The sequence below is a fragment of the Bradysia coprophila genome, unplaced genomic scaffold (assembly GCF_014529535.1).
Source record: "Bradysia coprophila strain Holo2 unplaced genomic scaffold, BU_Bcop_v1 contig_476, whole genome shotgun sequence".
NCBI lineage: Eukaryota > Metazoa > Arthropoda > Insecta > Diptera > Sciaridae > Bradysia > Bradysia coprophila.
Genome location: NW_023503727.1, coordinates 2,401,884 through 2,689,129, shown reverse-complemented (window position 1 = coordinate 2,689,129; position 287,246 = coordinate 2,401,884). Strand labels below are relative to the sequence as shown.

Genomic DNA, 287,246 nt, shown 5'->3' with positions numbered 1-287,246 from the left:
AAGTGTTTGCCTATGTTCATAGATGACGAATCCGCAATAAAAATTTTGTCTGTCCGTCTGTCCGTCACGTCGATATCTTGAGTAAATCAAATCCGATTTCAAATTTTTTTTTCGAAGTGACTATTTGCACTTAAGTGCAAATAGTGTATAAAAAGACTATTCGCACTTAAGGGCACTTAGTGTTCTAATAGACTATTTGCACTTAAGTGCCCTATACACTATTTGCACTGAAGTGCAAATAGTGTCTTAATGGACTATTTGCACTTATATGTTTTTGAGAAAATGAAAATATAAGTGGAAAGTAGTACTGTTTTTTCCTCGAAATGACTAAAGTAAAGGCAGTCAACTTTCGTTATAATATAAGTGCAGTTTCAAACAGTTAGACGCACAAACTATTTTTTTTAATGAAATTTGAAGAAAAAGACCTACAAAAACAAGTTCAGATTAGGTTTAATACGCCATCTAACGGTTAACGGTCGGCAACGTAAGCTTATCAAACAGCTCGTAAACGGTTTGTTTCGAAATAACTATTTTGGAAATAGTCTTCTAATAATTTGATCGTCTGCTGAGAGTAGAAAGTAGGCATGGGCGATAATGATTATGATTATCGATAATTATCAATTATCGATAATCGATAATTATCGACTTTTTTTATCGAAAATTATCAAAAAAAATATCGATAATCGATAATTTTTGATATTTTGATAATTATCAAGATATCGATAATTCGATATATCGATATTTTGGTCCGAAAATCCGATATTAATCGATATATTCCGATATATCGGTATATTATCATGAATTTTCAGATAAATATCAAAATATCGATATTTTGATAATTATCGAATTTCGATATTTTGATAATTATCGATATTTATTAAATTATCGATAACGATATGATTAATCGATTATCGATAATTTCTTTTGATTGATATTATCGATAATTTTGAACTCCTCCCATCCCTAGTAGAAAGATTAGAGAAAATTAGTACAAACTTTAACATTTCAAATGTCTCACTGTCATTTTTTTCAGAGAATGTCATTGAGAATTCGCAACGACACAATGAAATTCTCTGAAAATTTTGATAGTGAGACATTTGAAATGTTAAAGACTGTAGATTAACGCCGATATTAACCTTAATTTTCCTTATGCAAATAGCCACGAGTAAGAGTGTTCCATCGACAAAACTTGATTTTTGCTTCTACAAATGGTCAGAAAGAAGAGTTTTACATCGGCAACACTTGATTCTTACTTCTACCAACGCACTCCAAAACAGGCACGACAACACATTTAATATAAGAGGCCTACTCGACGCAGTAGTCAGAATTTTTCATATAAATTTAGTTTTTTATGTTGGTATAATATAACTGCGGGACCAAAATAAGAGGCTTTTTGACCGTTAAAAAAATCTGCTCTTGTGCTTGTTCTTGGAGTGCGTTGCTTCTACGAATGGCCAAAAGGAAGAGTGTTGCATCAACAAAACTTGATTACACGAGATAAGCGGAGATAAAAAATCAAAATCATATCATATACAAAAATGGCCAGTTGCATAATGGGAACCATCTCCGCAGAAAAACCTTTGGAAGAAATTTTTTATTTGTAATCTGTACTTTGAAAAGATACAAGTTTTAACAGGTCGGAATGACAGCTATGCCTAAGCACCTTTCCTTGTCATTTAAATTTAAAAAAAAACTTGATTTTTCCTTCTACATATGGCCATAAAAAGTAATGTTACGTTTGCACTTAAGAGTCATATCGCCAAAACTTTAGGTGATTTTCTTAACTTTGAGAACAAGCGGTCTCCGATTTTAATGAGTGATAGCTCGTTGGATTCGACTTTCAATTCTAGGAAACACGTATCTTTCACTTTTTCGAGAAAAAAAATTATATTCTGTGAAAAGCATTCAAAAGTAGAGACATGTCAGAGGGTACCGAAAACAGTTTTTTGGCAATAACTCAAGAAAAAATTATTTTAGATTGTTGTAATGTTGTTGTACTAATGTCGGCCTTGAAAAGACCTTCAGGTAGAGTATACGCACTGGCTGGTGCGAGTACATCCACGATAGTTATTTTTAATAATATAGTGAATCTTCGGAGAGTCCGCCTTCCCTGCAGCTTCGACGTTCCACGGAACTGAGTATGGGGTGTTGTAGCTGGTCTCACCCACTATCGTTCCACATATAAATGAACCCAGTACTTTTGTGCTGCAAGCCTACAGAAGTCTTGGAAAAAACGTTGGTGCTAAAATCCTTCTTTCTGGAGGCTCCACAGCTGGAACAGCATCTGGAACGGTACTAAAGCAGTCATTTTTTGTCGTCTACTATTCTTTTACCTTATCAATAAAAAGGCGCTTCGCAATGTCGCGAATATATGTGGTTAAAACAGATCCAAAGTTAGCAATATCAAGAGAAAAAATATTACATTTTTCTCGGAGGATTTTAGTCAAATAAAGTGTTAGCGTATAGCAAATGACCTCAGGACTCCGGAACAGTAATTAGTTTCTCAATTGGACCAACATTTGCTACGCGACAGGAGTTTGGAAAAACGATATGATCAAGTGGGACGACACTCTTAGTCATCAAATTGACTATTTCATTGGAAAAATACCATTTTGTTGCGGACTAACAGCAACAAATATTGCGATTGTAAAAAAACTGTCTTCAATATGGCATACTATACCCCCTCCCACCACTCATATTGATACATTGAAATACACACACCACATCAAAAAAATCTAAGCAATGAGGGAGGTACAAAAGAAATTTTTTTCCAATTTTTTACCGTTTTCTTGAAGAATTCGGAAAATAAAAGGACCCGTGTTTTTGTCTTTTTTGATTCTAGCAATAGTGCTCTCTAAAGGACACTTTATACTTCCCATGTAGATGACGATTACAACAACAATTTGTATGGCGGGTTGAAATTGAAAATTAAGAAGTTTATTTCTTCCCATACTTTAATTGAAGTTAATTATAATGTTCACTATTTGCACACAAAGACTATTTGCCCTTACACAGGTTAGCAGTCGCTATGTAACACGATTTTGCGCTGCGCAAAATCGTGTTACATAGCGACTGCTAACCTGTGTAAGGGCAAATAGTCTTTGTGCTAATTTAACTTAAGTGCAAATAGTGTATTAGAAGACTAATTACACTTAAGTGCAAATAGCGTATTAGAATACTATTTGCACTTAAGGGCAAATAGCACGCGCCATTTTTTTTCCCTGAAAGATAGTCGAAATAGTGCGGCTCAGTTCGAAGATGGGCATATTCGGGTCGGCCCTTCGTGAGTTAGGGCCACCTAAGTGATTTAAGGTCTTTCGGTGATATTTATGGCAAAATAAACGATGGAAATAAATGTTAACAAAATGAACAAAATGAAACAAAATAGGAGTCAAGCGTTATATTTTGCAAGCGTGGTTAGTTTAATATATTTATATTGATTCTTAGGCCTTGTAAAGATATACAGAATAAAGGCACAAGTAACTTCTACTGTACACACATGTGTGGTTGATTAAAGCAAAAATGTCATTGAGATTTTATCTGCGCCACGGGTGAGAATGTTGTGCACCATCCATGATCGCTAAAGGAATTCTCCTGAGAATGTCCACAAAAACAGTTCCAGCCCTCATCCAGAAATTCGACTTTTCCGTAATTATGCTTTGAACATGGATTGGGGTTGTAGCACCTTTAATGGCATCAATACCAGCGCTCAGCAGTATTTTGTTTGAAGCGGTCACACAGTTGAAATCCTCCCGATGTTTACGCTGGAAAATCCCTTTACTTAAATCTGCCACACCGCCTTCGAAGTTATCCGGTATCAAATCGTATACGGGTGGATTGGCACAAAATGTCGAACTCGCTTCAATCAATTGCTGATATTGCTCACTGCTGATGACGATTTCAACACTCTCGCTGGGCGTCAGAACGAAAAGGACATAATTTCAACTAATAACTAACCAATAAATCACATAAAACAGAAACTTTGATTCGCACATTTAAAACTTCGCGCCGCAATTTTTCAATCATTTTGCAGAGTGTCGATTTTTCAACCATTTTTCACGAACTGTGTACCACGAGGGGTAACCGACTCGGGAAATTGACTACACACCCTCAAAGGAATTGCCGGAGTATCCGGTAAATAATTGGAATTGATGGAATTGACCGGAATTGATGGAATTGACCGGAATTGATCGGAATTGACCGGAATTGATCGGAATTGATAGGAATTGACTGGAAATATGTGGAATTCACGCCGTAAGTGTGCCTAAAATTTGAATTTTAAGTGAACGATTCGATGAAAAAGTGAACCGAAAAATACATTTCAACGCTTCATTGTATGAAAATGACGCTACGTTAGAAAGACCTCCGCACTTTCCATTTTGAATTTCGACCGCACTTACGGCGTGAATTGTAAGGAATTGAAAGTAAATGAGAGTAAATGCTGATAAGTGTGATTATCGGAAAGAAGGACCAGCGAATGCAAAACCACACTATTTCCTTTTTGTTTTAATTTTAAAAGCTCCCGCGCAATAAATAACAGTGTACAGTGTTGATCAGTTCCATTTTAGAACAGGTCCAACGTTCTTTTATGTTCAAAATATGCACACTGAAGGATTCTTTTTCAGAGGATTCTTGTGAGTCAGATGCGGAAGAGTTTGAGCCGCAACAAACAAGTGAATATTCGTCGGGGGAATGTTAGGCTGGGGCATTGCCGATGCGAAATGCTCCAGTTTCAAACCAAATTTACAGAAAAATGCATCACCGACAATATCATCTATTCCATCAACTTTTCAAAAGCCTAAAATCTTACGATGTCGATCACTTGAGCGAAACAAAAATTGAGTGCTTTGGCTTTTGCTGACGTGTGCTGAACAAATCCATTTCCTGTCGAGGTACGAACAACGTTTTGTGCATCGGACAACTGAAATAGACAAAACACAGCAATTTACTTGAAAACATACACACTTCACATTCACCATATTAAATTTAATAAATGTATAGTCATGGAAAAGATCATGTAATTCCTTTCCCGCACCATAAATCGTAAAGAAATAAAGTTTTTTTCTTGCCTAGGACATAAATTACGGAATTTTTCTCGTAACTTAGGCCCTCAGCATGAAAAGTTGTATACGCATCTGTTGTGGACGGTTTATTTTAGGCACTCACTTCGTTCGCGCTACAATCCGCGAAATTGCCTAAAATATACCGTCCACAACATATACGTAAATAACTATTCCTGCACGATATATAGTTCGGGAAAAACTGACATTTCTTAATGAAAAATCATGGCAAAATATGTCGTATTTCAGTTGTCGGATGCACAAAAGTTTTTCGTCCTTTCCTGTTATGGTACGAAAAATACCATTTATCTAAAATAAACAATGATGTGCGATGTGAAATCATTTTAAACAAAACTGCAGTCAATTGGACGGTTTAATCTAAATTGAAATTGAAAAATCTCTTCTAAAAGTATGAGTAAAAATTAAAGATTCTAACAAAATGAGTCACAAATGTAGGACAACATAGTTGTTCCAAATTTTATCTTGATATAATCTGACGATTCTTTTTCCAAAATGCTTAAGGGTTTAACTTTGACTTTAAATTTATATCTATTTGAAAGTATCGAGCAATTATTTCGAAAATTCGTGGAATTGAAGGAATTGATTGAAATTATAGGAATTGAAGGGCGAATCCGGCAAGTAGTGGTGTTAATCCGTTAATTAAAGAAATAAAAGGAATTAAGAGCAATTAAAAGGAATTGACAGGAAGTACCTTTAGAAATTGAAAGGGTATTGAAAGGAAATTGAAAGTGAATTGAAAGGGAATTGAACGGGAATTGAAAGAAATTGAAAGGAATTGAACGGAATTGAACGGAATTGAACGGAATTGAAAGGAAATAGAGCGAATCCGGCAATTAGACGAGTTGGTCCGGTAATTGAGGTAATTAAGCGGAATTGAAAGGAATTAGAAATTGATTTGCCACCATTTTGGCCAGTCGGTTACCCCTCGGTGTACCAGGGGATATTTAGTTGAATTATTAGCGAATTTGGCGAATTTGACGAATTTTGGCGAATTTTGACGAATTTTGGCGAACTTTGACGAATTTTTGCGAATTTTTGTGAATTTATACATGATTTTAAGAAATTTCAAAGAATCGTAGAACTTAGTTACATATTTTTGGCCAAGACATTCCAGAAATCTATTTTTAACCGGGAAGCCATGATGGCTTTTTTTTGGAAAAACGATGAAAAATGTCCTAATTTTGTGAATTTTACATATATTTGTGAATTTGGTAGATTCTTGCATATTTTTGTTATGCTATATCACAAAACTAGCAAAATATTCCAAAAAACATAAATTTGGAAGAAAATTTTCAAAATTTGAATTTTTTAATTTGGGAGAATTTTGGCGAATTTCGACGAATTTCGGCGAATTTTGGCGAATTTCGGCAAATTAATTCGACTAAATAGCCCCTGCTGTGTACTCATCTTTATTAAATGAAACTACAAAGATCGCAACACTTGTTTTTTCGGGAAATTCAAAGAATATATTTCTGATAACCTTACGTTTCACATTGCTATCTCTAGAAGTGTGATTTACTTTCCAGAGCACAACCTAAATTGTTGTATCATTCAAGTTTGGATGTTCCAAAAACTTTTTCGTGTTGGTTTGGTTCAGTCGATTCAGCGAAACGTTGATTGCCACTGAAGATAAGATTTGGGTCAGAAATCCGGTTCATCTAAATAACCACGGTTGATCGTTTTTTTTTACGTGAACTACATCGAAATCCGCGTTTATGAAAATCTTTATGATGACTTCAACATACCAAAAAAAAAAAAATTATTTAAGCTGGTGTCACCCGCCTTCGTGGGTGTCCTAATCTGTTCTTTCAGAACCTTGGTAAATTCAGCTTAAGAGACATATCGCCTAAACTGCAGGTGATGGTTAAAGGGGAATGAGCGGTCTCCGATTTTAATGATTGATAGCTCGTTAGATTCGTCTTTCAGTCCTAAATACGTATCTTTCATTTTTTTTTCGAATATTTATTTTTATTTTCGGTTAAAGCGTTTAAAGGAGGAAGCATGTCAGAGGGTCTCGAAAACCGTTTTTCGTCGATAACTCAAGAAATAATTATTTTAAGAGTGATATCGCCAAAACTTGAACCAATTTGAAAACAATGGTTCGGCGATCCAGGCAAGCTATAGCTCGTTTGAATCATCTTTCAATTCTAAGAAATAGGGATCTTTTAGTTTTTCTGTTAGTTTCCCATTTTCGGAGTGAACACGTGAAAAGTCATAGCATGTGAAGGGGTGGTGAAAACAGTTTTTTTGTGATAGCTCAAGATAGACTTGTTTCTATAAGTAGAAAATTTGTAGGAATATAGGCCTTTGGCAGACCTTCATAAAGAGTATAATCATCGGTATGGGCCGCCACCCGTTCTAGACTTATGACTCAAAATATGGTCAATGTTTGGTCAGTGCTACTGGCTTGCAACAGAATTTATCCGCGGAACTGACTATAGGGTGTTGTAGCTGGACTTACCCTCTTTCATTCCACGTATAAAAAACCCCAGATAAATTCTGTTGCAAGCCATAAAGTTAGTTGAAGTAAAATGTCGCTCCAGGAGACCCATATTTTTCAGTGTTTTCAACTTGTTTTTGGTCTTCAAACAGGCTGGAGCGATGGGAATGAAATAAACTAAATCAAAATTACATGTTCAGCTCGAAATTGTCCTGAACCGCGCGATCATTGGTCTTGAAAATGTTGCTTTCCTCCTTCTTCGTAGAAGGTGGAAAACCTCATTTCTTTTACTTCACAAAATGAACAGAAACTCAATTGCTTGCTACGAATATAGGTTTATTGTAAAGCAGAGATGCGCAGCGACGGTATTTTTTTTGGCATATCTTTTATCATATCTTTTCAAAATTTGTTTTTGTTTCCAAAAAATATTTTTGTTTTCAAAAAAAGTTTTGTAAGTATATAAAGAATTTTGGTTTTCAAAAATAAAGTTTTGTTTTAGTATATAAGGAGTTTGGTTGAAGAAAAAGTAACAAAACTAAAGTTTTGCTTTTTCTACATATGAGAAAATATGGTAATAATTGATTGCAAAGAGAAATAATTTTGAAATGAGAACGAAAAGAAGATTGAGATAAAAGTGAATAAATGAATGGTAATTTTTTTTAGAGCAACGGATTGAGTTACCTTTTAAAAATTGCTCTCTCTTTATCTGTTGTGTTATACATCATTTTCTATGACTTCGCAAAAACTATAAGTTTGTGGATGATTATTGTTATTGAAACAAATCAATGGATCGGTGGTTAGATGTAATATTTTTGAACTTTTTTTTTCTGTAAATTCAGTTTTATGTAAAACAAATTAGACGAAGCGAGAGAAAAAAAAAATTAACTCCTAAGTTACCGACACCGTTCCGGCGCCCGGCTCGCATTGCGGCCCTCCGCTTCGCTCCGGGGCAATGGGCCGGATCGCTCGGCGTGTTAAAACGCTTTTTAAGTGCAATGAAAATTGGTATTCGTTTCGTAAAAAAAATGAATTCTGTGGGGACGAACTAAACTCCTTTATAATAGCGAATTTTCGACTTTAGCTGGATTAGCTACGTGGCCAGGTTGTAGAGGGAAGCCATTTTAACACGAATTAGCTTAGAATTAGTCCCTCTATCCGTTGCGATAACAATCTGTATTCAAATTGACTCGTGTTCTGGGCGGTCATGTATGCCGAGCGGATCCGGAAAGTTGGTTCGTCCCTATGAGCGTGACTTCCTTTTTGAATGACGGTATACTATGACTCCGTTTTCAATAAAATTATCTCGCTTTGTTAATTATTTATCTCCATTTATAAGAAATCTCGAGAAAATTCATTTTTCTGAGTTATCAATTTCTATTTATTGGAAATAAAATTTCCTTTTCTATGAAATAACTTTCTTTTTTTGGTATATCAAAATTTGCTTTTGGTGATATCAGAATTATTTTTTCGGGTCATCAATTCTTTTTTTTTGGATATCAGAATTCCTTTTTTGGGTATCAATTTCAAATTTCGGTGAATCATAATCATTTTTGGGGATATCAATTTCGAGAGATCAAATTTTTAAAGATTTGACATCTTTATTATTTATTTAAGATATCAAAATTTATTATTTTTTAGTGTATCATGCTGACAGGATATCAAAAATCTTTTTTCAAAACATCGAAAACCTTTTTTTAGGATATCAAAATCATTTTTCAGTGTATCACTTTAATTCGATGCCTTTCTAAATTATTTCTCTTTGCAATCAATTATTACCATATTTTCTCATATGTAGAAAAAGCAAAACTTTCGTTTTGTTACTTTTTCTTCAACCAAACTCCTTATATACTTTTTTTTGAAAACCAAAATTCTTTATATACTTACAAAACTTTTTTTGAAAACAAAAATATTTTTTGGAAACAAAATTTTTTTTTGAAAAGATATGCTAAAAGATATGCCAAAAAAATACCGTTGCGCAGCGTTCGTTTACATATAAAAAACGTTATTTTACACACATTTCCATATTGTGTGACCTCTTGTGAAGCACAAATTACATCTTGAGTGACCATTTATTGACTGTAAACTCTACCCTTGTCAAAATAACAGTTTTCAAACCTTGGCGCTTAAACACACACTTGTGAGTTCCGCTCGTATCACAAATTGATCCGAATGTAATGAACTACCAAGCAGCACCCAATGTATATAGTTTAATGCATGCCCCTCCGGAAACTTAACATTACAATTATGTATACGCCCGAGGAACAACTACGAAAAAAAATTAAGCAAATACGTACTTTTACTTCTCACAAAAAAAGTGAAAAAACAAACTATAACCAAATTCTTCCTATTCTAAAAATCGGATTTCCTTCGGAAAAATATCTACTGTTCTTTTTCCGAAGGACATCCGATTTTTTGAATAGGAAGAATTTGGTTAATAGAGTTGGCTTATGGAGGCCATGGTATTTTTATCGAATAACGCATATTTAGTAGTGACCCAGTTCAATATTAGAAAGTTGTAAAAGTTAAATTTCGAATTTTAATTAAATTAAAACTGTAGCGAAAAAAATTCAAATTTTTGCCGCTTTTAAATTCTTTCAGTTTTTTTCCCAGTCGTTGGAACTCGTTCAGGAACGATTTTTTCTTCACAGAGTTTCGTTCAGTTAACGATGACAGGTTTAACTGTGAGGTTAGATTTCTCACGATGTATTTGGGTCGTGAAGCCTTCACCAAACGTCATGTAATGTTATTTAAATTTGAATGTACGGTCGAAATGTACCTGTTTTTGTTTATACTTTCGTGTGTGTTCCTTTAAATGTACGATAAAGTGGTTGTTTTTATCGTGATTGTGATTACGGAATTAAATAATTTTCCTTTTTTTTGTAATGGGTTGTTCGATTCTCATTTTATTTAGTTTTTATTTCGATGTGCATATCTTTGAGCCAAATTTGCTAACGCATCAAGAAAGAAAACCGGACAATGGAGTGCAATTATCTCGTGGTAGATCGAAATGAATCCCCCATTTACAACAATAAGGGTCAAGTTTTGGTCTACAATTGTGTGTGGAAGTATTATGTTGATTTTGCCAGATATTATTCTCCAAAAACAATTCTCAGCTATTTTTTCTCGGAGATATCTAACCTCAATTTTTTATTAGCTGAGATCAGTTTCTACGTTGAGGCAGAACTCGAAATAATTCCTCGGCTTAGTTTGGATGCTCAAGACTGTTTTATGATGAATAATGAGAGCGAAACAGTAGCACAGGATGCAAGAGTCAACGGTGTAGATGGGACCGTTGATGCGGATGCAATTGATGACATAGACGTGGCTAGGCTACACAAGTATTGGATCAAGAAATGGATGCTATCGACATCACAAAATCGAGCAACTCCAAAGCTTACTGGACATATGACATAACCATTACCCTGATCAACAAATACAAGGACAACTATGGGTTGTTTGCGGATTCCATGCACAAGAACACCGAGGTAACGTTTAATTTCATATATTGTTTTCGTTGCAGGAACATCATTATGACATTTCATTCTTTTTGTCTAGATTTGGGATAGGATTGCACAGGAGTTCCGCGAGGCAGGTTTTATGTTCGATGGCACACAGTGTGAGAACCGGTGGAAGTACATCTGAGGAAAATACATCAAAAAACGCGACAATGATTCAACGTCAACACTGGTGGGGCATTCTATTGTTTTGAATACTTTGACGAGATTGATGAAATACAGGCAAAAACCTAATGTGGCGCCAAAGCACTTAGTATCTTCAAGTACACGCCTGACACAATCACCGAACTGGTCCTCTTCAACGGTTAACTCGAAAACGATTTCACCATCGAATGAGTCAGAAAACTCATCGAAAATCCGATCGAGTCCAGCATCTAAATCGAAAACAATGTCACCGTCGAATCGACGTTCTTTGCCAGTGCGTTCGCTGGATCCGTCTTCCGAATTCGGAAATGTTCAGATGTTTTTTTCTGGCCAAGGCATTGATTAGGATCATGAACAAGGTAACGACACCTCTGCTGCCAACGATAGTTCTTCATCTAAATCGAAATCAAAGAAAGAAGCTCGAGAGGAGAGCGAAAAGCGTCAGAAGCGATATAACAAAGAAATTATAGATATACAGAGAGAGTCTTTGTCTGTGTTCAAAGAAGTTATGTTTAAAATCGCCGATGCGATGACAAAAAAATAAAAGTGCAAAAACAGCTGTGAGCACACACCGTTCGTAATAAATAAAATAAAAATGATATTTAAAAAAAAATAATGTTTTCAATAGTAACTCGCTTCCATGCAACAGAAATGGAGTAAATACTCGAATAGGAAGGTATGTATCAGAACTTCATCAGAATTTTAAACAGAAAAATTGGAACGGGTGTGCAAAATGTCATTGAAGGACTAGGGTACATACTCCTGCTGTAACGAAAATTCTTCGTATTCTCTTATTTTTCAACCTGTTTCTATCCACTGCAATTTCCTTAGAGGTTCAAGTTTACCTTTCCCTCCCCCAATTTTTGTACTCAATTTTGCATGGAAAAATATCAGATTTTAGACGGCCCTAATCGCGTACGTACTCTATCTACTCTATGGATGGCCCCTAAACTAACATTTGTCCGACTGTAAATGACAGAATACATTTCTTCTGTACAACGAAAATGCTAATCCATGACCAAAATTAAACAAACATTTTAGCAACGATTTCTTTTTAATTTTCTAAAAATTCCTTCCAGTCCCGACAAATAGATGTTTGGAAAACATTGAATTCTTTGAACAAACAAAAATAAACCATCGCTGAATCTTCAGCGCGTTCAATTAAAACTTATTTCAGATTAGGTCTGCTGTAAATACGAGCAACAATGTCAGCTCGTCTTTTTTCGCCGTCCGGCGATGATAAACATGATGATGAACCATCGTCTGAGGACCGTTGCTCTTCAAGATGTTGCACATGTGCCTTTCGCCTGTCGCGTTTCTTCTATTGCATTAATTTGTCTCTGGCGAATGTGCATTAAATAAAGTCTTTGGGTGGCTGCTAGGAATTTCGCGCCGCGTCATTCACAATAATTGACAAAATGACACATTTTGTATAAGGAAAGTGTCACTTTGTGGGTTATTGTGAATGACGCGGCGCGAGATTCCTCAACACCCTTTGGGTGTTGATGATGCACATGTAAAAGTGCAATTCTACTGCCGCCAGTAATGCAATCTGCGTTTCTGAAGAGAAGTATGTAAAACCACGGCAGAGTAAAAGTAAACCATCCAGTTTAAGTGCCCATTCCACTTAAAAAAAGTACGCCGTGAGAGAGCCGTTAGAGCGCCCTGAGAGAGCAAACTGTCAAATAAACAAAGAAAAATTGAAAAAATTCAATTTTGTCTCTCACACGGAGTACTTTTTTGGTAAGAGGAAACTAAGCATTATTAGGTCCCTCATTTGACGTTTCAATAATGAACCGCTCCCGCCTGGTTTATTTTACTCCGCCGTGGTAAAACTCGATGTTCGATCTATTTTCTGCTCAATTATTAAACTTCGTTCATGGCACAATAAAAACTTAAATCGAAAAACGAAATGAAATGGTAAACAACGTTGTCCAACAAACAGTAAATCTTTCACTTTAAACAAAACCGGGCATTTTCACTCATTAACTTTCAAAACCGTATCTGAACGGTTAATGTCACATTGCTGTAGTGAACATTGGTCGAAGCATTGAACGAATCGTCAAATGTTCACTGAGTGAAGAATTTTTCGTTCCTGAACGAGCTCTTGTGTTGTATGTGTGAAAAAAAAATCCTAACCTAAGCTGTCAAAAGTTTTGTGTATATAAAATAAAAACATAAAGAAACGACATGAGTTCCGGAAAAAAATAAAAAATAACGTGTGAAACCGGATAAAAATAATGATTCAGTGAAAAAATCTGATAGAGGACCAGTTCCTGTTGTTTCGAACATACCAAGCGCTGTATTAGGAAGAGGACGTGGAAGAGGGACACAAATTAAAGTGCCTGACGTCTCCAATGAGACAAACTTTGCAGTAGGAACTGGTCGCGGAAAAGCTGTAGCGCTTTCTAGAGGAAGAGGACGTGGAAGAGGGACACCAAATGACACGGAAAATGATAGGTATTGTCAATACCAATCCAGAAAAAAAAAGTTTTTTAAAATCGGGTGAGTGGACCGTGAGTTAGGGCCTTAGAAGTGAAAAGCTACTAGGGCCCTATGCGTATTTTACATACAACTCGAGTAAATTTCATCCGTTTTTCGTAATTTTTGTTTCATTTGGAAGATAATCGAACACCGAATAGAATGTTGTTGAAAAAAAAAATAAATTTGGGTCCTTGGACTAAGGCCGTTACTAGGGCCCTATGCGTATTTTACATACAACTCGAGTAAATTTCATCCGTTTTTCGTAATTTTTGTTTCATTTGAAAGATAATCGAACACCGAATAGAATGTTGTTGGAAAAAAAATTAAATTTGGGTCCTCGGACTAAGGCCGCTACTAGGGCCCTATGTGTATTTTACATATAACTCGAGCAAATTTCATCCGTTTTTCGTAATTTTTGTTCCATTTGGAAGGTAATCAAAGGCCGAATAGAATGTAGTTGAAAAAAAATTTGGATCCTCGGAACTAGGCCATATGTGTATTTATACTCAATAAATTAAAATTTTAGGGCTTTTTGCAATTTTTGTTTTATTTGAAAGGAACGTCGTACGGGGCTTCGTAATTGCGCTATGCGCAATTTCTAAGATGTACACATTCCATAATAATTTTACTTTAATTACATTAACCGACGCAATAGGCTTACGGTCAAAGTAGGGTGACAGACGCACTAGGGTCACGTACGCAATAGATATACGGGTTTGTACGGGGCTCAGTCGCAGCAAACGCTCCGTCTGTTCTGATGGCTCGTTTGAAGGTACTTTTCGCTTCTAGGGACTGATACCTTTCCTTTCAGGGCACACATAAAAAAGTACGTTGTAAAAGGGGACCGGTCGGTAAGTTTTGTTAAGAATCCCTACTAGTTAAGTATCCACTCCACTCAACAAAAAGTACTACGTGAGAGAGCCGTGAGAGAGCAAACTGTCAAATAAACAAAGAAAAAATTGAAAAAATTCAATTTTGTCTCTCACACGGAGTACTTTTTGTTACACGGGGCTAAACATCATTTCAAAATCAAGCAAAATAAAATGCTAGCCAAGAACATACAAGTAAATAATATTATAAAGGCAACACCTTCGCTGATTCATCATGCCGCTTTTATTCAAACTGTTTTGTCATTTCCTGACCGGTGACTAAAACACACACTTCGAATGCTTGCTGGGATCAAACACACTGTTAACAAAGTGACATGACCTTTTGTTTATTTATTGTTTTGTAAATTGCTCACATTACTCAGCCTCTAATCATCCTGTTAAAAATGTGTTATCATTGACGACACAGTCTAAAACTCATTCAAAATTTGACTCCAGTCGCGTTTTTCGCATCGTGTGTACAGCATCTATTGACAAAGTTACAAGAACAGGACACTTTCATTCAAGTGTTTTGGTAGATTTTGATTGAAAAGAAAAGAAGTCGCTCGATACGCGTCGACCTTGATTGTTTGAAATCCAATTTATAATCGATATTATAACGAACGTTGAGTTTTTAGCATGAATTGGAACAAAATCGTATTTTGTGTTGTTGTGTTCATTCTGCTAAATAGATGTGATTGCAATTGGTTATTTGAAAAAAGTGCAAAACCCTTATCGCCCGTCATCTTCGGTGAGTAAAATAACAATTTCGTCAGAAGCTACTTACTATACAGATTGTAATATGTTAAATTGGAGCAAGTGCCCTTGTTTACAAAAAGTGACCTATTAGACGAAGGTTTGTATTTTCGTGCGCAATAATCGCTTGTAATACTGAACGTAAAGCTACGTCATTCAATCTAAACCAAACGTAGTCGTTGTTTGAAACAACGATTTGCCTATGAATTATTCAGCCTATTGGCCTGCTCGGCCTCCCAAAATAATATTTATCTCGGAAAAATTCACATAAACAAAATACTTGAAACATCGGCCGATGGAGATGAAAGTTCACTGAGTTTATCTCGAATTTGTTATGAGTTGAGTGTGCTCTAACGAAGTAATGACGTTGGAAGGTAATATTGTTAGCCTTTCACAGGCGACAAACATATATCGTCACTCTGAGCTATATTAAATCGAGTCGGTTTTCGATCAGAGTATTTTCGACCACTTTCCTCGCAGGTTTCACTAGGCAAGAATTAGACACTTTTGGAATGTGCACAAATGGTGGCATAATGTGTTGGATAGGTTTCGATCCCTGAGTACGAACTACACCTTCGTTGGTCCCGAAGATGCCTGTGGTTTCACTGCAGCCGCTTCACACACAAATTTAAATAGTAATGTGAACGAAACATTTGTTGGTGCAGCAGGTGTCTAGGGTGCCGTGAGCTCAAATAACCATTCCATAGGTCTCTTTTACCTATATCGTCAGTACAATATCGAAGGAAGACAAAAATTCGACCTCCGATCTTGTACTGACAATGGGTTAGGAGACCATTTGGCAACGAAACCTGTGTTACCCAGCCAGTGCTAAAAGCAAAAATTATCAAATCATCGCCGACTGTAAACGATTGATAGACCGAGAGCCCTAAATTCTTTCAGTTGCTAATTCCTTCGGTACACGGAAAATTTGCTCGGTATATCGTATGGTAGTTTTTCTTGTTGTCCTGATGACCACACAGCCTGAATCATGTCCGGAGCGATAGCGGAGGACTTGACGCAGTCTAACTTCCAAAAAAAGAACGAAGAAATTTTTTTGAGACGCGGCATTTATATATAGCCGAACATTTCACTTTCTTTCCTTTAGCCTGTATCACCACAAATCCTATTTTATCTTATTCGCGCTTCAAATACGAGCAAAACGAGCTATCACTCGACTATGTAACTTTAAAATTGCCGGAGATACATCGTTTTGAAATTGGTCACTTTTCATAGAAAATGCACCAAATTAACGTTTTCCAAACAATCAAAATCTTTCAACTTACTCTGTATGTTTCTATCTGTCTATCTATCGACGGTCGATCTCGGAAACTAGTCAGCCAATCTCCATGAAATTTTGCAGGAACCTCAGGGTGGGCATAAAAATGAAAATGTGATACGCCATTACCCCAGGAAAAACAAGAATTTTGTTTTATTGGCCTCGAAGTGGTTTCTGAGTGTGGTTTTCGAGGGTCGGGAACGCGTTTTCGGCTGTAGCTTAGCTGTATTGAAACCTACAGAGGCGTGCGACCCATCAAATGAAAGGTATTCGTAACACGTTTCGAACAAATAATTAAAATAATTAAAAAAATCGGGGCAGATTCGTGTGAGCTAGAGTGATTAGAGTGACCAAATTTTGAGCTACTCGAGCGTAGGATGAAAGGACTAATATTTTTTTGGGTTATGAGAGATAGAGAATCACTTTCTTCGGCAAAGTCTCAGAGTTTTACGAGTAGAACAGAGGGGCATATGTGAAAAATGTCGAAAGTTGGAAATGGGTGGGTCAATTGGGGTTTTGGAGATATTTCTTGAATGGTGGCAGATAGTGAATTACTTTCGTCAAATTTTCGATTTTCGTCAAATTTTCTGAATTTCGTCAGATTTTGGAATTTCGTCAAATTTTCGATTTTCGTCAAATTTTCGAATTTCGTCAAATTTCGTCAAATTTTCAAATTTCGACAAATTTTTGAATTTCGTCAAATTTTCAAATTTCGTTAAATTTTCGAATTTCGTTAAATTTTCGAATTTCGTCAAATTTCGTCAAATTTTTGAATTTCGTCAAATTTCGTCAAATTTTTGAATTTCGTCAAATTTCGTCAAATTTTCGAGTTTCGTCAAATTTTCGATTTTCGTAAAATTTTTGAATTAAAACTGTAAACTGTTATAAAAAGCAGTGTTGAATACACTTCTAAAACGACCGATATCCCAACAAAAATCTCTTCGAGAAAAGTGTGACACAGTCTTTGAGGTACAATTTCTAAAATGAATGATATCGCTAAAGTTGACGCTTTCAGCTTCGTTACGCAAAAATTAAATTTTACACCCAATTTGAGTTCAAACAAGCTGGCTTTTCTCATCATCTGCCAAATAATTTTTACCAAAAAAAATTTGACTGGAAACAACCAAAATTTTACCAAAAAAATCTGCGTCGCAAAGTGGCAAATGTTCAGGAACAGACCAGCAAGAAAATTTATCTGCCACATGCGACGCAGATTTTTTTGGTAAAATTTTGGTTGTTTCCAGTTTAAATTTTTTTTTGTAAAAATTATTTGGCAGATGATGAGAAAACCTAAGCCAGCTTGTTTGAACTAAAATTGGGTGTAAAACTTAATTTTTGCCTAACGAAGCTGAAAGCGTCAACTCTAGCGATATCATTCATTTTAGAAATTGTATTTCAAAGACTGCGTCACACTTTTCTCGAAGAGATTTTTGTTGGGTACTGTTTCATTCGAGTTCACAGTTTCCAATGACCGTACATTCCAGTACCAACCGTCACTAAGATTTCTGAGTGATTATCGAAGAAGATTTTGAATATCTAGCAGAGCGTGTAATTGTGTGAAAACGTTTTCACGATTACAGGCTCTGTTATCTAGACAAGTCACTTGTGCTAATGATACCAGCAGTCAATATCACTCTCTTACTAATTTTCGAAATATCTTCCAGTTCCTGGCGATGGAGGCAGTCAAATGGATGCCAGACTGAACAAACCATCAGTGGTACATTACATCTGCCAGAAGACATCCGATTGGTTCAACATTTGGCTGAATCTCGAACTGCTCGTTCCGCTCGTAATCGACTGTTGGATCGACAACATTCTCTTGATCTACGACAACGAAACACGGACGACACACAATTCGCCGGGAGTGGAAACACGCATTCCCGGATGGGGCAACCCGGAATCAGTCGAATGGATCGATCCGACACACGCCGGATCGGGATCGTATTTCAAAGACATTGGAAATGCGTTGGTGGCGAATGGTTATGTGCGGAACGTATCGATTCGTGGCGCACCGTACGATTTCAGGTGATTTGATTTGTGTGTGTGTTCAGTGGATGGGAATCAGAATATTCAGAATCTGTTTGTTTTACATTGCAGGAAAGGACCGAGTAAGTGTGTGATTTGATTGCGTTTAATTGTCGTCCGTACTTTGTTGACGCGGCACCCTGAACTGTTCTTTTCGATCCGTGATATTGGAATGCTCACACTGATTCTTGCCTCTTTTAGATGAAAACAAGCAGTGGTTCTTGGACTTGAAAGCGCTCGTGGAAGAAACGTTCGAAGCTAACGATAAAGTTCCTATAACATTCATCGTTCACAGCATGGGAGCGCCAATGACGTTAGTGTTCCTCCAGCAACAAGATAAGTCGTGGAAGAGTAAATACATTTCCCAAGTGATATCGTTAGCAGGTGCATGGGCAGGCAGTGTGAAAGCAGTTAAAGTGTTCGCCATAGGTTCGATATGACTAAGCTTACAAACGCCGTGATATCGAAATGTTTTTATAATTTTTCATTCCATCCAATTTAGGTGACGATTTAGGGTCGTATGCACTACGCGGATCTGTCTTGCGCGCTGAACAGATTACTAGTCCGTCGTTGTCGTGGCTACTACCTTCATCATTGTTCTGGAAACCGGATGAAGTGTTGGTCCAGACACAGACTAGAGCTTACACATTAGCTCAACTGGAAGACTTCTTTATGTGAGTTCAGACCGGATTGCTTTCCGAAACAACACGCCACAGTGAATTTTGTTTCAACTTTACAGAGATCTGAAGTACCCGAATGGTTGGGAAATGAGAAAGGACACCGTAAAGTACACCGATTTTACGCCGCCTGGTGTAGAAATCCACTGTCTGTATGGTTCCGATGTTCCCACGGTTGAAAAGTAAACCACTCAAAAACGCCACCGGCCGGAGTATCTTTCAATTTTTTCGTTTGTTCATTTGTTTAGGCTTCACTACACTAAATCGGGTGATCTCGATGGATCGCCAACGTTGATCAATGGCGATGGTGACGGAACTGTAAATGCACGATCTTTGCAGGCTTGTACCCAGTGGATTGGAATGAAAGCACAACTGGGCAAAAATATATCGACACTACAGCTGCCGGGTGTTGATCACATGGGCATATTGAGTGATAATCGTGTTGTACAGTACGTTCTAGGTGTTCTGATCGGTTGAACGTATGACTTAGGAAGAGTAGCAGGATGTTATGAAAAGACTAAATAGTTTGCTCTCTAGTGAAAATGATATTTTTGTAGTAAATGTGTAGAGCGTGGAGATGCTAGATTTAAGTTGAAAAGTTTTGATCTTTTGTTGGTATGCTTCCGAACAGGTGCAACCTTAGTTATTCTATGAACAATTGCATAGAAATGTCTATGTATCGGAGAAAATATAAGCCTGATTTTGAACGTTCATTAAGCATATTCGTTTCATTCAACAGACGCGCAGCCACAGATCTTATTGGGCGTAATGTGCTGATTGTTTCCCTTTAAAAAATATTCTTTGTTCCCACTTATGTGTTGTACAGGCCTAGCAGGAGCGATTATGGAGTTCGTGGAGCGGAGCAACATTACCAATGGAAGTGGGTTCCTAGCTCATGATGCCGTGAAGTCAAATGAGGAAGAATGGCGAATAATGGTTTCCTCTGACACCGCTACCAACTGAAGAATTCTCGGATTTTTGGGGTTATTGAGGTGGTAGTGGATTGGTTCCTACAATTCCATCGCTCCGCATGATCTACCATCTTCCCAGTTCTAAAACTTCAGGATTTTGAAGGATTATTCAGATTTTTTTTTGCGTTTCTCTCTGTAGTTTTTGGATTATTTATTGAGGTGGCAGTGGGCTTGGTTCCTACAATTCCATCACTTCACATCTTCCCAGTTATAGTATTTCAGGATGTTGAGGTATTTTTCAAAACAACAAAAATTTGTCCCAAAAAATGTTTGAGTCACAACAGGTCGGATGGGTCGGATGTTGAGGAAAGTCTTCCTGAATTTTTTTTTAAATACAGAAAATTAGAAAGAACGAAGACCACTTTCGCATTTTTTAGCCCCGTACGAAGTACAAAGGGGCTTATAGGATTACGATGCCGTGTGTAATTGATGGAATTCGAAGCAGACGGTAAGGGCAAAGTGTTTGCCTATGTTCATAGATGACGAATCTGCAATAAAAATTTTGTCTGTCCGTCTGTCCGTCTGTCACGTCGATATCTTGAGTAAATCAAATCCGATTTCAAAAAAAAAATTTTTTTCCCTGAAAGATAGTCGAAATAGTGAGGCTAAGTTCGAAGATGAGCATATTCGGGTCGGCCCTTCGTGAGTTAGGGCCACCTAAGTGATTTAAGGTCTTTTGGTGATATTTATGGCAAAATAAACGATGGAAATGTAAATGACACGGCAAATGATAGGTATTGTCAATATCAATCCAGGAAAAAAAAGTTTTTTAAAATCAGGTGAGTGGACCGTGAGTTAGGGCCTTAGAAGTGAAATGCTACTAGGGCCCTATGTATATTTTACATAGAACTCGAGTAAATTTCATTCGTTTTTCGCAATTTTTGTTTCATTTGGAAGGTAATCAAAGGCCGAATAGAATGTTGTTGAAAAAAAACTAAATTTGGGTCCTTGGACTAAGGCCACTACTAGGGCCCTATGTGTATTTTACATATAACTCGAGCAAATTTCATCCGTTTTTCGTAATTTTTGTTTCATTTGGAAGGTAATCAAAGGCCGAATAGAATGTAGTTGAAAAAAATTTTAAATTTGGGTCCTCGGACTGAGGCCGATACTAGGCCCTTCAAAAAAATAAAATTTTAGGGCGATTTGAAATTTTTGTTTCATTTGAAAGGAACGTCGTACGGGGCTTCGTAATTGCGCTATGCGCAATTTGTAAGATGTACACATTCCATAATAATTTTACTTTAACTACATTAACCGGCGCAATAGGCTTACGGTCAAAGTAGGGTGACAGACGCACTAGGGTCACGTACGCAATAGATATACGGGTTTGTACGGGGCTCAGTCGCAGCAAACGCTCCGACTGTTCTGATGGCTCGTTTTTTGTAAAATTCACTTTTAATATTAAAATATTATTGCGCAGAATGCGTCACGTTTCTAAATAATTTGTCTATCGATTTAAAAGTGCCTGGGTATTCAAAAATGTATTAGGCATGTTTTTCGCCGATTTGTATGAGCGATTTATAAAATTACAATTGGAATTGAGAAAATGTATTTTCCAACTTTTTCCGAATTCGTCGTCGGCTCGTTCTCTAATTCGCTAAAAATAGCCCTTTAGCATTCGTAAGGCAAATAACTATCTCAGTTCCAAAGTTGATTATACTTCAAAAAAAGAAATCTATTTGCTTGTATACCATCCAACATGCTATAACTATATAGGTACATGTTATCCATATTTGTCAGTGTCAGTATATAATATAAAAACATCTAATCATCGAGAAACAAAATGCAAACATTTTTTCGGTGCAAAATGTTTTTTGCATTTTCGTTAAAACTCGCTAGACTTTGTCGGGCTCATTTTTATGAACCCTCTACGGCGGTGACGGTCCGGTATCGCTTCTCGGCCTCACGGCTAAGATCAAAGTGTAGTATCTGTTCTTATTAGCTTAATATCTAATAGTTCTCCTATTAGGGGACATATGAATATTAAACTCATTTTTGCATACAGACGAAGTGCTTGGAGCTTGCTCCACCTCTGTCACGGGTTGGCCAGGTATTGCAGTACCGCCTGGATCGGCCCAAATTAAATTGTTCACAAATCAAAAGTAATTAATTTTTGAATCAACTACTATCACATAGAGAAATTGTCTCAATAAAATGAGTTTAGAGGTTCAGCTCTCCGTTGATTTTCTTTGAATGAGGAACTTTTATGATTTTCGAAATTTAAAAAAAAAACTGCAGATACGGGGCATCAATCCCCGTACCTCTCACATGCTAAGCGAGCGCTCTACCTTCTGAGCCTCTCAACACCATACATTTCGATCACTACTTCCAATGCAGCACGAAATTATGGGACTGAGATTTTCAGCGTTAATGAAAATGACGTGAAATTACGGATATACTCTTCATCTGTTATCGCATAACGACGACAAAAATAATGTCAAGCTCTGGTTAAAAAGGTGTTGAGGAATTTCACGCCGCGTCATTCACAATAACACACAAAGTGACATTTTCCTTATACAAAATGTGTCATTTTGTCAATTATTGTGAATGAAGCGGCGCGAAGTTCCTAGCAGCCCCAAGGCCTTTCATTTGTGCTAGGTGAAATCCTTTTTCACCAAGCGATCAGCGTAACCTCCCAAATAAAATATCTTGAAATGGTCAATAACGTGTGGCAATTTATAAAAAACAAAAAACAAAACCCACCAGAAACCTGTGGCGATTACTTGTCAACGGACAATACATAAACAAATTCCTTAATCTATTAGGGGAAATTCAATAAAGCCCCGATTACAAAGTACAGCATCAGTTCAATACCCTCTCTAGCAACAAAAATACTTTTATTAATATAAGGTGATGAAAGAATCAAGTAGCCTTTGGAACTTACATTACAGCGTACTCAGTCAAAATGTAGAATCAACGCACTATCAAGCACCAAAGCTGACTTTGACATCACTCAATAAGAAGGCCAAACACACACCTGTTGACAATTTTTTTTAAATGTTTGATAGCCATTGTTTGAAAAAGAATAGCCAACTTTGATCGGTTCAGTCCTCTATTTGAGTGACGTCAGTGCGTTGGTAGAATAGTTTTTGTAGAATACAAAGAAATTTTGGTGTGAATTTTACGCAGAGAGCTGAGAGTTTGTTTACTAGAGAGAGTATTGATCAGTTTCATTTGAAAATCTAAACTCCACCGAGTGATTTTTTTTTCGAATTGAGTAACGTACAGTGGCGCAATTAGTGTAGCTTATGTCAAATTGTGTTTTTTTTCTCCTTTGTTTGTTCATTTGGTGATTTAGTATGGAAATGGAAACTAAAATTGAGATATCTTTGCTGTTTTAAGTGATTTTTCATATTTTTTTGGACCAAAATGTTTTAAAATGTGCTTGGAATCGATTGGCATTAACAGATTGTGTGAAAATATTTGTTTCTATGTAATTATTCCCTTGACTGAAAGTCAGGGCCTTACACCAGAAAATACCGAAAAATGTGGGTAACAAAAAGGTTCACTGTGAGTGATTGAAAATGTATGAAATGCTATGAAAAACGTTAAATGTGGGTAACAGTTTTTCGTTGAGGGCACGATAACTTGAGTAATTCTCAACCAATTTGGATGATTCATTTTTTTTGAATACGTGGAATTAAAATCCCGAGGCTAAGTTCGAAGATGGGCTATGTAGGACTAAGGATCTGGAAGCTATCCGAGAAAAACGAGATTTAATACTGTTGATCATAGCCTCAATTAGAAAAGATTACTTTGATGAAATTTGATTTTGTTTGGTAGTGTGGGTAAATCATATAAGTTTGTTTTACTCGACGTGCATGAAACTAGTAGGAAGAATAATTTCATCATTCGATGCCCAACTATCAGTGATAGTTTGATAGTTGACTAACAACTTGATAGTTGACTATCAAGTTGTTTTGTCATTTATCAAGTAGGTAGTTATCAAATTAGCACACTCTGATAAAAGTGTAAGAAATTTTAATAAAAAAGTTAAATTTTTGCAGGCAATATAAGATGAATTATCTCAACTAATTTTTGAAGATTTTTTTAAAATACATGGAATTAAATGAATCAAAGAGAATATTGTAAAAATTTTACGAGTGTGAAGTTTCCGGCCAGAGCGAAGCGAGGGCCGTAATTCACACGAGTCGTGACATTTTATTCACGTTTGAAGGTTTTGTGAATGGGAAATCGAGGGATTGTTTTTGCTCGGTCTACCAATAAATTTCTCCTTTTACAAATATTTCTAATCCCTTTACCATTATAGAGTGGTACCAATTTACCGAAAATATTGGTAAACTGAATTATTTTTAACGATGAACCAAAAACTAATTAAGTTCATTGATTACCATGTCACCATGTGAAGGTATATTAAGTACCGGGGAACTTCCTTTTTTTACGCAAAAGTGTAAGAGAAGAACATCTATCGCACTATCGTAACAAAAAAGCAATCAAACAGAATCATAGACAGCTCATACGGTGGGAAGTATTCTGCACGAGTCATATTTTATTTATGATTTGAGGTTGATTGAAAATTTTTAAAATTGAAAATTTATAAGAAAATTGAGAGCTCAAAAAGTGGTCAAAAATCATTCCACCTTACGCCCAATGGTTTCCAAGAAAAAACATTTTGTCAAATTTTACTGTCATTTGCGTGGAGTCATTAATATAGTAAATATATTATGTATTAAATGTGACAAGTTTTTATGAAGGGAAGAAATAAAAGCGATAAATCTAAAATAAGAATTGATGACTTGAAAATAAAAATGATTGCAGGAAAATAAGAATGTGATCACAACCAGTTTTTCAAATATAACACTACGAAATAAGATTCTATCAACCTAAAATAAGAAGTGATCACAAGTAGTACCTACCACCCGCTAAATCAAATGTGATCACTAAAAGTAAAGAATTTGATCACTAAAAGTCCGAACGAATACACATAAAAAGCGTTTTAACACGCCGAGCGATCCGGCCCATTGCCCCGGAGCGAAGCGGAGGGCCGCAATGCGAGCCGGGCGCCGGAACGGTGTTGGTAACTTAGGTGTTAATTTTTTTTTCTCTTGCATCGTCTAATAATCAAACAGAAAATAGATAGCATATCCTTATTTCTTGCAATCAAATTTTTTATTTTGCACGATCATTTCTTTATTTTTTGTCGAGGGGTAACTCACTTCTAGATTAAATGGATTAAATGGATTAAATGGTATTAAATGGATTAAATGGATTAAATGGATTTAATGGATTTAATGGATTAAATGGAATAAAAATTGGATTAAATGGATTAAATAGGAAAAAAGTTCATTTTACCAAATACTGTAAAAGTCTTAAAAATTGTTGATTTTGATCGAACCACGTACTACAACTCATACTACAATGTTAAAAAGCGAAAAAATCCACTTTTAGGAGTTTTTGGTGTAAAGCGGATTAAATGGATTAAATGGATTAAATAAATTTAATACCATTTTTAACAAAAAAAAAAATTCCTTTACCTCACGAGTACTTAAACGAGCTGGTGATCGTGCAAATCTATTTTTCGCAATTACTTTACAAATTTTTCAGGTCGGTAGCCTAATTATTTCGATAAAAGTAAAAAAATTTTTTTGGATTAAATGGATTAAATGGATTAAATGGAAGTGCGTCACCCCTCGTTTTTTGTAATCAAATTCGTATAATTGTAGATCATTTCTTATTTCGAGACGATCATATGTTAGTGGTAAAATTGCATATATTTAGTGATAAAATTCTTATTTTTTGGTGATCAAATTCTATTTTTATTGCTATCATAAAAAAATTGTGATCATTTCTCTTTTTCTAGTGATCATTTCCTATTTTCTTGTGATCATTTCTTATTAAATAGCTATCACTTTAATTACATGCCTTTTATGAATACGCCAAAAATACATGTAGAAAAGTGTCAGTCAAGAGACCTGACCCGCCCAAAAGGTGGTACCTAGTTTTGTTAATGCCAATCGATTCCAAACACATTTTGAAATATTTTGGTCCAAAAAAGAATGAAAAACCACTTAAAACAGCAAAGATATCTCAATTTTAGTTTTCATTTCCATACTAAATCGCAAAATAAAAACATAGCTAACGCCGACCCGTACGAAACACCTATTCGTATCAAAAGCCTTTAATGTGAAACTCTTCATTTCTCTTACTTCATTTTCTTCTCTGCTGAAAAACTATTCTTCCTTTTAAATCACTTACATTATCCACTCTTTGCCTTGTTATCATATACAACTAAATTGCCGGAGGCAATATAGATAGCCCCGTGCGAAGTCAACTTTCACAAATTCCTATTTAAACAGCTATATACCGCTATATTTACCTATATTTCACTGTAAATAAACATTTCACAGAGGAATATGCTATTATATAGCTCTATATGCCTGTATATAGCTCAATATAGGTGAATATAGATATATATAGATGTCCATATATGGAATGCCTGAAACACCCCACACACATAACAAATTATTTCCATGTTAACAGAAACTCTCTACGTATCATTTTTCCCAAGATATTTCTATTTTACTAAAATCCAATATGGCCGCCGGAAGCCATTTTGTTAGGAGACCGGAAATAGTACCGACGCTTTACATTCGTTAATACCTTTCAAACAAAAAAAAAATTCATGAAATTCGGTCAAAATTTACTCGAGATATTGACAAAATACACCACGTTCACTGTACTTCCGAGTAGCCAGATAAGAGCTCACTCCAAGAGACCTAGCTCACGCTCCGGAGAACATAATTTCATAAATTTTTTTTTCCCTGATTGGTACGGTCAATACCTATCTAATAAAGCTAAAACAGACGAAATATGTTCAAATGTGGCCGACCTACAAGCAAAAACTGCTTGCCGCCCTGTGCCTGTTCCACACCAAGGGGTCTAACTCACGAGTCGGTCATCCGATTTCCATAAACTTTTTTTTTGTCGATCGGTATTGTAAATATCTTTCATTCGATGTATCATTTACGAGTATAGCGTTTAAATGTCCGGAGATATCTTCGAAAAACCGTAAAGCACTTATTGGGCCACAGCTCGGGAGGGGTCGATCCAAAATCACTCATCTTCGAACTTAGCCTGTCTTTTGACATTACCAAACGGGAAAAAAAAGAATTTTCAAAATCGGATGCGTTTTACTCAAGTTATCGTGCAGACAGACGGACAGACGGACATTTTCTTTTCGCGGATTTGGCATCTCTAGACAACCACAATAGGTTTCCCCTTACTCAGGGAGTCCAATTCGACGTGTTACAAACGTATGCGTAAACCCATAAGACCCCAGTACTTCGTACGGGTCTAAAAAACTGACAGATCATAACCAAGGAGAAAAAGCTCTCTCTGACGTATAAATTTATACGACTAATGGCGTGGATTATTAAAACACCGCAAAATATGTCTTAACCCATTTTTGATTACGCAGAATGTGTCACCTACGCAATGACGACGACAGCGTAGGTAATGTCGATAACGATAACAATGAATGAATGAATGATTGAATCATTGAAACATTAAATGCTGAAGACTTACACGAATTCTCATCAAATTCAAATGTTTGCCGCTATAATGCAGGCAGTCTGTTCAAATTCTCCCATACTCTCCACAAAATTTTGACAGCTCTCCGCCAAACTGTCAAACACGGTCCCTTTCGACAATCCATTTGTAAATATTTTGTGAAAATGTGATTTTTGATCAACAAAAACAAATTTTTTATCTTCACACCATGGACTCTAAGTACAACGCAATTTCGCAGCAGCAACAAAACAGTCCGTTCAACTTTAAACGGAAACTGACAAATGGCAATTTAAACCCGAACAATGATCAATTCAAGCGATTTCGGCCGAACAACGGCAATGTTGAATATCCGAAAGGCAATAACTTATCGGCTGCAGGACAAAATGGTAACGGCAAAGCACTTACAATTGAGGAACAACGACACCAGCTACCCGTCTACAAAGTGAGAAAACAGTAAGTTGTTCTTATCATGGCCAAGGAAGACCTCGTACATAACCTCACTACCACTTGGAGGGTTTATGCTCGATACAGTCGAACTGACAAGTGTCTGTAATTCCGCTAATCTTCCTACCAGGCTGCTCAACAAAATCATGTCATCAAAAACTCTGATAGTCATCGGCGAAACGGGATGCGGCAAAACCACCCAAATTCCGCAGATTATTTACGAATCGACGAAACCCGACTTTGGTACAATTGCAATTACGCAACCGAGACGTGTTGCAGCCATAACAATATCCAAACGGGTTGCACTGGAACAGAAATGCACCATTGGCGAAACCGTTGGGTATGGCACCTTGACTTCTATGTTCACAATCACTAAATGTTTCCAATCCTCCCCAAACAGTTACACCGTTCGCTTTGAAGATGTCACTTCAATTAAGACGAAAATCAAGTACATGACCGACGGTTCGTTACTGCGTGAAGCGCTGGCCGATAAATTTTTACGAAAGTATCGCGTCATCATACTGGACGAAGCCCACGAGAGAACGATTAACACTGACATTCTGTTCGGAATCGTAAAAGATGCGCAACGGTTGCGGGCTGAAAGGGCACTGCCGTCGTTAAAGGTAAATTTAAAGGTAAAACCAGCACACGGAGCAACAATCAATGAATCTCGACACCCATCCACAGATTATCGTCATGTCCGCCACCATGGATGTGGACCACTTTTCCAAATATTTCAACAATTGCGAACCAATTTACTTGGCTGGTAGAACATATCCGGTAAAAGTGCTGCACAGTGCCGAACCGCAAAGTGACTATTTGAATGCTTGTCTCGTGACGCTGTTCCAAATCCATAAAACCGTTCCGGTCAAGTGAGCATTTGATTGTAAAACCCTGTCGGCTGTTCGCTTTTCTTATTTACCATTTGTTTCGTTGTTGCACTTAGCCACGACGTGTTGATCTTCCTTACCGGTCAAGAAGAAATCGAGAATATGGCAGCGCAGATCAGGTCCATTGTAAAGGTGAAATTGAACTCCGTTGGGGGTGTGGAAGACGAAGAGTTAATCTTTGTTCAATTTACAGAGCAACGAAATCGGCGGGCCTATGATCAGAGTCTTCCCGCTGTATGCTCAACTGAATCAGAATAAACAACTGGAGGTCTTTCAGCCGTCGACCAATAATTATCGAAAGGTTATTCTAAGCACAAACATTGCCGAAACATCGTTGACAATAAAGGGTACGTAGGCTGTGAATACTGACGGCCGTTCAGTGAAATATTTCTCATCGAAAGAGCCCTAGTTCCACCGACTGCTTGTTAAGGCCAGGTTATGCGTCCTGACTTATGTGCGATATATCGGACCATAACCTGGCCTTTTTTAAGGCCAGGTTATGCGTCCTGACATATGTGCGATATATCGGACCATAACCTGGACTTTTTTAAGGCCAGGTTATGCGTCCTGACATATGTGCGATATATCGGACCATAACCTGGCCTTTTAATGACTTTCAATCATCGGCCAGGTATCAAATATGTCATCGACAGTGGCATGGTAAAGCGGAAAGTGTACGATTCGGTTACCGGAATGGACACGCTGAAAGTGACTAGAATATCACAGGATCAAGCCTGGCAGCGAACCGGTAGAGCTGGACGTGAATCTGAAGGTTTTTGCTATCGGGCTTATACCATGAATGAATATCGAACGATGTCAGCGGCATCCATGCCCGAAATTTTACGCAGCAACATTTCAGCTACGGTACGTTCAGTTCATCACTCAAGCAATGCCATTCGTAATACTGATTCATGTCTCCGCGTTGCATAGGTTTTGCAGTTACTTGCGCTGGGAATAAATTGTCGAAAATTCGACTTTTTGGATAAGCCATCCGATCAGGACATAGAAAGTGCTCTGAAACAGTTATATCAACTGGGTGCCATTACATCACACAATGGCGACGAATTAACGACACTCGGCTGGAATATGTCCAAATTCCCATTAGATCCTCGATTCAGCAAAATCTTGCTGTCTGCATCGGATTTCGGATGTCTGGATGAGGTAGGCGATTCTTTAACCAACGACAACATTCCAAACTTAAATCTTGTTCCGCTCACACACACACAGATGCTGAGCATTGTTTCCATTTTGTCTGGCGAGACAATTTTTTACCTGAGCGACGATCCCGACAAAAAAGTGGAAGCCCTGAAAGCCCACGCCAAATTCGAATCGATTCACGGCGATCATTTGACGCTGCTGAATGTGTACAATGAATTCAAAAAGACGGACCGACACCGCACATTCTGCCATGACAATTATTTGCATTATCGGAATTTGGAATATGCTCACGAGGTGCGACGACAACTGAGCGATATTTGCGAACGATTACAATTGGAACCATCGACATGTGGCAGTAATTTGGATCAGGTAAGTTCCATTGCCCTCCGTTTCGGTCATTTTTTTTCTTCTAAATTCTGTCGCATTATGAATCCGATAGGTCCGGAAGTGTCTCATATCGGGATTGTACAACAACATTGCCGAAATGCAGCGTGATCACAGTTTCATGACTATATCTAGTCGACAGAAGACCAAGATACATCCATCGAGTGTTTTGAATGGCAAGACAAATTTGAAATGTATTTTGTTCACGGAACTGGTACAAACGTCACTGAATTTCATGCGAATTGTTACGATCATCGATCCGGAGTGGATCGAAGAAGTTGTACCTAATTGCGGTGTTTTAGGTCGATTAAGTCATTGTAATTAATTTAAGCGCATACGTACACAGCAAAAGGAGAATTTTTATTAAAAGAACTCAGAAAGTTTATTGGTGTCGCCTTTCACTTTTCCATCTCGATCAATGCAATGTCCAGGCACTAATTTTGAGAAAATGTTTTCCTAATTTTTTCAAATTTTCTTAATTTTCTCAAATTTTTTCAAATTTTCTTAAATTTTTCAAATTTTTTTAAATTATATTTTTTAAGTTCAATTTAGCATTAAAAGCAGAAAAAACATTTTAATAAGTCGGAAAAACAAGATTAGCAAACATTCTTTGAAAAAAAAAATCTTTATTCAGCAAATTGAGTGGTCATAAAGTAAGGTGAATTACTTTTTACATTTTTTGTTCGTTACCCGGGTCGAACGAATTTATGTTCCTGAAGTTAGCTCAAGATTTCTATCTCAACTTTTTTTTAAATTTTGATATTTCAAGGTACGGAAGACCATAGCAAAGAAATCTTGATATGCCAAGATATGGGAAATGGGAGACCCCAGAAAAAATTTCTTGGTGTGTAATTTGTCTAAACGTCATGTGATGTCAGGGGACGGTCAAAACCGAGGTCAAGACACTTTTTTAGCAATAACTTGAGCAACCATCAAACAAAGTGTGGTCAACTTTCAAATAGAGCTGTACCTCTACAAGATTATTGTTTTGATGGACCGACCATTGGTAACGGTAGCTGACCTTAGCCACAATAACATACAAAAATATTTCCTCAGAACTTTTATGTTTACGGAAGTGAGCACCCTTTAAAAAAAGTTGACCTTTTCCGCTGGAATATAAAAGTAAATTGGAACCAAATCCTATTTTAAAATAGTTCCTTTCACATTATGGCACCGTAAAGTGTCTGAATCATATTTCTAGTCCATAACCGACAGATGCAGATTCAACGAATCGGTTCGGAAAGACACTTTTAAAAAAATCGATTTTCATGCATTTCATCTGTTGCAATTCAACAAAAGTGCTTTGACCACCCCCTGATATCACCCCTCTGATACCCCCTGATGACATCATTATACACATTACACCAACGCACTGTCTAGCACCGAAGCTGACTTTGACATCACAGAATTAGAAGGCCAAAAACACACCTGTTGACTATTTTTGAATTTTTTTTTTGATTTGATTTGCGTTGATTACACCCAAAGCTATCGAACGAGCTATAACTTAAAGGCCGAAAATGTTGATATATCAAGAGCATCCTAAAATGTTAGAAAACTTATCAAAATAAGTTCATATAAATAAGAAACGAACCATCAGAACAGTCGTAGTATTTGCTGCCGTATATATTGCGTACGTGACCCTACTTTGACCGTAAGCCTATTAGGTCCGTAAACGAAGTTAAAGTAAAATTATTATGAAATGTGTACATCTTAGAAATTGCGCATAGCGCAATTACGAAGCCCCGTACGACGTTCCTTTCAAATGTAACACAATTTCAAATATTACGTAACGTAAATGTAAAAATTTTAAACTGACCTAAAATTCGGTATTCGATTACCTTCCAAATGAAACAAAAATTAGGAAAATCAGTTGAAATTTACTCGAGTTATATGCAAAATACACTTAGGGCCAAGTAGCCTTTCACTTCTAGTGCCCTAACTCTCATTCCACTCACCCAATTTTAATAAACTTTCCTGGATCCGTATCGACAATACCTATCTTTTGCCGTTTCATCTACATTTCCATCGTTTATTTTGCCGTTAATATCCACAAAAGAACTTAAAACACTTATGCGGCCCTAACTCACGAAGGGCCTACCCGAATATGCCCATCTTCGAACTTAGCCTCACTATTTTGACTACAGACAACATTTTTATTGCACATTTGTTATCTATGAACATAGGTAAACACTTTGTCCTTACCGTCTGCTTCGAATTCCATCAATTATGAATCATATGAATTTTACGTTTTAATGAATTATGTTCCGAAGTTTTAGCGTTTCCATCATTTTCCGGAAGCAAAACATTACAATAGACCTAATTCGCGAAAAATTCAATTTTAATCAATGTTTTGGTTTTTGTAATTCAAAATAAAGTTATAAATTTTGCGTTTGTTCAATTTTGCAACTTTTCATATTTTTTTCAAATTTTTTAAATTTTTTAAAATTTTCTCAAATTTTTTCAATTTTCCCAAATTTTCTCAATTTTTTCAATTTTCTCAAAAAAATTTCTCAAAATTAGTGCCTGAATGTCCCACAAAGCTGTTTCCTCAAAACCCTCTTCGAAATCCCATCCAACATCTTAAGGTAAGGTCCTAGTACTGTACGACGATAATATTCGGAATTTCAGTCCGAAGCACCTAAATTTCGCATTGAAATTTTGCGTCACTCTCATGTATGTAACGAGTGGTCAAAAAACCCCACAAAAACTCTTCTGATCATCACTTTTTTTTAAAGATTTTTTTTTGATTAAAGGAACGTCTCTAGAGGTCTAGAGGTCCATTGAACAGAATAATAGAATTCAGGGAACTAACCTGTAAACATGTGAGAGCCAAGGTCAGAATTCGGAACAATCTATCTGATACCTTTGAAGCCTTGGAAGGACTTAGACAAGGCGATGGACTCGCAGCTTTATTCTTCAACATTGTTCTTGAGAACGTGTCAAGAGAGAGCGATGTGGAAACCAGCGGTACAATCTTCAGAAAGTTGAGTTAGTTGTTAAGATATGCTGATGACCTAGACTTAATTGGACGGAACATTGACATCGTTAAAAAGACTTTCACGAAAATTGAAGATAGGGGTGCTGAGTTCGGTGTCAAGGTCAGTGAGAGAAAAACCAAGTACATGACAACTTCATTGTCTGATGGCAGATCAACGGACCATACGCTGGAGGTGAATGGAAAACACTTCCAGACTGTCGACAGCTTTTTTTACCTTGGGTCGCTGGTCAATAGTGATAATAGCATCGGAGAGGAAATACGTAGAAGGGTAACGCTGGGTAACATGAGTTACTACAGTCTTCAAAAACTCATCCGGTCAAAAACACTCAACCGCGACCTTAAGTGCGAATTGTACAGATCGCTGATTCGACCAGTTATAGCATATGGATCGGAAGCTTGGTGCATGACACAAAGTGACGAACTTTTGGTTTTTGAAAGGAGAATTCTTCGATCAATTTTTGGAGGTGTCAATGTGAACGGCAACTGGAGAAGAAGATACAACCATGAGCTGTATCAGCTTTACAAGGAGCCTGATATAGTCAAATTCATCAAAATCAATCGATTAAGATGGCTCGGTCATGTACACTGAAACTGCTAAATACAAATCCCGATGGAAAACGCATACCAGGAAGACCAAGAGCGAGATGGAAAGATGCAATTGAGTCTGACCGGAGAACGTTGGCGCGGAATAGGTCCGATTAGAGAAGATTGCTGGAAGAGGCTATAACCAATAGTAGGTTGTAGTACCCGCCTAAGTAAGTAAGTGACCTGTAAACACCTCAAACGTTCCTTTAATCAAGAAAAAAGCTTGAAAAAAACTGATGGAAGTACTCACCATCGTAGAGTTCTAGCATTGGGAAGTAAATTGACCTTTCGTAGTGATGGATCTCTAGGAACTGACCTCCAGCGAAAAAATTGCTAGAAATGCAACTTTTCCTTAAGTTCCAGCTTTGGGAAGAAGGTGGACCTTTCACAGTGTTGGAATTCTGGGAACTGACTTCCAGATTGAAGAATTATTCTGCAGCGAAATACGAGTAATTGAAAAACACGTCAGTTTTACTAGAAAACCTTTAATGTAAGTGAGTTGCTGAGATGGTTATACAAAACAAATTCTTTTATAAAGCCGACTTAGATGAACAATCAAATTGTAACTCCAACACCACTCCTCAATTTGATAATCCGATAAGATCCCTCAACTTGATGAATGGTTTTGGTGATAACGGTTTTGTCATTATATCAGCAAGTTGATCCTCTGAACGCAAGTATTCGATCTTCGTGACGAATGAAATGATATTTTGTGTCCACATGCTTCATCCTCTTATTATCTTTTGGCGTTTCGGCTATACGTACACAAGATTGATTGTCTTCAAACAATGTGACGGGCTCATTACAAGTTATCCGAAGTTCTTTCAACAGATTTCGAATCCAAATTGCCTCACACGCACATTCACTCAACGCAATATATTCTGCTTCTGTCGAAGACAAACTGACCGTGGATTGTTTACGAGAAGACCAAGAGACCGTATTCCCATAAACTTTGAACACGTAACCGGAGACTGATTTTCTGTCGAATGTATCATTGGCCCAATCTGCATCAGCATAGCCAGCTAGCGGATCGGTACCTTCATTACGTTTGTAGATCAACTTTAAGTCGAGCGTTCCCTTAATGTATCGCAAGATTTGTTTGGCATACATAAAATGCTCCTGGCCATAATTGCTCTGATATCGACTGAAGTAATTGGTTGCTGCAGCCAAATCTGGTCGAGTGGTCAAGGAAACATACATCAGGCAACCGATGAGCTCGCGATATGGTATGTTAGCAGGGTTGCTTCCGAATCGTTCTAATTTCAGACCAACTTCCATCGGGGTTGTGGCTGATTTACTGTCAGCCATTTCAAATTTCTTCAGAGTATTGATCAGGTATTGTTTTTGACTAAATTCCATTGTACCAGCATTCATATTTCGTTTCATATAAATCCCCAAATACGTTTCCATCTCGTTCAAATCAGTCATTTTAAATTCTTGTGATAACATCATCTTGATCCATTGAATTTCTTCCAATAAATTGCTGATTAATATCAAGTCATCGACATATATTAGCAGGTAGAACTTGCTTTTCTCAGTGAACCTGACGTACAAACAGTTATCGGCCTCACAACGTTGGAAATTCAAATTCAGTAAATAGTGATGCAAGCGTAGATTCCACATCCTCGGAGATTGCTTGAGACCATAGATCGATCTATTCAATCTACAAACCTTGTCGCCAATTTCAAATCCTTCTGGCTGTATCATATAGATCTCTTCATCCAATAAACCGTTCAGAAAAGCACAGCTTACGTCCATTTGATGAACATGTAGATTTTCGTGACACGCAACTGCCATGAGAACTCGAAATGTTGTCAATTTTGCTACTGGTGCATAAGTTTCATTGTAGTCGAATCCTTTCTTCTGTGAAAATCCTTTGGCGCATAGACGAGCTTTGTATTTGTCGATCGATCCATCGAATTTGCGCTTTATTTTGAACACCCATTTACATGCAATCGCCTTTCTGTCCGATGGTAAATCACACAGAGTCCACGTCTCATTCTTTAACAGCGAATTATACTCATCATCGACAGCATTTTTCCACAATTTCCAATCACTTCTAAGTTTCGCTTCTCTTAGAGTAAGAGGATCATTTTGCACATATCCTTCCGCACTGAACGCAAAATTGGCTGTATATCTTTCAGGTGGACGTCGGTCACGCTCACTTCTTCTTAACGTTTGTATTTGAGATTCTTCCAGTTCGCTTGATTCGACCTCGTTTGCATTGATGCTGGGTTGATTTGTTAGGTCGCTGTCAGTGTGGTCTACCAAATTTCGACCACAATCTTCATAGATGTCCACGAATTTACGATTAATCAGCAAAACATTTTCGTCGAAAGTAACATTTCTTCCAACAACAATTTTCCGTTTTTGCGGATCGTAGAGCCTGTATCCATTCGACGTGTAGCCAACCATAAATGTTTTCACAGCTTTGGGATCCAATTTTGACCGGCATTCTTTCGGTACATGATTGTATGCTGGGGATCCAAAAATTTTTAAATTTTGCAAATTTGGTTTCTTACCGAACCATAATTCCGCTGGTGTCTTACATGTTCTCTCATCCTTGAAAGCACTCGTGGGACTTCGATTGGTCAAAAATGTCGCTGTTAATACTGCTTCGTTCCAAAAACGTTTCTCCATTTTTGCAGCGATTATCAATGTTCGTGCCTTTTCCATAAGCGTTCGATTCATTCTTTCGGCAACTCCATTAAGTTCTGAATTATATGGTATGGTGTGATCAAGCTGAATTCCTCGTTCTTGGCAAAATTCAATGAAAGCATTCGATGTATACTCTCCACCATTGTCACTCTTTACCCGTACGATATTCGACTTGATGATGTGTTCTCTCATATTCAATCCACACGAATACTCAGAAATTTTTGACTGGAACTGAGTTTCGGCCATCGCAGAATATCCTTTAAACTTTTCCAGAACTTCGCTTTTCTTTTCGATAGGGTAAACCACAGTAAAGTGAGTGTAGTCATCAATAAAAGTTACGAAATATTTGGAGCCTTGCCAAGCGACTGGTTCGATTGGACCACACACGTCCGTGTGTATCAATTCCAATGGGCGATTTGATCGATTCTCTTCACGAGTAGGAAATGGCTGTCGTGCTTGTTTCCCAAAGACGCAAGGTTCACACACTTTCGCAACATCATTTTTGATTTTCAAATCGAATCCTGTGACCATTTCTTTGCCAACCAATTTTCGCATGTCTTGCATGTTCAAATGTCCCATCCTGTTATGCCACAGATCGTTGTTATCTTCAGCACACATGCCAGCAAATTGTGTCTCTTCCACCACAAGGTCCACCTTATACGTATTGCCACATCGTTTTGCAACATACAGAACCTTATTTTTCCACAAAATCTGAGCAGTTCCGTTTTTGAAACGAATTTCCATGCCGGCTTTTTCCATTTTTCCAATCGACATCAGATTACAGCTTAAATCTTGCACGTATAAAACATTCTCCAAGACACATTTTCTTTCTTCGTTTCCATTTACAAGAAAGCCATGAACATCTCCACTTTCGGTTGATGATAAAATTGCTCCTTGCTTAGCACTTCGAATCTTTTCTTCCATTATTTTCTTTAGACATACAAGTATAGTGTGATCATTTACCATATGGCTTGTTGCACCAGAATCCAAAAACATTGTAACAATCCGACGACGAGTAACTCTGGCAGCAGCAACTACTAAAGCTTGATCATTGATGTCACATTCACCGGATTCGCCTTGAATAATAACAGATTCTCCAAAAACAGAAAACGCAACAGGAACTTCATTATCGCTGTCCTCATCTGGTAGTTTTCTCGTCGCAACGTTGGCTTTCTTTTCGTATCTGGAATCATCTTGTTTTGTAGTTCCTTTTTCGATCTTGGCTTTACATTGAGACCACTTGTGCCCCGTTTTCTGGCAACGATAACATTTGAATTTGAAATTTGATTCATTTGCACTCATCGCAACTGGATTATTTAATTTACTGCGACCATTCGCGCCTTCAGATTGTTTCCTTTTCGTATATTCATCCAGCAATCGATTCTTAACGAAAGTGATACTCAATTTCTCCGGGTCCAACGTTTCTAATGCAATAACCAAATTTTCATACGACGACGGCATAGACAACAACAGATGACATACGATATCCAAGTCTTCTAGATTAGCACCGATCGATTTGAGCTCTCGGACAGTTTTATCGAATACCAAAAAATGATCAGCCATATCATCATTCTCTTCGTACTTCATGGTAATGAGTTTCTTTCTCAAATATATCTGACTAGCCACACTTTTTCTTTCGAACACTGCCTTCAGTGAATCAAACATGTCCTTTGCTCTTCGCTTGTCTTGAATATATTCCAAATGACTATCCGCTACACATTGCACTAAAATCGACTTACATTTCTTTTCTTCCATGATACACTTGATTTCATCTTCATCGTCAATCGTTGATGCGATGATATCATCCCAAGTTTCTTGAATGTATCGTTCCAAATTCTTTTCTTCTAGCAAAACGCCGATACGAAATTTCCAACTGTTCCAGTTGGTTCCATCAAACTGAACAAACTTCCGATATATGTTGTTAGTTTCCTCTGCCATTTTCCCTTACTCTTGCCGTTAACTGGGCCCACAACCTGAAGAATTATTCTGCAGCGAAATACGAGTAATTGAAAAACACGTCAGTTTTACTAGAAAACCTTTAATGTAAGTGAGTTGCTGAGATGGTTATACAAAACAAATTCTTTTATAAAGCCGACTTAGATGAACAATCAAATTGTAACTCCAACACAGATATCTCAGACTCTCATCAAGCTCTCACCGTCATAGAGTTCTAGCACTGAGAAGAAGGGTGACCGACTGACATCCGAAAACATCAATCTTTCCTCAAATTCTGAGGAGACAACAAACAAAATTTCTGGAAATGCTAGAAATGCTACTTTTACTTATCGAAACTATTCTTTTGTTGGATAAAATACCTACCTAAAAAATGAGCCATCACAGGAAAAGGTTGAAAAACATTTAACCAGAAGAGGTGGCTTTTTCCAATACCCTCTCTAGCAACCAAACTATAAAAAATAAGGTGGTAAACATTGACAGTGTGCGCTGTCACAGAAAATTTTACACTTTTAAAAATAAATTAAATGAAGTATGAGCAGCAATGACCTCTTTTGTGTTGAAAATGTTACGTCTACTGTCACCGTTTTGGTGTTCGAAAGTCAATAATTTGTGATTGTGATGTTTTTTTTTGTGTGTTGCTCCGTCAGTTTGGTGTGCAAAAATGAAAGAAAGTTTAAAATTTGTCTTTTTCGTGTGACGTCGATATTGCTTTAAAAAAAAGCGCGGCACGGCAACTCCATTACAAAAAAAGTCAGTGTCAAATTTGTCAAAATAAGGTGGTATTTTGACTGCGTCAAAACGAAGTTTGGTTGCTAGAGATTGTATTGCTTTTTCACTTATAAAATTCTTGAAAATCGTACCTCGGTGAAACTTTGGTGCCACACCAAAACATTACAACATTTTTTAACAGTTTTTAATTTTCGTATGACGTAATGGACCCTCTAGCGTCGGTGCAGAGGTTGCAAAACCATCTGTAGATTTTTTGTTCAGAAAACTCGAAAATTTTTAGAAAAGCATGGATCACGTGGACACAATACGTCAATTATAATTAAAGCTATATCCACCTTTTTTAATACTGTTCACGGTCGCCTCAGTGAGTTCGAAAGTTAACCAAAAATTCTAAGAAGAGTAAGATGTAAGAACAATTCGAAAAATGGTGGATTTCTAGTCGATCAGTTAGTAATGTTGAAGAGAATGAAGGCAGTATTCATACAACCTATATTCTTGAAGGTCTCTTGAAAATGAGCGGCTCCGAAGTCCCCATTAGGTTAATATGACGCTGTTCAGTAATTTAAAGTAAGAAAACATCTCAAATCATGCATATATTACTCTTCTGTACTGTCCGATATAATAAGAGTTTTGATGAGAGTTTCGACGCAAATCTTGTACTTCATTAGTTTTACCATACATTTTCGTGTACATAACACCTCATTCGCCGGCTTTCATCGATTATTTTTGGTCGTTGCTGTCGATAACAGATGATGGTACGAAAATTGTAACCATCATTTCAACGAGTTTTTTGTTTACACGACTACAGTCATTGTACCTTCTTCTAACCATAGATTGACTGGTGTTTCGTACCTTAGACTAATCATACATAGACAGGAAATTACGAAAAGAATTACGTAAAATTTGTGGTCCCGACATGAAATACATAATAATTGGTAGTGTGAGTGTTTTACTACTAGATTGGTAGGCAAATTAGCGCAAAACATTCAAATGTGCCTACTATAATGATCAACATTTCCAACGACTGCATGTTTAAGAGTGATATCGCCAAATCTTCAGGTGATTTTTTAACTTTGGGAACAGGCGGTCTCCGATTTAAATGAGTGATAGCTCGTTGGATTCGTCTTTAAATTCTAGGAGACACGTATCTTTCAATTTTTCTAAAAAAATTTGGTTTTCTGTGAAAAGCGTTCAAATGTGAAGACATTTGTGAAGACAGTTTTTCGACAATAACTCAAGAAAAAAATATTTTAAATTGTTGCAATGTTGTACGAATGTCGGCCTTGGAAAGACCTACAGGTAGAGTATACGCACCGCTTGGTGCTAGAAGATACACGAGAGTTATGACTAAAAATATAGTGACTGTTCGGAGAGTCCGGATTCTCTGCAGCATAGATGTTCCGCGGAGCTGAGTATAAGGTGTTGTAGCTGGCATCACCCACTATCGCTCCACATATAAATGAACCCAGTACTTTTGTGCTTCAAGCATACAGAAGTCTTGGAAAAAAATTTGGTGCCAAAATGTAGATTTTTTGCTTCTTTCTGAGGGCCCAACTGCTGGAACAGCATCTGAAACGGTACTATGGCAGTCATTTTTAATCCTTTACTATTCTTTTACCTTACGCTTCGTTATGTCGCGAATATATGTCGTTAAAACAGATCCAAAGTTAGTAATATCAAGAGAAAAATTATTAAATTTTTCTCGGAGGATTTTAGTCAAATAAAATGTTAGCGTACAGCAAATCACCTCAGGACTCCGGAACAGTAATTAGTTTTTCATTAGGACCAATATTTGCTACGTGACAGGAGTTTGGAAAACCGTTTGCTCCCACTTGCTTAAAAGTGAAAAACTCTGCGTAAAGTTGTACGAAATGTGAATTTTATCCGAACTGGAGTCGGGACCACATTTTATCGTACGAAGTACCACTCTAGGTATGATTAGTCTAAGTTTCGTACAATAAAATGTGGTCCCGACCAAGGTAAATATAGTGAGGAGGTAATGCCATTCAGACGCGCGGCCTAGCACATAAGTTCGATGCCAATGACATCTTTTTTTAAAATGGTTGACTACGATTTACTTGTATTTCACAAAAATATTTTCGCTATCTCACAACAGATGGCCCGACTTTCTATTCCATTATTTTCTTTCAACGAAGGAATGAGATGGCGTTTGTATCGAACTTTCGTGCCACCGCACATATGATTCGGTTATATATGGCATTACCTCCTCACTATATTTACCTTGGTCCCGACACTAGTTCGGATAAAATTCACATTTCGTACAACTTTACGCAGAGTTTTTCACTAACACATGTAGTCGTTGAACATTTTAATCATTCTAGTAGACAAATTTAAATATTTTGCGCTAATTTGCCTACCAATCTAGTAGGAAAATACTCACACTACCAAATATTACGTATTTCATGTCGGGACCACAATTTTTTTTAAATTTCATTCGTAACTTCTTGTCTAGGTATGATTAGTCTAAGCACTGTTTGATCAGTCATGTTCTCGGCTAAAACAAAAATGTTTAGTCGCAGTATCATTAGGGCTAGATGGACGTTGCACCACCATCATATTCAGATGAGGTGTGTACACTACAGTTCAAAAGTATTTGATCGTTGTGTGTTTTCAGTGTAAATTGACAAACTTAGAGAGGGCGCCAAAAATCGAAATGGTACCGGATTGTTACGAAAGATGGCGCATTCAATAGCTTAATCCTTAATCTTTAAAGGAAAAATAGAAAAAAAAATTTCACGAAATATGAAAATTTTGAGAAATCCTAATTTTTGCAAAGGTCTGCATCAGGGCCTACTTTTTGGAAACTAATTTCTTGAATTTCTCGAAATTTCTCGAATTTCTTAAAATTTCTCGAATTCGAGAAATTCGAGAAACTTCAAGAAACTCGAGAAATTAGTTTCTTGAAATTTCTTGAATTTCTCGAAGTTTCTCGAATTCGAGAAATTTCTGGAATTTCTTGAAATTTCTCTAATTCGAGAAAATCTAGAAACTTTGAGAAATTCAAGAAATATTTCTCGAAGTTTCTTGAATTTCTCGAAGTTTCTTGAATTTCTCAAAGTTTCTAGATTTTCTCGATTTTCTCTAAAAGTTTCTAAAAAGTAGGCACTGGTCTGCATAGTTGAGGAACCAAGTTGAAAATTCTCAAAATTTTCATATGTGGTGAAAATATGCTTTCTATTTTTCCTTTAAAGATTAAGGATCAAGCTATCGAATGGGCCATCTTTCGTGAAAATCCGGTACCATTTCGATCTTTGGCGCCCTCTCAAAGTTTGTCAATTTACACTGAAAACACACAATGATCGAATACACTGAGCGAAATTTCTTACATGCCATGCGTATATCATTCGTGCCCCTGTTAAAAAGTGTGGTAAGGTAGTTATACAGCGGGCTCGAATATAATACGTGGGAGACGTATTTCGCTTTGACAGAGATTTAAAAATATGAATTTACCTACGATTTACACCATATTAACCAGTTTATAGTAGTTATTATACATTTTAGCAGTCATTGGTAAGAAATACTTTAAATTAAAAATTGACTTCTTTGGGAGTTGAACCGGGGACCTCTCGATCATGAGCCAACGATCTTTCTTATGTTGCAGTGCAGTAGTGTTGGCTGACATTTCTTATTGTTGAAGCGTACTTTGAAAGCCATAAACGTGTGTGGCGTATAAGTTACGCGAGTACGTTATAACGTAGCGCACAATAATGGTGATATGTCGTTTTTTAACATAATTGAATTTAAGAATTTTATAAAAAATGAAAGTATGTTGACGAGAATTTTTCTAATTTACTAAAATATTTTTTTTTGTCGTTTATCTTCTTCGTGTTAAGAAATTTAAATGTGATCCAAATTCAATATCTGAGACCAGCATCCACTATATACGTTTAACATACTTGATGTGCGTTTAGCTTCCGTCCCACTGGTAAGTTATTCATATTCCACGTGTATCACCACAATACGTAACACATGAATATTCAAATCTGACATTCGAAATACGTAACTACGTTTTCAACGTGTTCCACGTATGGAAGACATTGTACATGTACATTATTGAAGTATATTCCACCTTTCCGAAGAATTTTGCACATACCCGGAGTATTGTATGAATTTTCTTTTTCTGTGTGTGAACGCAGAGTTTTTCACTAACAAATGTAGACGTTGAACATTTTGATCATTCTAGTAGACATAAATATTTTGCGCTAATTTGCCTACCAATCTAGTAGGAAAATACTCACACTACCAAATATTACGTATTTTATGTCGGGACCACAAATTTTACCTAATTTTATTCGTAATTTCCTGTCTACGTATGATTAGTCTAAGCCGAACTGTACCGAGTTTTCGACTGTTTGATCAGTCATCTTCTAGGCTAAAACAAAAATGTTTAGTCGCAGTATCATTAGGGCTAGATGGACGTTGCACCACAATCATATTCAGATGAGGTGTGTGTGTGTGTATAAATATACTCTCTATTTTTTTTTACTTTAATATAAATGTTCATTTATTCATATATATAATAAATGTATACAATATATATATTTATAATTATTTACATTAGAAAAGGCGATGTAATAATAAGAATTTATAAATGTGATTATGTTGAGATTGATATTTGGTTTGTTGTCAATTAAATCCGAAATAGAAAATCAAATATAGTCAGGGGAAGTGTTTCAACAAAAAACGAAAATATTTTCAAACAAATTTGATGTTCCGCATTCGAAAACACTGACATTTCTTTAAAATGAGCGAATAATGTCGAATTGGACAACAATTATACAATCTAGGGACTCTTTTTTCATGCAAATATCTTAAGGTTTACAGTGGTTTTGTATATATAAAGGGACTTTTAGAATTTTCGTATATTTATATGGCAGAATTTATTATTTGGACTATTTGAAAAAAAAAACTAAACTTAAGGACAAGCGCATCGCCCTATATAAAAGGAATATAAATCTATTCCTTCATTCGTGTAATCTGATCCTTTATGTCATTACAGTTTTAGGATACGCTTTGCTATTTAAATGAACGGTGACCGGAACTAAACGCTTATTTTTGTCGTCTTGTCGATAACAGATGACACGTCGATTGCGTTTTCCTATATGATAGTTTTATTTTAAGGTAAGATGTGCCTCATTTCTGACGATTATAAAAGCTCAAAGATTTTCCTTAGTAGGCAATGACAAAATGACAAAATAACAATTTGTGTGCGACTGTAGACTGTACTAACTACAGGGCCTAATTTCTGGAAAATGTTTTCTAAAATTTTCTAAAAATTCCATAAATTTCTTTTAAAAAATTTCTAAAGTTTTTACAAATTTTAGAATTTACAGAAATTTGTAGAAATTGCAGATTTTTCTAGAAAAATTTCTTCAATTTTCTATCTTTTTCACAATTTTAGAATTTTGCAGAAATTTATAATTTTTCCGTGATTTTTCATGAAAATTCTAAAAAGTTCAAAACAATTCCAAATACAATCGCTAAGCCGAACTGGTGTGCATACGTTATTTTGCACCAGCTGGTCACATACAATTCCAAATGGGACCAGCTGGTGAAAAATAACGTATGCACACCAGTTCCGTTTAGCGACTGTATTTCTAAAAATTTTTAGAATTTCTAAAATAAAGTCTACAAGGCCCTGCTGTACTTGCTTGTTTCTTTTTCGTGTAAATTATTACACTTAAAGTCAGTCGAATTTACATTGCTTCAGCTGGTCCATTCATACAAACAAACTGTTCGTGCGTGTTTACACATACGGCCGTGATAGTCGTAAGACAGTGAGGTTGAGTAGAGTAGATCAGCTGAAACCAATTTCTGATATTTGGTTGACTTTAACTGTAACTGGGGTTGTGTTACGAACATTAACTAAAATCGTCACATTTTCAATATCAAACGCTTCGTTCCATCTCGAGTAGAATCATGTTGCATTTTTCGTCGGTTTTTATTTTGGAAGAGACTATTGGCACTGGGTGCCAATAATCTCTTTTCGCAATTCCGGTCCATAATCATCACCTTTCCATGCATCCATTTAATGTCGTTTTGAAGGTATTTATTTCACTGTATTTCTGGACACAGTGCGATATTAACTTTTTTTTCGCACGCAGTGCGATATCAACTTTTTTTCGCACGCTAAAGAACCTATTACCTTCAACGAAGGCTAAATTTTTATAAATAAAAATCTTGCATTGACCCGAAATCGAACCCCCGACACCAAAAGGTGTCTGAACACAAAGCAGCGACTATAGCCATTCGGCTATAAAGTCACACAATTATACCGAACGTATTGTTGAAGCGTATATACGAAGCATTGACTACTCGATTTCATTCAACGCGTCTCTTTACATCACATTGCAATGTGTATTATAACGCAGCCTTCTTGATCGTTCAAATGAATTTGAAAATGTAGGCGATGTTTTGCATTGGAAAGGTGATTATGGCCCGAAATTGCGAAAAACGTTGTATCTACCACGGTAGGTATGCCGGTATTTTTTCGCACACGACGTCTTGTCGACCTCGGCTTCGCCTCGGGTCGACAATAGACATCTAGTGCGAAAAAATACCTTCATACCTACCTTGGTAGATAAATAACTATTATAATACTGTGGCTAATGGCACCGGGTGTCAATAGTCTCTTCACAGTATTATATAGACTATTGGCACCAGGAAAAATTAAAATTTGTATAAAAATTGCGGATATTTTGAAAATTAAACTTGTTTTGTACACAATCCTAGTCTAGGATTCCTAGAGAGATCATCTTTTTACGAAATGTAACGTAAAGACGGGTTGTTCCGTCTTAGGGAATTCGTCCTTTTGCGAAATATAACATAAAGACGGGTGTTCCATACCTTAGAATTAATACCTTTACGAAATATAACGTAAATGCGTTTTGTAGAATACTAGGGAATTCATCCTTCTACGAAATGAAACGTAAAGGTATCGAACAATCCGCCTTTACATCACATTTCTCAATAGGATGAATTCCCTAAGATCGAACAAACTACCTTTCCGTTACATTTCGTAAAACAATGAATTCCTCAGGATCGAACAATCCGCCTTTACGTTAAATTTCGTAAAAGCACGAATGCCCTAGTATTATACAAAACGTATTTGCGTTATATTTCGTAAAAGGATTAATTCCCTAGTATCGAACAACCGCCTTTACGTCACATTTCGTCAAAAGACGAATTCTCTAAGATCGAACCAACTATATTTACGTTACATTTCGTAAAAGGATGATTTCCTCAGAATCGAACAATCCGCCTTTACGTTGCATTTCGTAACAAGATGGATTCCCTAGGATTGGGTACAAAACAAGTTTAATTTTCAAAATATCCGCATTTTTTATTCAAATTTTTTCCGGGTGCCAATAGTGTCTTTATAATTCTGTGGCTAATGGCACCATGTGCCAATAGTCTCTTTACAATACTGTGGCTAATGGCACCGGGTGCGATTAGCATTAGTATAATAAAGAGACTATTGGCACCCAGTGCCATTAGCCACAGTATAATAAAGAGAATATTTGAACCCGGTGCCAATAGCATATTCGTTTTATTTATTGATTAATGAGGATCCATTATTTGCAGAGGCATTTTGAACCTTTTTTTTTACTTCAAAAGCTTATGTTGGTTGTCTGTTTATTAAAGTGCTAGTTATGAGTGTTAGATAAGTGGTAGAATTCGAGGGGAATATTATACTGACTTATGATTATAGATTTACCTTTGCCATATAGATATAGGTATAGATTATAAATATAAAGCATTTTGTGTAAATTCTCCATCTATAAATTGTATGGACCCTTAAGGTAAATGTAAACAACTTTTGTCTTGTCTTAAGCACAATTTGAAGTCATACACAAAGGACATTTGTTTTTATACGACCAACACGTTCTATATTATCGTTATTGGTTTTAATTAAACGTTTTCGTTTACAAATCATTAGTAATACTTTTGTTTGTACATTTATTGGGAGTGACCGCTTCTTGATAAAATTGTTTAGCGTTGCAATTTGTTATCTGATAGGAAATTTGAGTCAGTAATAATCGTGACACCTTAATTTTGTATGTATGAAGCTTTCAGTAGTTTTCAATACTGAGTTATCGTCGTTCAATTTCTTACTTTCTACATCCTACGAAAGTGAGTCATTCTCAATATGCTTAGAATTACTCATGGTGACTAATGCTGGATGTTACTCGAGGCGTCGACAACAGATGGCGTTGATTTCGGCGGGAGGAAGCAACGCCATCTGTTATCAATTCTCTTGTCATCAAAGATTAATTCACTTGTTGAATCATAAAACCAACGTGATTCAGTTGATATATTTGAATATAATTGGGCAAAAATAACCGTATGCAAACATCTAATGTCATGACGTTAATGACTCACATCCACACGGATGGCAGCGAGTAAAGAAATTGTAAAACTTGTAAATATTGTAAGATTACCACCCTTGTATTGGGTTTGAATATATCCATCCTCGACAAAATAACACATTTATACCAACTATATGCAACTACCTACACTCGGAGACAAGTGAAAACCATCATAATTTCGTATTTGGAACATGCTACGTACCATTTCTCTAGAGGGATCTAACGGCAAATGGTGGCGCTAGATGATATTTACATATTGTTTGCATTTTTTTAGCGAGAACAGCTACGATTGGTTTTAGTTTTATTAAGTCAGATCCCAAGCAGTGTGCGATAAAGAAATCATGATGGTGTTCCTCACTGTTTTGCGAATGCATTTTTTTGTAAAAGAGAAGAGTTCAGCTTAGTTGTAGAGTATTATGTAATGTTTACTTAAGCACATCCAATATTTTAATTTACACTAAATTTCATTCACCTACTCAGTCTTATGGTAGATTTTGGTTTCTTTATATTATCTAATTGTAAAAATTTTGCTCCATTTTCCGAAACATAAAGAGTTAGAGCATCCTCAACGTGCAGTTTCATTTTTGTGTTACACACCGTGGAAACGAAATTTTCCAGTCATCTGTCAAATTTGAATTTAAAATACGAAAGTTGACCAAAATTTAAATGTTTTCGTTCAATAGTTCGCGTAAATGGAACTGAAGTTGCAACACCTGTGTGTTAGTCGTCACTTCAAATTGAATTATTGAACAGCCAGTTGTGGGTTCGAAACTCAACCGCAACACAAATAATTCGTTTCATCAGGTTGTTGTCCACAATAATGACATCTGATTGAATCGGTTATTAGGTTGCGTCTTGGATTTAGTACCGATAATGTTGTGTTACATGTAATTGTTCGTTGGTAATGTCATTGAGTCATTTAGGCGACATGTATTGTCTTTTAAATTCGTGTTTTAACCTTGACAGATGCGTGGAAAAATCCTTTTGTTCTTAGTTTTTCCCAGTTTGCAACAGAGTTAAAAATAACCAATGAAAGTGTAAAACAGGTATGGTCGATCGTTCTCCCGGAGGACATAAAAATTTGATTTACGCACTCAAACGCACTCATTTTCATATTATTTTGACATAATTTATGAATGCGTTTAAGGTGAATTTGCTGATCGGCCATACCTGTTCTGTACTTTCATTGAAAATAACAACGTTGCCGATGCTCCTAGAGTGCGTTTAATGTTTAAATAGTTAGTTTTCATGGCTTAATTTTTCTTACTGTTGAAACTAGCTATCTGCGGAGCGTTTTCCACGTATATATGGAACATAACGCGGAAGAAAACTACTATTTAATGATTTCAGCTTCAGTCAACGAATGTCACAAGAAAATCGGCTCAATTCATCCTTCCTGGCTACGTAATTCATTTCCGGTTTAAGTCAGTTAAAAAAGGGTTTATAAAAGTCTTGTGCTTCTACTTAATTAATGTAAACATCGGGTTAGGCTTGTGTATGATTTATTACGTGTTGTCTGTTCGAGCTCTACTAATGGACTGAATCTTACAATGCAGTCTGCATGATAACAATCATAGCAGACGATTTGGTTATTACTATATGTGTGTGTGATGAGAGATTTATAGCAAATACACGAGTAGTGAACAGGTCACTACATTACTTCCCCTCTTGAAAAAATTAAATTTGAAATTAACAAAAATTTAACAAAAAAAAATTATGAAACAAAAATTCAACTTTTTGACTCTACCTTTTCATTCAAAAACTATAAAACGATTGGCTCGAAACGATCGAAAAAATTACTCGAAGAATTTTCTGTGCTAATTGCACTCTTCTATTCAACAAACAACCATTTATTTCACGATTATTCGGCCGCGCTCTGTTCCCGTTTGTTTCTCCATTGTTCCAAACCTCCTTACGCATATGATCGTGTGCATTTCCCATGGAATGTTTGGTATGGCGGTCGAAGAACGGTCGGTGCGATGACTTTGTGTTTTCGTTAACCGACCCGACTAAACTCTCGAATTTCGTATTGTGGGCGTTCTCGCTGATTCTCGAATCGGTGATGCTACTTGCGTCATTTTGACGATTGAACCCTTCGGGCTTACGTTGCTTATTCTTCCCGTTTGTTACGGACTCGGGTCGTTGTTGCCACAATTTCGCTAGATTCTCCTTCGAACTTCGTTGTAGAAATTGTATCGTGAAGGTAGAGAACGAAAGTATGTGCACCAACAACTCCGTTGATAGTTGTGAATCCATTAGTAAACTCTATTCTAGACGACCTTGTAAGGCTACTCGATTGGGTTTTTAATTGGCCACGTTGACTGCGATTAATTTATATAACCTTTACGCGCCAAAATCTTGGATGAAACTTTCCACAACTTCCAAGAAACTATAATGCTTCTACACCGGTATGTGAGCTGATGTTTTAATACAAAGCGTTCGAATTTCACCAAACTACGTGCTTGTGTAATGACGAAAACCAAATTTGTGCTCTTTGTCTTCTCGGACAATCGAATCCCGTTGTATGCAACTCCCGACATTTACTATTCGCGTGTATTTCACTTTCGATTATTGACAAAAATATCGAATGATCACTTTGCTCCGTTCAAATACTTTAGGCTGGTTTCAAGAACGTCAGGGTCACCAATATAAAAGTCTTGTGCTTCTACTTAATTAATGTAAACATCGGGTTAGGCTTGTGTATGATTTATTACGTGTTGTCTGTTCGAGCTCTACTAATGGACTGAATCTTACAATGCAGTCTGCATGATAACAATCATAGCAGACGATTTGGTTATTACTATATGTGTGTGTGATGAGAGATTTATAGCAAATACACGAGTAGTGAACAGGTCACTACAGGTTTATTTCAAATGCTTTATGTTGCGTCTATATTTCGCGTGGTATGTGAGGTAAAGGACGATTCAATGACAGAGGATAAATGTAATGAGATGAAAAGTTGCTATTAGGAATGGTAAAAATCGGTTTATAAAAAATGGTGGCAAGTGCTCTGTTCGAATTCACTCGAGAACGGCACAAGATCAGTCCCCGATCGTACGGGCATGAATTAAATGAAAAATATTGCACGAGGTGAGGAATTCTGGGTGTCATTGTTCAAAATTGTGTAGAAATTTCTATTTGAGCTGCGGTTCTATCCGAACGTAATGTTTCCACAAAAAGTCGTCAGAGGAACTGAGTTTACCTAGAAGAAGTCAGTCTTGTTTCTAAGGAATAGATTTCCAAACTTTGGTATAAGACTTCAATGAACAAGGGAAATGACTGCAATGAAATGCCTAAAAATTGATCGTTTATTAATGAGAGCTGAAATCGGTTCTCGAATTGAAAAACAATTTGTTTTTAGTTGGGTGGAATTGAATCTGAGCTTGGTAAAATATTACAAAAGGTTGCGCAGTTAAATGCTTATGTATATGAAAAGGGCAAGTTGTTGTAATTTAATTCTTAAAATTCGTACCGTGGATCTACAGTTAAATGATCCGTATGTTTTATGTATAGAAAAATACATTTTTTATCTCTTCGTCTTTCAAATATTTTTTTTTGTTAAATTCTAAATTTTCAGCAAAATAAATTTTGTATATTTCGGTTGCATTTTCTTATGTCAGGATTATAGCAAAGACTTTATAAAACTATAGGTTATTCCAGGGATCCATTTATATTATTTTTTCGTTCGTTCCCACATCTTTTTCCAGTTTTTTTATGTTAACATGTTTAATTACATCATCTGTCTTAGCAAAATACAATGTTGCTATCAACATAAATTACATTGAGCTTTTTCTTATTCATTTTCAAACACATCTAGATTTGAACCGATTGGTTTTCCAACAATGTTAACAAATTATTTCGAAAAGAATAACTCAAAGAAACATTAAAACAAATTATAACAATTTCAACCGATTCCAATGACTCCCCATGTACACAAAGTAAGAATTGAGCAACAAAATGATGTGTCGTTAAGTTAAGGAAAAAGTATTTTGATAATAGCCAAATATTTCGAACACCTATAGCCTCATCGATTTCGGCGGTCAAACACGTCTATAGAACGCCTTCGATTTTGTTACGTAATAAACCCCAAATTAAGTACAGAACAAGGTATCTCACAAGATGATTGTTGTCCTAAAATTCCTCTCGAATTGTATAGAGGGATTATTTTGAAAAACAGCCAGCCGAAATCGGACGCATTGTCCAGTGGACATTTTTATATGTGCCTAGAAAGGTATTCGACCCTAGAATCCAAAACCGCTTTCAAAAAAATTCTTCGAAGTTTGTGTGGCTGGTGAAAGGTGATCAAAAACCGAAAACTTGCACTTTTCTTACAAAAATTTCTCCAGTTACGCGAGCCGTACAGGGTCGTGTGGGGTGTCATTAGAAAGGTAATCCCACGTACTATTGAGCCGAATAGGGATTTATTGGGATTAAAATTCATCGACACTGAAATATGTGCAGGTTAAGTCTTCAACCGAAGACTTACACTGTTCTTACTGAAATTTCTCGAGGAACACAAAACGTACATGGTCGTGTAGGGTGTCATTTGATAGGTAATTTAATGTGCTTTTCGGCCAAATAGGATCTCATGGTGTTTGGATGCATCTACGATGAAATAGACGTTGAAATGTTTAGGTGTCCATATTTCATCATAGATACATCCAAACTTCATAAGACCCTATTCGACTCAAAATCACATTAAATTACCTTTCAAATGACACCCCACACGACCATGTACGTTTTGTGTACCTCGAGAAATTTCAGTAAAAACAGTGTACGTAAAAACTTCAACTGCACATATTTCAGTGTCGATGAATTGTAAACCCAATAAGACCCTATTTGCCCTGGAAGTACATGCAATTACGTTTCTAATGACACCCCACACGACCCTGTACGGCTCGTGTAACTGGAGAAATTTTTGTAAGAAAAGTGCAAGTTTTCGGTTTTTGATCACCTTTCACCAGCCACACAAGCTTCGGAGAATTTTTTTGAAAGTGGTTTTGGCTTCTAGGGTCGAATACCTTTCTAGGCACGTATAAAAAAGTCCACTGGACAATGCGTCCGATTTCGGTAGGCTGTTTTTCAAAAGAATCCCTCATACGATTTTATGGTCTACCCCATGTGAAACTTAGCCATTACATGGCAATTTCCTACCTATGAAAATGATCCATTACATGAAGAATATTTTCGGTCAATTTTACGTGAATTACTTTGTGATAATCAACAAGGGCAGGCAGAAAGCCAGGAATTTCGCACACAATGGAAAAAAAATCATTTTTAGACTAAACTCGCCTCGCACACAATTTCTACTTTCGGAAGTTTCATAAAAGTACAAATCGAGTGTAGAAAAGTGCTAGCAGCGATTTGTTTATGGAAAATGATTCTGCAACTCTTTTCGAAAATATGATTTAGAAATATAGACATTTCTGTTTCAGGTGCCAGATTCTTCGACACCGCTAGAATACATTGAATGCCACTACGTAATTCATTAATTCGGAAACTTTGTGATGCTTGCACCTACTCGTATGTTTTCGAGCACTTTGCTTCGTTAACTGTTTTTTCGACATTTGTAGTTGTATCTTTCAACTTCGACTCGGATATACAAACTCTAAACTTACCGAAAAGGTATAGTTATCGAAACTGGTTACTCAAAAACACATTTGTGAGTTTGCTGTTAAAATTGTTACCTAATTTAATGGGCTACTTTCGCAGCATCCAATGTAATCATGTAATCCAATCTATCATCTTCATTTATAGATCATTCCGCTCCGAAAAATTATGCCGTCTTCTAGTGTGTCGTCAATGCTTTCTATATTTTCTCATATGTTTTCCAATTAATAAAGTTCATGCACCCAAATTAGAGATTCCCAACTGCCTATGTTAACGCAAGAAGACGTTGTTAAAATGATAATTACGAGAGAAAATCGTTACAGGTAAACACAGCATGTAAATTGTGTACTCGTCTGGTCGTTGAATGAATAAATTATTTCTACGAACTGTCGTAACGCATACACATAAAAATACGTTGTGTGCGACCGTAAAACCGAAATTGATTATGTTCTATCGCCACATAAAATCGATTCTTTCCACATGCACATTATCAAATTAGGTCAATGATTCCAAAAACAATTACTATACATCGTATGGTATATGTGCGCCCCTGTATGTCCCGGGACATAACATTTAAATGACTATTTATTCGATCGATAACAGACTAAACAAATTTATTGTCTTGTTCATTATGTGTAATGATAAAATCTTTATCGACGGATGGTGAGGGTTGAGCGATACATTGAAAGCAATTGCACCAGGTCAAGTAATTTTCACTTAGAAAATTTATGTGAGTAACGGAATCGTTTCTATTCATTTTAATCCGTCTGCTTCAACTAAGAACCAAAATGGTAAACAGAGGTTCAGAAACGACTATTCATCTGTTATCGAAAACGATGACAATAATGACCGATAACCTCTTGCTAGCGTTGTCTCATATAATCGAAATGTACATCAAATCAAATGAACTCAGCGAACCGCTACTATAAACAAATGAAGTAACAGATTCGATGAGCGTATCGTGATAGGCTTGCCGTTTCTCAATAGTTTATAAAACATTTCTTTTACGATTTGAAATCGAAATTAAATAAAATTAAACCCACCCGAATCCCTTGATCTTGAAGCTGCTTTCTTGACTTGCGGAAACAAATAATCTAAGAAAAACCCGTCGTCCATTCTAATACAAAAATCTCCGACTTTCGATTTATCATGTCCGGAGCGATAGCGGAGGACTTGACGCAATCTAACTTCCAAAAAAAGAACGAAGAATTTTTTTTGAGACGCGGCAACTATATATAGGCGAGAATTTAAGTTTCTTTCCTTTGGCCTGTATCACCACAAATCCTATTCTATCTTATTCGCGCTTCAAATACGAGCAAAACGAGCTATCACTCGACTATGTAACTTTAAAATTGCCGGAGATACATCGTTTTGAAGTTGGTCATTTTGATAGAAAATACACCAAATTAACGGTTTCCAAACAATCAAAATCTTTCAACTTACTCTGTATGTTTCTATCTATCTATCGACGGACGATCTCGGAAACTAGTCAGCCAATCTCCATGAAATTTTGCAGGAACCTCAGGGTGGGCATAAAAATGAAAATGTGACACGCCATTACCCCAGGAAAAACCAGAATTTTGTTTTATTGGCCTATTGGTTTCTGAGTGTGGTTTTCGAGGGTCGGAAACGCGTTTTCGGCTGTAGCTTAGCTGTATTGAAACCTACAGAGGCGTGCGACCCATCAAATGAAAGGTATTCGTAACACGATTCGAACAAAAAAATAATTTAAAAAATGGGGGCAGATTCGTTTGAGCTAGAGTGATTAGAGTGACCAAATTTTGAGCTACTCGAGCGTAGAATGAAAGGACTAATATATTTTTGGGTTATGAAAGATAGAGAGTTACTTTCTTCGGCAAAGTCTCAGAGTTTTACGAGTAGAACAGAGGGGCATATGTGAAAAATGTCGAAAGTCGGAAATGGGTGGGTCAATTGGAGTTTTAGAGATATTTCTTGAATGGTGGCAGATTTTCGTCAAATTTTCGATTTTCGTCAAATTTTCGAATTTCGTCAAATTTTCGAATTTCGTCAAATTTTTTATTTTCGTCAAATTTTCGAATTTCGTCAAATTTTTAATTTTCGTCAAATTTTCGAATTTCGTCAAATTTTCGAATTTCGTCAAATTTTCGAATTTCGTCAAATTTTTGATTTTCGTCAAATTTTCGAATTTCGTCAAATTTTCGAATTTCGTCGAATTTCGTCAAATTTTCGAATTTCGTCGAATTTCGTCAAATTTTCGATTTTCGCCAAATTTTCGATTTTCGTCAAATTTTCGATTTTCGTCAAATTCTCGATTTTCGTCAAATTTTCAAATTTCGCTAAATTTCCGAATTTCTGTTATAAACTGTTATAAAAAGCAGTGTTCTAAAACGACTGATATCCCAACAAAAATCTCTTCGAGAAAAGTGTGACGCAGTCTTTGAAGTACAATTTCTAAAATGAATGATATCGCTAGAGTTGACGCTTGCAGCTTCGTTACGCAAAAATTAAATTTTACACCCAATTTTAGTTCAAACAAGCTGGCTTAGTTTTTCTCATCATCTGCCAAATAATTTTTACCAAAAAAAATTTGACTGGGAACAACCAAAATTTTACCAAAAAAATCTGCGTCGCAAAGTGGCAAATGTTCAGGAACAGATCAGCAAGAAAATTTATCTGCCACATGCGACACAGATTTTTTTGGTAAAATTTTGGTTGTTTCCTGTCAAATTTTTTTTTGTAAAAATTATTTGGCAGATGATGAGAAAAACTAAGCCAGCTTGTTTGAACTAAAATTGGGTGTAAAATTTAATTTTTGCGTAACGAAGCTGAAAGCGACAACTCTAGCGATATCATTCATTTTAGAAATTGTACTTCAAAGACTGCGTCACACTTTTCTCGAAGAGATTTTTGTTGGGATTCAATTTTAAAGTGGATTTTGAGTTGTTGTCGTTTGAGATCCAATCATATTGCTCGACCGTCATTGTCACACTGTCCCATTAAATAGACAGGTTTTTAAATGCATTTTTGAATTTGTAAAATACAAATCCACCTTCAAAGAAATCGTTATTGTATAAGACAAGCCGTTTGCGAAGAAAACGAACCGCAACGATTGATAAGCACGATAATGCCACAAGAGAACTTATTTTTTTTTCCTGTCGAGTGATTAAAATCAAACAATAATTGGCAATCAATGTTTGCGGTCTAAACGGCGGAAATGATTGAATATTTTCCAATTGAATAAACGAACCAAATGAACGAAACAATCGGTTTCTTGTGCTTTATCATAAATTCGTTTTGTTGATATTTCTTTCTTCTGATAGAAATTGTTGGCACTTTATCGAACAAAACAACAACTTTTCAATGATGACACTCCTGATGTTTAGTCATTTCTTTGAAATATGAAAGCTCAATGAGCCAATTTGTCTGTGTGTGTATTAATAACTGAGATTATGGAAATGATAGGCAAACACTGTCTGAAGTAAATATGCTTAAAAGATCAGAGGAACTATAAAAAAACGGTTGAATTACTATCTATCTAACTTGAGAGCATGATCAAGGTCTCGTCGAAATTTATTTTATTGATTTCAATCAAACCAGCTAGCTGTGCTTCTCAATAAAAATCCGGTTTTGTCTTTAGTCTGAGATAGCTTGGGTGCAGGTCTATCGATCTATGAGTTTTAATTGAATAACGGCTATATCATCTGTTGTGGAACGCGAAGACAGCAATAAACGATGAGCTCAAGCAAATGTCATTTTAAATAGCGAAATGCATGTCAAAACTAATGAAGTAAAAGATTTGTTTTAAATTAAATTTTCTTAACAAAATAAGTAAAGCAGCTGCGGTAACAACGAATAATATGCTTGCCATCTGTTAAAGGTTGAAATTGAAATAAAGATAAGAAAAAACCAAGAATAAGTAACTGACTTTGTGGTCTGTATCCATTATAAAATGCAGGATTTGAATTTCGTTAAAATATCGTTTGCTTGTTGCTTCGACTATGTTATCTGTTAATTTTTAACTTTTTTTTTTCCAAAACTTTCCGTAATCTATACGATTAGCCATTTTTTACGTTACTGAAATCCAAAAAATTATTTCCCATTCACATAATGCTAAACGACACATAATGTCTTATCAGAGAGACCTTGAATGTTGAGCACGAGGTAATATCACTCTGACGTAATCATTCCATAACCATGGTGTGTACACAACGACGTGCATACGAAATTCGAGCATAATAGATAAAGTTGTGGTTATTGCTTGCGATAGCATTGACATACTTAGGATAAGTCGACAATCGAAACGTATAGAAAGGGTTCGGGTTTTAACACTTCGGTGACCAGGGCCTATTATTTTTGAATTTTAACGAAAATTTGAGAAATTTTTCGATAATTTGACAAATTTGTGATATTTAACGAAATTTAGAAAAACTTAACAAAATTTTGTAAAATTTAACGAAATTTTGTAAAATTTTACGAAATTGTGTAAAATTTAACGAAATTTTGTAAAATTTAACGAAATTGTGTAAAATTTAACGAAATTTTGTAAAATTTAACGAAATTTTGTAAAATTTAACGAAATTTTGTAAAATTTAACGAAGTTTTGTAAAATTTAACGAAATTTTGTAAAATTTAACGAAATTTTGTAAAATTTAACGAAATTGTGTAAAATTTAACGAAATTGTGTAAAATTTAACGAAATTTTGTAAAATTTAACGAAATTTTGTAAAATTTAACGAAATTTTGTAAAATTTAACGAAATTTTGTAAAATTTAATGAATTTTTGTAAAATTTAACGAAATTTTGTAAAATTTAACGAAATTTTGTAAAATTTAATGAAATTTTGTAAAATTTAACGAAATTTTGTAAAATTTAACGAAATTTTGTAAAATTTAACGAAATTTTGTAAAATTTAACGAAATTTTGTAAAATTTAACGAAATTTTGTAAAATTTAACGAAATTTTGTAAAATTTAACGAAATTTTGTAAAATTTAACGAAATTTTGTAAAATTTAACGAAATTTTGTAAAATTTAACGAAATTTTACTAGGGGTCGTTAAGTTTTACAAAATTTATAAAGTTTAGCGAAATTTTGCCAAATTTCAAAGTATGGAACATTACTCTTCAAATGGCTTCATCTTTGTCATAATCTTGCATTTTGACCGTTGCAGAAAGATGGGCTTTGAGAATTATCTATTTGAGAAGCACGAATTTGGGCCGGACTGGCCGGACCGGCGGTTTTTTTAAAAATTTGCGTGAGAGGTCAAAAGATCAATAAAATAGCGTGGGATCACTGTAAGTCAGGCTAAAATTTATAGGTATGAACGACGAATGCGTAAATGCATCCGACGGAGCTTTGCTATGTTAAATTAGGCTTTTTACCGAAATGATAAATAAACAGAAAAATATAAAACAGAAACTGAAAAATAACAAGAAAGCAAAATACAAAAAAACGTTGAAAATTGTGCTCTTTTTCGGATAAAAATTTATTAAAATAATATTTTAAATACAATATATTAAACACATTTTTAATTAAAAAGGACAAAAAAAAATACCTAACCACACTCGCACACATCACTCACTCCATTTTATCCGCATTCAATGTTTCATTTCATTTAAACGAAAAACAAACAAAAAATAAAAAGCCAATCACTAACGAGAGAAAAATAACTTTTCTTTTATAATAGAAATTGATTACGAAATTAGATAAAAGAATTTGTTTAAATTAAATTAAAATTTAAAAAAAAATATTTTTAACATTTTTCTTCTTTTCCTCGTTTAAAAGTTTTTTTTTTTACAATTTTATTTTGTTTCCATTTTTAAATTATTAATTATTTTATTTATACGAACGAACACAACGTGAATTTTTATATTATCATCCATTTTGACCATGTAGAAGGGAAATACTTTTCATGACATAATTTTCTTTCGGTTTTGGTTTTTTGCTAAAAAAAAGTTTTTTCTTTTCAGTTTTATATTTGCATCATTTTGATTATTGGATTTAGTTTTATACATCGCGTCTTGAATCATTTTCCTTTTCCTTTTTGTATATTTAGTTTTTTTCATATATAAATATTAATAATAGTTTTTTGTTGTTGCTTTTTTTTAGTAAAAAAAATATGTTTTTTACAATTTTATATTTCCACACTTTTGTTTTCTTATTTTCATCCTATCCACAACAATTTCTCTTAGCCCCGAGAACCTGTGCACAAATACCATTCCCTCATAATTTCGCGGTCATATTAGAGAACGTCAGATTTTCTGAACAGAAAATCCGAACGAAAACACAAATGGAAACGTAAACGAAAAGTGCAAGTTTGACAGATTCACGCCCTCACTTGGAAGGGCTGACATTTAGGGTTTAGCAAAATGTCAGGATTCGGCACATTTCAAGTGAATGCGTTCACTGAAAAATAAACTAAATTCTAACTGCAAGGATTTTAATTAAACAAAATGCCATTGTGTAGCGCATGATCTCAGGAGTCCGGCAAACTAATTGCTTTCTAAATCAAGACAATATTTTCTGGGCGATAACACTTTGATATCATCAATACAAACATCACACTTTCAAATGCTTATCGCTCGGCATATCTATTGTAAGGTACTGAAACAACAGGTGACACACCAATTGCGTCAGTGGCTGCGAAGTTTATATGAAAAAGGCAACTTAACAAGAAAACAAAATTCTGAATTTTCCAAAAAAATATTTTCTTCAAGTTTAGTTCACGCACAATCTGATGTAATGAGTGCGTTTATCAATTTCGGTGTCACCCGCCTTTATGGCTGTCTTGCCCTCTTCTTTCAGAACCTTGATCTATTGGTCCGATTGAGAAAACAATTAGTTTGCCGGACTCCTGAGATCATGCGCTACACAATAACATTTTGTTTAATTAAAATCCTTGCAGTCAGAATTTATTTTTCAGTGAATCTGTCAAAGCAGCCCTTTCCGTTTGCGTTTCCGTTTGTGTTTTCATTTGGATTTTCTGTTCAGAAAATCTGACGTTCCCTATTGTTACATTACCCGTTACGAACAACATTCGTTGTGGTTCTTCATCTTTTAGTTTTTGTGGTCACATGTCCTTAACGAGAGTATCATCCCAAGTATTATCTGCCGTCATATTTCGAAGCTCAAATCGATGTAAAAATGAAAGTATTGGAAAATATAAGAGTGGCGAGTTTGAAGTATCTAACCGTCAAATTTTCGACTTGTCAGAGACGCCAGACACTTCCAACGAAAATTTTATTTTTCAATTGAATTTTTAATTTATCATTTTTACACTGTTTGAAGCTTTCTTCGATATGTGACGATATGTTCGTTTAGCACAAGTGTCGTTTGTTTTCATATCGGGTATTGATAGGTTTCACACCGCGAGATTATGAGAGACTGATATGTACACAGGACCTTAGTCTATCCGTACTCCTGTGGATTAAATCAGTAAAATATTATTCTTTTGCTTAAAAAATGTACACAAACTATTCATTATTACATTTGATTATTAAAATAATATGCTTTTTGTATCATGCGTTCATAATTTTACTTTTTTTTTGTTTATTTTGAATTTTCTCCAAAAAACATTTTTAACTTCTTTAATTTTATACAATTTTCTTCACCGTTCTTGCTCTTCCATTTGATAATTCAAATTCAATTATTTATATGTATGTTTCAAAATCTTAATTAATGTAAATTATGTAGGATTCCCACTGTTACGTGTTATCGATATCGTTTAGATTGGGCGGACTTCCGGTTTGTTGAATTGGTTGATTTGAATTACATAAAACGCTATATACTGAGTCTACTTTGCTTAACTTTTCGAATAATGGAATCAAATCCAGCAGTTCGGAGTCAGTGGTATCGTCAAACCAGGATTTTACGGGTACCTGCAAATTTATTAGCAAAACAAAATTTTGCGTTTTTAAGTAGATCGGTTATGGCATTGGTTTTATACATAAAGGAAATTTTATGGGACTAACGAATGGCAGAAATTCAATCCTGTCCTCCTTTGTCCCTCATTCCCTCTTTCTAAAAATTTTCAACACACTCTCCGACGAAGCCTATTTTCGGGCAATAAATTTTTTGAATTTTGACGAATTTCTTGAAATATTATTTTTTGAGACACTCGAGTAATTCAAGAAAATTTGCAAGAACATGGGCTTCGCTCTCCGTAGATGTTCATTTTTTTCAATATTTTTCTCTTCTTTGCTAGTCAAATTGCTCCTGTCTAGTCGATGGGTTTTAAGGATATGTATCAACACAGATGTGTAGGTAACTGTAATTCAAAGTCTCACAGCTCCCAGACTTTTCGGTGCGTTGATTGTAATATACTAACTGTTAGCAATACAGCATTGAATCACATGTTTTCCCTGCTGTAACGAGACTAGAAAAGCTCACTTCTGTTGTCACTACACATCAGGGTATATTTTTGGGACAATGTTTTCCTGTCTTTTCCCACAGTTTTCGATGTTTTTCAAAATTTTGAGATTTGACAAAAATTGTTCGGGCTCCACAAACAAGCTTTAATGAAGGACATCTAGCACCGATAATATTTATGTTCTATAGTCGGTTCATTGCAGTTTGAGAACACTTCATTAGATCAAAAGGCACCGAAAAAATGGAGCAAAAAATGTGGGACATTCAAAGGTGTTCAGAAATGAAAAGGCAAAAATTGAGGGAAAATTCGTCCTGGCAACCTGCAATAGAAACTGTGCGTTAATTTTCAAGTTGCCAAAATCGACCCACTCCGTTGCTTCCAAAGCCTTTTTTTAATTGAAAAAGACGACCCGATTCCCTAATCAATTTTACCCAATTATAACGGCGAGTCAAACTTATATATGAGCACAACAACCTTCTTATACATCGAACACAGATATTCTTAATCTGGGTGTTCGATCGAAAAGAAAAGCCCCTTCAATTAATATTGATTAAAATTAACTGATACAAATTGAGAAAAAAAAATTGTTTTCGTCAAACCAGCTCCAAGCAGTCGTATGACCTTGATGGTAATAACCAAAACAATTATTACATCCAATTAACATCGACATGTCTGTCACAACATTAAAATAAGGGAATTGTTTTTCGATTGAAATCGTTACGAATTTATGATGATTGTTTATCGCAGCGGTTGCGTCGCGTCGATGGTTCGGAAATAGTTCTAACATTTTTGGTTTGATAATAAAAGGTTGAATTCATTGCCATTCAAGAATTAAAGCTTGAAAAAAAAATCTAAAAAGGCCGTTCGGGTATGGAAAGTTTGTTTTTCTTTGGTTTTTCTGCCGATATATCCAAGTAAAAATATCAACAATTTCATTGGACGGCAAGGACGGGAGGTTTACATCTGTTATCAACAACATCAACAAAAGTGGACAGGTAAGTTTGGAGCTAACGTGGTCTTATAAAGCAAAATGTTTGCTAAAGCTGTTGAAGTGAAAGATTTTGCGTCAATCTGTTGAAAATACTTCTATCAAATGAAGTAGTAGATTGGATAATTACATGGACCGGCGATATGCTTGTTGTTTGCAAGCAAAGTTTTTTTTAAGTCGTAAATCCGTTGAAATGAAAGATTTTGCAAAGTAATTCAATCAAATGAAGTAGTAGATTGGATAATCACATGGGCCGGCAATATGCTTGTTGTTTGCAAGCAAAGTTTTTTTAAGTCGTAAATCCGTTGAAATGAAAGATTTTGCAAAGTAATTCAATCAAATGAAGTAGTAGATTGGATAATTACATGGACCAGCGGTATGCTTGTTGTTTGCAAGCAAAGTTTTTTTTTAAGTCGTAAATCCGTTGAAATGAAAGATTTTGCAAAGTAATTCAATCAAATGAAGTAGTAGATTGGATAATTACATGGACCGGCGATATGCTTGTTGTTTGCAAGCAAAGTTTTTTTTTAAGTCGTAAATCCGTTGAAATGAAAGATTTTGCAAAGTAATTCAATCAAATGAAGTAGTAGATTGGATAAGCACATGGGACGGCGATATGCTTGTTGTTTGCAAGCAAAGTTTTTTTTAAGTCGTAAATCCGTTGAAATGAAAGATTTTGCAAAGTAATTCAATCAAATGAAGTAGTAGATTGGATAATTACATGGACCGGCGATATGCTTGTTGTTTGTAAGCAAAGTTTTTTTTTAAGTCGTAAATCCGTTGAAATGAAAGATTTTGCAAAGTAATTCAATCAAATGAAGTAGTAGATTGGATAATTACATGGACCGGCGATATGCTTGTTGTTTGTAAGCAAAGTTTTTTTTTAAGTCGTAAATCCGTTGAAATGAAAGATTTTGCAAAGTAATTCAATCAAATGAAGTAGTAGATTGGATAATTACATGGACCGGCGATATGCTTGTTGTTTGTAAGCAAAGTTTTTTTTTAAGTCGTAAATCCGTTGAAATGAAAGATTTTGCAAAGTAATTCAATCAAATGAAGTAGTAGATTGGATAATTACATGGACCGGCGATATGCTTGTTGTTTGCAAGCAAAGTTTTTTTTTAAGTCGTAAATCCGTTGAAATGAAAGATTTTGCAAAGTAATTCAATCAAATGAAGTAGTAGATTGGATAATTACATGGACCGGCGATATGCTTGTTGTTTGCAAGCAAAGTTTTTTTTTAAGTCGTAAATCCGTTGAAATGAAAGATTTTGCAAAGTAATTCAATCAAATGAAGTAGTAGATTGGATAATTACATGGACCGGCGATATGCTTGTTGTTTGCAAGCAAAGTTTTTTTTTAAGTCGTAAATCCGTTGAAATGAAAGATTTTGCAAAGTAATTCAATCAAATGAAGTAGTAGATTGGATAATTACATGGACCAGCGATATGCTTGTTGTTTGCAAGCAAAGTTTTTTTTAAGTCGTAAATTCGTTGAAATGAAAGATTTTGCAAAGTAATTCAATCAAATGAAGTAGTAGATTGGATAATTACATGGACCAGCGGTATGCTTGTTGTTTGCAAGTAAAGTTTTTTTTAAGTCGTAAATCCGTTGAAATGAAAGATTTTGCAAAGTAATTCAATCAAATGAAGTAGTAGATTTGATAATTACACAGACAGGCGATTTTCTTGTCGTCTGTGATTTTAACAATAGCTCGACCAATGTTTCATTCACCAAAATTGTCTGCAAATGAAAAACGCTGCGTTCAACAAACAAATAACTTGAAACGCTTTAAAAAAGCGATAAATTCATTTGCGAAATGTAATGCAATTGTTATCCGCGACAGTTCTTCAATACGTAAGGCGTGGCTCGCCCAAACAAATGTAAGTGAACTGAAGAATGTATTCGTCATTCACGTTGTATTATAACGTTTGCGATGTGTATATTATCCGTACGCAAATGTTGTGTGTGAATCATTTTCATTTGGTGTTATTCAACAAAAATCATCGACAACAGTTTACAATTTCAATTACATAAGCCCGAAATGAATGGAAAGTATCAACAACGAACAGAGAGAAGAAAAAAAAACCTAAATAAACAAATCAAGGCCAGTGATAAACTAATCTCCTGTTATTTGTGTCGCTTTGTACATTGTTACAGAGAATGCCAAACAAATAACAAACATGAAAAAGACTGAGAACAACATTTTTATATCGACAGAATCATATGGAATGGATGGTATGGATAGAGACGTAATGTAAATTGTCAATTTATTAAAATGATACTTACAGCATTATCTGGATGGAATATGTAGCTCGCTGGCGAATTATCAACGATAACTATTTTCTGTAAATCTCTACCGAGTTTATTTAAATCTTTAACGTAATTCCCTCTATGATAAACACATGATTCTCTAAAAAGTCTGGCTCTAAATACATTCCACCTGAAATGATATATCACAAAAAGAAAGAAAGAAATATTTGATTAGTGAGTTCGTTGTGCAAGTTTTCATTGTTTTTTTTTTCATTTTCAATTTCAAATCCACTCACTTATCTAACAAATCGGCTACAGGATCTGCATATTTGGCTAACGAAGCGGTGAACAGTACACATTCGTACAGTTCACCCATTTTTTTCAAAAATTCGTCGACATGGGGTCGCTTCAGTACGTACACCTGATGAACTGTACCATCAATTTCTACGGGTACTATAAAATCAGCGTTTGCAATTGGCTGGAAATAGAATGTTTTTCGTTAAAAAATTTTGTTGAAGAAATAATTGGAAATTAAAATTAGTTGAATGCAGACTAGAATGGTATAATCAACCTCGAATGGTATAATCGGATAAAATAAATAAATAAAAACTTATGGAATGGTATGATGGTATAATAAGCCCTGGTTTCCACTAACGAAAAGAGCTATCTGTTTTGTCTACGTTTAATCTTTAAACAATAGAAAAGGGGCGTGGTATAGGTAAACGGAAGCAAAACCGAGGGTTATTTAAGACTTGAGGCTAGATTGAATGGTATGATGGTACAATAAGACTTGAATGGTATGACGACTTTAAATGGTATGATGGTATAATAAGACTTGAATGGTATAATCAGACTCAAATGTTATAATAATGGTATGACCAGATTGAATGGTATGATGATATAATAAGACTTGAATGGTATAAGAATGGGATGACCAGATTGAATGGTATGATGGTATAATAAGACTTGAATGGTATAATAAGACTTGAATGGTATAAGAATGGGGACTAGATTGAATGGTATGATGGTATAATAAGACTTGCATTGTATAATCAGACTTGAATGGTATAAGAATGGTATGACCAGAATGAATGGTATGATGGTATAATAAGACTTGAATGGTATAATAAGACTTGAATGGTATAATAAGACTTGAATGGTATAAGAATGGGATGACCAGATTGAATGGTATGATGGTATAATAAGACTTGAATGGTATAATAAGACTCGAATGGTATAACAATGGTATGACCAGATTGAATGGTATGATGATATAATAAGACTTGAATGGTATAATAAGACTTGAATGATATAAGAATGGGATGACCAGATTGAATGGTATGATGGTATAATAAGACTTGTATTGTATAATCAGACTCGAATGGTATAAGAATGGTATGACCAGATTGAATAGTATGATGGTATAATAAGTTTATTGTTTAAATAATTGGAATACGTGGTTTATTTATTTATTTTATTATTTTTTCCGAACTTTCGCACACAAACTGTGAGCTTCATCAGGGATGACAATAATAATGGTATAATAAGACTTGAATGGTATAATAAGACGTGAATTGTATAAGAATGGGATGACCAGATTGAATGGTATGATAGGATAATAAGACTTGAATGGTATAATAAATAATAAGACTTGAATGGTATAATGAGACTCGAATGGTAAATTAATGGTATGATGATATAATTAGTTTTAAATGGTATAATCATAGAGGAATGACATAATCAGATAGCAATGGTATAATCAGAGAGTAATGGTATAATCAGACTTGAATGGTATAATTGTGTAAATAATGATCTGTTGCAATTTTTTTAAAGAAGTGTCGAGGAAAATTCGAAATTTTCGTTCTGTTCAAAGTAATTCCATTGCCAATGATATCATTACTTTATAAATACTCGTTGTGAGGGTCAAATGAAATTAAAAATTTGAACTTAATTGAATTGAATGCTAGGCTGTGTTGTAGAGGTTCTTTTTTGTATAGTGTTATGATGCCCGCGTTATCAATAAAGACGAAAATACAAAACAAATATTAAAAAGTTTAACCGAACGCCAAACGTTACATTCATAAATGTTTTTTTTTTTTTAAATATTTGTAGCTGATAACAAAATAATCTTATCAGACAAAATGTACTTCTTTTCACAAAACAAAAATTTCATACCCAACACTCACATATACATGAAACTTTGCCGTATTCATTCGATATGTTTTCAGTGGTAAATTTTTAATTTTAACTCACTGGCAAACTTTATATTATGACGGGTACACCACTTTATCATTATAACTTTGCACACAAACATCAAGGTTCGGCGGTAAAGTTAGTAATTTGGTATAAACGACATAAAGTAGCCAGACACCGAAAAACTATTTACTATAATGTTAGTGCTGTGAAAGCTGTCTAGTCTAGGCACATGGTGCACAATAATGTTTAGACTACACTGTCGTCAAGCTTGCTTGCAAAACTTTAATTGGCAATGACAAATTGCATTTTCGAAAATGATTTACGTACGAAATTTCTATTCTGCTCATTATTCATTCATTCAAGTTTCTTTGCAAGGATTTCTGTTCCGAGTTGACAGACATCACTTTATACGGTTTCCATTAATTTCTAAGTTGAATACTTCTACTGCTTTTGGATAACAATTTGTGTTCGATCCCTAAAGTGCATCCAAATAATGTGGTTGCTGCATTTCTATGGATTTTGATAAATTGATGTTTCACTCAAGTCTGATTTTTGTGGGAAAGATGTAGAAAGACTTAACATTTTGCCGGTTATTATGACTTGTCAACTTAGGCACACCGGAAAGTGCTAAGGGAGTCGGGAATACCTCCAAATAAATTTCTAAAAATCAAAAATTTGAATTCTGATTTTTTTAAATTTATTTGGAGGTATTCCTCGACCCCCTTAGCACTTTCTGGCGTAACTGAATTACTTGCTCGAGCATTATCCCCTACTCCTCCTTCTTCTTCTTCTTCTTTTTCAATAGTTTCACATATTGATATCGCATCTACTCAGCAAAGCAAGACACGTTAAGCCAGCAATGAGTTCTGTAGAATTAGGGAAATCTTTTGCACAAAATTTAGACTTTTGGAGTCATCTGCTAGTCGACAACGTAGGCAATAATAAGGGATGGATAAGCGTTATCTAAATTAGAGACTCCAATCAAAAATATTCCATAAATCTCAGAAGTGCATCATCACCGTCATCATGCATTTTGTTCTAGGTGGCACTGTTGAAGTGCAGTTATTCATAAAAATATTATTGTCCACGAAATCGAATTGATTGGGCTTACGCTTATTTTATGCTTAAGAGTGATATCGCCAAATCTTCAGGTGATTGGGAAACACGCGGTCCCCCATTTTAATGAGTGATAGCTCGTTGGATTCGTCTTTCAATTCTAGGAAACACGTGTCTTTCACTTTTTCTTAAAAAAATTTGTTTTCTGTGAAAAGCGCTCAAAAGTGAAGACATGCCAGAGGGTACCGAAAACAGTTTTTCGGCAATAACTCAAGAAAAATTATTTTAAATGGTTATAATGTTGTACGATTGTCGGCCTTGAAAAAACCTACAGGTAGAGTATACGCACCGCTTGGTGCTAGTTGATCCACTAGAGTTATGACTAGAAATATAGTGAATGTTTGGAGAGTCCGCCTTCTCTGCAGCTTCGATGTACCACGGAACTGAGTATGGGGTGTTGTAGCTGGCCTCACTTACTATCGTTGCACATATAAATGAACCCAGTACTTTTGGGCTGCAAGCCTACAGAAGTCTTGAAAAAAAAAGTTGGTGCCAAAATGCAGATTTTTTCCTTCTGTCTGAGGGCCCAACTGCCAGAACAGCGTCTGGAACGGTACTACGGCAATCATTTTTTATTGTCTACTATTCTTTCACCTTATCAATAGAAAAACGCTTCGCTATGTCGCGAATATATCAGATCCACTATTAGTAATATCAAGAGAAAAATCATTAAAGTTTTCTCCGAGGATTTTAGTCAAATTAAGTGTTAGCGTATAGCAAATGACCTCAGGACTCCGGAACAGTAATTAGTTTTTCAATTGGACCAATATTTGCTACGTGACAGGAGTTTGGAAAACCGTTTGCTCCCACTTGATCGTATCGTTTTTCCAAACTCCTGTCGCGTAGCAAATATTGGTCCAATTGAAAAACTAATTACTGTTCCGGACTCCTGAGGTCATTTGCTATACGCTAACACTTTATTTGACTAAAATCTTCCGAGAAAAATTTAATGATTTTTCACAAGAATTACTAACACTGGATATGTTGTAACGACCTATATTCGAGTCAAAGTGAAGCGTATACGGTAAGGGAATAGTAGACGATACAAAATTACTCACGTAGAACCGTTCCAGACGCTGTTCTGGCAGTTGGGCCCTCAGACAGAAGGAAAAAATCTACATTTTGGCACCAACTTTTTTTTCAAGACTTCTGTAGGCTTGCAGCCCAAAAGTACTGGGCTCATTTATATGTGCAGCGATAGTGGATGAGGCCAGCTACAACACCCCATACTCAGCTCCGTGAAACAACGAAGCTGCAGAAAAGGCGGACTCTCCGAACATTCACTATATTTGTGGTCATAACTCTAGTGGATCAACTAGCACCAAGCGGTGCGTATACTCCACCTGTAGGTCTTTTCAAGGCCGACAATCGTACAACATTACAACAATTTAAAATAATTTTTTCTTGAATTATTGCCGCAAAACTGTTTTCGGTACCCTCTGACATGTCTTCACTTTTGAGCGCTTTTCAAAGAAAACAATTTTTTTAAAGAAAAAGTGAAAGACACGTGTTTCCTAGAATTGAAAGACGAATCCAACGAGCCATCACTCATTAAAATCGGAGACCGCTTGTTTCCAAAGTTAAAAAAAATCACCTGAAGATTTGGCGATATCACTCTTAAAAGAGCAATAATTAAGCTTTGAATAACCATTTACCACTACAAGACCTGATACTGCGGACGTCAGTGAAATTTAAACAGAAATTTGTTTTGGCTGTTTTTCAGCTGATCCACTCACAACAACAAAAGTGATTACTCCTTTTACTGAGAAATAATTACACGCACACGTCTGGAACATTATACAGACGTACTTTGCAGTTTTATTTATGTGAGTGGACCAGCTGCAACAGATGCATGCCTGCCTAAGTATCACCGACGTCCTCTGTAATACATCTTTTAAATCTGAAAATTAAATAGGTCGGACTATGAACTAAGGTACGTCACAATAAAATGAGAGTACAATTTGAATATAGAAAGGATATGTCACGGAGCACGCATCAATTTCGATAAATTTACCAGCTCTATCCGGAGCAGTAACAATTTCAGTGTATAACTTAAAAATATCTTTCAAGCCGAAGATGAACGGAAAGGGATAAATAAATTACATGCTTCGCTAGTCATGAGTGCGTCATATCGTTTTCCGCCTGGCACATTCTTCTAGCTACATTCTTCATTGGCCTATAGGTGGTTTGACTCTGCCAAGCAAAATAATTTCTTTGAAACGTTTCATTCGTTTTTGATAATGCTCCAGGTAGAAAGTGTGTTACTTCAATCGAGTGGAAGCCGTTCGTGTAGTTAAATTTTATATGTGCGAGGATATAAAGGGGGCAATTCAAGTATTTAATGATGAAACCATTCTACAAACAGAGAGAGAGAGACGAGAGAGAGAGGGAGGAGAATGTCATTAAAATATTTGACTTGGTTGGCGGATGGGAAAATAAGTGTGAAAATGAAGAAAAACGCTATTTTGAATAAAACAAGAAATTTCAATTTGACGAAGCAAGAAACAATATTCTGCCAATTGAAAATTCCTTTTTCTTTTTCTTATATCAACAAAAATTTGCGAAACTCATCAAATTTCCGTCGCTCACCTCGTTCAAACGTTAACGGAGAGGAAAGATGAAGGTGGATCAGAAAAAAAAAATGGAAATCAATGAAACACCCGTCCAAATGGACGAAATAGTCGCGGAAATATGCTCACCTTAAAACTACTATGCACTAATGTTTCGTCCAAATCTATTACCATACACTTCTTATGCATATCTTGATGTCGTATCTGCGGTAACAGGTGTCGGTGTCGACCCTGCAATGTTGACACCGATTGGCCACTGTTAAATACTGGCAAACCATTTTGTGTTGTTTTTGTTCGATTCCGTCGCCAACAACAGAATATCGATTGAATTATTCCCCGTTGTGGTGATTTCAGACTTTCAACGTCATCTGAAAAATAAAGGAACATTTGTTGGGTTAGTACAATTCAGGAAGGAAGTAATATCGATCGGCTCCACTATACTACATTAAGTGATGGATATGAAAATGTACTTTCATTTCGGAAATGAAATGTCTCCAGTTTTGTTGTTTTACTGTTAATGGACATGGTCGGGTCTATACGATACGGATTCATAAAGCGACACTACACGTAAATACAATGTGAGACTACATTGCAATACGGAACTTGTGTTTGGCAAATCGATAAGATGTTTTAAAGGAAACGTATTGTGATGGGCCGGAGATTTCGTGGAATAGATGAACGTAATGATGTAAATTTCGTTTTCGCCTTAGGTAAACTAATTTCAAAGATTTGAAGATAATTTTCGCTCCGGAAAACTACGTTGCTTGTATGTCAGAAATGGCTTCATTTCCCATCACAATCGATCCAAAGTTTTCAGTCCAAGTTGGGGACTCGAAAGAGTCGGTCTCCAGGACAGACACGTAAAAAGTATTTCTTGGAAAATGTAAAATTGTTTGCTTGGTATTTTGATGTGAATAAAATGGTCTTTGAAGAAAAGTGGTTTCATTTTACCTTTGTCTGATTCAGGTGACGCCACGATTCCATGGGGTTCCGGGATCTCATAGTCATCTGTTATCGACAACAAGAAATATGTAATCAATGAGCTCTGACTAGAGTTTTGCTATACAGCAAAACAATGTCTCAACTAATGAAGTACAAGACTTTGTTCTAAGCAACAGTCATAAGCAACTTTAAACAAATGAAGTATCACATTTAATGATTGCAATGGTGACACGGTAACAAAACATTTAATTTGTTGAATCAGAAAGCAGTCACAGGATATGACAGCATATGCCGCATGTAAAATCTGGACAAACACATACATATTCTTCAGATAAAATCGATTAAGTCAAAGCGTACCCAATTCGTAGAGACGAGGTTTCAAGTTTCGGTTCAAAGAGGTCGACCAACCGCTAACTGCTACATATCGCCTTGTTTTTGGTGCAAAATAATTTAAGCCTGAAATTTCAGCAATATTTTGATTAAGTCGCTGTTAACAGTAGAGCGGGTGTTGCTTGACAAAGATAATCTTAAGAATTGGAAGGTTGCCGCGTTCCTTTACCGAACAATAATCCATAACAAAATGAACTATGTCACAGCGGTCGATAGATTCTCGAAGGTTACATCTCAGCTTAAATTATTTTCTAACGAAGTCCATACAAGTAAAAAAAACAAACATAGCTAACGCCGACCCTTACGAAACACCTATTCGTATCAAAGGCCTTTTCTGTGAAACTCTTCATTTCTTTTGCTTCATTCTCTGCTGAAAAACTATTCTCCCTTTAAAATCACTTGCATTATCTACTCTTTTCCTTGTTATCAGTTATCATATCATACACAAATAAATTGCCGGAGGCAATATAGACAGCCTCGTACGAAGTCATCCTTCATAAATTCCTATTTAAACAGCTATATATCGCTATATTTACCTATAAATAAACATTTCATAGATGAATAGGCTATTATATAACTCTGCCTGCCTGTATATAGCTCAATATAGGTGAATATAGATATATATAGATGTCCATATATGGAATGCCTGAAACACCCCACACACATAACAAATTATTTCCATGTTAACAGAAACTCTCTAAGCATCATTTTTCCCAGTTTATATCACTTTTATTGAAATCCAATATGGCCACCGGCAGCCATTTTGTTAGGAGACCGGAAATTTTACCGACGCTTTACATTCGTTAATACCTTTCAAACAAAAAAAAATTCATGAAATTCGGTCAAAATTTACTCGAGATATTGACAAAATACTCCACGTTCACTGTACGGCCGAGTAGCCAGATAAGAAGAGCTCACTCCAAGAGACCTATCTCACGCTCCGGTGTTTATAATTTCATAAATAATTTCCCTGATTGGTACGGTCAATACCTATCTAATAAAGCTAAAACAGACGAAATATGTTCAAATGTGGCCGACCTACAAGCAAAAACTGCTTGCCGCCCTGTGTCTGGTTCACACCAAGGGGTCTAACTCACGAGTCGGTCATCCGATTTCTATAAACGTTTTTTTTTTGTCGATCGGTATTGTAAAAACCTTTCATTTGATGTATCATTTACGAGTATAGCGTTTAAATGTCCGGAGTTATCTTCGAAAAATCTTCGTAAATCACTTATCGGGCCCCAGCTCGGGAGAGGTCGACCCAAAATCACTCATCTTCGAACTTAGCCTCTCTTTTGATACTAAGAAACGGGGAAAAAAAAATTTAAAAATCGCATGTGTTTTACTCAAGTTATCGTGCAGACAGACGGACATTTTTAGCCCCGTACGAAGTACAAAGGGGCTTATAGGATTACGATGCCGTGTGTAATTGATGGAATTCGAAGCAGACGGTAAGGGCAAAGTGTTTGCCTATGTTCATAGATGACGAATCCGCAATAAAAATTTTGTCTGTCCGTCTGTCCGTCACGTCGATATCTTGAGTAAATCAAATCCGATTTCAAAAAAAAAAAAAAAATCACTGAAAGATAGTCAAAATAGTGAGGCTAAGTTCGAAGATGGGCATATTTAGGTCGGCCCTTCGTGAGTTAGGGCCGCCTAAGTGCTTTAAGGTCTTTTGGGGATATTTACGGCAAAAAAACGATGGAAATGTAAATGAAACGGCAAAAGATAGGTAATGTCGATACCGATCCAGGAAAAAAAAGTTTATTAAAATCGGGTGAATGGACCGTGAGTTAGGGCCCTAGAAGTGAAAGGCTACTCGGCCCTAAGTGTATTTTGCATATAACTCGAGTAAATTTCATCCGTTTTTCCTAATTTTTGTTTCATTTAAAAGGTAATTGAACATCGAATAGAATGTTGTTGAAAAAAAAATTAAATTTGGGTCCTTGGACTAAGCCCGCTACACGGCCCTAAGTGTATTTTGCATATATCTCGAGTAAATTTCATCCGATTTTCCTAATTTTTGTTTCATTTGGAAGGTAATCGAAGGCCGAATATAATGATGTTGAAAAAAAATTAAATTTGGGTCGTTGGACTAAGGCCGTAACTAGGCCTTAGGCCTCTCAATAAATTAAAATTTTAGGTCAACTTGAAATTTGTGTTACATTTGAAAGGAACGTCGTACGGGGCTTCGTAATTGCGCTATGCGCAATTTGTAAGATGTACACATTTCATAATAATTTGACTTCAACTAGGGTGACAGACGCACTAGGGTCACGTGCGCAATAGATGTACGGGTTCCTACGGGGCTCAGTCGCAGCAAACGCTCCGACTGTTCTGACGGCTCGTTTTTTCATCTGATTTGGCATCCATGGACAACTACAATAGGTTCCCACTTACTCAGGGAGTCCAATTCGACGTGTTACAAACGTATGCGTAAACCTATAAGACCCCAGTACTTCGTACGGGTCTAAAAATTTGGTAACTTCAACAATGGGCTGACATTATCAAAGTCAAACCATGAAGAGATGAAAATATCTGCTCTTCCCCAAAAAGATGTTTCGTTTTCACATAAAAATAAATATCGAAATTTGAGGGAAAAGGAAAATTGCAAAAGTTTTTGCGTTAAATTAATGGATTTTCGAGATAAGTATGTGTAAGGTAAGGTAAATTATTAAATAGGAAACGTTGTAATGAACACAAAATCGATTCGTAGATGAAATTGTGGCAATAAAAGTGCTCCAACGAACTTTCGTGTAGTGAAGCAAATCTTCTAAATTTATTGTCACTCTGTAGCGCTTCAAAAATGGAATTGAATTAATTACTAAAAATCAATGCGCATACGGTCGAAGCAATTAAATAATATTTTCGCATTCAGTCCGATCAGATGACAATAACTTTTATTAACCACCCAATTCTCGCATTGATTCAAATTGAAAAACATCAAACGTTTTTGTGCATAGAGAATGGAAATTAAACTACAATTCTGACTCCGTGCAGTATCCATAGTTTCAACCCGAGTTCAATTAAACTAATTGAAACGTAAAAAGTTCATTGTTCCACATATAATTAAATATGGTTCCATCGTGTTTGAGTTTACATAAAACTTTTCACGGTACACAGACACAGCATCGACGAGCTAATTCAATTGTTTTGGTTTTTCTGTGACGTACGTTCGTATATATACAATACGTAACGGAAAAGTTAACAGGACGTATTTAATTAGCAAGATCAACCTTTCCATACACCGGAACGGTGCACACTATCCATCGTCCCTTGTAAAATTCATGAAAATTAAATAACATCTCGGCAAAAGGTGCCCATAAATAACACCTCAATCTCAGATACGACATGCAAAGTGTTAATAAATTTACCGTGAACACTTTCAAAATCAAAGCAATTTTACTTTACGACCGAAAGTTGCAACAAGACCGCTATAACCGTAATCAAATTGTTGCAAGCATTGATGTACTTCCCTTTTTACCACTATGAAATGCTGGCAGTTGGAAAACTCAATGAAATTTGAATCGATTTTCATTCGACTTTTGTTTCTAAAACAGAGAACAGTTTAGGGAGCGTCCATAAATTACGTAACGCTTTTTCAGTGCTGTCATCAAAATGAGATCTTAAATAAATCGACAAATTCGCGCTCTGCAAAGTTAAAGCTATGTTATAGCCCCTCAAAATACCCCCTTAATCATGTCCGGAGCGATAGCGGAGGACTTGACGCAGTCTAACTTCCAAAAAAAGAACGAAGAAAATTTTTTGAGACGCGGCAACTATATATAGGCGAGAATTTAAGTTTCTTTCCTTTGGCCTGTATCACCACAAATCCTATTTTATCTTATTCGCGCTTCAAATACGAGCAAAACGAGCTATCACTCGACTATGTAACTTTAAAATTGCCGGAGATACATCGTTTTGAAGTTGGTCATTTTGATAGAAAATGCTCCAAAATAACGTTTTCCAAACAATCAAAATCTTTCAACATACTCTGTATGTTTCTATCTATCTGTCTATCTATCTGTCTATCTATCGACGGTCGATCTCGGAAACTAGTCAGCCAACCTCCATGAAATTTTGCAGGAGTCTCAGGGTGGGCATAGAAATGAAAATGTGATACGCCATTACCCCAGGAAAAACAAGAATTTTGTTTTATTGGCCTCGAAGTGGTTTCTGAGTGTGGTTTTCGAGGGTCGGGAACGCAATTTCGGCTGTAGCTTAGCTGTATTGAAACCTACAGAGGCGTGCGACCCATCAAATGAAAGGTATTCGTAACACGATTCGAACAAAAAAATCGGGGCAGATTCGTTTGAGCTAGAGTGATTAGAGTGACCAAATTTTGAGCTACTCGAGCGTAGGATGAAAGGACTAATATTTTTTTGGGTTATGAGAGATAGAGAATTACTTTCTTCGGCAAAGTCTCCGAGTTTTACGAGTAGAAAAGAAGGGCATTTGTGAAAAATGTCGAAAGTTGGAAATGGGTGGGTCAATTGGGGTTTTAGAGATATTTCTTGAATGGTGGCAGATAGAGAATTACTTTCTTCGTCAAATTTTCGATTTTCGTCAAATTTTCGATTTTCGTCAAATTTTCGAATTTCGTCAAATTTTCGAATTTCGTCAAATTTTCGAATTTCGTCAAATTTTCGATTTTCGTCAAATTTTCGAATTTCGTCAAATTTTCGAATTTCGTCAAATTTCGTCCAATTTTCGAATTTCGTCAAATTTCGTACAATTTTCGAATTTCGTCAAATTTTCGATTTTCGTCAAATTTTCGAATTTCGTCAAATTTCGTCCAATTTTCGAATTTCGTCAAATTTTCAAATTTCGTCCAATTTTCGAATTTCGTCAAATTTTCAAATTTCGTCAAATTTCGTCCAATTTTCGAATTTCGTCAAATTTTCAAATTTCGTCAAATTTTCGATTTTCGTCAGATTTTTGATTTTCGTCAAATTTTTGATTTTCGTCAAATTTTTGATTTTCGTCAAATTTCCGAATTTCTGTTATAAACTGTTATAAAAAGCAGTGTTCTGCAAACTTCTAAAACGACTGATATCCCAACAAAAATCTCTTCGAGAAAAGTGTGACGCAGTCTTTGAAGTACAATTTCTAAAATGAATGATATCGCTAGATATCGCTTTCAGCTTCGTTACGCAAAAATTAAATTTTACACCCAATTTTAGTTCAAACAAGCTGGCTTAGTTTTTCTCATCATCTGCCAAATAATTTTTACCAAAAAAAATTTGACTGGAAACAACCAAAATTTAACCAAAAAAATCTGCGTCGCAAAGTGGCAAATGTTCGGGAACAGACCAGCAAGAAAATTTATCTGCCACATGCGAAGAAGAGATTTTTGTTGGGATGGGGAAATAGAACAAAGTTTTAACTTCTCATTGCGCGTATGTCTCGAGTTGCTTACAATTCAATTTTGATGACAGCACTGAAAGGGCGTTGAGTAATTTATGAATGATTCCTTAGATAAAACCCACAACACTGTAAGATTCCATGGGTCAGAGATGTTATATGTAAGTGTCGCAGACTTCTTGTATATTTACAGTATACGACTGCGACATCAATTATTATGATTTGCGAAATAAAAAACGTCTCTCCTCGTAACATTATTTTATTCACACTGTGTCCTCGGTCTCCTAGGAAATGAGGACGAAAAAATAAATTGGATTTTGTAAAAAAATAAAATAAACTTTTAACCGCCTGTGGTTGTACAGCTTACCAGCATCTTTGTTCTTTATGATTTCGTTTTTTTTTCTTCTGTCCGTTCGTCGATAAACTTTGGATGTTAATAATAAAACAAAAACTAGCGAAAGAACATTAAACAATCTATTAAATCGCACCCCACGGCCTGGTGTGTTTATTTGACCTATTTCGTTGGAAGCAGAAACTTTAGACGGGACATAATTAGCCACCGAAAAGGATGATGTCTGGCCACAATCAAATGGCTAATAACCTTCACCCTTCCATCAATCGTAGTGGATGACTTTAAGAAGAGAGTGCGAAAAAAAGGGAACATCATTGATTCATTAGCCACACTTCAGTTCGTTCATGTTCAGTCAAATGCACATCACGTTCGCTCGTATAACACAATATTAAGTGCTTTATATGGTTCATTTACACGTTAAATAATCGGTTCACTCACACAAAAGTGCGACACAAAGAAAATTGGCTCACAACTTTGATTCATAAAATTGGAACGCTGACTGTTCGAAACGTTTATCGGTTCTATGTTAAAGAACTGTCCAATTAGTCGTTGAGTAAAAGCCAATTAAAATCTACCTAAAACAACAACAAACATCGAATGCTCCCCTTCATGCACCGCAATCATTTTACTGCACAATTAATCAAATTGGTTGTCAGGAATTTAATTGAAAATGGACACACCTAACGTGAGTGTCTCCGTAATGCTGGCAATTTAACACATTGTTCATTATGTGCACAAAATTAATCCCTTTGGGTTGCTGGAGTAAACAAACACGCATGGACACTGCCAATAACAATTATGCTTTCCCAGTCAATAAATCAATTTTTGGGTGGAATATTCGTTGGACGATTCAGTCAATGAATAGTTAATTGCGGTTCAAGGTCATTAGACAAAATAATAGATTTGCACTCATTGTGAATATTAATGATGTTGATCTTCAGTCTTCATCTTATTTATAATCTCTCTCTCCCTTTCTCTGCACATCTTCTGTTTAGAGAATCCGAAACGTTTACTACTGTTGATCTGACGATTGGATGTGATCCAGTCACGCAATAGCTAAGGATCCTGTGTCAATTTGTTATGTCAGAAACTTTATACAAGTCTGGACTGACGACCACGATATGTCTGCAGTGAGAGCTGTAACACGTAGTGCTTAGACGGATTTAAGAAGCTTTTCCTATTGGAAAGCGAAGGGAATATGTAATGACAAGTCTGAACTGACGACTACGATATGTCTGCAGTGAGAGCTGTAACACGTAGTGCTTAGACGGATTTAAGAAGCTTTACCTATTGGAAAGCGAAGGGAATATGTACTGATATGCTATGAATATGAATGTCGCCAGTCACGACCTCCAAACTAGTTAAAGAGTGTAAGGATAACTTGAACCTCATGGGCCAAACCAATTGTATATGCTTAGCCTAGGTTTTCGGACACTCTGCTGTGGAAAGAAGTGAAAGAAGGCTCTTCAGCCGTTGTTGACGGTCTAGAACCGTATATACCTGTACCCGCTCTGCCCGAAAGCTTTAATCGAATTGGTTTTGGAAAAGCATTCGGAAAGCTGGGAAGCATACGAAGCAGGTCAAACAAAGCACTTTTTCACGAGGCTAAATGCGAAATAGGTCAAGGATTTGCTCAACATGAATCGGAATCACATCACAAGAGTAGAAGGTGCGATAACCGGATATTGTGGGTTGAATCGACACTTTCGCAACAGCATATGTGAATGTCTCAAATTGCTTTAGGCGTGACTATGTACAACCTTCTGAAGTCTCACTTCGGGATCTGTCATCCTCGACGAGTTCTTTCGGGCGACCGGAAGGCTCACCAGATATGTATTTGGATTTCGTTACCTTATAGTCCCATCCATATAATCTAAGGACAAACCTTCTCTCACACGTCTGCTATGAGCGTACTGTTGTAAGACTTCCGTATTTTTCCTTGGATGTTTAGCGTATCAGTGTGAGTTACGTTCTGCCCTCACAACCCATTCTAACTAAGACCTAACACAAATACGTTGTCTTCATTCGCAGTGTAATTTGGCGAAATTTACTGCTCTAATAGCATCCAATATTCGTGTGCAATTGAAATATATTTTAAAGGAATGTCTATAAAAAGACACCCCACGACATTACCACCAGAACGGATAATGTCATTAAAGTGAATAGGGTATGACACATTGTTCCGCACTTTTTTCTTTAAATAATAATTTCAAGGTGATGGAAATAGCACACTTTCAGCAAACATTGCATGCTCATAATGCTTTGTTGTACACCGTATTTATACACGTTTGTCCGCAAATATTTGCCCTTGAATTAAATAATTCAATTTAATTACATAAACTGAGTAGGGTTACAACATTACAATCAGTGGGACATGCTGGAAAAAAAAGCGAAACTCTCTCATCAAAATAATGTTGTAACAGCTAAACGTAAAGAACCAGCCGAAAACAAAAAAACCAAATCAACAGTCCAGGCATTTCACTCTATAAATAATACATCCGAAGTACATCCACCTCCATATTCGACATCGTTAAAGTACGAAATCCAATTTATATTACCGCAAATTGTTAAATATCACAAGAAAAAGGTCAATTAAAAGCCCTACCAAACGGAACAGTCATCAAATTTATGTTGCTCGAACATGCAACAACGTACACACATTGTATATGGAAATGCTTTTTCGCCGGAACATTACAGTACCCAACAATATGGACTTTACCATTATGGCTCTGGTTTAAAAAGAACATTTTTTATTCATTTTATTTCGGATTTAGATTCACAGCACATAGAATTACGTATAGACTGTGTGCACTACTGGCAACTAGAATTTAATGCCCAGTTTAAAGTGATTTATTTCCTAATAAAATTTGTTTTAAACGAACGAGAATAAGTTATACTGCGAGTATGAGAGAGGATTTCTTTTATTTCCTTATTTATTTATGAAAACCTAAAATGTTAAAGGGCTGGCGATAAAAAAATAATAGCGAAGCGAGTGTAATAGTGTTGGCATTTAGTACGTGATAGTAAACAGACCTTTATCACGGCTCAAAAACGTACATAGTATTATTTATAAAGGTCTTGCATTCACATTTACGTTAGAAACGTTCTACTGTTACGATTCTTTAGATGTGTAGTAAATGGTTGGACACTGAAAGAATGATTAGCAGAACACGGCCGGATACAGCCATAAACTTCAAACCTATTAAGTAGTTTTGGGTCTCAAACTCTCCGATTGTAAAACTAATTTTACCGACCACGTTTGGATTGCAAACGGAAAAAATGCGGAAAACCGGTTTTGAGCGAGACAGGACTCGACTTCTGGCAGCAAGACAACAAAATTAATTAAAATTAATTAATGGAAACGAAATGCAGTCGTTCAAGCCTTCTGCTACTTTTGAGAATAATGTCGTACTAAAGTGTCTAGTAAAATTAAAATTAAGTCCAACTTAACGTTTAAACAAAAAACCTTTGGCGGGAACATTCCAAAATAAAAATTACCAAAAGAGTAACAAGGAAACTAGGTCCCACGACATGGGTGGGTCTGGTCAAAAGACGTTGAAACAATCTCTGATTTTAACATCAAAACTCCACTCTCGAAATTAAGGCCATCAAATGCATAAGCGCAGACACACTGGTTAAAAACGAGTGTGAAAAACGACAATGGAAGGTATAGATTGGGAGATAGTACCACGGGAATATGGCAAAAATTTTCAAATAATTGACATTTCTACCTATATCGTAAAACAGAAGATGCATTGTGACTGCTGATGACTTAAAATTCATAAGCCGAAATTGATGACGCGAGAACGTGACATTCTTCGCAGATTACAAGAAAGTTTTTGAAAATCGGTACAGAATTACTGTAGCTGTGGGTCATCAATTATTCAGACAGAAATTCTTTTAACAATAAATAGCTTCCAAATTGTTTTTATAGCTTCCACGATGAACAATAAAAAATTGTCACATAGCCATCTGTTATCGATAACGACGACAAGAAGAATGACAAGCTCTGTGTAATATGGTTCTTTTATAGTAAAATGCATGTTAAAAAAATTGAAGTACCAGATTTGGAATCAACCGATTTCTTTGATCGATGGAAGTAATAGACCCTTTAATAATACTGGTCATACGCTTACAGTCTGTAACAGGTTAAATCAATCTCTAGCAACCAAACTTTGTTTTGATGCAGTCAAAATACAGCCTTATTTTGACAAAATTTTACACTGACGTTTTTGGTAGTGGAGTTGCCGTGCCGCGTTTTTTTTTTAAAGCAATATCAACATCACATGGAACACAGAAATGTTAAACTTTATTTCATTTTTGAACACCAAATTGATGGAGCAAGAAAAGACATCACAATCACAAATTATTCAGTTTCGAACACCGAAATGGTGACAGAAGAAGTAATATTTTCAACACGAGAAAGGGCATCGCTGCTCATACGTCCTTTAATTTATTTTTAAAAGTGTTAAATCTTTTATGGCAGCATACACTGTATACAGTTTTACCACGCTAATTTCCCTAGTTTGTTTGCTAGAGAGGGTTTTGATAAAATAGGATCTCCTCTTTGGCCAACAATTAAAATATCTGGCAGGCATGAAAGAACCAATTCAATTCGTTTTTTCGTTTTTTCGTTTTAGAATGAACGTAACGCCTATTCAATGTAGTCTTGTGTGGTGGAATGGAGTTGGTGCCAATTCTTTGGTACATTCATTCAATCCTATTATCTTTGAGTTCCATTATTTTCGCTAACTCCTTCATTAAAATCAACTCATTGCCTTTTGTAAAGAAGTCTATGATTCCGAAATTTAGAAAAAGTTTTTAGCCCCGTACGAAGTACGAAGGGGCTTATAGGATTACGATGCCGTGTTTAATTGATGGAATTCGAAGCAGACGGTAAGGGCAAAGTGTTTGCCTATGTTCATAGATGACGAATCTGCAATAAAAATTTGGGCCGTCTGTCCGTCTGTCTGTCACGTCGATATCTTGAGTAAATCAAATCCGATTTCAAAAAATTTTTCCCTGAAAGATAGTCAAAATAGTGAGGCTAAGTTCGAAGATGGGCATATTCGGGTCGGCCCTTCGTGAGTTAGGGCCACCTACGTGATTTAAGGTCTTTTGGTGATATTTATGGCAAAATAAACGATGGAAATGTAAATGACCCGGCAAATGATAGGTATTGTCAATACCAATCCAGGAAAAAAAAGTTTTTTAAAATCGGGTGAGTGGACCGTGAGTTAGGGCCTTAGAAGTGAAATGCTACTAGGGCCCTATGGGTATTTTACATATAACTCGAGCAAATTTCATCCGTTTTTCGTAATTTTTGTTTCATTTGGAAGGTAATCGAACGCCGAATAGAAAGTTGTTGAAAAAAATTAAATTTGGGTCCTTGGACTAAGGCCACTACTAGGGCCCTATGTGTATTTTACATTGAACTCGAGTAAATTTCATTCGTTTTTCGTAATTTTTGTGTCATTTGGAAGGTAATCAAAGGCCGAATAGAATGTAGTTGAAAAAAAAAATTAAATTTGGATCCTCGGACTGAGGCCGATACTAGGCCCTATGTGTATTTATACTCAATAAATTAAAATTTTAGGGCTATTTGAAATTTTTGTTTTATTTGAAAGGAACGTCGTACGGGGCTTCGTAATTGCGCTATGCGCAATTTCTAAGATGTACACATTCCATAATAATTTTACTTTAACTACATTAACCGGCGCATAGGCTTACGGTCAAAGTAGGGTGACAGACGCACTAGGGTCACGTACGCAATAGATATACGGGTTTGTACGGGGCTCAGTCGCAGCAAACGCTCCGACTGTTCTGGTGGCTCGTTTTTTTGTGAATTGATAACTGACTTATGAAACCTTTTGTTGGACTGGAAACACAAAACTTTTCTCTCTTTTTTGATAATTTTTTTCTTCTTCGTTAAATCGAATATAAAACTTCTGTTCAAACGAGAAGAAAAACATAAAAAAAGACCAGAAAACCATTTCGATCAATGACATTATTAGATGCTGCTATCATATCCTCTCTATAATCTCAAAAGAAATGTACTGTCGACGCGCATCCATACTATGAAATTAATAATTTAAAAATACATTTTATTACTGCTATCATCATCAGCATGTAACATCTGACGAGATAATAATCTTTCATTTTCTTGCTTTTCGCTGCGATACATTTATTATTTTGGGTGTGAAATCGTTTGCGCTATCTAAACCAAATACTGTAAAATGTGTTATCAAACAGAACGGTCACGTATACATCAGCACAATTACACTTTTCTGTACGAAAACTTAATTTTTATTCGTTACATTTAGGTATACAATACAAGCGCTTTGGAATCAGACTGGCTATGAGTCAACGATAATAACAAATTTGTCACATTTGTTGGTGTAGATCATTTAAAGCAATGTAAGTGTAAAACAGGTATGGTCTATTGTCCGCCCGGAGGACATAAAAATTATATTTTCGTACTTAAACGCACTCATTTTCATATTATTTTGACATAAAATGTGAGTGCGTTTAAGACTAATTCGCCGATCGACCATACCTGTTCTAGACTTTCATTGATTTAAAGAAGACTCATTTAAGTTCATGTGCAAAAATCAGCGATAATATTTTCCCCGTTAAAAGAACCGATTCGTCTAACATTGATCGCACTAGATCAGTGCTTAAACACTTGAGTTTCGGAAAACTTTATTCAATTTCAAATAAATTTTCAACAAGGGTTTAAAGGGCAAAAGTTCTACGAATCCAAAAGAATGCAAATGCCATAAAAGCGAGAAGAAAAGTTTATGACGCCAAATACCGCAAGGGACGCTTTGCGATTGAAAATTATATGTAAAAGCACTGTGCCATGATTCTATTTGAACCGAAAAAAAAAGTCGAAAAGTTTTGTTGATGCACTCCAGAGACAATAGTTTTATCCCCAGCCATATCCAGCCATTCACTGTATCCCATACATTAACCGTTTTTTATTGAGGACAAAGTTGAATAATTTTTCAATGTTGTTCGGTGGCGATAAGCGGATAGACAATGATGTTATGATCTGAATTCGTCTAATATCACAGCGAAAAATTTATCATCCTCCAGCCATTTAAAAGCTGTACGAGACATTTGATTACAACAATTTTTATTGGCTGGAGTAGTACGTTTCATGGTTCTATACACGTCTATGTACATTATATATATAGTTAGTATGAATACAAACCGAGTCGGTCGTGTATACATAAATTCACGTCCATTTATCAGCATATTTCCAGTCATGGGTTATTTTCGCGATGAATCATCATTTGTGTGCCATGAATTTTTGATGAGCTTCTTTCTATTGAACACTACATTGCAAGAGGAAAAACGCAATTGTGCTAACTGCTTAATTAAAACGTAAGAAATTAATGAAAGTGCTCGGTATGTCGGTATCTTCGGTCATCGAATGATTACCGATAAATTCGGATCCATCTAACGCAAAAAAATTTAGAAAATTTCATTTTTGTTTCTCCGGTTAAATAGTAACGCCCGCGATATTATATACCATGCATTTAAGACCCTATATCCCCAGGGGAACGAATAACACCACCCAGATTGTATCAACAACACCCGCCAGTAACAAATCTATGAACCGTAATAGCATCCCAAATATGTTAAAAACTCATAGAATGGGTGCCAGAGGGTTTGTTCGTTACACGAAGAAAAAAATGCGAATTTCGCACTTCGAAACCCGCAAATGTTCCCTTTACAGATTGTTTACAATCGAAATGGGTGGTATTTGGATCATCATCATAGTAAACATTAGAGCACCAAAGTAATGGCACTGGCCACATCGTTATTTCGTGATTTGTGTTCACAGTTGTTGTGAGGGATTATTGCGGAAAACAGACTACCGAAATCGGACGCATTTTCCTGTTGAGCTTTTTATGTTCCTAAAAGTCGCAATTGTTTTCAAAATAATTCTTCGACGCTTGTATGGGTAGTGGGAGTGGGAGGTGATCAAAAACCGAAACGATGCACTTTTCTTATGGAAATATTTTCAGGTACGTGAAACATAGAAGGTCGTGTGGCTTGTCATTAGAAAGGTAATTGCACGTACTTTCGGGGCGAATTTGGTCTTATTGGGTTTAAAATTCATTAACAGTGAGATATGAGTAGTTGAAAGAATGAGTAAAAATTTGACTATTTCGGACTAACGGTTCTTTTGCATCCGAAACTCATCGAAAACATCAAAAGTCTCATCACTACTGGTCTGAGCTTTGGAATGTCATCAAATTTGTATGGGTAGTGTCCTGATGAATGTACCTTTCCTCAACCTGTTACAGACGGCTGTCATCTGTTATCGGCAACAACAGCAATAATAAGCGACAAGCTCTGACTAATGAGGCTTTATATAGCAAAAAGCATGTCTACAACAAACGAAGTACCAGATTTCTGAAATCAAACTCTGAAAATCTTCGATCAAATTAAGTAATAGATCAGATAGACTATTAATATGCTTGCCGTCTGTGACAGGTTAAGGTGTAGAGTTGAGACTTCAGTCCACTCCTCGAATAATCCCCTGCACAGGAAAGATTTAACCGTTTCGTGTAGGGGTCGTTCATAAATTGAAAAAGCTTGTCATACTTTATGAACGAATTTTCATAAGAAAAATACATGATTTCGGTTTTTGATCACATCCCACAAGCCACACAAGCGTCAAGGAATTTTTGTGAAAGTGATTTTGGCTTCTAGGGACGAATACCTTTCCTGGCGCATTAAAAAAAATTCAACTGGAAAATGTGTGTCCGATTTCGGAAAGCTGTTTTTCAAAAGAATCCCTTTGGACTTTTTCCTGCACAGCAGCTCAAAGAGAGAACCTTCAGGGTTATATTACATTCATACGAAACTTTTTTAATTAATTTTTGCCCCATCAAAACAAACAAAGAAAATTGAATTGATGATGAGACGCTTAATTATGTTTCCAAATATAAAATTAATCCGAAAATGTGTTTCCCGATCTAATCGAATAAAATAATTGAAGTAATCGACACTTTTCGTTCGTCGACAACAATGTAATTAGAATTTCCATGTCAGACATATAATTAATACAATTCGTCGACGGACATGGAATGGTCCGTAGCCTTTTTCCATTTTTATTTCGTCTTGGACAAGACATTATACGCTGCGAAGAGACTTCAAACAAACATTTTTGTTTTGTCCAATTAAATCCAAAAATAAGTGAAATCCAAATCAACCCAACTCATTTCAGTGTAATATGCCTTAATTTAACATCCCAAATACTATTTTCGATATCACATTCGTACGTGTCTGTATATTGTATGAGTTGAGTGTAAGATCTGTTTGGTTTATATGAGACGAAGTTTATTTGAGAACTCAACCAGTGTCCCCGCTGAAAATTAAAACATTCAACCATGGTTACATGGTTCTATAAATTTTCCGTTTCGAATCAAAACGAATGAAACATTTTGATTTATTTTCGGATTCATGTTTCTAATTTTGAATGGTTTGCTGATCTATTTTTGAAAATTGTTATGTAGCTGAAGCGCCAGTATTAGTTTCTTATAAAATTGGATTTAATTAAAAGAAAAAAAGAAAATATTTATTGGGAAAAGCGACGATATTGAAGTCTGTGGGAAGCGGCGACCGTGGGAAGTAAGTTATTGGATCGAAAGAGAATCACAGCGGTATGGGTACACGACGATGTAAACGTAAATAAAACGCAAAGAAAACGGTTTTTGCATTTAATGATAACCGACTAGCCTTAGCTACAACACTGTTCGATAGTTTGAGGCCAAGTTAAAAATAAAACCGAAAGGTCAAACCACCATGGCAATAAAATCATTACAAAACAAATGGTTACCAACAAGCAAAAGGATCTCAAGTTTCTTCGTTGTCTCCAACTTTTATTATGAGTTCCTGGTGAACGATAGCATTGTAACCGAGCGAATAACGAAAACGGTCATCAAATAAACTTACACCACAAATCCAATCACAAAGTTTTGATTGACACAATATAAATACACGAAAGTTTCGCAAAAACTAATCGGAACACAACGTTTCACCTGTCAGATGCGTATTTGATATTTTTAACACAGAACCATAGCTCAAAGGAAAATTGTTTGAATCGACAAACATGAAACGTGATTGAATGAACAGGGAACGATTTTATTAAAAAAAAAAAAAAATATGTTTTCCACTCGCTGTGACCATCAAGGGTGCTTAGAGCGTTCGAACGTTCTGTTTATCCGCTTCATAAATTAAATTTCTTTTTCAGCGTATTTTCCTTGGTTATTGGTTGACCGGATTACATTGAGCTGGTTTGCTTTTGTCTATTTAACCTTTGCAAACGTTTTATTGCGAATATAAAAGTGTTTGACGCAAAATCTTCGACCACACAGTAGTTGAAGCATACAAGGACATTCTACGAAAATCATCGCCGTCGACTGTGTCGATAGAAGACGGGTGTTTCTAAAGGGTTGAGTAAATTTTAAGCAGCTTACGATAGGATAGAGTTTTATTGAGGAAGTTATGATTCACACGCACGGTAATGCAGTGACGTCAGAGGCACATTTCAATGTACGAACACGCTTTGCTTGGAACATTGACACCCTTGAATGAATTGCTCTGGATCCCAAAACATTTTTAGCCCCGTACGAAGTACAAAGGGGCTTATAGGATTACGATGCCGTGTGTAATTGATGGAATTCGAAGCAGACGGTAAGGGCAAAGTGTTTGCCTATGTTCATAGATGACGAATCCGCAATAAAAATTTTGTCTGTCCTTCTGTCCGTCTGTCCGTCTGTCCGTCACGTCAATATCTTGAGTAAATCAAATCCGATTTCAAACATTTTTTTCCCTGAAAGATAGTCAAAATAGTGAGGCTAAGTTCGAAGATGGGCATATTTAGGTCGGCCCTTCGTGAGTTAGGGCCGCCTAAGTGCTTTAAGGTCTTTTGGGGATATTTACGGCAAAAAAAACGTTGGAAATGTAAATGAAACGGCAAAAGATAGGTAATGTTGATACCGATCCAGGAAAAGTTTATTAACATCGGGTGAATGGCCCGTGAGTTAGGGCCCTAGAAGTGAAAGGCTACTCGGCCCTAAGTGTATTTTGCATATAAATCGAGTAAATCTCATCCAATTTTGCTAGTTTTTGTCTAATATGAAAGGTAATTGAATACCGAATAGAATGTGGTGAGAAAAATGTTTGAAATTTGGATCCTTGGACTGAGGCCGCTCCTCGGCCCTAAGTGTATTTTGCATATAACTCGAGTAAATTTGATCCGATTTTCCTAATTTTTGTTTCATTTGAAAAGTAATCGAACGAGGAATAGAATGTTGTTGAAAAAAAATTAAATTTGGGTCCTTGGACTAAGGCCGCTACTCGGCCCTAAGTGTATTTTGCATATAACTCGAGTAAATTTCATCCGTTTTTCCTAATTTTTGTTTCATTTAAAAGGTAATTGAACATCGAATAGAATGTTGTTGAAAAAAAATTTAAAATTTGGGTCCTTGGACTAAGGCCTCTCCACGGCCCTAACTGTGTTTTGCATATAACTCGAGTAAATTTGATCCGATTTTCCTAAATTTTGTTTCATTTGAAAGGTAATCGAACACCAAATAGAATGTTGTTGAAAAAAAATTAAATTTGGGTCCTTGGACTAAGCCCGCTACACGGCCCTAAGTGTATTTTGCATATATCTCGAGTAAATTTCATCCGATTTTCCTAATTTTTGTTTTATTTGGAAGGTAATCGAAGGCCGAATATAATGATGTTGAAAAAAAATTAAATTTGGGTCCTCGGACTAAGGCCGCTACTAGGCCTTAGGCCTCTCAATAAATTAAAATTTTAGGTCAACTTGAAATTTGTGTTACATTTGAAAGGAACGTCGTACGGGGCTTCGTAATTGCGCTATGCGCAATTTGTAAGATGTACACATTTCATAATAATTTGACTTCAACTAGGGTGACAGACGCACTAGGGTCACGTGCGCAATAGATGTACGGGTTCGTACGGGGCTCAGTCGCAGCAAACGCTCCGACTGTTCTGACGGCTCGTTTAGTATTCGTCGGACCTACGAGATCGGAAATAAGGCGAGCAGTTGTTGCGATTACACTGAGAAAAAAGATTACGTCTGACACGTATAAAGTGTGGTAATGAAGTTATACGCCAGATACGTATGCGTGCTAACGTACGACACGTATTGTTATGCATACGTCTTGTATAAAATACGAGTGGCATGTTTCTTACCTTAGTCATCGTATATTATACAGTGACTATGTATGGAAATACGTGTCGTGTGTAAGCACGCATACGTGACTGGTATATAACTTCCTTAACTCACTTTATACGTGTCAGACGTAATCTTTTTTCTCAGTGTACGAACCAATGCTAGTCTATCGATCAACTCCACTGAATATATCAGTTTATCGACCCTATCTGTTCTTGTGGTCTGATACCTGAGATTAATGTACATATCCTTAGGGATTTACTACTTTTCACCACATCTCAGGTTTCGTTCATACGGGTATTATGAGTTCCAAGATGGCTAATGCCTTAACGACTAGTTATGGAGAACAGGGAAATTAGAAGTAGAGTAGGGAACAAAGGATCTTTGATCTGGGTTTCTGCCAGGGCCTACTTTTTGGAAATTAATTTCTTGAATTTCTCGAAATTTCTCGAATTTCTTGAATTTTCTAGAATTCGAGAAATTCGAGAAACTTCAAGAAACTTGAGAAATTAGTTTCTTGAAATTTCTTAAATTTCTCTAAGTTTCTCGAATTTCTTGAATTTTCTGGAATTTCTTGAAATTTCTTGAATTCGAGAAATTCAAGAAACTTTGAGAAATTCAAGAAATATTTCTCGAAATTTCTTGAATTTATCGAAGTTTCTTGAATTTATCGAAGTTTCTTGAATTTCTCAAAGTTTCTTGAATTTCTCGATTTTCTCTAAAAGTTTCTAAAAAGTAGGCCCTGGTTTCTGCTGATCTAATCTAGTATTCGCAAGAAAATGTAGGTTCTCTATCTTTGCCTTCCTGACAATTGACACACGATCATAGATGAATTTGTCATTTTCCCTTAAAGAATGCACCCTTATGGCATTCTTAATTGGGAAAGAATCACAAAACATTGATAGATCAGACGAGTGGAGTATGTTTTACGAAGACTAATTTCAACTGGCATCCATTAATTTCCATAAAATCAGCATAGTATCGCATGGCATATTGTATGGATGCTTGTCTGAATTTAATTACATTTTTTCCTTCGAATATTTCGTATGCAAGACGACGAATCTGTTGAATATTATCTCTGCGTTGGAATAATATCAAATGTAATTGCATCGGATCTGGGTTTGCAGATAAGAAAGCTTTATTTACGACCAATTTTCACATGAATAATATTGAAAACAATCGTCGTTAGACCTCGAGTTAGACATTTAATTTTATTTATTTATTTAAACTCTGAGTCTGGTAAACGAGGCAGACGTGCGAAAATTTTACTCACAACATTCGGATGATATGCAATGGTGTACCAGAGCCAGAAATATAATCGTTGATATATGTGTGTGGTAGACTCCTTTCATCATTTATTTTCTAAATAAATTAATTTCATATTGAAGATTGGGGCTCCGTCTGTATGTCTATGCAATGTACACTACACAGTTCTGTGTATATATAAGAACACGCAACGATAATAAACATGGCAAAATGGATGTAAAAATACGGAGCATTTCTACGAAAACTTAATGTTTATTAAACATAAATTATGTTTGTTTAGGATAAAGGTTAGAGTTTTGAGGACTCACTTAATGACCATTTTATATCCTAATTAGAAACAGAATTATCTTAGGAAAAGAAGGAGCTTAATGACGATGGAATGTTTTGGCTTGCCAATTAAATGTGAAGCTATCACGGACCAGTTCACATGAAAACGCTTTTCAGATGTTATAGCCAATGTTCCAATAAAACTTTGAGTTCAAATTGAACTCTTCAATACCTTTACGTTTATATCAGTCGAAAAAATCGTTCATTGAAATCGGTTGACTTGGAGGACCTGGAGAGGTTACTCTCTTTGTCTGTCTTGTCACTAGTGAGACTGTCGAAAGTTCACGAATGGTTATTGACCTTGGACTATCGAAAAACATTTCAACTTTCGTTTTGGAATTTTATTTAAATAAAATTCAATTGCAGGCAGTTCGGCCAAACGTTCTCAGAAGACTTGACTGCACACATTTGTATGTATCATCAATAATGAATCTCTCAAATTATCAACTTTCAAGGAAACTTCACCCTTAAAATAGTACCACAAAAAATGGTTTACGTCTTCGTTAACCTTCGTCTGAGCGAGAGAAGAGAAAAACAAGCAGTTAAGGTAAGTTCGCCGAAAACAATGTAGGAAACTTCACAGTCGTCCCCCCATTTGTTGAATAACAGGTAAATAAACCCTTCTTTGTGCGTCATCGAAATGGAATGTTACAATTTTCCGTTGGAGTCTACACAGTTCAAAGTTTAATATAATGGGTAATATATTCGCGTCCCGGTTTAGGTTGATGACCCGGGGTACATTTCTCTCTCTCTATATTCGATGGGAATGTTTTTTTTTTGCGAATTATGCTTTACATCATCTTTCGTTGTGGGGTATTTATACATACCCGCATGCTGTGTATAAGTTTCATTTTCTCGAGGGTATTAAATTCATGGTAACAAATCCGACGCATGAAAAAGCTTTCTGTATTTTGACGATATATATACACATAATGTGTGACGGCAAAGCATTGTATACACGATGGTGATAATTCCAATAACCGAAAAAGACAAATCTTAAGATGATAAACCGTGTGTAAGAAATGAATTTCCAAGACAAAAACAGCTTACAGCAATTTTCTACCAAAACGTTTCACATACAAAACATTTGTCAAAATATCAAATCGATACGGTAAAGCACACGAAAATTTCGAGGAAGATCCGTATACAGTAACAGTACATCCACCCCCTTCACGAAATCTTTTCTTCATTTTCTTTTCCATTTATGAACTTTCGAGGGTTATATAGATGTTGTTGGTGCTCCGTATGCTGTCGGTTGCGATTTATCGTATGCTTATTGCGTTTTATTTTATGTGAGTCAGGATGGTTGCAGACGAAAATATTTTGTTTCATTTCAAAGCAGAAAAGAAACAAAACGAGAAAAGAAATCCGATTTCATATGAGCGATACAAATTCTCCGTCGTCTCCGGGCATAATTTGTTTTTCTCTTCATTTCATTTTATTTGTCAGAATAACAAATTTAAATTCCAGGAAAAGAAGATTATTTTGCAAATATTTTGCTGTTAAATTCACATGTTAAAAAAAATTGTTGTGCAGAAGAAATGACTCAATTGAACAGAACACAGCCAAGGTCAGAATATTCCATTCCGCAAACAAAATGATCCTCAAACCCATTTTTATATCAAAAGCACACGTGTTCCCTTGACAATTTGCGGAAACACATTCTTAAACACTTCTCTGAATTATTTGAATTATTTTACAAGACTCGTGAACAGCTTCAGTTTATTGATGTCGTTCAAAGTTCTGTGTAATTTCGCAACAACATATTCTACATCCAACGCGCTGGTATATTGAACGAATACCGCAGAAACTGTAAGCCAGCCATGTTCGGTAGCTAGCTGCCGGCAGAAATACTAAGAACATGAATAATAACAACGGAATGTGTTATGTTGGTAAATAACTTTGATTGATGGGATTACTTTTACGTGCATAAACTATGTAACCCCTAGTACCTCCCGAACATTCTATCAACACAGGGGAAAGATGCACAGTACCTTAACCAACATGTGTTCAGATTTTTGCATTGTTGTCAGAGACTGTCTTAATATGAATTTGATTGGCTGATACCTACTATAAGTTAAACAAAAGTAAGGCAAAAGTATCGCAACATAAAGTTAGAATCTAGTACTTCTTTTGTTGTAACTTCGGCATAATGTTCAGTTGTCAAATCTAGTACATCGTATGAGACGCAAAGCCAAAACTTCTGTCAATCACAGACCGCCACGAGTCTGTCGATTATGATTTCCTAGACTCGATGGCCTGATGAAAAACGTCGAAAGACGTATTTAATCTTCTCTCATGTTGAAACAGTTCAGACAGTTCGATAGTGGTCAAAAGTCCTACATTGGATCACACTCCTAGCAGCGTTCCTTTACCCGTGTTTCCATCAGTAGATGAAAAATTCTCTGAGCAAACTTTCAAACGCTTGTTCAATCGAAAGTTTTACTGTCGCTGTCTTGGGAAGGGATCAGTGGAAACAACTGATGATGGGTAGATCACGCTCCCCTCAGACCGCCGCTGGATCCTGAGGTCGAAACAGCTCTGTCGTCTTTGATAAAATCACTTAACGTGAACCGTGAGTGGGTAGGGAAGAGCAAAAGCTCTGTTTGTTTTCCTTTCTTTTATTATCTGTCATTTCTTCTGTAGGCATTTCATCTGGGGGTATTTTTAGGGGTCCCAAACGTCGTGTATAAGGATGCAACGTTTGATCTAGACAGGATGTTCAATGAACAATTGAATGAAGTGTCTGTTTTCCCCCTTTTTAGTACAAAGAATGATGTAAGTGTGTTACGTGTGACGAGTACTACCAAATCTAGTACTTCTTTCGTTTTACTACATACGTTTTAGTTTATATATGAGAGCGTTTGGCTGTAGGTCATCCATTAAAGTTGACATCGTCGTCAATAACAGATAAACAAACAGTTAATCGTTGTTGTGACAGGTTGTGATCGGTTAATAATTCCCTTGTAGCTACAATTAATTGAAAAACCACTCTACCGAAACACCTGTTACTCCGAATTCTTTAAAATTATATTTCCAACCAAACAAACATCTTCAGATTTTCGGGTGGAAAAATGAGTCTCCCATGGTACAGAATGAAAAAGATGTACGTCTGACGTCGCAGACGTTGTATATACTCGAAACAAAAATGGACATAGGGGCGGTAAAACTTTTAATAGAAAATACTGGAAAATTCTTCAGTTTCACGGACATTTATTACGCATTCGCAATTCATATTTTAAAAATCAATTCGGTCGACTCTTTTCCCTGTATTTATAGGATGAGAAAAAGATACCTTTCCGTGGAAAAACAGATACGAACGAAAAACCTTTAAGTAATATTGTTGTGTGTTTGTGCTATACATAAATTACACGAAGAATGTTTAATGCAACTCTTTCACCAGAGAGAACCATAAGAACCATACAGAATTGAACAAGAGCATCAGTTTTATGGTAATTGAACATACAAACAGAATAAAAGTCGTTCCTTTATTTGGAAAATCTATTCTGAAAACATACGACCGTACCGTACGGCATAAAGCGTCAACAGAAGGCACAATATCATCGTTATATTTATTATATGACTGCTTACATATGTACTTATGCACTCTACTTTTAGTCAACATTTCATACATAAATATACTACACGCAAAATTCTGTGTAATATATCGAAATAGCTACTGTGCCAGAGCATTTTAGCTATGTGGTATAATGGAAGAGTGGAGCGGAAAAGTTGTATATGCCCACAATATGTTTATAAATAAACTGAAAACATAGAAAATCTTTTTATATTACCGTGAAAGAGTGAAGTATTATTTAAGAGCCATATCACAAAAGTATACGATGTAACTGAACTTCAATTTTACATTAACGTAAATGACGGAACCGAGGTATGGAACAGAGTCTATATTTGACGAATGAAATCAAGACTTTTATCCAATTGTTGAAGTGTGTTTGAATAAAATATTCCGAATGTGCGTAGAATGTACGCCTAATTACGAATGAGATAGATCAGAAACAAAATGATTCTGGCAGGAGTTTTGTTCAAAGACAAGAGTGTAATTGGAAAAAATTCGTTGTAATTATTGGCGAAATCTCTTTGTGCCTAATCATTCCTTTGACAAAACGATCGAATGTAATTAATATTTATTGTGTTGGTTTGCTCCAATTTAAATTCTCAACGTCGACAAAAAAAGTGATGAACTCTCAATGATGTTCTCTTATATAGCAAACTGTAGGGCAAAAACCAACGAAGTACAAGATTTTGTATCAAATGTAAAAATGTTTAGATAAACGAAGTAATAGATTTGATCTACATAATCTGTTCATAAATTATGCAATGCATTACCAGGACAGAGTAATAGTCCAGTTAAAACATTACAGAATTTATGAGCCACGAACCCTGGTGATCATAAAAAGAAATTCGGCTAAATTTCTAAAAATCTAGAATTCAGTTTTGGATTTTTAGAAATTTATTTGGAAGCATTCCCAGCGGCATTCCCAGGGGCATTCCTCGACAATTTAAGTAAAGTCCAGGGTGCCGAAAGTTGGCAAGCCGCAATTAATTTCAATGTATTAAGACACTGGACAGTTACTGGGTGTCCTCTCGGAAGGGTACTATATTTTACTTACGTGATTTGTCAGATCTTTAATGTGTCTTTGAAAAATGACATACCTGAAAAAGAAAAGAAAACTTGTTAATTGACCTTGTTGATATACTGGGTAATGACTAGGTGATTGTGACAATGTCATAGTGTTAGAAAAAAATGAAAATTCTCGCGATCTTAAAATTTACTTTGCTGAACATTAATCAATCCTAACAATGAGCAATTGGACTTCCGCCCTAAAACTTCTCGAATAGTCATCAGCTATTGACAATGACAACGACACCCGAGAGAAAAAAAGTTACTCAAAACGTATACGTATTTTTTCAGCACATATGTAAGGATATGTTGATATACTGTTAGCATTCAGCATATGTGACAGTTTGGATCAAAAGTCTGTCTATTCCATCTGTCAAAGTGACGTTTTAAACGTCAAACCAAAATTTGTATTCAAAATAGTTACGAACTCGCTTATTTTTCCTCAATTCCATCAGTGGAATAGACTCAGAAAAATAATTTTGTGATTATTTGGCTAAAATTTGTTGGTTTGACGTTTAAAACGTCACCTTGACAGATTGAATAGACCAACTTTTGATCCCAACTGTCACAATATGATAAATACTTTTTTCATTTTGAATAGCGTCGACAGCGTCAATTCTAACAGGAAAGGTCATACTCATGTGTGAACACAATTATGTAGACAGTGCATGGTGTTCTGATGTGGTAGTCACCTTTTACTTATTGTTTTAGACAAATATTTTTTTCATTAACAATGTTAGTGTATTAGACTTGCGCCAGTCCCACCGACGTTAAGTAACCGACAGTGAAAAACTTTTGTATTCTAGAATCACTGTTTACTTCCCTTGAACATGAGTCAATTTATCAAAAATCAAAAATCGGTCTAAATTTACTCTTCATTTTATAGTAACAAAGTTGAAAAAATCTAAAGAAAACCGAATTCCATGAACTTCGTTTACTCCGGAAAACTTGGTTTTGATCGAATTTTTGTATTTTTTTAACCCTACGTTGAATATTAAAAGTAAAAAAGAATAAATTTACTCAATCTTTTGATTAGGAGTAACAACAAAGTACCGACATTTTCTGATACTCAAAAATTTTCTAAAAAAATTGTCTTGGGCAAAGCATAGAACATTTAACATTCTTTTTTTTTGGTCTCAAAATCTTCTGGGGTGAGATCAGCTGGGTCCAGAAGAACGATTTGAAATTTTTCAAAAATCGACCGACCTGATCGTATGGTGATATACTGAACTTTCATATACGTATTTTGTATGGGCTTAAGTCGAAAAAAGTGTATGTATACCAAGGCCTACTTTTTGGAAACTAATTTCTTGAATTTCTTGAAATTTCTCGAATTTCTTAAAATTTCTCGAATTCGAGAAACTTCAAAAAACTCGAGAAATTAGTTTCTTGAAATTTATTGAATTTCTCGAAGTTTCCCAAATTTCTTGAATTTTCTGGAATTTCTTGAAATTTCTTGAATTCGAGAAATTCAAGAAACTTGAGAAATTCAAGAAATATTTCTCGAAATTTCTTGAAATTTCTCGAAGTTTCTTGAATTTCTCAAAGTTTCTTGAATTTCTCGATTTTCTCTAAAAGTTTCTAAAAAGTAGGCCCTGATGTATACCCTGTAGTATTTGTAAGGAAATTCTCATGTACGATTAAAAAATATTTTTTCTGTCATTTTTTTTTCGCTCGGGCAACGACAAATAAGCAGCTCTGGCTTATGTTTTCTATTATCAAAGCAGATTGACTGACATTCAATTAAGGCCCGTTCATTGGGAAATGACAGGACAGTCTCCCGAAAATGTATGTAAAATTTTATCACAAAAATTCACCGAAAAAATTCAAAGAAACTCACCTCTTATGCTTTCCATTGTATTCGGGCATAGTCTCTTTAGGTCGCCAAGGCATATTTGAACACTAAAACACTTTTTACTCGATGCAAAAACAAAAAGTTTTTTTTTGTTTTGTCGCGACAAAAACACAGAAAATATTTCGACACAACTGTGACACTCCGCTACTATAAGTACTAGAATGAATGTTTGCTGTGTTCACTTCGGCGATAAAATATTTTCATTCAAAGAAGTGTCGGACATATTATAAAAATCATGAAACAGTTGACAAAGGGTAGCGTATACATTTAATAATGCTCATCGACCATTTTTTAAAGCTTTACTAGAGCTCAGCGGACATTCTCTCAACGATGGGAGAGTATTTATTAAAAATTTAGCCTCTCGTAAGACTGCGCTGAGCGTGAATAAATGTTCGTTCCTCTTTAGTAAGCTAAGAAGACTTCGCGAAGTCTAATTATGCCACCTCTTTGAATAAAAATATCGGCTGAGGTCGAATAATTCTCCGCTGAGCTTTAACAAACCTCCGCTGAGCTCTAATAATTCTCCGCTAGGCTTCAGGAAGTGTCCGTTAGCCCTAAGCAAGTTGCAGGAAGGCTTAATGGAGTGAATCGGACACTCAGCGGAGATCTGCCAAAGCTAAGTGGAGTCTTATTAAATCAAAGCAACAATTATTAGGTATCCGCTGATGCTTATTGAGTGTTCGCTTAGCTTCATTGCCTTACTACAACGTGCTAAGGTCTGACGGACTCTTACTGAAGCCTAGCGGAAAATTGTTAGAGCTCATTAGAGGTTTGTTAAAGCTCAGCGGAGAATTATTCGACCTCAGCCGATATTTTTGTTCGAAGAGGTGGCATAATTAGACTCAGCGAAAACTTGTTAGCTTACTAAAGAAGGGGGAGAGGTTACAATTTTAATAAATGTCTACCATCGTCGAAGTGTCGGACACTTTTTTGAATGAAAATATTTTACCGTCGAAGTGAACACAGCAAACATTCATTCTAGTACTTATAATAGCGGAGTGTCACAGTTGTGTCGAAATATTTTCTGTGTTTTATCGCGACAAAACAAAAAACAAAATTTTGTTTTTGCATCGAGTAAAAAGTGTTTTAGTGTTTAAATATGCCTTGGGCACATAAAGAGACGGTGCACGAATACAATGGAAAGCATCATGGGTGAGTTTCTTTGAATTTTTTCGGTGAATTTTTGTGATAAAATTTTCCATACATTTTCGGGAAACTTTCCTGTCATTTCCCAATGACGGGCCTTAATGTTGAAACAAATGAAGTATCAAATACCAGACAATATTTCAAGTAAATTAACAGGAGTCATACCGATTGATGCGCTTGTCGTTGGTTGTAAAAATATGTTGATACTTCTATCAGGCGATAGCGAACTATATAATCAAGATCGAGATATAATCAAATTATGAGGTTGAGTTTATTATCGAAAAGATTTGCTAGGAGAAATATCAATGACTTCTCCGGCAAGAACAACCTTTTCACCTTTTGCCACCGTAATTTTTTTTCTTCTCTATTGTGTGCGACCTGCTAAAAAAAAAACTGCCGGCGCCGAATTGTTACATTATTAAATTGAAACAAATTGTGATTCGGTGTACGAGAAAATGTTGCTGTTGTTGTTGTAAAATTGTATACAATGTTACCACAATGAATTATAATCAGATGCCATTCATGTGAACGTATCGTACGAAGTAATGGCTGTTGAAGCAGTTTTTCATGATCAAGAGATATTGTTAATTTAAGCATTTAACCAACCAATTAAATAAGCTCATAAACATTTCTATTTATAATTGAATAAATGTTTATTTTCAATTACATAATAAATAATGTCCCACACACATATTGTGTATACCCAGGGCATACCATTATAGTTCCTAACACACAATAACAGAAATAATATTCAAAGTAATAAGCGCACTCTAAATGTATGTAAACATGCAAACTGCTGAAAAACATAAAAAAAACAACTCAGATAAAAACAGAACTTTACAAAAAGTAAACGACTAAACTAAACAGCGACAAGCCCACATTTTAGTGCTTTGGAATATTTATTTTTTGGTTTTGTTTGCTCTACATCACTGATAAACTGAATCGTTACTCATTTCATCGAATCAAAATTAATTTTCTTCGATTGATAGCAGAGCCAAAAAACGAATTTTCGCCTGGTCGTAATATCCAATTGATAATTTCAATTTAATTTGTTGGTTAAATGAAATAAATGTTCAGTCATCGTCATGCCACAATGTGCTACTCGAATGCTAAAATTCAAAAAGTCGGCAGAATAATGAGAATACAAACGAAATGTCGGTGCTGAGCTAAACGTTTTCTTTTTCGACCGTACACGCTTTGTGTTTACATTTAAAGAAATTGATTGATTATGTGAAATATTTAAGCGGTCACCTGTAGCAGAGCTCTGGTACATAATTTCTGCATTTTTGAAAAAAGAATTTTATTTTTAGCGATAAGGTGGAGCCGTGACGAAGTGAGAGAGATGACTCCGATTGTACTAAAATATCAGAAATTTTTTATTGATTTTTTTTCCCCCATTTCATAGGGTTTATTTTACCATTTAAATTTTATAAGTTACAATCGTTTGTCACATAATTAAATATAAAAAATTTCATTTAAACTGTCTGATTTTGGAAGGGTGCCTAAAATACATTCGTAATTTCCTCTTTGAATATCAAGAGATAATCTTTGTATGATCAATTTGCGACCAATTTTTAGCCCCGTACGAAGTACTGGGGGCTTATAAGATTAATATGCCGTTTGTAACACGTCGAATTGGAAGCAGACAGTAAGGGCAAAGCATTTGGTTATGTTCATAGATGACGAATCCGCAATAAAAAAAAATGTCCGTCCGTCCGTCCGTCTGTGACCCCTCTAACTTGAGCAAATCACAACCTTTTTTCAAAATTCTTTTTTTCCCCGATTGGTATCGACAAAAGTAAGGTCAAGTTCGAAAATGGGCATGGTAGGATCGGCCCTTCCAGAGCTAGGGCCCTATAGGTGTTTTTCAGTCTTTCGACGATCTCTACCGAAATACGCACGCAATAGCTGCTTGTGATATATCAAATGAAAGGTATTGACGAGTAGAACAAAGTTGCTGAACATTGTTTTTGTGTATGATGCAACGCGAGCTTGTTGGGAGGGCTCAAAGGTCGTTACTCGGCCCTAAGTGTTTTTTCCACATAAATCGAGTAAATCTCATCCGATTTTGCCAGATTTAGTTTTTTATGGAAGGTAATTGAATACCGAAAATAACGTGGCGAAAAAAGTTTCAAATTTGGGCCCTTGGACTAAGGCCGCTACTCGGCCCTAAGTGTTTTTTGCACATAAATCGAGTAAATCTCATCCGATTGTGCTAGATTTTGTTTTATTTGAGAGATAATTGAATGCCGAATAGAATGATGGCAAAAAAAGTTTCAAATTTGGGCCCTTGGACTAAGGCCGCTACTCGGCCCTAAGTGTTTTTTGCACATAAATCGAGTAAATCTCAACCGATTTTGCTAGTTTTTGTTACATTTGAGAGGTAATTGAATACCCAATGGAAAGTTGGCAAAAAATTTTGGGTTTCTAAAATAATATCGTAAATTGTTGGTTTTATTTGAGAGGTACTTCGTACGGGCTTTCGTAATTGCGCTATGCGCAATTTTAAAAATGAACACTTTCAGTAAATTTGACAATGCCCAACTTGACTTGCATTTTGGTAACAGACGCATTAGAGGGTTGTAGACGTATTAGGGTTCCGGGCTTATTAGGGCTACGGACGTATTATGATTGCGGACGAAATAGGATTACGGGTTGTACGGGGCTAAGTCGCAGCAAACGCTCCGACTGTTCTGATGCCTTGTTTGGATGAGTTTTATTGTTTCCGATGCCCATGGACCGATTGTTTCTACAGCGAAAGCAACGAAATGGTAGTTGTGTTTAATTTCTTCGTATAGTTTATGTTTTTTCCTTGCTGCATTTTCTGATGCTTGTCCGGGTTTATTGTTTACACGAAGATAACTTTTTGCCAATGTGTCGACGCATGTGACGTCCCAGACAAGAGCACGACCTTTGTACCATGGAATATTCGTAACGCCATCTACACGTTTTCCATCTTTCCGAAACATACCAGGCGGTTCCAACCGTGAACTCGTGTTGATGGATGAGAGGCCTTGATGTAAGGTTCTGTTCATCACCAAATGACGCGAATATTTTCCCTTGTTTTTCTTGCAACTTAAACCATGACGCCCCTTTGAATCGACTGGCTCGCCACATAAATAGCAATCATGTGGACGGCAAATGTCTGCACCGAGTCTGAGACCAACGCACGTTCTTAAAGTATCATTTATTTATTTTATTTTTATTTTATTCAGTTTAACGACCAAACTAACAGGCCGGAGCCTAATAACAAGCTAGTCATTGTTGAGAAGTGTTCCTAGATTTGGATTCGGTGTTGCAGTCAACCATGCACCAGAGAATTTATTTTGCAGTGATTCGAAACGAAATGTCTCAATTTTTGAATCAAACACTAACTCTTTAGAAACTCTCCGAATGTTGATTTCATCCCAGTTTTTCTGTTTATTTGGATCAGTCGGCAGTGAGTCATTCAGGCCATTCCACAGAAGCAGACCTTCGTCCAAATACGGCATCTCTGAATTGAAGGCCTGAATATCGGTTAAAGTAGACAACAATTCTTTGACACTGCTTGCAGACGACAGGAAAGCTGGAAGCGAAATATCCTTTAAACTTCTTATACCGAGTCCACCGAATCGAACGGGTAGAGTAGCTTGTGTCCATTGTTTTTCGTCCAACTGAATGTTCATAATTGAGATTAGGGCGTTCTTTAACTCGATGTCAACGGAGTCAATTATGTTTTCAATACGCCATGCTGGTGTAGTTCTCAAGAAATAAATCAATTTTGGAACGGTAAAACAAGTCTTCAACAGAAATAGTGCGTAGTGTGATTGTAGATCATTTAAACGGCTAACTAGCAATGTGATTTTTTCCAGTTTCTTGACAATGAATCTTTCAAATCCCTCTTCTAATATCGGAGATCCCAACAGTTCTAGATCGTTGGCATCAATAATTCGTATACCGGGAGCTATTTCTTGAAAATTTGATACTACTTCTTCGTCAACATCTCCGCTGCAGAAGAATATCTCACATTTCGAAGGGTTTACTTCTAAACCAATTTTTCGAGCTTTTTCTATCAATTGTTTGAAGTCGTGCAACACGATGTTCGGTTGATCACAGAGAGTTCCGTCGTCAAGATACCAAACGTTTAACTTCGAATTCAAGGATGTAATAATTGGATGTATTGTCAGGCAAAATGACAGTGGCCCAGTCGGATCACCTTGCTGGACTCCCACAGACGAATCGATTAATCTCTCCCCATAGAAGAGATGACTCGGCGAAGAATAACTCTGCCAGAGGAAGTTATACAATTCTGGTGCTTGCTCTTTGATATTCTTCAACATCTCATCACGATTGATACTGTTGAATGCGTTTTTAAAGTCTATTTTTAAAACGATTCTTGTTGAATTTCTAGACTTCTTAACTACGGTTCTTAGAGCGTGTACAGCTGCCTCACAGCCAAATTTGATTCAACGAAATTTTCCCGTTCGCGAAACAATCAATCGAGATACCAATACGATCCAATTTATGGACGATTTTCACGATCAACAGATGGTAACACTATGTTACATATTCTGTGACTCTTGTGACCATCGTCACTGCTTTCTGTGAACATGTATTTTGCCACTTGCTAGTCCAATTTATTCTCAAATATCGACAATGTTGCACACATGACGACCAATTTATCAGTTTCCAATTTCCATTTTCCAACATAAACAGAAAAATCAACAACCAATCTGTATACAAATCAGTCAGACTTTTATTGTTCTACGCTCCTCCATCATTATAATTTGATAGCGAAATGTGTTTCATTATTCGTCGATTGAGAATGGTACTTTGCATACTGATATAACAACTGGTTGACCTTGTCGTTGTTTGCATAATATTCGTTTCAAAGTGAGCCTCTTGAAATGATTACAGATGAAAATATGAAATCACTTTTAGTGCTTCAGAAATGACTAGTCTCACTGGCTGGGACACTCCTTCGATGACGCAGGGTTAAGTAGGTTTTGTTGAACGTTTGTGCATATTTTTTGCATGCTTTGTCGAGGGGGAAACTACGCGGGCAAATACTGGGACAGGTGCTATTTGCTGTTGGCGGCAATAGAAGGAAATGATGGACAAGGAAATAGTGGGAAAGTAGAGGAAAAGTAGAAGGAAATAGTGCGCGAATAGCAAATAGATAATAATAATAATAAGCGTTGCTCTGTTCTGTAGTTTCTGCATACGATCGAATGATGACTCGTTGCTCAGATAAAGAATCGATGCACAATAGTCGAAGTGAGGTGCAATTACAGATTTGTAAATGCATATTCTTGCACCTATGGTCAGATTCCTAGCCAATCTTGCCAGCACTCCAACTTTCTTTGCCACTTTCTTGCACACGTAATCTACGTGGGATTTGAAACTTAATTTTTCGTCAAGTACCTAGGCTTGAATTCACGTTCAATTCCCAACACTTCTCCGTCCATCCATATAGAGTTTAACGGTGTAGTCATAGATGAGTTTCCGAGCACCATAACTTTCGTCTTACTCACGTTTAGCTTTAACTTATTTAGCTTCAACCACTGGTTAACCCTCTCGAGCTCGCTGTTCATATCATTTCGCATTGCATCAATGTCATTCCCGTGCAGAGAAATTAAGGTGTCGTCAGCAAATAAGTTTATGAAAGCACTGCGCAGTTGGCTTGGCATATCATTCACATATAGCACGAACAAAATGGCGCCCAGTACGGATCCTTGAGGAACTCCCAGGTTATTTGCCATTCGGTCTGATGTGTATCCATTCACTTTAGTCTGTTGACTTCTTCCCTCCAGATAACCGGCGAACCAATTAATCACACTTTCAGAGCAACCCAGTATTCTCAACTTCTCCGGTAACCTTTTCCGGTCGATTGTCTCGAACGCTCTTCTCAAATCAAGGAATACCGCCAGAATTATTTCGCCTCTTTCACCATTTTCTTTCCACTTCGCCAATACGAGGTTAAGCGCAGTCTCGCAAGAGTGATGCATTCTATAGCCTGACTGGTACCAAGATAACAGGTCATTTTCTATGATGTATTCGACCAGCTGATTCTTAACTACAGTTTCGACCAATTTTTCTAGTGTAGGCAACATGTTCACTGGACGGAATTCTTCAGCTCGTTTTGGTCTGACGGTTTTCGGGACAGGCACTACAGTTGTGATTTTCCAATCATCCAGCATTGATTCATGCAAAGACTGATTAGCTATCTCCTTCACGGTCTTTCTAATTATCGGCAACGCATCCAGCAGTACTCCGGACTGACCATTTTCGTATCACTCTTGTTCTTCATCTCCTCAAGCACTGTTTCAGGTAGTCTGCATCCACATGCATAAAATCGAACGTGGATTGACGTTGTATCATAGGCTCATCCAACAATTCACTTGGGCCTATTGATCGGTTAATTTCCAGTACACTATTCACGTAGAATTTATTCAACCCGTTGGCTAATTCCACTTTGGACAAGATTTGCTCGCAAAGTTTCCCCCTCGTTTTTATACTACGTGTAGCTTCCACATAAAAAGCTTTCAAGCTTCAGTCCATCACTACCACCTATTTTCTATGAACGGATGCAGTAATGTCACAGAAATTCAACAAATTATCTTTCTCTTATGCAAACTAAATCACAGACAATCTTGCAAAGGAGAAACTAATAATCATAAATCATCAAATTCAATTTTATAAAGAAAATATTGTCGGGTGTGTGTATGCGAAACACATACTGTACTGTGCACTCTAGAACTATGTCGTACAGATCCGTTTTTGTGTTGAACACACGCGTAAATTGAAAATATTAAATTTTATAAGTCGAGCAACATTGAGGTGCTAGCTTTGCAATAATAATGCCGCTCATGTTTGATAGTTTATTTATACGGTTTCTGTGTGACCAGAAAACGTATATACTACAGCACACAGCTGGCACTCAAATTGCAGTAAATGTACTATATACAACTGGATCTCAGTTGTCTTTACCTATCACACTTAATGAAAATTGCCAAATGAAAATGGCAAACACATGTAGCCAATTATTCGCTTGTCGACGTATATATATACCACTCTATGAATATCAAGGTGGATTTTGTGTGCGGTGTATATGAAGGTAAATATTTTATTCAATTTGTATTTTGACGAGTCCGTTGTGTGTGTGTGTGTCTGTGTGACGAATGTATGCACAAAGGTGGAAAAGTTTTGTTTAGAAATAGAATTGAGTTTATCTAATTTACCTTTCGGATTGGTATTGATCGGATTAAAAGTTTATGTAAGTTGACAGGGAGTTGTTCGGCATGTGCTGGAGAATAAAGTATTTCGAACCATTGTTTCGCGGACAGTTTGGGAAACCAGCGGTCTCCGATTTTAATGAGTGATAGCTCGTTGGATTCGTCTTTCAATTCTAGGAAACACGTGTCTTTCACTTTTTCTTTAAAAAAAATTGTTTTCTTTGAAAAGCGCTCAAAAGTGAAGACATGTCAGAGGGTACCGAAAACAGTTTTTCGGCAATAACTCAAGAAGAAATTATTTTAAATTGTTGTAATGTTGTACGATTGTCGGCCTTGAAAAGACCTACAGGTGGAGTATACGCACCGCTTGGTGCTAGTTGATCCACTAGAGTTATGACTAGAAATATAGTGAATGTTCGGAGAGTCCGCCTTTTCTGCAGCTTCGATGTACCACGAAGCTGAGTATGGGGTGTTGTAGCTGGCCTCACCCACTATCGTTGCACATATAAATGAATCCAGTACTTTTGGGCTGCAAGCCTACAGAAGTCTTGAAAAAAAAGTTGGTGTCAAAATGTAGATTTTTTCCTTCTGTCTGAGGGCCCAACTGCCAGAACAGCGTCTGGAACGGTTCTACGTGAGTAATTTTGTATCGTCTACTATTCCCTTACCGTATACGCTTCACTTTGACTCGAATATAGGTCGTTACAACATATCCAGTGTTAGTAATTCTTGTGAAAAATTATTAAATTTTTCTCGGAGGATTTTAGTCAAATAAAGTGTTAGCGTATAGCAAATGACCTCAGGAGTCCGGAACAGTAATTAGTTTTTCAATTGGACCAATATTTGCTACGCGACAGGAGTTTGGAAAAACGATACGATCAAGTGGGAGCAAACGGTTTTCCAAACTCCTGTCACGTAGCAAATATTGGTCCAATTGAAAAACTAATTACTGTTCCGTAGTCCTGAGGTCATTTGCTATACGCTAACACTTTATTTGACTAAAATCCTCGGAGAAAACTTTAATGATTTTTCTCTTGATATTACTAATAGTGGATCTGATATATTCGCGACATAGCGAAGCGTTTTTCTATTGATAAGGTGAAAGAATAGTAGACAATAAAAAATGATTGCCGTAGTACCGTTCCAGATGCTCTGCTGGCAGTTGGGCCCTCAGAAAGAGGTACCTGTAGGTCTTTTCAAGGCCGACAATCGTACAACATTACAACCATTTAAAATAATTTTTTCTTGAGTTATTGCCGAAAAACTGTTTTCGGTACCCTCTGGCATGTCTTCACTTTTGAGCGCTTTTCACAGAAAACAAATTTTTTTAAGAAAAAGTGAAAGATACGTGTTTCCTAGAATTGAAAGACGAATCCAACGAGCTATCACTCATTAAAATCGGAGACTGCTTGTTTTCCAATCACCTGAAGATTTGGCGATATCACTCTTAAGGACTTAAAGACATATTTAGAGGCAAGTTGACATTGGCTTAGTTGTTTGAATCGAAACACCCGCTTGGTATCAAATAACAACCAGACATCCGAGATGGTTTTCATTATATTTTGCGGTCTATTAGCACAGTCACATGAAAACTAAACACCGCTCACAATAGCAGGACAAATTTTTTGAAAAAAAATGAAACCTTGGATCGGTTCTTGTCGGTACGACTTCAAATAATAGTATCAATATTGACACAGCAAATATTTCCATATTAATTTTGTTGGAATTTATAATTCTGTTGTGATCTTTGTACAAAGTAATGCTTGCCATGCAGCCCGACGCTATTATGCGGCGCTTAGACTTCTGTATTTTTATTCTCTATTGCGTCAGTGCATGACAAATTGTAAGCAATCATTACAATAATTGCATACAGATTAAATGTTGTTTAATTAAACAATATAATTATAGTCCGCAGTCGCCACAGCAATGGCAAGTTCCGTAATATTGTAATTTTCCGAAAACGATTTTAATCTTTCCGGGGATTATAATTTGTTTTACATGCTACATGCGCCGAAAACGGAACTTTTCATGTTTAAAGCACTATTTTCGACACCCTCAGCATGTAAAATCCATTATATAAATCGGGGTAAAAATTATAAGTCTCGTTTTCGTGTGTTTAGTGACCTCGGCTACGTCTCGGCTTAACAACAACATTCACACGAAAACTCATATTTTTATCACTAATCATGTAAAATGTTATTAGATTACAGTCCAGTGCTATTTGAATTGTCATTTTGTTCGACAAGTTGTTTATGAAAATCATTACGAAGAGGAACACTAACAAGTTCGACTTCTACCAACCTGTTGAACAAGCTGCTTTCAGATCTGGTTTCAGCACAAATGGGCCATTTGCAGGTGATGAGAACGCTTATTGAGAAGTGTCGTGAATACAACATCGACATAGTCTTGCTATTCATAGACTTCAACAGAGACGCCGACTGTTTGGGAGTAGTGGTGCTCATACAACAAGCGAATCTGGGAGTAGTGGTGCTCTTTCAAGTAAAACTGGAAAGATGTAGTGGTGCTCATCATTCGAGTAGTGGTGCCCGAGCCTCGCTTGTCCTTAGAAGTCGGCGCCCTGGACTTCAAAAAAGCTTTCGATTCAGTGGAAACACGGTCGATATTGGACGCAGTAGACGAATGTAGAGTAGACTCAAGGTACTCCAACACAATACGATATGTGTACAAAAATGCTACTTCATGTATAAAACTTCATAAGAGCACTGAGAAATTCAGAATCGGCCGAGGTGTAAGGCAGGGTGACACCATTTCACCGAAATTATTCACGGCGATTCTGCAGAGTGTTTTTAGGAAGTTAAACTGGAGTAAAATGGCAATAAAGATAAATGGAGAGTACCTGAGCAATCTCCGCTTCGCTGATGACATTGTACCGATAGCAGCGAATCTAGGTCAGGCTCAGCTTATGCTACAACAGTTAAGTGAAGAGGCAAGCAAAGTTGGCCTCAAGATGAACTTATCGAAAACGAAAGTTATGACCAACATCGGGGACGATAGAGAAATCAAAATTGGTGACACTGTCATTGAACGAGTCGACAGCTATGTATATCTGGGACATAAACTGAAGTTAGGTCTGGACAACCAAACTGCAGAAATAAGACGTAGGATTGGTCCTGCATGGGCAGCGTTCGGAAAACTCAGACTAATTTTCAAAAGCAAAATGAATAATAGTCTGAAACGCAAAGTTTTCGACACTTGTGTCCTTCCAGTGCTCACTTATGGAGCGGAAACGTTAACTTTAACGAAAGCATCCGAAGATAAATTGAGAGTGACACAAAGAGCCATGGAACGGAGTATGCTAGGAATAACACTCAGAATGACAGAATGACGAATCAATGGATTCGACAACAAACCAGGGTCGTTGATGTCATGGAAAGAATAGCATCTCTGAAATGGAGCTGGGCGGGACATATTGCACGAAGGACAGACGAGCGTTGGACCAAAAAGATCATGAACTGGCGACCATATAAAAGACGAGCCATAGGTAGACCACCAGAGAGATGGACAAACGGAATTAAGAATATTGCAGGTACAAACTGGCAGCAAATGGCAATGGATCGTCCGAAATGGAAAGAAGTTGGAGAGGCCTACATCCAGCAGTGGATAGAAACAGGCTGAAAAAGAAGAAGAAGAAGAAGAAGAAGAACCCGAGGAATATGAACACACGAAAAACTGTCGCTTGATTTATATCCAGAATAATCATGGAAAATCTTGGAAATTTCTTGAAAAGTTTGAAACGATGAACATGTCATGACGTTGTACGACATAAGTAACGTTATTTGTACTCATTTGCAGTGCTGGTGATTGCCGTCATAACAGAATTTTATGTTAGTACAATCGTTACTCGTAAAACTCGCCAGCAATAACCAGCACTGCAAATGAGGTATCAGTGGAAAGCTTAGACAGTGTATGTTACGACTAGCATGTTCGGTTCACATTAAGGGTCATCAGTACCAGCCCAGACCTGTCTATAGTTCACACAGATTTTGAAAATTTTTCTTGCAAATTTTTGCAAACTTATATCAATGAATCTAATCAAACTAGGCATGACACGAAAGTGCTTGAACTCAGCTTTCCAACGAGCCCATTCTCACCCGGAACGATCATTTATAGCGGCCAAAAAATTAGGTTAGAAAACACCCTTTTTCGACCTTCGGACACCTACCACCTTGCAATCAGGTGTGACTCGAGACTGTGTGAGGCCTGTTTCGAGAAGAATCACACAATTGTCATCCCGTTTGTTGCATACAAACAATGGAAAACGCAGAACAAGTGACGACTGTTGTTTTCCGTTTACCTAGGGTCGAAAGTGGCTGATTACAACCCTTTCGTGTGAATTTTGTTGATCGAGGCTAAGCCGATATCCATGCACAAACGAAAACAAGACTCGGCTATTTTATGCTTGCGATCAGAAAATACATTGTTGGGGTCAACAACACAGTTTCTATGCATTTTCGTAGTTTAGCTTGGAAACTTGTTGCTTTCATGTTTCTTTCCAAGAAGAAATATCAAAGACTGATATGTTCTATCACATGCCTAAGGTCTGGACGGTCAAGTGTCTACTAAGGCCGTAAACACACTGTCAATTTTGAATTGCTGAAACTGACAATTATGCTGCGTTTTCCATTGTAAACCGATATTCACCACAAGCTTATCAATGGAAAACGCTACAAAAGTGTCAGTTTCAGCAATTGAAAATTGACAGTGTACTTTCGGCCTAAGCGTTCTGTTGCAGGAAATCCGTAATTCGAAAAGATCGAATGCAATTATTCGCATCGCAACCAATCGAACCAGTCAAAACAATTTATAATTTTGTGAATTCAACGAGAAAATTACTCGGAACATATCGAAGGTGAAGTTTGTGAATGGCGTTTGCTATTAACATATCTGGATTTAAGTTGGATACTGCAGCCCGCTGCAATGCATTTATAACACATTTTAATAGTCAAAACAAGTCATGCTGAAAGTATAAATTATTGTGCACTGCTCTGACGTCATAATTCTATTTAGATTTTAATTACGACGTTACACAGCCCGAGATGTTGTGTTACAATAAAGAATTAATTTCAGTGAAAATGCAATCGTCCATTATTCAGCTAATTCCAATTTAACGACATTTTGACAACTTTTCCGCAATAAAACGAGAGGTGGATTACACATAAAACATGTTGAACGTAGAAAAGCTATGCGAACGAAAATTGGACAAACAGAAACGATGAGCTTTTGAGTCGCTTATTTACCGCTTGCCATTTTCGGTGACACAAAATAAATATGCAAAAGAGTAGTGGATGGCATATCGGATTTTGAATGAAATCCTCTTTCGCATTTAGACGCTTTGTGGTGAAAATTGTAGATTTTCCGCATCGAAAACTTTTCTTCTAATTTAATGCTTCTGATTATATCAATTCTTTGAATTTCGTCTGTTGTCAATTTTCGTTGTCGTGAACTATCAATACACGAAACAAAGGAAGTCATTCCACCGAAATCGACAATTCAAATCTAAAAAAAAGAAGAATTTCCTCGGTGCAGACGACAATGACAAAATCGAAAAAGGAAAATAACTTTCACTCCTCGCCAATGCACATTTTACGTCGTGTACGGTGTGTGCAAGTGTGTGGGTGCGCAATGTATCAATATCTACAATATATCGAACCAGCGTTGCATTTTAAATAATTCAGATGGTGCGGCGTTTTTTCACATAAATTCTTGATAGAGACATGCAGGTCTGGTGTTTGCATTTAATTTAGTTGACAAAAACCAAATATTGTACAAAGGAATGTTACAGTTTGGATTGAATGAACAGTAGGAAATTTCACAAACGGCAAGCATATCTTAACACTTCTATTGATCTCAGAATTCACAACAGAATGATGCAAAATCTTTTACTTCTTTCGTTTTAGCCAGCATTTTGCAAATTTTTCGTCGATTGAGATAACCTTCAGAAAAAGGGTTTTGATTCTTTGCGATCATTAAAATATTTCTTCTCCATAGAAAATTACAAGAATTGAAAGCCAGTTGGATTGAATGATGTCAAAACAAACGAGGAAAAATATCAGTAATCAGCTGATCATCTGCTATCGATAGGAATGACAAAAATAATCAATGACACACGATTAATACGGTCTTTTAATGGTAAAATAAGCGGTTAAACAAACGAAGTAAAAGATTTTGAATCAAACACAAAGCGATACCTTTAGCAACGGAAGTAGCGGATTCAATGATTTAATAATTGTCAGCATTTTCGGTGTTTTCTAATAATACGATGGAGTACAGGGTTTATGAGTTCCGGTCGCGTCTCAATGCAAAACGAATCCAATATCAGTTGAACTTCGATGACAAGGTTAAAATTTATACTTGCCCTTCCTTAGTTCAGGCAATTAATGGCTTAACTGGCAATTAACTTAGAAAAAACCTACAGTGACCAGTCAGATTAGTATCGATCTTCTTGCCACAGTCGTACCCTTTCAGATCAAACCGAAAGTGGTAATTTAAATGGACCTACAGTGACCATTAATGGTCAGATTAGTATCGGATTCGATTTCATTTTTTAGCCCCGTACGAAGTACAAAGGGGCTTATAGGATTACGATGCCGTGTGTAATTGATGGAATTCGAAGCAGACGGTAAGGGCAAAGTGTTTGCCTATGTTCATAGATGACGAATCTGCAATAAAAATTTTGTCTGTCCGTCACGTCGATATCTTGAGTAAATCAAATCCGATTTCAAATTTTTTTTTTCCCTGAAAGATAGTCAAAATAGTGAGGCTAAGTTCGAAGATGGGCATATTCGGGTCGGCCCTTCGTGAGTTAGGGCCACCTAAGTGATTTAAGGTCTTTTGGTGATATTTATGGCAAAATAAACGATGGAAATGTAAATGACACGGCAAATGATAGGTATTGTCAATACCAATCCAGGAAAAAAAAGTTTTTTAAAATCGGGTGAGTGGACCGTGAGTTAGGGCCTTAGAAGTGAAATGCTACTAGGGCCCTATGTGTATTTTACATCGAACTCGAGTAAATTTCATTCGTTTTTCGTAATTTTTGTGTCATTTGGAAGGTAATCAAAGGCCGAATAGAATGTTGTTGAAAAAAAATTAAATTTGGGTCCTTGGACTAAGGCCACTACTAGGGCCCTATGTGTATTTTACATATAACTCGAGCAAATTTCATCCGTTTTTCGTAATTTTTGTTTCATTTGGGAGGTAATCAAAGGCCGAATAGAATTTAGTTGAAAAAAATTTTAAATTTGGGTCCTCGGACTGAGGCCGATACTAGGCCCTTCAAAAAAATAAAATTTTAGGGTTATTTGAAATTTTTGTTTCATTTGAAAGGAACGTCGTACGGGGCTTCGTAATTGCGCTATGCGCAATTTGTAAGATGTACACATTACATAATAATTTTACTTTAACTACTTTAACCGGCGCATATGCTTACGGTCAAAGTAGGGTGACAGACGCACTAGGGTCACGTACGCAATAGACATACGGGTTTGTACGGGGCTCAGTCGCAGCAAACGCTCCGACTGTTCTGATGGCTCGTTCAGTTTCAGTTACCCTTTCTTGACACAACATATAGCGGTGACGTCACGTTCTCAACTAGATGGACTGGGAATGAGAACCTTAAAACAATGAAACGATTGTCCTAATGCAACTTAAACAACAATAAAGGGAAAAATGAACTTACACCAACCGTTGAAGTTGGACACATTACTGACCACTCACCTCAAAATACTTAGCAAGAAATTCATGTCTTTGGTTGTTTTTCGTAAATTCCAACAGTTCCAAACTGTACAAATTACGTCAGTTGTCTCAGTCTACGATACTAACTTACGGAAGGCGCGAGCCTAAGAGAAGCTGAGGGTTGCATGAATAGTGCTAAGTATTTTGAGGTGGGTGTATCATCAATTAAACTGCAGTTTCTTCACTAGTGACGCGACAGAGACCTAAGGCAAAATACAAAGTTCCAAACAATTCCGGGCGCGCAGTGAGTAAAATTTTCTTCTGTTTTTTCGCGGTATAACGAAGCTTCAGGAAGTATGTAAGCTAAGTCGGCTCCTTTATACTCTATTTTCGTCACAGAAAGCATAAATTCATCTTCAAGACGAAGTTTCTTTACGATGTTTGACTTTGCCTCATTCCCTACCAATGATTTTTGACGGTTTTTCGCCATCTTATTTTCATTGCTCCACACAAGTTATCCCTTCATTTAATTAGTGAAACGAAGGTGCTAAGCAATTATATCACTTGAACTCTGTCATAGATCATACACAAAGTAAATGTGTGTACATAACACCATCATGTAATTTATACAGTCGACAGCTGACATTAGAAAAAAAAAAGACACGAAGACGAGAAACAAATAAATAAATTAATTAAAATTTGTCGTAATGATGAAAGAAAGTTTAGAGACCTCTTTTGCCATCGTATAATGTTTAACGAGTTTCATTTCAGTATACACAGTCGTAATCATACAAACAAAATAGCATCGAAAGGAACAAGTACCACACCAACTTGGCCAAATAGCAAACAATTTTAAAATGCGCCGAACAAGTTTTCTTGGGTTGTACAATCTCCCAATTCAGACGAGAACAGAGACAACATTTTATTTTCGAAACATTTAACCAGCAACAAAACGTCTAATGACAAGACAATGATTGAAAATTAATTACAATCAGAGATATTTAACAAACGTTTCATTAATCGTCTTGACATTGAACGGGTCATTTTTGAATAAATTGGTTTGGTTTGCCCAATTCTGTGTTTTTTTGTCGATTGTTTTCGTCTTTTGGTTCATTGTAACAATTATACACGGACGATCGAACGATACAACACCGAAATTTGTTTTTGTTATGAATATTCAACTAGAAAATGTATATAATTTTGTCCGACAGAATGACAAAAAAAAGTGTGTCAGCAAACACAATGGGATGGGTGACACGAAAGCTGTTATGAATGTTTGGTTATTAAGGTAAAAAAGAATAAATAAATTGAATGAATGGGTGACAAAAACATTCGTTTTGAGGTTGAAAATGTTCTCTCTCTCTCTCTCTCTCTCTCTCTCTCTCTGTTTTGTGTATTTTTTTCAAATGGTAATTGTACAATCAATCATCTATCGAATGTGTGCCCTATTTCCGTAAAGAATTATTATTCTGGACGGTTATTGGGACATTGGATTGGTAGTTTGATTCCACACTTTTCATTGTTTTTGATAGAAAACTCTTGATGCCAAAAGTCTCGTAACTCTTCCATTAAGTAAATGTGTGAGAGGGATTCCAGTGGACTTTTTTTTATGTGCCTAGAAAGGTATTCGACCCTAGAAGCCAAAACCACTTTCAAAAAAATTCTTCGAAGTTTGTGTGGCTGGTGAAAGATGATCAAAAACTGAAAATTTGCAATTTTCTTACAAAAATTTCTCCAGTTACACGAGTCGCACAGGGTCGAGTGGGGTGTCATTAGAAAGGTAATCACATGCACTATTGAGCCGAATAGGGAGTTATTGGGTTTAAAATTCATCGACACTGAAATATGTGCAGAAACTGAAGGCTCCCACTGTTCTTACTGAAATTTCTCGAGGTACACGAAACGTACATGATCGTGTGGGGTATCATTTGAAAAGTAATTTAATGTGCTTTTGGGCCAAATAGGGTCTTATGAAGTTTGGATGCATCTACGATGAAGTATGTACCCCTAAACATTTCAACTTCTATTTCATCGTAGATGCATCCAAACCAAATAAAACCCTACTCGGAAATTAAAACATCTAGCACTTTGCACTCGATGTCATAAACAACAACTATCAGAGACTACATTGCGCGAAACTTTTTTTTTCGAAATTTTATTGAAAGTCAGATCAATACCCTCTTTAGCAAGCAAACTTGGGCGATTAGAGTGGTAAAACCTACTCTATACGGCTGACATAAATAATGTTTCACTTTTAAAAATGAATTAAATGCAGAATGAGCGGCGATGTCCTTTTTAATGTCGAAAATATTATGTCCTGCAGCTTCAAAATTGGCCGAGATATTGAACTTCGAAATATTGATGTTTGTATGAAAATAAGCAAAATTTCGTTTTTCAGATAACTGAAATCGCCTACGTTAGTTAGTTCCTATGGAAAGATCCAGCAACTCCTAAACGTTTCTACAGATTTTCCTGAAATTTTGGTTATAGGCTAATATTGGCCCAAAAATAAGAATGGAATTTTTAAAAGTTGGAAAAACCCATATCTTAAGAGCTGGAGCTCCCCAAAGTCTCCATACAAATGTGTGTGTGTGTTGTATATTTTGTTTCATGATATGGATGGTAATGTGGTGAATGGTGTGTTGTTTTGGGATGTATTTCTTGTTGGGAATTGTTGGGATCATTAAGTATTAACTTCTACTAGGTCGGTTCCTAAATTTTGGGATGACAGATGATTCCTATGGCACTACCTAACTTCCAGCGGATTTTTTGATGGATTTGGGTTATATTCGACATTAGCGAGTTGTTCCAAGGTTGGTTCCTAAATTTTGGGATGACAGGTGATTCCTCTGGCACTAACTAACTTCCATCAGATTTTTCGATGGATTTGGGTTATTTTCGATATAAGTGAGGTGTACCAAGATTGGTTCCTAAATTTTGGGATGACAGATGATTCCTCTGGCACTACCTAACTTCCATCGGATTTTTTGATGGATTTGGGTTATATTCGACATTAGCAAGTTGTTCCAAGGTTGGTTCCTAAATTTTAGGATGACTGATGATTCCTCTGGCACTTCCTAACTTCCATCGGATTTTTGATGGATTTGGGTTATTTTCGACATGAGTGAGGTTTTCCAAGGTTAGTTCCTAAATTTTGGGATGACAGATAATTCCTCTGGCACTTCCTAACTTCCATCGGATTTTTCGATGGATTTGGGTTATATTCGACATTAGCGAGTTGTTCCAAGGTTGGTTCCTAAATTTTGGGATGACTGATGATTCCTCTGGCATTACCTAATTTCCATCGGATTTTTTGATGGATTTGGGTTATATTCGACATTAGCAAGTTGTTCCAAGGTTGGTTCCTAAATTTTAGGATGACTGATGATTCCTCTGGCACTACCTAACTTCCATCGGATTTTTTGATGGATTTGGGTTATATTCGACATTAGCAAGTTGTTCCAAGATTGGTTCCTAAATTTTAGGATGACTGATGATTCCTCTGGCACTTCCTAACTTCCATCGGATTTTTGATGGATTTGGGTTATTTTCGACATGAGTGAGGTTTTCCAAGGTTAGTTCCTAAATTTTGGGATGACAGATAATTCCTCTGGCACTTCCTAACTTCCATCGGATTTTTCGATGGATTTGGGTTATATTCGACATTAGCGAGTTGTTCCAAGGTTGGTTCCTAAATTTTGGGATGACTGATGATTCCTCTGGCATTACCTAATTTCCATCGGATTTTTTGATGGATTTGGGTTATATTCGACATTAGCAAGTTGTTCCAAGGTTGGTTCCTAAATTTTAGGATGACTGATGATTCCTCTGGCACTACCTAACTTCCATCGGATTTTTTGATGGATTTGGGTTATATTCGACATTAGCAAGTTGTTCCAAGGTTGGTTCCTAAATTTTAGGATGACTGATGATTCCTCTGGCACTTCCTAACTTCCATCGGATTTTTGATGGATTTGGGTTATATTCGACATTAGCAAGTTGTTCCAAGGTTGGTTCCTAAATTTTAGGATGACTGATGATTCCTCTGGCACTTCCTAACTTCCATCGGATTTTTGATGGATTTGGGTTATTTTCGACATGAGTGAGGTTTTCCAAGGTTGGTTCCTAAATTTTGGGATAACAGATGATTCCTCTGGCATTACCTAATTTCCATCGGATTTTTCGATGAATATGGGTTATTTTCGATATAAGTGAGATGTACCAAGATTGGTTTCTAGATTTTGGGATTCAGACTAATTTCTCTAGAATTTTTTAATTTCCATAAGGTTTTTCGATGTTGTCGAAATGACATACTTACAAAAGTGTTGACATCAGTCAAAAAACCCTTAAAGGGTATATGTGACGCAAGTACTTTATCTTACTTACAAAATAACTGATATCGCTGAGGGTGACGCTTTGTGCGTCGTACGCAAAAGTTTAATCAACAAAAAATTGACTAAAAAAATTTGTGAAAGAAAATTTTACAACAAGAAATTTGCGTCACAAGTGGCAGATGTTGAGGAACGTATTGTTAGGAAAATGGTTAAAAAATGTACTGAAAGCAAAACAACCAACAATCAATTTGGATTACAAGCGACAAACAATACAACAATTTATCAAGTACTGAAAGAATTTAAACGAAAGAAAACCGAATCATCTGTCACTTGTGACGCAAATTTCTTGTTGTAAAATTTTCTATCACAAATTTTTTGAGTCAATTTTTTGTTGATTAAACTTTTGCGTACGACGTACAAAGCGTCACCCTCAGCGATATCAATTATTTTGTAAGTAAGATAAAGGACCTGCGTCTCATTTACCCTTTGAGGGTTTTTTGCCTGATCTAAAATTGTGAAGATTCAGAAAAAGGTCAAGAGAACAAAAAAGTTGCAGATTTTTTTACCGAAAGAAAAACTCCGAGGGGGAGTCCAAATTTCCGATAGTAAAGGATTCTGAGTTGAAAATAGAAAGATTTATTTTGGATGAAAATGTCTCGTAAAATAAAGAAGCAAGGCTGAAGTTAGCCAATGAACCTCGACAAAAGCAACCGAGGAAAATATTCGAAAAAATCGGAATGAAGCGATTCCGTTAAAAAACTAATTCCACAAACCAAATGAACTAACAAAAAATTAGAAACAATGATGAAATGTCGCATCTATGCCTCGACATAATTCTCTACATTTTCAGCTTGGCCAGTCCAATTTTCAGACTTTTGATTACCAATAAACTTCCATGAAACCGTAAAAATTAACTGTCAGATTAAGTCCCATGCTTCGTGATGATTCTCTTTTGGAATGTTGCGTATTGAAAGTAGCTCGGGGAATGGGGAATAAATATTAAAAACTAAATTGTCATTTAGCTGTTGGCGCAGAGTGAAACTCTCTTATTGCTCTTTCCCCGATTTTTAAAGTTTATTCCGTTCAAAATGGATTATGTAGTGTAGCACTACAGCCATCCCAAACGAGAGAAAAAAGAAACAACAATTCGCATTCTTTCGTATTGTTGAAATTCTTTTTTATTTAGACTACATTCTCCATTCTCACCAGCAGCGACTAATATTACAATACACAAATAACCTGAATACACAAAAGGCATTTCATTAAAAAATCACACACAAAAACGAAGCAAAACAAAAACTTTAATTTTGTTTCACATTTTATTGGTGGTGCTGTATAGCGGTTTTTGATTATGCTGTATATATACCACGATGTCGTCGGTTATGTACATAATGTACCTTGTTATGTAAACAGTGAGATGTTTCAGATATTGTTCAGATTATTATTGACGGTACCATAAAATCAACAGCACAATAAACGTTTGCCCAATAAAATTGTGGGACAAGAGAGAGAGAGAGAGAGAGAGAGAGAGAGAGAGAGAGAGAGAGAGAGAGAGAGAGAGAGATGAGATCCAAAATGTGTGATCTCAAGGCTCTTATGTTTGAATGCCTCACTCACAATCCAACAAACGTATTGACTAATTGACAAACAATTTTGAATTGAAAGAATAGGTTGAACACACAAAACACCTTTACGGCTATTATATGCACCCGTACGAACAGTAGTTTGAATTTCGAGTCTGAGACTCCATATGTCTAATGTTTGGGTCCTACGGTGTTACCAAATTCAGATGGCTTGTTAGGATGACTGGCGGGACGAAAATGAGTGGAATGGGACCGAACTACCGTAATTCAATTAAAAATCTAGAAAAAATCCTAGACAGCGAAAAATGTCCAAGAATGTGCAAACCGAACGAATTTTTCGTTTCAATTTACCAATTTTCTTGAATGGGCTACAAACGCAGACACAAATACATTAGCGCCAGTGTAAACACGCAAAACCGGGTCTGAGAAAACAACCGTAGTCGAATGGTTTCGCGGGTCACATTTCTATGCATAAAAGTGCTCGATGTGTTTATATGAATGATTTTCACATTAAGATGAGGAGAGGCTGAATTTATCATCATCGGTGTGTTTGATGTTGTGTTAAGCGAACAATATTTATAGTGTGTGTGTGTGTGTGTGTGTGTGCTTGTCTGAGTGTGTGTATAAATATGTGAAACTTTAAACGTTGGAAATGGAAAACAGGTTCTCGTACAAAATATTTACGAGAAACGAGGAAAAAAAACACACACAACACTTGGTATGCATGCAATACACACGCCTTTCCGAAACACACTTGGTATGCTATCCAGAACGAAATTCAAACTATCCAGAAACACATCAAGAGTAATAAATAAAATCAAGAATTTGAGCGTAGATTCCTAGGGAACAATATGCCCAATACTCATGTCATGTCATCATCTCATATAATACATAAATGTTAAGGTCATTCATAATCTCAGCGCGATTACATATTAAATACATTAACAGTCAAACATTGAACATTAAACAATGAAATATCAAGAAAAGTTCTTTTTACTTTAAATGTAACATTAGACCCCTCATTCTCTCACTGAAAATCAGTGACTCTCTCGGCTAATGCTGAAACAACGCAAACATTAGAGACTCGGAGGTTGGTTTTTTTTTGTGTGTTCTGTTGTGTGGGCGGATAGTATTATTTTTGATATTTCTATTTTTAGCCTGCACACCATCGAGTGTCTTTCCTATTTTTCCTATTCGTACGGATCTAAAATACATGAGAAACCCGACAAAATAACGTTAGGGGAGCAGACACAACATAATTTTCCTTGCTTTCAGATAAATATAAAACACACCGAACAGGTGCAGCCGTGAATACCAGAAGCGTATTCAACAAAATTGACATACACAAGGAATGAAAACACACAAAATTTACGATATTAAAATCGAGCTGAACGCTTTTCTCGCGAAACGATTCAGTCCCATCAAACCGAATGTTTTGCTTCATTCGATAAATCGTTATTATTTTTGTCAGCGCAATAAGGAAACTTTATTTTTATTTTTTTTTTCGGATTATTTACCTTTATCGGGGCAAACATTCAATTGTTCGTCATCGGGCGAAACACTTGTAATGATTGATGTTGCGTCCATAACATTTGTTGACGCTGAGATGATGTAAAATAATTATTATCCACAAGGCTCGTACACCACATAAACCTTTTGCTTTAATCCACCACAAAAACAATCCAATTAGTCGACACACCGTATTCCTTTCGGTGAATATTTGTTGTTGGTTTTAAAAATTTCAATTTTGTGATCACATCACAATATCAAACAAAATTTTTTTTTTTAGTTGGAACATTGCACATGAACAATTTCATGATAAACACACAGTTCACAAAAAACGTAAATAATTTTCTTGGTGCTGCCGGACTGATTTTAATTCTCAAACTCGCGAGCTAAGCGCCCCAGCAAACTTTCTGTCGTGGAATTGAATGTTATTTTCACACAATAAGTAAAACATCAAAAAAATAGAGCATCAATGACGATTGAATTACGAATGAAATTAAAAGTTTAGTTGTCACTCACTCGTCCATATTTCGTAGAATAAAAATGAACGAAGAGACGAATGTGCACTCGTGTGTGTCGTGCCTAAAACTCGAACTCGAAAAATGAATGAAAACAACAAGTTCGTTTGCGTTCAATTTTGAAAATGAGCGGGTCGGCTTCTTGTGAACGAAACCTTGAAACCTTCTGAAAGAACAGGTTAGGACGGTTAGAACACAAAATTGGAACGGTGCAGTGGACGTTTTCCATGTACAATTTGTAGTACAAGCGGTCTCTTCTAAATCGATGTTGGAGATACTAAGTTACTGTGTCTTCTATTAGTTACACGACAGAGAGTAAAGTAAACCAGGCAGTAGCGGTTCATTTTTGAAACGTCAAATAAGGGACCTAATACACTGTATGAGAATAAACTCAAATGAACATTGACATAAATTGAAAAATTTTATTCACAAAAAAATTGGGCTACTGCTAGATTGTTCAGGTCAAATCAAGCGCTCCTGCTTGGTTTACTTTACTCTGCCGTGATTTGTTATCGACTCAAAGCTCTTTCAAACTTAAACTTCGATACGCGCTCGTCAAATTGACACGCATAGACTGCAATTAAAAACTACAACCATAGCACTGTAGCTCCAAGCATGGACACTCAAATGTGAGATGTCACATTTTGAGTCTATTTTACGCATACATTCAAAATTGCTTCTGTTGTGTATGTGTTGTAACTCACGCAAAGAAAACATACTTACTGTCTGCACGAAAGTCACGCAGACTCTGATTTCAGGTGAACCCAAATTTCATCTATTTTGAGGCTAGAGTGCTATACTTCAACCTAAAAGAGAAAAAAAGGTGGAAACGTAAGTTGGATCGAAGCGAGAATGAGCCTGTTATTGAGCATATTTCATCTTGATTTTTTATTAGATACCAACGCACCACGCATAAACGCATCGTGATTAGATACCATTGTCGGATAGTTCTACTCGACTCACACCTGAGCAAAGTTCAGTGTTAGCATATTTTCAAGTTAAAAACTTGTCATTTCATTGTCCAGTGGAGTGCAAATGCTGGTACACAAAGAAATTGAAAATAGATTAAGATTGGCTCGTTCGGTATGTGATTTTTATGTAGATGGAAGCATGGGGTTTCGGTGGGTTAATTAATTTCTCTACGTTGCCCACATTGCAATGTCAAATGTCAAACATATGTCCAAGGTCTTTGATTTGTTGAATACACAAATTCGGATCACAAGTGACCATCCGGACTTTTTTTTCGTCAGAGTTATTAGCGTCAGCCCAAAAGGGCGATGGAAATGCAGATCATATTGGACTTGGTCAGCAATACAAATTTTACAGTGTACTTCTTAGAAAGGGTGTTTTTGGCACCTAGCATGACAGTATAATTACGTATGTCAAACAGAGTAACTTCTACTCTAATTGTATGACCTTGAAACAGTGTAAAAATGTGAAATTACACCGTATCCACTGTCGAATGTTTGGTTTTGTCGCCGATGACTAATAGAATTTGAAGATTTTGTGGACTATCTAGAATCACTACCACATTTCCTTTGCTACTGCTAAGATTAATGCTTTGGTTGAGCTGAGTTGACCGTGAAAATGCCTTTCAAAACAGAAGATTTATATCTTCCTACGAGAGGTTTAAAACAATATGGACCAGGTCCTCGATTCTCATGCGTTCGTTACTCCTAATATTCGTAACTTGACAGTTGCGTGTATAAAATCCCATAAGAACTGTCAAGTTACGAATTCTTAAAGTTACAAACATATATGAGAATTGATGTCCCAGGGCGCCAATTCTCGTGAATTTAAGAATTAGTAACTTGACAGTAGGGCGTATCGAATTTTGAGAATTTTAAGGGTCGCGATAGCCTGTGTGCGGAAAACGTAGATCATTGAAAACTAAGTCCAGGCATATGGTTGATGGATCCGAAGGAGCCCGGGAAGAAGTCCCACCGGACGACTTTAACTTTCAAATGGTCATAACTCGGAAAGTTGAGAGTATTTCTGAAAACAATGTTCTAGCAGGATGTAGAGCGTTAAAAACTCTACAAAACTGCCAAAGAAACCGATGGTCCAAAAGGTGTGTCTGTCAAGGTTTTCTAACATCGAAAGTTCGACATTTTCGTTTTTGACTTTTATTTCCTGAGAGACAAATTATTAAGTTTAGCTTTTGGCATGAGGTTGTAGAGGAGGTCGAGTACTACCAGTACACTAGGCATTGCCCCGGTCGGCGATCCATCCGAAACCACATTTTCAACATTTTTGAATGAACTTTTTAAGTGTACCCACGTCGCCCACGAAGCCAGTGCAGACATTGTAACCGGTGTTGCTGAGTCGAGGTAACCTTACTGGCCGTAAGTGCACATAATATTCCATAACAGTAGCTGAACTCTTTTACAAAATATTTGGGATCTCGATGTAGCACATTATATTGACACGGTATACCACGAAGTTCAACCTTTTGTAAAAATATCGAAAAATGTGTATTTGCAACGAAATCGACTTCTTACTACTGTTCGTGGGTCAAATAACTAATTAAAACGATTATTTGTTGTTTTTCTCACAAATTTCAATTTATCAGATTTTGTAGTACAAAATGTGCTACACCGAATTCTTAAATATTTTGTAAAAGAGTTCAGCTACTGTTATGGAATATTATGTGCACTTACTGGCCAAGGTTACCTCGACTCAGCAACACCGGTTACAGTGTCTGCACTGGCTTCGTGGGCGACGTGGGTACACATAAAAAGTTCATTCAATAAATGTTGAAAAAGTGGTTTCGGATGGATCGCCGACCGGGACAATGCCTAGTGTACTGGTAGTACTCGACCTCCTCTACAACCTCATGCCAAAAGCTAAACTTAATAATTTGTCTCTCAGGAAATAAAAGTCAAAAACGAAAATGTCGAACTTTCGATGTTAGAAAACCTCGACAGACACACCTTTTGGACCATCGGTTTCTTTGGCAGTTTTGTAGAGTTTTTAACGCTCTACATCCTGCTAGAACATTGTTTGCAGAAATACTCTCAACTTTCCGAGTTATGACCATTTGAAAGTTAAAGTCGTCCGGGGGGACTTCTTCCCGGGCACCTTCGGATCCATCAAGCATATGCCTGGACTTAGTTTTCAATGATCTACGTTTTCCGCACACAGGCTATCGCGACCCTTAAAATTCTCAAAATTCGATGGTGTTAAGGAATCTCGCGCCGCGTCATTCACAATAATTCACAAAGTGACATCTTCCTTATACAAAATGTTCCAAAAAGTGAATTATTGTGAATAACACGGCGCGAGATTCCTAGCAACCAATTCGATACGCCCTACTTGACAGTTGTCACCTTAATGGTGGGTGTAGAGGAATTTCGCGCCGACGTCATTCACAAGTGACCTGCGTGAGTCACAAAGTGATATCTTCCTTGTAACAAATGCTATATTGTGAATCCATCATATTGTGGTCCATAAGATTCGTAATTTGTAAGGTCACAGCACTGTCAAGTTACGAATTTTTAAATTCATTAGAGTCGTCGCCAAGTGTTCCTAATCAGCAAAATGCAAATAATTCTGAGCGCTAAAATTCAAAATTAATGCTGGTTGGCACTTCATCCAAAATCGAATTCCTTGCCGGATTTTCAGCGACATTTTAGTCTCTGTCAAAAATTACGGGACTTATTCGGATATGGGAATAATCAATTGAGAGACAACGTTCCCTTCAAATCAACTTTTTTATTCAGAAACTCTAACAACGCTAAAAGGCAACAACGAATTAAAAACAGTAAATGGTCAGGAGGTAACTTTAGCGGCCTTGCCCTTCTTCCGTTTCTTAGTTAAAAAGATTCGAATTTCATAGCCAGCATCCTCTACGGTATATTCCTTACTTTTCGATAGTGTATGACGTTCCGCGGAACTGTTTAGCGTAGATTCACTTGCGCAATCGCCCTTGCGAACTGCAACTTCCATTGAAAGGAAGGACTCATCAATGGTTTCGTTGCAAATTGTTTCCTTACTTGCAGCCGGACTCATCGTTTTCGTTGGTTTTTCCACCGACATTTTGCGGTCAGTCTCTTTGCACGGCAAAATCGTTTGATTATCAACGGGCGTATGCTCCATCAGTTCGTAATCGATGTCGATGTCCATGTCGAAAAAACGATTCCAGCAGTTTACTTAATATAACAGCCTGTGTGGATCTGAGGCAACGTTGGACCGTTAGGTTTTCACTTTCTTCCATAAACGAGAGGCCATTCAATAAATCCCAAACGACCTGAGTGAATCGAAGTGAAAACAATTTTGAAAGGAAGGTGTCTCTGTTCCACTCACTCTTATGTTCCCATTGGATGCGAGTGACTTGTAGGTGATCGTTGCCATTAGACTTTGAATGCTACCCAGCACCCGTGGACTTGTTGTCCCCATGTGGAAAAGAACTTTGTTGCGGCCTACGGTAGAATTCCAATGACGATCATAAACCGCTTCGTGCGCATACAATTTGTCCATGAATGTGAACACATTTTGCGTCAGATTCAAATCATGAATGCATTGCGGCAGAATAGCGATCAACGAGTACAGACCAGCATTTCTCTTCGATTCGAGCACTGTTGTCTGCAACCTGGAAGAGGTTTCCGATTTTTTGTGTTGAATACCAAAGCTTCGACTTCTGTGACTTCCATCTGTGTACTCACCAATTGATCCAGCGACAAGGTCAATCCCCGCGACGTTACTCATTGAACAATGTTTGTGACCAAATTCACGTCGGCTTGGTGCAGAGAGATTTGATTGGCCAGGTGATGCCAATGGTACGATTTCGTGCAATTGTTGTGAACGGATTCGTCAAGCCGATTACAGATATTTGACAACAATTTGACGATGGACGATCGAACGCCTGGGTCTTGGTGATTGGCCATAATCAAAATGATGTCGACGGTCACGTAATGGGACAGAACCTGAAACGAAATTTCGGATTCACTTTAAGTGTCTTCCTGTTTCAAATATGTACAGCACTTCAAGTACTCATACCTCCTGTATCGATGCGTCCGGCAGAATCAGTATGAAATCCTTTAATAAATTGAAAAGTCCATTCTGCAGTTGAGTTATGCCGTACTGCGTATTCTCGAAGGGCAGATCTTGTCGCTGAAATTTGAAATTCGTTTTCTCCTCCAAATTACGAACATCCTCGATGGCAATGACTTCGTAGTCTTTCACCAGTTGCATGTCGTCTTCAACGCCGCTTTCCGCAACAGTTCCTGAAAACAATTTGAATGCGGTTGATGGAACGACATCCACTGCAACAAAATCCAAACCTTTTCCTCTCGCATCTTTCTCAGTCTCGCTGTCTGTTGTTGTCCGGGAGCTTAGACTCGACGGTGACCTCTTGCCCATTTTATTCTTTTTAATGAACGACCGTTTCTTGAACTGTGAATTGAGCAGCAGCGCCGGTGGTTGACCTGGCTTCAATAACTTTTTCATTCGACGATCAGCCGCTGAATAACTGACAATAGCATCGAGACCATCTGCGGTAGGATATCCAGAATTATTGAGGTGAGTTCCATTTTCGACGGGCGCCTCATTCTCTTTCGCTGTCCCATTTTCGACGGTCGCTTCATTTTCTCTCCTCGTACATTCCCGGTCGTCCGAATTCGTGGACGGTAATCTATCAACTGATTGATTGATTGAGCTGCCAGAACGATCCAACGAATGATCCATCGACACAGATCTCATGGTTGGTGCCTTGGTTGGACTCTTACGCATCGGAACTGTGTTCTTTCTCTCGCGGCGAATGTTGATGCTTAATTTTCGCGTTGACATGGGCAGACTGATCCGTTTTTGCTTCACCATGACCATCGACGAGATTAAGAAGTAAAATTTCGACCGATCGTGCGTTATGAAGCTTTCGCTGGGACGATGCAACAGCAGTAGCACTTTGATTATATCGTCCAGCAACGATGGATTGGGTGGCGAACCCGCAAAAATACTCATCAAATTGACAATCGAGTCAGCTGCCTGGCGAGACAAATACGCTGGTTCCGTCACACAGATCAAATGAACTTTGCAAAAATTGAGCAACGCTGGTATCAGTCCGGCTTTGCTGAGACAATGGATATTTTGCGCTTGTCTTGGATGTTTTTCCCGGACGAGTGCCTGGAACGTTTCCAGAAGCGTAGCCAATATGGTCGAGTCATGACTTTTCGGCACATGCCAATCGGAGTAGCGATGAATTATCGACATCAGTAAGTTGGGATGGACAATGTTCGCATTTGCCGTTGCCACCACATGGAAACCATCCGATCGTTTCGTCAAAACCGGTTTATCACAGGCCGTTTCTAGGATACTATTGAGCAAATTGATTCCCTTGATGCAGCCAGTCGAATGGATGACAGGTCCAATCAGGCTGGTGTAGTCTTTTCGAATGAATTCCGTGTACAAATGGGGATTTGAATGAGCAATTTTGAGCAGAAATGTTAGGGCCGACGATTGAATGAATTCGGAATCGGACAGCTCCACTACCTGGAAAATGGAAAAATTGTCAGTTCGCTCACACACTTTGCGAGATGTTAGTCAACGCACCTTCGCAAACAAAAACAACAAAGTGGCCATGCCACCACATAACAAGGTCGCAGTTTGGAACGAAGGGATCTGCAAGCAATTGGCGCCAGAGCCGAACGTGATCATTCCCATGGTCTCTCCTAAAAAACAGGTTAGTTGTTAAAGAACCGGTGAGCGAGCTAAGTTTGAGTTGTGCCTATACCACCACTTAAGTTATTACTTGCACGGTTCGTAAAGCCAGACACGATGTTCGCATCCATAGAGTCAAAAACGACAGTCAAATTGTCCTTGAGAATTGTCATCGCTCTTGTAAAATCAACATTTCCGGACAAACTGGCCATCGAACTTAGAAATCCGAAGTTCGGTAGAACATTGCCAATCTATAGATGAGAACAAACGTAACGTCAATCAACGACACAGCAACTTCGACTTACCTGACACTGTGTAAGACTCATATAATCTGCTCCAAGAGCAACCAAACTTCCTAAAACGTCAGCTTCAAGGATGCACGTTCGAAACAGATGTACATTTGACAATGAGTACACCAGCTCCGGCGGTTTCGATTTCGTCGTGTCATTGTTGATGTACTCCACCAGCTTGGGTGATGTTAATTTGGAACCGACGCACAGCACTTGAAATTTATCGTTTTTCACTTGGTGTGAACACGGAATGCTGAGGTCTCGTTGAAACGATCCGTCGACCATTATTCGCACCTGATGGATTGGTTACATTAAATGCGGGTTTGCCGACAAAAAACAAAAATCTCACCTTCATCTCGGACCCAGTAAACAGTACGGAGAAGCTTAAATGTTTCCATTGATTGTGCGCCAGTTTCAATCCCTTCACTTCCAGCGGCAGTTGTGATGTAAAATATTCCTCGGGAGACGTAGACGAAAACAGATTGAACTGGCTGAGGCTGTTGCGAATGGCTATGTGTGTGCTTTTTACGGCATGATATGTGCTCGACAGGACATTCAGTCCAAGAGTGTCGTCTCCCTGTTTACCGTTACCATTTTTTACATATTCCCGCTGCGCTGACTGCGATGGCTTCGATTCCAATTCGTCCTGTATGGGTGAAATGGCTCTGGACGATTTGCGACGACGTTGTTGCGATGTGCATGGACATGGGCTTTTCTTTCGAGGCGATACTGGATCGGGCATTACTTCTGTACTGCTGCGGGTGAGCTTGGGAATTTTCCTTTCAGCATATTGAGCGCTTGGTTTGCTGAGTTGAAGAAACACGGTGCTACTGTCGCTTGGGCTCACGTATACGGTGAAAAGCAATTTGTTGGAACCGACCGATAGCAGATGCAGCTGAAACGAAAACATTTCGGGGAGTGTTGATGGGAGTTTCAAACAACAGAAGTGATTTGCGGTTACCTTTTCTAGTTTTGATTTTTCTTCAACAATTTCACGGAACGGATCTTCTTCGTCCGAACTACTATTCGACCTGACCTTATGCTTGCCATACCGTGGCGCCATATTAATCCACGTAGTTACAGTAAATCCATCGGAATTCCACGGCGAAAAATTGAGACAATTCAGTGGTATGACATACGATGCCTTGGTAAAGGCCGTTGTCTGCTTATGCACTTCATGGTAGTCGTGGATTTGTTTAATGTCCTTCAGTATTAATGGCTCACATGATGATTTGATGGATTCATCTGCAAACATTTGAGATTGCAACGAAATTCGAATATTGGCATTGATTGACCATCCTACCGTTGATACTAGGAAATTGAAAGGCGTATGTTGGTTGAACTTGGTAGGCAGCTTTTCCCAAATAGACGAGCCGCGGCAGTAGCAAATCAACTGGCGCATTATCTCCGGAGAGGATATTCAAGTAAGCGGACAGAGTTTCGGCAGTGTTGATTTCGGTGATGAGTTCCAAAATCGACTTCTGTAACTCTCGTAAACGAGAATCGTTAGACGCCAAAATCTTCGAAAATCCTCGTATGAGATAGAGAGATCCCCCAATCGATTTGTACGATTTCGTGCAATTGTTGTGAACGGATTCGTCAAGCCGATTGCAGATGTTTGACAACAATGTGACGATGGACGATCGAACGCCTGGGCCTGGGTGATTGGCCATAATCAAAATGATGTCGACGGTCACGTAATGGGTCAGAACCTGAAACGAAATTTCGCATTCACTTCAAGTGTCTTCCTGTTTCAAAACTGTACTTCAGCGCTTCAAGTACTCGCGGTCATACCTCGTGAAGTAGTATGTCGAAAGTAGAGTGTGAATGAAGGCACGTGTGCCATGAAGTGCAAAACCACTCCAGAATTGGAACACAACTGGAGTGGTCGTTTTATACACTTTTCAACTACGTGAGTGTAATTTTATGTGTCTTCGCTTAGCAATGCCTGGTAAAACTTTAATAAAGTCGGTCGCAAGGCATTGTTAAGAAGCTCTCTATCGTTGTACGGATTGTTGGGCAGGAGTTCTTGAATTTGTACATCTGGAACGGCTTCAAACGATTTAATTGCATCGATGTACGAGTCGGTGATCTCAGTGCGATAAAAGAACGGCGATAGTCCAATTTGTAACACACCATACAATGTCTGGCTGCCAAAGCGTTTGTTTTCGAACATCCGAAGTTTCTTGTCATTCTCTATGGCCATAGAAATTATGTAGGCCGCCAGTTGTGTTCGACATTTTTCCCGATACTCTTCATCGTAAACTGAACGGGCGCCCTTTACCCCTACGGCACAAAACATTAGTAGCCACGATTCGACTCGTTTCGTAAATACGAGGTCAGCGACACCATACATCAGTTTCACTTGAGATTGAACGAACTGGTCTTTACCGATGAATAATTTCATAATATTTTTAGTGACATCCAGTGACACCGCCTCTGTGCCGAAGGTTTGAAAATGATTCAACTGATTTACGAGATCTCGTTCGACACTACCAAAATCAGCCGGAACGTCGTCGTGAATATTAAATGTACCAAACTTTTCGAGAAATTTTGGTAGTGCTTTTTCCTCTTTGTTAAAAAATTGTTTCAATTGTTCGGAATGTGATGATTTGATCGTTTTCGACGAAAAACAGATTTTAAATTTTGATTTATGTTCCTCGCGCCAATGGGATGCGGATGGTACCGACGAAACGGGTGTTTCAGATGATCCTCTCGACGAGGCACCTTTGTGCCGCTTCGACAGGTGACCCCCTTCAATATCCGACATTTCACTCAAACAATATTCGAAACCGTTGTTTTCGTTTCTTATTAAATAAATGGTCTTTTCACCGTCACTTATGGATTTCACAATGTTATTTTTGTCGAAATCACAACATTCAATGTCCATGATGTTCAATATCGTATTCGGATAGAAACAAAATTATCTAACGTATACGTACACACACAACACAATCTTTAACAAAAAATTTTTTCACATTTTATTGTTTATCGAGCTCGTCGACCGACGGCTGAAACGAGACTGTTCTCGGTTTTTATTATTCGAAAGTGATTTTTTTTTAGCCCCGTACGAAGTACGAAGGGGCTTATAGGATTACGATGCCGTGTGTAATTGATGGAATTCGAAGCAGACGTGTTCGAAGCCTATGTTCATAGATGACGAATCCGCAATAAAAATTTGGGCCGTCTGTCCGTCTGTCTGTCACGTCGATATCTTGAGTAAATCAAATCCGATTTCAAAAAAAAAAAAATTCCCTGAAAGATAGTCAAAATGGTGAGGCTAAGTTCGAAGATGAGCATATTCGGGTCGGCTTTTCGTGAGTTAGGGCCATCTAAGTGATTTAAGATGTAAATGTAAATGACACGGCAAATGATAGGTATTGTCAATACCAATCCAGGAAAAAAAAGTTTTTTTAAATCGGGTGAGTGGACCGTGAGTTAGGGCCTTAGAAGTGAAAAGCTACTAGGGCCCTATGTGTATTTTACATAGAACTCAAGTAAATTTAATCCGTTTTTCGTAATTTTTGTTTCATTTGAAAGATAATCGAACACCGAATAGAATGTGGTTGAAAAAAAAAATTAAATTTGGGTCCTTGGACTAAGGCCGCTACTAGGGCCCTATGTGTATTTTACATTGAACTCGAGTAAATTTCATTCGTTTTTCGTAATTTTTGTGTCATTTTGAAGGTAATCAAAGGCCGAATAGAATGTTGTTGAAAAAAAAATTAAATTTGGGTCCTCGGACTAAGGCTGCTACTAGGGCCCTATGTGTATTTTACATATAACTCGAGCAAATTTCATCCGTTTTTCGTAATTTTTGTGTCATTTGGAAGGTAATCAAAGGCCGAATAGAATGTTGTTGAAAAAAAATTAAATTTGGGTCCTCGGACTAAGGCCGCTACTAGGGCCCTATGTGTATTTATACTCAATAAATTAAAATTTTAGGGCGATTTGAAATTTTTGTTTCATTTGAAAGGAACGTCGTACGGGGCTTCGTAATTGCGCTATGCGCAATTTGTAAGATGTACACATTCCATAATAATTTTACTTTAACTACATTAACCGGCGCATAGGCTTACGGTCAAAGTAGGGTGACAGACGCACTAGGGTCACGTACGCAATAGATATACGGGTTTGTACGGGGCTCAGTCGCAGCAAACGCTCCGACTGTTCTGATGCCTCCTTTTTTAGTTGTATTGTTCAATTTCGTAGAATAAAAATGAACGAAGAGACGAATGTGCACTCGTGTGTATTGTGCCTAAAACTAACTACTCGAACTCGAAAAATGAATGAAAACAATAAGTTCGTTTGCGTTTACTTTTGAAAATGGGCGGGTCGGTTTCTTGTGAATGAAACCTTGATTCTCCCCTAGGTTCTGAATGAACAGATTAGGACACAAAATTGCAAAGGTTCAGTCGACGTTTTCCATGTACAATTTGTGGTACACTCTTCTAAACCGATGAGGAGTTACTAAAAAAGGTTGTTGTCCTCGTTATCGACTCAGAGTTCTTTTAAACTTTAAATTTGATACTAAACACAAAATTAATTATGGATTGAGCGCTAGTTCAGTTGACAAGCATTAACTTCAATTAAAAATGCTAGAGTGCTACACTTGAATCCGCCAAAAAACCCAGAAGGGTAAATGTGACGCAAGTCCTTTATCTTACTTACAAAATAACTGATATCGCTGAGGGTGACGCATTCTGCAGAAAGAAAATTTGACAAAAAAAAAAATTGCGTCACAAAGTGGCAGATGATTCGGCCTTCTTCCGTTTAAATTCCATTATTTCACGACGGATTTTGTCCTATTTTCATAGCCATGGTTACCTCAACATCTGCCACTTTGTGACGCAATTTTTTTTTGTCAAATTTTCTTTCTGAAACTTTTTTGGTCACTTTTCGGTTGATAAAAAGTTTACGTACAGGCGCAGAATGCGTCACCCTCAGCGATATCAGTTCTTTTGGAAGTTTAGGGGTAAGGGTCACTAGTTTTGTAAGCATCTCACGTCGACTGCAGCTCAAATCCATCGAAAATACGATGGAAGTTAGGAAGTGCCGGAGAAATCATATGTCATCCCAAAATTTAGGAACCAACCTTGGAACACCTCTCTTATATCGAAAATAACCCTAATCCATCGAGAAATCCCATGGAAGTTAGAAAGTGCCAGAGGAATCATCTGTCATCCCAAAATATAGGAACCAACCTTGGAACACCTCACTTATGTCGAAAATAACCCAAATCCATCAAAAAATCCGATGGAAGGTAGGAAGTGCCAGATGAATCATCTGTCATCCCAAAATATAGGAACCAACCTTGGAACACCTCACTTATGTCGAAAATAACCCGAATCCATCAAAAAATCCGATGGAAGGTAGGAAGTGCAGGAGAAATCATATGTCATCCCAAAATTTAGGATCCAACCTTGGAACACCTCACTTATGTCGAAAATAACCCGAATCCATCAAAAAAACCGATGGAAGTTAGGAAGTGCCAGAGGAATCATCTGTCATCCCAAAATTTAGGAACCAACCTTGGAACACCTCACTTATGTCGAAAATAACCCGAATCCATCAAAAAATCCGATGGAAGTTAGGAAGTGTCAGAGGAATCATCATCTGTCATCCCAAAATTTAGGATCCAACCTTGGAACACCTCACTTATGTCGAAAATAACCCGAATCCATCAAAAAAACCGATGGAGGTTAGGAAGTGCTAGAGGAATCATCTGTCATCCCAAAATTTAGGAACCAACCTTGGAACACCTCACTTATGTCGAAAATAACCCAAAATCATCAAAAAATCCTATGGAAGTTAGGAAGTGCCAGAGGAATCATCTGTCATCCCAAAATTTAGGAACCAACCTTGGAACACCTCACTTATGTCGAAAATAACCTGAATCCATCAAAAAATCCGATGGAAGTTAGGAAGTGCTAGAGGAATCATCTGTCATCCCAAAATTTAGGAACCAACCTTGGAACACCTCACTTATGTCGAAAATAACCCGAATCCATCAAAAAAACCGATGGAAGTTAGGAAGGGCCAGAGGAATCATCTGTCATCCCAAAATATAGGAACCAACCTTGGAACACCTCACTTATGTCGAAAATAACCCAAATCCATCAAAAAATCCGATGGAAGGTAGGAAGTGCCAGATGAATCATCTGTCATCCCAAAATTTAGGAGCCAACCTTGGAAACCCTCACTTATGTCGAAAATAACCCGAATCCATCAAAAAAACCGATGGAGGTTAGGAAGTGCTAGAGGAATCATCTGTCATCCCAAAATTTAGGAACCAACCTTGGAACACCTCACTTATGTCGAAAATAACCCAAAATCATCAAAAAATCCTATGGAAGTTAGGAAGTGCCAGAGGAATCATCTGTCATCCCAAAATTTAGGAACCAACCTTGGAACACCTCACTTATGTCGAAAATAACCTGAATCCATCAAAAAATCCGATGGAAGTTAGGAAGTGCTAGAGGAATCATCTGTCATCCCAAAATTTAGGAACCAACCTTGGAACACCTCACTTATGTCGAAAATAACCCGAATCCATCAAAAAATCCGACGGAAGTTAGGAAGTGCCAGAGGAATCATCTGTCATCCCAAAATTTGGGAACCGACCTGGTGTAAGTTAATATTTAATAATCCACACAATTTCCAACAAGAAACACATCCAAAAACAACACACACCTTTCACCACATTACCATCCATATCATGCACTAAAATATACAAAACACACACACACACATACAAATTGGTTTTTATATGACATTTGTATATGGAGACTTTGAGGAGCTCCAGCTCCCAAGATATGGATTTTTTCCAACTTTTGAAAATTCCATTGTTATTTTTGGGCCATTATTAGCCTATAACCAAAATTTCAGGAAAATCTATAGAAACGTTTAGGAGTTCCTGGATCCTGGAATCTTGGAACTAACTAACTAACTAAGTAACTAACTAACTAACGTAGGCGATTTCAGTTATCTGAAAAAACGAAATTTTGCTTATTTTCATACAAACATCAATATTTCGAAGTACAGTATCTCGGCCAATTTTGAAGCTGCAGTAACGTGTGATAGCTCGTTGAACTCGTATGGATTCCGAGATTCCAGATATCCTGGTTTGGGAGTCGTTTGAGTAAAGGGGGAGAAGTCAAAAAGTTGGTAAAACATTTTTGGTAGTGGACTTGCGTCACGCCCGCTTACTAACGTGCGGGCATGATTTAAAAGAGAAAAAACTGTAGAAAAATAAATTTGATCGAAACGAGAATAAGGCTGTGCAAATTTCAGCTTTATTTTAATTTTAAGATAAGCGAAAAAAAGACTGCTCAAATTGCACAGCCAGTAAAAAATCGATCTTTTCAAAAAACAGAAATTACAATAAATAAAAATCGTCCACTCTATTCCTTCCCAACGTTCCAAGAATACATGCTGCGTTTCAGCTTGATTTCTTATTAGATAAATACCAACGCACCACGTATAAGCGCGCATCCTGATTTCAGACACTGTCGGATAGTGACTCGACTCACATCTGAGGAAAGTTCAGTGTCAGCATATTTCACTATTAGTTAGATACTTGTCATTTCATTGTCTAGTGGAGTGCAAATGCTGGTGCGTTGATGATAATACAAAGAAATTGAAAATAGATTAAGACTGGCTCGTTCGGTTTGTGTTTTTTATGTACGGGGTTTCGGTGGGTTAATTAATTTCTTTACGTTGCCCACATTGCAATGTCAAACATTATTATCAAAGTCATTAATTTGTTCTAGGTGAAGTCTTTTTTCACCAATTGAAATGTCTGGAAAACGTGTGGCAACGTGTAAAAAACAAAAATCAAAACCCACCAGAAACCGGTGGTGATCCACTTGTCAACGGACAAATCATAAACAAATTCCTTAAAAAAATTTGTTCTCGCATTATTGGTTAGTGAAGCCAATGAACGTCAACACAAGGTATGGTCGAATGTCAAACTTTGTATGGAGCGGAGGACATAGCGATTTCATATAAAGAAATTCACCTCTCATGAGAGGTGAGTTTGTTTATATGAAATCGTTATGTCCTCCGGTTTGTATGAATAGACCATACCTGGTTTATACTTTCATTGAGTCAAGCGAGTCGCCACCGATCATCGGTGTTTTTTTTTACAAGTTGGCACACATGCATTGGTACATTACATTATACTTCCTGAGAACCTGTGCTGCCACCTACATAATAAACGCATACTAAGCGATCTAATCTATTGCAAATACAAAAGACGAAAGTTTGTTTGAATTTTTTGTCTGTCGTTTAATACGATCCCTTACGATCTCGGATTGCAAGTGACCATCCGGACTTTTTTTAGTCAGAGGTATTAGCGTCAGCCCAAAAGGGCGAGGTATGGTCTTATATTAAAATTTGTATGTAGCGGAGGAAATAGCGACTTCATATAAACAAACTCACCTCTCGATGACAGTATAATTACGTATGTTAAACAGAGTAATTTCTACTCTAATTGTATGACCTTGAAACAGTGTAAAAATGTGAAATTACACCGTATACAGTTTACACTGTCGAATGTTGGGTTTTCTTTCTTCGCCATTGACTAATTGAATTTAAAGATTTTGTGGACTATCGAAAATCACTACCACATTTCCTTTGCTACTGCTAAGATTAATGCTTTGGTTGAGCTGAGTTGACCGTGAATATGCCTTTCAAAACAGAAGATTTATATCTTCCTACGAGAGGTTTAAAACAATATGGACCAGGTCCTCGATTCTTATGCGTTCGTAACTCCTAATATTCGTAACTTGACAGTTGCGTGTATAAAATCCCATAAGAACTGTCAAGTTACGAATTCTTAAAGTTACGAACATATATGAGTATTGATGCCCCAGGGCGCCAAATTAAGAATTCGTAACCTGACAGCTGTCACCTTAATGCTAAGAGTGGTCCATAAGGTTCGTAACATGTAGGGACACAACTGTCAAGTTACGAATTTTTAAATTCATTAGAGTCGTCGCCAAGTGTTCCTAATCAGCAAAATGCAAATAATTCTGAGCGCTAAAATTCAAAATTAATGCTGGCTGGCACTTCATCCAAAATCAAATTCCTTGCCGGACTTTCAGCGACATTTTAGTCTCTGTCAACAATTTCGGGACTTATTCGGGTATTGGCATGATCAATTGAAAGACAACGTTCCCTTCAAATCCACTTTTTTATTCGGAAACACTAACATGCGCCGACAAAAGGCAACAACGAATTAAAAACAGTAAATGGTCAGGAGGTAACTTTAGCGGTCTTGCCCTTCTTCCGTTTCTTAGTTAAAAAGATTCGAATTTCGTAGCCAGCATCCTCTACGGTATATTCTTTGCTTTTCGATAGTGTATGACGTTCCGCGGAACTGTTTAGCGTAGATTCACTTGCGCAATTGCCCTTTCGAACAGCAACTTCCATCGAGAGAAACGATTCATCAATGGTTTCGTTGCAAGTTACATCTTTACTGGCAGTCGGACTCATCGTTTTCGTTGGTTTTTCCTCCGACATTCTGCGGTCAGTCTCTTTGCACGGCAAAATCGTTTGATTTTCAACGGGCCTATGCTCCATCAGCTCGTAATCAATGTCCATGTTTGAATTGTCATCGTTTAGAAGTTGTGCCGATTCTGACACCTCTTTTGGTGCATCCTCTCTGTGGACTTTTTCTTTTACCAATTTCGATGGCGTTGATGTTATCACTGCCATTGGTACATCATCTTCGCTGCCTTTTTTGCTGATCGGTTTCGATGCCGTTGATTTGGACTTCTTTTTTGACATGTCCTCTCCGTCGACATTTTCTTTTATCACTTCCAAAGATGTTGATCTTGACATCTCCATCTGTAGATCCTCCGCGACATCTTTTTCTTTCATCACTTCCGCAGGTGCTGATTTTGTTTCGTTATCTCCTTCGGAATTTCCTTCCGTCACTTCCGAAGATGCTGACGCGGCCTGTGGTGCATCATCTCCGTCGGAATTTTCGTGTATCGATTCCAGTGTCGACGACTTCGTCGCGTTCTTTGGCACACCGTCTTCGGCCACATTTTGATCTATCGATTCCGATGGTGCTTTCACTACTCTGAAAGGGGAATCTAGGTTCAGGTTGTTAGTAGACGCTGCATCCTCCATTACTCGTAGTTCTTGGCTCAAATTCTCCGACATCACTGGCAACTCTTCAACCGTTTCACGACTAACATCGACCACATCTGAATTTTGCTGATCGATTGCGATGTTTGTTGGTAACACTTCAACAGTGTTTTCGGATTCAGCAATTACTTCAACGCTCGCATCGGTGGATCTCTTTAATTCAGTATTTCCATCGCTGGAACTGTTTGAATCTTGAAAACAGAAGATAACGTTAGAGAGACAAACGACTAAATCTTTATGCTAAACCAACCTTTACCACCATCCTCGTGTGGCGTCTTCACTCTACGATCACCAGTATGTGAACCGTTTCGTTTACGACGTTCCTGGGTTGATTGTCCATTTTGCACATGCTCTTGTCCAACATCCGTGCTGTCGATCTTGTCGAGGATTTTCTTTTGAGCTTCCAGCATAGCTTCCAAATCTTTCTCCTTCAGACTGCTAACAGAGTCCTTTCCCGATTTACGTTCATCAATTCTATGGCCGCCACTCCCGTGTTGCGAGTGGCCTTTTCTTGGACTCTTTGTCTTTTTCACTTTTTCTTCGACGCGCTCTGGTCGCGATTTAGGTCGGTGTCGGTGCGTTGTCGACTCGGAATGTCGTTTCGGGTGTCTGAAATAAAATCGGTCTGTTAAGTCGAGTTACGTTTTTCTTTCTACTTTGATGTTACACACCTGTCCAGTTCATCACTTGAGCTTCCACGTGATCGTTTTCGATTATTTCTACTGCTGTCGCGTTTACGGTCTCTTGAATGCGATTTCTTGTCATCTCGATGGTCTCTTGAGGTATGCGAGCCAGGGCTATGCCTTCGTTTGTGTCTTCGATCCTTACTTCTCTCCTTATCGTCATGGCCTTGTCCCTTGTGCTCGTCTCTTTGACCGTTAAACTTGTCCTTATCTTCATTGGTCGGTTTCTTCTGTGTCTCGTAGTCAACATCATGACGTCGTGCGTGTGGATTCTTTTTTGGCAAGTGATGTCTCACCTCATCATGTTCACTTCCCGTTCCATTGCATGCGGAGATGTGATCGTCTCGTCGATCCTTAAATCGGTCCTTCTCTTGGTTGGTTTGCTTATTCTGTGTTCCGTTCTCGACATCCTGACGTCGTGTCTGTATATTGGTTTTCGGCAAGTGACGACCCGGCTCATTATGTTCGTGCTCAGTTTCCATTGCATTGCATGTGGTGACGGAATCAGGATCATGACAACGCGCTTGTGGGTCGGGATTCTTTTTTGGTATGTGACGTTTCGGCTCCTCATGCCCATTTTCCACGCCATTGCGTGCGGTAATGTGATTTTGACGGTCTATATCGACTTTATGTCTCGCGAATGGATTCTTCTTGGGAATGCGAAATTGGCTCAAGTCGCCAACCGGCTGATGCTGCAATTGATTCGAAATCGTGGTGGCATTGTGGTTAGAAAACATCGGATCAACTGGTTCTTGCGGATCCGATTGAGCGCGATTGGTTAAGGCACCTCGCCGTCGAAAGATTCGATTATCGATTCTGTAAGTAAAAATCCGTAGTGAGAAAACGTCACACCCTAGACAACCCCAGACAACCTCACGACAAATTATAATTTTTCGTGATGTTGTCTCGGGACGTGGAACGGCCAACTTACTGTTGCTTCAACTGACTGATGTTTAGATCTTTTCGCTTTAATTCTACTTGGGCTGTTAGCCAGAGACTCGAAGCATTTTGCTGCAATACTTGATGGTCCTTCTTTAAAGTGTTCATTTGAGTTTGAAGATCAGTTATGGTGTGCAAGGACTGGTTTAGCTGATCCGTCAAATGTTCAATCTTCTGACATTGCTGCAAATCAGAGAAAAGAGTTTTAAGCTGAAAGTTCTGTGATGACCTGTTGCTCAATGGCGAAAATGGGCGGTGGAGTAAAGTAAGCGATATTTTGAGCAACAGAAAATATGTCGAATTTGCGATGAATAATGTTTTGCGCATCGACGTTTTATCGTCGAAATTTTAGTTGCCAATGTTACCTCTTTCAGTTGCTCATTAAATTCGAAGTCACCGAGATCACCGTAGAGGGCATCTGATATATCCTCTTCCATATCTGAATGTTAATAAATTTCAGCAGGTTTTTAACGCGTTTTTATAAAAAGTAAACACAGAAAATGTTTTGAACGCCAAAAATAATGTCAAAACTTGACATATCAAATTTGCGAGGAGAGGGGAGAAAACTGAACTGCCTCTAGGTGTGAAATTTTGGTACTATTTTGAAACAAATCCAACAAATCGAACAGATCCAGAGAAATGTCGTTATTATCGTGGTCGTTAAATACAATGAAAGTGTAAAACAGGTATGGTCTATTGTTCGCCCGGAGGACATACAAATTTGATTTTCGTACTTAAACGCACTCATTTTCATATTATTTTGACATAAAATGTGAGTGTGTTTAAGACGAATTCGCCGATCGACCATACCTGTTCTAGACTTTCATTTGTTAAATATAAAATCCAAGATAAATATATGGGCGGAGGTAATGCCTAGGTAACGCGCGGCCTAGTTCGATGCTAATGACATCTTTTTTTTTTAAATGGTTGACTAGCCCATATACTTACCTTGATAAAAACCTCCAAGTTCTCCGTGTCAAATTAGTAATTAGTCCAAGCCCTGTGTCAGAAAAAATAATTCACCAGAAATGTACTGCCAATTTTTGAAAATGGGTTCCACAACCAATCATAGATAAGCGATTTTTCCCGAAAAACTTCAAGCGAGCTGAGAGACACACTAATTTTGTGAGCGTTAAAAGTTTTGTATAAAAATTCAATGATTTTTTCGTTGTTATGTTGGATTTTCATACAAATCTGCCTGTCATAATTCTTTTTATGAAAAAATTCACCTGTAACGAATTACTTTCACGCTAATGTAGTCTCCCACTGCCTTTAGACATTTGCGTGCCACGGCAAAAAAGTTTCAGAATTACAAAAATATTAAATTATGACGCAAAAGCTTAGTTACAATGAAAATTTTACCGCTTCGAATTTGATTGAATTACGGATAGAGCTTTAAAGTTTGGATGCAGAATTCTAATGCTTAATTTCCTCTTACCGAAAAAGTACTCCGTGTAAGAGACAAAATTGAATTGTTGCTTTGTTTACTTGACAGCTTGCTCTCTCACGTAGTACTTTTTGTTGACTGAAAACCATACATAAGATACAAAAACCAATGCGATCTTCACAGAGAAATGATAAGCGCGGCCCCTCACAGCTGAGATAGAACACGCCTGACTGCTTTTTTCATAGAACGGGTGAACTGTCAAACATTTTTTACATTTGTATGCAAAATTTTGACAGTTTGATTTTAATCACGTTTTCGTTAATGACATTTATACCTTGACTATACAGTGTTCAAAGAGCGTAAAAACAGGGGAAAAAACCAGTTAAATTAACTAATATCGATGGGTGATACGTCAAAGTTTGTATGTAAAAAGGGGAAAAAACCAGTTAATTCAACTGATCTCGATGGGTGATATGTCAAAATGAGAACTCTCTTTGAACACTGTATATGATTGACGTTCTGGTCGCATCGTCTTCAAATTTTTCAGAAAAAATCCGTCAGGCGTGTTCTATCCCAGCCGTGAGGCGCCGTGCTTATCATTTCTCTGGATCTTCACTAATCAAACTTTTTAGACCAAAATGTACAAAAAATTTTGTCATATCAATTTTGGACCAAAATGCACCGAAAATTTTCTCTTCGACTCACTTACTTGAAATTCAAATTTAGGCACACTGAATTTTCTTTACGTGTGAGTCGAGTCTGATTGTGGTATCTAAAATCCCTGCGTATATCAATGTGAAGTATCTAAAGTCAAATCGCTAAGATTTTTTTTTGGTGAATCGTCACATTTTGACGTTTTCTTCACCATTTGGCGATTTTTCTTGGCAATTCATCATTTTTGGTTGAGTTGTTAAACTGGTTCGGGTCATTGACTGACTTAATTTATCACTAAAGGAATTTGATAGATCACAAATATTATTTCCATTTGTTGTAAGAATAATACCACCGAACCATCTAGGAATTTCCACCAATTTTTCAAACAGAATTGACTATCGAGAGGAAGAGACTAGTTTCGACGTGAGGTAGGGAGGTTATTACAGAACTGATACCTTCATCGGTTGATTCCGATAACTCAATTCACAAAACAATTTTTGTTCAATTTTTTGTTAATTAAGAGAATGTAGAGAAAAAGCACTTTCAACCTCTGGCAGTCAGAAAATATTTTTTTTTTTTTGAAATCAATATATTTTTGATCAATGCATCGTTGAACTTCCGAAACATCACTGATACAAATTCCTATATTTGATCCCAATTTATTTTTGCATATGCTGTATTCCTAAAAAATTGTCAGATTTAGCACATTCATATTACTCTATGGAAATGACAACAAAATTTGACCTTTGGGACCTTTTGAGTTCTCATTTTTCTTTTAAATTTGCAGCAAGATTTTCAATCAACCATAAGTCATAAATAAAATGCGACTCGTGTGAATAACGAGTGACTTTGCTTCATAAAAGATGTTTGTTGGTAGTTATGAATGTCATGATTGGTATCGCTGTAAAAACTTAGACCTCAGACTAAACAGTTACTATATTTTTGTGATCAAATAAGTCACCAGTAGGGTCAAAACAGTCTTCGAAGCTTCCCGCAGGTACCAAAAAAACGAAAAATCGATCCAATTAAAAATTTTCCCATTGAAATACTTTCTTGTTATGCTATTCTTACTCGTGGTGCCGCCCTCTACAAAAACCACTAAAAACATTTCATGTCCACGAGAGGTCGAACAAAAAAAAATTTCAAGCTCACCGTGCCGTGCTATCATCTACATAAAAATACACGTACCGAACGAGCCAATCTTAATCTATTGAGGCTATAATCATAGGGTGGTTTTTTTGCAAAAATTGTAAAGCTTCGTGGATAGCATGGTAAAATAAATATTTTGGCACTAAAAAAACGTCGAAGCCGCGAGGATTTAATGTTTTGAATTTTTTTGAGCTGGCGCAAATTCATCAAAGTTTCGTCAATTTGGTTTGAACTTTCATTTTTTTCGTAGCCAAAAACGATCAGCAAAACGGTAGATGTATTTTTCTAACACGTCTTTGTGGCTAAGAAAATTTATGCTGCAAGATGGAAAAAATTGGTGTCGTTGTTCCCAAGATATGACAAAAAAGTTATATTTTTAGGCGACGGGAACAGGTTTTCGAGTGTGCTGTCTTGTAAACGGGTTGACGAACTCTGGTAATTGCATTGAATGATAGTTTTCAATCATACCTATCAGGGAAAAAAAAGTTTGTGAAAATTGGTTCAGTTTAGCCGGATATATTGCCGAAGAACTGGGCTAAAATCTGGCTACTCGCCCGTAGAATGACTGATGACCATTTTCTTTGCTAATAAATTACGAAAAAATACAAAAATTCTCCATTTTCTTCATTTTATGAATAGAGATCGAAATTGTAAGTAAAAGTTAAAATATGCGAAAAGTTGGTCAGGTAGACGTCAAATTTGACTAATTTTGGGAAGTCTGCCAACGGTCTTTCGTGCGAATCTTGTAAAATATGGACCTAAGAGCATTGTTAAAGACAGGCCTATAATCAATTCTAGAGGCAAAATAGTCGAAATAACTGTTATTTGAAAAGTCATTATATAACTTGATATACAGCATGAAACACCAAATTTAATTCTGTTGCATTTCTCAATTATTCCGACTCCTTTGCTTCTATAATTCCCTCATGAGCCTTCCTTGTGCTTAGAAATGAAACAAAGTGCTGAAATTTAGCATCTAACTTGATTGTTTTTCGAAACGTGTAACCCATTATTCTACAGCCGAGTAGCTCGAATGATGCTCACTGCGAGACCTATATCTCACGATTAACTGAAACAATTGTTAAAAATCTCTTTTTCCCTGATTGGTAGAGTCAATACCTTTCATTGCCTGTCTTTAACAATGCTCTTAGGTCCATATTTTACAAGATTCGCACGAAAGACCGTTGGCAGACTTCCCAAAATTAGTCAAATTTGACGTCTACCTGACCAACTTTTCGCATATTTTAACTTTTACTTACAATTTCGATCTCTATTCATAAAACGAAGAAAATGGAGAATTTTTGTATTTTTTCGTAATTTATTAGCAAAGAAAATGGTCATCAGTCATTCTACGGGCGAGTAGCCAGATTTTAGCCCAGTTCTTCGGCAATATCTCCGGCTAAACTGAATTAATTTTCACAAACGTTTTTTTCCCTGATAGATATGATTGTAACTATCATTCAATGCAATTACCAGTGTTCGTCAACCCGTTTACAAGACAGCACACTCGAAAACCTGTTCCTGTCGCCTAAAAATATAACTTTTTTGTCATATCTTGGGAACAACGACACCAATTTTTTCCATCTTGCAGCATAAATTTTCTTAGCCACAAAGACGTGTTAGAAAAACACATCTACCGTTTTGCTGATCGTTTTTGGTTACGAAAAAAATGAAAGTTCAAACCAAATTGACGAAACTTTGATGAATTTGCGGCAGCTCAAAAAAATTCAAAACATTTAATCCTCGCGGCTTCGACGTTTTTTTAGTGCCAAAATATTTATTTTACCATGCTATCCACGAAGCTTTACAATTTTTGCAAAAAAAACCACCCTAAAGTATAAAATCCGTTTTTCTGGGATAGCTTCCAGATCCCTCAAATCCCTAAAAAAAAGGATCATCCAAATTGGTTGAGAATTACTCAAGTTATCGTGTCCTCATTTTTCTCATACATTTTCAATCACAAAGAACTTTTTTGTTACCCACATATTTCAGTATTTTCTGGTGTAAGACCCTGACTTTCAGTCAAGGAAATTAACAAGAAAAATCGTCAGTATGTGAAATAACGGCAAGGTGAATCGACAGAAACGTCATAAAGACAAATTTACCACTCTGCGTCTCTCGGCGTTTCTTCACATTCTGGCGATTTTTCTTGGCGTTTTTTTAGCGATTTTTCCTCGAATGGTGCGTTGGTAGGCATAACCCACATCACAATAGAATCGAGTTTGACTACTCATCGCAAGACAAATTACTTTCTGGTATCATCTTTTAATGGTATCGATCAGGGCCTATTTTACGGAAACATGTTTCTCAAGTTTTTGAAAGTTTCCAAAATGTTTCTGAAAAGTTTCTTAAAGTTTCTCAAAGTTTCTTAAAGTTTCTAGAAAAGTTTCCTTACACTCACGGAATTTTGAAAACCGACACATTTTCTGTTTCTGAGTTTTACTCTAGTTTTTGATTTCTCCATATAAAAATGCATGCAAAATTCACAAAAAACCAGTAAACCACAAGACAGAAAATGTGTTGGTTTTCAAAATTCCGTGAGTGTAAGAAACTTTAAGAATCTTTAGGAAAATTTTTGGAAACTTTCAAAAACTTGAGAAACATGTTTCCGTAAAATAGGCCCTGGTATCGATTAAATATATCGATTTCTTTTAATGTTTTGCACGAAGACAATGGGGCAAAACATTAAAACCGATCGTTTCACCTTAATGAGCCCGCTGAAGAACATTTATAGGAAACGGCTGTTCGATTTGTTCATGTATTTTATTGGTTCGAAAAGCAATTTGTTTGATTGGAATGGTATTTACAAGATTTCGAGTCGTAAATTTGCTGGACGCAATAAATTACTTATGGTGAATTGGTGTTCGACTTATAATACATTTTGGAGCATTTACTGATTGACATAAATGTTTTAATTTCGTATTATCATTAGGTCGAGTAGAATACGTTCGATTTATGCTTCCCGACATTCGGGATACGCGAGGCTAGTTCATTTGTTATAAAAAGAAAAAGAAAATTCGAGTATGTGCAATAAATAAATTCTGGATGAGCCGAATGAATGCGTCTTCATTGCGGCCGATGCCAGTGCGCCATTTAAACCGTATCATTATTCAGCAATTCTTTGCGCTCGGCCAGTTCGTCTAAAATTTCTCTGAACGCGAACCGATTCAAATTTTGTCCGAGCAAAAACATAATGAACCAGTCACCAATGTTGTCAACGGCCAAAATCTTTTTCACCTCCTTTTCCGACACTTGCTCCGTCCATTTCGTTGACGACTGAATGATTTTCAGCCGAAGGCTTGGCGATAGCAGAATTAAACTGCGCCAGATCAGATTCAATCCGGATACGAACAGTAGCAGTAGGTACCAGATGTACAGAAATGCGAATACCTTCTCGTTGACGACATTTAACGTGAGCAGACAGAGATGGTCGTGGAGCTGCTCCGATCCCGATGCGCCGAAATCAGAGTAATTGCATTTGGCTGTAATGGGAAATATAACCGCTGCCAGGGTAGAAAATGTGGGTCCTTCTGTGGTGAATAGTGACAACACAGCCGGCAAATATCGACTCCAGAATCGATCGAAAACGACGTTGAGGATGAACATGTTCAACACCTGGAATGGATTCAAATTGTGAGTGCTGTTACAACAGCCGACAGCGCGAGTAGCAGAATATGAAATGTTGAACTTACGACGCACAGGAAATTCATAACCTCGCAGCACACGTATCGGAAAACGTACGATCCATGGATGCGACTATTTTTCAGTTTCCAGTAGCTCACCACACGCTTCTTATTCTTTTCGTAGTCGTCACCGTCTGGAACTAGGACGTCTGAGTCTGTAATGGTTGAAATCGAAAATTACGCGATTTTTCTCGCACTGACTTAGCAACAGTGACAAACTTAGGCCAGTGCATAGCTGTTGGATTCGTCCATGTTCCCACACTTTCCAAAGCCGCTCTGGTATGGAAAACAATCCAGCCTCGACCAACAATATAATGACGACCCATTGATAGTAGTGATAGTAATGACGTTCCTCGACGGGACGACCTCCGACAACTGGAATAAGCAAGGAAAAAACGAGATAATTTTTGCCATATTCACGCGGGTCCACGTCGAGTCCGATTTTTCTCACTTTTGTGCGAGTGTACTGTGAATGTTCCATTGGCCCAGCAGATTAATTCGGCAAAGGCTTTACGGTCTTTGTCATTGCTAAGGCAGTCCAAAGGTTTCCCAGTCCATGAATGGCCAGAAACTGCAACGATAAACACGTGCTTAATGCAGTCGTTCGAATCAATAATAGCCAGGGGATGATGAAATAGTACGCACTGACAAAGGAACAGATTAACAAAAAGTAAACTGTCAATTTTGTATGCATTTTGAAGACAGGATCGAAAATGTTGAAACTTTTCGATTTGAAGTAATAAACCAACGGCTTCACCGAATTTACAATCATTTTTAATTTGTACAAATTTAGAGCGTTTTATCAGTTCAATCGCGAACGGGAGACGTTTTCACCTCGGTTAGTATAGATTGACTTTTCGTCTTAAGCCAGTGCTAGCCGTTTTGCTTCAAAAAATAGGGTTGCACAAACAAACAAAGAACCACGCGTCCGATCGGTAATTCTCAGAAGGGCTGTCAAATAAAGAGAAATTAGTTATTTGTGTATCTGTTTTGGACGATTGTTTTTAGGCAATTTCGCTTGTTGTAGCCCGAACGAAGTGAGGGCTACATGCGAAAGTGCCTAAAATCAATCGTCCAAAACAGATACACAAAAAAATTTTCATGTAAGGGGTCGAAAACCTGAGAAAAATATCGAAACTCCCTCATTTTCGGCCCCGACACATGAAAAGTTATTTTACGTATCTGTTCGGTATATTTTAGTGAAGTGAGGGCGAAAAGGGAAAGTGCTTAAAATAAACCGTCTACAACAGATTCGTAGACAACTTTTCATGTTGAGGGCCTTATTTACGAGAAAAACTCCGTAATTTATGCCCAAGGCATGAAAACAACGAGCCGTCAGAACAGTCGGAGCGTTTGCTGCGACTGAGCCCCGTACGAACCCGTACATCTATTGCGCACGTGACCCTAGTGCGTCTGTCACCCTAGTTGAAGTCAAATTATTATGAAATGTGTACATCTTACAAATTGCGCATAGCGCAATTACGAAGCCCCGTACGACGTTCCTTTCAAATGTAACACAAATTTCAAGTTGACCTAAAATTTTAATTTATTGAGAGGCCTAAGGCCTAGTTACGGCCTTAGTCCAACGACCCAAATTTAATTTTTTTTCAACATCATTATATTCGGCCTTCGATTACCTTCCAAATGAAACAAAAATTAGGAAAATCGGATGAAATTTACTCGAGATATATGCAAAATACACTTAGGGCCGTGTAGCGGGCTTAGTCCAAGGACCCAAATTTCAAACATTTTTCTCACCACATTCTATTCGGTATTCAATTACCTTTCATATTAGACAAAAACTAGCAAAATTGGATGAGATTTACTCGATTTATATGCAAAATACACTTAGGGCCGAGGAGCGGCCTCAGTCCAAGGACCCAAATTTAAAACGTTCTTCGCCACATTATATTCGGGCTTCGATTACCTTTCAAATGAAACAAAAATCACGAAAAAATGATGAAATTTACTCGAGTTATATGCAAAATACACTTAGGGCCGAGTAGCCTTTCACTTCTAGGGCCCTAACTCACGGGCCATTCACCCGATTTTAATAAACTTTTTTTTCCTGGATCGGTATCAACATTACCTATCTTTTGCCGTTTCATTTACATTTATTTCCATCGTTTTTTTTTGCCGTAAATATCCCCAAAAGACCTTGAAGCTTTTAGGCGGCGCTAACTCACGAAGGGCCGACCTAAATATGCCCATCTTCGAACTTAGCCTCACTATTTTGACTATCTTTCAGGGAATTTTTTTTTTTTTGAAATCGGATTTGATTTACTCAAGATATCGACGTGACGGTCAGACGGACAGACAAAATTTTTATTGCGGATTCGTCATCTATGAACATAGGCAAACACTTTGCCCTTACCGTCTGCTTCGAATTCCATCAATTACACACGGCATCGTAATCCTATAAGCCCCTTTGTACTTCGTACGGGGCTAAAAATATGGTATGGAACATAGCACTGAACCAAGCACGAGAACAGGTTTTTTCCTCTTGAAAATTCTGTTCTTGGTCTTGGCCCATTCTTATGCAGTGAACGCGATTGTAATCATTAGATACTGGAGGTAACACGAAGTATATTCCGACAGCATTAAATATTATCATTTTCTGATTACAAACCGAGCGGTTGAAACGACTTATTGTAAACGTTTTAATTGTTTGAATTAGAATACGTTGTACATGATCACGTGACAGATTTTACCCAATCCGAATAGCTAACGTATTCGTGTTTGGTAATCACATTAAATTTGGCAATGCAGCTCACGTTATGACAATTAATGTAGATTTCACATACTGCACATTACGAACTCAGTGATAGCTCGAAATTTCAAACGCGTCACGCGTTACGATAATTTTTCGCCGTATAAGACGCATCCACGATGGAGACAATTTTCGCGCGTTTTTTCAAACCTTTCCTCAGTAGTAGCTTTGCGAAGTTTCAAGTCTCCAGGACTCTTCGTCTGGGCTCCTATAGAGTGTTATGATGAAAGAGAAAGAGATATCTTGACAAGTACCCCAAGGCAAGTTATAATAACTAGTCTTCGGTTTTCTCGCTCTGATCATAACAGTCTATAAAGTGACAGACAATAGATCACTTCGGTTGACGACTGGCAGTGCGATCGCATGCCAAAAATTGTGTGCAAACTAAACACAGCCAACTTTGCAAAGAGGGAAAGTTTTTGAAATATTTTTTAGGAAAACAGTTAACATAGAAAATGCTAATGGAAAATTGAATTAAACACTTTTAGTAGCCGTGAAATGTTTATATTTGAAGTGAAGGAAAATAAAAGCGTTGAATTGCTCGAAACAATGTCTAAAGTTTGTTGCTGCATTTGCAGGAATTTAAATAATTTTCTGTTGTGAGGTTGGGTATGATTAGTTTGCAGACAAAATCGTTAAAGTAATCCACTGCAATGAGCTGTGCTGTCTTCAGTTTCGCAAACCGATGAGATCTATACAAACCATCAAACAAACATTAATCGTTATACGTTCGCCGTTATCGCACAAACGTTTAACAAATGTTTCACAAAAACTCACGCCGTAAGTGCGGTCAGAATTCAAAATCTTTCTAACGCAAGTCTGTTTACCGCAGCGTCATTTTCATACAATGAAGCGTTTAAATGTATTTTTGGTTCACTTTTTCATTGACTCGTTCGCTTGAAATTCAAACTTTAGGCACATTTACGGCTCGAATTGTGTAAACATTTGTGAAACTTTGTAAAATTCAAGCCATAAGTCCGCCAAAATATTTTTAACTGACAGTTGGACTATATACCGCCGACTTCATGTAATAAATACCAAAAACAGTGCGTTGAAATGTCCCGATATGCGTTATGTTTTGAAATGGAAGGTGCCCTTTACGGCGTGCCCTTTAGCATACATAATTGAATTTCTACAGCGTTGAAATACTTTTCAACATTCACCACATCATATCAATTTTATAGACATCTTTACAGCTACACAAAAGCTGCGCTTTAATTCATTCAAAATGGGGTTATGTATTTTTTGTGATTCGCTGAAGTATTGTATTGCCGTCAGTCCCTTTATACTACTTTGGGATAACAGGTTCAGGCATCTTCCGTATTACCGGAAATATTTTTATTTAAAAATCCATTATATGCAAGAGCTCATCGCTTATTTTTGGTTATCATAGGTTTGTTCCATCGCACGGTAAAAACGATTTTTGACAAGTCTAAGTCTGAAAGCAAACGAGGCATTCAAAATGTGTTTTGGTCCTTGTTTTCATGACGAAATTGTCGAAACTGTCAAATAAAGTTAGCAATTTTTCTTTCGAAAATTGCGATGTCTGCAGCTGTCAATGAAAACTAGGACCAAAAAACGTTTTCAATGCTTCGTTATCCCTAAAACGAACGAACGAGCATCCACAGAGCCATAACCTTAACGCTTTTACGAACAAAATGTCGACAATAATTTTTTGGTTATGGCTCTATGGATCACGCTTTAACAGCTGAAATAACCTTGGAGAAGACCGATTAACCATCTCCAATTACAATCTACAATTTACTACACACCCCTGCATAACTGAAACCGTTACAATTTTGTGACATTTTATGTGTGTTGACGTGACGTCTCCTATGTGTCAAATTATTGAAACCGGTTTTCGTTCAATGCAACGAGCCAATAACAACGTTCGTTCAAATTTACAGCGTTCGTCCATACAGCTCTTATTTTTGCGAACAGAAATTTATTATTTGGTTTATTTAAGTTCTTCGTAATCGAGAAAAATCATTTTTGTCTAGTGGATTTTTCCAAATTGTACATTGTGCATATGAAAGTGTTGGGAGGTAAATTCCAGTCACCTTTTTACAATCGAATTCCATTGCAAATGTCGTTTGAATTTGTAAAGCCAACTAAATGTGAAGGCACTCGTAGTGGTGTATAGACAGAAAAAAATTGCCGACTTTCGTTTACATTTGTTTGGGGTTAAATGCACTCACGGAAAAAGTTTGTTTGTCGCTTCTTCTTTTCGTTGACTGGATGTTCTTGCATCACATAAATGTCTTCTCTGTTTTGTTGTTTACTATTGAACGTAGTTCTCGTATAGTGTATGGATTCAAGGAAAGCGACCATTATTGTTGTGCTTCGTGTGTTGTGTGTATCGTTACTGTACTGTATGCAAGTGACATTCCAAATGTGTTTTTCATTCCGCAATAATTCCGACCGGTGCAGTGAAATTCAACTTCTTCATTGATATATAGACAAAGCGTTGGCGTACACATTAGGCAGTCTGAGTCAGTGTACTGAGTACTGAGTACAAGGACGCGACTTTTAACGTTTAAAGTACTGTCGCCAACTCTTTACTCGCAAACTCAAATCATTTTATAAATTTAGCGTAAGGTAGCTGAACCGCTCTAATCGTCTCCTGACGTCACGCTTCTATTTCAGTTGCTTAGTCTACGCTTAGTCTACGAACAACAGCACACTCATACGATACGAAATGGGCGATCTGGTCTATCCTTCCGGCTGCAAGCCCATTAGTGAAGATCTGGGCCATGATGAACTTATACGTCGTCTTAAGGTGAGACCGTTTGAAATGCTTTCTTATGGACCGACGGGACTAACTGAAATTAAACCGACAACAGGCTCTCACACACAACCTGCAAACAATGGCCCAACAGGAGGACAACACATACCAGGCATACATACCACTTGCACTGCATCTGGCCGACGACTATTTCATAATGCATCAATCGCGTGATGTTCAGCTACTGATTGCCTGTTGCATTGCGGACATACTGCGAGTGTTTGCACCTGATGCACCGTACAAGGATCCCGATCAAGTGAAAGCGATCTTCAACTTTCTCATACGACAGCTGAACGGGCTGATGGACCCGAAGGATCCGGCATTCAAGCGATACTTTTATCTGCTGGAGAATTTGGCGTACGTAAAGTCGTTCAACATGTGCTTCGAGATCGAGGACTCGCATGAGATTTTCTGCAATCTGTTCAGTTTGATGTTTAAGATTGTGAAGTAAGGAATTGTGATTGTGGGGGTGGTGGTGAGCGGATGGTTCATGGTTTTGTTTCTTGTTTGATACAGTGACGAACACAGTGGCAAAGTGAAATCGTTTATGCTGGACGTGCTGTTTCCGTTGATCACCGAGGCCGACAACGTTTCGACCGAATTGTTGGACATAATTCTGATCAACATCGTCGAACCGAATAAATCTCAACGGAAGAACGCTTATCAATTGGCGAAGGAACTCATCAAGAAGACTCATGACACACTGGAGCAATACATCGTTCTGGTAAGCATTCGGGCGATGATGCATGTACACCCGGTGTGGCGCATATTGACCCATATTCGAATTACAGTTTTTCAACCAAGTCCTAATCATCGATGAAGTGGACACCACCTATGCCATTTCGTCGAAGATCTACGATCTAATTTATGAACTGAACGTGATATGTCCGCGCTTATTACTTTCCGTGTTACCTCAGCTCGAGTGTAAACTTAAATCTGGTCAAGAGAGCGAAAGATTGAGTAAGTCCCATTGTTCCCATTAGAAGATTCCTCCACCATGGACCACATCTGTCTAACAAAAACATCTGTCCCATTACAGAGGCAGTATCACTGCTTGCCCGAATGTTTTCCGAAAAGGATTCCGTGCTAGCAAAACAACACGTCCCGCTGTGGCGCCAATTTATATCCCGTTTCTGCGACATCGCCGTATCAATACGAACCAAATGCGTCCAGAGTAGCATGCACTTTCTGCTGAATCATCCGCATCTGCGCAAAGAAGTCATTGACACGCTGAAATTCCGTCAGCATGATGCCGACGAAAACGTTCGCTACGAAGTGGTGATGGCAATCGTTGAAACGGCCAAGCGTGACATCAAAATCGTATCGGAGAGCGAGGAGTTACTGAACTATGTGAAGGAGCGCACGTTGGATAAAAAATACAAAATTCGAAAGGAGGCTATGAATGGTGAGTGGGAACTGATGGGTTTGACTGTAATATGTGTGTCTGATGATGACCTGTCTGTACGGCAATAGGTTTGGCTTTGATTTACAAACAATATTCGAGTGATTCGGTTGCTCCGGACGCGACACGGAATGCGGTCAATTGGATCAAGGACAAAATTCTGCACGGTTACTATATGACAAATATCGAGGACCGGATACTGGTTGAACGACTACTTATTACCTGCTTGGTTCCATATCAACTGCCAGCTTTGGAGCGAATGAAAAAACTCTATCGCCTGTTAGGTACCATCGATGATAACGCCACCAAAGCGTTTATTGAACTGCAAAAGAATCAACTGAAAGTTAGGAAAAGCGTCTCCGATTGGATCAAATTGCATCGCATTAAAGATCCGAGTCCGTCCGTTCAGAAGGATATGACGGCGAAATGCCAAGCTATCACAAAGTAAGTTGTTGAACGGAATAGATGAGAACATTTCTAACCAACCGACATCGCTTGCTTCGACAGACATTTACCGGATCCGATTAAAGCGCAAGAATTTCTGTTCAAATTTTCGGAACATTTGAAAAAGGATCCCTCCCTACTGCAAGGCATGGAGACGATTCTGAAGCGAGATGTTTCATGCCGAGAATGTGCAGATGTTATGGCATCGGTAAGCAATCATACATCCAACACCGGTCAACAGGCTAACATTTTGTCGTCAACAGATTTTAAAGAAACTGGGACATCCGATCATGACAAACCTCTACTACAACACAGTGAAAATGTTGCTTGAACGAATCGCTTCCGTAATGGTCGATCAACAGTCCCTGGAGTGTCTGGTCAAGTGAGTTCATCCAACGGAATGAGCGCGTTTGGTGCGTGAGCTTCTATCTAACCATTGTCGTCGTTTCAGACTCATCGAAGAGTGTATGCAAGGTGGCGACATCATCGAAGATGTCGGTCTTCAGCCGGAAGTGGCCGGTCAACGTGGACTGAAAATGTTAACCGTTTTGTCGTACGTTTTTTCCGCCCACTTCCAACACAATGGCATTCTGCGACATCTCATTACGCTGCTGAGTTTCGACGAAGAATACGTCGCCCCGTACATCCTGAAAGTGTTCACGTATCTCGGCCGTTTCAAGCCACTGGCCATCGAAAATCAAGACGTACTCGACGAACTGGCACCGATTTGTAAAGACTTTGCGATTTCTGGCAATCCGAAACAGGCGAAACATGCCATCCGCTGCATGTTCGTTAACACTGACGTTCACGACAGCCACGGTTCGATTGACGTTTTTGCGGACATCGTGGAAACGCTGAAAACCACATTACATCCCGAGCACCCGAATTACCGTACCGGTATCGTAGCACTCGGTCACATTGCCTACAATCTTCCCGACAAATTCCAAGTTCAAATCAAGAATTTAATTTCACGCAAAATTGTCAAAGAGTTGCTGGTCAAGGACACATCCACGAGTGAAAAATCATTGCCATCGGACGAGCCGTGGTGCTCGGAAGAGGAACTGCCCGAAGAAACACTGTGCAAGGTGGAAGGATTGAAAACAATGGCCCGTTGGTTGTTGGGATTGAAACAGGACGTTCTGTCGGCACAAAAGACATTCCGCATGTTGAATGCATTCATCAAACAGCGTGGCGACTTACTGGAATCGGGCAATCTATCACCCGCCGAAATGTCATGGCTTCGCTTGAGTGCGGGTACCGCAATGTTACGAATTTGTGAACAAAAAGGTGTCGGCGATCAGTTCACGCATGAACAGTTTTACACGTTGTCCCAGTTAATGGTAGGTCGGAATGAGCATTCGATCACCGTTCAATTTCGCTAATTTTTCGTCCAAAAAATTCCGTTTCAGATCGATCCCGTTCCTGAAGTACGAGAAGCGTTCGCAAGGAAATTGCACAAAGGACTCAGCAAAGGGATACCTCACAAGTGTCTGCCACTTGACTTCATGGGCTATTACGCTTTAGGCGGCAGGGAAACGGATCGTCGGCTGTTCCAATTGATTAAAACTTACATAGAAACAGATGTCAACCGACGACGCGAATATGTAAAGAATGTCGCTACCGGTGAGTATACATTCCACATAAATCCGATGCTCTCCGGTGCTAACGAAAATTATGTTTGGTCAACAGTGGAAAAGGCAATGAGCCAACTGCCACACATTCTGTCCGATTACATGCTAGTGTTCGCTGTACCAGTGCTAACCCACGATCCGAATTTCACAAACTACGAGGATCCCGTCCAATTGAAACAATTGGAAAAGTGTCTGTGGCTCATCCTCGAACCGTTGATATCGAATAAGGAATTCTTTTGCTTCGGATTCTACAAAAATCTCATCGATCGCATGAAACACCACAAGGACAGCTACAAATCGGATGACGATGCGACGAATTGCGTAAGCCGACTGCTCTTCACAATATCGTCTCGCTTGAAATTCTCACAATTTTGAAATTGCTTTTTTCGCACAGAAAATGTGGGCTATCTGTGACATTGCAATGCACGTCATCTACACCAAATCGACCAACTATGACACCAGAGATTTCCCATTGGACGCTCGAATACCAAATATGTATTTCCAGGCACAACCCGATTCGTTCAAAAATAATAAGCTTTATGTGCCGCCTGATATGTACACAGCCACGGCAACCAGTAAAAAGATGGGCATCGTTCTACCAGTAGCCAGGGTAAGTTTTTGCTTCCAACGAATCTTATAACTCTGCCACGCTTGCCATACCGGCTTTATTAAGCTCTAAATTAAATTCTATTAATCGCGTAACGAACGAGACACTATTGCCACCGGTTTCTGTTAGTGACAGCACACTGAAATGATTTGTCAACGTCAAATGTTTGAGTCTCATTTTTGAAGGAGGGGACTCGCATGAAATTCGAATGAAAAATTAAAACCTCTTGTTCGTTCATATCCTTTGATGTATCGATAGCGTACGAAGGGAGTTATCGATCAGCCGAGATCATTGTTTCGGAAGAGGCACTTTTGGTCGAACTGAGGACTGGGGTATCTATACACTGTGTGAATAGTCATCAGAACAACATTTTTGATCGCCTTAGCACTTATAGTAGCGATTTCGCGTTAAAAATGAAAGTGGAAAAAAGTCCTATCAAGCTATCAAGGCAGTGAGTGCCTACTGAAAAAAATCACCGTAAAATTGTATCAGATCAGAAGTCAGATTCCCAGTGCATTTTCATTGAAATCTCTAATATTCTCGCTCCGAAAGTACTGTCACAGTTAATGCCCCTTTCATTTGTACCGCTGATCTTGCACTGTTTATATAAGAGGAATTACAGTGCTCCTTAAGTTCACAAACCTTCACTGTCTAGCAGGGTGGGTCGTATTTTCATTTTGTTTTTATTTTAAAAGGCCTGGCCCCAGGCTCTACTCAGAATTGACCAAGGAATCCGAAACAGCAAAAAATTTTTTTTTTTTAATTCATTTTTTCCTTGCCTCTAGACTGATTTTTGATTTTTGAGGTAGTAGCATGAAATTGCACACAATGTTGACAGATATCTCGGACAGTTGGGAACAGAAGACATTGCTGCTAACTGTAGTGAATAGCTGAGGAGTCCAGCTATGAAATACCATAAGAACGTTGTTGTTCTTCAGCTTCACTCGGGGAGGGTAACTCTGTCAGTGTTCCCGAGTAAGACTTTTCGACAAAAAATTTCAACTTTATTTGCAAATAAAATCGGCAAATCACGACATAATACATCGTGTGAGGTATGTCTGAACAGGTAATCTCATAGAGAATCCATTGCAGAAAAGTTTTATGAGTACAAGTTGAAAAAACTCACAGGAGCTTTGTTTTTGAAGCCAAAAGTTGGCAATTTTTTGGTAGAATGAAAAAGTTAAATGAACAAAAATCGACGAATTTACGTTTATTTGCTCAGAAAATTGTTATTTAGGGTGAATAGGTATAAAACTATCAATTTCACCAGATTAGAACCTTTTTTGTTCATTTAACTTTTTCATTCTAACAAAAAATTGCCAACTTTGGGCTTCAAAAACGAAGCTCCTGTGAGTTTTTTCAACTTGTTTTCAAAAAACGTCTCTGCAATGGATTCTCTATCAGATTACCTGTTCAGACATACCTCACACGATGTATTATGTCGTCATTTGCCGATTTTGTTTGCAAATAAAGTTGAAATTTTTGGTTGAAATGTCTTAGTTGGGAACACTAACAGAGTTACCCTGCCCGAGTGAAGGCGAAGAACAACAACGTTCTTATGGTATTTCATAGCTGGACTCCTCAGCTATTCACTACAGTTAGCAGCAATGTCTTCTGTTCCCAACTGCCCGAGATATCTGTCAACATTGTGTGCAATTTCATGCTACTACCCCAAAAATCAAAAATTAGCCTAGAGGCAAGGGAAAAATGAATTTTTAAATTTTTAGACCCGTACGAAGTACTGGGTCTTATAGGTTTACGCATACGTTTGTAACACGTCGAATTGGACTCCCTGAGTAAGGGGAAACCTATTGTGGTTGTCTAGAGATGCCAAATCCGCGAAAAAAAAATGTCCGTCTGTCTGTCCGTCTGTCCGTCTGTCTGTCTGCACGATAACTTGAGTAAAACGCATCCGATTTTGAAAATTCTTTTTTTTCCCGTTTGGTAATGTCAAAAGACAGGCTAAGTTCGAAGATGAGTGATTTTGGATCGACCCCTCCCGAGCTGTGGCCCAATAAGTGCTTTACGGTTTTTCGAAGATATCTCCGGACATTTAAACGTTAAACTTGTAAGTGATACGTCAAATAAAAGGTATTTACAATACCGATCGACAAAAAAAAAGTTTATGGAAATCGGATGACCGACTCGTGAGTTAGACCCCTTGGTGTGGAACAGGCACAGGGCGGCAAGCAGTTTTTGCTTGTAGGTCGGCCACATTTGAACATATTTCGTCTGTTTTAGCTTTATTAGATAGGTATTGACCGTACCGAAAAAAAAGTTTATGAAATTATGTTCTCCGGAGCGTGAGCTAGGTCTCTTGGAGTGAGCTCTTATCTGGCTACTCGGAAGTACAGTGAACGTGGAGTATTTTGTCAATATCTCGAGTAAATTTTGACCGAATTTCATGAATTTTTTTTTGTTTGAAAGGTATTAACGAATGTAAAGCGTCGGTACTATTTTCGGTCTCCTAACAAAATGGCTGCCGGCGGCCATATTGGATTTTAGTAAAACGATATAAAGTGGGAAAAATGATGCTTAGAGAGTTTCTGTTAACATGGAAATAATTTGTTATGTGTGTGGGGTTTCAGGGATTCCATATACGGACATCTATATATACCTATATACAGCTATATTGAGCTATATACAGGCATATAGAGCTATATAATAGCAAATTCATCTGTGAAATGTTTATTTATAGGAAAATATAGGTAAATATAGCGGTATAAAGCTGTTTAAATAGGAATTTATGAAAGTTGACTGCGTACGGGGCTGTCTATATTGCCCCCGGCAATTTATTTGTATATGCTAACAAGGCAAAGAAAGATAATGTAAGTGATTTTAAAGGAAGAATAGTTTTTCAGCAGAGAAGAAAATGAAGTAAGAGAAATGAAGAGTTTCACATTAAAGGCTTTTGATACGAATAGGTGTTTCGTACGGGTCGGCGTTAGCTATGTTTTTTTTTGCTGTTTCGGATTCCTTGGTCAATTCTGAGTACAGCCTGGGGCCAGGCCTTTTAAAATAAAAACAAAATGAAAATACGACCCACCCTACGTGTCTAGCAAGCAAGAACGACTAATGCTCGGAACAAGTCGGATTCGGTCTGATCAGAACCCGAACCCGATCTGATCCATCCTTCGGATCAAACCCAAAAGTAGCACAAAAGGTTCGGGTAGAACCAATTCAGATCCGGATGTGGTTAGGGTTGAATCCGAAATCGAAAATTGCAGGATCGGATCAGGTCAAGTTCAGAACGAACCTGAGATCTTAGTTCAGGCAACGATATAACAAACCAACCGAATGGTGGACGTCTTGAAAGTTTATTTAATTTTCATTCAATCTCGCCGTTCTCATCCTTCATTCTTCCACTCATTCTTCAGTTCGATTCGACGCAGCGTTGTGAGTAGTAGGAGATCAGACTAAAAAAGCGCAGAACTGACGCACTGCTTGGTTACTAAAGGATACTAATAAACGACCGATAAATTAATTCAAAACTACCGATAAAAAGTAATAAATGACCGATAAATATGGTACCGATAGAAAATAATAAATGATCGATAGGAAATCCACAAGTACCGATAAAAATATTCAAAACTACCGATAATTTTTTACCGATAAAAAGTACTAAAATACCGATAAGTTGGGATCTTTATCGATCGTTAATCACTCTTTATCGGTAATCTATTATTTTCTATCGATCATTCATTATATTCTATAGGTAATTTATTATTTGTTATCGGTAGTCTATTATATTCCATCGGTAATTTATTATTTTTTATCGGTACTTCCGTTTTTTCTACTGGTAGTTTATTATTCTTAATGACCAAATACTTCTGTCTCGCCGGTATTTTTTTTTGTTTATGGAAAATATTCATCGAAATATTCGGCTCGAAATAAAACCATCTCAATAAAAAAATATTTTAGCCAGACAATAATGTACTCTTACGGCTCTTACAGCCAAAAAGAAATATTAACAAAAAAAAAAACGGAAAGATCACGATCCCACAATAATAGAGGAATGATACGAATGTGGTAATAGTGTGGTGATGGTGAGGCTCCCAGTCTATAATTTTCAACGGCCCTTTATATATTGCTAGAAGGATTGCGAAAGTGACTTATCTCACTCATAAATCTGATTTTATAAATTATAAGTCAGATGGTCATAAGTCGTAAGTTATAAGTCGACTACGTACGAAATCATAGGTATAAGTCAAAGTTAGAAGTCATAAGTTGGTAGGTATGGAAATTCTGGAAAGTTCGTGGAAATTTGTGGGAAATCAGAAAAAGTTAGGAAAATTAGTGGAAAATCAGGAAAATTTGTGGAAAATTCGTGGAAAATTAGGGAAATTTGTGGAAAATCAGGGAAATTCGTGGAAATTTGCAGAAAATGAGGAAAATTGGGAAGATTCGTGGAAAATCAGATAAATTTGTATAAATTTGAGGGAAATCGGGAAAAATCCCTTGACTAAAAGTCAGAATGGGCGATAATCGGTAACCAATCGGATAAAATCTGATAATTCGGGGAGACCTGATGTGGTGGGTATAACTGGAAAATCAAAAATTTCATGAAAAGTTTGTCACTGCGATAAGTCGAGTGAATGTCGTCCAAAGCCTATTTTTGGGAATGTTTTATAGAATTTTCAGGAATTTTAAGAATTCTGAGAAATTTTTGGGAATTTTACAGAATTTTGATGAATTTCTAGGAATTTTCATGAATTTGACCGCAAGAAACAAGCGAATGAATTGGTTTCATTGTACGTGTAAGGAATCATCATGATGAAAAAAACGTAATTTATACTTTTCACGCCGTTAAATGGTTTTCCTCGCCGATGCTTCTTCGATAACACCTCTATTTTTGGTCTACACACCTATGTCGTCCGATCTTCTTGATTTATGTATCAGTAGAGGCGCGTTGGCACAAAAAAAAACCCTATTGATATTCATCCCTGTAGCATCTATCCCTGAAAAATGAGAGAAAAAATGGTTTTGGTCCAAAACTCCAAAAAATGAAAATTTTGTCATTGTGATAATTCCAGTAAATATTGTGCGATCTGTGTTATTTATGTATCAGTAGATGCGTATCAGTATAAGTAGATCACCCCTGTAGGATCTATCGCTGTTTAGGTCCAAAATCCTTACTTTTGTCACTGCAATATGTTCACTGATTCGAGTTATTTATAAATCAGTTGATGTATTTCAGCGCAAACATGTACCCTACTTATAATGACCTCCGTAGGGTATATGGTTGTTTAGGGCCGAACTCTAATAATTAAAATTTTGTCTATCCAATGTCAATGTTATTTCAAAATTATAGATGGGGATAATAATTCTATATTATTGTGGGATCGTGATTTTTCTGTTTTTTTTTTATATTTCTTCTTGGCTATAATAATCCAGAGCCGTAAAAGTACATTATTTTCTGGCTCGAATATATTTTATTGAGATAGAAAAAACGGAAGTACCGATAAAAAATAATAAATTACCGATAGAATATAATGAATGATCGATAAAAAATAAGAGATTACCGATAAAAAGTGATTAACGATCGATAAAGTTCCCAACTTATCGGTATTTTAGTACTTTTTATCGGTAAAAAATTATCGGTAGTTTTGAATATTTTTATCGGTACTTGTGGATTTCCTGTCGATCATTTATTATTTTCTATCGGTACCATATTTATCGGTCATTTATTACTTTTTATCGGTAGTTTTGAATTAATTTATCGGTCGAATATAATATCCCGTTACTAAATACTTTCACAACTAAGACCTATTGGCTTGAATAAACCAGCTGGATCTAGTCCATACGCTCTCTGCATTATCTTAAGCTTGCATTCGCAATCCCTTCGCTTCATTTCCGTTTTTAATTTTTGTTGTTGTTGAAACGAAACGAATTTTGATTTTCCAGAATGCTCGAAAACTTCAATCAAAACTTGATTTAGATGACGGCAACAATTTACAAGTACAATTGAAGACGCTTGACTGTGAACGGTTTTCGGCTAACGATTTTGCTTCCACTTTTTCAGACAACATCTAAAAATGCTCAAAACGATGATCAGGATGATGGCGACGACACAACCATTGAACCATTGCCGAAACGGCTACGGAGCAATTCCGACGATGACGAATAACATCAATGCTACACACTGACTCGAAAGAACCAATTTCGTTTTCGTATGAACAGCTTGAAATGAGTTTGTCTCACCGGAAAAAAAGCGTTCGGTGATTTTTCCCGTGTCTGCGAAAGGCCAAACAATTGTACATTTAGACAGCGCATCATTTTGAATGTTTCCCTTTTCTCTTCAACATTTTTTCTTTGGTTTTTTTGTACTGTTAGGACTTTTGTGCTGTTCGCAAACACAACGGAAAATGACCGAATTTGGATTCAGTTTTCAGTTTTTATTGGTTGAAACATTTACATTGTAACCACAGTTTGTATGTATTATGGATTGCGATTTATGAGCCACAAACTCATCCTTTATGTTTAAATAATAAATTGGATAAGAGATACGCCTGGTGTTGTGTTTGTTAACCTTTTAGAAACGGCTATCCATCGGTTATCGACAACGGCGACAAACCATATTGATGAGATCTTGTTAGCCTTCTGTTGAAACTAATGAAGTAAAAGATTTTACATCAAACACTGGACAATACCATGAACGAAAGAAGTAAGAGATTTAACAATTTTATAACGATAGGTTTGCCGTTACATTCGATATTTTTAACGTTGCGAATTGGCAACAGACCATTAGAATAACATATGAGTGAGTATTACATTGAAACGAACGAAGGAAAAATCATCTTCATCTTGCCCAGCCACGGCTATATATGTATGAGGGAAGATATTTTGCAAGAATATTTCGGTTAACAATTCTAATCTGGTATGGAACGACGTTAACATTGATAGAGTACAACAGCATGGATAGGAATTAGCCAATTTCCTTTTCTAAATTCCTCGATGGGAGATTATTGAGAACCGCAAACATGCACGTTTCTTGTAAAGATTACTCCGGGTACATTACAGGTACGAAGACGTTTACAAATTGTGTCTTTGGAAAGGTAATTGACAGACGTCCCACTGATTTTCGAGGTGTCCAACTTAAAACAAGTCGGACATTTTTCTTGAAAAAGTCGGACAAAATCGGACATATTTTCGCTAAAAAGTCGGACTAAATCGGACATTTTCTAAGGAAAAGTACCTGTATTTTTTCAATAAAGTACAAAATCGGACAATTCCTCGTCGATAAATCGCAAAATATATAAACATACTGAAGCAAAGCACCCAGCAGGGTAATAGAGGTTTTTACACGTCAAATAGAGTAGTTTTTTGATACCAATAATCATGTCCGGAGCGATAGCGGAGGACTTGACGCAGTCTAACTTCCAAAAAAAGAACGAAGAAATTTTTTTTGAGACGCGGCAACTATATATAGCCGAACATTTCAGTTTCTACCCTTTGGTTTATATCACCACAAAACATATTGTATATTATTCGCGCTTCAAATACGAGCAAAACGAGCTATCACTCGACTATGTAGCTTTAAAATTGCCGGAGATACATCGTTTTGAAGTTGGTCATTTTGATAGAAAATGGACCAAATTAACGTTTTCCAAACAATCAAAATCTTTCAACTTACTCTGTATGTTTCTATCTATCTGTCTATCTGTCTATCTATCGACGGTCGATCTCGGAAACTAGTCAGCCAATCTCCATGAAATTTTGCAGGAACCTCAGGGTGGGCATAAAAATGAATATGTGATACGCCATTACCCCAGGAAAAACCAGAATTTTGTTTTATTGGCCTCGAAGTGGTTTCTGAGTGTGGTTTTCGAGGGTCGGGAACGCGTTTTCGGCTGTAGCTTAGCTGTATTGAAACCTACAGAGGCGTCCGACCCATCAAATGAAAGGTATTCGTAACACGATTCGAACAAAAAAATCATTTAAAAAATCGGGGCAGATTCGTTTGAGCTAGAGTGATTAGAGTGACCAAATTTTGAGCTACTCGAGCGTAGGATGAAAGGACTAATATTTTTTTGGGTTATGAGAGATAGAGAATTACTTTCTTCGGCAAAGTCTCAGAGTTTTACGAGTAGAAAAGAAGGGCATTTGTGAAAAATGTCGAAAGTTGGAAATGGGTGGGTCAATTGGGGTTTTAGAGATATTTCTTGAATGGTGGCAGATAGAGAATTACTTTCTTCGTCAAATTTTCGATTTTCGTCAAATTTTCGATTTTCGTCAATTTTTCGATTTTCGTCAAATTTTCGAATTTCGTCAAATTTTCGATTTTCGTCAAATTTTCGATTTTCGTCAAATTTTCGAATTTCGTCAAATTTTCAAATTTCGACAAATTTCCGAATTTCTGTTATAAACTGTTATAAAAAGCAGTGTTCTAAAACTTCTAAAACGACTGATATTCCAACAAAAATCTCTTCGAGAAAAGTGTGACGCAGTCTTTGAAATACAATTTCTAAAATGAATGATATCGCTAGAGTTGAAGTGGCAAATGTTCAGGAACAGACCAGCAAGAAAATTTATCTGCCACATGCGACGCAGATTTTTTTGGTAAAATTTTGGTTGTTTCCAGTCAAATATTTTTTTTTGGTAAAAATTATTTGGCGGATGATGAGAAAAACTAAGCCAGCTTGTTTGAACTAAAATTGGGTGTAAAATTTAATTTTTGCGTAACGAAGCTGAAAGCGTCAACTCTAGCGATATCATTCATTTTAGAAATTGTACTTCAAAGACTGCGTCACACTTTTCTCGAAGAGATTTTTGTTGGGATACCATTAGCAGCCTTAATGGTAATTTTACAATGACATTATGAAAAAAAAGGTATGGAAATATTAACTACTTTATTTTTTTCTATTACCCTGCTAGGTGATTTGACTGAAGGTAATGCAAATGCTCAGCGGATCACAAATTTTACGGAACCTAAGTTTCGGGTGAATATAAGATATAAGACGCGTTCTGTTGCTTGCGTGACGTTTGGAGTTTTTGTATTGAGTATAAAGATGCAGCCTGGGGCCAACATTGTAAAAATTATATTCACCCGAAAGTAGGGTTCCGTGAGTTTTTGTGGATTTGCATTAAGTACCTTCAGTATGTTTATATACTTTGGATAAATCGTACTTATAAATTGAATTTAGAGGCGTCAGGAATGAAGTTCATCTAAAAGATAAAAAACACCTCTAGCGAGTTTGCTTCGCTGCAAAAACTCTCCAATAGATCCTGCTTCGGGTCTACATCGCAGGCTTTTTAAAGACTATTTTGGATTTCTGTCTGAACTTTATGGACATTTAGATGCATGTCACTTCCTGAAGTCTTATCACTCAATCATGGTTCAACAACCTCCCCGTCGTCCTACAACTTACTCTCTGAGGGATTCTTTTGAAAAACAGCCTACCGAAATCGGACTCATTTTCCAGTGGACTCTTTTATATATGCCTAGAAAGGTATGCGATCCTAGAAGCCAAAACCTCTTTCGAAAAAATTCTTCGAAGTTTGTGTGGCTGGTGAAAGGTGATCAAAAATCGAAAACTTGCGCTTTTCTTACAAAAATTTCTCCAGTTACACGAGCAGTACAGGGTTTATGTGGTTTGGATGCATCTACGATGAAATATGGACACTTAAACATTTCAACTTCTATTTCATCGTACATGCATCCAAACCACATAAGACCCTAATTGGCCCAAAAGCACATAAAATTACCTTTCTAATGACACCTCACACGACACTGTACGGTTCGTGTAAATGGAGAAATTTCTGTAAGAACAGTGTAAGTCTTCGGTTGAAAACGTAACCTGCACATATTTCAATGGATGAATTTTAAAACCAATAAGTCCCTATTCGGCTCAATAGTACGTGTGATTACCTTTCTAATGACAACCCACACGATCCCGTACGGCTCGTGTAACTGGAGAAATTTTTGTAAAAAAAGTGCAAGTTTTCGATTTTTGATCACCTTTCACCAGCCACACAAGCTTCGAAGAATTTTTTTGAAAGTGGTTTTGGCTTCTAGGGTCGAAAACCTTTCTATGCACATATACAAGAGTCCACTAGAAAATGTGTCCGATTTCGGTAGGCTGTTTTTCAAAAGAATCCCTCTCTATGTAGTCAACATAACAAGTCAATACAGTAATATATTTATTGAAAACTCTCGAAAAAATAATAGACAGGTACCTTAGAGACGAGCCTTTAAGACAATTTAAAATACACCCAAAACAACATGCCTACCAGAGCGGAAAGTCTACCGAAAATGCTCTACAAAATATCGTTCAAAGCATAGAGCTATCATTAGCCTATGGTGAATTCGCACTAGGATGCTTTATAGATATATCTGGCGCTTTCAACTACCTAACGTATTTAGCAATAAAAAATGCTTGCTACAAACACAACATAGATCCGGGTATCATAGGGTGGATCCTAGCTATGTTACACAGTAGATTAATCTTTGTCCACTTCGGCACATCAATAATTATAACGACAGTATCTAAAGGTTGCCCACAAGGAGGGGTTCTACCACCACTGCTATGGTGTCTAGTACTGAATGAACTTCTAACCATTCTCAGCGACAGGAACTTCCAAACAGAGGGTTTCTCAGACGATTTAGCAATTCTACTTAGAGGAAAATTCACCAGCGTCCTGTGTGATTTACTTCAAACGGCTCTCGATATTGTTAGTGAATGGTGCGATGGAAACGAACTAACTATTAACCCGGGTAAGACAAAGATGATATTATTCACTAATAAAAGGAAAACAGAAGTTATGAATATACCACTAATTAAAGGAACACCAATACTTCTGGTCAACTCGGTAAGATATCTGGGTATTACCCTGGACAGCAAGCTGTCCTGGAATGACAATCTGGATGAACGAATACAAAAAGCCACTATCTCTCTGTGGCAATGTAGGAGAGCGTACGGCAAATCATGGGGTCTCTCTCCCAAAGTAATGTTCTGGATTTACACGACAGTCATCAGACCAATCTTAACATACGGATGCTTCCTTTGGAATCACATATGTAAATATCAACAAGTACGCTACAAACTAGATAAATTCCAGAGAATGGCCTGCAAAGCAATAACAGGATCTTGGAGATCAACTCCAACAGCTGCCATGGAGGCACTTTTGAACCTCACTCCATTGCACATTTTTATAGAAACCGAAGCCATTATTACAATGAGCAGGCTAACCAAGCAACAAGACAATCAGTTCAAGAACACCAACCATTCAAGCATATGGTTCAACACGATTATTGACGAACCTGATCTATTAATGCCCTCAGACAAAATCATAACAAAGCACAAATTTGACAGAAGGTTCAACATCCAGATCCCATCAAGGGAGGACTGGTTCAATGGGAAATTACCACCAAAAGGAATTGTCTTCTACACAGACGGCTCACTGATCTCGAAATCGGCAGGAGCCGGAGTATACTGCAATCACCCTAAGATCAAAAATTCTATTCCACTAGGAAAATGCTCGTCAATATTTCTAGCTGAGATAAGAGCAATCATGGAGGGCTGTCACGCTCTCATCGATAACAATATTACTGGCCAAGACGTATCGATTTGCTCGGACAGTCAGGCGGCACTAAAGGCGCTAGCATCAATCAGCTTTAAGTCAGCAGTAACGCTAGAATGCTGGGAAACTTTAAACAGTGCTACCACTATCAACCACATCAACCTAATATGGGTGCCAGGTCACCAAGGTATTGAAGGTAACGAAATCGCAGACGAGCTAGCCAGAATTGCGGCTCTAAGCACACCAATTGGACCAGAACCAATAATGGGCACGCCCCACTCATACAGTAAAAGTATAATTAAAACAATAAGGACAAAAAGATCCAAAAATTATTGGGACAGCATTACAAGCTGCAGACAATCCAAAAACTGCATCAACATATGCGACAGAAACTCAAAGTTTCTACTAAACGTAAGCAGAACAAGACTGAAAATCTTCACCGGCGTAACAACTGGACACTACGGATTTAACCAAACACCTCACAACTATAGGAAAACGAACGGATCCAGGGTGTGATCTGTGTGGCCATCACACTGACACAGCCGAACATTACCTCTGCCATTGCCCAGCTTTCATCATGAAAAGGCGAAAGCACTTAGGCAACTACATCATCAGGTATAACCTGATCAAAAACATTCACCCAAGGGACATCCTAAACTACATTACTAGTACAGGAAGGTTCCAATAACCAGCAACTGCACTAATAAGTCATAGCCAGCACAATGGGCCCAAACAGAGGCCCCCGTGTGTGTTCTACCACGGTAGAACGGCTACTTAAAAAAAAAAAACTAACAAATTTTATCTTGAAGAAAAAGTCTCATAAATTTTTATTTTTGAAGAGAAGTCGGACAAAGTTGGACAATTTTTAATGAAAAAGTCGGACAAGTCGGACAAATCGTACAAAGTCGGACAAATGTTGAAAAAGTCGGACAAATCGGACAAATCGTACATGTGGGACGTCTGGTAATTGAATGTACTATCGAGGAAAGGAGGGTCCCACGTGTTCTAAATATGAAAATGGAAAGTACAACACCTCTGGGTGTAAATTTCAAATAACTAGAAAAATGAGACTGAGAACAAGACCATTCTGGCCACGCGTGTAATCTGTATAATGGAAACTCACGAAGTGCTGTGAACATAACATTTATTAGTCAGCGTAACGCTTCTGGGAAGTTTGGCCTAACAATTATTCCACAACATTTTGTAAACTGAATGCAAAGACTAATTTATTTACGAAAATTATTTTACTTACTGGAATTTTAGTTAATTGAATCACGTAGGTGCTAGGTCGAGCTAAGTGCAAGAACAGCCTTTTTTTTTAAAATCGAATTGACTAAGTACTATCAATAAAAGCAAACATTGCATCCTGGGCACCCGTTCTCTTGAATCGTTGGTGTTGAATTCTCACAATAAATTAATGGACAAACCAATGGTCCACATTCTGCTGGTGGTGATAAACAATCACTGCAACCTGGACAACCGTTCTCTTGAATTGTTGGTTTTGGATTTTCGCAATAAACTTCTGGACACATCAATGGTTCACATTCGGCGGGTGGTGAAAGGCAGTCATCGCAACCCGGACATCCATTTTCTTGAATTGTGGGTTTCGGATTTTCGCAAAAAACTTCTGGACACATCAATGGTTCACATTCTGCTGGTGGTGTTATACAGTCATCGCAGCCTGGACATCCGTTCTCTTGGATTGTGGGTTTGGGATTTTCGCAATAAACAGCTGGACACATCAATGGACCACATTCTGCTGGTGGAGTTATACAGTCATCGCAGCCTGGACATCCATTCTCTTGGATTGTGGGTTTGGGATTTTCGCAGTAAACAGCTGGACACATCAATGGACCACATTCCGTTGGTGGTGTGAGGCAGTCATCGCAACCCGGGCATCCGTTCTCTTGAATTGTGGGCTTGGGATTCTCGCAATAAACAGCTGGACACATCAATGGTTCACAATCCGTTGGTTGTGACGAACAGTCATCGCATCCCGGGCATCCATTCTCTTGAATTGTAGGTTTGGGATTCTCGCAATAAATTGCTGGACACATCAATGGTTCACAATCCGCTGGTTGTGACGAACAGTCATCGCAACCTGGACAGCCGTTCTCTTGAATTGTGGGCTTGGGATTCTCGCAATAAATTGCTGGACAAATCAATGGTTCACATTTCTTTGACGGTGTTAGGCAGTCATCGCAGCCTGGACAACCATTTTGTTGAATCGTGGGTCTTGGATTTTTGCAGAAGACTCGCGGACAAATCAACGGCTCACATTCCTTCGGTCTTCGCTTGATCGAAGATGATGTAACGGAAGCAATCTATGTGAGTATAGGAACAATTTTATTAGAAGAAAAGAAAGTTTAAAAAAGAACAGAAATTTAACCTGAACAGACAGAACTACCGCTAATGCGATGACGAAAATATTTCTCATTTTAATATCTGATTCAATTTTTTACTCGGATATCGTTTACAAACTGATTTATCTGTAGTCGGGCACCACCAATTTATAGACGAACCAAGCGAAGAGTCAACTGTAATTAAAATCCTAAATTTGCACCATAAACGCAGTGCTAATATTGGCATAATTTTTCGTATTATTCTGTTGTTTTGTTCAACATACAACAACCCAAACAATTGTTCAGGTCCGTATCCATTTGGCGAAGGGAAACCATTAATCATTCTCACCTGATTAGCGGAAATTGTAGTTATCATACGCCAATTATACTACTTATCTCGGCACTACTAAAATCTCGACTAAAACCAACTTTTTACATACCAGTGTCACCGGTGCCTATCGGGTCTAATACTTCTTTTGATTCTAGTATTTTCAAAAAAAAATCTTTTACTTCATTTGTCTGAACATACAACATTCTGCTATAATATAAAAGACCCACCGCGTTAGTGATCGCTTCTATTCATGTCGCCTCTGTGGATAACATTTTGACTTAATTTCTTCTACAATCCTTATCAGCCACAAAATTCATTCATGAGAATTAACCTGAAGTTACCTGGATTTGTGTGAACCTGACCTGCACCCATCCCAACATTGTTATCGCTTATCAGCTAGAATTTATCTTTGCTAAACTAAATTAATGAAAATAATGAGGGGAAATAAACTTTGGGTGAATCATATCTTTATCTTTCATCGAAGGCGGTTTTCTTCCATTCACTTGCTATTGTCATTTTCAAGCCGTCACCGGTAGCTCGGGGTCAAACTTTTGTTCAAAACTGAAATCGCAGACAAGAACTCTGAGAATTTCTGTGTCACTAGAGTTCAATTACAGCATTCAATCAGCAACATTATTAGGGCATTCTACCATCCATTATGACAGTAACGATGCGGTAGTATTTTGAATGTTCAAACAGAGCTATCGCATTTATTCGCTCGCCAATAAACGGAACAATTATTGCAGACAATAAACATAATTTTGTGTGTTATTTGGTTAATTTACTGGCATATAGCCCGCGTTTGTTGTTTTATTGTTCAATTCATAAAAGGCTGAAGCTCAAAATTATGACGGGGTAAAGTCTCTTGACCGATTCTTTGTAAACTATATACTTTTCCTGGATTTGATGCTTCATCGTTGTTAGTGAAAAATTATGGGTGAGAATACCATAACCAACCAAATGTTTTGATCAATGAGAAGTAACAGGCAAACATATAGCTTGAGCGAAATTTTAATAGAATTAATTTGTCATTTATTGCGCTCAGTACAGGGCCTATTATGTAGAATTAAATTTGCAAAAATTCCCACAAAATTCTCTACAAATTTGCAAAAAAATTTCAAAAATAAACTTCTACACACCTTCAAAGTCAAATTAATTGCTTTACTCACTTTAAATTGTACTAAAGCAGACAAAAGAAAGCAAAGACTTGCAAAATGTGCTAAAAATGAAGCGCAAATTTGTGCAAATTTTTGTGAATTTCTGTGAATTTTTGCAAATTTTGCAAATTATATCTACATAATAGGTCCTGGGAGATTCACCTAATATTTGAGAAATTTGTGGCTGATATGCGTCAAACGTGAAATAATATTAGTTGCCTTCCTTTGCTGATACAGTTTTTCAGAAAATATGATACGTTTCAGCACCGGGAAAGGCAATTGCCGTCTGATGATGTCGACTGCATACGCAGGGCCTACTTTTTGGAAACTAATTTCTTGAATTTCTGGAAATTTCTTCGAATTTTCTCGAATTTCTTAAAATTTCTCGAATTCGAGAAACTTCAAGAAACTCGAGAAATTAGTTTCTTGAAATTTCTTGAAATTCTCAAGTTTCTCGAATTTTTTGAATTTTCTGGAATTTCTTGAATTTTCTGGAATTTTCTTGAAATTTCTCTAATTCGAGAAAATCAAGAAACTTTGAGAAATTAAAAAAATATTTCTCGAAGTTTCTTGAATTTCTCAAAGTTTCTTGAATTTCTCAAAGTTTCTTGATTTTCTCGATTTTCTCTAACTCTTTCATGCAATTTGACCAAATATTTTCCATATATTCCTAACAAAATATGCTAGAGCAGAGTTGGGGGTACAGGAATCACAAGAGAAATCGGTTTCAATTTGATTCGAGCTTTTTATTTCATTTATTTTCCTAATTTTTTGAAAATTTTCAGCAGAGAGTTGATATGAGTACTGAACCGAATGTTTGTAGTTCTATCAATGTGTCAATGTGAATATGAAAAACCGTTTCCTTGAGTACTAATTTTTCCTTAGAATTATCATTACTAGACCGGAATTTCGTATGGCAAAATGTGTCCCCAACATCAGGGAGGTGCCATTGATGCCATTTACACGATTAAGTATAATGCAGACCGACATGAACTTTTATAGCTTTTTATTTCATTAAATTTTCTAGAGTTAGACCAACGCACTTCAAGCAAAAGTGATACTCTAAATAGGGTACTGAAACTTGACAGTGCTCTATACAAAATTTTACACTGTAAAAAGAGTGGTGATAAAATTTCTTACAAATTAGTACTCTATTTGACAGCTGCCATTAATAGCTTGAACGCTTGAAGTGCGTTGGTTAGACTGAAATTTTTAAAACAAACGAAACTCTACGAAGAGCATGTTGCTATGGACTGTAAGATGTTTTCGTCATATCAACCATAATTGTTGATTAATTCCAACACATTTTTTTCCTCAAAGAATCTGTAATTTTATCGAAGTTCTTCTGTTTGATAGTTCTTGACGAAATATTTCTAGTGAACACTCATGATAACAAATGTGAGCTATCTATAATCAGTCAAAAAACCCTTAAAGGGTAAATGTGACGCAAGTCCTTTATCTTACTTACAAAATCACTGATATCGCTGAGGGTGACTCATTGTGCGCCGTACACAAAAGTTTTATCAACAAAAAATTGACTCGAAAAATTTGTGAAAGAAAATTTTACAAAAAGAAATTTGCGTCACAAGTGGCAGATATCCTAGTTTAGGAACCATTGGACCCAAGGGGGAGTCGTCAAAAACTTGCTGTAAATATGCTCCGCCGTCCAAAAAAAAATTAAAACTTTTTTGGTAGTGGACTTGCGTCACGCGAGCTTACTAACGTGCGGGCAAGATATAAAGTCTAATGTTTGTTGGTTTGTTTGTTTGTCTCAGATGGAAAGTCCTACAGATTTGAAACTGAACGAGGCAAAGTAGGAAAAACACGCGAAATTTTTTTCACTTTCATGCGTTATGTGCGCACGATTTTTTTTTCCGGTTCACATCGTGGATGCGTTTCCTAAACGTGGAAATATATTTTTGTAACGCGTGAAAATTTTTGGCACGAGAAAATTTTCAAACGCGAGAAATTATTTTTTGTGAAAGTTTATTTTTGACGCGTGAAAATATTTTTGAAGTGTAAAAATATTTAAATATTTTCTCATTATAAAATAATCCCGAGCAAAGCCTACACTAGTATCAACGCACTTCAAGCAAAAGTGGTACTCTAAATAGGGTACTGAAACTTGACAGTGCTCTATACAAAATTTTACACTGTAAAAAGAGTGGGGATAAAATTTCATACAAAACAGTACTCTATTTGGCAGCTGTCATTAATAGCACTTTTGCTTGAAGTGCATTGCTAGTATCAAATAAGATTTTTTCCACGTTTCTTTTCAGTTTGACGGATTTTGACGATGGAAAGGCCCACAGAAAGTTCATGAAATTGAAATCCTAGATTAAATGTTGCTTAATTTTGGGTGTTTTACACTAACTTTAATGATTTTCCGCATTTTTTACTTATGTTGTTTTCCGATCGCCTTAAGTTTTAATTATGTATTTCGCGCGACGTTGTTAATGGAATGATGAATAAATGCCTTCATTAAAATATACGGTTTGACTGAGTGTGGGTGGGTCTGACATTTCATACAAAATTTCAATTCGTCCATGTGAGGGAGAGGGGGTTCGCAAAAAAAAGGCTGACGGGATTTATGGATGGCCTCATGGTAGATGTGCTTCAAATCTCGATTCTGTTTTAGGTACTGTACACTCTCTTCATGTGTGATTGATTTCATCGATTCCACCTTTATGGTTACTGTATTTTCCAAGGGCGTCGTCGACGGATAACTTTTTTATTTGCTTCGAATCAACTGAAATTTGATGTTTCGTACAGTTTATAATACCACAACCGGTTAACGAAATAAACAAAATTTGGTCGTTCGAACACTGTACGGTGCCACTGGCAATTTAATCTATCAACAGTTAACTGTATAAGGTGACCTATCTCAAGATAAATATTCAACGAACAATTGAAGATAATGTAGCACATCGCATGAATTTTCTCACCTAACACTGTTGGAATCGATTAAACTCGCTCGGCAATGAAGCTTCTAAATTTCATTTTGCTGGTTTTCGGACTAGGTGCGGTATCAGCTGCTAACTACAACTATAGCGAAGTTATTGGACTGTCTCTGCTCTTCTACGAAGCACAAAGAACTGGAGTACTTCCACCTACTAATAGAATTCCCTGGAGAAAGGACTCTTTCGTTACCGATATAGGACAGAATGGAGAAGATCTTACGGGAGGTTATTTTGATGGTAAACGATTGAAGAATGTTTTCTGTTTGCTCTGTTGATTAAAATTCTTAAAAATTGAATAGCTGGAGACCATGTTAAAGTATGTTATGCATCATAATTGTGTGGTAAGGGACAGAGTAAAATGTTCTATTTTTCTTATGATCTGGAAAGTTTGGTTTCCCTGCTGCCGGTACGATGACATTGTTAGCGTGGGGAATGTATGACTCTAAACGGGGTTACGAAATAGCGGGTGAGTGGATGAACGCACTCGATTGTTTAAGATGGGGAATGGACTACATGATCAAGGTAAAATAGTTGCACTCAATGTAAATAGTGTGCCATCTCAGTTGAATCTATCTGGAACGGATGCCGTCCTGTTTTTTTATTCCAGACGCATCCCAGCGCTAACGTTCTTTACATACAAGTTGGTGATACTGTTGAAGATCACAATTACTGGGGTCGTCCGGAAGAATGGACCGGAAGCAATCCGCGCCCGACAATTAGAGCCACAACATTGTTACCTTGTATATACCTTGTAGTGTTATGTAATATATTCCCTCCCATTAATTCGTTTACTTTAACGAAAAATAGCTTCAGAATGTGCTGCTGAACAATCTGCAGCAATGGCTGCCGCATCAATGGTATTTAAAGAGAATGGAGAAACAGCCTATGGTGCCACTCTATTGATGCATGCAGAACAACTGTATTCATTCGCAACCACATATCGTGGCAACAACAATGATTCTTTCCCGGGTATCACTTACAGGTTTCCATTCACAAATAACATTTTGCTAAGATATTTGTATCGCTAATTATGGAATTGCTTAGTTCCTGGAGTGGATACGGAGATGAATTTCTTTGGGCGGCTGCTTGGCTTTACCGAGCTACGGGCAGAGAACAGTTCAAAGAAGATTGCAATAGGTTTTGGACAGAATTTGATTTAAGTGTCCGACCCAAAGAAGTATCTTGGGACAATAAGCTAGCTGGTGCTCAAGTTTTGTTGGCCAAAATTGATGGTTCTCCGAAGTATGTTACCGCGGCTCGAAATTTCTGTGACTGGGTTGTAAAAGAAGCGCCAAAGACTCCATTGGGACTTGTTTACCTTGATCAATGGGGCTCAGCTCGTCATGCGGCTAATGCTGCGTTTGTGTGTTTACAAGCTGCAAGTGCGGACATCAACACTGATGAAGATTACATAGCGTTTGCAAAAACACAAATTGATTACGTACTTGGCGATTACGGTAGAAGTCTGGTCGTTGGGTATGGGCTCAATCCACCGCAACAACCGCATCACAGAGCTGCGTAAGAATTCATTTTAACGGCCGTTCAGTACGAGAATTGTGTTTTATCAGTTTCGTTTTAGATCGTGTCCTGACCTTCCAGCTACGTGTAGTTTTACAGACGCTTTCCTGCCTGGACCGAATCCCCAAATTTTGTACGGAGCTCTCGTTGGAGGACCAGACATAAATGATGAGTACGAAGACGACCGGTCTGACTACGTTCGCAATGAAGTTGCACTTGACTACAATGCCGGTTTTCAATCGGCACTTGCGAACCTTAATCTTATTTACAACCAGGGCAGCATTAGCGGTACAAGTTTGCTAACTGGAGCGGTTGGGATAGTGGTCATACTTCTTCTGCGTTGATTTTGTAATGCAAATACCCATATATTCATCCCCAGTGTTTAGACACAATTTACAATTACGAATTAATAAAAAAAATTGGTCAATTTCTATTGAAGATTTTGGAACGTGTAGATTGGTTGGGTAGTAAGTGCAACACCAAGCAATTTTCAAGTTTTTCACTTTTCACTAACCGACTATTTAGATATATCTCAGCACCCATGGCACTGCCGTTATTCCTAGTCCCAAACATCCCTCCAAAATTCAGTCCAGTCACTCAAAAGAAAAGTGTGGCAACTGTACATGCTCTTTGTGCAACTATTTTGTAATTTACAACAGTTCATGCTAAAAACAAAAACATTTGTGTACAATATAGATAAATCTACGTTGAAATCTTCCTGATATTCTTTTGGATTCCTTCTCAGTGATAACATCCACTCCATATTACCTGAATACAGATTTCGTTTTACCTTATCCTTGCGTGATCTTTGGTATCTCACACAACGCTACGCTGTTCTTGTAAAATGAATAACTTTTATTTTAATGTATGAAAAAATGAGGTGGTAAAGAATGCGAGCGGAGCGAGCGACTTTTTTTTTGTGATGAAGATTTCGTTGTATTACCGTTCAGAGATTCTCTGACAGAGAAGATTGTTAGTGAAATGGAATCGATTTGTTTCCGAAAGAAGGGTCTACGCGAACTACGGTACGAGAAACTTGTCAAGCTCAGTTTGGACGAAGTGCAATGATATCTGGATCGAAGCCACCAATTCTAACTGTAAGAGGACGCCGATGAGAGCAAAATTGGCTGAAATTCGGTTGTCGGTTGTGATTCGAGGGTCAGTCTTTGCAAATCGAGTGTAGTGAGTCATTCTTTGAAAATTGACTTTTGACCAATGGTTTTATCGCTTATAGTTGCGCTTGCGATGATGTTTCACTCGCTAATCATCGCTTTTGCGATTTCAGTCCTAAATGTTGTTGTTTCACTCGCTTGCGATGGCTTTCGCCAATTATACCTTCATGGATTCGGTTGTTGTTTAAGAATTGAAAAACTCGATTGAATTTGTGTCTGGTGTTTCGATTATAGAGCCGAATAAAGTTGATCTTTGCAGATCGAGTGCTAGCGAGTCATTCTCTGCAAATTGAGTTTCAGTGTCAAGGGCGAATAATGTAGCTTGTGACCGTGCTTCACTCACTGTTTTATTTTTTTTCTTTCACTGATTTAATTCAGTGTTGCTACACAGGAGGCTAAGAAACATCTTCCATCAAATTCGTTTCAATCAAGTTCTTTTCAATCGAGGAACGTTGTCTATCGGATTGTTATCGGTCAGGGAAGGACGTGTTTTCAATCAAGAAAAGAAATTTCGAGATGTTCGTCACTGGCTTTCGTGAGCTGTTTGAAGGATGGTTGGTTGCCGGTCAATTGTAAGTGATTTTTCTGTTTGAATCTTCGATGCGAAGTGAATGTTGATTGCTTGATTTGACTGGTTTGTGGTGCTACGATTCAGGGGATTTTCACAGTAGCTTCCATAAAAGATATCCTAATTTCCATCGGAAGATGGCACACGTTCAAGTAAACTTCGAATACTCGTTCAATTTAAGTTTACTGCTGATATGTGTAAGAGGCTAGCGCAAACAACTGAAGATAGTCAGTCCACTCTGACTTTTGGACCGCCGCTAGTTCTCGAGGTCGAAACAGCCTTCTTTTTCTTCATTCATTCACTTAACGTGAGCCATGGGCAAGGGAAGAGTGTATGAACTCTGTTTGTTTCTATTTTTATTTTATTTTGAGTTTTATTTTGAGATTCATTGTGATAGGCATTTCAGCTCTGGAACGAAAATGAAAGTCACCGGCTCCCTGTGGTTCACTTCAGTTTATACTCTTCACTGAGTATATAGTAGTAAAACGGACGAATTAGGCCTTTTGTCCGATCACTAATGGCTTAGTCCAGTCTCTAACTAGTTAAATCCGCGCAGCGAAAATTTTTCGTTCTTTAGGTTTGAGCTGCATCAAATTACTTAAATAAGAAGAAGAGCTGAAAAAAAGAGGACAAAGACGACGTCTTCTTCAAAAAAGTGATGTTCTCAGAATTTTTGTAAAAAAGAAGAACGAGATGAAAAAAGAGGACATGTCCTCTAAAAAGAGGACGAATGGGAATCCTTTCATAGCCTCAATTAAAAAGATTACTTTGATGAAATTTGATTTTGTTTGGTAGTGTGGACAAATCATATAAGTTTGTTTTCGACGTGCATGAAACTAGTAGGAAGAATAATTTGATAGTTGACCAACAACTTAATAGTTGACTATCATATTTGATAGTCAGCTTTTAAATTTTTTAATTGACTAACACATTGATAGTTAACTAGTTACAGGCAATATAAGATGAGATGAAAAATTTTTTACGAGTGTGAAGTAGGCATGGGCGATAATGATAACGATTATCGATAATTATCGAAAATTATCAAAAAAATATCGATAATCGATAATTATTGATATTTTGATAATTATCAAGATATCGATAATTCGATATATCGATATTTCGGTCCGAAAATCCGATGTTTATCGATATATTCCGATATATCGGTATATTATCATGAATTTTCAGATAAATGTCAAAATATCGATATTTTGATAATTATCGATAATTTCTTTCGATTGATATTATCGATAATTTTGAACGTCTCCCATCCCTAGTGTGAAGTTTGCGGCCAGAGCGAAGCGAGGGCCGTAATTTACACGAGTCGTAATATTTTATTCGCGATTGAAAGTTTTGTGAAAGGGAAATATTTTCGAGGGATTATTTTTTCTCTTTCTACCAATAAATTTCTCCTTTTACAAAAATTTTAAATCCATTTACCATTATAGAGTCGAAATTGGTACCAATTAACGGAAAATATTGGTAAACTAAGTTATTTTTAACGATCAACCAAAAACGTTCATTTATTACCATGTGCAGGTAGATTAAGTACCGGTGGACTTCCGATCTTTCGCACTTTTTAGCCCCGTACGAAGTACGAAGGGGCTAATAGGATTACGATGCCATGTGTAATTGATGGAATTCGAAGCAGACGGTAAGGGCAAAGTGTTTGCCTATGTTCATAGATAACGAATCCGCAATAAAAATTTTGTCCGTCCGTCCGTGCGTCCGTCTGTCCGTCCGTCTGTCACGTCGATATCTTGAGTAAATCAAATCCGATTTCAAAATTTTTTTTTTCCCTGAAAGATAGTCGAAATAGTGAGGCTAAGTTCGAAGATGGGCGATTTTGGGTCGACCCCTCCCGAGCTGGGGCCCCATAAGTGATTTAACGTTTTCCGAAGATATATGCGGCCATTCAAAGGCTACACATGTAAGTGATACGTCAAATAAAAGGTATTTACAATACCGATCGACAAAAAAAAAAGTTTATGGAAATCGGATGATCGACTCGTTAGTTAGACCGCTTGGTGTGAACTAGATACAGGGCGGCAAGCCGTTTTTGCTTGTAGGTTGGCCAAATTTGAACGGATTTTGCTTTATTAGATAGGTATTGACCGTACCAATCAGGGAAAAAAAAAGTTCATGGAATTCGGTTTACCGGAGCGTGAGCTAGGTCTCTTGGAGTGAGCTTATATGTGGCTACTCGGCCGTACAGTGAACGTGGTGTTTTTTGTTAATATATCGAGTAAACTTTGACCGAATTTCATGAATTTTTTTTTGTTTGAAAGGTATTATTGAATGTAAAGCAGCTGTACTAATTTCCACCTCCTAACAAAATGGCCGTCGGCCGCCATTTTGGATTTTTGTAAAAACAATAGAAATCGGTGAAAATGATATTTACAAAGTTACTGATCAGTGGGAAGTGATTGGTTATGTGTGTGGGGTGTTTCAAGCATCCCAAATATGGATATCTATTTATAAATATATACAGCTATATTGAGCTATATAACGGTGTAGATAGTTCTTTTGAGCTATATACTAGCATATTTATTAGTAAAATGTTTATTTATAGGTAAATATAGGTTAATATAAATTGTTGCAAAAATTTTTAAGTTTGGGTTACAGTTGAAAGGAACGTCGTACGGGGCTTCGTAATTGCGCTATGCGCAATTTTTAAGACGTGCACATTTCATAAGAATTTTAGGTTAGTAGGTTTAGGGTAAGAGTAGGACGACCGACGAACTAGGGTTGCGTACGCAATAGATGTACGGGTTCGTACGGGGCTCAGTCGCAGCGAACGCTCCGACTGTTCTGACGGCTCGTTTATTTTGTGAAAAAGTCGTCATTCACAAAACATACTTCGCATCTACTTTGATGTAACAAAAAGGCAATCAAACAGAATAACAGCTCATACGAGTGGGACGTTTAGGGCCAGAGCGAAGCGAGGGCCGTAATCTACACGAGGATAAAATGGCCGATTTCATACAAAAATTCACCTACTCTGATGATTCTCGTCGTCTTGATGATGTGGTGAAATTTTTTACATGTAAAATCGTCAGAAGTGGTGTGTTCCCGCGTATCTAATAAAATGGCGGTCTGCGTGACCTCCCCAAAGTATACAGCCTTGCTAGTTATAGCAATGCTGTGTACTGGATTGATAGAATTGAATTACATGTGTCATTCGTTTGCTGGTGCATTTAAACGTATGTTGGGAAGCGGCGTCTCTGTCCGCAAAACCTGTTTATTACATCGTAACCATAGGCCACGGTTGCTAAAACGCTGAAAATCTGTGATAATGAGGAAACGAAATAATGAGATCGAATGGGGCGCTTTGATAACTGAATGTATGTAGTAATCGCTTATTAACTTACCGCTTCAATTGGCAATACAATAAATGTTCTACTTGTGATGTCCTCACCGTCCTGAACAACGTGCACACATTCTCGTATTATGTAAATTGAACAAAACACATAGGAAATGGTCAAAATAATGCAAATGACAATTTCGATTATTTGGCAAAACGACGATTGACGACAACTGGAGTTGCAGCTCAGTAACAGTAACAGGAATAATGTAACCAGAAATGGGCCTTCAACCAAGAAAGGGAATAGCGGTGCATAGTTATTGGTTGAGAATGTATAAACCACAAATCCGATAAGTCCGAGAGTCTAAATAGGACGAAACAGAAGAAGTTAGATTTGAGCGGGAGAAGGTTGGATCAAAGAGACTTAACTATATGTTAAGAAAAAAACTAGAAAGTCTTCCAAATCTTTTTAATCATATTGAATCTGCTACTCGGCGCAAGTCTCTCACAAAACAACAGATGCCCCGCATTTCCTGTTCGATATGCAAAAATATTACCTTCGCCATAGCACTGCTTCTAGCACGAACACTCATTTTTCGGACGTCAAAAAGCCTCCAAATTTTCAAATATGTATGTGTGTCCGATTACATGTGTGTTTTATTCACACCAAGAATTCATGACTTTATGGTCCATTACACTCAACAAAAAGTACTCCGGGAGAGTCGTGAGAGAGCAAGCTGTCAAATAAACAAAAAAAAATTGAAAAAAAATCAATTTTGTCTCTCACACGGAGTACTTTTTTCGTAAGAGGAAACTAAGCATTAGGAGATAGGAGACAATATGTAAGCCCCATTTCGATTTCATATTTATCGGAATATTTCTTATGTTCATGCTAGAAACAGAGCTGTGTCAACACTTGACGTAATAGTTTTGAATAAAATGAAAATGTTTACGAGGCCCTAAATCAAGAAATGATCGATTCTAAGAATTTTCAGTGTACCATTGATTCGAAACAATACAAGTGTAGACAAAGAGAGCACTTGAATTGTTTTTAGCCCCGTACGAAGTACGAAGGGGCTTATAGGATTAAGATGCCGTGTGTAATTGATGGAATTCAAAGCAGACGGTAAGGGCAAAGTGTTTGCCTATGTTCATAGATGACGAATCCGCAATAAAAATTTGGGCCGTCTGTCCGTCTGTCTGTCACGTCGATATCTTGAGTAAATCAAATCCGATTTCAAAATTATTTTTTTTCCCTGAAAGATAGTCAAAATAGTGAGGCTAAGTTCGAAGATGGGCGATTTTGGGTCGGCCCTTCGTGAGTTAGGGCCACCTAAGTGATTTAAGGTCTTTTGGTGATATTTATGGCTCGGGTGAGTGGACCGTGAGTTAGGGCCTTAGGAGTGAAAAGCTACTAGGGCCCTATGTGTATTTTACATAGAACTCAAGTAAATTTAATCCGTTTTTCGTAATTTTTGTTTCATTTGGAAGGTAATCGAACGCCGAATAGAAAGTTGTTGAAAAAAAAATAAATTTGGGTCCTTGGACTAAGGCCACTACTAGGGCCCTATGCGTATTTTACGTTGAACTCGAGTAAATTTCATTCGTTTTTCGTAATTTTTGTGTCATTTGGAAGGTAATCAAAGGCCGAATAGAATGTTGTTGAAAAAAAAATTAAATTTGGGTCCTCGGACTAAGGCCGCTACTAGGGCCCTATGCGTATTTTACAGATAACTCGAGCAAATTTCATCCGTTTTTCGTAATTTTTGTTTCATTTGAAAGATAATCGAACACCGAATAGAATGTTGTTGAAAAAAAAATTAAATTTGGGTCCTCGGACTAAGGCCGCTACTTGGGCCCTATGCGTATTTTACATATAACTCGAGCAAATTTCATCCGTTTTTCGTAATTTTTGTTTCATTTGGAAGGTAATCAAAGGCCGAATAGAATGTTGTTGAAAAAAAACAAAATTTGGGTCCTCGGACTAAGGCCGCTACTAGGGCCCTATGCGTATTTTACAGATAACTCGAGCAAATTTCATCCGTTTTTCGTAATTTTTGTTTCATTTGAAAGATAATCGAACACCGAATAGAATGTTGTTGAAAAAAAATTAAATTTGGGTCCTCGGACTAAGGCCGCTACTAGGGCCCTATGCGTATTTTACATATAACTCGAGCAAATTTCATCCGTTTTTCGTAATTTTTGTTTCATTTGGAAGGTAATCAAAGGCCGAATAGAATGTTGTTGAAAAAAAACAAAATTTGGGTCCTCGGACTAAGGCCGCTACTAGGGCCCTATGCGTATTTTACAGATAACTCGAGCAAATTTCATCCGTTTTTCGTAATTTTTGTTTCATTTGAAAGATAATCGAACACCGAATAGAATGTTGTTGAAAAAAAATTAAATTTGGGTCCTCGGACTAAGGCCGCTACTAGGGCCCTATGCGTATTTTACATATAACTCGAGCAAATTTCATCCGTTTTTCGTAATTTTTGTTTCATTTGGAAGGTAATCAAAGGCCGAATAGAATGTTGTTGAAAAAAAACAAAATTTGGGTCCTCGGACTAAGGCCGCTACTAGGGCCCTATGTGTATTTATACTCAATAAATTAAAATTTTAGGGCTATTTGAAATTTTTGTTTTATTTGAAAGGAACGTCGTACGGGGCTTCGTAATTGCGCTATGCACAATTTCTAAGATGTACACATTACATAATAATTTTACTTTAGCTACATTAACCGGCGCATAGGCTTACGGTCAAAGTAGGGTGACAGACGCACTAGGGTCACGTACGCAATAGATATACGGGTTTGTACGGGGCTCAGTCGCAGAAAACGCTCCGACTGTTCTGATGGCTCGTTTTTATATTTGCAGGGTTTATTCAGTGAGCTTGCACCTTGTACACGCACATGTCCGTACCGGTTGATCGAGCTTACGAAAAAAATCATCAATAAAAATCCAAAAATTTGAATAAGAAATGGCTGTTTCTCAAAAAGCCTTGAAAACAGGTACTGAATACCAGCGTCGCGATTTTAGCACCTGCAACCGGTTCCAGAGAACCGCAGTTCCTACTTAAAATCAATTGATTTTTACCAGTTTATAGTTTTTCGAAATTAAATTAACAATTTTCGAAATTATATTCCTAATGCAATATATACGACATACCAAACAGATTATTTTCGTTTTTCCGGACGTTGTACATATATATGAAGAATTGTTTTCCATCTTTTGATTGTCACCTGGTTCTTTTTTTCGCACCGGGAAAATTGTAATTAAAACACTAATCAACAATCGTGTGACTGCAGTTTTTGCAAACAATGTGCAATGAGTGCAAAAACACCAAAAATAATTGACTTTTTTCAAAGACAATGAAGGTCAGAAAAGGCGATAGACGACTTAAAAATTTAAAACGCAACTGTTCATCTTTTGAGCATTAAATACCAAATATTCGCAGGGAATGCAAAATTAAATAATTTATTCATTTAGGTAGGGTGGATCGAATACTGCATCGCAGCATTGCTATGTTACTGTTGTTAAGTTGTTCTGTTGATACGAAGAAAAGTACATATTCTTTGTCTCTCCTCTCCACTGATACCACAGTGCATTTTGGCGCTAACTTTTAGCACTTCGGCAGTAACATCCGATTTATCTATAACTAACAGTCTTATATAGAACAGCACAGTTTACTTCCAGTTCGAAAATTTCATTCCGAGAATCCGCCCACTGAACTCGATAGTATAGCATTTTCGAGAGCAGTTTAAACTGTGCTATAAGAGTGTTAATTATAGATAAATTGGAGTAAGTTGAAGGGTAGCGTCATAGAAAAATTTAATACATTGACAGACTCGTGCAGCGCCCGAAGTAAACTGTTCCTTATATTGCTGTTAGTTCTAGAGTCAATTCTAAAAATGCCAAAACTTAACGCCAAATTCACGCCGTAAGTGCGGTCGAAATTCAAAATGGAAAGTGCGGAGGTCTTTCTAACGTAGCGTCATTTTCATACAAGGAAGCGTTGAAATGTATTTTTCGGTTCACTTTTTCATCGAATCGTTCACTCAAAATTCAAATTTTAGGCACACTGACGGCGTGAATTCGTTCTTAAAACTTAACGCTAGAGCAAATCATCCGAAATATCAAGACTTTCCGGCGATAACGTCGATAACATTGGAACATCGTTTCCTTGTTTAATAGTCAGAATAAACGAAATCATTTCAGTATTTTGTATTATTATTATTGTAATTTGTATAATAGTAGTTAACAGCTCGATTCGAACAACACTAAAGAACTCCTAGAGCTTGATCAAGTTTTTCGGTAAGTTCAACAACATTTTCAAGACCCACTGAAACCATCACCAAGTTCTTGTCAATGCCAACCGAAATGCGTTGCATCTCGGTCAAATCAGAATGCACCAACCACGGAACTATTACATGGCTTTCCGTTCCACCGAAAGTGTCAGCGATTTTTATCGAATCTAACGCTTCCACAAAGCTTAGCGTCTGGCCGTAACATCCCTTGATGTGAAATGAAACAATTCCACAACTTCTATGCCTTGCTTTGTCCAAACAATTTAATGCTGGGTGATAAACCTGTTCCACTTTTGAGTGACTTTCCAAAAATTTTGCCACAATGAAAGCATTCTTACAGTGCCGCTCCATTCTAACGGTCAACGTTTTCAAACTGCGACTCATCATGTAACAATCGAATGGTGACGGAACCGGACCAGCGGCATATCGATAGTATTCGAGTTTTTGTTTAATATTCAAATTGTTTGTAGTCACAGCGCCGATTGTAGCGTCATTATGACCTCCGAAATACTCATTTAGAGAGTAGACAACAACATCTGCTCCATTTTCTAGCGGTCGTTGGTAGTATGAAGTCGAAAGCGTATTATCCACTACTAACAATGCTTTCGAATTAGTATGCACGATGTTTTCGATTTTTTTGATATTTAAAACCCTCAGCAACGGAATGGTCGGCGTTTCAATCCACACAAGTTTGGTATTTTCAGCGAAAATTTCGTTTGAATTTTTCAAATCGCTAAGATCTGCGTATATCATGTCGATGTGTTGGTTAAGCTTTTTTAACTTTTCACATGTTACAATGTCACTGAATATCACTTGATCACCGGTACTCAACGTTGATAAAATGGCTTGACTTGCTGATATTTTCGAGGAGTATGCTAGGGCGTACTTTGCCCCATCGAGTTCCGCTAACGATAATTCCAATGATTCTACCGTTGGTGTACCATACCGGCCATAGTGATACTTTTCCGAATATTCACCGGGAATGTTTAGTTTGTAAATTGTTGAAGTGACAATAGAAGAATCGTCCATTCCGATGTTGGTGCAGTGTTTAACAAACGAAGGGAAATATTCAACTGAAACTCGCGTATTTTATAAATGGGAAGAACTTAAACTGATAATTCTGAAATACGATTTGATCACTTGAAAATATTAAATGATCACAAAAAAATAAGTTTTTGATCGCTAAGGAAGAAGAGGTATGTTTTCTTCTACAAACTGTCAGGCGAAAAAGTGTTGATTCCGTCCCCAAAATGTCAGCATAAACAGTCATAATTCCGTCTGTCAGTAGAAAGATTTGTGTTCCCTTTGGGACAAAATGTCAGGCGAAAGAGTGATGATTCATTGTACAAAATGTCAGAAGGATGACTTGTACATTCTCCTACAAAATGTCAGGAGGAGGAGCGATGATTCCTTCTCTGTAGACATTACGTAATGTCAACGAAGGGTAAAAATGTTTCGTATATATTGAAGAAATTGGAAACAATTTGTCAACTTATAGTGTAAAATTGCAGAAAATCAGAAATGTTGCAAAATGAACTAATTTTGGGCGATCATTTCTTCATTTTCAGCGATAATTTTTAGCCCCGTACGAAGTACAAAGGGCCCTATAGGATTACGATGCCGTGTGTAATTGATGGAATTCGAAGCAGACGGTAAGGGCAAAGTGTTTGTCTATGTTCATAGATGACGAATCCGCAATAAAAATTTTGTCTGTCCGTCTGTCCTTCTGTCCGTCTGTCCGTCACGTCGATACCTTGAGTAAATCAAATCCGATTTCAAAAATTTTTTTTCCCTGAAAGATAGTCGAAATAGTGAGGCTAAGTTCGAAGATCGGCATATTCGGGTCGGCCCTTCGTGAGTTAGGGCCACCTAAGTGATTTAAGGTCTTTTGGTGATATTTATGGCAAAACAAACGATGGAAATGTAAATGACATGGCAAATGATAGGTATTGTCAATATTAATCCAGGAAAAAAAAGTTTTTTAAAATCGGGTGAGTGGACCGTGAGTTAGGGCCTTAGAAGTGAAATGCTACTAGGGCCCTATGTGTATTTTACATAGAACTCGAGTAAATTTCATTCGTTTTTCGTAATTTTTGTGTCATTTGGAAGGTAATCAAAGGCCGAATAGAATGTTGTTGAAAAAAAATTAAATTTGGGTCCTTGGCCTAAGGCCGGTACTAGGGCCCTTTGTGTATTTTACATATAACTCGAGTAAATTTCATTCGTTTTTCGTAATTTTTGTGTCATTTGGAAGGTAATCAAAGGCCGAATAGAATGTTGTTGAAAAAAAATTAAATTTGGGTCCTTGGCCTAAGGCCGGTACTAGGGCCCTTTGTGTATTTTACATATAACTCGAGTAAATTTCATTCGTTTTTCGTAATTTTTGTGTCATTTGGAAGGTAATCAAAGGCCGAATAGAATGTTGTTGAAAAAAAATTAAATTTGGGTCCTTGGCCTAAGGCCGGTACTAGGGCCCTTTGTGTATTTTACATACAACTCGCGTAAATTTCATCCGTTTGTCGTAATTTTTGTTTAATTTAGAAGGTAATCGAAGGCCGAATAGAATGTAGTTGAAAAAAAAAAATTTGGGTCCTCGGACTAAGGCCGGTACTAGGGCCCTATGTGTATTTATACTCAATAAATTAAAATTTTAGGGCTATTTGAAATTTTTGTTTCATTTGAAAGGAACGTCGTACGGGGCTTCGTAATTGCGCTATGCGCAATTTCTAAGGTGTACACATTCCATAATAATTTTACTTTAGCTACATTAACCGGCGCAATAGGCTTACGGTCAAAGTAGGGTGACAGACGCACTAGGGTCACGTACGCAATAGAGATACGGGTTTGTACGGGGCTCAGTCGCAGCAAACGCTCCGACTGTTCTGATGGCTCGTTTATTTCGAGACAGTCATATGTAAGCGGTAAAACTATTCATTGATGGCGATCAAATTCTTATTTTTTAGCGATCGCAGAGACTTAGCAATCATTATTTATTTATTTCAAGCGATCAGCTCTCATTTAATAGCGATCAGTACATGCCTTTACGAATTGCGTTGGTGTTGTAGATTGTTAAAACTTATCTTTCTCGCCTAAACTTTGTTTGCTCCGTCAGCAAGTTACATGTCTGCAGTTAATCACTTTGTTTGCACGAATGTAAAATACAATTTATTTGTTGCTTCACCCTGCCTGTTGGAATTTACGATAAGAACGCTAAAAAAGTGATAGTTATGAAGTCATGAAAAAATGAATGTTGGTTGGCTCTCTTCGCCGCTAATTGTTGGATTTGCAGTCTTACGATCAAACAAGTCTTGACAATAGATCATTATGCCTTGAAGAAATGGGTTGTGATTTTCGCCATTTTAAGAAGAATGACGTTTCAGGTCTATGACGCTCAGTAAATACACAATTTGTGAAACTATTTATGTTTCAGGCATGTAGTATATGTTGAATAAATTGGTTTATTGAGTTTATATCTCAATTTGAAGAGAAAAATCAAAAAGAAAATGTTGACATTGGCGCTGGCGATCAATTTCGACGGTCAAACCATGAACTTTCATCACAACTCATTGATTTAGTTCATTTGTATCAGCCAAACTATACTGGCAAATCAAAAATACTGACTCTAAGTCTCAGAGACATGCAAGTTAGACCACGATGATGTGGAGTGTTGGATTTAATGTAAAATGCTAAAAACAAATAAGTTCGAAGCTAAACAAACGAGTCTCATATAACATTAAAAACCGACGAGAAAGAGTTCATTTCCGTTAAGGCTATTTAACGAACAACACACACTCTACGGATAATAGCGGCAGAGTCAAAATGACTTGAAGTTTTTGGACAAAATGATGTATGGACAACTTGTTCATTATCAAAAATAAGGGGCACCTTCCGTACATCACTTTTCGATTGGACCACGGGAACCACCTGGAACCACTTGCAAAAATCAAGCAAAATTTCGACTCTGCCGCTATTATCCGTAGAGTGTGTTGTTTGTATTGAGGCTATTTAATGGGATATTATATTCGACCGATAAATTAATTCAAAACTACCGATAAAAAATAATAAATGACCGATAAACACGGTACCGATAAAAAATAATAACGTACCGATAGCGAAATTCCCGGGTACCGATAAAAATATTCCAAACTACCGATAAGTTTTTACCGATAAAAAGTGCTGAAATACCGATAGATTTTTCATTTTAACGATCATTTTTAATTTTTTATCGGTAAATTATTATTTTCTATCGGTGCTTTCTATTTTTGATCTCTCGTATGTGTGTTATAATTCCCTTGACTGAAAGTCGGGGTCTTATGAAAGAAAATACCCTTAAATGTCCGTAACGGTAAGTTCACTTTGATATTTTGAAAATGTTCTACATTGGCAAAAAACGTTAAATACAGAAAACGTCCGTACACTTGTGGACTCGATAGCTCGAGTAATTCTTTACCGATTTTCAAAATTTTGGTTTTAATCGACGGAGAATGAAAATCATGAGGTTAAGTTCGTAGATGGGAAATATTGAAGTAATGAGATGGGAGTAATTCTCAAGAGAATTTTTTACTTGTTACCGCGATAACTTCCATAATTCTTATCCGATTTTCAAAGATTTTGTCTTAATCGACGAAGATTGAAAATCTTGAGGCTGAGTTTGCAGATGGATAATGTTCGAACAACGAGATGGGAGAAATTCTACACAGACGCTTTCTCTTGTTACCGCGCGATTACTTGAGTAATTTTTACCCGATTTTCAATTTTTCTGTTTTAATTGACAGAGAATGATATTGGAGTAGTGAGTTTGGAGTAATTGTAAACATAGCTTGTTTACCACGACATTTTCTGGGATTTCCAGAAAAATTTCTTATTTGACGAGTAGTGAAATTCTGGATTTCTGGTCTAACAATTAAGAAGTACTTCCCAAAAGAGTTTTTGCTTGCTTGAGAAACCGATAGCTCGAGTAATTCTCAGAGGCTTCAAAAATCAATTTCGACCAGTAGCGTAATTCATGTGGTTAAACTCGAACATTGGAATTTAATTGGACTAGTAATCTGGGATATACGACAATTTTTGCGTGAAATCCGTATTCTTAAAAAGATTTTTTTTAGAGGTAGGCAAGAAATACGCCACCTTTTCAGCGCCTTTAGTAGACTATATAGGAGACTCATATCAGGAGTTAAACGTACTTCGCTAGACCTTCCACTCATTGCGCTTTTTAGGAGACAATACTCAATCGTTGTAAGTATTGTTTGTTTGTATTCTTCTCAGTATAACATACTCAAAAATGCCTCTCCTCATCACATCGTGTTATAATTTCCTATTTTCCATGCTTAGGCTTATGAATATTTGAACGAGTGTGAACTTTGCGGCCAGAGCGAAGCGAGGGCCGTAATTCACACGAGTTTAATTTATTCAAGAGGTAGGCAAGAAATATGCCATTTTAAAAGCGTTGTGATGATGTAGCAAAGAGACTAAGAGGCTTTTTCATCTGACTATAATTTTGTGTTTTTCAAAACAACAGCTTTTTTAAAAATAGTAAGACAACTGGGACTGGAATTATTGAAAGTATTGAAAGTCAGTCAAGGGAAATGACCCACCCAAGTGGTGGGGCCTAGTTCGATATAAATCGATAGAAAATGATAAATTACCGATAAAAAATTAAAAATTATCGATAAAATGAACAATCTATCGGTATTTTAGCACTTTTTATCGGTAAAAAATTATCGGTAGTTTGGAGTATTTTTATCGGTACCCGGGAATTTCGCTATCGGTACGTTATTATTTTTTATCGGTACCGTGTTTATCGGTCATTTATTATTTTTTATCGGTAGTTTTGAATTAATTTATCGGTCGTTTATTAGTATCCCTATTTAATTTCCGTCATTGAATTAAGAAAAGGTCTCGGCAATACCCTCTCGGTATTGGTCTCGGAAAAGGAACTTTTGATTATTCATGTCATTGTCAAGTGCAGTGCAAATACTGGTGCGTTGCCTAATCGCATAACATACACAGAGTAATGACACTATTTATAACTCATATATCATTTATTCGATTAGATTCAACTCACCTGAAGGTCGGTTTTTTGGTTTGCGCATGGAGTTATACTCTATGGGTTTGCGCATTTACTTTAAAAATGTCACGTAACGGAGCGTAACGGAACCAGCTGTCTTAACGTAACTGTAATATTAAGTCTCAAGTGTCAAAAATCTAATCTGTATGTTTTGAAGATTTTATTTATTTTCTTTTTAAGACGTTTTTCGTAAGATTTGTTGCACTGGAGATTCGAGACAGAGAATTTTTCCGAACGTATTTCGTGCAGAAGACTTACACCAACTTAAAGTCATTGCTGTAAGTGTTCATTTCATTACGATCTGTCTCAATATATCAAATGAAACAGAATGAAGGGCAACAATCGTTTGATTTGCAAAATGTTATGACTGATGATAATCACATTGATCTTCGGGAATCCACTTTATACTTCCACTCCAGTATTATAGCCCTGAATCCTATCGATTAGTTCGTTAATTGACAGTGTCTGTTACTTCGAAAAGTAATTTAGACTTCTCGTCCTAACATCATCCTGTCTCTCTTACTCACTTTATTACAACGTTCTTTCAGATTTGATATCACCTTTAATTCCAAAACCATGACAGCCACTACTAACACCTTTGACTGGAACGAAACATTTTCCGTTGCAAATAAAGCAAGAACAATTGAATACTGTCGATTAGACAGAGAGAACGGTCACTATGCCTTTCCAACAGACGAATCCGATTTCAAGAGAGCCGCCGTACTCGTTCCACTGTGTTACGACGTATTAGGTAGACCATCAATATTGTACAACCTTCGCTCTCTGAATTTATCCCGACATAGCGGCGAAATATCATTTCCTGGCGGTATCATGGAACCAGATGATGGTGGCTCACCGATTATTACAGCTCTTCGCGAAACGGAAGAGGAGCTAGGCTTGAAACGGGACTATGTGGAAGTGTGGGAGAGATTGAGGGATATCCAAACCATAACAACGTCTATGGTTGTCACACCGGTTATAGGCTTTGTAAGTGGACTGAAGCAGTTGGACCCCGCCAAAATGAAGATCAATCCGGATGAGGTGGACCAGGCCTTCACCGTGACGCTGGAACATTTGTGTGATTCGAACAATTGGGCCGATATGGAACGATTGAACATTGCGTTTCCGGTTTACAAAAATTTGAATTTTCGCAGTAGTTCGCCAACGGTTGATTTGTGGGGATTAACGGCTATAATTACGCATTTAACGTTGAAAGCATTGCTGCCGACGGTGTATAAGAGAAGAGTTTTATTCCTAGAGGAGTTCGCCGGTAAAAAGAACTCGCAACTGTAAATTTAGCTGTGATTAAGGGGATGGGTTTGTTCAAGAGGTTCAAGATGATGTGGGATAATAAATTTCTTAAAAAGTTGAAAAGTTTAATAGATTCCACAAAGAGAGCTTGACTTCTCGTTCATACAAAAAATCGAACAACCCTTCGGACTTTGCCCAAATGCCCATAGGGCCATTCCGGTTCTGTTAACTTGTCATAACAAATTGGTGCCTGTGCTAATTAATAATAATTAATTAATAATTCTGCTTATTTCAATAAAATCACAACAGAGCTTAAGAGCCGTTAAGCAGATCCATCGAATAATATCTGTCTAAGTGACCGTTACTTAATGTCTCTGGACACTGCATCAGTATTCTTCAAGTATTGACCGCGACCTACTAGTTCAATATCGATCACTTCATTCTCAAACTTCTTCAGATCGACACCAATCTTTTCACTCTCCAATTTCATATTCCACAAACCATACGGACTCAAGAAATAATTACTCTCACTGATCTTCCGGTAAACATTGTTCTGCTTGATTGGATTTTCTTTCGAATCCCGTTTCATCGACTGCTCAATGGCGATATTTCCATCACTCTGCAGATGGTAAACTCTGTTGCTGCATCGATAGTAACTATTTGACTATTTCCAACCATAGCCATCGTCAAATCAAAGTCTTGTTTGATGGCGTTTCCTTTAAGAGTCGATTCGCTAAAACTTCGAACAGCTGATATGGAACTGAAGCCGACGGTGATTAACTCGAAAAAATTTTGGTGGGCTGACATGTTTCTTAGAATTTTTTTCTCCGGAACAGTCGATGGACCAGTCGCGAAAATCGTTTTTTATCAATAACTGCAACATGCGAGATGTGAATAAAGTCAAATTGTGTACGTTTATGAAGGTCGATGAGGGGAATATTGTTGACCAACAAACGCCGATGTCCGGCCCATCCAGCCGCCGCAACAAGTGAAAAACCTCGAAAAAACTGAACGTTTTGAAGTGCTCTGAACGGCTGGGGAAGTAAGTAACTGGAAGCTCTAACTTGGAGTTTTGTAGCCTACTTCACGCACTTTCAATTGACATTCCACACGACCATACCCACCGTCACAGATAGAAATGGAGTTGATTTTTCACAATGTATCTCAACCCATCAAATTCTGGAAAATGGTCGAACTTTGACATTCAGAGGGTAACGAGTAATTTCGCGCCGCGCGAGATTACACATATTATAGTGGAATTTCGCGCCCATACATTTTTCAATGGCTAACTTGATTTATAGAATTTTTATGAGTACCTGGCGATAAATTGGCGGTAGAGTCAGTTGAGTATCAGGCACATAAATTTTGGAGATACGAATTTTATTCTAACACCCTAGAGCTTTGTATCAAGGATACCGGTATACCGACATAGAAAGTGTGGATTTTCCTTTTACAAAACGTTAGGATACCGGTATCCCAACTGAGGTACACATATTTTGCATCAAGGATACCGGTATCCCGACATATAAAATGTTGATTTTCCTTTTACAAAATGTTAGGATGCCTGCATCGCAACTGAGACGTTGCGAGATTCCTACCAGCAAGAAATTCCGTATGGGCGCGAAATTACACTAATAAAGTAGGAATTTCGCGTGGCGCGAGATTCCTACTTTAATAATGTAATTTCGCGCCCATACGGCGCGAAATTACTACTAGCCATTCAGAGAACAGACTGACGAAACGAACGAAAATTCTTAGATTTTACATTTTGAATTCTTTGAAAATAGTAAGTTGAGCTCAAAATTGTTATGCAAATACAAAGTATTTGGTGGTGCTGCCCATCCCTCACTTAGGACAAAGCATGTTTCGCAAATGTTTTGCAGTTTGATTGCAATTAAATGATCAGTGTACCATATCGCAGCGAAATTTCCAAAAAACTCTTTAGAATTCTTTAAAATACTTTCTTCTACTGTTCTTCAAAAGTCACTGAACTTTCAAAAATTACTAAATCATATTGAACCTTCAAAGACTTCGTGAATCCAACGTTCGTCTTTCCTGAATTCGACATCACAACATTGCCACGTAATTTCACAAGTGAGGTCTGATCACCAGTTGTTCTGGAGCTGCAAATTCATAAGTTGATGAGACTAGTTGCAAAAATTTTTCGGGGCATCTTCAGCGTAAATTTTATCGTAAATTGAGTTCACGAACCGATGTCAACTGAGGTCTCGTCTCTTTCAGCCAACGAAATTCAAATAATCAGATTCTCAAATAGCTGCGACGCTTCTGAATTGAAACGTGAAAAACCATTCACAACGTAGTTGCTAAATTTTTCTGCAAAATGACATGTAGTAGATCGGTATTCGGTCAAATAACCCCACCAAAATAACGAATTGTAGTAATAACTAATGTCAAAAAAATTATTGGAAAAATGACGAGATGACCAGTATATCGACAAAATTCGAGGATATCGACAGAATTCGAGGATATCGACTATATTCGAGTCTATCGATAGTATTCGAGTCTATCGACTATATTCGATGATATCGACTATATTCTAGTGTATCGACAGAATTCGAGGATAACGACTATATTCGATGATATCGACTATATTCGAGGATATCGACTATATTCGAGTATATTCGAGCCTAGTAGATCAAATGTTGCGCTCTTAACCAGATCGTTTGGAATCACTGTAAATCTACAGAGACATCAGATTTACAATACAGCCTAACACACTGTGAACCGAAAAGTACATTTCAACGCTTCATTGTATGAAAATGATGCTACGTTAGAATGACCTCCTCACGTTCCATTTTGAATTTCAACCGCACTTACGGCGTGAATTATACACCTAGTGCCTAAGAAAATAATTTTGCACTCGATGTCATAAATAACTATTTTTTGATTACTATGCAGCAGTACAGAGATAAATTGATCTGAAAGTCAAATACCCCGTATTTCTGCGGATTTACATTACCTTGTTTTTGTTCTTACTTGTTTTGGATTCGTGCTACTTCCAATGTTCACGGCCAAAAATATCTTAAAATTGAAATCTGTGAAAACGAGTTTTTAGTTACGATAAAATTTCGTTTTATTATTGATAAAATCGTGATCAACTGAGAATTACAAAACCAATTCAGTTTTTTACTGGATTCAACGGCATTATCCGAAGGTTTTTAAAATAGGATTCACAGTTCCATTTATTATTTTACCCACTCCCTCCATTCTAACAAAAAGTGAAAGATAATCATCGCCCACAACCTAGAGAAAAATTAGAAATTCAACTCACTAAATTTCAAATAATCACACAACTTACCAATTTGAACGTGACAAACGCAACTAAGATTAAAAACAAGGCTTTCATTCTGTTATGATGTAAATTATAACTGAAGATTAATTTGGCACATTCAGTCCTTTTAAATGTGTGGTTCGCGTATTGTACGATCTATACTTCAAACACAGGCGATTGTTCACAAAGTACATTCGAACTTTTTTTTCGATATTATCTTTATTATACTGAGGCTAATGTCGTCTTTGTAGAATCCTAGAGAATTTCTCCATTTTACGAGATGTAACATTTACGCTACATTTCGTAAAAGAATGAATTACCCTAGGATTCCGAAAACTCCGAAATTTTTCCGAAGCAGTGAAATTCAAATTTCGGAGATTTCTAAAACTTCTCGGAGGTCTCGAAAAATTTTGACGTTTTTCGCTCAGCGTTTCACAATAACTTGAGTAATTCTCAAGCAATTTAGATGGGACGAAGGATCTGGAAGCTATACCCTTTTACATACCATTTGCTGCTCCTGAGACGAAAAGCTCAGGGGCGCAAATTGCAAGAATCGAACTCCCGCACACAGAAAACCAAAACAGGACTCCTTTTCTCTTTAATGGAACTTCAAAGAAACATCCTTCGGAACGACAAACAGAGCTATAGCTCTTCCCTTACCCGCATATCACGTAAAGTGGCAAAAAAAGTAAGAAAAGCTCTTTCGACCTCGAGAACTAGCGGTGGTCACAGGTCAGAGTGGACTGACCATCTTCAGTTGCTTTCGATACTGCAGAACCAGATGCATCTAGCTACTACAAGACCAGTTGCAGTTAGCATAGTACCCTTTCCATTCTCCTCAACAATAAGAAAGTGTTTTTATTTTATGATTCGTCTTTCGAAACTGTGAGCATACGTAGAAACTCGGCACTAAATAGAAGCTCAGTCGGAAAGAGCAATGGAAGTTTGTGCTTTAAGGGCTCTTTTGTGCAAAACATGGAGCATGCTCTTGTTAGCGGAACCCCACACACCGATACAGTACATCAACGCAGGGTGCACAGTCGAGAAGTAGATAATTCTGAGGATCCTTCTCGGGAAGAAACGCAACCTCTTAATGACACCAATGCCACGAGAGACGGTGCTACTGACACTGACAAAGGGCTCATTCCAACCGACATACTCGTCTAGCACCAAACCCAGACTTGACCGAAGAACACGATTCGATTATCACGCCATTAAATGTAAGGGTGGGCAAGTTATCGATCTTCACGCGGACGTCTGTTTTGAACATACCCTAAGATAATATGCATTAAACAAATTTTTTGTCTGTTTCAAAACCAAATTTGACTACGTATTGACGCAAATTTAAAATATTTATTTTGTCAATTTTGTCAATAATTTAACTAGGTGCAAATGAATTTTGTTTTCATTATGGCGCATAGGAAATACATGTCGCAATAATATTAGCGCAATTTTATTCGAGCGCAATTACAACAAATAAGACATTTCGACCACTGTTCTGATCTGTGAGAAAATAAAGACGTCTTTCGACGTTTTGCATTAATATGCAGTTCAAAAATACCATTTCTCATCAGGCCATGGCGACAGTGGTACTCGATACAGTGCTCTATCGAACACTATACCGATTTGCACACGAATAAGTCTAGCGAATCATAATTGAAATAAAATTTCAATTTGTTCCCAAACTCAACCATTCGTTGCTAGTGTGTGTGGTTAGCCACTAGAAAGCTGGACATACCAAGCATCGTACATATACACGTGTTTGATCTTATTGTCACTCTTAACTGGTCGACAACAAAACAAGTTTTGGGCACAAAAAAAGTCGGTGAAAAAAAGTACCTCTGAAGTCTTGTAATCCTTAACGTCAATTCACGCCGTACGTGTGCCTAAAATTTGAATTTTAAGTGAACGATTCGATAAAAAAGTGAACCGAAAAATACATTTCAACGCTTCATTGTATCAAAATGACGCTACGTTAGAAAGACCTCCGCATTTCCATTTTGAATTTCGACCGTACTTACGGAAACGATACATAGCCCAACGAGAAAGGAAAGAAATTCTTTTGATATCAATCGAACAGTTTAATTCAACCCAAGGCTTGTACATACTTATCAAATTCAATGTTTCTTTATAAACCACATATTGGAGCCGTATTGACGTAAATTTATACAATTATTTGTCCAGTTGTTGTTTTTTTTTTATTATTATCTGAATTATGTAAAGAAATATTCGCTGAAGGTAATTAGAAACTCGTGATAAAAATTTTTCTTTGAGGTCTCTTTTCTGTAGAAAAAAAATCCTATTATGGCCATTTTGTGTGCAAAGCCACCGTGAGCAAAGCAACACCAGGCAATGATAACTGATAGCTCACAGCTAACATTGCAATTCAAAAATTCGGTAGTTGGTAGCTGAATACCAAAATTATAATTACCGCCGTAAGTGTGCCTAAAATTTGAATTTTAAGTGAACGATTCGATGAAAAAGTGAACCGAAAAATACATTTCAACGCTTCATTGTATGAAAATGACGCTACGTTAGAAAGACCTCCGCACTTTCCATTTTGAATTTCGACCACACTTACGGTCTGAGGTCACGAGCTTTTTTAAGCGTTACATTGTGTGTAAAAACTTTTAAAAAGTGTGTTTGCACAAAAAAAATGTGTAATTACACGTTTTCATAGAAAAAAATTCCACTTGTAGCAATACTCAAAAACTGGAAAGCCAGCATGAGATATTTCGCCGATGAGGAACTGAAAAGTGCCCCTGTCTGAGGGTGAAACTGCCTGACCTACATCTTACTTGCCACGCATTTACGAATCCCTGTTACTGTATGAGCAACTCATTTACAACTATCTTTCTGCGGTGATAGACTCTCGAATAGTACTAAAACTATGTACTCCACTAAATGGGCAATTGTATCAGAGTTTTGAGAAAATGTTTGAGAAAGCATTAAATCGGCTACGCCTCGGATTGGCAATCTGACGTCTAGTGCGATTTGAATATTTCGTCTCTTACTTGCTACCCGTGTTATGGACTAGGATTGTAATCGACCAATGTTACAAAACTTTGTAATCGACCAATGGTACAAAACTTTATTTTACCTGGAAGCCAGACTAACTCCAGGGGTGGCGTTATCTAATATGCAGAACAATCACCAAAACAAACAAACAAACAGAGCACAATTACTCTTCCCTTTCCCATGGATCGCGTGAAGCGAAAGTGGAGATAAAATGCTGTTTCGACCTCCGGAACCAGTGGCGGTCAGAGGTTAGCGTGGTCTAACCATCTTCAGTCGTTTCCACTGGTCCGTTACACGAGACAGCAGTAAATTTTCTGATTGAACTAGTAATTTGAAAATTTACAATAAAAGTTCTGCCACCTTTCGATGGAAATTTCGAAACTTAGTGAGAAGTTACTACGAAAATGTACCCACAAAACATTTCAATCAAAAAAAAAAAACTTCATTTCAATCAAAAAACACAAACAGAAAATTCATTTCAATCAAAAAACAAACACGGAACAAAAACCTACGTAAAAACAAACTAAAAATCACTCACCCCACCAGCTCACACACGGATCACCTCACTCGCTTCCTGGAATTAGTCTGGCTTCCAGGTAAAATAAAGTTTTGTACCACCGGTCGATTACAACGCTTTTGGATTAGTGGTCGTGCAGTTTTTGTTAGTGTCAGTGTCAATGTTTTTAGTTTGTGTGTTTTTGCGGTTTTCTGGTTTTTTATTTTGTGTGAAATTTGAGTGGTTTTTAGCCCCGTACGAAGTACAAAGGGGTTTATAGGATTACGATGCCGTGTGTAATTGATGGAATTCGAAGCAGACGGTAAGGGCAAAGTGTTTGCCTATGTTCATAGATGACGAATCTGCAATAAAAATTTTGTCTGTCCGTCTGTCCGTCTGTCCGTCTGTCACGTCGATATCTTGAGTAAATCAAATCCGATTTCAAAAAAAAAAATTTTCCCTGAAAGATAGTCGAAATAGTGAGGCTAAGTTCGAAGATGGGCATATTCGGGTCGGCCCTTCGTGAGTTAGGGCCACCTAAGTGATTTAAGGTCTTTTGGTGATATTTATGGCAAAATAAACGATGGAAATGTAAATGACACAGCAAATGATAGGTATTGTCAATACCAATCCAGGAAAAAAAAGTTTTTCAAAATCGGGTGAGTGGACCGTGAGTTAGGGCCTTAGAAGTGAAATGCTACTAGGGCCCTATGTATATTTTACATAGAACTCGAGTAAATTTCATTCGTTTTTCGTAATTTTTGTTTGATTTGGAAGGTAATCGAATGCCGAATAGAATGTTGTTGAAAAAAAAAATTAAATTTGGGTCCTTGGACTAAGGCCACTACTAGGGCCCTATGTGTATTTTACATATAACTCGAGCAAATTTCATCAGTTTTTCGCAATTTTTGTTTCATTTGGAAGGTAATCAAAGGCCGAATAGAATGTTGTTGAAAAAAAATTAAATTTGGGTCCTTGGACTAAGGCCACTACTAGGGCCCTATGTGTATTTTACATATAACTCGAGGAAATTTCATCCGTTTCTCGTAATTTTTGTTTCATGTGGGAGGTAATCAAAGGTCGAATAGAATGTAGTTGAAAAAAAATTTAAATTTGGGTCCTCGGACTGAGGCCGATACTAGGGCCCTATTTGTATTTTCAATATAACTCGAGCAAATTTCATCCGTTTTTGGTAATTTTTGTTTCATTTGGAAGGTAATCAAAGGCCGAATAGAATGTAGTTGAAAATTTTTTTAAATTTAAGTCCTCGGACTGAGGCCGATACTAGGGCCCTATGTGTATTTTACATATAACTCGAGCAAATTTCATCCGTTTTTCGTAATTTTTGTTTCATTTGGAAGGTAATCAAAGGCCGAATAGAATGTTGTTGAAAAAAAATTAAATTTGGGTCCTTGGACTAAGGCCACTACTAGGGCCCTATGTGTATTTTACATATAACTCGAGCAAATTTCATCAGTTTTTCGCAATTTTTGTTTCATTTGGAAGGTAATCAAAGGCCGAATAGAATGTTGTTGAAAAAAAATTAAATTTGGGTCCTTGGACTAAGGCCACTACTAGGGCCCTATTTGTATTTTCAATATAACTCGAGCAAATTTCATCCGTTTTTGGTAATTTTTGTTTCATTTGGAAGGTAATCAAAGGCCGAATAGAATGTAGTTGAAAATTTTTTTAAATTTAAGTCCTCGGACTGAGGCCGATACTAGGGCCCTATGTGTATTTTACATATAACTCGAGCAAATTTCATCCGTTTTTCGTAATTTTTGTTTCATTTGGAAGGTAATCAAAGGCCGAATAGAATGTTGTTGAAAAAAAATTAAATTTGGGTCCTTGGACTAAGGCCACTACTAGGGCCCTATGTGTATTTTACATATAACTCGAGCAAATTTCATCAGTTTTTCGCAATTTTTGTTTCATTTGGAAGGTAATCAAAGGCCGAATAGAATGTTGTTGAAAAAAAATTAAATTTGGGTCCTTGGACTAAGGCCACTACTAGGGCCCTATGTGTATTTTACATATAACTCGAGGAAATTTCATCCGTTTCTCGTAATTTTTGTTTCATGTGGGAGGTAATCAAAGGTCGAATAGAATGTAGTTGAAAAAAAATTTAAATTTGGGTCCTCGGACTGAGGCCGATACTAGGGCCCTATTTGTATTTTCAATATAACTCGAGCAAATTTCATCCGTTTTTCGTAATTTTTGTTTCATGTGGGAGGTAGTCAAAGGCCGAATAGAATGTAGTTGAAAAAATTTTTTAATTTGGGTCCTCGGACTGAGGCCGATACTAGGGCCCTATTTGTATTTTCAATATAACTCGAGCAAATTTCATCCGTTTTTGGTAATTTTTGTTTCATTTGGAAGGTAATCAAAGGCCGAATAGAATGTAGTTGAAAATTTTTTTAAATTTAAGTCCTCGGACTGAGGCCGATACTAGGGCCCTATGTGTATTTTACATATAACTCGAGCAAATTTCATCCGTTTTTCGTAATTTTTGTTTCATTTGGAAGGTAATCAAAGGCCGAATAGAATGTAGTTGAAAAAAATTTTAAATTTGGGTCCTCGGACTGAGGCCGATACTAGGGCCCTATGTGTATTTTACATATAACTCGAGCAAATTTCATCCGTTTTTCGTAATTTTTGTTTCATTTGGAAGGTAATCAAAGGCCGAATAGAATGTAGTTGAAAAAAATTTTAAATTTGGGTCCTCGGACTGAGGCCGATACTAGGGCCCTATGTGTATGTTACATATAACTCGAGCAAATTTCATCAGTTTTTCGTAATTTTTGTTTCATTTGGAAGGTAATCAAAGGCCGAATAGAATGTAGTTGAAAAAAATTTTAAATTTGGGTCCTCGGACTGAGGCCGATACTAGGCCCTTCAAAAAATAAAATTTTAGGGCGATTTGAAATTTTTGTTTCATTTGAAAGGAACGTCGTACGGGGCTTCGTAATTGCGCTATGCGCAATTTGTAAGATGTACACATTCCATAATAATTTTACTTTAACTACATTAACCGGCGCAATAGGCTTACGGTCAAAGTAGGGTGACAGACGCACTAGGGTCACGTACGCAATAGATATACGGGTTTGTACGGGGCTCAGTCGCAGCAAACGCTCCGACTGTTCTGATGGCTCGTTTTGTGTGAAGGCGAGTGGATTTTTTTGTGTGGAAAGCGATTGAGGTGATCCGTGTGTGAGCTGGTGGTGTGAGTGATTTTTAGTTTGTTTTTACGTAGGTTTTTGTTCCGTGTTTGTTTTTTGATTGAAATGAATTTTCTCTTTGTTGAGCTACGTTTTGGTGGTACATTTTCGTAGTAGCTTCTCACTAAGTTTCGAAATTTCCATCGAAAGGTGGCAGAACTTTTATTGTAAATTTTCAAATTACTAGTTCAATCAGAAAATTTAATGCTGTCTCGTGTAACGGACCAGTGGAAACGACTGAAGATGGTTAGACCACGCTAACCTCTGACCGCCACTGGTTCCGGAGGTCGAAACAGCATTGTATCTCCACTTTCGCTTCACGCGATCCATGGGAAAGGGAAGAGTAATTGTGCTCTGTTTGTTTGTTTGTTTTGGTGATTTTTCTGCATATTAGATAACGCCACCCCTGGAGTTAGTCTGGCTTCCAGGTAAAATAAAGTTTTGTACCATTGGTCGATTACAAAAATCTACACGACCGATTATCCTCATTTTCAAACTTGACCTGTATGTATAGAATGCGCTTCGAAATTCGCTTCTTTTGAAACCTTTGTAGAATTTCGAAATTACACACTCTATCGTGGTTACTATTTATGTAACAAGAATCGTATGGAGGTAGAAGAAGCGAATTTCGAAGCGCATTCTATACATACAGGTCAAGTTTGAAAATGAGGATAATGGGTCGTGTAGACCAGTAGCAGTGGGGTTTCGTTTGATATGTGGAAATGACAGCTTCATGTCTCTAGTACCCCCACCATTTAGGGATGTGTCCACTTGGGCTTATTGTTTAGGGATCGTTTAGGGATTTTGAAGTTTTGAAACATGTCGTTTTAACATTTTAGCGTAAACATTTTTTTTAAATAGAAAAATCGAGCCTTCATTCAACAAAATTGCACTGCAAATGAGGTATCAATGGAAAGCTTAGATAATGTATGTTACAACTAGCATGTTAGGTTCACAATAACTGTCATAACTGTCCGAAGATCACACGGATTTCGAAAATTTTTGTTGGACATTTTTTGTAACATATATCAATGGATGTTCTCAAACCTTGCATAGCCTGAAAGTATTTGACCTTAGCTTTCCAACGAACCCACTCTCGTCTGCATCGCTCAAATTTAGCGGCCAAAAAATGAGGTTAAAAAACACCCTTCTTCCACATTCGGAGATCTTCCACCAGCAACCAGGTGTAGCTCGAGACTTACCGAGGCCTGTTTGGAGGTCTACTAGCAAAGACCTTTCAAACCATGAATATATCCACCCCAGACGAAATCGGTCCGATTTTGATACAATCGCTAAGCCGAACTGGTGTGATCACATACAATTCGAAATGGGACCAGCTGGTGCAAAATAACGTATGCACACCAGTTCGGTTTAGCGATTGTAGGTGGATTTTGAAAAGAATCCCTCTAATCTAAATGAGGGATTCTTGTAAAAAACAGCCTGCTGAAATCGAAAGCATTTTCCAGGGGATCTTTGATATGTGCCTTTTATATGTTCTGTTTGAAATTCTCTCAGGAACATAAACTTCCTTACATCCCTCGTAGGCAATGAATGAAAACCGCGCGACAAAAATTTTTGGTATAATTTAGAGCAGACATGCGGAACTAGGTGTCAAATTTACCCTTCAAAGTTACACTCAGTGAGACAGTGTGTTAAGCTGTGAGAAAGAAGTCGAAAATAAGTTCTCTAGAACTGATTCATGGATTTCTTTATTGTTCTTTTGCTTATTTCAATAAAATCACAACAGAGCTTAAGAGCCGTTAAGCAGATCCCTCGAATAATATCTGTCTAAGTGACCGTTACAAATGTCTCTGGACACTGCATCAGTATTCTTCAAGTATTGACCACGCCCAACAAGTTCAATATCGAACACTTCATTCTCAAACTTCTTCAGATCGACACCAATCTTTTCACTCTCCAATTTCATATTCCACAAACCATACGGACTCAAGAAATAATTACTCTCACTGATCTTCCGGTAAACATTGTTCTGCTTGATTGGATTCTCTTTCGAATCCCGTTTCATCGACTGCTCAATGACGACATTTCCATCACTCTGCAGATGGTAGACTCTGTTGCCGCATCGATAGTAACTATTTCCAACCATAGCCATCGTCAAGTCAAAGTCTTGCATTGCATTGTTCAGTTGAGCTTGAACTGTCGCATTTGGTGACTTGAACTGAATGCCGATACGATTGAACTTGATTGCATTTTTATTCACACCCGTGTTAACATCGGCCTTGATCAGAATCGATTCACCTTTGAAGAGTTTTCGAATCTCGTCTTTGAATTCGTTATGTCGCCATACGTAGAAAGGTGGTAGCAAACTAATCGAAGCGTTGCTGTCAAAGCTGACATCATCGAAAAGACTGATGTCTTTACTTCCAAGCGTCGCTTGCGATATTATGACTCCACTGTTCAAGTCTCGGATTTGTTTGATGGCGTTTGCTTTCAAAGCCTCCGTGTCATTGAATCTAAGACGGGGGGGTAGGTCGAATTTGTCCAAGAAGAGTGGTGCGAATGGGAAATAATGTTGCTTGAATGCATTAACAATGAACTCATGGCGCTCCAGCACCAGATTCGTTTGAATCATCTCATCCATTCGATTGATAATGTTCATCAGTTGCGGATCGGTTGTAATGCCTTGTCCATTCGAAGTGATCTTTGTGATAAAGTCAACGAACTGAGTGTGATCAGAAATGGATTCAATACGATCGTAGACATCGATCAGAACATCCATTGATGCCAGCACTTTTTCGAAATAATGTTGGAAATCGTCGTGAGTACCGGACACCGCAGTCATTTGACCGAACATGTATTTGACATCACCCAATCGGTTCTTGATCTCCCATTTCTTGATATCAAGTTGAACGTGTGAGCCTCCACTGGCCGATTGGCTTTTCAAATAGGCCTGCGTCGCTCGAAACATTGGAATCATCGTATCGTAGATTTGTGCTTCGTACAGATCCAGCGCTACCAATTCTCTCTCCAATGATTGGATCACATCTGCAACCTCTCGCATTCTCTCTTTGCTGCCCTTGATTTGGTTGTACATTTCAATGGACATTCCGACCACACTTCCGATATCCTGCACTTTACTCACTATTTCGTTTAGTGTTATATCGTGTGGATGCTCTTTCTGGATAAGTTGTTTCTCATTCTTGAGGAGTTCTTGCAATTGCTTCCTTGCATTGAAGATTGGTAGGAATGATTCGTCCTTGTCGGCCTTATCGACATCTGATTTTATTTTCTGCAACTGTCCGCGCAGATCGTTGAATTTTTCATTCGATCCAATCTCATTTTCAATATCATTCAGCTGCTGTTTGAACAGTTCATTGTTGTACTTGAACGCTTTGAGCACACTGTCCAAGGAGCTCGAAACCTGGGCTATTGTTGAAGGACCGATTTGCTTACCGACCGCAGCTTCGGCAATCGATGTTCCAGCTCCTATAACGGCACCGATTCCAGCTCCAACGGGTCCGAAGAACGACATTGCTGCTCTCACCACCTTCAGTCCACCGAATATCCTACCTCTGGACAAAGATTTCTTCATTTCTCTCAGCTTCCGTTTATATTCGTCAATCTGATTGTGTGTCTGCCTTTTCTTCTCAACAGTTTCGTCGACTAGGACAACGAAATTTGCTTCAATCAATTCCAAGTCCTTGTCAAGTTGTGGAAATATCTTCTGATTCATCAGATCTTTGGCGGCATTCATTTTGTTGAGCATGGTGTTTGTGTATTCGACTTGATGGTTTCTGATCTGAATTTCTCTTCCCGTCACTCGGATGTCATTGATGTGTGTTTGAGCTTCGTTTAGATAGTCTCGCAGGTTGAGAATCGTTTTTTGGCTGACGATATTCGAATTGATTTGACTCAAGGCAGCAGCATACAAGTAGTTCAGCACCCTTCGTCTAGCATCTGTGGCCGGTAACGTCTTTTCATAAACGGTCAAGCGATTCAAAATCGACTCGTAAAATGGGCGGAAAGCGATCTTGTTTCTCAAATTCCAAAATTGATTCTCTAAATCGAGCATTTCGTTAGTAAAACTCAGAATGTCGTAAGCTGATTGAACGTCTCTGTTATTTTCTACGTCTTGTATAAACTGTCTTAAACTCAATTCAAAAACATTATTTCCCAAATTCTCACGCGCATAGGCTTTGAAGTGATTTACGAATGGTGGGCGAGGTGCAACAGGTGATCCACCTGGACTCTGTCTAGATGCACAATTAGCACCATCGCGGCCAGAAGGTGGTCTGAAATGGTTCGGTTGAATAGAGTACTTTATTTCTCCGCCGTTCTTGCGATATAATCCTATGTCACTTGTTTCTTTTGAAGTTCCACCATGTCCTGGCGCTCCTCCTTGCCCTATCATAACAAAGTATTGAACCGATCGATGCATTAATATTCAATGTCTTGTTGATAGAACAGCTCACCTGCATTTGCGATCAAGGCTACATTCGATGCTCCCTTCAAACCAATGATTGCCAGACTTCCTGGCAAACCGCCAAGGCCACCGCAACCGCCATCACCACCTGCACCAGATGGAGTCGCATTTACTGTAGTTATGAACCGATCACCCCACAATTTATTGATATGTGATTTTTTCCATTGTCCATCGCGACCATCGCCACCTAGAATGATTATTGTTTGATCAAAATGTTAACTGTTTTGTACTAAAAATTGAGATTTTATTACCATTTCCGCCATTTTGACCATTTCCACCAGTGCCGCCGTTTGAAATGACTCTCAGGGTTTGTCCATTTATGAATGTATTACCTATACCAAAGAAATGCCCACCTTGCGAACCAGGTTTGCCTGCCTGTCCAGGTGGTCCGGCCACTCCACTGGCTACTCCTGCTGGAGATCCATCAAAATTTGCACCATTTCTACCATTCAGCTCAAATACGCGCTGTCCAACGACTTCCCAAGTCGGTGCAATAATTTGCAGCTGATGATGTCCCACTTTATTGATATTTGCATCGATGAAAATCTTATTGACGGCCATGATTTTTGTCGTGGCCGCTTGACATTGTACATTGACGACCTCACTCATTTTGATATTATATCCTTTCACCACTAACTCCGCGGCTGTACACAATGGGGTGATTGCAGTGAGCATGTTGCGTTGCCATAGTCTTTTGATGGATTTCAATTTGTTCGAGTTAATTTTGATGTTTTCAAACCCAGCAACTAGTCGGCCATTGATACGGTCGACGAACCCTTTGATTCCGGTATCTTTGAAGAGAACTTCTGAATTGCCTTTCTCAGTCTGAGCAATGAGTCTGTTGATAATTTCATCCAAAGCGACTGGGTTAAATCCAGCAGGGTTCTGCTGTACTCTATACTGAGACAATTCATTTTGAAAATTTATTGTGAACTGATACCAATTCTTGGAATCTGATAGATGTTTAATTGAGACTGCCAATCCGTTCTGGATTTCTATTTTTACAGACGACGCAGCATTGTTCAATGATTCCACAAACTTAACCACTTCAATATGATCAGAAAGCAATTTTAAGGTGTCTGAAGATATATGAATGCGAAGAGAGTTGATAGCTGCTATCAGTTGACTGTTAAATACTGTCGGTTCTTTTGATGCAACAGTAGAAAGTGTTTTGAATTGCGATAACATAAACTGAGACAAAGTGTTGACATCAGACATTTCCGCCTCTTTCTTGAAGTAAAATGACTTGATTTGATTGTTAATATTCAGAACATCGCGAGCTAATTGAGCTTTCACTTCGGCCACCAATTCCAATTTGTATTTATCCTTCGTTTTCGACAGAGATTCTTTTACACTTTTCAGTCCTTCTGTTATTCTGAAAGCTCTCGATAGCTTTCCACTGCTCACTGAAGTAAAATAATGAGCAAATCCTATGTGTCGATCTAATGCGTTCAGTGTCTCTCCTTGTATGTTGAGTTGAAGGATGGAAACTGCACTGGCCAATTGTTGCTTGAATAATTCAATATCATCAGAGTTAACCTTTGACAACTGTTCGATACCCGTGATCAATCTCGTGATACGAGCCCGTTTATCTGGGGTTCGTGTAGCTTGCTGAGCAAATACTTTACGAATATCATTACCAATGTTCACCACATCATTCATAAGGTTGTGTTCAAGCTTTTCAAACAGGCTGTGAACCTTGAGTTTCGACTCGTCGGAAATCGAATATCCAAAATCATCATCTTGCTTGCGTGTATATTTGAGTCTCTTTTTCAGCATCGTTCTGATTGCCTGTCGCTCTTGCTTGGGGAGTGTCATTTCGTTGAAAATTCCTTCTTCTGTTGGTGCACGAACTATTTGGATGCGACTTAGTTTGTTGTCCTGTTTCTGTAGCAGAATGTCAATGAATTTCGCCATCTTCGCTTTAATCGAGGGATCCTCACTGTTCAAATCTGACTTGGTTTGTTCGAGAAACTTGCCGATTAGTTCAATGGTCTTCGCATCCGTCACAATTTGTCCATTCGATACTTTCGTTTCAACTTTGGTCACTACCAGCGCCATTGAATCTCGATATTTGTCGATATTCCTTATCAAAGCTGTGGCGTGTCGCGCCAGCTTCTTGAAATCGTGTCGATCTCCACCAATTCGTACCGATGAATAAGCGATGGCAAACACGAATTTAACAGAATTCGCAAATTTCAACAGCTTCTGTATCAAGTATGTCACAGAGAGATCGTGTTCAACGCCTCGAGAATCTTCGAACCCCGCGGAATCATAGTATGAAGTGTGATCCACTCTATCGATACGAAGATTGGGAATTATCGTTTGCGATTGGGTAGATTTATCCGGCGGACTGATAAGCTTATTTTCATCCACAATCACGTATTCTCCGGAGCCTTCATCAGTCTCAACTGCTATCAATTTCACACCAGTCAGCAAGAAGGTCAATGTACTTTTTCCAGATCCAGTGTTACCCAATACTACCACGACATCTTTCTGTTCACCCAAAATGAAGTTCTTACTACATTCGTCGAGAAAATCAAAAATCTTCTGAACGGAATCCGAACCTGTTTGATTTCCTGCTTTAACAGCATTTACTAAAATACACGAGGCGTACAAGCAACACAATCCGAACCGTAACAACATTATGATTCACTTCTTACAATAATAAATATTTCACTAACACAACGAGTGTGAATAAAGCTATTGAGTGATTGCAAATGAAAGAACATTCGATTTACTCTGCCTTTTTTATACGTACTCTGAACAGATAAGCGCGACCAAAAAAAACGAGCCATCAGAACAGTCGGAGCGTTTGCTGCGACTGAGCCCCGTACAAACCCGTATATCTATTGCGTACGTGACCCTAGTGCGTCTGTCACCCTACTTTGACCGTAAGCCTATTGCGCCGGTTAATGTAGTTAAAGTAAAATTATTATGGAATGTGTACACCTTAGAAATTGCGCATAGCGCAATTACGAAGCCCCGTACGACGTTCCTTTCAAATGAAACAAAAATTTCAAATAGCCCTAAAATTTTAATTTATTGAGTATAAATACACATAGGGCCTAGTATCGGCCTCAGTCCGAGGATCCAAATTTAATTTTTTTTTCAACAACATTCTATTCGGCCTTTGATTACCTTCCAAATCAAACGAAAATTACGAAAAACGAATGAAATTTACTCGAATTCTATGTAAAATACACATAGGGCCCTAGTAGCGGCCTTAGTCCGAGGACCCAAATTTAATTTTTTTTTAACAACATTCTATTCGGTGTTCGATTATCTTTCAAATGAAACAAAAATTACGAAAAACGGATGAAATTTACTCGAGTTGTATGTAAAATACGCATAGGGCCCTAATAGCCAAATTTAATTTTTTTTCAACAACATTCTATTCGGCCGTTGATTACCTTCCAAATGAAACAAAAATTACGAAAAACGAATGAAATTTACTCGAGTTCTATGTAAAATACACATAGGGCCCTAGTAGCATTTCACTTCTAAGGCCCTAACTCACGGTCCACTCACCCGATTTTAAAAAACTTTTTTTTCCTGGATTGGTATTGACAATGCCTATCATTTGCCGTGTCATTTACATTTCCATCGTTTGTTTTGCCATAAATATCACCAAAAGACCTTAAATCACTTAGGTGGCCCTAACTCACGAAGGGCCGACCCGAATATGCCCATCTTCGAACTTAGCCTCACTATTTCGACTATCTTTCAGGGAAAAAAAAATTTTGAAATCGGATTTGATTTACTCAAGATAGCGACCAGACGGACAGACAAAATTTATTTTTATAGCGAATTCGTCATCTATAAACACTTTGCCCTTACCGTCTGCTTCGAATTCCATCAATTACACACGGCATCGTAATGCTATAAGCCCCTTTGTACTTCGTACGGGGCTAAAAAGTTTATCAAAATTGGCTCAGTAGTTTCTGAGATACCGCAGATATGCCCTTTAGTGATGCTGCCCTCGATATGTTCCATATTCCCTAAGATAGCGTTGTGAATTTTTTGTTAAATAAGACTTCAAGAATTACACTTGTTGAAAAAAGACAGCGCCATCTCTGGAGTTTAACTCTCAGTTCAAAAGCAACGCTACAGTCCATGGTCTCAGGCGAAGAACTTTTCTACTGGTTTTTATGGTAACACAAACACTTTCATCTGTCAGTTGTTTTCTGTAGATTGAGAATTTTTCTGCTAGAACGATGAACGACCAAGGTTCTGAAAGATGGCTGGTTTGATCTCTAAAATGACAACAACTTAGGGATGGGAGGCGTTCAAAATTATCGATAATATCAATCGAAAGAAATTATCGATAATCGATTAATCATATCGTTATCGATAATTTGATAATTATCGATAATTATCAAAATATCGAAATTCGATAATTATCAATATATCGATATTTTGATATTTATCTGAAAATTCATGATAATATACCGATATATAGGAATATATCGATAAATATCGGATTTTCGGACCGAAATATCAATATATCGAACTATCGATATCTTGATAATTATCAAAGTATCAATAATTATCGATTATCGATATTTTTTTGATAATTTTCGATAAAAAAAGTCATTATCGCCCATGCCTACAACAACTGACTATTTTCTACATGTTCTAATCAAACGAGGTGTTTCCATATTATCTCAAAGATCGGTTTCTTTGCTCAAAATTCAAAAATATGTTGGTACGCACTGATCGATGCCAGCAACGCCATCTCTCTGTATTTACCATCATAACACTCTATTATTGTTGTCCTTATCACTATGTGTCACCGCTAATCGTAACACACTTCAGTCACTTCAGTTCAAAAGCAACACAACGCGGTTTGGAGGTGCATCTATTGAAAACAGTGTTGGTTTTGTAAACAATAGGCAAAAGAGGAATTGTGACAATATTTCATCAATAAGTCTGTGAACTAGTTACATCAGCGAGAATGTTGTGGGGCCTTAAGGTTGAACCGAGTAAAAGTTATTCGCAAAAAGTCATCCAACCTTTCCATCTAAGTCAAGCGGTCTTAGATATTAACATCCCAACGGCAAACTCGCATTCGGATGTTCAACTGATTCTGAGCAGAGTGAATTGCGAGAATGGCGACAATATCGTAACCGAAGACTTCATTCTATGTGTTTTAAAGAGGTCCAGAACAGTGCAGGTTCCTTTGAATCTAATTTTCTCGGAAGGCGATGATATTACGTTTCGTAGTGTCGGCGGAACTGTACAATTGATCGGATATTCGCTAGATGAACGGAGTGACGAAGATGAAACGTACGACAGTAGACATACGGAAAGACGTCGAATTTCACAAGAAAGTGGTGACAGTGAGGGTGGTTCCGGCGACGAAGGGGATGGTTCAGATGATGAAGTGGCCACTGAAGCAGAGGATGGTTCAGATGATGAAGAGGGCGCTGAAGTCAAAGTGGAAAACGACAGCGATAATGATTTGATGGAAGAGGAACAGCCAATCCCCCCACCAGCGAAAAGACCTAAATATAACGGAAATTCCAACATCAATGAACCTAAGAAAGCACAGAAGCCGAAAGTGGTTAAAAATAAAATCCGGCGACACGATGGCGATATAATTATTGAAGATATTCGGAAAGGAAAGGGCACTGTCGTCAAATCGGGGAATAAAGTTGAGATCTATTTCGACGGCCGTTTGGAATCAAATGGAAACAAATCCGTCGGAAAACTTAATGTTGGCAAAGGATATACGTTCACAGTAGGCAAAGGTGAAGTCATCCGAGGATGGGACATTGGAATCGTGGGCATGAAAGTTGGTGGCAAACGAAAAATCATCTGTCCACCAGGAAAGGCCTATGGCCCAAGAAGCTATCAGAAAGGCATACCACAGAACGCTACATTAGTGTACGAAATTGAGCTGAGGAACATATTATAGCCGAATTCAAAATGGTCCATTTGACTAAGGAACTTCCAGTTTGTAAAATATATTTTTGTTGTTTAGACTAAGGGTTTTATGGTTGAACGTTCACATCAAATTGATTTAGTAGCTATGAGCTATTCATGTAAATATTATACGCTAAATACATGACGATGTTTGACAACTAAATAATCCGTATTTTGGTTGCAGGTGTTTGGTCAACATATTAACACCACCGGCAATTTAAATAACTTTTTTTAAATGTCATTCACCGTTTGAAACTAATACCTTCAATACCTTCATTTGAACACCAATTATAGTGTTACCACTTACGAAGTTATCATTTTAAGACACTCTGTCGCGGGTGGCTAAAATCAAATGTCGAAAATTTTCTAAAGTCCTAAATTTTGCTCTGATCTGCCGTTATTTGAGACCTGGTGAAAAATGTTAACAAAAGAATTCGTTTGTTTAAAAGCTTTACTAAGTCTCTTATGCAAATTACGGCAGGTGTGTTTTAAGGTTTTAATCAAAGATTTTTCATTCGAAAAATTCATTACCATAACCTCCTTGATCCAAGTCATTCAGCTCCGAAGAAGTTATTTAAGTTCATTGCACAAACTTTACCCAACTTCCATTTCTACTACTTTCTTTGGACAGTAAGTTGATGGTAAGTTTAAAAAAAACGAGCCGTCAGAACAGTCGGAGCGTTTGCTGCGACTGAGCCCCGTACGAACCCGTACATCTATTGCGCACGTGACCCTAGTTCGTCCATCGCCCTACTCTTAACGTAAGTCTACTGCGCCCGTAAACGTCGGTAAAGTCAAATTCTTATCATTATCATTTATGACAAACATCTTTGTACATAAAACATTAATACGAGCACTGCGGAACTAAATCAATAGATTTGAGTTTGTTGACCTTATTGTTCCACACATAAATAAGTACGTAACAAAACGAATTATTACACTAACCTCGAACGTTTTCGATACCCAAGGTATCATCTACGGGAGTTGAAACCAAACTGTCATCCAAAATTCTAAAAATTCTTCTCGTACAATACCATGTACTCGTCGATAAATAATCCACTTGTATAGTCACAATTGATTATACTCGTCACTATTGTCTTAATGTTCACTTGCAAAATTTGAAAAGTCTACTGTCCAGTGGCGGCGGACGAACATTCATTAAATGATCTTCAAACTTCTTCATGTACACAGATTCCCACGCGTCCAGATACACTTCATTCGATACGACTTTCAACAATTTACCTTCATTAAATTTATGAGTTTCATTTTGATCATAATGTAGTGCGATCGCATTTTCAAGGTTTTTCTTCCTTATGTCACATTTGTGTTCTTTCCATCTCACAATCACTGCGCGACGGCTCTGACCTACGTACACTTGATCACAACTTTCACACTTCATCCGATAAATGCCGCTTTTCAAACATTCTTCAATTTTGTCTTTGTTGTTGCACAACCGATCTTTAATCTTGTTTCCACTCGCGAATGCCGGTTCAATGTCAGCTGACCTTAATGCCTGGGTTAACTGATTCGTGATCGGTGGATAATACGTCAATTTCATCCTCCGTTTTTTGACCAAACTAGTCTACATGGACTTCCTCAAATTGTGTACCCGAAATTCGTTTTTAGGTCTTTTTTCCATAGGAAAAAAAGACCTATTGTGGGCACTTCATCTGTCCGTCCGTCCGTCCGTCCGTCCGTCCGTCCGTCTGTCCGTCCGTCCGTCCGTCCGTCCGTCTGTCCGTCCGTCCGTCCGTCCGTCTGTGTCACAAATAAAATGTGATTGATAAAAGTTAAAATTGCAATGCTACTATGAACAAACCAACACCAGGCAAATCAATTATTATTTGTTATCTGGTAACCAATCGCTCATAGCAGACATTGCAATTTGAAAGTTTGGTAGTTGTTGGTAGTTGGACCCCCAAAATATTTAGCAGCAAAGATGTTTCTTACTCGAGAGACGCACACCGACTGACGAAATTATTCGGCCTGCTTGCCTTTTTATAACTCAAATATTTGGTAGTTGACTACCTCGGTGGTAAATTGCAATGCTACTATGAGCAAACCAACACCAGGCAAATCAATTATTATTTGTTATCTGGTAACCAATCGCTCATAGCAGACATTGCAATTTGGTAGTTGTTGGTAGTTAGACCCCCAAACTATATAGCAGCAAAGATGTTTCTTACTCGAGAGACGCACACCGACTGACGAAATTATTCGGCCTGCTTGCCTTTTTATAACTCAAATATTTGGTAGTTGACTACCTCGGTGGTAAATTGCAATGCTACTATGAGCAAACCAACACCAGGCAAATCAATTATTATTTGTTATCTGGTAACCAATCGCTCATAGCAGACATTGCAATTTGGTAGTTGTTGGTAGTTAGACCCCCAAACTATATAGCAGCAAAGATGTTTCTTACTCGAGAGACGCACACCGACTGACGAAATTATTCGGCCTGCTGGTCTATTTATAAATCGAGTATTTGGTAGTTGACTACCAAAGTGGTAGTTGACTGACTACCAAAGTGGTAGTTGACTGACTACCAAAGTGGTAGTTGACTGACTACCAAAGTGGTAGTTGACTGTAACTGACTACCAAAGTGGTAGTTGACTGACTACCAAAGTGGTAGTTGACTGACTACCAAAGTGGTAGTTGACTGACTACCAAAGTGGTAGTTGACTGACTACCAAAGTGGTAGTTGACTGACTACCAAAGTGGTAGTTGACTGACTACCAAAGTGGTAGTTGACTGACTACCAAAGTGGTAGTTGACTGACTACCAAAGTGGTAGTTGACTGACTACCAAAGTGGTAGTTGACTGACTACCAAAGTGGTAGTTGACTGACTACCAAAGTGGTAGTTGACTGACTACCAAAGTGGTAGTTGACTGACTACCAAAGTGGTAGTTGACTGACTACCAAAGTGGTAGTTGACTACCAACATGGTAGTTTACTAATACGGATGTTGTAGATATGTTTACTGTTTGAGAGCTGCACACCGACTGATGAAATTAATCGGCTTGCTTGCCTATTCATAATTCCAAAATTTGGTAGAAGAATACCAAAGTGGTACTTGAATGAGTACCAAGCTAGTAGTAAACAGAAATTGAAAAAAAATGAAAAAGACCTCACCAGGCTTCAGCCGGTCTATTCTTGTTCCAATTTGAAGGTCGTTAGTGTAATAATTCGTTTTGTTACGTACTTATTTATGTGTGGAACAATAAGGTCAACAAACTCAAATCTATTAAAATTCTTATGATTACGAAGCCCCTTCCAAACGTAACACAAATTTAAAATTGACCTAAAATTTCCTCAGTCCTATATTAACCTATAAATAAACAATTTACTGATAAATATGCTAGTATATAGCTCAAAATAACTATCTATACCGTTATATAGCTCAATATAGCTGTATATATTTATATATAGATATCCATATTTGGGATCCTTGAAACACCACACACACATAACCAATCACTTCCCACTGATCAGTAACTTTGTAAGTATCATTTTCACCGATTTATATTGTTTTTACAAAAATCCAAAATGGCGGCCGACGGCCATTTTATTAGGAGACCTGAAATAGTACTGACGATTCACATTTATTAATACCTTTCAAACAAAAAAAAAATTCATGAAATTCGGTCAAAATTTACTCGAGATATTAACAAAAAACACCACCTTCACTGTACGGCCGAGTAGCCTCATATAAGCTCACTCCAAGAGACCTAGCTCACGCTCCGGTGAACCGCATTTCATGAACTTTTTTTTCCCTGATTGGTACGGTCAATACCTATCTATTGAATACCCATCTAAATACGTTCAAATTTGGCCAACCTACAAGCAAAAACGGCTTGCCGCCCTGCACCTAGTTCACACCAAGGGGTCTAAAAAACGAGTCGATCATCCGATTTCCATAAACTTTTTTTTTGTCGATCGGTATTGTAAATACCTTTTATTTGACGTATCACTTACTAGTGTAGCCTTTAAATGGCCAGAGAAATCTTTGGAAAACGTTACAACAGTTATGGGGCCCGCACTCGGGAGGAGTCGACCCAAAATCGCCCATCTTCGAACTTAGCCTCACAATTTCAACTACCTTTCAGGGAAAAAAAAATTTTGAAATCGGATTTGATTTACTCAAGATATCGACGTGACAGACGGACAGACAAAATTTTTATTGTGGATTCGTCATCTATGAACATAGGCAAACACTTTGCCCTTACCGCCTGCTTCGAATTCCATCAATTACACACGGCACCGTAATCCTATAAGCCCCTTCGTACTTCGTACGGGGCTAAAAACTTCACCTCAAAATGATCTGAACGGAAAGTACCGCGTTCTCAAGTATCATGCTGAGTGGAATTCCCCGGATACACTATATAAATAAACAATTTACTGATAAATATGCTAGTATATAGCTCAAAATAACTATCTATACCGTTATATAGCTCAATATAGCTGTATATATTTAAATAGATATCCATATTTGGGATCCTTGAAACACCACACACACATAACCAATCACTTCCCACTGATCAGTAACTTTGTAAGTATCATTTTCACCGATTTATATTGTTTTTACAAAAATCCAAAATGGCGGCCGACGGCCATTTTGTTAGGAGGTGGAAAGTAGTACGGCTGCTTTACATTCGTTAGTACCTTTCAAACAAAAAAAAATTGAAATTCGGTCAAAGTTTACTCGAGATATTAACAAAAAACACCACCTTCACTGTACGGCCGAGTAGCCTCATATAAGCTCACTCCAAGAGACCTAGCTCACGCTCCGGTGAACCGCATTTCATGAACTTTTTTAGCCCCGTACGAAGTACAAAGGGGCTTATAGGATTACGATGCCGTGTGTAATTGATGGAATTCGAAGCAGACGGTAAGGGCAAAGTGTTTGCCTATGTTCATAGATGACGAATCTGCAATAAAAAATTTGTCTGTCCGTCTGTCCGTCTGTCCGTCTGTCACGTCGATATCTTGAGTAAATCAAATCCGATTTCAAAATTTTTTTTTTCCCTGAAAGATAGTCGAAATAGTGAGGCTAAGTTCGAAGATGGGCATATTCGGGTCGGCCCTTCGTGAGTTAGGGCCACCTAAGTGATTTAAGGTCTTTTGGTGATATTTATGGCAAAATAAACGATGGAAATGTAAATGACACGGCAAATGATAGGTATTGTCAATACCAATCCAGGAAAAAAAAGTTTTTTTAAATCGGGTAAGTGGGCCGTCAGTTAGGGCCTTAGAAGTGAAATGCTACTAGGGCCCTATGTGTATTTTACATAGAACTCGAGTAAATTTCATTCGTTTTTCGTAATTTTTGTTTCATTTGGAAGGTAATCAAAGGCCGAATAGAATGTTGTTGAAAAAAAATTAAATTTGGGTCCTTGGACTAAGGCCACTACTAGGGCCCTATGTGTATTTTACATATAACTCGAGCAAATTTCATCCGTTTTTCGTAATTTTTGTTTTATTTGGGAGGTAATCAAAGGCCGAATAGAATGTAGTTGAAAAAAAATTAAATTTGGGTCCTTGGACTAAGGCCACTACTAGGGCCCTATGTGTATTTTACATATAACTCGAGCAAATTTCATGCGTTTTTCGTAATTTTTGTTTCATTTGGAAGGTAATCAAAGGCCGAATAGAATGTAGTTGAAAAAAAAATTAAATTTGGGTCCTCGGACTGAGGACGATACTAGGCCCTTCAAAAAAATAAAATTTTAGGGCGATTTGAAATTTTTGTTTCATTTGAAAGGAACGTCGTACGGGGCTTCGTAATTGCGCTATGCGCAATTTGTAAGATGTACACATTACATAATAATTTTACTTTAACTACATTAACCGGCGCAATAGGCTTACGATCAAAGTAGGGTGACAGACGCACTAGGGTCACGAACGCAATAGATATACGGGTTTGTACGGGGCTCAGTCGCAGCAAACGCTCCGACTGTTCTGATGGCTCGTTTTCCCTGATTGGTACGGTCAATACCTATCTAATAAAGCAAAATCCATCTAAATACGTTCAAATTTGGCCAACCTACAAGCAAAAACGGCTTGCCGCCCTGCACCTAGTTCACACCAAGGGGTCTGACAAACGAGTCGGTCATCCAATTTCCATAAACTAGTCGGGAGGAGTCGACCCAAAATCGCCCATCTTCGAACTTAGCCTCACAATTTCAACTACCTTTCAGGGAAAAAAATTTTTTGAAATAGGATTTGATTTACTCAAGATATCGACGTGACAGACGGACAGACAAAATTTTTATTGTGGATTCGTCATCTATGAACATAGGCAAACACTTTGCCCTTACCGCCTGCTTCGAATTCCATCAATTACACATGGCACCGTAATCCTATAAGCCCCTTCGTACTTCGTACGGGGCTAAAAACTTCACCTCAAAATGATCTGAACGGAAAGTACCGCGTTCTCAAGTATCATGCTGAGTGGAATTCCCCGGAATTTGATCTGCAAATTCACCAAAATTCTTAACTTTCTACATAACAGAGCTTTGTAGATTCTAAACAGTTAAATGGAGAGCTAATCCGATTCATCACTGATTAGTTTTTGATGTTAGATTGACACAGACACATTCGTAGTTTGTTATCACACCGCGAATGATCTACTGAAAATCGTCCATCGACCATTGCGACTGATAACTCATTTATTACGTGGGTGATGGTAAGTCACAAGAGAGCTTGAGTTTAAGGAAGACACAACATATTACGAGGACTTACTGTATGAGTATGATTAGTCAAGCCGGACGAAGGACAATTAAAGTTGAACAAAACCAGATCGAATGACGTTGTTAATCAATCAAATTAATTGATTCAGTTAAAAGATAACAGAAATATTCTGTCCGTATGCAGCAATTTGAAATATAACAACGTGACTTATTTGTGTGAATCACAGTAAATTAACCTGTCACACAAGGCCTGTCACATCTGTTATCGATAACGACGACAAAAATACTGACAATACTGTGTAATATGCTCCTTTATAAGAGGAAAATACATGTTAAAAAGATGAAGTACAAGATTTGAAATCAACAGATTAAAAATACTTTGATCGATGGAAGTAATAGACTCGATAATAATACTGGCCAAATGACTGCCGTCTGTAACAGGTTAAGGAATAGTAAATAGTTTTTAAAGATCAACTCTTCCGTATCCAACAAAACGTCTCTGAAATCGAGAGTCCTTATAGATCATTTTCACTTAATAGTAAACACACATAACCAAGAATTAAAACAAAGGAATTGAGGTTAGATTTTGGTATCGTGTCTGACAGCTCCTTTGTTTTTACTGGTAATATTGGCATCGTGTGTGACGTTTACAAGGTCATCAAAATGATCTATAGTGCATCAGTATCCTTCAAGTATAGATCATTTTCATTATACGGTACTCGTCAACGTAACCCTATTTAATTTTTCGTCAAGTAGTCCTTAGCCTCAATTCATTGGATATTTTTCGACATGTCTGACAGCTACAAACGTGTCTGACGTTTACAAGGTCATGAAAATGATGTATAGGTTTGTTCCAAGGCCATATGAATTGTCAAATTTCATCCATATAACCATAACCTCAATAATACCTCTGTGTAAATCGCGTAGGCGACGTTGGTCGATTTGTATGAAATATCACGTAAGCGACGTTGCTATGGATGAAATTGTCGTTTTTCGGGTTGTCAAAGTTCGTGTTTACAGTTACTTGGAACAAACCTATTGACTTCGTTCCCAAGCTTTTCAGATTGGCTGCAATCTTTTCACTTTCAATTTTAATGTACTTACAATCCATGATGACCTTGAAGTCTATTCTTTTGTACACATTAATCGGATTGAATTGATATTGATCTGCTATTCTGTGCATTTCCTCTCGGGTGGCAGATGTTTTTAAATTTCGTTGCAACAAAAAAAAAATCCGCTGAGGACTTTCTATGATTTTCAACCGTTTCTGCTAGAAATTTTTAAGAATTTTTCATTCACGTTTTTTCCAATTGATTTTTAATGATTTTCTTCGATATTGAAAATTGTCGAGTTCTCAAACATTGTCAAAGGATTTTCTGTGTATTTTTTGTCAGTTGAGAAAAGATTTTCTATATTTATGTGCCCCCTCGTTAGCTATTTTCAGTCTTTGATTGGTTGTAACATACCGATCGACATTCGAGTCATCTAAACCTTTTTAATCATCTCCAAATGTTCCATTACGCTTACAACTGCACTCATCTTTTTAACATGTATTTTACTCTTATAAAGGAGCATATTACACAGAGCTATCGATAACAGATGTGACAGGTTAATTAGTCAGTTAATTCACTGTGATTCACACAAATCAGTCACGTTGTTATATTTCAAATTGCTGCTATTTCAAATACGGACAGAATATTTCTGTTATCTTTTAATTTGATTGATTAACAACGTCGCTCGATCTGGTTTTGTTCAACTTTAATTGTCCTTCGTCCGGCTTGACTAATCATAGTCATACAGTAAGTCCTCGTAATATGTTGTGTCTTCCTCAAACTCAAGCTCTCTTGTGACTTACCATCACCCACGTAATCAATGAGTTATCAGTCGCAATGGTCAGTGGACGATTTTCAGTAGATCATTCGCGGTGTGATAACAAACTACGAATGTGTCTGTGTCAATCTAACATCAAAAACTAATCAGTGATGAATCGGATTAGCTCTCCATTTAACTGTTTAGAATCTACAAAGCTCCGTCTGTTATGTGGAAAGTTAAGAACTTTGGTGAATTTTCAGATCGAATTCCGGGGAATTCCACTCAGCATGATACTTGAGAACGCGGTACTTTCCGTTCAGATCATTTTGAGGTGAAGTTTTTTTTTCGTTGCGCTTATTTGTTCAGAGTACGTATAAAAAAGGCAGAGTAAATCGAATGTTCTTTCATTTGCAATCACTCAATAGCTTTATTCACACTCGTTGTGTTAGTGAAATATTTATGATTGTAAGAAGTGAATCATAATGTTGTTACGGTTCGGATTGTGTTACTTGTACGCCTCGTGTATTTTAGTAAATGCTGTTAAAGCAGGAAATCAAACAGGTTCGGATTCCGTTCAGAAGATTTTTGATTTTCTCGACGAATGTAGTAAGAACTTCATTTTGGGTGAACAGAAAGATGTCGTGGTAGTATTGGGTAACACTGGATCTGGAAAAAGTACATTGACCTTCTTGCTGACTGGTGTGAAATTGATAGCAGTTGAGACTGATGAAGGCTCCGGAGAATACGTGATTGTGGATGAAAATAAGCTTATCAGTCCGCCGGATAAATCTACCCAATCGCAAACGATAATTCCCAATCTTCGTATCGATAGAGTGGATCACACTTCATACTATGATTCCGCAGGGTTCGAAGATTCTCGAGGCGTTGAACACGATCTCTCTGTGACATACTTGATACAGAAACTGTTGAAATTTGCGAATTCTGTTAAATTCGTGTTTGCCATCGCTTATTCATCGGTACGAGTTGGTGGAGATCGACATGATTTCAAGAAGCTAGCGCGACACGCTACAGCTTTGATAAGGAATATCGACAAATATCGAGATTCAATGGCACTGGTAGTGACTAAAGTTGAAACGAAAGTATCGAATGGACAAATTGTGACGGATGCAAAGACCATTGAACTAATCGGCAAGTTTCTCGAACAAACCAAGTCAGATTTGAACAGTGAGGATCCCTTGATTAAACCGAAGATGGCGAAATTCATTGACATTCTGCTACAGAAACAGGACAACAAACTAAGTCGCATTCAAATAGTTCGTGCACCAACAGAAGAAGGAATTTTCAACGAAATGACACTCCCCAAGCAAGAGCGACAGGCAATCAGAACGATGTTGAAAAACAGACTCAAATATACACGCAAGCAAGATGATGATTTTGGATATTCGATTTCGGCCGAGTCGAAACTCAAGGTTCACAGCCTGTTTGAAAAGCTTGAACACAGCCTTATGAATGATGTGGTGAACATTGGTAATGATATTCGTAAAGTATTTGCTCAGCAAGCTACACGAACCCCAGATAAACGGGCTCGGATCACGAGTTTGATCACGGGTATCGAACAGTTGTCAAAGGTTAACTCTGATGATATTGAATTATTCAAGCAACAATTGGCCGGTGCAATTTCCATCCTTCAATTCAACATACAAGGAGAGACACTGAACGCATTAGATCGACACATAGGATTTGCTCATTATTTTACTTCAGTGTGCAGTGGAAAGCTTTCGAGAGCTTTCAGAATAACAGAAGGACTGAAAAGTGTAAAAGAATCTCTGTCGAAAACGAAGGATAAATACAAATTGGAATTGGTGGCCGAAGTGAAAGCTCAATTAGCTCGCGATGTTCTGAATATTAACAATCAAATCAAGTCATTTTACTTCAAGAAGGAGGCGGAAATGTCTGATGTCAACACTTTGTCTCAGTTTATGTTATCGCAATTGAATACACTTTCTACTGTTGCATCAAAAGAACCGACAGTATTTAACAGTCAACTGATAGCAGCTATCAACTCTCTTCGCATTCATATATCTTCAGACACCTTAAAATTGCTTTCTGATCATATTGAAGTGGTTAAGTTTGTGGAATCATTGAACAATGCTGCGTCGTCTGTAAAAATAGAAATCCAGAACGGATTGGCAGTCTCAATTAAACATCTATCAGATTCCAAGAATTGGTATCAGTTCACAATAAATTTTCAAAATGAATTGTCTCAGTATAGAGTACAGCAGAACCCTGCTGGATTTAACCCAGTCGCTTTGGATGAAATTATCAACAGACTCATTGCTCAGACTGAGAAAGGCAATTCAGAAGTTCTCTTCAAAGATACCGGAATCAAAGGGTTCGTCGACCGTATCAATGGCCGACTAGTTGCTGGGTTTGAAAACATCAAAATTAACTCGAACAAATTGAAATCCATCAAAAGACTATGGCAACGCAACATGCTCACAAAATGACATTAATTGCTTCGGTACACCATGGGCCAAGTGTCTGCAAATCAGTTGAAGAAATAACACAGTTCCTATTACTTAGATGTATGAAAATCACGAGTGAATAGATGAGTGCTGTATTTACACGTCAAGCTTGCGGTCATTATACCAATACCCATACATGTGTGGTGTCATTCCAAAGCTAAGACCAATTAGGGGAAAGAGTTTTTTGATGTTTTTGTTGCTATTTGGATGCACAGGAACCGTCACAAGTTCGCCTAAATAATCAAACTTTTACCCATACTTTCAACTGCTCGTAACTCGTCAGGGTTGCGTTCTACCCCCATGATCGACCCCGAAAGTACATTCAATTACGTTACCAATGACACCCCACACGCCCATGTAGCTGTCATGTTGCCGGAGAAATTTCCAGATGAAAAGTGCATGTTTTCGGTTTTGGATCACCTCTCGCTAGCCATACAAGAATCGAAGAAATTAAAAAAAAAAAGATTTTTGGCCTCTGGGAACCAATACTTATCTAGGCACATATCAAAAAGTCCACTTTAAAAATCTATGAAAATAAAGTGCATTTCACTCACTACAACAATCGGCAAAACAAAACCGAGAAACTACAAACTATGGTAGGCTACCTCTATGGTTTAAAATAGGCAAGAGCATTTATATACAAACATTGTAAACGTAAATAATCGCTGAAAACTCCATAAGAAACATGTGTTGCGATTTATAATGTTTGTGCGATGGATATTTATATATAAATGTGAAATGTTTGTTTTGTGTTTTATAAGGTATATACACACAGAGCGTATATATACGGTTCTTCATCGTAACACTGATCTCATTCACCTTTCCTGATCACATAATTTTAAAAATAAAAAAAAGAGAAAATTTTCAAAGATTCGTTTAATTAATCAGAAAAATGTGACAAAATAAATGACTGAGACACATTTGAATAAATCGTTTTTTTGTTTTTAGAAAAATATAAAGACAGAGAGAGAGAGAGCTGGCATATATACTAAATGAAGAACAAAAAAACTTCTTATCAGAGTGCCAATTCTCGAGAACAAAATGTTGACTCACTCTTAATTATAAAATAAAACAAAAACTGTCGTCTAATCTGAACAAAAGTATAATTTTGGTCGTATTCATTTCCAAAAATCTTAGTTTTTTGTTATATTATTTAAGTCCATAATCATTCTTCATAGAAACGACCTTACGTCTTCAATACAAAAATTGACTGATCGACGAAAATTTGCATAAATAAAATGAGTTTCAGTTGACGATCGATAATTAAATATTCCTTTTTATAATCAATGGAAACTTTAATGATCATTCCATTCCAATGACGACATCTGTTTATTCAAGAAGACATTTGTTTTTATCGAGTCAACACTGGCAGTGATCAATATCAGTACATTACTTACCAATGGGACAAATCATGAAAATGTTGCTTTTTGTGGTGCCGATCCAAGGCGAAGCCGAGGTCGGTAAACACGTAAAAAGTCATTTCCATTGTCTCATTGTCAAGTACCCAAAAACTTGAGGTATAGTTTAGCCGCCATTAAGTAAGTGTAAGCTAAGTTCGCTTACCCTATTGAGTAATAGTAGATTACGTCTTTGTTTGGAACTTTTTATTTTACCAAGTGTGGCGTTTGCAACTCGAGCCGAAGACGAGGGATGCAACCACACTTGGCAAAATACAAAGTTCCAAGCAATTACGTAAGTTATTTTACTCACTAGGCCCCCGGGAAATGAGTTTAAACGCTCATGTCAATGAAGTGATGACTTATTTCCCGGGGGACAATGAGTAAAAGAATTTGAACTCAATAAAAGCGTTTAATTACAATTGACACTCCGAAATTCTAGTAAAAACAAACCAACGGATTAGACCATATTTTAATAATAAATTAAGTAAAAACTGTGTTAACTCGTTGTGTTAAGTATTTTTTGTCTCTGTCCTGTACGCAAAATTTTTTTTTTATTTCATTCTTCAAACATTCATTTAATATTCCGCAAACAAACGTGCGAACCATTCATACCATACCAACAATTCTCTTTTTACACATTATATATATCTCACACTCTTGTACTTAAGTTGAATAAATTTATTTTGGTTGAATTGGTGGACTCTCTGATGTTATGATGATATAGCAAGGTTTTGTGTAATATGGCCGGATTGACGGTATCCAATTACACATTAATAAATCATTCGTTTTATTATGTTCACATTACGTCATCTCTCTCACCTTAAGCACACCAAAAGCGATGACGTTTTTTAGTTAATTTACGAAAACAACAAAACATGACTTAAACGTTCGATGTTGAGACGCCTCTCGTTTCGCGAAACTTGTCTATTGAATCGTAGCCATAGGCCAAGGTTGCTAAAATGCTGCAAATCTGTGTCAATGTGCATAAAAATGGAAAAGGAAATTTAATGAGACCGATTGAAACGCATTGATACAATGTATGATAGGAGAGTCTCATTGCTTGTTATAACTTACCGATGCAATTAACGTGCCAATGAATCGTCCGAGTATAAAATTGGTGAACAAATAGTACCAACAAGCTCGGATTATGTCAATTGAACCAACCACGTAGAATATGGTCAAAATGATGCAAATGATGAGTTCGATTTTTTGGAAAATCGCCGATTGACGCAAACTGGATTTGCAGACCAGTAACAGCAACAGGATCAGTGTGACCAAAAATGCGGTTCCAGCTGCCGAATTGTATTGTGCTACATGGACTCCGGCGATGTTACAAGCCAGTAAACCGATAAATCCAAATGTCTGAAATAGGACGAACGAGTTGAAGTTGGATATTTGAGCGGAGATAAACAAACCGATTAAAAACACACTTAACACCAGGGTTAAGGAAAGGTATTCTTAGAAACCCTACTTAGTATAGGATACGTCTAGGAGGGATTCTTTTGAAAAACAGCCTACCGAAATCGGACGCATTTTCCAGTGGACTTTTTTATATGTGCCTAAAAAGGACTGCGACCCTAGAACCCAAAACCACTCTCAAAAAAATTCTTCGAAGCTTTTATGGCTGGTGAAAGGTGATCAAAAACCGAAAATTTGCACTTTTCTTACCAAAATTTCTCCGGGTACACGAGCCGTACATGGTCTTGTGGGGTGTCATTAGAAAGGTAATCACATGTGCTATTGAGCCGAATAGAGACTCATTGGTTTTAAAATTAATCCACACTGAAATATGTGCAGTTGAAGTTTTCAACCGAAAACTTGCACTTTTCTTACCAATATTTCTCCAGTTACACGAGCCGTACATAGTGGTGTGGGGTATCATTTGAAAGGTAATTTTATGTGCTTTTGGGCCAAATAGGGTCTTATGGGGTTTGGATGCATATGCGATGAAATATGAGAAGTTGAAATGTTTAAGTGTCCATATTTCATCGCATATGCATCCAAACCCCATAAGACCCTGTGGCGTCACCACTATATCGACAGGCACAACATCGAAACATCATGCGACTCCAAACATACATTTATTATACTCATCATTTAGCTAAATACGCACAATAGCATACGGACTTTGTACCTTCATACATATTATAAACAATAGGCGCATCTGTATAAAAGACCGAATATTATGAATAAATAAATCAGAATATTTTCTGCTCTCAACGAGAACACATCTTTCTCTTTAGCAGCATTCTCACTTGTGGAACAGTGAAACATCATTATGTTTCACTTAAATCCCCACAACTGGTGACCCCGACGTTCACAGAGCATTACCTCTGAACAGTCAAATTACTATGCTGGTACAAATCTACCACCGAAAAACTTAATTTTGTTATTCGCTAGATTCATCTAGAATCTAGAATAGCCTATGTTAAACTAACATTGTTTAGCATACATACCGAATGCTTCATGTACCATTCAGGCATTCAATCTCGGACATTGCAACGAGCAACATCTCCGACATTCCAGTACACTACAGTGCACTCACAAAGTGAAACACTTTGTAGATTTCTGCTGTACTGCTTCCATGACTAGTCACGCCCGTCGCTTCACGACTAATCAAGACCGCGCTTCATAACTAATCAAGCCAGTAGCTCTTCAACAAGTCGAGCCCGGCAATTCAAGACTAGTCGCGCCCGTCACTCTCCGACCAGCCGCGCCCGTCAATCCAAGACTAGTCGCGCCCGTCGCTCAAATTAATAATTAACATAGCACAATTTCTAATATCGCATTGAAGCGGTAAATTTAGACATTTTGTGTTCAAAAATCTGAGTCTATACCATTATTCTTTCAATAGCATAAGCTATCAATTAACACAGTTCAAGCACGTTTTCACAGTAAAGCTAAATTTTCTAGCCTAACTCAACAAAAAACGTATTTAATGTGTCAACAAATGAAATCAGTAAGAAATGGTAAAACAAGTACACGATTCAGCTGACATAAGCGAATCTATCGTACAAGCACGTACGTCATTACACAAACTGTGGTAACGTTTACGACTCAAATCAAATCACGCCAACCGCGATGCAACATCTATCGCGAAAATTTTTTGTTCTCAACCTTACGCTTACTATACTTCAGCACGTTTGGATGAACGAAAAATAAGTTTTACAGGTCGAAACTAAAAATGTCTACCACTTCATAGGTTTCGCTTTCGCTGTTCAACAAACTTTATGTTACGAAAGTGTTTCAACCTGGTAACTGTTACTTCGGGAAAACCTAAGCATAGTCTGGACCTAAGTTAACCAACTTTTACATGTCAGTTATCATGATCTATATGTCTGAAGGTTGCCTAGCATCTACATGTTGCTACATCCTTGTAATGTCTATGGATATGATCAGAAATACATCAGGCCAGCCGCTTGAAGTACTATGGCACAACCGTGCACAGTAACGCGACATTTTATTATCATAAGGTGGATTAAGTTCGCGAGCGTGTAACAACAATCAATCGAGACTCCCACCGATGGTAGCGATGCTAATTCACGAACTTAGCTCATGTTCTGTTCGTTAGTTCCGACCTTCTTATAAATCTTTTTAGCATCTCAAAATCTGATGTACGAGTTAACATTTGGAAAAAATCTGTACAGTCCGTTTTTCCGTAATTTCGTTTCTCATCAGTAATTTTACGAGCATTGCAACAAACTGTATCACAGTCGCTCGTCCTGCAAAGTTAATTCATTGCACATATGAATTACGCCTAGAAAACTATACAGTCATTCTAAAAAGCTAAAGTACTAAGTACACTTTTTATCGACATTGCGTTTTCTAACTTTGCAGTAATTGTGTAAAGGTTACATTAACCTTAACAACAGACCATTAACTATTATTTGATAGTTGAAACAACACAAACAAAGAATGAATTTTCTTTTCATTTTTAAAATGCTTGTATGCTTCACATTGTCTCACGCAAAACCGTCGAGGTGAAACTCAAATCAGTTTTTACTAGCAACCTAGTAAAACGCAAAGTGTTCTCTGGAAACTTTGGCAACCATCCGAAGTATTTTTAATGCAGTTTTAACCGATTTGAAATACAACACGCTTTCAACTTCCGATAAACGAAGTGAGTACAAACTTGAAAGCATTATGTCATGAGACAACATGACAATCAAGGATTTGCATCGTCATTCTTGTTCCAACACGACGAACAATCAACAAAAACCAACTTAATCACTAGCTAAGTTCACTGTTCAAAGAAAATTTTCTACTTGCTCACTCAGCACCTAACATTTTCTCTTGAAAGACTGCACTTGACATTCTGCAATATAAAAACAAACGCAGTTCAGCATTCACTCAGCTCAACATTAGCTCAGCTCAACTTCAACGCAGCTCAGCTCGCAAAATATTTCCTGAGTGACCACCATCGTTTCCATCATCATGGCATGAAAAATAACCACCACAAAGACTTGGTAAACGACAACACTTCGTCTCAATGGGGAATCTCTAAAAACACATAGAAGGACCAACAAGCTGCAACAATCGAATTTCCTTTTGGTTCCACCTTATTTTGAACGTTTTATGGCTACTACTATTCCATGGAACCAGTCCTTCCAAGGCATCATCAAACCGATTCCAGCAGAGGCATCAGAACTAGCCACGCATCTTCAACCAGGAACCAGCTAAAATTCTGCAATCTTCGATCGCTCAACTGCTCCAGCGAATCATCCAATTTCGAGACACCAACGGTCATTCATCATTCATTAGAGGACAACAAATCCATCATCGAATTGGTTACTCAACATTATTGCGCACTCCGAATTCAACCAATGCCTTGAATTCACCCGTCTATCACATTCATCATGATTGGTACCTTCTGGCCATCAGCGAAAATCGTCATCAGGATTCAAATTTTGGGGCACAAACGCCATCTCTTCTTCAATCATCCTCGCACGACGTTTCTGGAGGGGGAGTTATGTGGCGTCACCACTATATCGACAGGCACAACATCGAAACATCATGCGACTCCAAACATACATTTATTATACTCATCATTTAGCTAAATACGCACAATAGCATACGGACTTTGTACCTTCATACATATTATAAACAATAGGCGCATCTGTATAAAAGACCGAATATTATGAATAAATAAATCAGAATATTTTCTGCTCTCAACGAGAACACATCTTTCTCTTTAGCAGCATTCTCACTTGTGGAACAGTGAAACATCATTATGTTTCACTTAAATCCCCACAACCCTATTTGGCCCAAAAGCACATAAAATTACCTTTCAAATGATACCCCACACCACTATGTACGGCTCGTGTAACTGGAGAAATATTGGTAAGAAAAGTGCAAGTTTTCGGTTGAAAACTTCAACTGCACATATTTCAGTGTCGATGAATTTTAAAACCAATGAGTCTCTATTCGGCTCAATAGTACATGTGATTACCTTTCTAATGACACCCCACAAGACCATGTACGACTCGTGTACCCGGAGAAATTTTGGTAAGAAAAGTGCAAGTTTTCGGTTTTCGATCACCTTTCACCAGCCATAAAAGCTTCGAAGAATTTTTTTGAGAGTGGTTTTGGGTTCTAGGGTCGAAGACCTTTCTAGGTACCTATAAAAAGTTCCACTAGAAAACACGTTCGATTTCGGTAGGCTGTTTTTCAAAAGAATCCCTCCTAGACTGTTTAGACTCTGTTGGATAGTTCAACCGAATTTCGTTTCATTTTTGTTATAATTCACTGAACTATTACACGTATAGGATTATGACTGGGAGTGGAAGACTAGTCATCATCCAGCCACTGTCGCCGTGGCCTGATGAGATGACAGTAAATTAAATTTTTTAAGTTATTCACAAAACGATATCTCGTTGGATCGAAACAGTGGTTTACACACGGCAAGCTTATCCGATATATCGAAAATCTACTACTTCTGTTGTTTCAATTATTTTTTAGTTTCTGACAGAACATCTTTCACTTCGTCTAATCTCCCATACATTATGCTGTATAAGCGAAAGGCTTATAAAGTTTGTATCTAGGCTCTCCAACTTAGCCCTAAACACTTAATTCCAACAAACATACTGTTCCTTCTTAAGTAAAAAAAAAATTGAACAAAAAATCTATTCTGATCGAAGCGTGTGCTATCGAAATTCTAAGGTTCATTCGCTTTGTCTAAATATAAAATATTCCTAATCAAATTCCATACGACATACCAAACAGCTTATTTTCGCTTTTCCGGGCGTGGTATTCAAATATGATGAATCGTATTCCATTTTTCGATTTTTTTTTTCTCGTTACCCACGGCAAATATAATCTTCAAAACACAAAACAACAATTACGTGTCCCGCTGTTTACAAAACTTGTGCAGTGAATGCAATATCACCAAAAACAATAAAATAATTTTTTCAACAACAATGAACGTATAGGAGGAAAGGCGATAAGGCGACTAAAAGACTTTCAAAACGCAACTGTTGATCTTATGAGCAACGAACGCCGAATGTTCTCAGAGAATCGAATGAAAAATAAAATAATTTATTCATTTCAGTAAATATATTAACTGTCCCACACTCTTGGCAGTTACTCCATACGTAAAGAATTTACAAAATCAGTGTAAAAAAATACGGTGACAGAGAGTGTTTCACTATGCCGATTATTACAGGCCATTGCGTCGTATAAGCTCAGGTATTTTGACACAGTTCTGCTGTCAAAAGTCTATCTTATGGTTTTGAGGTGGAATCAATGGAAGCAAACCCAATCTTATATGAAGATATGATCCAAACACATTCTTACAACGTGGAACACATGTAAAAACATAGCTAACGCCGACCCGTACGAAACACCTATTCGTATCAAAAGCCTTTAATGTGAAACTCTTCATTTCTCTTACTTCATTTTCTTCTCTGCTGAAAAACTATTCTTCCTTTTAAATCACTTACATTATCCACTCTTTGCCTTGTTAGCATATACAATTAAATTGCCGGAGGCAATATAGACAGCCCCGTACGAAGTCAAATTTCATAAATTCCTATTTAAACAGCTATATACCGCTATATTTACCTATATTTCACTACAAATAAACATTCCACAAATGAATTTGCTATTTTATAGCTCTATATGCCTGTATATAGCTCAATATAGGTGAATATAGATGTCCATATATGGAATGCCTGAAACACCCCACACACATAACAAATTATTTCCATGTTAACATAAACACTCTAAGTACCATTTTTCCCACTTTATATCACTTTTTATAAAATCCAATATGGCCGCCGGCAGCCATTTTGTTAGGAGACCGGAAATAGTACCGACGCTTTACATTCGTTAATACCTTTCAAACAAAAAAAAAATTCATGAAATTCGGTCAAAATTTACTCGAGATATTGTCAAAATACACCACGTTCACTGTACTTCCGAGTAGCCAGATAAGAGCTCACTCCAAGAGACCTAGCTCACGCTCCGGAGAACATAATTTCATAAACTTTTTTTTCCCTGATTGGTACGGTCAATACCTATCTAATAAAGCTAAAACAGACGAAATATGTTCAAATGTGGCCGACCTACAAGCAAAAACTGCTTGCCGCCCTGTGCCTGTTCCACACCAAGGGGTCTAACTCACGAGTCGGTCATCCAATTTCCATAAACTTTTTTGTTGTCGATCGGTATTGTAAATACCTTTTATTTGACGTATCACTTACAAGTTTAACGTTTAAATGTCCGGAGATATCTTCGAAAAACCGTAAAGCACTTATTGGGCCACAGCTCGGGAGGGGTCGATCCAAAATCACTCATCTTCGAACTTAGCCTGTCTTTTGACATTACCAAACGGGAAAAAAAAGAATTTTCAAAATCGGATGCGTTTTACTCAAGTTATCGTGCAGACAGACAGACGGACAGACAGACGGACAGACGGACAGACAGACGGACAGACGGACAGACAGACGGACATTTTTTTTCTCGCGGATTTGGCATCTCTAGACAACCACAATAGGTTTCCCCTTACTCAGGGAGTCCAATTCGACGTGTTACAAACGTATGCGTAAACCTATAAGACCCCAGTACTTCGTACGGGTCTAAAGAACATATTTTCTCCTTAATCAGTACTAGTCAAGTGCGAGTTGTCCAAAAAAGCCGTTTCGCTCATATTGAATGTAGAAAGCGATTTTATGGTTGATTATCGTAGATGGATCGACCAGTAACTCAAATCGAGATGTTGCCAAGCTGGGATCGGCCTGGTATGGTCTAGGGGGCCGACGTTGCCTAACACTTCTTTTCGCTCTATGAAATTTTGATTTTTGAAAATTTATTTAAAAATATCAAATGAAATATTTTTGACATGGTTCCATGGGCGAAATTATTCCAAATGGTGTCTATTTTATGTTAAAAATAAAAAAGCATTTACCGGATTTTCCAGATTTGCACACTTTTTTGTATTGATGGGCGCCATCTTGAATTACAGCGCCACATGCATACTTTTTCAAGCACTTATATTTTCCTCGTATGCAGAAAGGTTCAAGGAACACAGGAATTTTTTCCCACTCAATTCGGATTAAAATTCAATTTTACAGAGCCGAAAGAAGCTTTAGCTGACGGCGGCTCCCTCGCCCAAACCAGGTCGATCCCAGCTTGGCAACATTGCGATTCGAGTTCGTGGCCGACCTACCTACGATAATCAACCATAAAATCGCTTTTTACATTCAATATGAGCGAAAGGTCAACTCGCACCAGACTAGTACAATTCGATCCAACTTTTAAACCACGACAACGGACTATACTATCTATAAATATGCATAATATCAAAGCTCGTCATGTTTCTACGGATATTATGAATATAAAATTATAAAATCAAAGAGATGATCTTATACAAATTGAATCTTTTTGATTTTAGAAGCTATGTGTGAAGGTAAATTGGTGTCTGGTATCATGGGTACCTATCTAATATGTTCGCAAAGATGTAACCTGGAATTTTATTCCTTAGAGTTGGGTATAACGACTTTTAATAACTTGAACATCACAGACAAACTAAGTGACATTGAAAGCTTTATTTTGGTACCTAAGCGAGACAATACTGAAAAATACTCGATTTTAAATGTTTCGGTTACAAAGAAGTCTCAGTTTAATAGACGAATTATTTAAAACGATTAGATTGTAAAAGAACAACTGATGATCGATCGTTTGACTGGCATAGCACTGCTCCTAGCATTAACATATAAAATATTCGGAGGCTGGATATAGGTGGGAGTAGATGTTCGACTACTGGTAAAATATTCGGACACAGTAATATACAAAAAGCGATTATGAGCCTGAAATACGCAATTTGTTGATCGTATTTTAGTGATCGAAAATTTGAGCTGGTTGTCAGTTTCGAAACAACAGTTTCCTGCAAGTCAACAATGTCTTCATTAGGACAAAAACTGAGCAAGGGGAAGAGAATTTTTCTCAGAGATGAATGAGCCGATTCTCCGAAAAACCGGTTTGAAACGAACCAAAATAATAGGTTCGGTTTGGACTGAATCGAAAATATCAATTTTCCCGGAATTCCGGCAATTCTCTGATTTTCCTTCTACCATCCAGAAATGTTGGTAATATGTTGCATAGGCAAGAATGATGTTTGTATTTAGTCTTACTTACAGTAGTTGTGAAAAACATCGATTCCGCTTATTTCACCTTAAGACGAACTCATTTTTCATTTAAATTTAACAGAATCTATCGAGTTCAACAAATGAATGAACGTAATCTCACTTGCAGAAAATTGAAAACTTTGAACAATTTTTTTTAATTGCAATTGATCTCAAATGTTTTGACTTAAATCGAAAAAGCGTACTCCTTTTCTTCAGGTAGAGACAGTGAGCTAGATAATTTTATTCGTAAATACGGAGCGCTATTGGTAGGCATGTTACTAAAAAATATCAATTTGAGTTCCAAACAACGATTTTATTTCGATTTAGAGCATTATTATGAGCAAAAAATCATTCTAGGGTATAACCAAAATGTTTTTAGTTTTTTTTATAAAGCTGATTTTCTATTCATAACATGTACAACCCGATGGAGAAGGGTCATTTGCCAAATGAAGAAGGACATTTTGTTTACTTCTTTGCTAAATATCCCGATTCTTTCACAAGTAAATTTTCGCAATTTCGACTGAATAAAAAGATGGCGCGCTATGCACGCATGTTGAAGAAGGTTTCTGACTTCGCTTATTTTCTTAATTTTTCACGATACTTTACTGAATTAAAAATTAATTATTAAATAAAATATAAAAATGTTTTGTTTGGATGATAAAATTTCCAAATAATCGATATCAATCGAATGTTTTATCGATAATCGATAAAAAATATCGACTGATAATCAATAAATCAATCCACTGATAATCGAATTATCAGTCGATATTTACTGATGATCATTCGATATTTACTGATTATCAGTCGATATTTATCGATTATCAATAAAGCATTCGATTGATATTGGTTTCCTGAAAATGTCGATAATCGATTCTAGGGAAATAATCGATAGTTTATCAATCGATTGAATTATCGAACATGCCTAGCTATTGGCTAAATGGTTTGTACGTGGACGCTGAGATGTAATCAAATCAAAATCTCATACAACAGATTTTCATTTTATGCACTAGCGGCTTGCATTTGCAAGTAAATGTTTACAGCTCACTGTCTCTACCTGAAAGAGCTTACGTATTTAATTCCAAACATTGGAGATTAACATGTTACATGCGGTAAGCATATATAACCAGCTTTATTATCGGGTCTATTACTTCGATCGATCAAAATATTTTTAATCTGTTGATTTCAAATCTTGTACTTCATTTTCCTTAACATTCATTTTACTAAGTGATCATTATTACCCAGAGCTTGTCATTGGAAAAAAGAGCCGTAATAGTGTAGTTGATAAGGACCATTTATACGAGAACATTTACACTCGTATAAAAGCTGGGCTACCTCTCTAAAAGTTAACTTTTCTCATTGTAAAGTAGGTAAAATTATCAGTAGATTCCTTAATGATAATTTTACCTGGTTTGCAATGAGAAAAATAAACTTTTAGAGAGGTAGCCCAGCTTTTATACGAGTGTAAACGTTCTCTTATAAATGGTCCTGATCAACTGCACTATAAGATTTTTGCACACTCTTCAAAATCAATCCGTTACATATCGTCGATAAACAGTTTTCCTACATTTCCATTCTTTCCACGTTTACCAACCTTACCAAAATGAAAATTGCCGGCGCTTTTTTCCCACATGTTTTTGACATTTCCGATGGTATGAACTCGGTGTATAAACAAAAACATTGTCGTTGTCATTTTTAACATAATTTGGTTTTGTGATTCGTCTTTTTTAATCCGCAAATCAGTTGCTAAATATTTGTATTTTAGTCTTTGTGTAATCATTGTGTATCGTCATGGCAAAGTAAGTTGATGATTTCGTGGTTTTCGTAAAAAACCGGTCTCGGATAACCCTGAAACGGGCGTCTCGAAATCAATAACAAAGCAAGTCGATAATGCAAGATCTCATGTAAACTATCACTTGATTCGATTACACATAATGTCTTTTCGTCTCCTAGTTCGATAGTTCCCGAGGTTCAAATTCAGAAAATTATTTGTTTATCGCTTTAATCATCAGATCTGTTGATTTTTCATCCGAAGCGACTAAAATCATTGGATTTGACTCTAATAGACTGTTACGGTCAGAGCTAGAGAACCGAAAACTAGTTAATTATAACTTGCCTTGGGGTACATGTCAAAATATTGCTTTCTCTTTCAACATGTTACGTTGAGAGCGAGAGGACCGAAGACCAAATTCTATTATAAGTTGTCTTGGGGTACTTGCCAACATATTTCTTTCTCTTTCATCATAACACTCTATACTCCCAGATCTCTGAAAACTGTACCAATGATTTCGTTCATGCTCATTCCGTTCTGTGATGACCCGGATTCGTACCCACTGTTTCAATTGTTGTCAAATCGGGTAGAAGAAATGAGTAGCAGGCCCGCTGCCAATATAACACACATAACATAACGTAAAATTCAGATTTGTTTCATCGAAATATTTCAGATTCGATAATTCAAGTAATAATTCATCATTGGACTCGATAACGATCGTAAAATCTGAACCGTTCGATCAGGATCTGTGCGACACGAATGAAAGTAGCGTTTATTGGTGAGTATAAACCGAAATACTGTCAAGTTCGCCGAATTAATTTCCGATTTATTGCCTTCAGTGAAACGGTATCCAGCGACTCTTCGCTACGTCAACAGGTGGAATATAAGACAGAGTATACTTCGGATACGACACGAATGTACAAGTGTGAAGAATGCGGTCATATGAACAGGATAACACAACCGCAAGAGGACGGATTTTTCGACAATAGTCAGGCGATTGAGATCTGTAAGTCATGCTCCTTTTACATGGTCACCAGACGCACCAAATTAATTTTTTGTTGGTTTTGTAGCACATGTAGCGTCAGCGTTTCAGGTGTCAATTGATCCCACATCTAAGCAATTGAAAAGCAACCCGGTGCCATCTCAATCAAACCAAATGTTTCATAACCAGGAAAGCCACAGCGGAAACAATGGTGGTGTGTATGGTGCGAAGAAAGTCAAAAGACTCAGCTATCCAGGTGATGTTGGTGCCGACGAAGAACTGGAAGATGAAACGGCACAGAAATATTTGGCTGTCTTAAGAAAAAAAGTAATGGAGCAACGTAAGCAGACCAGAACATTGACACAACAGAATCGCCGGCAACAGCAACGAATCGTTCGATTGAAGTCGATGATGAAAGAATTGATAGAAAAAACGAAAAATGGAAATTACATAATTGAGTCAGTGCCGTAGGTATAAGGAGAAATGTTGATATTTGAATTAAGAAAAAAAAATCTTTTCGGCTCGTTTTAATTTGATTTTCGTTTAATTTAAGATCATCGTGTTCGAAGTTGTGGAATGGCTACATGATATTTCGGATAGAGCTTTTATCCGGACCTCCAATAAAACACGTTCATACCTTTCGGTATTGACTAAAGTGAGAAGTGACTAAAAACATTTTTCTCTTAACTAACGCAACTACGTCCTTACGATTCATTTAGACTACTTGACTATATCACTAGATAGAATTATATCAAGTGCATATTCCAACACATCGAACATGGAGGCGAGCTTATATCGGCCAATTTTTTCGATGACAATACAGAGTTTCGACTTCCATGTTATACTATTACGCATAATTCTTCTATTTATGTATGACTGACTATGCGCCAACAACTGAATTAGCACTCACTCATAATGCAGCAGCCATAGAACATCCCGTGTCCATGAAAGGTGAAGGGGATGTCTTGGGTGAAGCTCTTGATACCCAGATTACGAAAAGTTCGGGTGCCAGGCTGAAATCCTGTCAGTTTTCGAGAAAAGAGGGGGGACGTTTGTAGTGCAGTGCTTCAGTGTTTGACCATTTTGGTCTACTTCAAACTAAATTAGAGCAAAAGATAATAATGGAATCGACAGAGAATTGAATTTGCAACATCTAGGAATTTTTTTCAGATTTTTAGATTTCACAGGGTGGACAAAAAATGCGGTCAAAGTCAGACGATAATTTTAAACACCAATATTTTCACTGTTTTTTACACTTTTCAGGTAGAAATAATATTTTTTGATCATTATAATGTTCCTCATTATTTTAGCCCGGAAAATTCTCTATGAATATAGCGTGTTTCAAATGCTATAAAAGTTACAGGGTGGTTCTGAATATGGTATATAGTGTGTTTACTGAGGAACGGTGATTTTTATTTCTAACCCATTTTATGACAGTTTTGTGTAAGGATGATAATGGAATTATATTTGTAATGATAAGTAATGAGTAACGAATTGCTAGTGGCAACTAAGAAAAATCTTTTCGTAGGGAAATACTCAAAAAAAAACATCGAAGTCTCATCCGTCTGATCACTTTTTTCACCAACATTGTCATTTCAAGAAGGGTACTGTTATAATGTCTTATTATTTATTTGATAGCGCCGATATTTCTTGGAAGTAGAAGCATTCCTGAAACTTTTCTGACAGTACAGTACAATAAACAATGAAGTCAATGTCAGGCTGGATGCGGTCATCCAAAAAGTGGAGAAACTGTCTCAGATTATAACGGAAAAGTAAAAAAAAATTGAGAAACTTTCAGAAGCCATTACTGCTGTGAAACAACAATATTTTAAAACGAACACCGACATTCTCGACGTGAAAGTCGAAATATTGAAACTTGAATTGACCAAAAATACTAATTCGACACGCAATGTGGACGCGCAAATCAATCAACTCAACAACATCACTCTAGAAAAGCATCAAATTAGTAGCCGAGTTCAAGCGCAAGAAATCAATGAGCTAAATTTTGAAATTTAATAGAACTGTCATAAACGGAACGATATTGCTTCGAAAATGGAAAAATTAATGAAAGAAGTAACCACGCTACAATCTACATCTACTCCAGGTGCTAGTGACCACCCACAGAAAGAAAGAATTTTTTTTTTCAAAAACACCTTTATTGGTATGAATAGTACAATCTTAACTATTTGTTAATTTATTACTAGGGTTGAGTTGTACTATCTTCCTTTTACTTGCGTAATTAGAAGAAAGTAAGACTTGTGTGGGTTTTACGACCCAATGGTCGAGTCCCTATGCGGTGTGCTGTCCTTCATGTCAGTTCGTGGGGTTTAACACGTTTCAGCCTCCTTATTTCATTTGTAATATCTAGTAATAAGATGGCTTCTACGTTGGTGTGGTGAAGCAGTCTTTTTTCGTGTTTGATGGCGTTTTCCCGAACTACATCGGCAACCCATTGTATTTTTAAATCTTTGTGAATTTCTTTGTTTGTCACGTAACGATATGCGTTGGTGATCATGCGAAGAAAGTTGTTTTGACTTGTTTGGATGATATCTGTGTTTGATTTTTTAGCACAGCCCCAAAGAGTAGAGCCGTACATCCAGATAGGTGCGAAAATTGATTTGTAAATCAATCTTTTACAATACAGGTTAAGTTTAGAGTTGTATCCGACTAACCAGTACATTTGTCTCGTTTTGTGTTTGATTTGCTCAGCTTTTTGCTTCACATGATGTTTCCAGTTTAGTTTGTTGTCCAGGTTTAATCCTAGATATTTAGCTGACTCTGCCTGCGGAATGGGAATCCCATTGAGGTAAATGCGGAGATTGCTGTTTATGTGACGCAATGCGAAAGTGACGTGATTAGATTTTGACTCATTGAGTTTTATTTTCCAATCGATGGTCCACTGATTTATTTTATCCAAAGCATTTTGTAAATGTTTAACTGCCTCCGACTGCGATGTATCTGTTGCCATGATCGCTGTGTCGTCTGCGAAGGTTCCAATGAAAGAGTTTGTGGTTACAGGTATGTCAGCAGTATATATAGTGTATAAGAAAGGTGCCAATACACTTCCTTGTGGTACTCCTGCTAGTATTGGATAGAAGTTTGAATAGGTTTCTTCGTCTTTTACTCTGAACGTTCTCTCCGATTGGTATGATTCAAGCAGTTGACAGTAGTTGCCTGGAAAGAGTGTACTCATTTTATATGTGAGTCCTTCGTGCCACACTTTATCAAATGCCTGTGATACATCCAGGAATGCTGCCGGGCAGTACTCCTTTTTTTCGAATGCACTCTCAATTTTAGTAGTGAGTCTATGAAATTGGTTCAATTGTTGAATGGCTGTGTCTACATTTGATTGTATGTCATTGTGAGGTTGAAAGACTTCTGCAAGATGTTTTGCAAAGAATTCCGTTTTTTTCAGTATCCTTTCGTAACCAAATACCTCTGGAGTCTTTTATGGGAGGGATTTGGACGCATGGGCGTTTGAATCGTCTCGTCGCTTTCCATAGAGAGTAGTCTCTATCTTTACTCGAACTTAAATTGCTTAGGTAGTTTTCAAAACCTTCTTGTCCATACTGCTTTGTAACTTTATTAACTCTGTTACTAATATTGTTGAAGATTCTTTTGTCACTTTGGTTTCTGCTCCTATGCCAAAGTCTTCTCGCTTTTCTCCTTTCCTTGATAAGCTCTCTTATTTCGGCTGGATAATTGATTTCGTGAATAATTTTTTCTTTTGGTTCCGGAGTTGCTGTTCTTGCCGCAATTTGCAGAAGACTGATAAAATTTTCCGTTTGTAGATCAAGCTCCTGTTTTGATTTCAGGCTAGCGTTGAGGTTGATTGACTCTTCTACTAAATTTCTGAAGAGTTCCCAGTCGGTGCATTTGTTAGTAAGATTTTCTTTTTTCTTTTTTAGTATGACTGTAGCATTGAGATTAAGAATCACTGGTGTATGATCTGATGTCAGGTCCACCATGTTTACTACTTCCATGTTGTTGTGTGATATTCCTCTTGAAATGAAGAAATCCAATAGATCTGGTACCTTTTTCTGGTCTGTAGGCCACTACGTTGGCTTACGGCCGGAGTGGTAACTACAGTTTTCTTTTTTGATTGCGTTTAGAAGACCGTTGCCTTTAACCGGAGTTATCAGCCTCGCTCCCCATGCTGAGTGTTTCGTGTTGAAGTCACCTCCAATGATGAACCACAGAAAGAAAGAAAGAATACAAAAACTTCCTCAAATCATGATCACCGACAGTAGAGTTATTCCGTAAAATTTATTGTGACCAATCATGTAAACAAACAACAATATTGTCGTTTGGTGTGATGTGAGGTTCAAAAGAGATGACCCAGTAGAAATAAAATGTCGGCGGTGAGCTTAAAAATTACGTTTCAGCGGAAACGCTTTCGTTTAAATGTGTGTACGATTCCGGTGAAATAAATTAGTGCGAAAGCATCCACTTTTGAGGAGCTTTACGGCAACACCTTTAATTACGGGTGGGTCACATCCTTTATTCTAGAAACCCCATCATTACATACATGTAGGATCTGTTGCAATTCAGCAAATTGAAGAAGTTTTTCCATCATCTGTATCGAATATTTCACCTTCAACGTTGTATAGATAAGAATATCTTTCCTTTTAAGGTAGACATGATTTTGTTCATTTGTTATACGGTGAATGTATCGTTAAATAATCGTTTCGATTTCAAAATTCGTCTTCGTCATATTTCATGAATACAGCTAGCGCCACACTGTTGTGAAGATTGTAGTTACTCGCTCAAAATGTGTGTCATCATAATGTGTCATATACCTGTGTTTTTGACACGAAATGATGCAATTTTTGACGTTTCTTACAGAGCAAAATCTCCTGGATGCGTGTGGCATCGTGGCAGAATAAATCGGCCTTTCGAAAATATTTAATGAAATTTTGATCCATTTATTGCATCATAACATAAACGCGAATTGTGAAGTGTACAATGTCCGACATAGATCCACAACCAGTGGCTGGCGACGAGGCTAACGAACCGCCGAAGAGTGCAAAACAATTGGAGAAAGAGGCGAAAAAGGCTGCGAAATTACAAAAACTTCAACAAAAAATTGAAAAGAAGTCAACAGCTGTACCGTCCGCAAAAGACAAGGCTGAGGTAAGGTTCCAGTTCATTTACAGATAAAGTGTAAACGCCTACGGTCATAATAACTCACACAGAAAAAACCACCAAAAGAGTCCAAGGAAGCGGCAGTTTATACAGCAGACACCAGTCCAGGCGAAAAGAAAGACATTTCGGGGCCATTACCAGATGCGTACAGTCCAAAGTATGTTGAAGCTGCCTGGTATGGATGGTGGGAAAAGCAAGGTTTCTTCCGACCAGAATACGGTCGTGAGTCCATTCTTCAACCGAATCCGAAGGGAACGTTTGTTATTGTCATTCCACCGCCCAATGTGACTGGCTCTTTGCATTTGGGACACGCACTGACCAATGCCATCGAAGATGCTATTGTTCGTTGGAATCGAATGAAAGGCAAGACCACATTGTGGGTGCCAGGATGGTAAGTTTCCCACTATTGTCCTCCATCCGTAAGGGAGCAATCGATTTTAATTGTGTTGTGTCGTTCACAGTGATCATGCTGGCATTGCCACACAGGTTGTTGTGGAGAAGAAATTATGGCGAGAAGAGAAAAAGACGCGACACGACCTAGGTCGTGAGAAATTCATCGAAAAAGTCTGGGACTGGCGGAATCAGAAAGGAGTTCGAATCTACGATCAGCTGCGAGCAATTGGTTCGTCATACGACTGGACTCGTACCAGATTCACCATGGATCCGATGTTGTGTCGAGCCGTAACCGAAGCATTTGTGCGACTCCATGAGGATGGCAGCATTTATCGGAGTTCACGACTTGTCAATTGGTCGTGCACTCTGCGGTCGGCGATATCGGACATTGAAGTTGATAAAATTGAGATTCCCGGCCGAACGTTCTTATCGATTCCCGGTTATGAGGAGAAAGTAGAGTTCGGCGTCCTAGTGACATTTGCGTACAAGGTTGAGGGCTGTGACGAAGAAATCGTTGTTGCTACGACTCGAATTGAAACAATGCTTGGCGATACTGCGATTGCTGTGCACCCGAATGATTCACGGTACACTCACTTGCACGGCAAATACGTCGTTCATCCGTTCGCCGATCGAAAGATTCCGATCGTTTGCGACGATTTTGTTGACATGGAATTCGGTACTGGCGCCGTGAAAATTACTCCGGCCCACGATCAAAGCGATTACGAAGTCGGTAAACGGCACAATCTACCGTTCATCAACATATTCAACGATGACGGATTCATCATCGGTGATTACGGCCAATTCACCGGAATGAAACGTTTTGAGTGCAGGAAGTCGATTTTGGTGGCACTGAAAGAGAAAGGACTCTACAAGGACACAATCAACAATCCGATGGTCGTACCGTTCTGCAGTCGGTCCAAGGATGTCGTTGAACCGATCATCAAACCGCAGTGGTACGTGAAATGCGATGACATGGCTGCCGCGGCTGTTGAGGCTGTTCGCTCTGGCGAATTGAAAATTATACCCGAAATGCATGTGAAAACATGGAATCACTGGATGGAAGGCATCAGAGACTGGTGTGTGTCGAGACAATTGTGGTGGGGGCATCGCATTCCTGCATACTTCGTTACATTTACCGATCCAACAATTCCGTCGGGTTCGGTAAGTTGGCAAATTTCTGTCGAGAATTTTTGTCGCTCTAAACATCTCTTGTGTATCTCAAAAATTTCAGTCGGACAACGACGAATATTGGATCGTTGGACGAACCGAAGCAGAAGCTAGACAGAAGGCCGCTAAGAAATTCAATGTTGACGAGAAATTGGTTGTACTGACGCAAGATGCTGATGTACTGGACACTTGGTTCAGTTCGGGATTGTTCCCGTTCTCTGTAATGGGTTGGCCGGATGCAACCGATGACATGAAAGCCCTATATCCGACCTCACTTTTGGAAACTGGTCACGACATTCTGTTCTTCTGGGTGGCAAGAATGGTCTTTTTCAGCCAAAAGCTGCTGGGAAAACTACCGTTCAAGGAGGTGTTTTTACATCCAATGGTTCGTGATGCTCATGGCAGGAAAATGTCGAAATCGTTGGGCAACGTCATCGATCCAATGGATGTTATTTCGGGCATTGTGTTAGAGGAGCTGCACAAACAACTCTACGATTCCAATCTGGATCCGAAGGAGATTGAACGAGCTATTGCCGGACAAAAGCAAGATTATCCGAACGGAATACCGGAATGTGGTAGGTTTTGATTGAATTTCTTATGAATTAACATGAGTTGTCACGCGATGCATTTTACAGGAACGGATGCAATGAGATTCGCCCTATGTTCGTATAATACTCAAGGCAGGGACATCAATTTGGATATTTTGCGCGTGCAAGGCTACCGATTCTTTTGCAATAAGATCTGGAACGCAACGAAATTCGCTCTGTTGTACTTTGTGGACGACCACAAGTATGCGGTGACTAAGGAGCTGGTAACAATGACCCCCCAACCGAATACGTTTTCTTGCAGGTGGTTTACGTTCCTTTTTTCTGCTTCCAGACCGGTACCGAAAGCAATATGGATTTATGGATCTTGTCTCGTCTGGCTGGAGCCATCGACAGTTGCAACAATGGATTCGAAATCTACGATTTTACGATTCCAACAAGTGCCTGTTACAGCTTTTGGCTGTACGATCTGTGCGACGTTTACTTGGAATGTCTGAAACCCGTTTTCCAATCCGGCACCGATGCGGCCAAGGCAACAGCTCGACAAACTTTATTCACTTGCTTGTACAATGGATTGAAGCTAATTTCGCCATTCATGCCGTTCATCACCGAAGAATTATTCCAGCGTTTACCCAGAACCGATACGAACGTTTTGAGTATTTGTGTGAGCGATTATCCAGGTAGGTTCAGTAACGTCGATAAAGGGAAAACCGTTGAGACATCAACTGTCACGGATCATTTTGCTCATTTCAGAACTATCGACCTCCCCGTGGAAAAATGACTCGCTCGAAAAGGAGGTAGAATTCGTACAGAAAGCCGCTAAGGTCATCCGATCGGCCCGAAGTGATTACAACATCCCGAATAAGATAAAAACCGAAGCCTATGTCGTCTGCCAGGACACGACCAGTAGAGAAATATTGCAGAAATTCGCATCGGATCTGTCGACCACAGCGTTCTGTTCGAAAATGGACTTCGACACATCGCCGCCAGCCGGATGCGCCATTTTGACCGTGTCGGGACAGTGCGAAATACATTTGATGTTGAAGGGATTGATCGAAATCGACAAGGAATTGGGTAAATTGCAAAAGAAGAAGGAACAACTGGAGGTGACGATAAATAAATTGGATCAGTCGATGGCGGCTGCTGATTATGCTACTAAGGTTCCCATTGACATACAGGAGAGTAATACGGAAAAGTTGAGTCAGGCTAAAAGTGAAATCGAACGCATCATCAGTGCTATGGAGACGTTGAAGGTGATGTAAACGAGCCGATCATTTTCTGTCAGGCCTCGCATTCTCTAGCTTTTTTTGAATTTATTGCGCTTTTGTTTACTAAGTGCGTCTCTGAGTGCAGCATTTATATCAATAAAAGCAATAAAAGGAATGAAATGGTTCGTTTCGTTGGGGCACACTTGGGACCATTGAATGAAGTCATGACTTCACCAGAATCACAGGGTCACAAATAATAAGCGGTCACATCAAGGTTCGATAAATGAGTCTTTTGGACCAGGCGAAACGATAGATAGCAAAGAACCAAAAATTGTATCAAAAACTTAAAATCTTTATTTCGCAATGGTGAAGGTGACATGAGTCGTGTGTAACCATAAAAAAATTGAAAAATAACACCGAAACATCAGTCGGTCTTCCATCCTATGCATCGTCTTCGTCCTCCCCATTAACACGGAAATCATTCAAAGAGAACAGCATTTTCGGTATCTTTTCCTCTTCGTTCTGATTCAGCTTGTCGAATATTGCGTCAAGTTCGTTGTCATCGACGATAGCCACATTTGAATTCCCATCAATTAACTTGCGTCCGCCCAGTATTTCCAGGCACTTATGCAGCTGATCGTAAGTTTGCTGCAGTTTTCCCCGTTGAGCTCGAGTGGCCGCATCGTCAGCCAAGTACCCATCAACGAAGTCGCACTGTTCAGACGGAATGTTTCGCAAGCGATCACGCACTCCATTGCAGACAGAGAATGCGAACCGATCTCGTATTGACAGTGTGGCATAGTCCAAGAACCGTCTCCGTACGACTTCCCAATATGATCGAATACTGTCGATCATGTCGTCTACTCCTTGGTCATCATTATCTACCTCGGAGTTGGCTGGTCGATCTGCTTTCGATGTTTGAACCATTTCCATGTAAGAATTGTTCATGGTGTACGGATCGTTTTTCTCGAGATCTATCAATCCTCGCAGCTGATCGAGAGCACTTTTCTTTTGCTCGTTTAAATGCAAGCGAACCACTTCGGAAAAGGCCGGTTGAAGTTTTTGTAGTAAGTAATTGCTCTTGTGTTGTCCATCATCAATCGAAAGAAATCCCAGTGTTGTGGAGAAGCAATCATTCACCAGAGATTTGGTTGTACTCCACAGTTCGTTGATTTTCTCTTCAACAAAACGTTTCAGCAGAGTGTTCGGCAAAAAATTCGGTAACTGCTCACCGGCACAAGTGGACATTGCATTTTTAACTTTCGCGAAGTATGGACAGGTCGCTAACGCTTTCTTTTGCGTGATGAGAATTTTCTCGAATTTCGAAAATTTGCCATGCAGAATGTTGACCAAACTGGAGTCTTCATTGCCCAACGATAGGCGAACCTTCAAAACATTCTCCACAAAGAAATCGACCAACTCGTGATATTTGCCCAACCGAGCAATTGGCGAGTCCAGTGCCTCCGGAAACTTACTTAACTGCTCGCGCACTTGGTCCAATTTATGTTGCACCTCTTTACGCATTTGAGGAAACGTTTTTTGTACACGATCAGCATACAAATCGGCCAGACGATTGATGAGAGCATCGATTCCGAGACAATCCGATCCAACAACTGATGACGCAAGATGACCCCGAAAGAAATGCTTTTCCCGTTCTCTGGCTTCCTTCAACGTCATTTTCTCATCAGCTGTACGATTACGCACAGCTATGAAGCCCAGTTTCAATTGAAGCACGTTCTCATTTTCCATTAACAGTTGGCGGCATAGATCGTCAGCGTTAGGAGCAAGATCAGACTTGGTGATGACTCCGATCGTTCGCGTACCTGAAAACCTTTCTCAGAATCATGACCTCGGAATGAATATTTTCTGCTTGTCTTTACCTGAAGGATCTACCTCGCGTGCTAATGTAAACGATTCCACAGTAGCCACATCGACATTGGCAGGAAACACGCACAGGATGACGCAACCTTCCTGACGAATGAAATGTTTAATTAAATTTGTCGTTTGTGCGTGGATGTCCCGCGGCTGATCAGCAACCGGATTCCGAGCTATTCCTGGTAGATCCACAACGGTTAAATCTCGAACATTTGGATCTTCAACCTGCAATTCAATCAGGTCTTTCACCACATTCTTTTGATGACCCGCTAATTTCGCAGTCTCTTCCTCGATGTAATGCAAAATGTTCAAATCGTCTTCGTTGAGCAGCGTCTTCTCGTTCTGTCCGAGAATTCGATAGACACGCCTCTCTGTAGCCGTTCGTAATCTCAGCACCAATGGACACCGCGTTACAATACCGCTTCCTTTCGGTAATTCAACCAATGAAAGCGCTTCCAGCAACGTTGATTTACCGCTAGATTGATCGCCGACAACAACCACCGTTGGGAATGTGATTCCTTGCACTCCGCCGGATAGAATTGATCGCACCTGATCAATTTTGTCCATGTACGGACGAATGATTTGATCGAACTTGTTCGTAAACGTGTCCATAATGCTCAAACTTACAAATCTTTAAAACAATTGATGTTGGACTCTCTTGAGTTAAATAATGTTTTTTTGATGAATTGAACGGAAAGAATATGGGATGCTATGATTGAGAGTAGTGTGATCTTTTAGCATTTTAGTGATGTCGCCTACTCGCACCATTTCGTTCGTCACACATATCCGATAGTGCAGACATAAAGATGAGTGTACAATAGCATCTAATTTTAGTGGATGAAACAGACAACTGCCAACGCACTGCCCTATGTGTATTTTACATAGAACTCAAGTAAATTTAATCCGTTTTTCGTAATTTTTGTTTCATTTGGAAGGTAATCGAACGCCGAATAGAAAGTTGTTGAAAAAAAATTAAATTTAGGTCCTTGGACTAAGGCCACTACTAGGGCCCTATGTGTATTTTACATTGAACTCGAGTAAATTTAATCCGTTTTTCGTAATTTTTGTTTCATTTGGAAGGTAATCGAACGCCGAATAGAATGTTGTTGAAAAAAATTAAATTTGCGTCCTCGGACTAAGGCCGCTACTAGGGCCCTATGTGTATTTTACATTGAACTCGAGTAAATTTAATCCGTTTTTCGTAATTTTTGTTTCATTTGGAAGGTAATCGAACGCCGAATAGAATGTTGTTGAAAAAAAATTAAATTTGGGTCCTTGGACTAAGGCCACTACTAGGGCCCTATGTGTATTTTACATTGAACTCGAGTAAATTTCATTCGTTTTTCGTAATTTTTGTGTCATTTGGAAGGTAATCAAAGGCCGAATAGAATGTTGTTGAAAAAAAAAAAAATAAATTTGGGTCCTCGGACTAAGGCCGCTACTAGGCGTATTTTACATACAACTCGAGTAAATTTCATCCGTTTTTCGTAATTTTTATTTCATTTGAAAGATAATCGAACACCGAATAGAATGTTGTTGAAAAAAAAATTAAATTTGGGTCCTCGGACTAAGGCCGCTACTAGGGCCCTATGCGTATTTTACATACAACTCGAGTAAATTTCATCCGTTTTTCGTAATTTTTGTTTCATTTGAAAGATAATCGAACACCGAATAGAATGTTGTTGAAAAAAAAATTAAATTTGGGTCCTTGGACTAAGGCCGTTACTAGGGCCCTATGTGTATTTTGAATATAACTCGAGCAAATTTCATCCGTTTTTCGTAATTTGTGTTTCATTTGGAAGGTAATCAAAGGCCGAATAGAATGTTGTTGAAAAAAATTAAATTTGGGTCCTCGGACTAAGGCCGCTACTAGGGCCCTATGTGTATTTTGAATATAACTCGAGCAAATTTCATCCGTTTTTCGTAATTTTTGTTTCATTTGGAAGGTAATCGAACGCCGAATAGAAAGTTGTTGAAAAAAAATTAAATTTGGGTCCTTGGACTAAGGCCACTACTAGGGCCCTATGTGTATTTTACATTGAACTCGAGTAAATTTCATTCATTTTTCGTAATTTTTGTGTCATTTGGAAGGTAATCAAACACCGAATAGAATGTTGTTGAAAAAAAAATTAAATTTGGGTCCTTGGACTAAGGCCGTTACTAGGGCCCTATGTGTATTTTGAATATAACTCGAGCAAATTTCATCCGTTTTTCGTAATTTGTGCTTCATTTGGAAGGTAATCAAAGGCCGAATAGAATGTTGTTGAAAAAAATTAAATTTGGGTCCTCGGACTAAGGCCGCTACTAGGGCCCTATGTGTATTTTGAATATAACTCGAGCAAATTTCATCCGTTTTTCGTAATTTGTGTTTCATTTGGAAGGTAATCAAAGGCCGAATAGAATGTTGTTGAAAAAAATTAAATTTGGGTCCTCGGACTAAGGCCGCTACTAGGGCCCTATGTGTATTTTGAATATAACTCGAGCAAATTTCATCCGTTTTTCGTAATTTGTGTTTCATTTGGAAGGTAATCAAAGGCCGAATAGAATGTTGTTGAAAAAAATTAAATTTGGGTCCTTGGACTAAGGCCGTTACTAGGGCCCTATGTGTATTTTGAATATAACTCGAGCAAATTTCATCCGTTTTTCGTAATTTGTGTTTCATTTGGAAGGTAATCAAAGGCCGAATAGAATGTTGTTGAAAAAAATTAAATTTGGGTCCTCGGACTAAGGCCGCTACTAGGGCCCTATGTGTATTTTGAATATAACTCGAGCAAATTTCATCCGTTTTTCGTAATTTGTGTTTCATTTGGAAGGTAATCAAAGGCCGAATAGAATGTTGTTGAAAAAAATTAAATTTGGGTCCTCGGACTAAGGCCGCTACTAGGGCCCTATGTGTATTTTGAATATAACTCGAGCAAATTTCATCCGTTTTTCGTAATTTTTGTTTCATTTGGAAGGTAATCGAACGCCGAATAGAAAGTTGTTGAAAAAAAATTAAATTTGGGTCCTCGGACTAAGGCCGCTACTAGGGCCCTATGTGTATTTTGAATATAACTCGAGCAAATTTCATCCGTTTTTCGTAATTTGTGTTTCATTTGGAAGGTAATCAAAGGCCGAATAGAATGTTGTTGAAAAAAATTAAATTTGGGTCCTTGGACTAAGGCCGTTACTAGGGCCCTATGTGTATTTTGAATATAACTCGAGCAAATTTCATCCGTTTTTCGTAATTTGTGTTTCATTTGGAAGGTAATCAAAGGCCGAATAGAATGTTGTTGAAAAAAATTAAATTTGGGTCCTCGGACTAAGGCCGCTACTAGGGCCCTATGTGTATTTTGAATATAACTCGAGCAAATTTCATCCGTTTTTCGTAATTTTTGTTTCATTTGGAAGGTAATCGAACGCCGAATAGAAAGTTGTTGAAAAAAAATTAAATTTGGGTCCTCGGACTAAGGCCGCTACTAGGGCCCTATGTGTATTTTGAATATAACTCGAGCAAATTTCATCCGTTTTTCGTAATTTGTGTTTCATTTGGAAGGTAATCAAAGGCCGAATAGAATGTTGTTGAAAAAAATTAAATTTGGGTCCTCGGACTAAGGCCGCTACTAGGGCCCTATGTGTATTTTGAATATAACTCGAGCAAATTTCATCCGTTTTTCGTAATTTTTGTTTCATTTGGAAGGTAATCGAACGCCGAATAGAAAGTTGTTGAAAAAAAATTAAATTTGGGTCCTTGGACTAAGGCCACTACTAGGGCCCTATGTGTATTTTACATTGAACTCGAGTAAATTTCATTCATTTTTCGTAATTTTTGTGTCATTTGGAAGGTAATCAAACACCGAATAGAATGTTGTTGAAAAAAAAATTAAATTTGGGTCCTTGGACTAAGGCCGTTACTAGGGCCCTATGTGTATTTTGAATATAACTCGAGCAAATTTCATCCGTTTTTCGTAATTTGTGTTTCATTTGGAAGGTAATCAAAGGCCGAATAGAATGTTGTTGAAAAAAATTAAATTTGGGTCCTCGGACTAAGGCCGCTACTAGGGCCCTATGTGTATTTTGAATATAACTCGAGCAAATTTCATCCGTTTTTCGTAATTTGTGTTTCATTTGGAAGGTAATCAAAGGCCGAATAGAATGTTGTTGAAAAAAATTAAATTTGGGTCCTCGGACTAAGGCCGCTACTAGGGCCCTATGTGTATTTTGAATATAACTCGAGCAAATTTCATCCGTTTTTCGTAATTTTTGTTTCATTTGGAAGGTAATCGAACGCCGAATAGAAAGTTGTTGAAAAAAAATTAAATTTGGGTCCTCGGACTAAGGCCGCTACTAGGGCCCTATGTGTATTTTGAATATAACTCGAGCAAATTTCATCCGTTTTTCGTAATTTGTGTTTCATTTGGAAGGTAATCAAAGGCCGAATAGAATGTTGTTGAAAAAAATTAAATTTGGGTCCTTGGACTAAGGCCGTTACTAGGGCCCTATGTGTATTTTGAATATAACTCGAGCAAATTTCATCCGTTTTTCGTAATTTGTGTTTCATTTGGAAGGTAATCAAAGGCCGAATAGAATGTTGTTGAAAAAAATTAAATTTGGGTCCTCGGACTAAGGCCGCTACTAGGGCCCTATGTGTATTTTGAATATAACTCGAGCAAATTTCATCCGTTTTTCGTAATTTTTGTTTCATTTGGAAGGTAATCGAACGCCGAATAGAAAGTTGTTGAAAAAAATTTAAATTTGGGTCCTTGGACTAAGGCCACTACTAGGGCCCTATGTGTATTTTACATTGAACTCGAGTAAATTTCATTCATTTTTCGTAATTTTTGTGTCATTTGGAAGGTAATCAAAGGCCGAATAGAATGAAGTTGAAAAAAAAAATTAAATTTGGATCCTCGGACTGAGGCCGATACTAGGCCCTATGTGTATTTATACTAAATAAATTTAAATTTTAGGGCTATTTGAAATTTTTGTTTTATTTGAAAGGAACGTCGTACGGGGCTTCGTAATTGCGCTATGCGCAATTTCTAAGATGTACACATTTCATAATAATTTGACTTCAACTACGTTTACGGGTGCAATAGGTCTACGGTCAAAGTAGGGTGACAGACGCACTAGGGTCACGTACGCAATAGATATACGGGTTTGTACGGGGCTCAGTCGCAGCAGACGCTCCGACTGTTCTGATGGCTCGTTTTATGAAGCAACTATCATGTACCAAATTGTACTGAGCTAGGACCCTAAGTTGACTTTATAAAACAAACGAAAAATTTTACAGACATGCTGTAGAACAATTTTTTGCTCAGAATAACGGTCTTTATCGATAAAAAATATAAAAACGTCATTAAGCAACAATAATCTTGAAAATTTGTATGGAAAAAATCCTTTTCTTCACAGTCGACTATGGGGAAGGATCTAGTTGAAGACTAAGTAAAGTGGTTTCGATCTCTATTTAAGTCCCAGAACTCAGAACTGAAGTCATTTTGTGGGTACATTTTCAAAAAACTTTATCTTCGTTGAGGACAGCCGTGCTGCAGAACCCAAAAGTAGATAACGCATCTAATTTCCCCGTTGACTTCCGTCCGTACCTCTGTTATCGCAATAATCTCAATTCCGTTCGAATTCACCTTTGGCCGCATAATTCACCAGAATTATAACTCAATTCGACAATGTTATCTTCAACGTCCGGTTGAAAAACAAGATTACCAAAATATGGAAGAAGAAGCTCCGATTCAACGAAACATGTTTATCGTAAGTCCACTTCACTTCATAGATTAAAATTGCAAATTTTTCTCTTATTTTTGTTATTATGATGATAATGGGAGACAAGTGTGTGCTTGTCATACAACACTTGGAGGAAGATAGTGAGCGAATTTTAGTATTTAAGATCAGGCAGAATGTTGTACGTTAAGCATTTCAACTAAATACAAGCAACTGAAGCAACTAAGTAACTCCGAAGTTATCAGAAGAGATTTATAAGAAAAATGATTTGTAAGTGAAGTCAATTTGAGTGTAAAATGTGCCCTAACTTAACCAGCCATTTGATCCAACAGATAAAATATTCTACGTACTAGCTGCAGTCGTCACGCTAACTGTAGCACAAAATGCATCAATTTGTGACGAGGAAGAACTTAACGCCTTCATCCCAAACGTAAGAGATTGTAACGGCTGGTTTCGTTGCGGACAACACGGTCCCGAGCCTGGAAATTGTCCTACCGAATTCAATTTCAATCCAATAACGAGACAATGTGATTGGCCGCAAAACATTCAGTGTTTCAGCTGTCCCAGTAATGAGACAATGTCCACACACATTATGGACCGAAGTTGTCGATCTTTCATCAGATGTGTAGCCGGTGTGGCTTCGCAGCTAATGTGTGAACCAGGACTACAATTCAATAATAAAACGGGACAATGTGATCTAAAATCTGTCGTGGATTGTACTGTACGCTTCCAATGTCCGGCAAGATTGCCGATCGATGGAAGTGTTATTGCTATTCGTGACCCGTACAATTGTTCAGTGTAAGTTGAAATGGGAACTAAACGTGGTAAAGGTCGACGACTTATCGACACGTTTGATTACAGATATCACATTTGTGTGGGTGATCCAGAGCCAGTACGCAGAGAATGCAATGAAGAGCTTCATTTCGACCCGATAACCAGCCTCTGTACATTCCCCCATTTGACTGACTGTGTCGCTAATCCCGAACATCCACCACCACAAATTCCAGACGAGCCAGGCTTCCAATGTATGACTGATGGTGTTCATCCTCATCCGTCCAACTGCGTTTCGTATTTCATTTGCGCCAACGGACAACCGCATCAATTCAGTTGTGCGCCAGGATTGGAATTTAATGAACTGACGGGCCAATGCGATTTCGCCGATGTGGTTAATTGTAAGAGGGCGAATTTTAGGAGAATTGGGAGTGGTGCCGATTAAAATGGACGTTTTGACTGACTGATTACAATGTGATAATCTGCCGTGTTAAGCCAGAACACCGTGTCGTATTTGTGGCTTTGCTGATAAAAAGGTTTCGTGAGCTTTAAGCTTCTTTTGCGTTCCAGTGAATCTTTCACTTGTCCAATGGAATCCAAAGAATCTCAGAGCTTTCGAAAGCTCTCCAAAGCACAAACTTTTGAAAGCTCGCCAAATCCACAGCTTTTGAAAGCTCTACAAAGCTCAAGCTTTCGGAAGATCTCCAAAGCACACAAAAAATGCGATACGATGTTTTGAATGACCACGACAGTTGCCATCTTAGTGCAACTTGTTAAGTAAATTTAGGTAAAAGATTTATTGTCTTGATGAAACTCATCTTCTCTGTGTATTTTGGAAATAAAACTAATTTTACATTTTTAATTCAACGTTTTTCTTCCATTGCAACCGATATTTAACGCCTGCCATTTCGACGGGATGGACTTTCATGCGGTGAGCCGATAACGATGAACCAAAACGGAAATTTTTACCGCAAAAGTTACATGAATACGCATCGGTAACGCCACTGTGTATGTAGGAATGTTCCTAAAAATTGGGACTGTTGGTTATCGATTTCTTAAAGTGAACTGGGCCTATCTTTTTAGAGTCATGAGGTTTCACTCATCGATCGATTGAGCTTTTCCTTTCAAATTTCACTTCTGTATAACAGAAAACCTAGTAGTATGACTGGCCCTATCTTTTCCCTCTAACAATAACAACTGTAATCATGTCTGGAGCGATAGCGGAGGACTTGACGCAGTCTAACTTCCAAAAAAAGAACGAAGAAATTTTTTTGAGACGCGGCAACTATATAAAGGCGAAAATTTAAGTTTCTTTCCTTTGGCCTGTATCACCACAAATCCTAATCTATCTTATTCGCGCTTCAAATACGAGCAAAACGAGCTATCACTCGACTATGTAACTTTAAAATTGCCGGAGATACATCGTTTTGAAGTTGGTCATTTTCATAGAAAATACACCAAATTAACGTTTTTCAAACAATCAAAATCTTTCAACTTACTCTGTATGTTTCTATCTGTCTATCTGTCTATCTATCGACGGTCGATCTCGGAAACTAGTCAGCCAATCTCCATGAAATTTTGCAGAAACCTCAGGGTGGGCATAAAATTGAAAATGTGATACGCCATTACCCCAGGAAAAACCAGAATTTTGTTTTATTGGCTTCGAAGTGGTTTCTGAGTGTGGTTTTCGAGGGTCGGGAACGCGTTTTCGGCTGTAGCTTAGCTGTATTGATACCTACAGAGGCGTGCGACCCCTCAAATGAAAGGTATTCGTAACACGATTCGAACAAAAAAATAATTAAAAAAATCGGGGCAGAATCGTTTGAGCTAGAGTGATTAGAGTGACCAAATTTTGAGCTACTCGAGCGTAGGATGAAAGGACTAATATTTTTTTGGGTTATGAGAGATAGAGAGTTACTTTCTTCGGCAAAGTCTCAGAGTTTTACGAGTAGAACAGAGGGGCAAATGTGAAAAATTCCGAAAGTTGGAAATGGGTGGGTCAATTATGTTTTTAGAGATATTTCTTGAATGGTGGCAGATAGAGAATTACTTTCGTCAAATTTTCATAATTTCGTCAGATTTTGGTATATCGTCAAATTTTCGATTTTCGTCAAATTTTCGAATTTCGTCAAATTTCGTCAAATTTTTGAATTTCATCAAATTTTCAAATTTCGTCAAATTTTCAAATTTAATCAAATTTTCAAATTTCGTCAAATTTTTGAATTTCGTCAAATTTTCGAATTTCGTCAAATTTCGTCAAATTTCGTCAAATTTTCGAATTTCGTCAAATTTCGTCAAATTTCGTCAAATTTTCGAATTTCGTCAAATTTCGTCAAACAAGCTGGCTTAGGTTTTCTCATCATCTGCCAAATAATTTTTACAAAAAAAAATTAGACTGGGAACAACCAAAATTTTACCAAAAAAATCTGCGTCGCAAAGTGGCAGATGTTCAGGAACAGTCCAGCAAGAAAATTTATCTGCCACATGCGACGCAGATTTTTTTGGTGAAATTTTGGTTGTTTCCAGTCTAAATTTTTTTTTGTAAAAATTATTTGGCAGATGATGAGAAAACCTAAGCCAGCTTGTTTGAACTAATTGGGTGTAAAATTTAATTTTTGAAATTGTATTTCAAAGACTGCGTCACACTTTTCTCGAAGAGATTTTTGTTGAGATCACCACCTACCTTAAGTTTTGTATTGTCCCGAAAGCCTACAACAAGGACACAGTCCCGTAAATATTTTTGATTTCATTTCAATTGTCGAAAAAGCGACTCACCCTTTCCGCACACGATGCACTTGAAACGATCCTTCCTCGACTCGATGTGAATTTTCTGATGCTTCAACAACGATTTCCGATTCGTCGACACCTTTCCACAAATCTGGCAAGCCTGCGGCCCTTGAATGTGCACGTACGTCATGTGCGATCGAATACTGTCTCTGCTCTTGAACCAATCTTTACAGATGTCGCATTGCAGCGGTTCGTGCACTTCATGCACCCCTTTGACATGGCTCAGGAACGTAGCATTGCTGTGAAATTCCTGGCCACAATGTTCGCATATCGTTGTCTGTATGATGCCGTGCATGTTCTTGAGATGGGTGTTCAGATCGAGCACCAGCTTCAAATCGGGACAATGGGTGCACTGGATGCGTTTGTGAGTGTTGATTTTGTGGGCGATTAGGTCGTCCTTTGTTGGAAATTCGTCTGCACAGAGTCTGATTGTGCATTTGAAAATGGGTGGACGAGTTGGTCGTTTAGTGTGCGCACTACGTTTCTTGGAAGACTTTTTCGATTTTCTGTAATTAAAAGAGACGCGTCATGGCAAGTCAATATGGTTGGGACTACTTCAGCCGGCGTGGAACGTAGACTTAATGGACACAAAATGTGACACAGTAAAAATACAATTACTTGCGTGACTGTCGTTGATTTGTTGATTTTAATGTTGCTTTCACTTTCGTCTCTGACGTTTGCCCATCACAAGGTGATTCGTTAAGGAATATTTCATTGGTTTGTGTTATATCTGTGGTGCAATAATTGCTATGAACTTTGTGCTGTGAATACTCGCATTAAGTACCTTCATCACTGTCATACGAAAACGCTGGTTCGCATTTGAATGACGACTCACTATCGACGATTTCGTCCACTTGCTCACAGCCAACATCTTCAATTTTTTCCTCTTTGACGTCCACTATCGTTCTGGGAATTCGATTTGTACTGCTCTGCTCATAAATAGATTGAATTCGCATGTAAAATTCATGAAATAGAACCACCTTCTGCCAACATACTCGGCACAGGTATCCATTGGCAGGTTCTTCCTGCAAGAGAGTTCGATTTTGGAAAATTTGTTCCACTTTCACAATTTCGTTTTACGATTTACGTACGTCGAAACAGAAACGAAAGTATTTGAATAGCAAAGCCGATATTCGATGTTTTTTGCCTTCATGGCTCGTAACACTGATCGAATCATTGTTCGATTCAAAACACAATAAACAAATCATTTTTGTTTCAAAAATACTTTTTTCTCTCTGTCAGAAACGTCAAACGTTTTATGCATTGCTGTCATTGAAGTTACAGTGATGTCATCGAAAATATGGAGTGAAAGAGATTTCTGATCTTTGCTGTCCTTACCATGACGTAAACTTTGGGGAGGTCACAGTGACAAAATAGAGTTAAAAAACTTATCTTATCAAGGCTGTAAACTTGGGGAGGTCACGCAGATCGCCATTTTATTAGATACGCGGGAACAAACCATTTTTGATGATGTTACATGTAAAACGAGCCATCAGAACAGTCGGAGCGTTTGCTGCGACTGAGCCCCGTACAAACCCGTATATCTATTGCGTACGTGACCCTAGTGCGTCTGTCACCCTACTTTGACCGTAAGCCTATTGCGCCGGTTAATGTAGTTAAAGTAAAATTATTATGGAATGTGTACATCGTAGAAATTGCGCAATTACGAAGGCCCGTACGACGTTCCTTTCAAATAAAACAAAAATTTCAAATCGCCCTAAAATTTTAATTTATTGAGTATAAATACACATAGGGCCCTAGTAGCGGCCTTAGTCCGAGGACCCAAATTTAATTTTTTTTCAACAACATTCTATTCGGCCTTTGATTACCTTCCAAATGAAACAAAAATTACGAAAAACGGATGAAATTTGCTCGAGTTATATGTAAAATACACATAGGGCCCTAGTAGCGGCCTTAGTCCGAGGACCCAAATTTAATTTTTTTTTCAACCGCATTCTATTCGGTGTTTGATTATCTTTCAAATGAAACAAAAATTACGAAAAACGGATGAAATTTACTCGAGTTGCATGTAAAATACGCATAGGGCCCTATTAGCGGCCTTAGTCCGAGGACCCAAATTTAATTTTTTTTTTCAACAACATTCTATTCGGCCTTTGATTACCTTCCAAAAGACACAAAAATTACGAAAAACGAATGAAATTTACTTGAGTTCTATGTAAAATACACATAGGGCCCTAGTAGCTTTTCACTTCTAAGGCCCTAACTCACGGTCCACTCACCCGATTTTAAAAAACTTTTTTTTCCTGGATTGGTATTGACAATACCTATCATTTGCCGTGTCATTTACATTTCCATCGTTTATTTTGCCATAAATATCACCAAAAGACCTTAAATCACTTAGGTGGCCCTAACTCACGAAGGGCCGACCCGAATATGCCCATCTTGGAACTTAGCCTCACTATTTTCACTATCTTTCAGGGAAATTTTTTTTTTTTGAAATCGGATTTGATTTACTCAAGATATCGACGTGACAGACAGACGGCCCAAATTTTTATTGCGGATTCGTCATCTATGAACATAGGCAAACACTTTGCCCTTACCGTCTGCTTCGAATTCCATCAATTACACACGGCATCGTAATCCTATAAGCTCCTTCGTACTTCGTACGGGGCTAAAAATTCACCACATCATCAAGACGGTATGGTCTGTTTATTCAAACCTCTCATGAGAGGTGAGTTTGTTTATACGAAATCGCTATGTCCTCCGCTACATACAAAGTTTGACATTCGACCATACCTTGTGTTGACGTTCATTGATCAAGGCGACGAGAATCCAAGGTAAATATACATACTGAAGGTAACGCAAATCAGCAAGACCACACGGATCCAAAGTTTCGGGTGAATATAATCTTTATAATGTTGGACACAAGTCAAATTCACTTTGCTAGGTTGCAACGCATGCCAACACTCAATACTAAACAACGCAATTCCAACAACATGATCATGCCAAATGTCACGGATGCAACATAACAAATCTTATATTCACCCGAAACTTGGGTCCTCTAATTTGTCAGCTGTCAAATTTTTTTAGCTAGATTATGGTGAAGTTTCAAGTAAAGATTGATCGATTTAAATTTAGTCGTTTCTACAAAATGCAATGAAAGGAGCATTTTCCTTAAACAAATTGTACCAACCAATGGTGGGTACAACCATAAAAATATTTGCCCTGCATTTTGTAAAAGGAAAATCTCATTTAGTAGAATCGACCAAATTTTGGGAGAAATTTCACCGCTTACCACATAGTATATACCCGACAGGCGACGCGACGGCTCATCGGAATTTATCCAATGAGCACCCAGTTATATTTAAATAGCACCTCTGTAACTCTATTGTTTGGGATGGCAATACCAAAGTTTATAAACACTGAGGGAAACGCAAATGCTCACGGGATCGTCATTAACATTAACCACAAGAAATTATTATGATGCCAACATTACAAAAATGAATTCACCTCAAAGTCGAGTTCCGTAATTCATCTGATCCTCTGCAAGGCTGTATACTTTGGGGAGGTCACGCAGACCGCCATTTTATTAGATACGCGGGAACACACCACTTCTGATGATTTTACATGTAAAAAATTTCACCACAACATCAAGACGACGAGAATCATCAGAGTAGGTGAATTTTTGTATGAAATCGGCCATTATATCATCAACTGTGGTGTGTAACCCGCTTATCTGTATCTGCGTGACCTCCCCAAAGTATACAGCCTTGATCCTCTGTGGGTTTGCATTACCTTTAGTGTTTATATACTTTGCACTGGATCACAAGCTTTACGGAATTCAAGTTTCGGGTGAATATAAGATTTGTTTTGTTGAATTTTGATTGGCATAATAGTGTTGTCGGAACTGTGTTGGTTCGTATTGAGTTTTCAATCTAACAATTAAATTTGACTTGCGGCCAACGTTACAAAAATTGTATTCACCCGAAATTAGGGCTCCGTGAGAGAACACACCTTAAGGGATCCAATTTTCGTGAATTTAATAATTCGTAACTTGACAGTTGTCACCTTAAAAGTTACGAATCGTATGGACCGCTCTTAGCTTCAAGGTGACAACCGTCAAGTTACAAATTCTTAAATTCATGAGAATCGGCGCCGAGTGTTTATATACTTTAAGAATACCTTATATAGATCTCTTCGTTTGGTGAAACTGATGACGCGACGGAAAGGTGAGGAATGGTGGGGAAAAGTGTGCAAACTAATTGAAACCAACTTCACAATTTCACATAGAGTGTTATGATGAAAGAGAAGAAGATATTTTGACAAGTACCCCAAGGCAAGTTAAAATAAACTGGTCTTCTGTCCTCTCGCTCTCAACGTACCACGTTGAAAGAGAAGCAAATACGTTGACAAGTACCCCAAGGCAAGTTATAATAACTAGTCTTCGGTTTTCTCGCTCTGATCATAACAGTCTATAGTAATGAATAAGTGAGTGCGTCCAATTCTTTGAAATGAATGTAAATGAACTAAATACGGGGAATTCCCTTAGAAGCAAAGTTGGTTGTCATTAGTTTGCACACAAAACTGAACCGTCGATCGTCACGCCAGCGGTCATTTTAGTGATCTATGGAGATAAACTCTATGTAACATCCCATGCCATATCAATGACGTTTACGTTTTGAGAGTCTTTGGAAATCGGCTTCATTGCCATTTTCCTGAGATAAAGACAACCTAATTTATGAAACACAATTAGTCTGGATTCACAGTCATCCGTTGTTTTGCCTCTGTGTACATGACAGTCCACAAACTTCCGACAGTCCATGCAATAACGTTTTTCGCCCAACGAAATGTGATTTTTCTCGCAACACTGTCACTAAGTGCGTATGCGAATAAGTACTTACCAAAAGTACGACAATACTTGCCGTAAGTCACAACATGTCGAAATCGAATGACATTCTCCTGATCATTTAAACAATTTTGTGCATTTCCAGTAAAATCCCATTTAATTTTCCCATTTTCTGTGCTTTTGTGTGACTCGAAATCAAAGAAAATCGAATTTGAGTTGAAAGAAAAAACCCGATTAAGCGAAACTAGTTCCAATCGAATGGTGAAATTACCGATTGAAATGACCCCCTCGTCGAATTCAGTTTATGGAACAAAACAAATCGAGAATCAAATCCGCAATGAATAACCAGAACTTAATTTCGTAAAGTTTCTGCTAATTGTTTACGCGTACACGATGGAAGAGGATGAAGAGATTGACATTCTCGGAACGGAAATGTGAGTTCATCAGACTTTCGCTCGATTACGAGGTTGTGAGTAACGAATCCTTGTTTTTCAGATCAAATTTAAGCTCTGGCGAAATTTTACCATGGGAGTACACAGGTGAATTTCACTTAAAACTGGTTCAGTATTTGTGCTGGTATAAATGGACTGGTTGAGTGTGTGTTGTGTTGGCGCGAATGAATTGTTGTACTACATACCATTTATAGAACTCATGGTTCTCGAGGACCTCAAGGACCTCTCAGCTAATGCTTCATCACTGTCCCCCTTATTTACAGTTCATCCGCAATGGCATACAGAATTCTGGCCCGAAAATCTACCTCGACAAACGTCTCAGGACGAAATGGAAATGGTTCAAGACGAAGTGGTAATAGAGGAGCCCGAACCCATTTCGGACGATTTCGTGTGGTGTGAGGAGTCCTCGAATTGCGGTGATATCATTCTCGAGCAAGACATACCGTACCAATCGGAGGTGGTCACAGCAACGGAAGACGATGCATCGGAAAAGAAAATTGCATCAAATGTCGTGAAGCCAACGAATCCGAGAAGCTTACTGAAAGTGAACTATGCACCGAATATTGAACGTCCCGCGTCAAAGTTTAAGAAGACGTTGGTGGTGAACAAAAGCCTTCTGAAATCCAATTATCGCCAGCTCAATCTAAAACAACTGGAAACCGAGACCGAACTCTTCCGAAAACCAGAATCGCCGAGTCCAGTTACGGTCAATCGTAGAAGTAAAGCGCCGCCCAAATTCATCAAAACAATGAAAGTGAAACGAGACGAGGTGTTCCAGAACAAGAAGATGAAGAAACTCAGTAGGGAATTTAGAAACCGGTCTCGGCCACACAAAACTGATCGAAGTGGTGGTGGAAAGAGTTCAACAAGTACCGGAGGTAAGGGCAAAAGTAGCAAACGGGAAAACAAATTTGTCAACCTGAATGGAGAGAACATCACCATCAACCATGATGCAGAGAGCGGAAGCAGTTTAGATCCACGTCGTAAATCAACTACTCCGGAGTACGTCCAAATACAGGCACAGCTGATTGAAAATGACTCGGAAAGCGACTTAGAAATCGACATTGAATCTGATGCTGAAGTTCCACTACCGATAGCATCGTTTCCAATCAAATCACATCAAATCAAAGAAGAACGAGATGTTCCGAGTACCTCCACCGCTACATTTACAGCTGATAAACCGTTGGTGCAAACTGCTTGTCCGGATGAAACTGACATAAAAGTGGTACCAAAACGAGAGTATCCCAGCGAAATTGCCAGTTTGGTGGAGAGCCTGGATATTCCTACCATTGAAACAAGACTGAACCTCACTGAAGTCACGGAATTGGAAAAATATTTTCACGCGGAATTCTTCGAAGGGCGACCCACAAAGACACCGGAAAGATACCTGAAGATTCGGGCGTTTATCATCAACAGTTGGCAGGAATGTAAGCCACACTACATTAGCAAAACAGCCGTGCGCACCGGACTGAAGCATTGTGGTGATGTGAATTGCATCAGTCGCATCCATTGTTTGCTGGAACAAATCGGTGCAATTAATTTCGGCCATCACGGTCAACAGTTCACCTACATTCGACCGCTGATCAAGCTTATGGAAATTTTCGCTCAGCCCAGGCAAAATGTACGGAAGTCGGTTGACAGTTTGGCACACGAGAAGCGACAGCGCAACAAAAGTATTAATTCCGACCAATCCGAGATTGATGCCAATTTTACGGTCAGTCATGACGATGGTCGACTTGTATTCCATAACAACGGCCCGACAACGAGCGATGGTGAACAGCCAAGACGCACAAGGGTCACCGTTAAGCCGGAATTCCATCTAATTCAATGCTCCCGTTTCGGCAAAGATCGTTTCGCACCGTTCAAGGTGTCCATAACGTTGTCGACGCTGTTGTGCATGCAATTACACTCGTTGTCAGCTAAACATGAAGTGATGGGCTTTCTTGGCGGTCATCAGAGCAAATCAGTCGGACGAAACAAATTGAGTTTGACGAGATACAAGCCGTGCCAAACGTCTGAGCAGAGCGGAACCATGTGCGAGATGTGTCCGGGTAAGTTATACAATCAACGTCATCTGGTCGATTTAGTGACCAACATTTTGTGGTGTGTTTTAGTGTCTCAGGTACAACAGTCGGACAGTTTGATAGCAGAAGGATACAATCTCCTTGGCTGGTTTCATTCCCATCCAGCCTTTCCACCGAATCCTTCAGTCACCGATGTCGGCACACAAGCTGACATGCAACTGCAATTTTCGCTGGAAAATGACCGTCCGTTCATTGGGTTCATTCTGAGCTGCATCGACTTTAAGTACAAGTGAGTTAAGACAAATCGATGTCCGTAACACGGAATTCCGCTCACGTTTCTGGGGTTTTTCTTTCTTCCACTCGTGCCAGATGCATTTTTATATTACCAGAGGATTTACATACAATTAATGCAACCACTGTGCCGTACGAATTGGATGTTGAGCTGATCAAGGATTGTTCAAATTTTAAGAATGAAATTCGTGAAGTGCTCGACGTAATCGATAGGGAAGGTGATGCGTATCCGGTCATGATGGAAAAGGTAAGTCCACGTAGACTCTTCGAGACTGTAGGTAAATCGGAATTCTTAGTATGGCAGGCTCATTTCGCTTCTGAGTATGGTTTCAAAGGAATGCTCAGAACGGGTCGGGATCGGTCTGAGGGAAACCGGAAACTGAACTAAGATGTTCGATCCGATCTTGATAGGAACCCGAAATTTTCGATTTTGGGTTCAATCCGGACCCGAACCTGAATTGGATAGACGCGAACCTGAACTTTTACTTTCGGGTTTAATCTGAACTTGAAATTTTCCGGATGGATCAGGTCGGGATCAGATAACCCGAAATTGTTACATCAGTAATCACAAATTTTCACGAAAAATTTCGGGTCCAACGTGATCCATACCGAAAATTTCATGTTCGGGTCTATTCAATTCAGGTTCGGGTCCGGTTCGGATTAAACCAGAAATCGAAATTTTCAAGTGCAGACGAAGTTTGGGTCGAACCTGAAATGTTATTTCAGGCTCAAGTTGAAATCCGGTTCAGGTCAACTTGAATTGAAACTGGTCAAACCGATCCGAGACTGACCTGATTCTTGTTCAAATTTTACCGCAATCAGAGGTCTGCAAATTTATAAAGCCCAACACACTGTTGAGTCAACAGTGGTCGTGCAAAACACATATCTTATAGGCAAATAGGACGTAAGGCCACTAAGGCTCCTCATTGCACATTTGTTTTTGAACTCAAGAGTCTTATCGAATCCGGGCACATAGTTTTTAAAGGTTTTTGAACTTTTCCTGATCTTTTACGAGCATTTAATTATAAAAATGCAAAGAAAAGAAATTTTTTGGGAATTTTAGGGAATTTTTGGGAATTAATTCCCAAAATTCCCAAAAAATTCCCAAAAATTCCCTAAATTCCCAAAAATTCCCAAAATTTCCTAAATTCCCAAAAATTCCCTATAATTCCCAAAAAACTCCCAAAAATTCCCAAAATTTCCTAAATTCCCAAAAATCCCAAAAAATCCCAAAAACGATTCTCAAATATTAGGCTCTGACAGGCTGTGTGTAAAAATGACGCAAACAGTGTAGGAATCTCTACTCGTGCGCCATGCCCTTTGAAATCATTTGTTTAAATGGCCTCACCTGCCTGACTAGTCACAAACATTTCAATAAATATTTAATTTCGAAATTTGATCCTTCTTGTGACACCAATTTTCTGGTTCCTACTCTCGCTCCACCATTTCAAATGGGATAAGACTAAGTGCATGGGAATCAGTAGCAGAGCACGCCTTGCGAACAATGGGCTTTGTACAACATTTGAGTCTGTTGTAAGAAATTTTCTTTTTATAATATCCCAGTTCGTGGACCGGAAAGGTCACAGGGTCTCAATGCTCTAAAACTTCCCCCGATTTCGTTTTTGAGCACTACATTTCCTGCGATTCATTGAATGATTTGCGAAATTGTCAGATTGAGTTGATTGTGTTCTGATTGACTACCGTGTCATGAAATGAACACAAAATCCGACTGAAATACCTCAGCCCAGGCCTCCCACTAAATTTTGCCCTGTCCGAAATTCGGACATTTCGGACAATTTGTATAAAATTTCGGACATTTCCAGAAAAAATTTCGGACAAATGTTTTCCAGTTTTCACTAAAGATTCGCAATAGGAATAGTCTGTGAGATATCGTTTCTTTCTGTTTTTTCCACTGTTTTTTGAACTCACTTTGTTAAGTGAAATAAAACAAAAGACATTTATTCTATCTCACAAAACTCTGTATATATTTCGATTGCTAGAACATCACAATCATCCTCAGCATAACATCTGTGAGACATTTAAAATCATTCCCTCACCAAATTTCAACGTTTTATCAGCAGAATTTGGTGACAAATTCTAAACTCAAAAATTTGTTTGGAGTATATTTTGACGTGACATGAATTGATCATTAACTGGTATATAGGACTTGAAAAATGTTTTACTAAAAGTATTGTTAAATTTGAGGGTTAACTGAAACCTGGCTGAAAATATTTAAAAAAGAAAAAAAAAGTTTTAGAACGGCTTTCTTCAAATAAAACTAGTTGAACTTCCAGGCAACATACTTTTTTACCGCAGACGACTTCAATTCCAAAAATTTTGTACTAATGCTTAGAAATGTATTTTACTTTACTAGTGAGGGAATGTAGCCTTTCTCTCACTAGTGAAAACCCTTTCCCTCGCTCGTAAAGTAAAACGCCATACTATACACTGGTTTAGTAATGTACTATTGTTCGCACTTCAAATTTGTGCTAGATGCCTACTAATACGTCGACCTTCAAAACATCAGTCGTATTTTTACTTTTCGAAGCTCGATACGCCACAGGCAGGCAAATTTTCTATTTAGTTCCAAGTAACTTAAAAAATTCGACAATATCGATAGTTCCCTTACTGAATAAAAAATCTTTAAAAATTTGTCAATAAGGGATGCAGAGTTTTTTGAATTTGACTGCCTTCAGAAGTTAAAGTTATCCTGAAGAAACCAGGAGAGCGTGTCTATCTCATCGATTATTAAAATATCTATGTGTAGGCTCGGATTGTGACGAGTGAACTGAAAGTAGTTTAAGTTAAGGGCGGGTCGCCGGTTCGCTGATGGTAAATTTTAAAATCTGTAAAATCGTCTATCAGCGGACGTCGGAGTTTCTATGGTGAACGAAAAAAAACTTGCTGGAGACGATAGAGCGTGAAAAACTATGGAACAAATCCGTTGTTGGCGGAAAAAAAATTTTGATAGCGGAGATCGCCGTAGAATATGGGTTTGAAAATACAGACCTCCGCCAATTGCAATAGTTATGTATGACCAGTTACAGGGATTCCACGCACTCACTTTTCTCACTTTTTCCAACTATTTTCAAGATCGGAAAAAGTGAGGAACTATTTGCTCTATTTCTCACTTTTTTCAACTATTTTCAGACCCTTTACTCACTTTTTTTTTAATCAATTAAAATAGATTAGAAAATGTTAGAATTGTAAAGTTTCGCCTGCGGCGCTGGAAAATTTCCTTTCTTTACTTCCATAAAAATTCTATTACCTTGCAAAAGGCATTATACCAGAGTAAACTCTAGAGCACATAAAAACGTCGTGCCGTCGCTCCGCATCTACTTCTTATGTTTTTGCACTTCTCTGAGATGAATCTACGTATCTCCGCTGCGTATTTGCATTTATGCATCAATAGCTATATTTTTTAACCTTTGCATCTGATATTACGAGTTCACACACAAAAAAAAGATTTTATAAAAATCATAAGCTCTAAAAATTGTTAGTATATTGCAATTCCTTTTGGAATCCTTATGAATAAGGATGGAAATCGTTAATTGAAAGAGTTAACTGATAGTGCACCTTCTTTTCGCTTTTTGTTTAGAAGGATTGCGCAAATGATTGAATTAACGTATAAGGTGGAAGGTTTACGTTATAACCAAGACGCTTTCAAGTTATAAGTCAGGTTCTTATAAGTAAATTTTCAAAACATCCAAAAACTTCAACCTCAACATTTTTGAAATTTTATAAACAAATTTAAAATTTGCTACTGACTTATAAGTGTCTAAAATAAAACAAATAACTTCCACCTGAGTCACTTGCGTAATATTTCTATTTCACTTGAAGAACCTTAGGGTTCACTATATTGTAGTCAGTATTTTGTGGATGGATGTTAAATTGACATAAAAATTACAGGAACAAAACTACCCTTGAAGTATGATCCTAAAAAAGTTCCTAACATTCATCCTGCATTAAATTTTCTTAGCGAAAATTCCGTCGACCTAACCTCTCGTGTTGTACATAATTCTTTACCAATTTCAGATTGGAATTTTTACCTTCTACGTATTTTTGAGCCAGTTGCTGTTAGGACTGTCACAAAACTGCAAGGAGAATAAAGCATTTTCTATCTACTGATTTCTCTGTAATGTTTTGCCACTTTCTGCAAGCAAAGTCTTGAAGTAATGAACGAAGTAACGCTTCAGGTTTTTGTATTCGGACGTATTCCTGTCTCCCAGAGAAATGATAAGTTGGTACGCCTGTGGCGAGATTGAATGCGCATGAGGATGACAGCTGGGCGCTATGGGAGAGACAGGCCTTAAAATTGTATGAAATTCTCTCCCATACAATTCAGCTGTCATCCTCATGCGCATTCCATCTCGCCACAGGCGTACCAACTTATCATTTCTCTGCTGTCTCATGTCTATGAAATTCATTGGTTGCAGTAAATTCTTTTCATTTAATTTTTTTTTTGCTATATCGCTAAAAACCATCCGGTTTGGTGAAATTAAAGTTATCTACGATTCTCATGACCTAACTTCATGCAGGGGAAACATAGACATGGTAAAACCCTTGACTTCACGTAGAATAGGGTACAAAAGTTCCTAAAAACTCACTTTTTTACCAACTTTTTCATCAGAAAATCAACTATTTCTAGCAACTATTTTCGTTATTTTTACTCACTTTTCCACTTTTTTACTTTAAATTTTCGGTGGAATCCCTGCAGTTACCTCAGATCAAATCTTTAACACTTTGAGGCAATAGAGGAAGGATCAGTCTAATGCCTGAAACTACGATTTTTTCTTGAAACTAGAGTTTTCAGTCTTAAAAATTGTAACGCAACAGACCGTTATTGGCGGAATCTGCCCTTAACAAATTCAGTAACGATTTAATCAAATTAAAATCGTTTTTAGTAAAACACTTATTTAATTAGCGAATGACTGTTGTTGACTGATGGACGAATCTTAATTCAAATAATTCAAAGGGATGTACATATGTACGTAAGACTAGGTCCCACCTTTTTGGGCAGGTCGGGTCCCTTGACTGATAATTTTCCCAAAATAATGTTGTCTTTTGCTGGTTGGTAATGTTGGTAAACTTCATAGTCAATCAGATTAGACTTTTATAGATATCTTAATTTATTTTCATTGATTTTTTCATCTGGTTAAGAATGGACAATTTCTGTAGTCCAAGCAAATGACAATATTGTGACCTTAAACATCATCACATTTAGGATCTAAAAAATCTCAAATTACTCATAAATTTATTTCTTTTGTAATAAGCAAAATATCACGACTCGCTGTCTAATTTTGCAATAAATAACCGCGACTCGTGTGAATTACAACCCTCGCTTCGCTCGGGCTGCAAACTCACACTCGTCTGAGTTCGTCTGAGTTGTCTAATGTTCGATTTGCTTTGGCCGCAAACTTCTCGTTCGTCCGAGCTGTCTAACAATACGATACCGCAACTCGTGTGAATTACGACCCTCTCTTCGCTCGGGCCGCTAACATCACACTCGTCAGAGTTGTCTAATATTATATTTGCTCTGATCGCAAACTTGCACGTCCGAGCTGTCTAATGTGACAATAAGATACCGCGACTCGTGTGAATTACGACCCTCGCTTCGCTCGGGCCGCAAACATCACACTCGTCAGAGTTGTTTAATATTAGGTTTGCTCTGATCGCAAACTTGCTCGTCCGAGTTGTCTAATGTGACAATAAGATACCGCGACTCGTGTGAATTACGACCCTCGCTTCGATCGGGCCGCAAACATCACACTCGTCGGAGTTGTCTAATGTTAGATTTGCTTGACTTTTTTCATTATATGTAATTTTGGGTGCGCTTGTTAATTATCAAATATAAAATTTCAATTATCAATTATCGAATACCAATTATCGAATATCATTTATAATGTTCATTTAATACATTGCATTTCTATTTTCTGGGATAACTTCCGAAGCGGTGATCCCATATAGCTCATCGTCGAAGTTGACCTTACAAATGTCAAATGTCAAGGGAATAACACATTAGATTATCAATTATCAACAGTGAAGGGAATTATCAATTATATCAATTATCAGTGGTGTATTATCAATTATCAACAGAATAAAATCCGGTTTTTCTGGAATAATTTCCAGGGCTTTATCCCGACATGGCTCATCTTCGAACTTAACCTCAAGAAGTTCATTCCTCGTCGATTAAAAAAAAAATCATCTAAATCGGTTATGAATTACTCAAGTTATCGTGATGACAAAGAAGAATAGGTTACAAACAATTACGTTTTTGATAACATTTCATACATTGTGTGGTAACAAACATTTTATGGTATTTTCTGGCGTAAGACCCTTGACTTTCAGTCAAGGGAATTAATTTACTCCCTCATCTATGTTGATATAAATTTTAAGACAAAGAATTGGTACACGGAAATTATAATTGAAAAATGTATGAAGCGCGCCGCAGGCGATTTTTTTTTGTAGAGTCTTTTATAAGTTTCAATATTTAAATCCGGTCAGATCTTGAAGAAAATTTCGGACATTTCGGACATTTCGGACAATTTCGGACAAATGTGTAAAATTTCGGACATTTCGGCCTGCCTCAGCCTCATCACAATGAAATAATTTCCAATTTACTCTCTCCCAAACAGTTTGCCAAATCGGCCAATGCACTGCTGCAACGATTCGGATATGGAAACGATATTCTGTCGTATTTGAACAATGTACTGTATTGAGTCACTCCAGATCCATGGTGCCCCGCCGAGTATACCCGCCCGGAATGTGTTATTTATTTGTAAATATAAAATAGATTTTTAAGATTATTTTGTACTGCGAAAATGAATTTTACTTTCCCAATTAAATAAATGACAAATTCCGTTACAATGTCTACACTATACAATGGTATCGTTACCTCGTCGATCTGCCTTTGTCATGGACCGTTGCCTCTTGATCATCAAGCGTTCTCTCGTTGCCTTTTCGTGGCTAATGTTGGATAGAGGAGATTGCGCGTTAAAATTATCCCGTTCGGCGGAACTCATTTCCGCAAAAAGATCTACTTACTTGCGACGATGTCTTTCGACCGATTCCGGCGATGGCTCTGACTGGGTTGATTGCTCTACTTTTCGGATTATATTTCGAATGGCTTCCAGTCCGTCAGCTAAGTTAGTTTGTTGGAACCGAGTTGCATCATTCTTTATGACAAAGTATCCGTCTTTGGTTATTCTTCCTCGTTGCTGCAACGTTTTTATGGATTAGTTATTGGGCTACACGACCAACAAGTCAATGGAAGAGACATATGAAGGAGGAGGGAAACTTTACAGTCAAAGTACTGCTATGCTGAACAAAATGATTATACAACACATGATCTACAATCCTAGAGACAGTGCCGGACTGGCCCTATGGGCGTTCGGGCGATTCCCGAAGGGCCTTTCGATTTTTGTATGGATAAAGAGCAACGAAGGGCCTTTTAAAACATTTCTTCATACAACGCCCGAAGGGCTTTTTCGAGCCAGCCCGGCACTGCCTAGAGAACTCAATGAGATTTACTGACACTATAACTGTAGTCACAACTATATGTCCTCTCACAGATCGCATACCTTCTCCACAAGCAATTTTTTCGTTTCATCCGACAACCAATCGACAGACGCAACATGAAAACGAATGTCCACTTTCGTATCGACACAATTCACATTCTGTCCACCTGGTCCACTGCTGCGACTGTATGTAATCTTCAATTGATTGATTGGTATGTAACCATTGAATTTGTTGTTCGCTTTCGGCTGGAACGAAACGACCCATTACTTTGATTGGTACCATCACAATAAGTAATGTCCTAGAGGGTATTATTACCGGTGGTGGTGGCGGTGTGAAAATTGTCTGTCTACTTTGAGGATACAGAACATCCAACGATATATCACTTTTATACGAATAGTGTCGGCTTAATGTCGAGAAAAATGTGTTTCCGTTTGAGCTTAGGCTCGACCGTATGCAATTGTTTAAAATTTTATTCATTTTGCTGATTTCTCTCGAAATTCTTAAAGGAAAATTGTCCCGAAGTGAGACAGTAAAGTGATTTTGTTTGACAGATTGAAGTGTGAGTTTTAAGTACATCGAAGAGACAGTGTTGTCAGCACCATGTAAATAATAAAGTACATCATGGCGGTATCTTACAAATACTGACCACCTTTGAGTTACGTACGTTTCACTCACTTAAACCATAGAATTTTACTTGGAGTCGTAAATGATAAGCCTTACTAATTACACGGGCTTTTCGAATTAAAAATTTTAATATTTGACACAACCAAAAATTGAAATTTAGCCCCTGTTTGCGTCATTTTTACACACAGCCTGTCAGAGCCTAATATTTGGGAATCGTTTTTGAGAATTTTTGGGAATTTAGGGAATTTTGGGAATTTAGGGAATTTAGGGAATTTTTTGGGAATTTTGGGAATTAATTCCCAAAAATTCCCTAAAATTCCCAAAAAATTTATTTTCTTTGCATTTTTATAATTAAATGCTCGTAAAAGATCAGGAAAAGTTCAAAAACCTTTAAAAACTATGAACAAGCAAAAAAAAAATTTGGATTTTTTTTTGGAATTTTAGTGAACTTTTGAGACTTGGTTCCCAAATATTATGCTCTGAAGTTCTCGTCGATGTACTAGCACCAGCCAGGGCGTATACTCCACTTGTAGGTCTCTCCAAAGCCGACATTAGTACAACACTACAATAATTTAAGAGCAATCTACACTCCGACCCCCTATGAAATACATTTTTGATGATAACTTTTTATTCGAATTATTTTTGAAAAAAGTGGCCTCATCGTTTGGTGCCAGAGAAGGTTTCGATAGCCACTGGAATTGTCCAGATTGATGTAGTGTACTGAGAAAAAACTCAAAACTTCTAAAATTTGTGTTTTTTGTGATATTTTTTGGACTTTTGAGTTTTCTCGGCGTAGACTGCATCAATTTTGACAATAAACCGCGAGCGTTAGTCCATATTATTTTTATTTCAATGAACACATCAAAAACACACTGAAAATGTATATTGATATTGGAAAAGTGGAATTTGAAATTCTTAATTTCAGTTTAAAAAGCCGCTCCAATTTTCAAAAAATCTCTCGCTTGAAAAAAAAAACAATTTCGTGACTTAACAAATTGGGATGTTTTATTTGTTGACAGTTTGTTTTAATTGTGATCACCGAGATAACCAAAAAACCAACACTAACAAACAAAATATTCCTATCAGCTGACAGATACCTAATATCACATTTCGATTCTTTAGAGTTTCCGTACGTGAGTTCATCATCGCAGTGATTTTTTTAATTAAATTCTATAAAAAAATATAAAAAGTTTTTATTACAAAACTAAACTTTTATTAAAAAAGGCTCGCGGTTTATTCTGGTGGCTATCGAAACTTTATATGTTGTGGCACCAAACGATGAAACCACTTTTTTCAAAAAATATTCTAATAAGAAGTTATCGTCGAAAATGTTTTTCATAGAAGGTCGGAGTGTAGACTGCTCTTAAAATAATTGTATATAATTGTATAATTGTAAATATTTGTTGTTTTTTTTTGGAATTTTTGGGAATTTAGGGAATTTTTGGGAATTTTTGGGAATTTAGGGAATTTTTGGGAATTTAGGGAATTTTTGGGAATTTTAGGGAATTTTGGGAATTTAGAGAATTAATTCCCAAATATTAGGCTCTGCAGCCTGTAAATATTCTCACTTCAAAATCTCGAAAAATTACCGACAAATCCGAACAAATCTTTCCCAGAAAATTCATTTCTCGATGTTTTCCAGCTCAGTAATCCTAAAAATTCAGAAGGGAACCCAAAAAATCTGAAAAATCCTGAAGTTCTAGAGCTGGGAAGACGGTGGATCATGTGGAGTGATGGAATTATGGGAACCAACATACGACCACCTCAGCAATCAAAAAAAAAGTCCAAGAGGGAAAGAAAAGCCTGAGTAATCGGAACCACTCACAAAGTTCGAGAACTGGGAAGATGGTGGAGCACGTGGCGGGATGGAATTGAAGGAACTTTCATAATCCAAAACGTGTGAAAGGAAACTCGATAAAAAACGGTAAAACTCTCGAAATTGTAGAATTCACAAGTCACAAGTCTTCAAGTAATTCCTGAAATACCAACCCTATTCCCAACTAAAGCTCGGATGACGAGCTAAGAAGCCACTCCCTTTGAAAAATCTTTTCTCCTCAATGAACTCTATACAATCGCTCTTTCCCGACCAAAGCTGAAGCATATACCTGAGAAGTCATCGAGATGGCTAGACTTTTAGCCTTGAGTCTCTGATATTTCGTAATTTTGAGAACAAACTTGTGCCGGAAAAGTAATTTTTCCACGTTTCATAAGATCCAACATCCGAATCTTCAATATATTTTGTTTACGCCTTTTAGAAATCGTCGCGTATTATAGCTATCATCTAGAAATTTAACTTAATCGAGAATAAAATTCACGTTAATTGTACATTGTATAACAAGAGAAAAGACGCGGAATTTTTACTTACTCTTACTTCGTGCGGACACACAATAATTATTTTCCTAACGCATGCTAAATAGTAGATTACGTTGGATGCTGCGAAAGTAATTCATTACACAAGGACACAATTTTGTGATACGAGCAAACTCACGAGTAAGTTTTTGAGCAACAAGCTTCGGTAACTGTTTTCGAGGCAAGTGTAGAGTTTGCATATCCGAGCCGAAGGCGAGGTATGCAACTACACTTGTCGAGAAAACAGTTACCGAAGCTTGTTGCTCGAAAACACGAGTGAGTTCGCGAGTTCTACAAAATGACGAAATCTGCTCCTACACACGCTACACGTCTCCTAAAAAATTGATCCCGAAAACAGCACTCATGTTACATTAGTATTGTCGCAACAGTAGTTACAATTACGTTGGTGACATGTTGACATTGAATAGTTTTTCGCAGTTAGTATCGATGAAGACGCATTGTTTGTGCAATTATTTTGTTAGTCCTTTTTAATGTTTTAAAAAAAATGTGCAACAAAGTGTAGTGTTTGTACTATAAGCAAAAGCAATTAGTGTTACAAGTGGAAAATACAACGAAATGTGTGGCCATAAAGTGTTACTTCGGAACATCAAAATTATTGTTACAATAAATATGGCCGACAATTCGGTGTTGCGAATTCTTCTAAAAGTATGTTGTAACCAGATTACTTGCGTAACAAGTTTTTCTGAAATAACTGTGTTCATCGATCAATATTTTTATCAAAAAAATCTTATTTTAGCGACATTTCGTACATTCTTTTTCGATCGATCGATTCATTCAACAAAAAAGATAAAATGAAAGCAAGGCAAATTTTACTTGAAAGAACTGTCAACTTGAAATAAACCCCAAATATCCCTAGTGTAATGGATCACTTTCGCAGGGGGTAAACAGCCGTGTAATAGTCAATTTTCGCATGGGGCAGGCAATAAAAGTTTTTGTAGCGAATGAGAGGTTTCCAGCTCGAGCTGTAGGCGAACACTAGTTAGGAACCGGTGCATAAACAGACATGCATATTACTTAACTAATTCAACGATAAGACATTCCATTCGATGTGTAGCAGCAATGCAATTATTCTCATTAAGAAATGAAAATGCATGGGGTGTCTAAGCCATAGCTGATAAGATAATGTTTGATTACAACATAGAGAGAATATTTTAGCATTTGTGGGTGCAGTGAAGTTATTATTACTTTTTTGGTTACATTGCAGTCGATAACATTTTTACACTGTCATTTCGTCTTAAGTAACTACGTGGTGTAGTGTAAGTACGAGGAAAAATTCAACGAATATCAGGATGTATTGTATGCTGCGAAAGTAATTCATTACATCAACTCATTCGTGTAGTTTTGAGCAACAAGCTTCGGTAACTGTCTTTCGAAGCTTGTCGCTCAAAAATACACGAATGAGTTTACTTTTATCTCAAAATTGTTACCCAATGTAATGAATTACGAATGTATTCTAAGTTTACCACCTGTCCCATGTGAAAATTAATTTCCACTTAGGAAAATAAAACAAATGAACTGAAAATAGTCCACATGTAATCGAACATTTTCGCAGGAGGCAAGTTGACTAGGGACGTAATGAGCTATTTCACTCCCTAGGGAAATGTCTTTACAACCATCGTAAATTAAAATAGCAAACTCAATATCTAGAATCACTATGAGTAAAAGAACCTCGGGCTAACGCCCACGGATAGTTTTACTCCTCTGGATACGAGATATCTCATTACCTCTTTGATATAGTAATCAACTACTTTCTCGATTTTTTGTTTCCCCTTTGCTATACGCTAACAGTTCTTGCACTGTTACAACTTTCTTGGTGAATACAATTTCATGAATATGGTTGCATTTCTTTCGTTACGACAGGAGTCATGATTTCTTCGTGTAAATAAAAACACATGCAATCGTTTGAAAATTTGGAGGCTTTGGAGACGTTGTAGAAATTAGTGTTCGTGCTAGGAGCAGTGCTATGGGTTTAAAGAAAATAAGGAAATGTTAGTCTGAATTCGTTCCCGTTGTCATTCCGTTTCGCCTCTGTGTACATGACAGTTGGCATTTCATACAATAGAGCACATATTGTTTAATATGACAACTGTCACGTACACGGAGGTGAAAATGGAATGAAAACGAACGAACCTGAGGCCACCTTTAGAATTTCACCTTAAATGGACCTGATGAATGAAACAATAGTTATTTACTTATCTGTTGTGGACCGTATACTTTAGGCAATTTCGTGAGCGAAAGTGCCTAAAATAAACCGTCCACAACAGATGCGTATACAACTCTTCATGTAAGTGGCCGAAAACCTGAGAAGATTCCTGCAAAACCACCGCGTTTGGAGAAAAAATAATGCTTCGAAATAAAAGTGCAGTGCAATGTCCAAGTTGATAACATTGTAAACAGACTGATATTTATGTGAGCAAGAACAAATTCTTTTAAATTGATAAAATGTCTGTTTAGGTTTCAGATTTTTAGTTTTGTTTGAGTCGTGTTGCGAGTAAGTTCAGCTATTGCAAAAAAAAATGAAGTGCCGGCTTCTTGTTATTTTAATATTAACGGCGAATGTAGTGCAGGCAAAATATTTTAAATGTAAAGAAAATTACTCCAGTCATTGTACAATTACTGATGTGGGACCGGAAGACAATAAGGTTGTTTTGGATAATTATGGCAATGGCAACTATCGGACTATAACGCAGCTGACGATATTAAATTCCACAATGGACGATATTCCATCAATTTCATCACCGTATTCCTTAAACCTCTACTACTTAAATTGCATCGGATGTGGATTGGCTGACATCACAAAACATTCATTTACTCCACTCAGCCAGTTAGTATCGCTAAATATTTCTTACGGATCGTATACAAAATTGCAAAAGAATTTATTCAGTCAACTACCTTCACTAATACACTTAAATGTAAGTCATGGAGCTATTACTCTAATCGATGACGCAGCCTTTTTCAATTTGGTAAAATTACAAGGATTGGATCTTTCACACAACACCATTTCCAATATAACTTCGAATATGTTTACATCGCTGCCGGAGTTGTGTATGTTAAATTTGTCACACAACCGTCTCAATATCATAGAAAATGGTTTCTTTGTTAACAACACCAAGCTGGATTATTTAGATCTTGCTCATAACGATATCAGCAGAGTAGACGGTCGATTATTATTCACTCCTTCGAAAATTGTTTCAGAATTAATGCTATCATACAACCAACTAACAGCATTCGAAACTCAGAATGTGGCTAACATTTGGGTGGACCACAACAGAATAAAACAACTTCGAATTTCGAGTTCAGTTCATTTGATGAATGCTAATAGCAATGAAATTGAAAAATTGATCTGTGATGAAAATGTCAGTCAAATAATGTCCTTAGACTTGACCAACAATTCTTTAAAGGAATTGGGTTGTATTGGCTCACTCACTCAATTGACCACGCTATATCTCGACCAAAACGATTTGGGAAAGTTGAATCAGAGCACATTTGCAGCACTATCAGAACTGACGTCATTGAGTTTGAAATCTACGAACATTGGTGAGTTGGAATATGGAGTTTTTTCGCATCAAAATAAATTACGATTCCTTGACATCTCCTTCAACCGTATGGGAAAAATTTCACTGGATATGCTCCTAGCAGCAACAAATTTAGAATCGTTGTTCATTGATGGAAATAATATCACAGAATTCGCTTACAATGACCTGAAAACTGCATTCACTCACTTCAAAAGAATTAGCATCGGAGACAATGACTTTAATTGCACGTTTTTGGCACAGTCAATAAAGCAGTTGAACAGGTATAACATTTCAACTATTGGTTTTTATGGAAATAAAGTAACGGATTCGCATAACATTAACGGTATTCGTTGTAAAGATATAAAGGATTCGTTTACACCGGCATGGATGCCAAGTGTTATATCAACTGATAACGGAACAACTGATGCAATAAACAATGAAGTCAATGTCAGGTTGGATGCAGTCATTCAACAAGTGGAGAAACTGTCTCAGATTATAACGGCAAATGATAAAAAATTTGAGAAACTTTTCGAAGACATTACTGCTGTGAAACAACAAAATTTTAAAACGAACACCGACATTCTCGACGTGAAAGCAGAAATATTGAAAATTGAATTAACCAAGAATACTAATTCGACGAGCTCTTCTAACGCAATGTGGACGCAAATCAATCAACTTAGCAACATCACTCTAGAAAAGCAGCAAATTAGTAGTCGAGTTCAAGCGCAAGAGATCAATGAGGTAAAGTTTGAGATTGAAAAGAACAGCCATAAACTGAACGATGTCTCTTCGAAAATGGAAAAATTAATGAAAGAAGTAACCGTGCTACAATCTTCGTCTACTCTAGGTGCAAGTGACCACCCGAAAGACAGTTCAACTTCAAATTTCGATTTAATTAAAAATGTGAACATCATTCTTATCACATTGATTGTGGCATTTAGCATTTACAAAGGATACAAATTCGTGAAAAACGACCTACCACGTGTCAGGCGATACAACACAGCAAATACTTTGCATACAAACATTGAAATGGATAACAGTTCTTGATTTTGGAATGTTATTTGTGTTTCATTACTGTAGTCAGCCAACTGTTGCGTTTTTGCTTTTTATTTGCTAAGCTTTTAAAATAATTTCTAAATAATTTTTAATCAAAGTTTTCGTAGCGTATTTAAAAAAATAATAAAACTGAAAACCAAAATGTCTTTTTTGACCACTACTTTTACTTTCAACTCCAGAGGTTCCGTTTTCTGTAAACTCAAATACATCTAGAATCGTGATGGTAGTTAAGAAGTGGAAGAGAAATCATCTCTCTTATGTCGAAAATGATACAAGTAAGTACCTCGAAAATCTAATTGCCCAGATCCATAACTCCTAAACTTAATGAAAGTATAAAACAACGTATGGTCTACATTCCAACCGCACAGTGAGCTTGAAAAAAGTGTAACCCTATTGAGACGGGCCTCAGACTTTTTTTAAAGTAAAGATGCAGCATAGGGAATGCATTTACCGTCGATTTTGAAAAACCGGGAAACGGGAAAAACGATAAAAGAGAAAAAAATTCCCGGGAAATGAATAGTACATTCTGTACTCGTTCAGACATTTTTTTGGATGAGTTGGGAGTTTGTAACTTGCACCGATGACAAATGCTTTTATCCTACCCCTACTAAGTGGCTTATTGTGCTCGCGAAGCCCTTCAGAAATGAGTTTACCGTTCCTTTATTTGCATTTTTCAGGATGATAAAGAATTTCATATCTACATATTTCAACAGAAATCGATCGTGTGAACTAGTTTCAAAATTTCTGTTGGACAGTGTAAAGATTGAATTTTTTACTATGCTGAGCGAGATGCTGAGAAAGGAAATAAATGAAAGGTAAGCTCCTTATTGAACTGTTTTCATGAATTTTTGACGGACGTTGCTTCAATTGGTTTCTTAAAGATGTAGTAACACGATCTTCTAAACTTCGAATTCTGTTGACTTTCTAAAGAACATCAATTTCAGAGTTGCAAACTTGAGGCTAAGTACAAATGACACATTTTGCGTTGCTCAGATCGACAATTATGCTGCATTTTCTTTTGTTTGGACTGTGGTGAAAATTCAATTACAATAGAAATTACAGCATGATTGTCCAGCTCAGCAACGCAAAATAAACTGATCCTTTTTTCTCAGTCTAGGGCTGATCTTGAGGTGCAATTTACGATGAAATTGTGATGAAAATGTTCACAACGAGTTCAAATCAGATGTAATGCTGTAATGCTACTAGAAGAATAATTCAATTCAAGGTATAATTGGAAAGGAAAAATGTAAAAATCATTCAATTTTTGAAGGTCGGTTAACCGGTAAATGAAAAAAAAAATCCCGGGAAATGGTAAACCGGTTAACCAGTTTTTCCCGGTTTTTAATTTCCCGGTTACATTCCCTAATGCAGCATCATGGGCAAGATGCCTCAAAGATGCAAGGGATGCAAGCTGGTACGTCAGGTATACCAGCAGGCTTCAAAGATTTCAACACCAAAAGGCTGTTTTCCACATTACAACTAAAAACCACATTTACCATTACCTCAACATCTAAAGACCACATTTAGCATTTACCATTACCTCAACATCTAAAGACCACATTTAGCATTTACCATTACCTCAACATCTAAAGACCACATTTAGCATTTACCATTACCTAACATCTAAAGACCACGTTTACCATTTACCATTACCACAACATCGAAAGACCACATTTACCATTACCTAAACATCTAAAGATTTTTCCACGTTACCTCAACATCTGAAGAATGTTTTCTGCATTACATCGACAACTAAAGACCGCATTTACCACTACCTTAACATCTGCAAGATAATCGTTTAGCTACAATTGGCTTTGGATGTAACCGAATGGAATGGAACTACGCTTCTCCGAACGCATTTGGTGCTACAATGGAATTACGCTTCTTCAAATACATTTGAGACTACAATGTTTTACTAACTAAAAAATCGTTTGGATCCGGTTAGAGTTGGCTGTGACCAAACGAAATCGTGCTTCATCAATAACGTTTGGTTTTTACGATATCCTGTCTAGAAGAATTTTTCTAAAAGAATTTGGCTTTGAATTTATTGTTGCGTGTTGGTAGGGGATTTTTCGAAGTAGCTTTCTGTTTATGTCCAAAATTTCCATCAAGAGATGGCAAAGTGTTTTCATTGTAAACGTTCGAACACAAGTTCATTTGAAAGTTTTACTGCTGTCTTGGGAAGGGATCAGTGGAAACAACTGATGATGGCTAGATCACGCTAGCCTCAGACCGCCACTGAGTCCCGAGGTCGAAACAGCTCTGTTGTCTTCGTTAAATTCACTCAACGTGAACCATGAGTGGGTAGGGAAGAGCAAAAGCTCTGTTTGTTGTTTTGTTTATCTCTGAATTTAGCTACTTATTTATAGGCATTTCAGGTGGAGATATTTTCAGTGATTCCAAACGTCCTGTTAAAGGACGCAACGATTGATCTACACAGGATCCATTCCAACATTTCGATGCAAGTGATCGTACATACATGCATAGAGTTGAAGCAGACGACGTTAACCTTGTGTTAAGAAGAGATAAAAAAAATTCCTGCATATTCACTTTGACCGTGCACGGTTGGTTTGAAACGAGATTTAATAGGGACCGCCGACCACCAATATTTTTTTTTCATATTTATAATGAGTGATGGACAAGAACATCACACAGGAAAAAATTAGCCCGAACCCCTGAGCCGTTTCTGAGAACCAGTGGATGCGCTGCCACAAGCAGACAGACACAGCCTGATCACAAATTGTAATGGGGATCGGTAGAGGGAAAAATTCTAATATCTTCTGTTTAAAAAATATTTCCTTCGATCATTTGTTCTCGGAGCAATAACTGTTGAAAGTCAAAATTTCACCATTTTCGAAGAGTGATATATCTTTGACAAAGTTTCCGCGCCAGCCAGTGCAAATTGATTCTAGACGCGGTTAGTAAGCTCTTTCAAATGGCGAAAAAAAAAATTGAAAATGTTCTTTTAAGTTACATTTTCAGAGAAGTTACTTTTTCCGCTGCCCTCGGTTAATAATTTCGTTTTCGAGGGCTCCGGATTTTCGAGTAGACTGACTTCGATTGAAAACTGAATCATCATCAGTACTTGTTGTGGATCAAGTATGGCATGTTTGGTATCGTTGAAAAGCTTATTCCTCAGGCTACAATATTAGGGGCAAATAAGTTTGAAATAAGGCTACCAGAAAGGTACAGAAGTGGCCAAATTTCACCGAGGGTAGCGGAAAAATTAACTTCTCTGAAAATGTAACTTAAAAGAACATTTCCAATTTTTTTTTTCGCCATTTGAAAGAGCTTAATAACCGCGTCTAGAATCAATTTGCACTGGCTGGCGCGGAAACTTTGTCGAAGATATATCACTCTTCGAAAATGGTGAAATTTTGACTTTCAACAGTTATTGCTCCGAGAGCAGATGATCGAAGGAAATATTTTTTAAACAGAAGATATTAGAATTTTTCCCTCTACCGATCCCCATTAAAATTTGTGATCAGGCTGTGTCTGTCTGCTTGTGGCAGCGCATCCACTGGTTCTCAGAAACGGCTCAGGGGTTCGGGCTAATTTTTTCCTGTGTGATGTTCTTGTCCATCACTCATTATAAATATGAAAAAAAATTATTGGTGGTCGGCGGTCCCTATTTAATCTCGTTTCAAACCAACCGTGCGTGCAAAAGTGTTTGTGGGGTCGGGACAAAACTTTTTTGTTCCGGCACAAGGCAATGCTAACGGTAAATTTTAAAAATAATTGACAAAACAAGTCATCTCCATAAATTTTTGAAATTTTCCAGAAAATGGCCTGGACATAACGCACATCGTTTTGACATGTAAGTTGAGAGTGCGTTTAATATGAAATCGGCATATCGACCATACATTGTCAATAGTTTCAGTGAGAGCTTTTTTTTGTATCAAGGAAACTTTATTTTGATCAAAGTACCATTTTTAGGAAAATTCTTTCCATTTTTTTTACAAATTTTCCGATATTTTTTCTAAAAATTTTGTTTTGAAAAATGTAGAAAAAGTGGGAAAATTTACCAAAAATTAAGAAAAATGAAAAAGCGTTTTCATAAAAATAGTCACTGTCAAAATCACATCATTGATACTGCGACTAAAATTTTTTCACAACGCAGGTGAGAAGTGATTTTCTCCCCTCAGCTATAACTTCGGAGGTCTCTGTATAAATATGAGAAAATTGCGTTTTGTTGACGATTGGTTGAGAAAGTGCAGCACTTTCTCTTCCGTGGGAGAGAATAGAACTTTTCTCACTGGAACTGTCACATTGTTTATGTTTTCAAAAATGGTATGGTGAATTTCGTGGAGAAAATCAGGAAATCAAAAACCACACCTCGCACATATGAAAAACGTTGTGGTCACCTCTGCGGGAGAAACAGTAAATTCGAACTCGAGCGAAATTGCTACCCGTGCTTCGCTCTGGCCACAAACATCGCTCTTGTTGGAATTTCCTATTTTCTCCCCTTGGTTCCTAGGGGTTCGACTTTTCCCCATCATGTAGGTACTGCTGCAAGGAATGTTCAAATGCTGACAAAGACAGTTCACTTTTACACCTAGGCTAAGGTTACACTGCGTAGAATATTTGCGCTATCGAAAAAAAAAGATTTTTTAATGGAATCCAGGAATGTACTAGATTTCTTGGTGAATTCTATATTGTTACATACAATTGGTACAATTCGCCTAGTCGGTTGGCCTGTAGAGGCGCCACATTTTTTTATAGTACTTCTTTCTTACTGGACTATTTTTTTGTGACACAACTTCACATTGATTCATTTCTATGAAATGTCACAGCAGTGAAGTTGGCTCACATGAAAATAAGCGCAGTGACAACAGTAATTTTATGACAGAATGTACTAAAATATTGGAAAGCTCTATTACATTTCTTCTTAATTATTATCAAGGTAAATATAGTGAGGAGGTAATGCCATATATAACCGAATCAGATGTGCGGTGGCACGAAAGTTCGATACAAACGCCATCTCATTACTTCGTTGAAAGCAAAAAATGGAATAGAAAGTCGGGCCATCTGTTGTGAGATAGCGAAAATATTTTTGTGAAATACAAGTAAATCGTAGTCGACTATTTTAAAAAAAGATGTCATTGGCATCGAACTTATGTGCTAGGCCGCGCGTCTGAATGGCATTACCTCCTCACAATATTTACCTTGGTTATTATCGTATATGTTAATCATGAAAATGCAATGCCGTCGGATTCTAGTATAACCGAATGCGAATTTCATGTTTGATAGCTCGTTGAACTGATGCAAATAGGGGAAAAGCTCTGCAAAGTTCGTCACCGACTAATTTTTGTTTCCAAATTTTTTACTTTTTTACTAACGTGACACCATTATTCATCCCAAATTGTACCAATAAATTGGTTAGTTGAACGTCAAACGAGCCATACATTTCCTCCTTTTATTCCAAATTAAAAAACATAAAAAATCCCATCCCATGCATATAATAAAAATTTATTTAAAACTCCTGCTAATGGTTCTTCTTATTCTCAAAGATTTTGATGTCGAACTTTCGACGCTAAAGTAACATAATAAAACTTGGAAAACTGTCTGATAAGAATACTTAAATGTTTTGCAAATCTACAAAATCTTACACAAATTTCACACCAAATTAAAATTAATGATATTCTCCGAAATATATGTTAGGTGTTACCGTTCACATTTTCCATACGTATCTTATACAC

At 37.5% G+C, this 287,246-nt stretch overlaps 21 protein-coding genes, 5 long non-coding RNA genes and 1 other non-coding gene across 38 annotated transcripts; 16 read left to right on the top strand and 11 right to left on the bottom strand.

Annotated features, from left to right (window-relative positions):
- Positions 1-10,164: 10,164 nt before the first annotated feature.
- Positions 10,165-11,721, top strand: LOC119082712. Its single transcript, XR_005088695.1, has 2 exons — positions 10,165-11,006; positions 11,077-11,721. It is a non-coding gene; the product is annotated as an uncharacterized LOC119082712 (long non-coding RNA).
- A 3,170-nt stretch (positions 11,722-14,891) lies between these two features.
- LOC119082709 (phospholipase A2 group XV-like) lies at positions 14,892-19,981 on the top strand. The gene is made up of 7 exons (XM_037192286.1): positions 14,892-15,281; positions 18,227-18,587; positions 18,660-18,670; positions 18,789-19,016; positions 19,090-19,261; positions 19,327-19,446; positions 19,513-19,981. The coding sequence occupies exons 1-7, from the start codon at positions 15,170-15,172 to the stop codon at positions 19,739-19,741; spliced, it is 1,233 nt and encodes a 410-aa protein (XP_037048181.1). The 5' UTR covers positions 14,892-15,169; the 3' UTR covers positions 19,742-19,981.
- Positions 19,982-22,127: 2,146 nt separating this feature from the next.
- Positions 22,128-22,322, top strand: LOC119082783. Its single transcript, XR_005088714.1, has one exon. It is a non-coding gene; the product is annotated as a U2 spliceosomal RNA (small nuclear RNA).
- Positions 22,323-27,878: 5,556 nt separating this feature from the next.
- LOC119082708 (ATP-dependent RNA helicase DHX33) lies at positions 27,879-31,027 on the top strand. The gene is made up of 10 exons (XM_037192285.1): positions 27,879-28,221; positions 28,343-28,552; positions 28,613-28,835; positions 28,900-29,084; positions 29,159-29,234; positions 29,296-29,449; positions 29,734-29,966; positions 30,033-30,263; positions 30,330-30,629; positions 30,700-31,027. Exons 1-10 carry the CDS (start codon positions 27,977-27,979, stop codon positions 30,967-30,969), a joined length of 2,127 nt encoding a protein of 708 aa, XP_037048180.1. The 5' UTR covers positions 27,879-27,976; the 3' UTR covers positions 30,970-31,027.
- A 29,341-nt stretch (positions 31,028-60,368) lies between these two features.
- On the top strand, positions 60,369-81,746 carry LOC119082713. Its single transcript, XR_005088696.1, has 3 exons — positions 60,369-60,560; positions 67,141-67,150; positions 81,736-81,746. It is a non-coding gene; the product is annotated as an uncharacterized LOC119082713 (long non-coding RNA).
- On the bottom strand, positions 61,172-122,461 carry LOC119082711 (phosphatase Herzog). The gene is made up of 5 exons (XM_037192287.1): positions 121,895-122,461; positions 71,171-71,409; positions 65,456-65,637; positions 65,196-65,349; positions 61,172-61,427 (listed from the first exon to the last, which is right to left on the bottom strand). The coding sequence occupies exons 1-5, from the start codon at positions 121,962-121,964 to the stop codon at positions 61,254-61,256; spliced, it is 819 nt and encodes a 272-aa protein (XP_037048182.1). The 5' UTR covers positions 121,965-122,461; the 3' UTR covers positions 61,172-61,253.
- Positions 122,462-126,101: 3,640 nt separating this feature from the next.
- LOC119082707 (lysosomal-trafficking regulator-like) lies at positions 126,102-132,191 on the bottom strand. 3 transcript variants are annotated; one of them, XR_005088693.1, is made up of 12 exons: positions 131,140-132,191; positions 130,649-131,057; positions 130,307-130,590; positions 129,695-130,240; positions 129,361-129,639; positions 129,129-129,306; positions 128,948-129,066; positions 127,684-128,887; positions 127,400-127,626; positions 127,066-127,326; positions 126,707-126,992; positions 126,102-126,650 (listed from the first exon to the last, which is right to left on the bottom strand). XR_005088693.1 is itself a non-coding variant. In XM_037192284.1 (11 exons), the coding sequence occupies exons 2-10, from the start codon at positions 131,016-131,018 to the stop codon at positions 127,105-127,107; spliced, it is 3,429 nt and encodes a 1,142-aa protein (XP_037048179.1). In that variant the 5' UTR covers positions 131,019-131,057; positions 131,140-132,191; the 3' UTR covers positions 126,102-126,992; positions 127,066-127,104. The 3 variants fall into 3 exon arrangements, 1 of the variants encoding a protein (XP_037048179.1); XR_005088694.1 differs by having other exon boundaries at positions 129,147-129,306; XM_037192284.1 differs by having other exon boundaries at positions 126,102-126,992.
- Positions 132,192-137,152: 4,961 nt separating this feature from the next.
- On the top strand, positions 137,153-164,234 carry LOC119082706. The gene is made up of 4 exons (XR_005088692.1): positions 137,153-137,255; positions 141,623-141,627; positions 147,975-147,979; positions 164,224-164,234. It is a non-coding gene; the product is annotated as an uncharacterized LOC119082706 (long non-coding RNA).
- Positions 138,523-141,655, bottom strand: LOC119082703 (zinc finger CCCH domain-containing protein 13-like). Its single transcript, XM_037192281.1, has 5 exons — positions 141,491-141,655; positions 141,118-141,308; positions 140,175-141,002; positions 139,754-140,112; positions 138,523-139,694 (listed from the first exon to the last, which is right to left on the bottom strand). The coding sequence occupies exons 1-5, from the start codon at positions 141,560-141,562 to the stop codon at positions 138,604-138,606; spliced, it is 2,541 nt and encodes an 846-aa protein (XP_037048176.1). The 5' UTR covers positions 141,563-141,655; the 3' UTR covers positions 138,523-138,603.
- On the bottom strand, positions 147,200-148,932 carry LOC119082705 (innexin inx5-like). Of its 2 annotated transcripts, none has more exons than XM_037192282.1 (5): positions 148,644-148,932; positions 148,450-148,569; positions 148,218-148,373; positions 148,008-148,153; positions 147,200-147,930 (listed from the first exon to the last, which is right to left on the bottom strand). In XM_037192282.1, exons 1-5 carry the CDS (start codon positions 148,768-148,770, stop codon positions 147,409-147,411), a joined length of 1,071 nt encoding a protein of 356 aa, XP_037048177.1. In that variant the 5' UTR covers positions 148,771-148,932; the 3' UTR covers positions 147,200-147,408. The 2 variants fall into 2 exon arrangements, with proteins under 2 accessions (XP_037048177.1, XP_037048178.1); XM_037192283.1 differs by having other exon boundaries at positions 148,218-148,368; positions 148,451-148,569; positions 148,644-148,931.
- Positions 152,658-166,638, top strand: LOC119082701 (sister chromatid cohesion protein PDS5 homolog B). 5 transcript variants are annotated; one of them, XR_005088691.1, is made up of 15 exons: positions 152,658-152,815; positions 153,428-153,547; positions 153,612-154,000; positions 154,070-154,277; positions 154,345-154,513; positions 154,593-154,958; positions 155,027-155,399; positions 155,463-155,607; positions 155,663-155,781; positions 155,851-156,739; positions 156,809-157,351; positions 157,425-157,640; positions 163,542-163,595; positions 163,660-163,960; positions 166,626-166,638. XR_005088691.1 is itself a non-coding variant. In XM_037192279.1 (15 exons), the coding sequence occupies exons 2-15, from the start codon at positions 153,467-153,469 to the stop codon at positions 163,762-163,764; spliced, it is 3,591 nt and encodes a 1,196-aa protein (XP_037048174.1). In that variant the 5' UTR covers positions 152,658-152,815; positions 153,428-153,466; the 3' UTR covers positions 163,765-164,134. The 5 variants fall into 5 exon arrangements, 4 of the variants coding, with proteins under 4 accessions (XP_037048174.1, XP_037048172.1, XP_037048171.1 ...); XM_037192279.1 differs by lacking the exon at positions 166,626-166,638 and having other exon boundaries at positions 156,809-157,022; positions 157,089-157,351; positions 163,660-164,134; XM_037192277.1 differs by lacking the exon at positions 166,626-166,638 and having other exon boundaries at positions 152,658-152,813; positions 153,415-153,547; positions 163,660-164,143.
- A 3,718-nt stretch (positions 166,639-170,356) lies between these two features.
- On the bottom strand, positions 170,357-171,709 carry LOC119082700 (uncharacterized protein DDB_G0274171-like). 2 transcript variants are annotated; one of them, XM_037192275.1, is made up of 3 exons: positions 171,547-171,708; positions 170,727-171,481; positions 170,357-170,621 (listed from the first exon to the last, which is right to left on the bottom strand). In XM_037192275.1, exons 1-3 carry the CDS (start codon positions 171,592-171,594, stop codon positions 170,501-170,503), a joined length of 924 nt encoding a protein of 307 aa, XP_037048170.1. In that variant the 5' UTR covers positions 171,595-171,708; the 3' UTR covers positions 170,357-170,500. The 2 variants fall into 2 exon arrangements, with proteins under 2 accessions (XP_037048170.1, XP_037048169.1); XM_037192274.1 differs by having other exon boundaries at positions 170,357-171,481; positions 171,547-171,709.
- Positions 171,710-175,920: 4,211 nt separating this feature from the next.
- Positions 175,921-177,900, top strand: LOC119082699 (endoglucanase E-4-like). Its single transcript, XM_037192273.1, has 7 exons — positions 175,921-176,184; positions 176,247-176,263; positions 176,335-176,469; positions 176,555-176,687; positions 176,755-176,929; positions 176,992-177,465; positions 177,527-177,900. Exons 1-7 carry the CDS (start codon positions 175,968-175,970, stop codon positions 177,807-177,809), a joined length of 1,434 nt encoding a protein of 477 aa, XP_037048168.1. The 5' UTR covers positions 175,921-175,967; the 3' UTR covers positions 177,810-177,900.
- Positions 177,901-193,047: 15,147 nt separating this feature from the next.
- Positions 193,048-194,239, top strand: LOC119082698 (nucleoside diphosphate-linked moiety X motif 8-like). 2 transcript variants are annotated; one of them, XM_037192271.1, is made up of 2 exons: positions 193,048-193,154; positions 193,425-194,239. In XM_037192271.1, exon 2 carries the CDS (start codon positions 193,453-193,455, stop codon positions 194,167-194,169), a length of 717 nt encoding a protein of 238 aa, XP_037048166.1. In that variant the 5' UTR covers positions 193,048-193,154; positions 193,425-193,452; the 3' UTR covers positions 194,170-194,239. The 2 variants fall into 2 exon arrangements, with proteins under 2 accessions (XP_037048166.1, XP_037048167.1); XM_037192272.1 differs by having other exon boundaries at positions 193,071-193,356.
- A 3,944-nt stretch (positions 194,240-198,183) lies between these two features.
- Positions 198,184-204,288, bottom strand: LOC119082697. Its single transcript, XR_005088690.1, has 3 exons — positions 204,277-204,288; positions 199,791-199,792; positions 198,184-198,293 (listed from the first exon to the last, which is right to left on the bottom strand). It is a non-coding gene; the product is annotated as an uncharacterized LOC119082697 (long non-coding RNA).
- A 1,556-nt stretch (positions 204,289-205,844) lies between these two features.
- On the bottom strand, positions 205,845-211,333 carry LOC119082696. Of its 2 annotated transcripts, none has more exons than XM_037192270.1 (3): positions 208,865-211,333; positions 208,585-208,782; positions 205,845-208,516 (listed from the first exon to the last, which is right to left on the bottom strand). In XM_037192270.1, the coding sequence occupies exons 1-3, from the start codon at positions 211,239-211,241 to the stop codon at positions 205,902-205,904; spliced, it is 5,190 nt and encodes a 1,729-aa protein (XP_037048165.1). In that variant the 5' UTR covers positions 211,242-211,333; the 3' UTR covers positions 205,845-205,901. The 2 variants fall into 2 exon arrangements, with proteins under 2 accessions (XP_037048165.1, XP_037048164.1); XM_037192269.1 differs by having other exon boundaries at positions 208,847-211,332.
- A 2,074-nt stretch (positions 211,334-213,407) lies between these two features.
- On the top strand, positions 213,408-214,682 carry LOC119082693 (39 kDa FK506-binding nuclear protein-like). The gene has a single exon (XM_037192266.1). It carries the CDS (start codon positions 213,553-213,555, stop codon positions 214,513-214,515), a length of 963 nt encoding a protein of 320 aa, XP_037048161.1. The 5' UTR covers positions 213,408-213,552; the 3' UTR covers positions 214,516-214,682.
- Positions 214,683-227,123: 12,441 nt separating this feature from the next.
- On the bottom strand, positions 227,124-233,434 carry LOC119082694. The gene is made up of 3 exons (XM_037192267.1): positions 233,127-233,434; positions 227,986-228,273; positions 227,124-227,881 (listed from the first exon to the last, which is right to left on the bottom strand). Exons 1-3 carry the CDS (start codon positions 233,184-233,186, stop codon positions 227,792-227,794), a joined length of 438 nt encoding a protein of 145 aa, XP_037048162.1. The 5' UTR covers positions 233,187-233,434; the 3' UTR covers positions 227,124-227,791.
- LOC119082695 lies at positions 229,476-231,408 on the top strand. Its single transcript, XR_005088689.1, has 2 exons — positions 229,476-231,149; positions 231,212-231,408. It is a non-coding gene; the product is annotated as an uncharacterized LOC119082695 (long non-coding RNA).
- A 4,742-nt stretch (positions 233,435-238,176) lies between the features above and the next one.
- LOC119082691 lies at positions 238,177-239,811 on the top strand. The gene is made up of 4 exons (XM_037192265.1): positions 238,177-238,330; positions 238,976-239,080; positions 239,142-239,308; positions 239,373-239,811. Exons 1-4 carry the CDS (start codon positions 238,323-238,325, stop codon positions 239,753-239,755), a joined length of 663 nt encoding a protein of 220 aa, XP_037048160.1. The 5' UTR covers positions 238,177-238,322; the 3' UTR covers positions 239,756-239,811.
- A 4,292-nt stretch (positions 239,812-244,103) lies between these two features.
- Positions 244,104-247,922, top strand: LOC119082690 (valine--tRNA ligase). 2 transcript variants are annotated; one of them, XM_037192264.1, is made up of 8 exons: positions 244,104-244,417; positions 244,480-244,820; positions 244,891-245,509; positions 245,666-245,983; positions 246,054-246,564; positions 246,625-246,800; positions 246,869-247,214; positions 247,288-247,922. In XM_037192264.1, exons 1-8 carry the CDS (start codon positions 244,250-244,252, stop codon positions 247,794-247,796), a joined length of 2,988 nt encoding a protein of 995 aa, XP_037048159.1. In that variant the 5' UTR covers positions 244,104-244,249; the 3' UTR covers positions 247,797-247,922. The 2 variants fall into 2 exon arrangements, with proteins under 2 accessions (XP_037048159.1, XP_037048158.1); XM_037192263.1 differs by having other exon boundaries at positions 244,891-245,983.
- Positions 247,923-248,080: 158 nt separating this feature from the next.
- Positions 248,081-250,317, bottom strand: LOC119082687 (interferon-induced GTP-binding protein Mx-like). The gene is made up of 2 exons (XM_037192260.1): positions 249,623-250,317; positions 248,081-249,565 (listed from the first exon to the last, which is right to left on the bottom strand). Exons 1-2 carry the CDS (start codon positions 250,227-250,229, stop codon positions 248,184-248,186), a joined length of 1,989 nt encoding a protein of 662 aa, XP_037048155.1. The 5' UTR covers positions 250,230-250,317; the 3' UTR covers positions 248,081-248,183.
- A 5,133-nt stretch (positions 250,318-255,450) lies between these two features.
- On the top strand, positions 255,451-256,965 carry LOC119082689 (protein obstructor-E-like). Its single transcript, XM_037192262.1, has 3 exons — positions 255,451-255,602; positions 255,665-256,130; positions 256,194-256,965. The coding sequence occupies exons 1-3, from the start codon at positions 255,596-255,598 to the stop codon at positions 256,546-256,548; spliced, it is 828 nt and encodes a 275-aa protein (XP_037048157.1). The 5' UTR covers positions 255,451-255,595; the 3' UTR covers positions 256,549-256,965.
- On the bottom strand, positions 256,906-260,161 carry LOC119082688 (zinc finger protein 626-like). Its single transcript, XM_037192261.1, has 6 exons — positions 259,982-260,161; positions 259,675-259,915; positions 259,509-259,620; positions 258,879-259,396; positions 258,787-258,812; positions 256,906-257,127 (listed from the first exon to the last, which is right to left on the bottom strand). The coding sequence occupies exons 1-6, from the start codon at positions 260,096-260,098 to the stop codon at positions 256,954-256,956; spliced, it is 1,188 nt and encodes a 395-aa protein (XP_037048156.1). The 5' UTR covers positions 260,099-260,161; the 3' UTR covers positions 256,906-256,953.
- Positions 260,162-263,755: 3,594 nt separating this feature from the next.
- Positions 263,756-273,342, top strand: LOC119082685 (histone H2A deubiquitinase MYSM1-like). Its single transcript, XM_037192257.1, has 6 exons — positions 263,756-264,131; positions 264,193-264,236; positions 264,413-266,200; positions 266,264-266,462; positions 266,543-266,711; positions 273,100-273,342. The coding sequence occupies exons 1-6, from the start codon at positions 264,091-264,093 to the stop codon at positions 273,181-273,183; spliced, it is 2,325 nt and encodes a 774-aa protein (XP_037048152.1). The 5' UTR covers positions 263,756-264,090; the 3' UTR covers positions 273,184-273,342.
- Positions 273,259-274,554, bottom strand: LOC119082686 (peptidyl-tRNA hydrolase ICT1, mitochondrial). The gene is made up of 4 exons (XM_037192259.1): positions 274,298-274,554; positions 274,045-274,227; positions 273,509-273,681; positions 273,259-273,430 (listed from the first exon to the last, which is right to left on the bottom strand). Exons 1-4 carry the CDS (start codon positions 274,457-274,459, stop codon positions 273,340-273,342), a joined length of 609 nt encoding a protein of 202 aa, XP_037048154.1. The 5' UTR covers positions 274,460-274,554; the 3' UTR covers positions 273,259-273,339.
- Positions 274,555-279,436: 4,882 nt separating this feature from the next.
- LOC119082684 (LRR receptor-like serine/threonine-protein kinase GHR1) lies at positions 279,437-281,603 on the top strand. The gene has a single exon (XM_037192256.1). It carries the CDS (start codon positions 279,493-279,495, stop codon positions 281,536-281,538), a length of 2,046 nt encoding a protein of 681 aa, XP_037048151.1. The 5' UTR covers positions 279,437-279,492; the 3' UTR covers positions 281,539-281,603.
- The last annotated feature ends 5,643 nt before the right edge of the window (positions 281,604-287,246 follow it).

What these genes read in the sequence shown, in the direction of transcription:
- LOC119082684 (XM_037192256.1), top strand. Translation starts at nt 279,493, where the DNA reads ATGAAGTGCCGGCTTCTTGTTATTTTAATATTAACGGCGAATGTAGTG.
- LOC119082701 (XM_037192277.1), top strand. Translation starts at nt 153,467, where the DNA reads ATGGGCGATCTGGTCTATCCTTCCGGCTGCAAGCCCATTAGTGAAGAT. An exon ending in AACTTATACGTCGTCTTAAG is followed by an intron (nt 153,548 to 153,611) that starts GTGAGACCGTTT and finishes AACCGACAACAG; the next exon opens with GCTCTCACACACAACCTGCA. An exon ending in TCAAGAGAGCGAAAGATTGA is followed by an intron (nt 154,514 to 154,592) that starts GTAAGTCCCATT and finishes GTCCCATTACAG; the next exon opens with AGGCAGTATCACTGCTTGCC.
- LOC119082711 (XM_037192287.1), bottom strand. Translation starts at nt 121,964, where the DNA reads ATGGACGCAACATCAATCATTACAAGTGTTTCGCCCGATGACGAACAA. An exon ending in GAATGTTTGCCCCGATAAAG is followed by an intron (nt 71,410 to 121,894) that starts GTAAATAATCCG and finishes TTTATTTTTCAG; the next exon opens with ATGACGTTGAAAGTCTGAAA. An exon ending in TAGTGCATAGTAGTTTTAAG is followed by an intron (nt 65,638 to 71,170) that starts GTGAGCATATTT and finishes TTCTATTTCCAG; the next exon opens with CCAATTGCAAACGCTGATTT.
- LOC119082703 (XM_037192281.1), bottom strand. Translation starts at nt 141,562, where the DNA reads ATGGAAGAGGATATATCAGATGCCCTCTACGGTGATCTCGGTGACTTC. An exon ending in TTAATGAGCAACTGAAAGAG is followed by an intron (nt 141,309 to 141,490) that starts GTAACATTGGCA and finishes TCTGATTTGCAG; the next exon opens with CAATGTCAGAAGATTGAACA. An exon ending in ATCAGTCAGTTGAAGCAACA is followed by an intron (nt 141,003 to 141,117) that starts GTAAGTTGGCCG and finishes TTTTACTTACAG; the next exon opens with AATCGATAATCGAATCTTTC.
- LOC119082690 (XM_037192263.1), top strand. Translation starts at nt 244,250, where the DNA reads ATGTCCGACATAGATCCACAACCAGTGGCTGGCGACGAGGCTAACGAA. An exon ending in CAACAATTCCGTCGGGTTCG is followed by an intron (nt 245,984 to 246,053) that starts GTAAGTTGGCAA and finishes CAAAAATTTCAG; the next exon opens with TCGGACAACGACGAATATTG. An exon ending in TTGTGTGAGCGATTATCCAG is followed by an intron (nt 247,215 to 247,287) that starts GTAGGTTCAGTA and finishes TGCTCATTTCAG; the next exon opens with AACTATCGACCTCCCCGTGG.
- LOC119082694 (XM_037192267.1), bottom strand. Translation starts at nt 233,186, where the DNA reads ATGGAATACGATTCATCATATTTGAATACCACGCCCGGAAAAGCGAAA. An exon ending in AAGCGAAAATAAGCTGTTTG is followed by an intron (nt 228,274 to 233,126) that starts GTATGTCGTATG and finishes GTCCTATTTCAG; the next exon opens with ACATTTGGATTTATCGGTTT. An exon ending in TTGGCACGTTAATTGCATCG is followed by an intron (nt 227,882 to 227,985) that starts GTAAGTTATAAC and finishes ACATTGACACAG; the next exon opens with ATTTGCAGCATTTTAGCAAC.
- LOC119082688 (XM_037192261.1), bottom strand. Translation starts at nt 260,098, where the DNA reads ATGATTTGTTTATTGTGTTTTGAATCGAACAATGATTCGATCAGTGTT. An exon ending in AATCAACGACAGTCACGCAA is followed by an intron (nt 259,397 to 259,508) that starts GTAATTGTATTT and finishes TTTTAATTACAG; the next exon opens with AAAATCGAAAAAGTCTTCCA. An exon ending in GTGCATCGTGTGCGGAAAGG is followed by an intron (nt 258,813 to 258,878) that starts GTGAGTCGCTTT and finishes TCCTTGTTGTAG; the next exon opens with GCTTTCGGGACAATACAAAA.
- LOC119082698 (XM_037192271.1), top strand. Translation starts at nt 193,453, where the DNA reads ATGACAGCCACTACTAACACCTTTGACTGGAACGAAACATTTTCCGTT.
- LOC119082699 (XM_037192273.1), top strand. Translation starts at nt 175,968, where the DNA reads ATGAAGCTTCTAAATTTCATTTTGCTGGTTTTCGGACTAGGTGCGGTA. An exon ending in AGCCACAACATTGTTACCTT is followed by an intron (nt 176,688 to 176,754) that starts GTATATACCTTG and finishes AACGAAAAATAG; the next exon opens with CTTCAGAATGTGCTGCTGAA. An exon ending in TTCCCGGGTATCACTTACAG is followed by an intron (nt 176,930 to 176,991) that starts GTTTCCATTCAC and finishes GGAATTGCTTAG; the next exon opens with TTCCTGGAGTGGATACGGAG.
- LOC119082685 (XM_037192257.1), top strand. Translation starts at nt 264,091, where the DNA reads ATGGAAGAGGATGAAGAGATTGACATTCTCGGAACGGAAAT. An exon ending in TTTACCATGGGAGTACACAG is followed by an intron (nt 264,237 to 264,412) that starts GTGAATTTCACT and finishes CCTTATTTACAG; the next exon opens with TTCATCCGCAATGGCATACA. An exon ending in TGCATCGACTTTAAGTACAA is followed by an intron (nt 266,463 to 266,542) that starts GTGAGTTAAGAC and finishes CACTCGTGCCAG; the next exon opens with ATGCATTTTTATATTACCAG.
- LOC119082686 (XM_037192259.1), bottom strand. Translation starts at nt 274,459, where the DNA reads ATGAATAAAATTTTAAACAATTGCATACGGTCGAGCCTAAGCTCAAAC. An exon ending in TCACACCGCCACCACCACCG is followed by an intron (nt 274,228 to 274,297) that starts GTAATAATACCC and finishes GTTTCGTTCCAG; the next exon opens with CCGAAAGCGAACAACAAATT. An exon ending in AAAAATTGCTTGTGGAGAAG is followed by an intron (nt 273,682 to 274,044) that starts GTATGCGATCTG and finishes AAAACGTTGCAG; the next exon opens with CAACGAGGAAGAATAACCAA.
- LOC119082708 (XM_037192285.1), top strand. Translation starts at nt 27,977, where the DNA reads ATGGACTCTAAGTACAACGCAATTTCGCAGCAGCAACAAAACAGTCCG. An exon ending in GGGCACTGCCGTCGTTAAAG is followed by an intron (nt 28,836 to 28,899) that starts GTAAATTTAAAG and finishes ACCCATCCACAG; the next exon opens with ATTATCGTCATGTCCGCCAC. An exon ending in CATAAAACCGTTCCGGTCAA is followed by an intron (nt 29,085 to 29,158) that starts GTGAGCATTTGA and finishes TGTTGCACTTAG; the next exon opens with CCACGACGTGTTGATCTTCC.
- LOC119082709 (XM_037192286.1), top strand. Translation starts at nt 15,170, where the DNA reads ATGAATTGGAACAAAATCGTATTTTGTGTTGTTGTGTTCATTCTGCTA. An exon ending in CTTATCGCCCGTCATCTTCG is followed by an intron (nt 15,282 to 18,226) that starts GTGAGTAAAATA and finishes AATATCTTCCAG; the next exon opens with TTCCTGGCGATGGAGGCAGT. An exon ending in GATGTTCCCACGGTTGAAAA is followed by an intron (nt 19,447 to 19,512) that starts GTAAACCACTCA and finishes TCATTTGTTTAG; the next exon opens with GCTTCACTACACTAAATCGG.
- LOC119082687 (XM_037192260.1), bottom strand. Translation starts at nt 250,229, where the DNA reads ATGGACACGTTTACGAACAAGTTCGATCAAATCATTCGTCCGTACATG. An exon ending in ACGCGAGGTAGATCCTTCAG is followed by an intron (nt 249,566 to 249,622) that starts GTAAAGACAAGC and finishes AAAGGTTTTCAG; the next exon opens with GTACGCGAACGATCGGAGTC.
- LOC119082707 (XM_037192284.1), bottom strand. Translation starts at nt 131,018, where the DNA reads ATGGCCAATCACCCAGGCCCAGGCGTTCGATCGTCCATCGTCACATTG. An exon ending in TCAATTTCCTAGTATCAACG is followed by an intron (nt 130,591 to 130,648) that starts GTAGGATGGTCA and finishes AAATGTTTGCAG; the next exon opens with ATGAATCCATCAAATCATCA. An exon ending in GAAAGATGCGAGAGGAAAAG is followed by an intron (nt 127,627 to 127,683) that starts GTTTGGATTTTG and finishes AATTGTTTTCAG; the next exon opens with GAACTGTTGCGGAAAGCGGC.
- LOC119082689 (XM_037192262.1), top strand. An exon ending in GACCCGTACAATTGTTCAGT is followed by an intron (nt 256,131 to 256,193) that starts GTAAGTTGAAAT and finishes GTTTGATTACAG; the next exon opens with ATATCACATTTGTGTGGGTG.
- LOC119082705 (XM_037192282.1), bottom strand. Translation starts at nt 148,770, where the DNA reads ATGATTGTAAATTCGGTGAAGCCGTTGGTTTATTACTTCAAATCGAAA. An exon ending in GTTAATCTGTTCCTTTGTCA is followed by an intron (nt 148,570 to 148,643) that starts GTGCGTACTATT and finishes TTATCGTTGCAG; the next exon opens with TTTCTGGCCATTCATGGACT. An exon ending in ACAGCTATGCACTGGCCTAA is followed by an intron (nt 148,154 to 148,217) that starts GTTTGTCACTGT and finishes CAACCATTACAG; the next exon opens with ACTCAGACGTCCTAGTTCCA.
- LOC119082700 (XM_037192274.1), bottom strand. Translation starts at nt 171,594, where the DNA reads ATGAGAAATATTTTCGTCATCGCATTAGCGGTAGTTCTGTCTGTTCAG. An exon ending in CGGTAGTTCTGTCTGTTCAG is followed by an intron (nt 171,482 to 171,546) that starts GTTAAATTTCTG and finishes ATACTCACATAG; the next exon opens with ATTGCTTCCGTTACATCATC.
- LOC119082691 (XM_037192265.1), top strand. An exon ending in AATGAAAGTAGCGTTTATTG is followed by an intron (nt 239,081 to 239,141) that starts GTGAGTATAAAC and finishes TATTGCCTTCAG; the next exon opens with TGAAACGGTATCCAGCGACT. An exon ending in TAGTCAGGCGATTGAGATCT is followed by an intron (nt 239,309 to 239,372) that starts GTAAGTCATGCT and finishes TTGGTTTTGTAG; the next exon opens with CACATGTAGCGTCAGCGTTT.
- LOC119082693 (XM_037192266.1), top strand. Translation starts at nt 213,553, where the DNA reads ATGTTGTGGGGCCTTAAGGTTGAACCGAGTAAAAGTTATTCGCAAAAA.
- LOC119082696 (XM_037192269.1), bottom strand. Translation starts at nt 211,241, where the DNA reads ATGTTGTTACGGTTCGGATTGTGTTGCTTGTACGCCTCGTGTATTTTA. An exon ending in TGGTCAAAATGGCGGAAATG is followed by an intron (nt 208,783 to 208,846) that starts GTAATAAAATCT and finishes TAATCATTCTAG; the next exon opens with GTGGCGATGGTCGCGATGGA. An exon ending in AGCCTTGATCGCAAATGCAG is followed by an intron (nt 208,517 to 208,584) that starts GTGAGCTGTTCT and finishes TTGTTATGATAG; the next exon opens with GGCAAGGAGGAGCGCCAGGA.